Raw genomic sequence first — 234539 nt, 5'->3', positions numbered from 1 at the left:
TTTTAGTGTAGAAATTAAGAAAATTAAGCCACAAACTCAAAGAGGTATCCCACGTCGAAATCGGAATCAAATTGCCCAAGTTATGGATTCTAGAAATTGAGATTTGGGTTGCCAGCCCGAAATCCATTGGAAATACCGAAATCTCGGACATGAAAATGGGTTAAAATTTTGACCCTCGCTTAAAAGAAAAATTTAAATGTAGAAATTAAGAGAATTAATCCACAAACTCAAAGAGGTATCCCACGTCTAAATCGGAATCAAATAGCTCAAGTTATGGAATCTAGAAGTTGAGATTTGGGTTGCCAGCCTGAAATCCATTGGAAATACCGAAATCTCGAACATGAAAATGGGCCAAAATTTTGACCCTCGCTTAAAAGAAAAATTTAAATGTAGAAATTAAGAGAATTAATCCACAAACTCAAAGAGGTATCCCACGTCTAAATCGGAATCAAATAGCTCAAGTTATGGAATCTAGAAGTTGAGATTTGGGTTGCCAGCCTGATATCCATTGGAAATACCGAAATCTCAAACATGAAAATGGGGCAAAATTTTGACCCTCGCTTAAAAGAAAAATTTAAATGTAGAAATTAAGAGAATTAATCCACAAACTCAAAGAGATATCCCACGTCGAAATCGGAATCAAATAGCCCAACTTATGGAATCTAGAAGTTGAGATTTGGGTTGCCAGCCTGATATCCATTGGAAATACCGAAATCTCGAACATGAAAATGGGCCAAAATTTTGACCCTCGCTTAAAAGAAAAATTTAAATGTAGAAATTAAGAGAATTAATCCACAAACTCAAAGAGATATCCCACGTCGAAATCGGAATCAAACAGCTCAAGTTATGGAATCTAGAAGTTGAGATTTGGGTTGCCAGTCTGATATCCATTGGAAATACCGAAATCTCGAACATGAAAATGGGCCAAAATTTTGACCCTCGCTTAAAAGAAAAATTTAAATGTAAAAATTAAGAGAATTAATCCACAAACTCAAAGAGATATCCCACGTCGAAATCGGAATCAAATAGCTCAAGTTATGGAATCTAGAAGTTGAGATTTGGGTTGCCAGCCTGATATCCATTGGAAATACCGAAATCTCGAACATGAAAATGGGCCAAAATTTTGACCCTCGCTTAAAAGAAAAATTTAAATGTAGAAATTAAGAGAATTAATCCACAAACTCAAAGAGATATCCCACGTCGAAATCGGAATCAAATAGCTCAAGTTATGGAATCTAGAAGTTGAGATTTGGGTTGCCAGCCTGATATCCATTGGAAATACCGAAATCTCGAACATGAAAATGGGTTAAAATTTTGACCCTCGCTTAAAAAAAAAAATTTAAGTGTAGAAATTAAGAGAATTAATCCACAAACTCAAAGAGATATCCCACGTCGAAATCGGAATAAAATAGCTCAAGTTATGGAATCTAGAAGTTGAGATTTGGGTTGCCAGCCTGATATCCATTGGAAATACCGAAATCTCGAACATGAAAATGGGCCAAAATTTTGACCCTCGCTTAAAAGAAAAATTTAAATGTAGAAATTAAGAGAATTAATCCACAAACTCAAAGAGATATCCCACGTCGAAATCGGAATCAAATAGCTCAAGTTATGGAATCTAGAAGTTGAGATTTGGGTTGCCAGCCTGAAAACCATTGGAAATACCGAAATCTCGGACATGAAAATGGGTTAAAATTTTGACCCTCGCTTAAAAGAAAAATTTTAATGTAGAAATTAAGAGAATTAAGCCACAAACTCAAAGAGGTGTCCCACGTCTAAATCGGAAGCAAATAGCTCAAGTTATGGAATCTAGAAGTTGAGATTTGGGTTGCCAGCCTGAAAACCATTGGAAATACCGAAATCTCGGACATGAAAATGGGTTAAAATTTTGACCCTCGCTTAAAAGAAAAATTTTAATGTAGAAATTAAGAGAATTAAGCCACAAACTCAAAGAGGTGTCCCACGTCTAAATCGGAATCAAATAGCTCAAGTTATGGAATCTAGAAGTTGAGATTTGGGTTGCCAGCCTGAAAACCATTGGAAATACCGAAATCTCGGACATGAAAATGGTCCAAAATTTTGACCCTCGCTTAAAAGAAAAATTTTAATGTCCCACGTCTAAATCGGAATCAAATAGCTCAAGTTATGGAATCTAGAAGTTGAGATTTGGGTTGCCAGCCTGAAAACCATTGGAAATACCGAAATCTCGGACATGAAAATGGGTTAAAATTCTGACCCTCGTTAAAAAGAAAAATTTAAATGTAGAAATTAAGAGAATAAAGCCACAAACTTAAAGAGGTATCCCACGTCTAAATCGGAACCAAATAGCTCAAGTTATGGAATCTAGAAGTTGAGATTTGGGTTGCCAGCCTGAAATCCATTGGAAATACCGAAATCTCGGACATGAAAATGGGTTAAAATTTTGAACCTCGCTTAAAAAAAAAATTTAAGTGTAGAAATTAAGAGAATTAATCCACAAACTCAAAGAGATATCCCACGTCGAAATCGGAATCAAATAGCTCATGTTATGGAATGTATAAGTGCAGTTTTGGGTTCCCAGTCTGGAAGCCATTGGTAATATGTAATTCTCAGACATGAAAAACTGTTAAAGTTTTGACCCTCGCTTAAAAGAAAATCTTTAATGTAGAAATTTAGAGCATTTAACCACAGGCTTATGGAGGTATCCCATGTTTAAATAACAATAAGTTTCCTTTATATATTTTTAGACGATATTGGGTGGGAATATTTTTGAAATTTAATTTATTAACTGATTTTCTGTGTGAGTTGATAGGCAAGTTTGGGGACAATAGTAAAATATATTTTATTTTAGACTTTTATTGTTCCATGAGAAGTTCCTATGAATCATGGCAAATAAATTCTTTAGCTTAATTAATTTTATGACATTTAAGTTATAACAAGTCCATAAATTGTTAATTTCAATGAATGCGAAACAATAGCGAGGCTGAAACGGGGCACAAATCTCATTCATATGCGATCCGCCTGACAGATGATCGTTTTTAATGATGCTGCCAACAACGGCATCCACTCCGCTCATTATATTTTTCAAGCATTTATATGTTTTGGTGCACTTCACTGGATTTGGCTGATGCGTCAGCACTTGACCCGCACTCAGCCCCATCTGGTGGATCCCCCGGATCACCATCCTCCGATTCCCAATAGTAAACTGTGTCCCATGCTGTTGTCCGCCAAATTGAGTTGACGTTGACGTAATGCCCCGCCACTTGAGTAAGTCTCACTCACTGGCTCTTTTTTTGGCTTTTGTCATTTCTGGTTGCTGCTTCTGCTTTTTTGGTATTTTTTTTTGATGAAGTGCATCGTCTGGGGCTGGTCAATTAGCTGCACATACCGCGTATCTCGCACAAAAAGAGTGGCAGCGTGGAAAGCTCAACATGGCAGGGCTGGTTTCTTATTTTTTGTCATCGGCCTTTATCTCTTTTTTTTTTTGTATTTTTGTATTCATCTGGAGGTCACGTAGAGTCTTTAATTGGCTGGCCTGGGCTGCGTATGCGATGTCAATTTAGCGAGAAGAGCCCCAAAGTTCATAAGTGCCCAGGCGCATTCTTATATAGTAATCTTTTGCAATGCAGAAACTTCACTTAACCCACTTGCAGAACATGGCGACAACTGGAGGTTATTTGTAAAGATGTATTCATTACTTGAGGGGGATTTTTTGTACATTAAAAAGTCCACAAATAAAAGAAGATAAAGTACATCAGTAGGTACATTTTAAGCAATATACTTTAAAGGTTTAATATCAAAAATATTACAAAGCTTGTTAACTTGATAGTAATATTTTTGAAGGGTTTAAGTAAAAGCCACTTTTGTTGGATTTAATTTTGTACATGCCAATTTATCAACAAAAAATGTATATAAGAGTTCTATAGCTTGATAATATATTGCCATAGAGGTTACTGTAATCCATTGACGGTGTTAAATAAAAAAAAAGGAAAAAAAAGATTTTTTCAACGCATTTCCTAATTACCCTTGTTGAAAATGCCATAATGCCAGGAGAAAAACTTTTTATGATCAGTGGCCATCGTAAAAGCGATAACTCATTTGCATAGTAAGTCGACGACCCACTTTCCGTCGCAGATCGCCTGGAGTGTCCTTACTCCTGACACCGGCACCCTGGTAATTGTTTCTCAGCCCCGAAACTTCCTGGACCGCTCAGCCAGAGATCATGGCCCCGTTCCATTCGAATAGAGGCAGCGACACTGCCCCCAGGAAAGTAACTCATATTCGGGTATGTGGCTAAAATGCACAAACTGGAACCGTAACCGTAATGCAAGTGATCGTACATCCGACTCTTTGGGTGCTTTTGTTGTCCAGTTGTTTTCAGTTATTGTTGCTGGCCACGAGACATGCACGAGCCAACTGTAACTGCTCCCCCGAATGCCCCAAAATCCCCCGAACTCCCTCATAAGCCAAACGAAAGCCTAACCAAAACGGTAGCCTTTTTGGGGGACGGGTCCCGACATAACCACCAGTACAGAGATTCAGTCCATTGAAAAGCGAAAGATGGCCAAATGGAAATGGTGAAAATGGCAAAAGGCCAAAAGCGGACTGACAAAATATTTTCGCATATGATAAATGGCACAGTTTAAAGTAAGTCGAGCACTTGCAATTGTCCACGTCCAGGCGGCACACAATGTAAATTTCCACCGCTGACCATTTGCGCCAGTTTTTCCCGAAGTTGCGGCTAATGGTGCCATACTAAACATTGCTAAAGCCATAATCTTGGCATTTTTCGCTAGGTCGCTGTTGGCCGAGTGCCTGATTTATGAAAGGGCCTCATAATTTAGCACAAATATGGTCATAACTTTTTGGCTTTTACTTTTTGGGGCCAGGGAGCTGCTAATGAAGCAGCATCGCCAGTTGCCGCCAGAAACTGAAAACCAAAATCTGGCTAAATACGAAAAAAAAATAGTCGAAGCCAAACAAAAGCAGCCAGAAAACTTCCAGTCTGAAACTCATTTAAGTGGATGGCCAGCCGATGGCCACTTGTTGCCATCATTTCCTAGCAATCAGCGGCGAACGTGTCACTCCTAACTGGCCAGGAACTGACCGAATCGAGGTACACAAGGCAAAATAAGGACAGCTAATTACGTAAGCAATCTGTAGCTTAAAATGTATTTAGATCTGATCATACTAAGAAATTGGTAAGTAGTTTGAAATTAAAGTTTGTGAAGTGAACAAAAAGTACGAGGGCTTAAAATTTTTTTATATTTTCTAAACATTTTTTCTACGGAGATACACTAAATTTATGAGGTGATTGTAGTATAAGAATAGTTCTGAATAATTTGCGCTTTTTATATTCTTAGTCGGCCCTTGATTAAAACAAAAAAAAGAAAATCGCTAACGCGAATTCTTCAGTAAAGCGAATACATTGCATACATATATTATACATATAGCTTTAAGAGATTCTGTTTTTTAAATGGATTTATATAAGTGCATTTTATAATATTCTGCAGTGTAGACTGTAGCAAACCATGCCGGACCGTGCCTATAATCATCATCAACATTACCAGCCGCCTGCAATGTGGAGCAATCACGTCCTGGACCAAAACCGAACTGAGCCTGGCCAGCGGCCCCTGCTCTCTGGACCGCTGGACTCCGAGCAAACTTCAATAAATGTCACTCCTCAAGCTTTGCATCTAAAAATTGATGACAATAATTTGTTGCATTTGCCCGAGGGGGTGTGGCACTGGCCAGCTCCGATCGCCAGTTCAGTTCAGCTCAGTCCAGTTGGCAATTGCCTTGGACAGACGACCAAGTTGGCTCTAAGCTGAGCTGCTCCCGCTGCTGCTGCTGCTGCTGCTGTTTTCAACACAATTTATACAAAGTGTCGCAGTTTTTGGCGCTTTGCATTTGTTGCTGACAGACTGCCCACCTGCCCGCCCCGCGGAAAGCGGCAACGGTTTGCACTTTGCCGATGCAAAAAAGTAACATAAATTTCGTCATTTTGTCACAAGTCGTTTGTATGCGATACCGCTGCACCAAAAGAAATATGCCTGTTATTTTCAAAATAACATATTTATCCCAAAATTAATTTCTTCATATATATTCTATGTGAAGGAAATGTCCGTTTTTAAAATATTTTAAACAATCTTTTCCATTTATGTTGATTTTGTTTGTTTCTCCTTAAGTCTTAGAATTCAGCTTACTGCAATTTTATAAATATATATCTAAATACATGTTTCCGCCATTTACAAATTGTAGAAAAAATAAATTTTTTTTCACATTCATTTTGCCATTTTTATAAAATCATTTTGTTAAATTTCTCGAAATTCTCCTGTAATTTCCCCAATTAATTTATTAATTTTCTGGGAGTGTAGCTGAGCTATAGTACTGGGCTGGGCTAAATCCGGGGCTGCTGATTGCAAAGCGATTTGCCGAATTGTTTCCCCCACAATTCCATAAAAATCAACACACTCCTTTGGAGCGCCGTTCGCTGTTCGCTTTGATTTGATTTCGATTGCGCATTTTTCAATTTGATAAATTTATTGAGTCGCGGCGGGTTAACAAATCGCCCAGCGATGCCTGGCGAGGATAAGGATGAGGCTTTGGGGGAAACCTAATACACGAGTAATAACCGAACCGATCCGATCCGCTACTCCTTCGAGATGGCACCACATATACACATACATATATGGTATGGCCATGGCAATCGCCTTGTAAATGGCATCAATTGCGACCTTTTGGCATTCTTACGGAAACATTTCGCTAATGAAACCGATACCTCAAGTGTCAAGACACGATCCGGTTCGAGTTGCCATAGGTTTGGCCTGCGGTCAGTGGCTTCTGGCCAGTGGCAGTGGCAGTTTGGTGCAGCGTTTACCACACTCCAGCCAACTTATGGCAGCCATAAAAATGTTAAGCACAAAACATTTGCCACATTGGCACCTTTTGGCCGAAAGCAGAAGAAATGGAGCACGCACGTGGCAAATGCCCCGGGGCGAAATTGGATGCAATTCTCGATCTGGAGATCTTGGACAGCTGCAGTTCGGTTATGCGGAAGCTGAATCCAATCATAATTTAAAGACTCTTTTCGGCCACCTCGAGTTATGATAACTTTCAAGAGCAATCCCAAGTGGCGGTTAAATGTGCTGGTTGAGCGAATAATATGTAATGGGATACTTTAGGTGATTTAGATTCCCCTAGGATTGGTAGAAAGTGCAATATTATTTTCAATCTTAATAACAACCAGGGGTTAAGGATTAATTTGCAGGTAGATTAAACTTAACTAAATTAAAAGCCAAGGGAAATAAGTTATATAAGACTAATACCAATTGTACATTTTCAAATATATTTTATGGAACCTTCGAAGATCTGAAAGATCCCTTGCATTTTAACAATGTTTTAAGCATTATTACCAATGACATTTTTCAAGATATGAAAGATTCCTTGAATCTTAACCACCAAACGTATTTTCCTTCAAATTGCAATCAGGAAAAAGCCAGAAATAACTTTCGCCAATTCCCCTTAATCACTTTATAAGGACAGAGCCAACCACCCATAGCCAAATCTCTAAAATTACATACTTTACCCCACGAGTTGATTATTTCATTACAAAGCAGACAGCCCCGAAATTAATAAAATTTAATTTGTTAACAACGGGCACTTGGAGATGTGCCTCGAATGCTCTTGGCCAAAAGAAAACACGTCAAGCAATCGTTCAAAGTTTTCTCGGAGCATTTTGGATTGTGGTGGCTCTGTGGGCGTGGGGCAACAAAAGATTTGCGGGCACACCAGCGACTTGCAACATGCAACACTCGTCGGCTGGACGCCGATTTCTTGGAGCTCAAAATCACTTGGGTGAAAAAAAAAAGTCAGAGAAAAATTCAGCCAACGGCCAACATGTGAGTACGTGTTTAAACAAATACAATTTGCAATTATATGGCAAGCAAATCAAGTTGAAATCAGCATGTGATTTCCACCTGTGGCCGGCGTCATAATTCGTGGCTATGTTTTTGGTCATAAATCTAGCGATTTACAATTATTTTCTGCCTTGTTTTGTTTCGGCCTCGTTGGAAAATAGAAAAGCCAGAAATGCATTTCGTGGCACAGTGGGGTATGAATATGGGGATATGTCCGTATGCCCGTGCCCGCCAACAAAAGGCAACTGCAACTGCCCCTAATGGCCATTATGGTCATTTCGTTATCACTTCCCCAGACCAACGAGGAAACGTAGACGCCGCCGTCCGTGATCCGCTGACAGTCATAAATTTGCATAGATTTTGCAACGGCCTCAAGAAACTAAAGACCATGTTGTATACCCCCCGAAACAAAATAGAAAAAAATACAACACGTACTTGAGAAGCGAAAAACTGGGTAAAAAATCGGAGGATTCAAATTATTTACGATGACGCTAACGAGCGACGACAGGTGGCGCTACGCACTCCGGTGCCATCCCATCCCGCTCGCACTTTGTGATAACGCAGTGCGTGGCTGCAAATTGATTTTACGGCGCCGCCCGTGTTGAAGCCCCAGGCAGTCACTCCACAGCCCCATCTCTTCACCGATCCACCAGTCCAACGATCCACCGATCCGTAGCCCCATCTCTCCATCGCCCATTCAGCTTGTCTAAATTATGCAAAAGACAAGTGAAAATTCGCGCTAAGCGGAGCTATCGCCTCCACAAGGAGAAAACAAGCGTATCAAATATTTATAAGTACAACAAGTAACTATTAGGAAAAGCTTTTAAATTAATGTTGTATTTAATTTGTATAGGTTGAATACTCCAGAGATTATGCATAAAAATGTTCGTATTGGGGCCGATTTCTCAATGTCAGGTTAAGATTCTAGTTGGTTATCTGATAAATTGTTCGGTAAGAAAATTGGTTGCCAAATGTGATGTTAACATTACGAATGACAAATCTTCATAGAGTCTGTTATCACACGAAACTGGGGTCTGACAAACCTACAAACTGACACATGTAACTAGAACTTATAGTCTAGAACATTTTCTTTAGTTAAGAGTTATCAGTCAAATAAATAGATATTGGGATACTACATTTTTCCGAAACAGTATTAAAAGAAGCTAACATGACAATGGCAAATCGGGTTAAAAGGGGCAAATAAAATCTTACATGTCGGTAAGTATCAACACCTTGTTAAATCTTATTAAATGTTAGAATTTCATTTTGGGTCCTTAAAATATTTTTCTCTGTGCAACCCCAAGCATCTCCCGCTGTCAATGGCACATATGCGTTATATAAAATCGGCTTGAGGGATTAGCCGGGCTGTAGTATGTGTAATTAAAAGTGAAATTGTGGGGTCCTAACGAGTTTGCGGCAGCTGCTAAATGCAACTGCAAGTTGGCCACACAGACAAACAAAAAAAATGTGAGCCGCACTCGAACTGGAGTTTGGCTGCATGATTGATGGATGAGTTTGAGTTTGTCATGCAAATTTCAACAGCCCACGAGTGGCGGTCCGCTGCTGATGATGATGTTGTCTCCCGGAGTCGCCATCTCCCCGCCGATCACCATGTTTTTTCAGTTCCTCAGATACCCATATACCCAGATCCCCATCCCCATCATCATTACATACCACTAACGAGCGGCGCGTGGTCTGGCCCAAAGACTCTGTCTCCGTGCCCGTTTTCTCGGCCATATTCTGATATCATAAATATGAAGCTGTTTTTATTAAAAATTGCCTGATGCCCGAGACCTGGCCTAAGCCGCATTGGCATGTGTGTGGCATATAAATTGCATTCCGCTGGAATTTTAATGACAGCCTTTGGAAATTAATCTAACGCGTTCGGCTGGCGAACAGAAGAGCGTTGACTAGCCCAGTCACATATGAAGCACTGAGGATAAAATTATTGAAATTATTAACTATGTAATAAAACAGGTAAATATCTATAAAATCTGGAACTCTAGTACTTTTTCATTACATCATTTTGTGATTTTTTGATGATCATATTAAATTATAAATTGCTTATAACTGAATTAATATTGATAATAAGTATCAGGAGATATTGGCTTCTTAAAAAATGTACTAATGGGATTTGATTTAAGAAAACACAGCCAACTTTAATTTCTAGATACAGCCATTTATCTGCCTTTAAAAAAAGACATTATTTTTGGGTTCTACAATGTTTTGTTAATTAAAAGGGATTTATTTTCAGTGTACTCCCCACATCTTGTTGTGGAACTAGTTTGGCAAAGTGTCGCAGATGGTGGTTGTTGTTCCCGTTGTGCTATTGATTGTTTACTGAACTGCTGGGTCTCAAGTGGGGCCCTGCCAACGCAGAGATAGATGGATATGGATATGGTGTTGATGATGGGGATGAGGACGTAGAGGCCAACCCAACCGATCGTTATCATCCAAAAGGGGGGGTATGGGTAAAATAAAGAAGCCAACGGCTGTGGCTTTCACTTGTCCCGCATTTGCATGGAAATGCCGCGCCAATTTCAGCGCAATTAATCGCACAGCCGAGTCTGATCTAGAGACGCCCCCAACAAACTGCATCCTAGACTTTGCCAGCTGCCACCTGCCTCCCACTTCCCACCTATCTTGTGGCATCTATGTGTGTACCATCCTGGCCAGAAAACCAGTTGCAGCTCATTTGCATGGCGGCTTAATTAAAACGGTCTGTGGGTGGGTGATGGGTTGGCTCGGCGGGTTCGTTGGTGGTTTTGGCCATCAGCTATTGCCTCGCTTTCTTTAGCAAAATTTCTCTCTTTCTTTCGCGTACATACAAACCTTATTTATGAGAAAAATTCGTGGCACATCTGCCGGCTTCCATTTAGTCAGCGGCAAAATTTACTCGCTCATAATTTAGTCAATGGCAAGAAGGAAAACAGCAAAAACAATAACCACCACTACACTGCTGGCTTTCATGGCCAAAACGGTGGCAACAGTGGGCGGGCTGGGCAGACTGGGTTTTTCGGTTTTGGCCATGGGAAAAGCGGAATCTTGAGCCAAATCGCAGACCCAACCTGACTGATTGAGCACACCAACATCCAGACGATGCTGAAAGTCTATTTTATCAGCTGCAACCGATCAGAATGTTAATGGCTTCGAGGAAATTAATTGAATTCGCATGTGTGTATCTTCTGCATTTAATTTGACTATGCTATCGGATCTCTTAGAGTTCCGATGGATGTGGTGACATGAAACGGCGGGAGATTCGAGGATTAGATATCTTTGTCGGTTTCTTCTAGGCTTGCAAGGTCCGTAAATCAAATTTGCTAAGGTTTATTAAGGGACTTCTATATAAGTATTTGTACTATAAAATTTAAGCCCATTAAGATTTATTAACAATTAAAAATTCATTTTAATATTGGCTTTCATTAGCATTGGCTTAATCAATCATCTTAGATGACGGAAATCCCCCAGTTGGTATAAGAACAAAAGTAAGTACCTTGAATATCTTAAAATATCTCACTGAAATTGGCTATGGATCACATTAAATTATCATAAATTTGTAATACTGAAGCCAAGCTTTTCAGGAAGTCGGTTAAATGACATGCAACATTGTCAAGTGCATTTACTCCACTTTATAAATAGAGCAGATGTGGGCGTGATTCGCGTACTTTTCCCTTCCAATCATCTTGTCAGATGCTGGCTAATAGATCGACCATCGTTAATGCGACAATTGAAATGCTTTCGGTTTTTTTTTTATAATCTAAACCAGAACGAATTCGGTGGCAACAAGTTGGGGAAATAGTCCGAACAACAAGGGGCACCAGCAACACAACAACCACAACGGCGACAGAAAACGTTGTCAATTGATTTTCTGCACTATTTCAATTGACCTCACCGCCAGTTGATGTTGCTGTTTTGTTGCTCGGAGCAACGGTAGCCACCATAAGAGTTGCCCAGATGCTGGATGGAGTCGCCGATGCCGATTCGTAGACAGTGCAAAATGAAACGAATTAACAATTTGATGTAACTGTGATTTTTTCGTTTGTCTTTTTTTGTTTTTTTGGATTTTTTTTTTATTTTTTGGTCGCACACGCCCTCAACGAAGCGAATTCAAGAGAAATGCTTATCGTGCTTCAAAGAAATCCAGCAATACGAACGGCAACGGCAACAGCAGCGGCCACAAAACATGAAATTGAAAATGCCAAACGCTAAAAGACAACTAGACAGACCATACCCAACCCTTCTCCTCCTCTACACTGTGAGAAAAACATGACTCATTTGCCCAAATTATCAAAACGATCACAGAGATATTATGAATTTCAATTTCAAATTGTTTTGGAAATAAATCTAAAAAAAAGTGGATTACAAAAGTAAAGTTAGAAAATATTACACATCAGCAAAAAAAAAATATTCTTATACAAGGTTCGTTACCCACTGCTGCACCTAAAGTTGGCATTTAAATATATATTTTTTGATGAGTTAAACTTAAATCAAAATATTTACAAAACTATCTGAATCTAAAAACATATAATACAATTCAGGGTTCAATCCCACCGCTGAACCAAAAACTTTTCTATATTTTAAGAGATAAAAATTTTTTTTGTTGAATTATTAAAATAAAGTCATTCATTGTTTAAACATGCGATTTCCAGAGACATTTGATTCAAAGTTGTTTTAAAAAAATCATTATAAAAAAAGACTTCACATAAAAGCCGAAGTCTTATCATTTACTCCAGAACATTTTTTTCTGTGCAGCGGATCAACAATGTAGAGCTTATAGTAAAACTGTAACGAAACCCGATTGAACCCGCCATGGGTGGCGGTGGTTTTGGCTTTGGCTCTAGCTTTAGCTTCAGCAACAACGGCGGACCTGAACCTGGGACATGGACAATAACATGTACGAAAAAATTTCATTGCTGGTGTGCTGCTGGCCGGGGCTTTTTGTTTTTGCTCTATGGCCGAAACCACGATTCGGGCCAGCAAAAACAAAAACAAAAAACCAAAAAAAAAAATCTCTGTCAAAAATCGCTGGCGGGCAGCTGCGGGCCCAGCCCAAGCACATCCTCACGAGCAACAACACCAGCAACACGGCGGCAACAACATCGACAACAGCGACAACAAAAGACCGAAACAGGCAACAAAAAAAAAAAAAAAAGAAATAATTAATATGCCTCAAAAATATCCCGGCCAGCTTTTATGACAGCAGGTCGGTCGAAGGGAGGATTGCAATACTGCAACTGCAACTGAATCGGGATTGCAGCTGCACTTGGACGCTGGCCGCTTTTCCGCCGGCAGCAGCGGCAGTTTAACTAACGGCTTCTGTGCTTGTTGTGCTGCCGTTTCCGCATCTCGGTGTCGCCTCAGAATGTGCACGATTTTCCTTCAGATTCAATTTCAAGTGCAGCAAATGCAGCAGCAATAGCAGCGGCAATAGCAGCAGCAACAAGGGGCAAGCGCCGCTATTAAGTCGACGACAACAACAAGCAATAACCCTAACCGATGCAGCCGCCAGCTCAGCCAGCCTGCCACTGTCTGCCGCTTCTTGCCGAGATTTCTATCTTTGATCTCTTACTCCACATGGAGCAGCAGCAGCAGCAGCAGCAGCAACTGCCACAGCAGCAGCAGCAGCATTTGCCGCATTATGTGGCAGGGCAGCCGGTGCTGCCTGCTTGTTAAATTGCTCATTTAAACCATAACGAAATGGTCTGTGCCTGGGGACAGCTCCAGAGCATGTGCCTTCCTAGAACCAGCCCACTCAGAAAAACAAAACCATATCACTTTCAGCTCGGTTGTAAAGTAAATCGCGAACACAAACTGTCACAAGCCCCCAAGTCATTTGGTTTTCAAGCAGCTTTTATGGTCTATCAGAATTTAAATGCTCTCTGTAATGGATATGCCAAAAAATACTTTAATGTATATTAATATCTTTCTCTAATGGAGAGATCATAAATACTTCTATTAACACATATGTTATGGTTCTTAAAATGGTCCTAGGTTCCTCAAAAATGTACAAATATTTTTTGTTTAATCACAGTCAGTTGACAATATGATCTTTGTGTTTAATCGGTAGACACATTATAACACTAATAAATGGGAAATATTTTAAGTTTAAAGTAGGGATAAATTGCTATATTGAATCTACAATTTATTTTTGTTAATATTATGGAATTCCTAAAAATGTTCTTTTAATCTTTATCGTAAAATTGTAAGACTTTTTTTGTAATGAAACACATTTTTTAAATAGCTTATAAAAGGAAGTAGAAGGATTGTTATTTGCAAACGTTAAAAAGATATAAAGATAATAATAATGAGAATATACATACATAACACATTTTGCAAAATTAAGCTTAGTAACATATTTTATAAAATACTGTTATTATATTTTCCAAAATGTATCCTGATTTTTTTAGTGTAACCACTTGCTTCTCTGGCCTCCTCGTAGATGGAAAACCGCCATCGATGCGGCGGCCGTGCAAATTGCCCGGAGTCATGTGGCGACCGAATTGCCAAAGGCATTTTTAATTAGCATGCAGCGGAAATTAGTCGAGTCCAATGCTAATGCCAAATGCAAGGCAATGGGAACCAAATAGATTCGTCGATTTGTCGGCCGCAGGCTGGGAGATCCAGTGGAGTCCAATCCCCTTCAGAAACGTTAACATTTCGCGATTTGCGTCATAAGCCTGCGTCAACATAAATTACGGGCTGGGGAATTGGAATTTATCGGTGACATTGCGATAACGAGCATTGTGAAAAAGCGCTTAGGAACCGCGACAGCTTCTCAAGTGGCACGACATACGCAATTATATTTGATATTTTTATGGCATATGTATGTGCGCTTTGCCTGCTTTTTGCCAGCTTTTTGAGATCCCCCTGAAATGTTGACATAGAAAGCTGACAATAAGCGGCGACTTAAGCGCGCTTTTTACTATTGTTTATAATGAAAGAATTTGTCCATAATTAACCAGATTGCCGCGAATGGGATATCACACCAATGACAGCTTAAATATGGCCAATTTCTCATAGATCTGTTAGGCTTACTTTGTTGCTTTCGGTTGTGAGAGGAAAGAAAAGCCCGACTTCATCAGGTTTTTTGTTTCTTTTCTGTGCAGATGAATCTGCATTCCCTGAGGTGACATCGCTTGGTCTGGGGGGCACATGCCAAATTGGTGTCACAAAACCGAATCATAAATCAAGCAAATTATTATTATTATTATTGGTCGGCCAGCACAGGTTGGACACATGTGAGCCACATATATAGAGATATCTCCGAGCAAAGGATCGTAGAACAAGCGCCAAGCATCAGATCTCTCGCTCACTCCTGCCGATGGCTCTCTAGGAAAAGGCCATAAATCATGACAATACCCCAAAGCCGGCTACCCCATCGACATAGCTCCACAACAGCCATCCTCCATGCTTCACTGGACAATCATAATAATCACAGCCGGCTGCCGCACCACCAGCAAAAGCAGCAAATGCAGCAGCAGGAAAAGCAGCAACAAAAGCTACTTACTATGTCTGCGTCAACCGATATGCAACTGATAAAAAGAAAAACTGTGTAGAAAATATACAAAAAATGAGACAACCCAAGTTGGCCAAATACCCTAGAAAATTCATGGGGTACTGTGATTTTTGACTTTGCTTAGGTGCATATTTGCTTTTTATCCTTCAAGCTTTAAAATACCAAAATAACATTTGCTTTCTAAAGTAAACATATTAACCTATGTAGCCATTTATAATTTGGAATATGAAATGATATAATATTATTATATATAATATATTTTGAACCCTATTTAAGCTTATAGCTGAAAATATTCAGGCATTGTTTGAACCAGAACTTAGTTTATTAAAATTTATGAGTACAATAAAATGGAGAGCATTATTAATGTTTAAGCAAGATAATATTCAGGGCTTATTGGAACCAGAAAGAATTATATTAATATTTATAAAAAATAGTTCATTACATTTTCTTTACTTTCCTATTATTATTTGCATTCAAAACCTCTTATGGCCCATTTATGGAATTTTTAATGGTAACAATCCTTACTCTATGATATTATCTTTAATTCTGTAGAATAAATGTGTAATTAAGGAATTTCCGGAGTTTTTAAGCGATTTTCAGTGCTGAAAATAGAATACCAATTACTAGGGTTAGCTTAACCTAAGGTTAACGTTGGTTTTTAATGAAACCAGGGCATAAGGTCTTCGGTATAACCCTGAAAATTATTTAGTTTTCCATCGCATTGATTGTTTTCTTTGTTGTGGCTGCCGCCGCCTCACTGCCCCCCCTGTCCCCTTCCTAATCCTTCGGTGGCCAGCAAGCAGGAAAATTGACAATTGCGCACCTGCTTCATTTTCTTGTGCGGCTGCCGCCGAACGGCAAGCGGTCAACAACAATGCCACTGCCAATGCCGCGGCATCGTCTGGTTAATGGCATTTAACGGTCACCAAAATGCCCGCTGTGTAGCAGTAAACTTTCCCAAAAAAACACAATAATAATAATAGATAAATAGCTAAAGAAAATACGAAAAAAAAAAACCATAAGGAAAAACTATATATTTATGTGGCCATCGAAGGCTGGCTTATGGATAATTTTAATGTGGATACCAGAGTTACATTGTTGGCTCCGACAATTTGCATAATACTAGGGAAATATCACTGGGCCGGCATAAATATTTCATAAATTGCATAAGCCGCCGCGCATTTGCTCTAATTGTATGCTAATTCGGCCATGCCCCAAATAAATCAAAGCCAGTTGAGTGAGTTATGATCGCGGATTTCTTGGCTCTTTTTGCAGCAGCTGGTCCGGGCATCGAAATCGGCATCCTTTGTTAGAAGGCCGGTCCTAATTAAAAACTGCTTATGGGGGCCTATCAAACGGCCATCACCGTTGGCCAATTAAGCTCGGCTGGCCAACGGAAAATATACGAAATGAACCTGACCGCAAGATCAATGAGCCGTTGATGAAGTTGTTTTGATAACAACAACGAACTTTAAGGCCCGGCCCTGCCTTAGAAAACGTGCGCAATTTATCTAAATCAGTGCAGCGAAAAAGAGAGCTCTCCTTTGCCCTCCACTCCACTTGACAATTGGCATGGTATCTCTAGGATAGCAGTGCTCCCAACTTCTCCTACTCCTCGTGGCCAAGAGATAAACATCATAAATGCATTGAAATGTCATTGCCAAGTTGTGCTATCAGTCGCTACCAAAAACAGCAAAGTCGGCGATGGCGATAATAACCAGAAGAAGTACATATGGTATAGTATAGTAGTCCCGAATCGATGGGCACGGCCTCGTCCGAGGGATCTGAATCTATACCGTTACCCTTTATGCAATTACAAGTACGTGCAATTGCAATAGCAATTGCAATTGCAGTGGAGCTGCTTAATTAGAGGTAGTGAAGAAAAGCAGGAGCCAGCGAGCACTTGACTGCTCCGCTGACTGACTGATGATTATTTATCACCGTCGTGAGTCGTGCGACAATGACACGAGATAGCCTGAGGACCAGAGGAAACCTGGAGCTATAGTTGTGGCCCAAAAGCCAGCAGCATCGTTAGCAACATTTTGTCTGCCACCAGACTGACTGACACTGGCTGGCTGCCCCTTTGCCATCCATCCATCCATCCATCCTTACAGACAAACATACATAAGATCGACCAATGGACACCTGGACGGACTGACAAACAGACTGGCCGGCCGGGCACTCAATCTTTCAATTTGAACTGCACTTCAATCAGTTCGGCTCAGTTCACTTCGGTTCAGCGTCATCATTTTGGGCTGACGTTCTGTGAGAACGAAATTAGTTTCCAATCAGAAGAAGCGCCTTCTACTCGCCCATTACACTGGAAATAAATAGTGATTTACTAGGCATTTTAATGGTAAATTATAGGAAGATGAGTTGAGATTAGATCATTAGTAATATGGAAAAAATTACCTTGGGAGATTTAAAACCAAACCGGGTTTTTATAATTTCCTTATTTCCTGATACTGTAATATTGGCTTACCCTTTAGAAGTGAAATGTCGTAAACGATAACTCCACTGATACGGTTGGCAACTTATTGAATAACTTATTTAAATTCCAACCAAATCGAATTGGTTTCACTGATAATATACAATAATACAACCTACTCTTATACCCAGACATCATTTGGGCACTGAAATCCAAGCCATGTGGACTAATCTCATCCTTTGCGCATTGATTTGCGGACTCTTTCTGCCAACCCATGTAGATACTCGTAAAAGAAGTCCAACGCGTAAAGATATCAATATAAAACGCGTAACGAAGATTGGATCTTTCGAAATTAGGCAGGGTAAATTTGGTGCATAAAATTCAGCCATAGTTACTATATCTATAGATTATTTCGCAGAAAGATGTCTGTTCACACCCAGTTACGGAACGTGCAAAAAGGCCATCAAGGTATTTGGCTATAACCTTATGAACAATCGTTGCCTGGAATACCTTTATAGCGGATGCGGGGGGAACCCTAATCGCTTTGCCAGCGAACAAGAATGTCGGGGCGCTTGTTTAGTGGTTTCCAAGAGGACAACCGCTTTGGCAATAGACTATTATGAATAATAAAAAAAAAAAACAAATACATAAATATAAAAAAAATTACAATAATCTAAATACTACTAACTAATGTGTACCTAATAAAAAAACACAAATTTACACATTTTATTTTTATAACCCTAAACATTTTTCCAAAATGTCGAATGTTGTTCTAGCATTCTACATAAGAAATTAAGCTCCATATATTTGTCGTCAAAAAATAACTCCAACATAATCTTAATCAAATCGGTTTTGAGAAATACTTTAATGGCAGAACTTAAAAGCATTAATAAATTGTTACATTTTTCGTACCCCACCCAACTGCGATATCCCCGATAAGCGTTGCGCTATATTAGTGCATAACTAATGCCCAATTCCCAACCAATTTGTTCTATGCGGAAGTTGAGAGACCGCAAGTCGCGTACTCAATGCAGCGGAACTAAACCATTAACGCCTCAAAAGCGCACCATACTCGAACATTCTAATGACTTTATTATGAGCAATGCAGGGCAGAGATACTCTGGGGCAGCACAAACACTATGTGGCACCATGTAGTCATAAGTTGTGGCAGTTGATGTTGCTGCAGCAACTGCAGTCGCAGCAACTGCTGCACCCACCCAAGCAAATGTGACGTCAGGGTGCGGCGTAGTCATCGCAGATCGGTCGGCGGCTTGGGGCCTTTCAAGTGTGCAGTTAGCTGAAATGAATACCAGACCGAACCCGAACCCAAACCCAAACCCAAAACCGAGATCGGGGCATGACAGTACGTATATCAGTTGACGTTTCTCGGCTGGCGTTGACAATTATTTATGGTAATAAACAGTTCCGCTAAAGCCTGGCTGGCACTCTGCTCTTCTATCGCAGACACTAAGTCCCAAGATCCGAAAATATTCAAAGCCCACATAATGCGCCTCTAATTGCTACGAAGTCGATGTGTTACAATAACCATAAAACGTAACGATTTCCACAATTGAAATGATCCCCACACGAAACGAGGGGTAATAATATATGCATATGTATTTGCATCCGAAAGGGGGAAAGGGGAAAAACAGTTCACAATTTGTAAGGCAACCAAAGTTCGGTTTCATTGTCAGCCAGCAATGGCTAAAAAATGGCAAAACAAATGGCCGGTGTCTCATTAATGCCACACAATGGTGGCAGCCAACGGCGTCCAAAATATGCAACATTCATCAATCACACAGCAAGCGAGCGGAGCTGACCCAAGCTGATGTGCACTGGGAAAAATACATAGCATTAAAGCCAATCTAATATAATTTTTCAATGCCGTAAAAAACTATATCGTTCAATCCCTTGCTTATCATTCTAAAAATAAATGAAAAGATAACATATTAAGATAACTTAAACTTTGGATTTCTCAATGTCAAGTTAACTTTTGACATTCAGATAAATAGCTGATTCTCCAACTTTTCTTTTCCAGATGTATTGGTCGAAATAAAACACCACATTTAGGAAATGAATATGTGTTTTCCAAACAATTCACATAACTTCATGTTAACTTTCTCTGAAAGATAACAAACTTGGAATTTAACTTAACATTGAGAAATTGAGCATAAGCTCTGTAAAACTCTACGATTGTAAAATGAGTGCCATAAAAAACCTAAAAACATAATCAGAAATAAATAAGTATAGCTTCATCTTAACATTCTCTGACAGATATCAAACAAAAACTTTAACATGACATTGAGAAATCGATCATAAACTCGGTAAAATTCTTCATTTACAAAAATATTGGCTTAAAAAATCTAAAAAAATAAATGTAAATACTAAACAGTTTTATGAACTATTTTTCCAAGTGTAAACTGAACGGAGCGTGGCGCACTCCGCTGGCCAGCGAATGAGAATGAGTTCACGCGCTGCACTTGAGGTCGAAAATGGACGCGGGACGGGCGACGGACCGACTGTGTGCGGATTGATTTGCTTGGCGCATTTTCAAGTCAATTACACATATTTGTGGCATTTGCGGCAATTGAGTATGAAAACTCATGCGGTGGGTCGTTCGGACCAGTCGTAGGTGTTGGCCGTCTGTCTATTTTATTTGTTTGTGGCTCGGTTTGTTTGCCAGTGTGCGAATGTGGCATGCCACAACAACTCGCCGCATGTGTCCGCCCACAAAACGGGGGTTTTTTTTTTTTGGGGCTGACCAAGTGAGTCACGTTGGCAGTCGGGCGAGCCACAGAGCTATTTATATAGTCATAACTCATGTCCCAGTCACATTGCACAACGGTCACGAGGAACACGGTCACCAAAGGGTTAAGCGGAGGCTATTATCAAAACAGATGATGGGAAATGATTCAAGCAAATACAAATATTTTGTATCATTTACTATTACTGTGTTTATTACTGTGTTTATGCTACGCCTATTTCATGAAATCAATTCATGAAATGAGCAAATTCGTGTGTGCATAAACACCGTTTCATGAATTCGATAACACACGAAAGTTGACTATGAATTCAGTCCCAATGCATGAAAAGTCTACGCACAGCCTACTTCACAGCCTACTACCCTATAGAGCTCTATATCAAATTCAAAATATTTGACAGCTTTACTAATATCATTTCATGAATTTGTCTGCGTTGTATAAACAGGGGCTATTATAATTTCATGAGTTGGAAAATGCATGAAATTCATAGCATAAACATAGTATATGTAATGCATGAAATTCATAGCATAAACATAGTATATGTTTATGCTATGAATTTCATGCTTTCTCCAACACATGAAATTAGAATAGCCCCTGTTTATACAACACAGACAAATTCATGAAATGATATTAGTAAAGCTGTCAAATTTTTTGAATTTGATATAGAGCTCTATAGAGTAGTAGGCTGTGAAGTAGGCTGTGCCTCAGCATTTCGTAAATTGGGACTGAATTCATAGTCAACTTTCGTGTGTTATCGAATTCATGAAACGGTGTTTATGCACACACGAATTTGCTAATTTCATGAATTGATTTCATGAAAAAAGGCATAGCATAAACACAGTAATTATTAGTAAAACCAAAAATGGTAGTTGTAAAAGAATTAAAATACCTTATACGGTAGACAATCCCTAAAAACTTATTCTATGATAAAAGGACTTGAACAAAAATGATAAGACTTGCAACACTTGAACTCGAAATATACAAAATTCTGTAGTTACATATAAAATAAGTAGGTATCAGTAATAGAATTGTTTACCAAGGGGTTAAGTTCGGGTTCTTATCAAAACAGCTGATGGTGAAAGCTCTGGTCAGCCAAACACAAGCCAAAGCTTGAACCCACAACAAAGGTGTGATAAGAAAGCTCAACAGGGCGCATGCGTGATTTTCGGAGAGCGAGTGAAATGCCAGCGAAAGCTCAGTAACAACCACAAGTGATGGGCTGAAGGGCGCCAGAGAAAGGGGTTCCACAAAAAGTTACTCATATTTTGTTTACTACATGAGTAGTTACAATTGTGTTTTTTTTTTGGTGGATAGCCGGGTAACGACTACGTGAGAAATTTCAGTTGAGTTTGGGTACTTCGTGGGGACTGCGAAATATGAGCTTGTAACTGTGGGAACTGGTCACATTTCCGTGGAGGAAAGTGTTCGCATAGCAAATGGGGCGGGCAATTAAATAGTTTATTTGTTCATGAAATTATGTAAACATAAAAACTATGAAAAAACTATACTACACGAAAATGTAATATTAATGACTCTAGCAAGGGAGAGTCATTTTAATATCTGAAAGCATTGTTTTCATAAAAAATTTTATTATATTGCACCAAGGTGGTAAAAACTTACATTATGTACCCTTGTAATTTGAAAGCCTTTCTTATATACAATTTTATTATATTACACCAAGGTTGATAGAAACTTACATTATGGACTGTATAAAAAGTTGTAATAAACTATAATAATAACTATAAAGTACGTAACGACTGTAAAATAATAAACAGGTATTATAGCTTAAGATTTACAGATACTATATCCCTTTTCACGGTTAGTTAAGTGAGAAGAAATTATACGAGAACAGTAGCTAATTAGTTATAAATCGCCGTGAAAAGCAAGTACTTCAAGATAAGTTTTAAGAACCACCGTCCCACTTATCTAATCGCCTCTGTTTACACTTGGGTAAATACTCCTAATTGCGGCGCCCCAAGATCTGCCAGAGATATAAACCAGATCCATTCTGGCCATTTGTCGGTGGCATTCCATGCACAGATCATTAATCAGCCGATCGAGCCGATCGGTAACTCAATCCGCTGCATCTCGAAGACAGAACATTTTTGTTTATTTAAAGGCGTGTTCCCTACCATATATGCTGCATTCCTTGCTTTGCCCAGCGATTGCAACTACCTATTTATAATACAATATGCTCTCCAGAGAGATGTATCTTTCGGTCTCTCTGTACTGACTGTGCGTCTGTCAGTTTCGCACATGAAAATACGTAAACAAAAGCGTATTATCGCCCCCGATAAACAACAAACAAAAATGTATTTGTTCTCTCAAGCACTCTCTCTATATCTCAATATATATATATATTATTTTCAGACTCAATGCTCAACGAATTTTCTCCGCTCATTCGCCCGCATTGTGAGAAGCAAAACAATCAAGTGAAAGCGCTGAAATTGTATTGTGGTTGGGCCGCAGCTCATAAACAGAGAAAAAATCAAAATCGGAGAAAAACTTTCGTCGGATACGAAACACAGAGTGCACAAGAGCAAAGTGCACGGCGCACGGCGGAGAGAGAGTGCCAAGTTCCCAGTGCCAAGTGGTATATGGTATGGTATCTGGGAATTACATTTTACGGAACTAACGCAGAGACCCCGGGGCCCCGAACTCAGAGACAGAGTCAGTCGCACGCGAGAGTCGCTGACGGGCGGAGTACAAAATCGGAATTAAAAAAAAAAAAAAAATAAAAAATAAAGTCGGAGACGAAAAACGGAATAGCAGACGGAAACTGAATCCCAATTCGGGAATCTCAAGCGGTGGGAAAAATGTGCTAGAGAAGATGTGCGAGGTTAAGGCGACGACAACGACGACGAAGGCCCATAAATCGCAGCGGAATCAAATGAGTTTTATTCAATCAACGAAGAAAGTCCGCCCACCAACGGAAGTGCTATATATATAGAGGCTACGAGTCTACTATATCCCAAATAAACTTTTAGCGAAAAGGTAAAAGCGAAAATTGTGCTATAGAAAATGTGTGTGTATATGGTAGTACACGCCTTTTAAGTGCACTAAACGAAATGCCAGTAACAAAATGTGAGGATGAGAACCATCCAACCCATCCATCTATATATGCAAACGGGTAAACTGAAAGACGGGAAATACAATTTGCCAGACAAATGTTTTTCTAGTTATGGAAGTAAAACCAATGAGGACTGCCAGCTAGGGTCAACATCCTTTGACCCAATTATGGCTTAGGAACTGCACAATCTCTGCTGCCAATTGGCAATGCTGGCTTCTGTTTTGTTGTTGTGCCCTGGTGTCAAACCGTTTATAATGTGGCTCAATTTCCGTTTGCCATTCTTTGGGCCTGGCCTAAACGCATCCCCAGTAATAAACCCCGTACTTCCCCATTCCCCTCGTTTGGGCTTTACTGCTGACACGCCTCAGAGTTTTGCAAGCGAAAAATTATGAATAGCTTGGGGGAAAGGATGATGGTGGGGTTCTGGGGCTTGGTTAAGGACTCTGGGGGCTAAGGACTTTTGGGGCGGGGGTTCGGGAGTAGTTGGTGGTGGGCGCGGCAGAGCAGGCGCACTCCTTGCAACCGAGAGAGTTGCTCTCGCTACCTCTCTTTCAAACTCTCCAGACCCTTTCCTTACCCCCAAGGATGTGCCTAACCTACCTTTTGTTGAATTTCATAGTATGTAGTAGGATAAACGATATATATGCCTCAGTGTGAGTGTGTGTAAAATCGCTGGGGGAGTGTGTGTAAGCAGGTGATTATCTGTTGCCGTCGTGTATTTATCTCATTGAAGCATTCAAAAGTGGAATGCAGCCCGCTTTTAGGCGCCTACAACGTGCTTTATCATGTTATATGGGAAAGTCCTTAATGTCAGGACTATGGGCGTTATTCTCTGGAATATGTTCCCTATACAACTGATCATTCAACAAGTGACTGATTCCTATCAATACATATCATATTTCACATGTTGCAAAAAAAAAAAAATAATATCTGGTTATAAATAGAAAACACTTGTATGATGACTATAGGAATAAATTGCTTACTGGGAATTACGGGGTTTATCGTTGATTAATTTTTGAATTTCATGAGTGAACGTTTCAAAGGTTGTAAAAAATGTAATTTGAGCAAATCAAATGGTTAACCCCATTGTTTTTATTCAGACATGTTATAGTACAACTCGTTGCTCAAGTGGAAATTTTTATAGTGCTTCATTGCTTAAGAAAATCTAAAAAGTAGATTATAATTTCCTCAATTTAATTTCATATGTCTCTCTGAATTCCTACAACTTGTGTTCACTGTCACATCATCTCTAGACATTACTGGCTTTATCTGCATCTTGTAGAGCTCACCGCTGACATATCACGGAGCACAATTTCTGTCCCATGGTTTATGTGTGGAATGTGTCACGTACATATCAAAGATACTCGAAGATATATTCCAGCGCGTGAGAAGCACTTCATCAGGAGCAAAGCTCCACTCGACACCCTCTGACCCACCAATGCCGACACCACATCACCCACTTTGCACCACCCACCCACCCACCAGACTGCTCCTCCAGCCACCCATCTTATTGTGCAATTTTTTTAATGGCAAAACCCTCTGCCGATTGAGAGCTGCGCGTGAATGGGTGGCTGGGTGGTCGGCTTAAATGGAAAGACGGGCTAAAAGTCATTAGGGCTAAGAGGAGAAAAGGCGACCCGCAAAGGCCTGCGAAGCCACAAAGCCGAAGGCGTTTTAATGAAGCACACTTGACAGTCATAATTCATTTGCAGCAAATCAACTCAGGGCGGACAGACAGACAGCAAGACAGTGTCCCCTACCAGAGTTTAGGGGTTGTCTTAAAGCGATTAAAAGTGCAGGGAAGTCCATTAATGGGAACCCATTAGCACACAGGAAGAAAACATTGTTCTACAACTTAAAAGGGCTGAGTTCCTGGGGAGTAATTATAATCAAGGAAAGTCATTTTTACAAAGATGGTTAAACGAAATTTATAGTAATTGTTTTATAACTACTGCATATATTATATATATACTTTTGACCAATAATTATCAAAGTATGGCAAACGCTGGAAACATATTCACACCATCTCTGATTTAAATTATCTTTTTCTGGGATTTTCTTGGTCTTGTATGGATTCTTTATGAGTGATATTATTCTTAGAATAGTAAATGAGCAATATCACAAGTTACCACAGACACGAATCATAAAGTCGAAACCCCAATGGATACATATATGGGCATATGCGCCAAATGGTGAACCAGGATCAAAAAAATCTTCACAATCATCGAATTTTTTTGAGTATTTTTTTAAATAAATGTCCATATTTTCATAATGCAGTGCGTACGACCGTTCGTTCGTGACCCGTGAAAATGCCCATATAACAAATTAAACATATTTATATAAAAAAATATTTTTTGCAATATTTGTATTATTTTTAAAATGTGAAATCAGCTCTTGGGGTTAATGTATAGTCAATTGGCGAAACTAGAATATTTTAAGGAAACCTAAAATATAACCCTGTTAAGAGATAATAAATTTGTTATAAAATTTGTTTTTGAATTGATAAAGTTACTTTCAGTATGGATATGTTTTTTAATATCTATAATTTTCTTTGCAGCCTGTTTCGACCATGGGCAAGGATCAGGAGTTCCTGGAGGCGGCGCGCAATGGCAACATCTCGCATATCGAGAAGGTTCTTACGCAGAAGGCCAAAAGGGCAGGACCGTTGGCCAGCTTGCGTCGCGGCACTGGGGTCAATTTCCAGGATAGTGGTGGCTCCTCGGCCCTGCATCATGCCTGCCTTAATGGCCATGAGGATATAGTGCGTCTGCTGCTGGCACACGAGGCCTCACCGAATCTCCCAGATTTGCGGGGATCTTCGCCACTCCATTTGGCCGCCTGGGCTGGGGAAACGGAGATTGTGCGACTCCTGCTCACGCATCCCTATCGACCTGCCAGTGCCAATCTGCTGACCAAGGATCGGGAGACCCCGCTGCACTGCGCGGCCCAACATGGACACACTGGAGCCTTGGCCCTGCTGCTGCACCATGATGCGGATCCCAATATGCGCAATGTCCGTGGCGAAACCCCTCTGGACTTGGCCGCACAATATGGCCGACTGCAGGCGGTCCAAATGCTAATACGTGGCCATCCGGAATTGATAGCTCATCTGAGCACAGAGGCTGTGGAAAGGGGTACCCCGTCGCCCTCGTCGCCGGCATCTCCGAGCAGAGCCATCTTTCCGCACACCTGTCTGCATTTGGCCAGTCGAAATGGCCACAAAAGCGTGGTGGAGGTCCTTTTGTCCGCCGGCGTCAGTGTGAACTTGCTAACTCCCTCGGGAACTGCCCTGCATGAGGCATCTCTCTGCGGCAAGGAGAGTGTGGTCAGGACTTTGCTGAAAGCTGGCATCGATTTGGCCGCCACCGACAACGAAGGACGCACAGCTCTGGATATACTGCGTGAATTTCCACCGCATGTCACCAAGCACATTGTGGCTGTGATCAACAGTACGTATGCGTAATATGGTTTGCTCGTTCATATTGCTCATTTACTAGAAGAGTGAAAAATAACATTTTGAGATAAACGAGTTTAATGTTATCAAAAGTCCTGTGTCTTCCAGGAAAGCTATTAAACATAAGTCGTGTTTTTCGACTTAAATCAGTCTTCTAGGGAATGAGAGATATAACTTATTGATTGTTATGTCACGCTTTATTTTTATACAACTTGTATTTCAATCCACCGCAAATTTCAATCCCCTTTCTTTATCAATGCAATGTATATATACACAAAGTTGGCACAATTTATACGTACGCCAATATATGCAAGGTCTGACGGAGATAACCACAGGTCTTGAAATGAGCTGGAATCTTAAGTCTGATTAACTCTTAAGTAACCACATAAGAATGCGTGTTTACTTCTGAGTCGCTCTATTTAACCAACTGAAGAAATTCAATTTTTTTTTTACAATTAATTTATACATATTTTTAGTAATCCTAAGTATGACCTTAGTTTGAATATCCTTTTTTTTCCGCATATTCCATAATTCTTTTGTTTGTCTATTTTATTTAATATCATACTAGTTTTTCTAGGAATCTTTTATAGAATCTTCCTTTGAAGATCCATTTCATTTTAATATTTTTTCCCGGCAGACTTTCGTAACCAAATGGACACGGATGAGGGCGACGAGGTGATCTACAGGCAACACTCGGGACCAACGAATTCCGGGCGTGGCCAGAGCAAACACCATTCGCAACAGCAGCAGGCCCACAGCAATCACTACCATTTTAACTCCAATAACCACTTGCTGAACCACTCGCACTCCATGCAGCAATCCGGATACACTAAGCAGCGTTTGAGTGCCGGAAATGGAGGGCCTTACAACGGAGGAAAGTCCTTGGACAGTGCTCTCCAGCCCGAAGATCGTTTCTACCAGGATCTCAATGCACACTCCCCACTGCATAGTCAGAAGTATGTGGAATTACATTATAAATGGGATCAAAATACTTAATGATTTTATATATTTTCTCAGTGAAATGGGTGGTGGCTACAGTGTGAGTCCCTCCTCATCGCTGAGCAGCTTTGAGCCGGCTTCGGTATCACCAAGATCCAGATGTTCCACTGGTGGTCTTGGCCAGCCCATGCAGATGAGTACTTTTGCTCCGGCTGGACCGCCCAAGAAGCCACCAAGACGCAATCTCTCCGTCTCACCAACCCACGCCGGTCCTGGCCAGCAGTTCAGCTACAGTTCGCCATCCAGTCAGAGCCAAAGTCAGAGCCATGGACATGGTTATGGTCAAAACCAGGTGCGCCGCCAACCGCCCAGCGATAGTCCGTACTCCCATCAAAGCCATGGAAGTGTGGGCGGGATGAGTTTCGATGAAACACAGCTAAGGGAACGGCAGCGAAGTGATCGTCTTTATGCCAGTGCCAGGCAGAGCACAAGATCAGCTATCGCCGGTGGAATGAGCCTGAGTTCGAGCAGTAAGTTCTTGAGAGTATTACATACCATATCAGGTTAACACATCCCTTTACAGATGATATGCTGGACCGCCAGTGCAGCAGCTCGGAACTGAATAGCGAGACGAGTGTGCCCAACTCTAGTGGGGATTCCCCGGCCACCAACTCCATGAAGCGACCGATTCCAGCTCCTCGAAGTGCCACCACCAAGCTGTCCAAGGAACTTCTAAAATCTGCAGAAAATGCCACCCTAAAGTCATATAACCCCAACCGAAAACTTAAGCGCAATCGGAACAGCAGGTAAGCAATCAGTATAATTAAAATAATCTAATTAAAACTAAATAGGCACAGACTCACTATATAAAACTTAGATAGACAGATAGATAAACGTTTAAAGGGTTTTTACTTCTTGAAATTCAACATTTTGTATTGCTTAACAGTTTAGTGGAGGCAATAAAAATGTTAATTAAGATCCATATAGTTTGTTGTAGATTTAACTAACTTCCACATAAACGCAAACCTCTTATATAGCAATAATGATGATTGTAATTTTAACGCCATTATAAAACACGACTAGGTGACCCAAATTATTATATGGCTTTTAAAGAGCATGTTGCCAAACTTTAAGTAAATAAGTATAGTTTAGTTATAGTTTACTGAAAATGCTACTCAAATAAACTGGAATATCAAATTAGCGTTAAACCAACCAAGGCTAATTGCTAAACAACTATTAGAGTTTCTTGGGGAATTAAATCTAAATTATGACCGTTTTAAGAGAAACCAAATAAGTTTTTCATACAATTAGTAGAATGTTAGGATAACATTATGAATCATAACTTTTCACATTCAGTTAAGTTGCTGCTTCAGAAAATTCCGTTTCTCAATGTATTTTTAGGTTCTAGTCACAATTTAACGGACAGATAAAAAACTGTAACTTTAACGAGACATTGAAAAAGTAGTATTTAACCGGTAGTAATCCATGTTTCACATATTTTCAGTGGTGCAAATGCGGCAGCCAAGTCCAACGGTGGCGACGAGAACTGCGAGGCCAAGCAGCAGATTCCCAGCAGTCCCACCCATTACAAGCAGCCGCCCACGCCGGATCATCCGCCGCCGAGCTCCAGCCAGGCCGAGAGGACCATCCACGAGAGGATTCGACCCCTTAGCCAGGAGTACAAGCGTCGCTCGGCTCTTCTCCAGCTTCAGGCAGCCCAGCAACTGATGATCGAAACGGGCTCTTCGCCATCGAAACTGCTGCCCACGCTGAGTACCCCTGGCTATGATTACGATGATACGGTTACGGTGGTTCCCCGTTGTCCGGCTCCCTCCTCCGGATCCCTGAGCTCCAGCATCTCGTGCTCGGATCACAGTCTCTCCCATTCCACCGACTATGTGGAGGAGTTTGTCAGCGATGTGCCCTTCGCTGGTCTGCTAAAAGGAGCCTCCCAGCAGCTCAAGGAGCAGTCGGAGGTGCAGCTAAAAATCCAGGAGGAAGTGGAGGGTAAGCCACAGCAAACTTTGCCCAGAGTGCGTCCACCCATTCCCATCAAGCCGGCGGTTCCAGAGCGAAAGTTCGTGAAGCCACCAACAACGCCAACCAATCAGCCAGTGGAGGCCAATGGAAATTCCTCTGGCGAGTTAGCAATTAAGCCACCAAGATCACCCTCGAAATCTCCTACTAAATCCTCTGGCAAATCGCCAGCTAAATCGCCAGCAAAATCTCCCGGAAGTGGCCAGTCGGCAGCCAGGAATTCCATAAATCTCCTGAGTCCCTTCAATGCGGAAGAGGCGCGCAAAAAGATCTCCGAGATTATCGAGAACTTTGGCAGTGGCATCCTGAACACCAGCATTACGCCCACCCACGACATCGAGCTGGACTTTGAGGACATGGAGGTGCCCAACGAGCGAAGGGAGTTGGCCACACGTCTTCGCGCCGCAGGATTACTTCACCTGGAAAGGATGCTGTTCGAGAACGGCTATGATAACTACAAGTTTGTGGTGAGTCCCCTGGTTAAGGATTTATTTGTTATAGAAGGAACTAATTGTAGTGGTTTTCTCTCTTAGCACAATGTCTTTGAGGAGCCCGATATTCCCCTATTGCACATTCCCGAACGGGATGCAGCCAAACTTCTGCGTTTTGTCCAGAGTCTGCCGCCGGCGGAGTTTCAGCCGCAGGTGCCGCTCAAGACGCAGCAGGAGAACAAGCAGACGGGAGTGGCCACATTGCAGCAGTGGCTAAACACCATTGCCCTGCCGGAGTATCTGGAGTTCTTCAAGTGAGTAGTGTTTAAATTATAAAGGTTTTTCAATTTAAAAACAGAAACAAGGGCCAAGATCAAGATGATATTCACAGGGAAGTTCACACAAATAACTTTAACCATTGAACAAATGTTAAATTGATATTGAAAGTTGCAACTTATAATTTGTATGGAATAGTATCATTCAAGTTTGGCTTTTTTAAATCCTTTTAAGTCCCATTAAGACTGCTATTTATAAATACTATCTTTCCAGCAAGCACCTCTACAACACCATTGAGAGCGTGTGTGGGGTGTGGGATGTGGAGTTGCAGACGGTGCTTGAGATCAACAAGCTGGGCCACCGGAGGCGTATCCTGCAATCACTGGCCTATATCCGCCAGATGCGCGACAGTGACTCCAAGTCGCTGAAGACGCCGCTGGGCGAGAACAACGAAACCAATCAGCTGACAACGAATGGCAATGGTACCGTAAGGGAGGCTCCTCCAAGGATACCCGCCAATCCAGTGCATCATCGCAACTCCATCACGGGCTATCGCAAGAGTCGGTAAGATATGTTATATCTATATAGGAAACGCCTTTCTCTAATCTTAATAATTTTGGTATTTTTAAGACCTGCACCTCCACCACCGGCTCCACCAGTTAGAAAGACAGCCGCTCTGCAAATTAGGGCTCCCTCGGAGCTACTGCTGGGTCTTCCGGCCAATCTACGGACCACCGAATGGCGCCACTCGGCGCAGACTTTGCTCAACGAGCACATTAATTACGAGGTTCAAGTAAGTCGATGCTAAAATTACACCTGGAAGAAAATATTACAAATTTAAAAGGGTTCCTCAAGATAGTTCCATACTTTCTTTCATTACTGAAAAACGCGAATTCTTGAGATTCATAAGATGATCACTTTTTGATACGTTTTGAAACAGAATTGAATTTTTTTCTCATTTTGTAACAGTACCTCGGCTCAACGGTTGTGAAAGAACTACGCGGCACAGAGTCCACTAAGAAGTCCATACAAAAGCTGAAAACCTCAGCTGAAGGTGAAGGCAAATCGGGGTCACCACTCTCGCTGGCAATTTGCCATCGTGGAGTGGAGTTCAACGATGTGAGCAGTAAGGTAGGAGATCTGTACTATGAAATATTTTAAAATATATAATATAAAATTTAAAAATTTAAATGTGTAGCGCACTATTTGCGAGCACGAGATTCAGAACATCAACTGCGCCTGCCAGGACTCGGAGGATCTGAGGCACTTTGCCTATATAACCAAGGAGCAGGACCTGCACTACTGCCATGTTTTCCTGGTCCAAACCACAGTGAGTACACATACGGATACTATAATATTTCATTTATTTAATTTTAATTTAATTTAATTTATTTAATTTTCATAATATTTAATGTCACCAGGAACTGGCCAGCGAGATTATCCTGACTCTGGGACAGGCCTTCGAGGTGGCCTATCAACTGGCACTGCGCGATGGCATCTCCACCACGCCGGCTCTTCTCCTGGACAATGGAATGCTGCAGGGCGAGTATTGTGGCGGGAAATAGAGCCAGGACCTGGCCCCAGGAAAACAAACACCGCCGACACCACCGGCACCACTCAGGCCAGGTCACAGTCTCAGTCGCAGTCACAGTCGCAGTGACAGTCGGAGTCGCAGCCTATGCGCCAAACTATTTTGCCTCACCAACTATGGGGCTCTGTTCAAGTTGTAGTTAGAGGGATTTTTTGTATGGCAACTAGTAGTTTGTAGTCCTTGCGCATTTGACTTTTATACGAGCGGGAATGGGGGTTTTTTCTAATTATTTAACTATTCGTATGGCCAAAGAACATATAACAAACTACAAACGAAACGAACAAAAAAGACTCACAATCAACAAAAGGCACAATTTTTTTCCATTTAAGAGAAATGCACCAAACAAATATGAAGGCTTTATTAGAGCTTCACAACTTCCAAATATAACAGAAAGCTTTCCTTTCCAATCGACTTTATAATTAGATCATTTTGCAAAGAACAATTATCATTAGACCATTTTGCAGGGGTAACAATTGCATCCCTATTCCATAAATAAACATATTGAGGTATTGCATTTATGTGGTAACAAAGATCAAGTAAGCTTGACGATATAAAACAATAGTAAATGAAAATGTTTTAGCAAATTTTAAAGAGATAAACAAATGAGAGGAAAATCATATTTGGCGTACGAGCGAAGAAATTAAAAATATATTGGCTTATTAAACAATTTTATTAATGTTGAATGCTAAAGGCAGAGAAATGAATTGAGAAAGAAAGAGCAATGCAAAATCATATCCCGCATTCGTGAAGATCTATAACCTATTGGCTAATCACATTTACTATATATTATACATATATACATACGACTAACTCTAATATTGATATGTATGCGTGTTGTTATATAATTTTTAATTGAATATTTAAGCGAATCGAATGAAATCAAAGAACAGACAACGCATCAAGTTATAAGCAAATTATTGCTTACAAAATCGTAAATGTGAATTGTGGTTTTTTAATATGTTTTTTGAGAATAGTTTACGACATTTTCAGAAGAAACACTTTTAACTAGTCCCTTAGTTGTTATGTAAGCATTTATCAAATCAATTGTGTACTTGCATTTATTCAATTGTAAAATGTTTTTCGTTTAAGGCCAGGCCTTGTTGTTATAGCTTTCAGTTTCACTTGGTTTACGTAGAATATTACTTTGAACTTATACCTTAAAGAACCTTCTCTATCGATGTACGCGAATGCTTTAAATGTTAGCCTGCTTGTGGTACAACAGATTCCATTAAGTACCTACCTACTCAATACAAAATCGAAGATAATTACAAATTAAACTCATCTTAATCCATTTTCTCTGGGCAGCAGTTTGTTATGCCATAGACACGCACACGGAAAATAAATCAATTTTATTAAACTATATATACAAAGTCGTACTCAACCAGCCTAGCCCATAACTAAAGAAATTTAATAAAACCAATAAATATATATAGACGGCATGCAAAGTTGTGACAACCAAAAATTCAAAATTTTTAAGTGTTTATCCAAAAAATATAAAGAAAAGAATGAGTAAAAACTGGAAAATGAAGGAAAATACTAAATAAATACATAATTAACTGAGGCCACAAGTTGTTTAACTCATTTGCGGGGTCAGGCGGCAATTTAAACGCCTCGTGATGTCAATTAAGGCCCACTTTCCCACAGGCCACGGGATCTGAGGTCCAGAAAGAAGGCAAGGATTGGCCGGGGGGAAAGCCTCGATCAGTTGCACAAAGGCTAACGCGTAAATGCGAATTTAATGTGAGCCGGTTTGCGAAGCGGCGCGATGTCTTGTTGGTTTTTTATACGGCTAAATGCGTTAACCATTTGATCATGCGAATATTAATTGGCATCGGGCCAACACCGAAGCGCAACTCGGGCCTAATGTTGTTGGCCACAAAGAGCAGAGCCTGCGTCAAATGCGGCCAGACATACGATAGGCGAAGATTCAGCCAGAATGACGACCTCCTCAAAATAAACTTCACATCACACCTCAAAATGAAGATTGTCGTGTTCTTAAAATACTATTAAAAGTTTAAGCATTTAAAAAAAAGTTCCTTAAAATTTATTTTTTATAAAAAAGAATGTATATAACTTAAATCAGTTTTTTGATTCACTGGTACGTTTTTATCAAAGAAAGTAAATATAGAAACAATTTTATTATTCTTCATATAGAAATCCAAAAAATTGCTATTTACCTATATCATTTTTTTAAAGATCTCTATGGGCAAAATAAGGATTATATGGTAAGTTAAACTGGATAGCTTGGCAAATAATATTAAAAATATGATTAGCCAGTTTAAAATACCATATAATATTTTTAAAAACCGATTCAGGTATTATCTTTAACCCATATCGTGTCACGTGTCCATCTCTGGGCGGCTGCATTTGATGCCTCATCTTGCGCTTAACGGTTTAAATTATTGTCTCTCCGTCTCACTCGCGTGCAATTTGTGGCGCGCAGCTTATCACAATTTCATTATTATTATTATTACTATAGCTCCAGCTATTGCCATGGATATATGCCATAGGATAGTCAGCATCAGGGGATCCCCTCTCATTGGCCATTTCTCCGCCTGTGCGTTTATTTGTAATTGAAATTGCGTGACTTTATTCTTTGATTTCGCTATTGGCCAATGCCATTGCCATGGCCATTTCGCTATTGCGATTGCGATTGCCATTCTGGTAATGTGCTTTTTGCGTACGAGCGGCGAGTCAACCTGTAAACTTGCACATTTTGCCCCCTCGTCGGTGATTTATGCCTCTAACGGCGCACAATAAAGCCCAGAGAAAAGAAAACAAAATGCTTGGCCTGGCAAACGAAACTTTTCAGGCGAGCTTTCGTTTCGCTACTGCCAATGCTGTTGGCCTGGTCCAAATGCCAGCAAGCAACGAATATTTGCCCAGCCCTTGACAATCTCAAGTTCCGCCCCTGGGGGAGTATGTGTTCCGAGAGCGGTGTTATGTGGTATACATGGAAGTGGAAGTGGAAGTGGTGGATGTGAATGTGGATGTGAGCCAAGCTGGTGGGAAGCTTTCCACTGCTTGTTCTGGCCTACTTTTATTCCTGAGCGCCGGCTACCAGTTGTACCAAAAAAACCGCCAGACGCCAACAAAACGTGGTCAAAACGAAAGCGTTATTAGTGTGAACATTCGCAGGCAAGTTATACGTTTTGGGTTTGAATTTGAAAAGCTTGTAGTAAAATATCTTATTATTAATTTAGGAACCCTTTATAAAAGTCTGGAAAAAATATTTTTAAAATTTATTTATATTATATCCATTAAGTGTTCAATTATTTAAAGTGTATAACCCACACAATACATACAATATTAAGGTATATGGTTATTGTAGTTCACAAAAATGCTCACATTGAGCTTTTGTGTTGAATCGGTTTCGATTGCCACCACATCCTGAATAGAGAACCCTGATGCACTCTTCATCGTCACCGGAGAAAGACCACACAACTCGATGGTTTTTACAATGGCCGGGATTGAACAGCATGAAACATATGGCTAAGGAAATGGGGATCAATAAAAATAGTTAACCTATTTAATTCAGCTAGCAAAACATAAAATGCTGATATAAATTATTAACGATACAATAAATATTTTGCCAGCTATTCATTTCCACGAAATAACTTACGATTTCGATTATCAGAAGACCTTATAGTAGTCACAAAGATCGAAAAAAATATAAGAAATGTAGTAAGAACTTTCATACTCAAACTGAGACTATAGACTAAGCCGGGAATATAAAATTTTGGTGTATTTATACCAAAGTTCCCTTTGCAACTAATGAAAATGTGTTTTGTGTTGTTAGGGTAAGTAAAAAAGCAAAAATCTATTAAAAAGAAAAACTTATATAAAGCTGTTTTTACCGTTTACAATAGTATTAAATATATTTTTTTATATTAATTATCTTTCTTTTCCAACCACTAATTAGTCACAACAAATCGAGGATTAGTTAAAGCGCAAACTCTTTCACACTTTTCCTTGGTAAAGAAGCGATTTTCATTGCCGCCACAGTTTGAAAAAACAAATGGAACGCACTTTCCTTGGTGATTGGAAAAGGCCCACATCAAGCGATGGCCTCCACATTTACCGAACTCGTGAGGCAGATAACAAAGTGCTGCAAAAAGATACTAATAAGATAATGATTACTAAAAAAAAACAAATCCTCACAATTTCTTTTTCCAGTAGGCTGAACAGTTGACACTAAAATCGCCAGAAGGCCCAAAAACACCATAACCACTTTCATCTCTGACTTATGGGATCTCCAAAGGTTCTCTAAAATCGGTTAAAACATTTCGCGAGGTATTTATACGGTTTTTTGGCTAATGAAAATGTGGTTCGGTCTATTTTACTAATTTGGTTAAGGGTAGTAAATTCCAAAAAAAACAGGTTGTTGTTAATATTAATTTTTCTTAATATTCACAAGCTATTTTTATTGTGGAATTTTATCAAGTTCCTTATTTCTAGGAGCAGCCATACGTCGACGTCCTTGGACAGGAGGACCCTTGTGCCAGTTGTATTTACCGCAGAATTCCTTGCAACTTTCGTAGGTATAGAAAAGGTTGCCATTGCCACCACAATTGGAATAGGTAAAGGTCTGGCACTTGGACCTGTTGGTATTGTAGTACCACAGTGTCCGGCGACCCTTGCACTTTCCATATTCCGGACCTTGGAGACAAATTTCTAAGGAATGTAACCATTGTCAGATAAAGTGTTATTATTATATTATTATTATTATTATATTATTCGGATAAAGGACAAACTTTTGCGTAAATTATACTGCTCCCTTTCGTACTGATCCTGTAGAGAGTCCGAGTCCATATCGTAAGCCAGGATTATAACAGCCAGGCTAAAAATTAAAATGAGAATTAATCTCACGCGGAACATGATGGAATTTTGTTGGATTTAGGAGAATGAATGAACAAGAATCTGTTCTGTGGCTTTTTATAAGGACAAACGAAGAAAGAACACTATGAAAAATTACTATAAGATACATTTTATTTTGGTATTATTTGGTGGTATTATTTCTGTAAAATAAAATAAGAACATAAATTTCTGAAAGACACTAACCATTTTTTCTAAAATAAAATAAGAATATACATTTCTGAAAGACACTAACCATTTTCTATAAATTTACTGAAATACATTAAAGCATAAGCTTTTGTTATAGTAAGAATTATAAAACATAATTTTGATTTTTTTGGATGAAACAACATAAATCAAATTTAAACTCTTAACTAGTTTAGTCATTAAACATTTTCCCAGTGTACTATCATAAAAACAGTTGATGTATTGTTTTCAAAGAATGTTTTTTCCACCAACTGTGTGCGTGAAAACTGTTATTAACGTTGGGGAAAAACGTATGTGATCGGGCAGGCAATTGCTCAATGTGTAATCGGGTGGACAAAAATATTATGCGACCGGTTGGCGAGCATGCGAATTCAATTAAATTTCTCAATAAATTACAAGTGCAGAGAGCTATACAGAAAAATGAGTAAAATAATCGCACGCGTTTCCACAGGCGCTTCAGTTCAGATGCATAAAATATATAAAAACTAGCTAACTGGTCTGGGCCGGCATTTAAACCGGTACTTAGCACCCCGATCTGTGTGATTACGCAAGTGCAAGCGGCGAACACGAAAACATCACCTTAACTCACCTGAGATCGCCCGAGATCACATCGCCATCGCACATCACACATACGCCGCGTTGTGCGGCGCTGAAAACGTAAATGAAAACGAAAATGAAAATGAAAACATAGGAAAAACGCTGGGGCCGGCACTACTGAAATTCTAGATCAAGGCCACGCCCGACTAGGCCCATAAATATAAATCCACATCGCCTATCAATGTCTGTTTGCACACGCAAAATGCGTAAACTAGTTTTTTCGCAGCTCCAGGAGATCCAGGGAGTGGGGTGCATCGACCAGATGCAGCAACTTGGCCCAATCGCCAAGGAAGCAGGCAACACGATAAATTGTCAGGCGAATGCATTTTGTCACATTCGGCTATTTTGCATTTGTAAATTACAAGACAAAACACTTAGCAGTCACCCCAGAAATTTGGGTTGAGCTGGCACGGCACCCAATTACACATGAAAATGTAGTTGACTTTTTTACTTGTTAAGCGACTAACAAATGTGGAGCACTTTTGTTTATTTAATTTATTATTAACAGATATGTTTAAAGTAACAGAAGCGCTACAAATTATAATATTTACCGTCTAAAATGTTAATTTTAATAGTTTAAAAGAAGTAGATTGAAATCATATTTAATAATTTTTAATAGGAACAAACTGGTTTGGATTTTAAAATTTATACTTTAAGGAATTTATATAATAAGAAGTAGCTTCGTAAAAACTTTAGGAAATAATTAAAATTAATATTATTTTAGCTTTACACACCAACAGATAAATTATTATATTTTTCAATTGCTAGAAACTATTCTCGTGCACAAAACTGTTTGTATCTGCAGCAACTTTGTAAGAAGTTATTTCTAGAAAAGTATCTCTGGCTGTTTCCGAACCAAATTATGGTTGAAAATGCCAAATAAATTATGAAAACATTTAATTATTTTCAATGCCAGCAAATGGTTTTTCCTTAGGGTTCTGATTTGAAAGCAAATCGGCCATTAAGTTATGGCACGGCATTAGCCAAGTGAGCAGCATTGGCCTTCGATGGAGTGTCGGCCTTCTATAAACAAATAATATAAATTATTAATAAACACAGTTAAGTTTTGGAGTTGGGCTTGCGGCCATGACAATTTGCTCTGGAAATCAGGCTAAAGCTAAAAACCTTTAACCGAATTGATTGCACGTAATTTGAATAATTTAAATGTGGCATTTGACTTTTCTCGCCAACACTTGGCAATTATGGTCATTTGGGCTTGACCCTTGGGGCTGCCAAGGCCAGGAAGTTGGCTTATCGCCAATCCATGATTGATGACAGTTGGCTTGGCCAGTTGTGTTTGTATTTTCCTCCTCCTCTGAACGCACACGCAAATGAACCACATGGAAAATTGTGCAATTATTGCTAATAAAAATGTTTATGAACGTTACCTGTTAACCGATGCCAGCGATGACTCCGCTCGGCCGGCCGGTGATATGAATCACCATAAATCTAAGAGCGGTATAAATATTTATCGCAATTTTATAATCATCTCCAGCCGGAGCAGGCCAAGACCGGCCGAAAAAGGCCGACTCTGCGTGAACTGGCGATCAGCCTCCGCGTGAGAATTGCACTCACATCGAAATAGTTAAATAACTGAGTCAAAGGAGATAATCATTCAAGAAATACCCTTTTAAATATTTATTGTTTTAATTTAAAAGGCGTAAAACTATGTGTTATGATAAAATAATATATATAAATAAATTATTATATCCCTTAAAAAGTAATCAAGAATAACATTGTAAATTCAAGATTGTAGGTCTAAAAAATTTTAAAAATGGAAATATTTCAAACAATTATATTAAGATAAAATTATTTTTTATTGACATAGGAAATGCCTTAAATAAATATGACTAACACCATACTACTAAGGTAGCCAAATTATCTGAATTAATATTTAAAATAATAAAATTCATAAAATTATGTTACTTCTTTTTTAGAAAACATAAGCCTTGGTTAAAAAAATAACCTCTAAATAGAGTATACCACATATTTGAGCCTTGGCCAATTCCATAGACATTTTATGACAGGCAAATTTTTACCGCAGCGATCGGAATGGCAGAGATAAAAGAGCCAGTCTGGGAGAAGAGCAGAAAAAAAGGTCTGTCGGTCGGTCTAAGAAAGTGGGTTAATTAGCAGGAAGCTGGAGGAGGAGGTGCCGGAGGAGGAGGACTTGGAACCGCACTCGAGCACCCCACAAAGCCCGAATTGCTGCAATAAAGCGACTGGGGGCATAACGCATCGGAATGCCCAAAAACTTGACCTGAAAATGGTAGCGGCAGTTTACCATTGGCCATTGGCATTGGTACTGTCCAGGATACGAACTCTTCGGACCACTTCGACGTCATGGTTAATTGGGCATTCAAATGTCAAGTTCAATTTTTTGGCCACATTAGCGTTACCTATAAAAGGGCCGTTCGCTCTGCGCTCTGCATAAAATGAGATTTATTGTTGCATTTTTCTGCTACTGGTGGCAATGGTCCAGTGATCTGGGCCTGGCCCAAAACAATTGGCCACTCGTCGTCGTCGTCGTCGCTGCCTTTTTGCCAGTCGTTTGCCTTTTATCGTTTCTGCCTTTGAATAATTCGAGACCTTCGAGGTCTTCGTATAAATTGGCCAAATATTGTTAGAAAAATGCAAGTAAAATTTGCAAATTGCATTTTGCATTTGCTGTAGTTTATTTGATTTGATTTAGTTTTGTTTTTATAGGCTTTTGGCTTTAATGTGACGTTGTCATGCCACTTCCGCTTGGTCTAATCGAGCTCAAGTTGGACGGCTTTTTTATCAGCTCTCAAATGCTCGAAATAAATATATAAAAATGCTTGCAATTAATTTCAGTTAAATTGCCTGGCTCTTAGCTATTCTAAGTGCACCCAGTTGGACCAACGAAAAAATGAAAATAAAATCAATAAAAAGAAACAAATCTGCGCACTGGCCGACTGAGCTTTAAATCATAAAAAGTATTTTGGCTGCTGTGGCCGGGGCATAAATCAAACGATAAGTAAATTAAAAGCCATAAATTTGCAATTAATTTTTAATTTGTGCAAATTGATAGCCATCAACGTGTTGAAACTGCCAATAAAAAAATTATGCCAAATAAATCAAGAAACGTAGGAAACAAAAAAATAGTGATCCAGAATCTGGCGTGGAAACGCCTTTAAACAGCTGGATACAAGTTATGAAATGGCTGTAAAGATATTGAAGGATAAAAAAGAAACTTTAGGGTTCGAGGTCTATATAGACTAGAAAAATACAACATTATATGAAAATGAATTGAAAAATATTTTTTGTGTGTAGAAATATAAGTAACTTTCAAATGATATTGTCAAACCTTAAATAATTGAATTTAAAAAGTTTGACATTTAAGGTACGGAATTTATTTCCACTATAAGAACACGTTATGTTGTAAAAACAGATAGAAAATCCAATGTTTTTTTTGTTGAAATAAACACTTTAACATTTAATTTAAAATGTTTAATATCCTTTGAATACCTTGTTTTAATAACCATAAAACTATTGTTCGTGTGAGCTCTTTTTATTCATTTATTATTATGGTATGCAATTTTATCTGATATGTTTGATGTATGAAACTCATAATGAAACTCAAACAATGCTTGCCATTTACCACAGCAATTTCCCAGGATTATTTCTTTTACCGGCATTGCAATTATGAATCTGCCAGCGTTATCATCTGGCTAAGAAATTCGTCTTGGTCAGGCGAAACACCGGGCCAACAATCAAATTGCATTAGCTCTACTGTCTTCTCTGGCCGATCTCTCTGGTCCAAGCCATATAAAATGCCCCTGGCTACAACCTACGCATTGTGACCAATAAACAAAAGTGTGAAGGTCTCGCGCGGGATTTTCGCTGGAAAGGTGCAACACGAACTGTTGACCCTGAGAGGATGTTGCTGGTTGCAAGTTGCTGGTTGCCTGTGGCTGCTGTTACTGCTGTTGGTGCCTAGCTCAGTGAACATTATTGGATGTGATTAATTATGCTGACATTAATTCGGCTAATAGAAATATATCTCGTTGCGTTGAAAATGATGTTGACGTGATTGTAATTGAAGTTGTTTGGCCCATGGTGTTGCTGTTGTGCCTGAATGGCTGTTTGTTGCCTTTAACCCGATGCTGGAAAATTGCCTTCACCGCTGCGTGCTGTGCAGTTTATTGCAAATTTGTTTGTATTTATGATAATTGATGGGAAGAAATGGTGAAAAGCGCTTATGAAAATCCATTTTGGCAGCGAGCATTAATCAAAACGATAATTGGCGACTGTTGTGTTCCGCCGTTGTTTGCTTTCACGCCAACCAGCCAGCCAGCCAGCCATCGGATAATGATAAGGCCAATTGGATGGCATTCAGACACAGCTTTAACTCGTCTATTTGGGAAAGTTCTGGGGTTGTGTGGCAACAATTAAGCAGAAATGTCCGGGCCATATAATCAACTCGACTCGAGCAGCGGCCTGAGTTATTTGCCACGCAACGTCAACGTATTTAAATCAATTACAAACAGCAATTTGCCCGCAGCCTGTACTCTATTCCCATTCCCCATCCACATCCCCATCCCCTGCCCCACAATCAAGGCATGCGTTTGTATTACAGATGGGATGACAACCAGCAACAGCAACCTGAATGGCCACGGTGCACAGTGGGCTGGAAGTGCTATTTATTGAACACTTTTTAAAATCTAACACAAATTAATGGGTATTTGTACCAAAAAGGTAGCCTAAAAAAGTTAACGCATATAGCATGATATTGTCATAACTTGTGTTAAAAAATATATTTAAGGGTTGTAGGATAATTTAAAAAAGAATTTTTTTAAATTAAATCCTACTTTTTAAGCAACTTATATTTTATAAGCTGGATTTAAGTAGTAATTCAATCCTACCATATGGTTGCATATATAAAAAGATTTTGAGATAGAGGTTTATTTTTAAACTCGAAAATATTCACCCTGAATTTTAGAAGGTACAAGTTTTCTATTAGTAAGTAAATTTTTTTTTTTTAAGTATGTAAATTTGGTAAAGGAAATTTTTTTCAAAATTAGTAAAATTCAGGAGAATTTTTTTTTTTGGTATAAGTATATGGTATAAAGTACCTGCCAATAATTTAGATATTTACGATTTCTATCAAAACTACGACTCTTTGCCCACAGTGCAGTTGGTCGTGTTAAGTACGCGTGAATTAATGTGTTGCTAGAGTCACTCCGTCTTTGCTCTTTCGAGCAGCATCTGCCCCAGTCTGTTGGCCACGATTGCCGATTGCTCTGCCCCCTTTGAGCCAAGAATTTAACAGCCAAAGCGCCGCCTGGTTAACTGGCAGCCTGGTAACCAGGCGTCGCGTAATTTACGTCGATTTGATGTTGCCAACATAAATTTATCGCGCGCACATTTTTCGCCAGCGATTCGTTGCTGCTGCGATGTCGCTGATGATGTTGCTGCTGTTGCTGCTGCTGTTGCTGGCGTGCTTTGATTTTGCAGAGCAGCAACCAACGCAAAAATGTCGCAATACAATAATGAAAAAGCAAGAAAAATCATGTTGGCATGCGGTGGTTGTTGCATTTTCGTAAGCAACATTTTTGCCAGAGATTTTTATTGACTGAAGAGGCCGCTAAAGATGAGGCAGCACAGTAACAGCAGCAGCAGCAGCAACCGACTTTTTGAAGAGGCGCCTGCGTGCATGAAATATGGTGCTACACTGAGAAAAAAGACTAGACACTTAAGCTTGAGAAATTACTTATAAAAGCTCAAACTTGTAACAAAAAAATTAAGAAGAGACATTACTTTTTATGAAATACATTAATTTGAGTTTTTAAAAATAATTTAACCAACTTTATAAAAACGTAAAATTCTTTACAATAAGTCTTACGAACATTTTTATTTAAATTTGAGAAGAAATTGGGAATGTCTTTCCAAATTCCTAGGATTCTGGCTGAATACTTCTTTAAGTCTATTTATTTTGCAGACAAACATTTTCCACAAAATTGAATTATTTTCCGAAACTAGATTTTTAAGTTTTACAAAATCATCTTATATTTTAAAAAAGTTTCTCAAAATCGTAGTACAAGGCACCCTACATAAACAGAGAAGTCTTACATTTTTTGTATTACCTCCCGATTTTTTTCCCAGTGTACTGCAGCCAAATGTGAGCTGTTGTTGCATGTTCGTTGGCCCGCCATGACATGTTCGAGGAGCAGGAAGTCGTTTTGCGTTTGCCTTGTGCTGGCCACATTTATGAGTTGCTCATGGCTAGAGTTGCCGGTGTGTTGCAATGGGGATTGCAAGTGGCATGCAATGTGCCACTTGCTGCTGCCAGTCGCCAGGCCAAAGGATAATGCCAGCCAAAGGTAATTCCCAAAGAATCCATCCCTATGGAGTATTAGTTATGTGGCCTAAGCCAGTCTAGGCTGGCAAATGATGTCATTAGTACTAGATACCAACACGCAATGGTGAATTAAGAAATTAAGTGGCAACAGTTAGCAACTCTGCGGCATGTTGCTGCCGCACAATGGCCGATGTTGCTGCTGTCCTGAGGGCAACACGCCAGTCTAATTGCAATTGGATCAGAGATCCATGCAAATTGTTTTGCCATGCGAAATTTACTGAGAACCAAGTGGCTGCCAAGGAGGAGTATTTCTCTGGTGGGTGATGTTTTCGGGGGCTCAGCTCCGCCTTACCAATTACAGGCGATATATATTGGTATTGCCAATTGACAATCGGGGTTGATCGGAGCCGAGAGCGAGTGATTTATGCACCGGACCATTTAAAGTCCGCGGCGGTTCCATAAACAAATTGTCGCCGTGCTCTCTAAATGGCCATGGCTCTCCGCTGCTGCCATGAAATTGAGCTGTAATTGAATTGCAGTTGCACTCAGGATATTGGGCTCGCTCTGCCCGCCATACAATGGGTATAAAGTCTAGTTTTTGGGGGAATAAATTTCAAAATGATTTTTTTCCAGATTGGAAAATGTTTTCTAGATTTTTTGCATCTAGAAAAAATTCTTACCCTATTCTTTCTCTACCCTATTTTTGAATTCCAAAATATAAAATACCCAAACCTGAGAAGGGTACGATTTATTATGTTAAATAAAATAAAAGCATTAGGTTTTTAAATTTATTTGATATCACTTTTGCAAGTAAAGAAAGAAAGTAAAATAATGTTTAAAAAAATTGATTAATATATCAACTTATAAATTAAAATTTTTATCAATCAAATAACCTTCTTAAATTAAAGTAATTGTTTTGAAATTTAAAAAAAAAATCTGAGTTCGATCAAAATTTCTAAAATGTATGGTGAATACTTGTTGACTGTTGTATATTTATGGCTTTGAAATTGTAACGAATTTTTGGTGTTCTAAAGTCTAACATTTTAAATCTTTATTTAATAAAACAAAGATAAAAAATAAAATTCTCTAATAAAAACAAACACAATTTTTAATAAATTGCTGATAACATTTTTTAAACAAATAAAATTAAATCCTATTTTTCCGATTAGTGCCACAGTAAGCTAGCTGGTTCATTCGGTTTTTGGCCATCTTGCAATTTATTGCACGGCATTTCACAATTAAAACACCGGCCAGCGAGCCACGTCATTAGTTTGGGCCCAACAAATATGGCCACTGAGTGTGTTTGTTACGAATTCAAACATTTTTACATTTGTTTTGGCCCGCTGATAATTTGCTGGCTGGCTGGCTAGCTGGTTGGCAGTGCAACAATGTTGTTGTCGGCCCAAAAAGCATACACAACATCGATCCATTTGCCCAATCTTTCCAGTTGTTGGCAAAATATATCTATCTATAACATATATAACAAGAGAGCACACTTTTCCGCTGGGCTGGCAGTTTGGCAGTTGATCTATAATTACCGAAATAACCGATCTAGCCCCCCAGAAACCAAAGACCGAGCCCAAGTATAAATATCATTGTCAAATGCGCTTTTAATTGATGTAGACAGGCAGCGAACACATTGGACAGCCGAGCTGGACACTCGAGTTGGCCAGGCGATCTGACAAGCTCACATTAGCAATAAAATATCTAATTGGAGTTTTCCCCCCCAATTTTCCCCCCGTCGAATGAAAATTTCATTTACAACCTGGCTGCCGGGGTAATCGAGACTTTTGTTTAGTTGAGTTTTCTGTTTGGTTTCCTTTTTTTTTTGGTTGCTGTTATTTTTTTTTGTGTGGCTTGTACCGCTCTATAAGGCGTGATTTATGCCTTCCCCTGGAAATTTATTTCGTTTTTAATGAGTAATTTACACAAAATTGCATTAATTTGGCGGCCAAAGCCCAGACGCGCGACAAGTCATGGCAAATTTCTGACATTTCCTTGATTTATGTGGCCAAAAATAACAAGAAAAAAGGCAATGACGACTAAGATTTTTTCGTAATTGTAATTGTTCAATTTGAATTGGCTTCATTCTTTTGGTGGCTTAGCCCGGCCCCCAGAAAGTGTGGCCAATTAACGCAAACATTGCGGGCAGTTGGAAAACTCGGCGTGTCGCAACGATTTCCATATGCGAAAGCAGTGCAAATAGTCGCAATGCATTGCATTGCATTGCTGGGGGAGATGATTTAGTGCCCCACCATCTACGGCACTCGCCGGTGCACTTATACGAGTGTATCTGCGGGATACACATTTTAATTAATATGTACAAGCATCACCTAATGAAGCCGCTGGTCCAGACAGGCGGCCAAGACGTGACCAACGCGGCAGCCAGGTATTTTTGGTATTTTTACAACACCCAAGCTGCCATGAAGGATGCACTGAAAAAAAAGTGCAGTTCGAATGAGAATTAATCATAAATAACCTTATCTCTCTAACATATATGCCTCTTTTTTTGTATAATCTAAAACCTCTGCTTAAATTTTGTGAGATATCAAAATATTGTTTTATTTTTAATTCAGGAATCTCTTATCTGTTTTCTGTTTTTTAAGATTTTTAAATAAACATCGCTATAGCCGCCATACCAAATTTAGCTCCCGAAATTGCCGTGTTCGTAAGGGTATTGCTTAAATCATCAGGAATTTCTCAGGAATGTTCGAATTTGTACTTCAATATATATTCTTAAATCAAACGCTTAATATAAAATTTTTAAGCATGGAAATGTCTATTTAACTTTCTTTTAATGAAATTTTTGTTTAATATCATTGCTAACAAAGATGTTGGTTTAGTTAATAAAACTATTTTAGAATTTTTTTACAGTATATAAAAAATATTATTATTTAAAAAACATTAATTGTGTTAAATAAAACTATTTTATATATTTTTTGTTCAGTATATCGAATCAAAGGAAAAAGATGGAAGGCATTTCCATAGCGACTGCGAAATGCTGGAAAATGGTGCGAATGCGAATGCCACTGCAAGGTGGCTTACATTATATGGCCAAAACACCTAAGGCCATGATTTATAGTTTGTGGTAAATTAAGAAATTAAAATGCTTTTATGGGCAACTGGCCAATCCGCAGCTTCTGTTTGCGGCTCTAATTCCACATCAGCCCCTTGGTAACCCCGCTGTCATTCTGTCGAATTAATTGCCAAAATGTTTGATAAGATTATTTTGTGAATAAGCCGCCCACGCCGAAAAAAAAAACCTGCAGCTCCACCAAAAAAAAAAACCCAAGCCACCCCCAATCCGAAAATGATTTTCTTAATTAAAATTTCGGTTGCATGCCAGGCACAAAATTGTGTTGCTCAAAAAGCAGCAAATTGTTGCCAGATATTAATGTGGCTTTGTAATTGGTTTTTCTCAAGTCCAAGTCACGTTAAGTCAATTAAGAGAAATGAATTTTCGTATATGAACGGAATGGTTGGATGGATTGCGATGGCGGAGTACCAGTTGCATAATACCATGCTATGCAGTTGTAAATTGAGTGAGAAAACTTCTCAAAACAAAGAGTGTAAAATGTAACCATAATCAATCAAGATGGATTTTATAATTAATTGTTTTTGAGATATGGGTTTTATCAAAAACAAGATGAATTTTCCTTGAGTTCTATGGGTATTGTAATTATTTGAACAGCCTAAAATGTTGTTATAGGACACTCTTACATTTCATTGTATTATTTTGAAGGTATATATCATTATTAACATACCTTAAAAAATATTTTATTTTACGACAATCTTTTTACATTCTTTCGATAAAGCCTTAATCGCCATGGTCTAGAAATATAGTGTTACAACCGCCGAAGAAGATCTCCGTGGAGAAACCTTGGACCACATTACCATTTAAGCTCCATTAGCAGCGCCAAATATTTGAGCACGTTGAGTTTAATTGGTTCCCGTGCTGGCGAACAAGTGGAAACGAAGACGCAACTCGGCGACATGGTAACATGGTTACATCGGATTGGCTCGGATCGGATCGGATCGGCACTGGACTTGGACCCATGTTGCGCCATCGCCATCCACTTGTTGCCATCGAGGCAATTGCCCGTCCAAATTTGGTCCGCTCTGCGTTTTCCCCGCTCGAGAACAAGCTCGTTAAACGTTTTCCTATTGCAATTGCGCTATAAATTCTACCAAAAATGTAACTAATGAAGTGTTATGAAAGGTGATCATAAATCGTTGACTTCGATTACCCGCCGGCAAGGAGAAGGGGATCCGTAGATCAGGGAGATCGGTTCGGCTCAGAACAGAGATGAGTTGGGAACTGAAAGCTCGATGGAGAGAAGCTTGGGCGTGTGAAGCTCATCATATATGTACGGGAGATTTGCTGTCGATGTCACAGAAACCAAGTTCAATGTTTCGTTTTATTGTATACCCTGTAAATACGTCAATATGGAGAGTTTAGAGGGCTGGCAGTACCCAAAGTTTTTAATAAATTTCAGTGGTCACCAGCAGAAGCAGAACATACCATGGCTGAGTATTTTGCCTGAGCGGCGGCAGAGCGTCGGCAGAGAAAAATATGTCGCCCAAGGGCCGCGCGCGCTGCTGGTGATCACTGCATTATTTTTATAAGCTTTGATTATTACAAAGTTAGGGATAAAATATTAATATCAATATTTTAATTCTCTTAACATTTTCCCTAAATACATGGAAACAATATTATCAATGGACTTATTGGTAAATTACCGTAGATCACTCTACAAAACAAATCATCAGTAGGTGCTACATCAAAATAAATCACTCTACAAAATAACTCATCAGTACTATTAGACCCAAATCACATTCCAAGGTATTAATCAGTCTACTTTTTAACCATCTTACATTTTCTTATCGCCACTTAAGGTGTACATATTTTGTATGTATAATTCACTCTCCCCTGTGGAACAGAGGAATGGAAAAATTTCAAATCGATTTTGACTTTAGGAGACTCAAGATGTTACCCAAAAGATGGATTCCCCATCCGCTAAAACTGCTGCTCCTCCTGGTTAGTGTTGGTGTCATCCAGGATTCCAAGGCAGCTAGTTTCTGCACCAAGGCGGATCAGTGTGCCCTGGACGAGGAGTTAAGGACAGTAGCAGCTCCAGCTGCTGTTCAAGCCCGCTACGACCACACCCGCATCTACCAGGTGGAATTGGCCAGTGAAGAGCATGTGCGGATCTTTCAGGCCCTGGAATTGGCCAGTGATTCGTGCTCCTTTATGGGTCATGCCCGACAACCAGGACAAAAACTCACCATTATGGTAACGGCGGCCAAGGTGGCTGACTTCGATGACCTGGTGCACAGCTATAATGTTACTCATAGGGTGCTGAGCCACAATTTCCAGGCCCTGATCGATGCCAACTATCGCGAGGTGGCTCCCGAGGGTACAACACCAGACCAATTCGACTGGAAACGTTATCATTCGCTAGAGGGCATCAATGCCTGGCTGGAGAATCTGGCCAAGAAGCATCCCGAGGTGGTTACCCTGGTTCAGTTGGGTCTCAGCACCCAGGGAAGGCCCATTCAAGGTGTGAAGATCGCTTTTGGCGGGGAGAATCGCACCACAGTCTTTATAGAGAGCGGTATTCATGCCCGCGAATGGATAGCTCCGGCCACGGCTACCTATATCATTGATAGACTGCTGAACTCCGAGGATCCTGCCGTCCAGGAACTAGCTCGCTCCCAAAACTGGTACATCTTTCCCACCGTAAATCCCGATGGATATCGGTATACCTTCCAAGGGGATCGCATGTGGCGCAAGAATCGAGCTCTCTTCGGAATCTGCCGTGGGGTGGATCTCAACCGGAACTTCCCCTTCCACTGGAACGTCACGGGAGCCAGTGGAGATCCCTGTCGCTATGATTACTCTGGACCATCGGCAGGAAGTGAGGTGGAAACCCAAAGGATGACTGAGTTCATCAAGGACCGCGTCGAATCGGAGCGCATACGTACCTTTTTAGCCCTGCACAGCTACTCCCAGATGATCATGTTTCCCTATGGACACAGTGCCGAGCGGGTGGATAACTATCAGGATCTGAAGGAGATTGGCGCACTGGCTGCTAAAAAGATCTATGATCTGAGCGGTAGGATCTACAAGAGTGGCAGTATCTACGAGACCATCTATCCATCGGCTGGTGGGTCAAAGGATTGGGCACATGGTGAGCTTAAGATTCCAATTACCTTCTCGTATGAGCTGCGTGGACCGGCGGATAGCGAGGATCTGTTCATTTTGTCCGCCAAGGAGATCGAACCCACGGCAATCGAAGCCTTCGCCTCCATTAAAACGATCGTGGAGGAGGCCGGCAAACGTGGCTATTACCAGTGATCACTGGGCTCCCGCTCCCCAACTCGAAATCCAAATCCAAATCCATGATGGGGACGACGACGATGATGATGATAAATGTCGTCTGGCCTGGCAGTTCACATGAAAAACACATTACGCGCCATCGTTTCTTAATGCTAAATAATGATGGCAAAATCATGACACAAAACCTCATAATAATGTTGGTAAATCAAAGCAAATATAGTCAGACTCGAACAACCTTACAAAAATAGTTGCAACTATTACAGTTACGATGCATTGTTATTGTACACTCGCTATGGGAAGGGAGTCCATTGATTTTGTGGACTATTCTGAAAGGGAAATATTATTATTTTAGAATATAAGGATTTTTTGGGTTATTTCGATTTTCGATAAATTCCACTTTTAATTGGGCAGATTCTTATAATCTTAAATCAAGGCACCTTTGGCCTTATATTATTATTAAACTTGTTCACTTATTAAATTTTTAACTAAAATATCATTTTTAAATCATTTTAAATGGATGCTATAAAAATAAAATACGCGAATTCTTGAGTTTGTGTAATTTTTTATAAGCTAACCAAAAGACTCCTTCTGCAATATATTATCTATTTAACATGTTTAATTCTTAAAACTGTGGTTTAAGAGAGAACACTTCCACAAAAAAAACATCTTTATGTAGAAAACGGTTTTAACCTAAAAACGGAAAACGCGAATTCTTGAGGACGAAAAAAAGTACTTAATCTGGATAAGAAAGCATTTAATGCCTTAAATAGAAAACATAAAACTTATAAGAACTGTGATTTATATAATGAAGAAATATTTTCAACTTTTGAAGCAGGATCCAGAGTGTATAAAAGCAGTGTCCTACCTGATTTATTCGACTTTGTCAGAACTCAGCCTGGCAGCTGACAGGCGAGTTATGAACCTGCGCAGCCTCGACAGACAATATGCATGTTGCACTCTGGCGCACAACGGCAACATGGACTAGCAACACCAGCAACACATTGCTGCCGACATTGCAGACTTGTTGACGGCAATTGTCGGGCCTTAGTTTTGTTTTGTTTTGGTCCCGCTTTGTTGTTTGGGCCATTATAATATATAGTTAGTAGGAGAGCTATGGCAGCCACACATGCCAGACACTGGCCGGTTAATAATGTTGCTGCTGCGGGGATGCCGATGCCTGTTGCTGCTGCTGCCGCTGCTGATGTTGATGTTGCTGGCGATATTGATGTTGCCATAATCACGATCTAATTTATTTACAAATTGTGTTGAAATCATACGTTCAAAGTCGTGTTTAAAAGGTTCTTTATGATTTATGCCAGCGTTGAAATGAACCGCAACAACAATGGGCAGTTGCAAAAAAAAAAAATTTCTCACAGTCGCAGCCAACGAGATGGCCTTAAAATTAGTTTCGTCTGCTTTTATGTGCACCTAATTGATTGGGGCAAGTGGAGGAGCCGGCCAGATAGATAGATGGGTAATAGTGCAACCAGGAACTCTCCTACGACGAGCCAGCTAATTTAGATTTATGGCGCAAATCGCAACTTGATGCGTGATGCCGCCGAGACAAGCCGCCTGTTCCTCCTCCTAAATTTGCTCCACCTCCTCGCGGATGAGGAGGAGGTGGAGGAGGAGTAGTGTTGCATGTGGCCATTTGTCATCGGGATTCGAGGATCGTGTGCTGCAGCTGCGATTTCAGGCCGCTCCAAACGGGCACGAATTCTTGCCGCAAAAAAAAAAGGAAAACGAAAAATAAAATCTCTTTCTCCCGCGCTGGCTGTTATAATCTCGCAAATGTTGATAAATTGAACGATTGTTGATTTTCACGCTGCAATTGCCCGCGGCCGTGTCACTGTGCCAGCTGGGAAATAAACATATCAACATGATAAATAAGAGGAGCGGGTTATCAGCGGTCCCAGAAACGCGCAGACACATGAGTGTCCGGTACTCATGTTGCCCGAAGGACAGCCTCATAAATCAGCCGGCAACTGGACAAAATGTGAGCTGTTTTAATCGCTGATTTCCGCTTCACAAGAAATTGAAATAAAATGCGGCAAGGCGAGGCGAAACCAGAAAGGAAGTGGAATTCGGCAAGCCGAAGTTTAGATGCCCTTGTAGATAAAAATACAACGATTGGTTACCAAATGTAGCCAGGTATTAATTCAAATACATTTTCCTAGACTGTCTATATGGCTATATAATAAATTCGACTAATTTGATTAGTATTACTACCTCAGTTTAAATTGATTTACATGCATACTATATTGAAATCTAGGCAAGTTCTATCAATTAAGGAGATGAGTTACACTTTAGGGATACCCCTAAAACCATGGTTTAACAGTCCTCAAATCAAAGAATTTAATTAAGGGATTTAATGTTGTTAAAAGAAAGGCTATTGTGAAAGTTTTATCAGTTAGCTGCAGTTCCGAGGAACTGGAGTGACTGGAGGTGAACTTCTGGACAACCTTATAATGCCCTCCTCTCCAAGGGCTTAAAAGATATTTGGCAAACAGGTTTGCAAATCGGACCAACAACTTTAGGGCCAGCCCTCGCACTCTACACTGCACTGCACAAATGGTTTGTGTTACTTATGGGTTGTGTTTATTGAATTATTTTGTTTTTGTTTCTGTTTCTGTCGATTTGTTTGTATTTGAGGGCAACTCTTTTCAGCTAGTCGCTCATTGGATGAACAGTAAAACTAGGTTTACAAAACTTTCGGCTCGGACAGATCGTCCAGGGGCTTGCTGGGCGGCGGGATCTTGTACTCCGTCTCGGGCGTCTCGTAGATCTTCTCCTCCTTGGGCTCCACGACGGACACGTTGTCGGGCAGCGGCTTCTTGGGGCCGATCTTGTTCTTGGGATCGTAGGGCAGCATGATCTTGACCTTGATGCCGAGCACTCCCTGGCGGAGGAGCACATGACGGGTGGCGGTCTCGACATAGTCGTTGCACGGATCTCCCGAATGGATCATCAGACCGTCGACGAACTTCATCGACTTGGCACGCTGACCACGCAGCTTGCCGGAGACGACGACCTCGCAACCCTTGGCGCCGGACTCCATGATGAAACGGAGCACACCGTAGCAGGCACGACGGACGGCCAGTCCTCCGGTGAGCTTGTAGCGCAGCGACTCAGCCTGGGCAATGGCGCACAGGCCACGGGTGGCCACCTTCTCGGCGTACAGCTCGATGCGTCCGGTGTCGAAGTTGAAACGCTTCTGCACCATGGCGGTCAGCTCACGGATGCGGCGGCCCTTCTCGCCCAGCACCTGCTGGGTCTTGGTGGCCATGATGATGATCTCAGTGCGCGAGGGGGTCACACGCACCTCCACGCCGGAGTAGCCATCCTCGGCGAGTTCGCGAGTCAGGAACTCGTTCAGTTCAGCCTTGAAGATGCCATCGGAAACGAACTATGGGATGGGATGGGCAAAAGAAAACCATTATTACCGGTGGCTCTAAAACTATGTATTTCCCACATATTGTTGTTGTTTCACCACGCGTTGTTGAGCTCCAAAGTTTTTGGGACGCCCATCGGCTTTGAGGTTATCTCCGATACCACCGAGTTTTTGCACTTTCCGGCTGGGTTTTTCACACAACCACGGGAAAACAACAAGCCCACGGACACTGCACTTTGTACCCGTGAGAATCCTGGCTCATTTCGCCACATTTACCTTGCGTTTCTTGGAAATCGGAAGGGTCGCATTCATTTTGACGTCGAATCGGAAACGTGGTGCGCAGAAAAGAAAGAAATAGAGAAGGGGCAAAAAGCAATGTTTATTCGATACTATCGATATGTCACGGAATTTTGTGATATCGATTTTGCCTGTCACTATCGATTGAAATACGGTAGATGACTCTGCTAAATGTTAGGTTGTTCGCAAACCAGGGCTCGCGACTTTGCTAGTCGATTGTAAGTTTCCAAATAAAAACATTTAGGGTATTCCTTTAAATTTTTTATTTAATTATTTGTTGTTTTATATTAAGCGTTAAACGTTTATATTCAGATTATACATTTTATAAGCAACTTAGAGCCCCTGCAGTTATCGTCAAACAATATTTATCTGAATTTATATTCAACACAAAAAATTGTCAATAGATCCGGAAGATTAAAATAAATTGCAATTATTTATAAACAAAAAGAACAAGTTTTTACATATTTCTTTATAATTTTAGTTACCGCCTTAGAATGACAATGTAAGAGGAACTGAAAATAGAATAGAAAGAATAAAAAAAATGTTTTAAAAAATTGCTTAACCAATGCCTCTGTATAATCGCATTTTATATAAAAAATCGCAGATTTAACAGAAAATAATATCCAATTTGGGTTTTAAAATAACGTGAATATAATTCATTAAAAATTATTTTTTCGCAAATGTAATAATAATCTATCAATGCAGTACACATTAAGCAATATAAAAAAACAGAAAATTCAAAAGAAATTGAGCTATTACTAAAAATATGTACTAAACCAAACCACCAAATACGATTTCAATAAATCAAGAGGTTTAATACCCATTTAAAATAAATAAAGCAAACTTTATGGGGGAAACATTAAATTGTATTTCGTATATAATATTTGTAAGATAACACTTTGACCACGACTTCAGCAGGACATTTCTTCAGTTGGATAGTTGAGAGTTGGACAGGTTCGAGCTGTGCTCCGAGTCGGAGGAGGGGCCCGGGTGCAGGGGCGCCTGCTGCTGGTGCTGCTGGGGCGCCTGCTGCTGCTGCTGGGAGTGGGAATGGGGCAGGTGCGACGGCTGCTTCGACTGGATGGCCGTGCCCGACTCGTAGTTGATGCGGATCCACTGGCCCTCGGTGTTCTCCTTCCACAGCGTGACATTGTTGTCCCCGCCGGTGACGGCCAGGATGTTGCCGGTGGTGGACCACGAGATGCTCCACACGGCATCGTCGAATGTGTGCAGGACACTGGAGGTCCATTGTGACAGATCCGAGTTGCTGCTCCACACGATCACATGGCGATCCTGCGAGGCCGTGGCAATCTGCGACCTAGGCAGGCCGATCGACGGCGCCCAGGCCACGTCGCGCACCCAATCGGAGTGCGCCTCCAGGCGGTGCTCCTCCACCCAGCGGTCGTTGTCCTCGCGCCATATCTTCACCAGGTTATCGCACCCGCCGCTCACCAGCCGCTTGACGGCCGTCGAACGTGAGGTCACCCGCTGGTCAAAGGCCGGATCCGGAGCCTGGGCCGGGCACCAGGATATGGCATTCACTCCGATGGTGTGGGCATTCGGTATCTTCTTGGCATCCCACACGCCGTACTCCGTGTTGCAGGTGAGCACTGAAATGGAGCCATCCGAGCTGGCGCAGGCCAACACCAGGCCATACTCTGAGGGAGCGAAATCCACCGAGTTCACCGACGAGTCGTGGTTGCTGTATTCGTATCTGAAATGTGGCAAGCGCAAAAGTTAGATGTGGCAGTCTATGACAGTATTGATAACAACGGTCTAAACATATGTATGACATAGTTTATGTTTGGGCGAGGTCGGGTGTGAACGCTTTGGTACCCTGTGATTTGTGGCGGCATGTTATTATTCTATTTGAACCTTTCCAGTCCTTAAATTTAACCACTGAACACACTTTGTTTTGGACTAAATCCTAAAGTTAATATAGAAACAACATGACAATATTATAAACACTTCACTACAATACTAATAGTAGTATTATAGTAATAGAAATAGGTAAATTTACATGATTGTATGAGAATTATTATTTAATATTGATATTAATCACAGCCATTCTTAGTATTAAACATTTATGATCCTACGATTTTGCAATACCTTTTATATTCTTTAAAATCGATAGCAAGAATTAAACAACATTATAAATATAGCCGAGCTTAAGGCCTTTTGCTGCTATAGCTCTAAAACAAACCCACTGTTAGCTTATAGTTTTAACCATAAGATAGCATTAGATAATAATAATAATATAAATATAGCATTGTTCTTAAAATCATATCATATAATGAATGGAAAAAGGTCGATTTAAATGTTTTCTTTTCAGATGGAACATATATTATTATCAGTTTTAACACCGTTTGTCTAAGTACTACCAGTAATTAACTGATAAAAATATGTTCACTCTGAAGACTGATTAAAGGGTGTTCTAATTTCTTTATATTTTCAGATATAAAATGGTTACAAACAAAATATAATATGATATATGGGTATTCCCTTGCCGATATAAGCGGGTAATTTATGCCAACAGATTTGTATAATAAAACATAATATGATGTAGGTCGATCTAGTCTAGTCGATATTAATGGGTAATTTATACCAACAGATTGGTATAATAAAACATATGATATAGGGGTATCCTCTGGTCGATATTAATGGGTAATTTATCCCAAGAGATTGGTATGATAAAATAAAACATGATATAGGGGTATCCTCTAGTCGCTATTCACATAGAACTACTCCCCTGTTTGTGTGGGTGTGCCCGTTTACTTACAGCTTAGTCCAATCCCGGGGCGATGTGGACTTCCAGACGATCACCTTGCGGTCGTAGGAGCACGAGGCCAGGACGTTGCCGAACTTGGGATGGGCCCAGGCCACCTGCCAGACGGGTCCCTGGTGGCCCTTGAGCTCCGCCAGCGCCTTGTTGTTCTTGCGCGAGTGGAAGATGCGGACGCTGCCGTCCGAGGAGCAGGTGGCCAGCAGCAGGCCGTAGAAGTCCAGGGCCGCGTGGTGGACCATGTCCTCGTGCTCGGTGTCGATCTCCTGCAGCAGGCTCACCATTTTGCTTTTAATACGCTCGTCCGGTCGCCAGAAAAATTAAATAAATGCAAGTCGTGTTTTTTTTCCGGCGCTTGACGTGGCGTAGACAGGTCACACTAATTCAGGGCAGCTGGTCACTCTCAGCTAGAGATGGGCGTGTGGTGCGTGAACTATAAATGATATAAACTCATTTAACTAAGTAAAATAAATGTTATTAAAACAACAAAACATTTCACTTTGTTTTATAAACCTATTAACATTTATTTTTTAGACATTTACATACATTTTTATAAATTTCATGCCTGCTCTATCGTGCTCGTGCCTTAAGTATCGGTCACGTGCCCATCCCTAGCCCCAACTGCCATTGTGAACTGACAATTGATACTTTTCCGCACGAAAGTTTGCATTTGCCAAGGAAAATAAGGTGAAAAAAGCAGTTTAAATATAGTTCAAATATTTAAAAGAGTGTGTACTAGCAACTAGCTAAAGCTACAAGCGAAATTCGTTTCTTAAAACCCCAGGAAACCTCTCGACAACAACTCGTATTACATAACCTTTTTAAGGTTACATATGAGGGAAGCCAAAATATGCCATTTTAATAGAGTTATCCCTAAATTCCAGATGCTGTCGCAATCCCTGCTAAGTGGCATGCGTGTCCTGCGCACCGAGGCCCGCCGTAACTTCGGAATCGCGGCCCCCGCCCTGAACAAGGCCTCCGATCCCATCCAGCAGCTGTTTCTGGACAAAGTGCGCGAGTACAGGCAGAAGAGCTCGTGAGTTTTGGGTCCCTAAAAACCCTCATAATACCCATAAGTAACGCGTATTTCTTGCATCTCAAGTGGCGGCAAGCTGGTGGACTCCAGTCCCCAGATCGAGCGGGAGATGAAGACGGAACTGGACCGTGTGGCCAAGCAGTACGGCAGCGATGGCAAGACCGACATGCTGAAATTCCCCGAGTTCCAGTTCCCCGAAGTCAAGGTGGACCCCATCACCCAGGCCCCCCAGTAAAGATCGAACCTCGCCTATGAGTTAGTCTAATTGCTTTAAGTTCTGATGCTGATTTCGCATGTGAGACCCAAAAAACATGGGCACTACGTCAACAACAACCAATAAAATCGGGAAAACAACAAGCGATACGTTTGTAAAAGCCATCAAAAGTGTGTGAATCTCAAGGGACTATACAGAGTGACATATCTTCATCTAAATTCCATCACTTCATCATCTCAAAATGAAATTATTCCGTATGAGGTTGGTAAAAATGATCAAAAAGTGTTAAAACCCCTAGGATATTGATATTTTAAAGGGATATTAGAAAATCATATCATTAATAACAAATAAGTTTGGAAAAGGTAGTGGTTTTACAAAAATTTTCATTAATCATAAAACTACTAACATTTCATTAACGATATACATGTTTTATTTAAAAGCGAAACCTTATAAACAATTCCTAAGATCTACAAAATAACAATATCCAAGTTGTCAAACAACCTTAACGCGGCGTGGTCAGTGCCTGATGGACTGTCTGCTGGAGCAACTGCATCTTGTGGTTGGTGGCCACCTTACTAAACGTGCCCAGCAGCGTTTGGATGTCCTTGCCGCTGATGAGGGGCACAAAGCTTCCGGCGCAGGTGCAGAACTCTGCCAGATTCTCGCGCTTGATCTCGCTGCAGCGGGAACAGCGCAGATCCTGCAGCACATAGGACATCATCTTGCGCTGCAGGGCGTCCAGCATTCTCATCTCGATCTCCTCGTTGTCATAGGCCACATAGCACTGGGCACACAGCCAAACGGGTCTGCAAAAAGCAAAGAATTAAATAATCTGTATTGCAGGTTAAGATTTCGTCCACTTACATTCCATCCTTCATGGCGCGGTGCTTGTCCTTGCAGAGATCCAGATCCCGGCAGTGATTGCAGGCCTTGCAGATGACCTCGTTGATGATGTGACTATCACAGGGATCCTCCCACTCGGCCAGGTCGGAGAACTCGCCAATCCCCACCAGACGCAACATGTTCCTACGCAGCTCGTTGATCTGCTCGGCCAGTGTTTTGTCCACACTGAGCGCCTTGATCAAGGTGCGAATGAGTTCTAATCCCGGACTGGGCTTGCCCTTGCCATAGTTCTTGTGCAGCTTCAGTATAAAGTCGAAGGCGCAGTGCGAGATATCCTTGATGGCCTGCTCGGTGGTCTTCCTTTCGGCCAGGGATTGCATGAATAGGGTCAAAAGGTTTTCAAACTTCTCGCGGCACTCGTTTTCATCCGGCAGGTGCTCGCCAATTGTCCAGTTCAGCTCCAGTGAGAGCTCATCCTCTTGATCCTGCTCCGGCTCGTTGCTCTCAACTGGATCGCGGTTTTCAAAATCCTCTTCTTCATCTTCCTCTTCGTCTTCGTTGCGCTCTGGATCCCGCCGCATAGTAGTGGATACTATGGAGGACACAGTCTCATCGATTCCCTTGGGCAGCTTTCCCCTTATTCCCGAGAAATTGGCCTGGTCCATCCAGAGCATAAAGCTCCAGCACTGCTCGAAGCTCAGCTGAATGGAGTGGAACATCTCCTTGTTCCTCAGGCTCTGCACAATGTAGTCAACATAGCCGAGAGCATCGGAGACGGATTTTTTGCCGGAACTTAGGATGATCCTATTGAAATCCGCATACACAATGGTGGCGCCCAGTCGCTTAAACTCGGCTATAATCCGCAGGAACATTTTCCTCATGAGATTGTTCAGGGATCTTCTCAAAGCAGGATCATACAACAAGGCATTGCTGGAGCGTACCCAGCGATAAAAGTGAACTATCTGGAAGTCGGAGAATATGTTTCTGTTGATGGACACCTCACGCAGCCAACCATTGACCATGGAGCGCATCACGCGGAAGGCAGCCGAGCAGAGAGCCGTTTCATCATAGCTTGGCAATGTGGCAGCCGGTACTGTGCCAATCATTTCCTCCAGCGAGACCTGCGGCATCACATCGAAGGTGATGGCCGAGGAGGCGCCCTCCATCTCTTGAATTCTCGTGGATTGCAGCAGAGCACTCACTGCCAAACTGTCCAGAGCCAGTTCCACGCAAACATCCGGATAGAAACCCGCTTTGTTTTGCACCACACTGATGCTCTCCTCGAACTCCGCCAGCAGCCGACTGTCATCCGCCTCCCGGCCACCCAAATCCGGCCTAGTACTTGCCGACCACCACAGCACAAAGTTATGCCGCTGCAGCAGGCGGGCAAAGAAGAGATCGGCTCCAAACAGCACCGTATCTGGCGGCATATTGCCAATGGGCACATGGAAGTAGCGACACTGGTCCAACATCAAATCGAGCACATTATTCAGATTGAGGAAGTGACGAATCACCGCTCGGGATCCCTGACGCTGCCAGTCCAAGCCGGACAGCAGACTGGCATCATCGGAGATGTGGATCTGGGCCTGGGGGAACTCCAGTAAGATGGGCATGGCCAAGCTGAGTTTTCGCGCCTCCAGCGCTGTTTGAAGGCATAGAATAGTGGGTCCCTGGTGCTCCTGCTTGTAGGTGGTCAGCGCCCGTTGAATATGCCTATAAATCTGCTTCACATCCACCTCTATGAGCACCTCAAAGGTGTAATCCTCCACGGGAATCTTGTTCTGCTCCTCGGTCGTCAGATTCTTGAGCAGGGCCAAGCGCTCGGCGGTGTACAGCTGCCTCATGTTGGGCATCTGATTGGCTCGCACCGTGTCCAAGGCGAAGATGTAGGCCTTCTTGCTGGGCATCAGGATCAAGGACCATATTTCCTTCTTTGCCGTTGGCGTATTGTGCTGATACAGGTAGATCTTGCGCATTCGGTTGTTGGCACTCGCCAGGTATTTGACTTGGGTCTGCGGGCGCTGCTCTAGCTGCTCGATGCTAAAGGTTTCCAGATCCTTGGTGGCCAGTTGGGCCAAACGACGTGCCTCTTCTCGTTGGACTCCACAAATGCAGCCCATGTCCATCAAGGCGCGAAACTCCAACGTCATCTGTGTCTCGTAGATGCCCTCGATGTCGGGCGTAGCCAGATCCGCCAGCATTCCCAAGGAGTTGTCCCGGAAGAGCTGCTCAGGCACACTATATCTGTAGAGATTGAAAACGGGCCTGGAACGCGGCAGAACTCGGTTGACCTTGCGCCAAAGTTGACCCTCCTCCGGAGGAGCTGCACTCCTTTGATTAACATAGAAAATCCTGGGCACTGTCAACTTGATCCTGTGCAGCTCTTCGCCTATTAAAGCCCATACGGTAAAGTGTCCCAGATCATCCACGGGCACCAGTTGCACAATCTGCCATGGTTGGTCTAGTAGGGTTCGCTGTGCCCGTCGCAAAAAGCCTCCTAAAGTACCAGTGGCTCCTGTTGGCCTCACAACTGGAGGATCCTCGCCTCTGGTTCGCTTGCTGGCCTGGCGACTACGCTGGCGCTGATCCTGCTGCCATTTCCATTTCTTCTTCTGGAATTTCACCCACTCTACAATGGTTTTTCTCGTTTCTCCAATGGGTGGTGGAGCACCCAGTGCCTGACGCCAAGTGGTGGCTTGTTGCGGCGCCTCCTCTTCATCGTTCTCCTCCAGCTGGACTCGCTTTCTCTTGGTAACCATAGGACGACCTGCAGCATCCTCTCCACCATCTCTGCCAGCCAGATCCTCCATATCCGCTAGCTTATCCTCCTCTGTATTCAAAGGCTTTGGCTTGGGCCGGCTGGTGAACATCTCATTGATGCGACGCTGCTTCAGCACATCGTTCTTCTCCAGCATCTTCTTGTGCAACCAATCTGGATGCTGCACCCTGGGCACAGGATTGGCCAAGCCCTGCAGCGCCGCTGGAATGGTGATAATCTTCTGGATGGTGCCACCCAATCTCTCGATGTAGTAGTTCCAATCGAGCACATCTCGAATGTCCGCATCGCCCATGGTGTTATCCTTCAGCCAGCGACGCAGATGATGACGCCTCACACTCGGTTCGGATTGGAAAATGGCCAGGGGAATGGCTCTCTCGGTGACGGGAGCTCCTTCCGGCTTTTTAGAGATGATGTACTTGCAGGCCAGACCGGCATCCTTGACCATCTGCTCGCCCAGAAACTCAGCCAATCGTTTGGCCGTGGATATAGAGGTACTCTTTTGGGCGCCGTACTCCTCCAGCTTCTTGGACATGCTCTTGTTCTCCGAAATCAGTTCAAAAAGCTCAGAGTCTGGCAAATTGGATCCCCTGCTGTAGAGTACATCCAGCCAATAATCTGCCACCTTGGCCACAGATGCATAGCATTCCTCCAGAGTGCTGCCCGCTAGGAAAGCTTCAAAGACAGAGCTCTGGAAATTCTTGATCAGCTGCAGTTCACCACGTCGCTTCACCTCGAATCCCTTGAGTTCGGCCAGAGAGCCATCGAAATTGAAGACGGCATATCGTTTCTTCAGCTTTTTGCCCTCTTCCTTGGCGGCGGGTAAGACCATGGCCAGGTAGGGTCCATCAACCTCGAAGAAAATGGAGTTCTCATCGCGTATATCATACTTGGGCAGATTATCCTCCTTATCCTTCCTCAGCTCATGGTACTGATCGTTGGTAAAGTGATCTTTGACCATGGTATTAAGCACCGCATTTGGATAGGATATGTTGATCTTCTTTTTCTTCTCATGGCTTGTTTGGATGGTAAATTCCTGTGGAAAGGAGCCTGGTAGTATACACCATATACCATCAGTGTCCAGCTCCAGAGGACGACCCACTCTCTCGATGATTTCCCTAGCTTTGGTGATGATATTCGAACCCGTGAGACACACAATGCCTGCCATGGGCATGGAGTGCCAACGGGCTCCTCTCCTCATCACATAACCGTAGAAGGAGTTCAGGATGCACTTGTGGGCCAGCTGCAGGGAATCGTAGAGCACTTCCCTGCCCTTGGCTGCCTTAATCTCCGCCGCATCGCCAGAGGCCACTGCAGCATTCACCGATGCCTTGGCCACTTTGGTAAGACCTTTGTACTCGTAACGACGATCTCGAAAGGCTCGCACCGTGTCCACATAGAAGCTGTTCTCCTTCTGGCAGATGGTCGAATTGCGGGTCTCCAGTTTGGTCAGCTTAGTTTTCTTGTAGGCCTTGCGGCAGTAATCCGTAAGTCGCTTCTTCTCGTACGCCGCCTGATCCTCCTTGGAGAGCTCATGAAAGGCTCGCTGTGGTCCCCCAGGAAAGAGAGGTGGGAACTTCTCCGTCTCCAGCTGCTGCTGGATGCGCTGGAATTCGTTCCTCGAGGCGGGCAGCATCTCTCCTCGCCACAGCCAATCCATAGAGCGTTTGCAGCGAACTCCTGGTTTATTGAAATCGCAGGCAGCGCAATCCAAATCAGTGACCATAGCCGAGGGCTGCAGGCGATTGGTGAGGATAATGTTGGGGTACATGGCACCCACATCCAAGTGATAGATGACAGGCTGCTCCAAACGATTGGGTATATCATGCAGACCCTGCAGTCCCTGCACAATCTCCTGACGGACTTCATCAAGATTCAGAACTTTTTCAAGGGGAATGCCCTCTTCCACTTCGATGGCATGGCGTAGAACCGCATCCACCTGCTCCTGCAGTTGCTTAACCATGGCAGGATCCAGACGAAAGCGACAGGGTATATCCGCCCGGAATACGCCAGATTCCAAGGCCTCCACATGGCCACCAACATAGGTTTCCGAATCCAGGACATGTCCCTCGTTGGAGAGCTTGTTCAGCTCGCTCTTGTGCTTGTTGGGATATACAATCCGGGCATGATAGGCCTCCACCATCAACAAAGTCTCGCAGAGAGTGCCGGAACCCTTTCTCAAGATCTCATCCGGTTCCATGGGAATAATTGTGTTCAAGGCGAAGATAAACGGATGGACATACTTCATGTACAGATAGTAAGTGGCCACGGCATCGGAGACCGAGTAGTTGGCCAGCACTTGGGGCTGCTCCACGGCCATGCGGCACATGTCCTCGGGATCCAGTTCCACGGGATCGTAGCGCAGCTTGGCCTTGGCCACTGCCTTCAATCCTTGCGAGCCCACTGGCAAATAGGAATCTCTCTTCACCCAGCAAAGGCAATCCATGTGTATAGAGGGACGACTTAGGTAGTTGCCCTCCCGAAACTTGGAGAAGCCAATCTCTTGCTTCATGTCCAAATCATAGACAGCAGCACGGGTCTCCACAAAAGGCCAATCGAAGAAGTCACCATTGTATGTGACTATAATATGCGGACGAACCTCCATAATATGATCGAAGAAGCGCTGGAGCAGCTGCATCTCGTTCTCCTCGTTGAAAACTATAAAGTTTCCCTCGAACTCCGGCTTGGGAGTGTACTCAAAGTCGTCCACATTCGAGGAGATGATCTCCCGATTTGTTATAAGATATCCTTGACCGTCAATCATATAGGAAATCATCATGACCTGATCCGTTTGGGCATCGGGAAACTTGAGGGGCAGCTTGGTGGTTTCAATATCGAAGGCCAGGACCACGGGTTCGGGTCTGTCCAGGATGTCCGGTCGGCAGGTGATGGTGGGCAGTTCCACGCCACTTCTGCACCGAATGTTGTACCACTGACCGCAGAAAATACGCAGATCGATGGAGACTCTAACGTGATATGGCACATCGTGCTCCCTGATGTCCACAATGCAGTCCATGTAATCCTGCTGCCGCTTGGCCATCGTGGCATCCTCGGAACCGGCGGAGGATTGGGCCAACGAGGTGGCCAGCATTTGCATGTAGTAGGTGTTGGATTTCTGGCGCTCTTGATTTCTCCGCACAGCGGACATTAGTTCCCTTCGCACTTTGGTCATGGCTGTCTGATTCAGGAAGGATAACTTGATATACTGCTGTTGTAGTCCCGAAAGATGATTCGGCAGATCGAGATCCTCTTTGGTAATGTGCTCCAAATTGGAAATCTGGCCGGAATACTTGCGACCCAGAAATCGAGCCACCTCCAGGTGCATATTGTCCTCCGGTCGGATGAGCAAATACGGCTGATAGGCCACTGTGCATTTGAAGCGGGAGCCATCCATTTGGATGAAGAACAGATCCAAGGCAGCGATGAGTCGCCTGTCCTCATCCAAGACCTCGTTCTACGGGGGATTACCAATCTTTAAAAATGATCTATGAGGTCTTAAAGGGTTCCTAACTCACCGAGTGCATGTTGATGAGGTAGCCAGTTCGCTCCTGACTGTCCTTAACCCGATCGAAGCCATATTTCGAGTCGATCTTGTCGTTTTCCCGGGACTGACGATATCCGGCCTCATTGAAGAAGTCGTCCCTGGGATTTAAGATCGTTAGAAAACCTTGTAGATCTTGGATTTCTGTTAATTTCGCAACTCACCCTTCTGCCCGGTTCTCGCTCACGAATTTACCCGTATTTTGCAGCACTTTGCCTTTGCCGGAGTCTGCCATTTCCGTGCTGTTTTTGCGAAAATAAAATAAATAAATGTAAATAACTACTTGCCGCCAAAAATCTGCAAACTCTCCAAGATGTACTAACGCGTTGTGGGAAATACCGCCATTTGGCTGTTGCACAACACTGAAAGGGAGGCGATTTGGCGCCAACTATGGATTTTTTTTAAAATATTACGACAAAGCTATTTAATGGAATACACTGAGACACTTTTGGCGCCAACTTAGTATTATTTTTGTAATAAAACTATGTAATCTAAAATTATAATTATTACCATTTTCTATAGGACAGGGTATTGTAGTTTTAATCAGAAGTAAAAAAAATACCCTTATATTTGCCATGGCTTAAGTACACTTTTAACAGTTTTTTAAATATTCACATTTTTTGAATAATTAATATAAGTACTGGATTATTACCAAAGCTATTAACGGAGTATGTGGGATATTTGGACAGTCCTGTCTTAAATTTATTGTAAAATTGTAGCTGCATTTTTTTTTAAGAAATAGTTAATAGGTCACCCTACTCTAGTCAAAATTCCTTTATTTGATAGCCCCTAGGCCACTTCTTTTATTATTTGTAATGGACATTAAATGCTCTATTTGTTGTCACTTTAAGGACAGCTGCTTACCACTTGAGTTGGCCTGTTGGCCATGTGTGTCTAGTTCGCATTTCCAACCTCTGAAATGTGCATTTTTTTTACTTTTTCTCTCCACTGCAATGAAATCATGCCATCACAGCACGCACACAAGCGCATTCATTCATAAAAATCCGGCTCACCTACACGAGTTGTAAAAATGCAGCAGTGCGAAAGAGCGAAAGAGAGAGAGACAGAGAGAGCGAGGGCTGCGCGCATGCGCTCTTTGCATTCGGTTTTCTCTTTCTGCACTTGTTGCCCCCTTTTTTTTTGGTTTTTAATTTTAATTTTACCTTTGGTGCAGCAATTAAATTGCAGCAGAGGTTGACAATCAGCCATATTTTCATATTTTCCTTGTTGCACGTGCTTTGTTATGCAAGGCTGGGTTTTTGGTTTTCAGGCTCCCTTGGCCAGTAAAATCGGGCATGGAATCGAGTGTCGTTATCCCGAATCTTATTGCCCTTTTTTCCATGGGTGCAGCTGGCTGCGGCTGCCGCCCCTGCACTTGCATTTACTTATGCTGCATGCTGTGTAATTTGTAATTTATGCGAAATGCGTTGCCAGAATATAAAAACATCGCAGTCACTGGGATCGCCTCGCACACATAAACCTGTTTTTGTTTTTGGCCTGCCAGAAAGAGAGCCTTTCGATCGCACAGTGGTTGTCATGGTCACGGTGGGAAAATATCGCCATCAAATGATATTTTATTTGGTGGTGTCTATAGGTATTTTCACCATATCCTGTTTCCCACACTTTCGCTAGTTGCCACTTTTCAAATGTTTTAAATTTAATTTTTTAATTACATTTCAAATGACAAAACTTATGTTCCGGGGTATTTGTAATGACTAACAATAGTTAAACTCAAGTTTAAAACTTGAAAGTTTCCAAAGTTTTATCCGAAAATACTCATCTTTCAATATTTTAAATTTTATATTATTTATTTATTCTCAGGTTAAAAGCAATTAACAAATTACCTATAACCTATGTTTTTTTTATTGCAGCTATAATATATTATATAATATTTTAAATTTTTACATTTAGACTATGTCTAATATTTCTTCGTATGATATATAAATTGTGTGTAGATGTAAAAAATATGAATCATGTTCTAGTATATTTTTAATTATTTTATTTTTTATTTGTTAAAAAAAATTATTCAAAAAGAATATATACCTTACACACTTACAAAATATTTAGTTCCAATTTTTGTTAGTGTACACTGTACACATAAAGTTTTTCGGCTTCCCAAATTTACGATTAGTTTTTATTTTTTCACCCCTTTTTGAATATTTAAATTTTCTGTCGTTTTTGGACACTGTTTTTGAATGCTTGCTAAAAACGATCGCCCGCACACACACCCACGCATTCGCTTACTTACTCGCACTTACACAGAGTTCTGAGCAAGCAGATTTTTTTTTTTAAAGTGTTGCTATTTTTTTGTCGCCGCAACACTTTGTTTTTGCTGCTCAAAATATGTAATTCTGATTTTCTTTTTTTTGCGCTCATGATGCACGCTCTGGTGGGAGTGCGACAGAGACAGCGCGAGTGGGGATCGCCCACGCCATTTTCTTTAATTTTCGAGTGATCTCTGGTCATTTAATAAAAAAGTGAATAATATTTACACAGCAGATTGAAATTACTCTCGATTTTCATTATTGGCGATATTTTGTTATCAGTTGGGAGAGCAGCAGAAAAAAAAATTAGACTGACTTTGCGAAAGAGAGAAGTGAAGGAGAGCGAGACTGGGCGAGTGCGTCGGCGTTGGCGTCGACGCTGCGTCGACGCTGCGTCTGCGCCGACGCCAGCGTCGCTGCCGCCTGTTGCCGCCTTCGCTTAGTCTGTTTTGTCGCATCTTGCATCTCCCTTTTTTACTGACACTTACGCTGAGGCCGTCTCGCTTTTTTACTGACACTTACGTTTTTCTTACGTTGACTTGCCTCTCTTCTGTTTTGAATGAAGAGTTCAGTTCAAATTTGTCGCTCTTTCGGGCAGCGTGCTGCGCTACGGTAAATTTAAATGAATTACCAAATAAATAAAATAAATAAATAATACTTAACAAATGCCAAACAATTTGTAATACAAGCTAAGAAAAAGTGTGCAAGTGAGTGCAATAGCAAAATCCCAAGAGATCTGCCTTATAAAGGTTGAAATAAACGGTTAAGAACCCAAGGAAACCGAAATCTATATACAAAATCCATCATAAAACCACAAAAATCTCCTCAAACATCGCGTGTGCGCCTGTCCCTGTGTGTGTGTGTGTGTGTTTGCGATCCGTCGGCCTTTTTTTTCGGTTTGTTTCTTTTCGCCGTCTTATAAGCCGAGCTGAGCTAAACCGATCCCGAGATCCGAAACCCCGTCTCACTTCTCGAGCTGTTCCTTTCGGTTTTTGGTCTGTCTTTGTCCCGGGCACGTAATCCCTCTCTCTTCCTCCTCCCCTAATCAACCTGCTGATCTGATCCCACCGGAGGGTTAAAACACATATACCTTATATCTTATACCATACACCATACCATAGTGCAAAAGAGAGCGAGGGAGAGAGCGCGAGAGATAGTCATCGGTGCCTTCGACTCCATCAAGATTGTGCGCCTAATTTGAAGCTGTAATTAATTTGGATACCCTAATAAAAACCCAGCCGTAAGACGGAATCCAGAACCCAGAGCCCTAAAATCAAGAACCCAGAAGCCCCCGCCTCCCCGTTTTCGAGGGGCGCTATTTTATTGCCCCGCACCGGTAAGAAAAGTGATGTGAAGTGTTGAAAAACAGTAGTTCAAGTATTAGTTTTTGTTATTTTCGGAATACACCCGGAATAAAAATTTATCTGGAATTCAGAAATTTCACAGATAGATTTGCCCTTATACTAAAATACAATCGTAGGCCTAGCATTTTTGAATTGTTTTCAATATTATTCTTTTTTTCCTATCTATTCCACAGTAATAAATAAAACCCATTTCTAAATTTCAATTGATCTAAACTTTGATGTCTTTAGAATTACTTCGTAGAATTTGTCATTTTTTATTCCGAGTGTACATATGTAAACCCTTTTCTGTGTTGGTGTTGCCTGTTTTCTTGAATGAATCTAGGAAAAAACTGGTTTAGGCTACCGAGCGATCTGCCGATCTCGCGATCTCGCCTCGATTCAGGATTGCTGCCTCTATAAACTCGTTGTTGGCCAACAGAATTTGAATTGGTTTTCTACCTCTTCATAGCCAAGCTAGTTAGCCGAGTGTGTGTGCTGGCCAGTAGCCTGTGTGTGGGGCACTACTTCCACAACCCTTGTGGGAACACGATCGAAATTACTACTGTTCCTTTTACAGCTTCCGGTGCCGCAAATGAGCTTCCCTGCCCCTCGATGGCGTTTCGGCCATTTGATCCATTCGATTCAAAGAGTTCTGTAATCGAGAATGTGTGAACGCTTTTTGGTTAGGGAGCCAGAATGTGGAACAACGATCGCATTAGGCAATTAAGTATCAATAAAAAGATACCAGAATGCTACTCTATTGACCTTTGAGCACCGAAAAACAAAAGGGGTTTTGTAACAAACCATAATTGGGATTTTCCTGTCTGCTTTTTTGGTTACCTGAAAAGGTTTGAAAAGGATTGTTTAATATGGGATTTCAATCAAAGTAATTATTACAAGAAAAGGGATCAAAGGATGGTTAAAATTACATTTAAAATATATTAGTTGTTCTAGACTTTAAAAGAACGATCTTGTATTTTGAAGATCATATTAAGCAATTATGATCATCAAACGTTTTCCTTTAGGTTTTTGGTTTCAACCTTAAGATTAAAGTATTTGATGTTATAAAAGATCATTCGACGTTCAATAAAGCTGATTAAACTTTCTTAAACTCTTCAGATAAGTTAAAGATCCTTAAGACTGCATAAATATACCAAAGTTGCAATAAAATCCACAAGAGAATGATAAGGAGTTATTGCCATAATCGATAATTTGATGTGTGACGATCGTTGGATCATAATTGAGCCCAGTTCTTGCCCCACTCCACCGCTCCCTGTCCCACTCTCTCCCCCTAAATGAAAGACCAGTTCAAGATCCTTTTCCATAAATACCCAGAGACAATTACAGTTCAGTGGATCTTTGGGCTTGGTTCGTTGCCCCATGCCACGTTTAACTCGGATTCTGCGCCCGGACCCCGATGCTAAAAGTATCAACCTGCTGCAGACAGGCCGAGATCAAGATCGATCCCATGACAAGACACACACAGATACTGTGCCACACACACACCATTGCAGAAAGACGACTGCGACAGATAGAACACATGTGCACAGGCGGCAGGCATCCCGACGAGGATCATCGGCATCAGCGGATCGGAGATGGAGATGGAGATCCCTTCGAAGAAAGGGCCCAGAGACCCAGGCGATGGGAAACAAAAGAAAAGAACAGCGACTAAATGTGTATTCTACCGTTACGTACACACCGAAAAATTGCACCCCTATTTGTTGCCGTTTCTTGTTGTTGTGGCTGTTGTTGTTGTTGTCTGTCTGGCCGAGGAGTGTGCACCATATCGAAAGATCATATTCGTTTACAATCTGTTCTTTAAGCATCTGCTGTGCACAGACTCAAAAACCTCGGACTCCCGACTCTCGAGATCCCAGACATATTCTCTTTTGGTCCACTTACTCCAGGGCCCTCCCAAAATTTGCTCTTTTCCAGGGAAAACATATGCTCCGATTTTTCGATTCGTGTGGTTTTTTGTTGTCGCCCTCTCTCGATGTTTTATATTTTTTTTGTTTAGGTTATCTACGTGTCTGGGCGATAAGGTTTGTGTTCAGATAGTTTGGCGATTGCGACTCTTTTTTTTTTTTTTGGCACCCTGCCGAATGATTTTTGGTGTTGCGAATCGAACTCGGCTCTGAGTGGCACTTTCAAACTCATTAATTTGTTTCGATTTCATTTCCAGTCTCTGGGGAACTCAGTATTGCCCATTATTTGTTTGCAAGCAAGGTATTTGCTTCTATAAGAATGAATTTTGGAATGCGCATGGAAATATTACCTATAGATAAGGACAAGCGTCAACTTACGTTTAATTGATTGACTAAATAAACCCAAATGTTATCTCTACGTGCTAGAGGGTCCCAAAATGTATTGGTCCCATATCAGTATTTTTCTTAAAGTGCTTACTCAGATGATCTAAGATGTATTTGTTTTTATATAGTATTTGAATTGCTTTTGCGATAGCCTAATCTTTATTGAATTCTCTGAAATAAACTAATATCATTATTTTGCGCTATTGGCATACTTATAGATCCTGTTTCATTCACAATTTTCTATCCCAGGTGCAAAAACTCTTGAAAGACGCCTTTTGACTGACTATGAGTACTAGAATATTCTCTTTTTTCTATTGCAAAGCAAGAAATCAATTAGACTTGCCAAAAGTTGCCAATTATCTTGGCCACTTTTATGCGTCAATAAATTATTTTCGTGTGAAAAGCGCACTCAGTATTGCTACCATATTCAAAAAATCATATGCAGTACGCGATCTATATATATCCACAGTCGAAAATGCATATAGATTGTGTGCAGATTTAGTAATGTTGTTGCGGTTTCTGTTATTGCTGTTCTACATTGAATTGATTGCACTGGGGCGGCAGCAAAACTAAGAGGCGCGAAATAAATCAACTTTTTGTGGAGCGCGCAGAGCGATTTCGCGACTGCAGTCGCTGATTTTATTATCCATTTAAATGTTGATTAACTTAAATTCGTTTTTAGTGCACTCACTTGCTTCCCGCGCACACACAGAAATATATAATGTATATCTGTGTTTTATTTTTTGTGATCGCGAATACATAACTGTCCAGCTGGGCGTTTCAATTTCAGTCGGCAACGACCACGGACAAAAATCAGCAAATCAAATCGAAATTGATTTCGCAAGAGCAAAAGCTGAAATTTATGCAACAGTTTATCATGACGCTGTTGCCCTAGGCAATGGGGGTATTCCTTTTTGGGATCAGAATAATATCATAGCTCTTGAGTTGGGTTTTTGTTCTTAATAAGTTTTCTACTCGACGAAATTTTAGTAGTTCTGCAATTCTTAAGGTTAAATATATCCTAACGTTTAAAATTCTCACGATTTTCAAAATATTCCAAGACCTTTACAGAATCTATAAAAAGAACTAGACCTTCGTAGAGTCATAAATATTCGGTATTCCCTTTTCATGCTTTGTTTTTATTCAGTTAGACCAGTGGGAACATGGCGGAATTCTACTACCTATGCCGAAATGTATATATAGCGCAGATTTACATATGTGTACGTCCATGGCTGATAAGGCGGCTAGATAACTGTTGGCCACACACTCACCGAGTGCCAAAGAGCGGGAGCGAGGGAAACGGACTTTGGAGGAATCGTCACCGATGCGACGACAGTATCTACACATTTGCATAACGTATCTAATTAGGCAGCCAGTGCCCAAAGATACTCCTCAGATGTAGCTCCAGATATATACATTTAGTGGGGGCGTTTACCGTAACGAAGACTAAAATTTGTGGGTATTATGCATTATAACAAGAACCGAATCAATCTCATAGGTTTTTAGCATTATAGCTCTTTAGCTTTATAATATAATAATAAAAAAAAATTCTTGAGTAGAACTTTGTGAGAATGGTAATATGATATGATATTTAAGAATTGGTAGAGCTCTTGCCTTGATTCGGAGAGAATATGATTACATTTTGAAAACTTTTTTAAAATGATATATGCTTAATATATACATTTAATATTTATTTTTTTATACTCCCAAAGACTTAATAACTCTTTGTTCAGCTTTAGTCCCAAGATAATAGCTTTTTTGTGCGCCAGTTTATTAGGTTAATCGTTTTCTCGTTATTTATCACTAAATGGCTTTTATCACACAAAGTACATTTAATGTAAATATAATATTGAATGTGTAATTACTGGACATTATCGCGGAGCCGTGTTATTTATAGTGGCTACTGGCTGGGCATGTGTGGAGAGCCCTCTTGTGGGGCCTTTGGGGATTTCTTCAACTGCTGCTCTGGTCTTCTCTTCTCCGAGGCTTATCTCGCCCCACTTCCGGTGATAAAAATTTCTAAGACTTATTGTTATGCGTTTTGGATTTGAATGCGGTTCGTATTTAATACAAATTTAAATTCAAGTGATTATGAAATCGAGGACAAGTAAACGAGAAAAAGCATTTGTCTTACTCTCAAGTAGCTAAACAAGGATTGAACATCTTTTTATGGTAAACTTAAAATGGTTTTATGAAATGGGGCGCATTTCCTTCCAAAGCACCGGGACTAAATACACTAATTGGGGAACATTAAGGGAAACAAGCTCATGAAATCTGTGTGATCTTCCTGCCCAAACTCTTTGTGGCGACACTTCAAAGTAACTTTTCGTGTTTTCTTTGAAACTCACATCACATCGCTCCATGATCATCAACCGCTGCTTGGTTAGGGCAAATATTTGAGAACTTAAAAGAGAACGAAACCCATTAGAAATATATTTAGAAAATTGGAAACCCTTTGACTTGGGTCCCAATCCTCCCCATATGGTGGATGCTGTGTAAACAGAATAAAAGCGTGCTCATATGCAAACTGTGCCTCGTCGGCTCCTTTTGTTGTGGTCTCTTTTAAAGGTGGCGGACACTTTTGATGTTCGACAGCCAGGGAAAAAGTGTCATAATTCCTTGAGTCAATATGGAGTTGGATTTGAGCCATGAAAGAGGTGCGAACGCCAGAGTGGGAGGTGCCAACGAGGTCTAATAAAGCCGGGGGGAAACAAGCCAATAATTGAGCGATAATTAAAGCAACTCACACCCAGACATCCAGTAATAATTGCAATGATTTGTTTATTGAGCGGCCAGTTAATTGTTTATTTTATTATGTCAATTTTGAATTTTTTCCCCACAGATGCCTGCGCAATATGGAATTGGCGATTTGTAAAACAGATCTGTCTGCCACGAAATTCATGCTGCCGCCCTCTTTGCCCACATCTGCGGCCATTGGATCCTCATCAGCGGTCTCTGCAACGGCATCCCACTTCCTCGATAAGGCGGCCCACGAGCTCTTCCAATTGAACGCCATCAACGGACACCTGTTCAAGTCGCCGGCCAGCGGCCACCTCAATTCGGTGGGCAATTCGTCGCTTCTGAGCCAACTCAACGGAATTAACAACAGCAATAGCCACTCGGGCCAAGTCAGCACCATGAGGCTCAAGAAGAACCGCAAAGTCACCTTTCTATCCAGGGTAGTTGAGGTGAGTAAAGGAATTTTCGAAATTAGATTAAATTGCCTTCTGGGGGTAGGAATTCTTATAATGATAATGTGGGCTTACATCCATGTTGTGAGATATAAAACTATTTGGAAGGCTTTGTAAAGCATTTCTGATTTATAAAGAACTCTATGCCTTATTTGTATAATCCAGAAGAGAATTCCTTTTAAAGTTATTTTTATAATCAGCAGGAGCAGCCTATCGATATATGTGTACACTGTTTGTTTGGCGGCAGAGTTCGAGCAAAGCTATTCCCTATGTCTGCCTAATGAAAAGCCTTAGATGTTACATTTAAAAACCCTTGTATTAGATAGTTCTTCAATGGGAAACTTAATCATAACGTTTCACAATGATCACTAAAAATTCAAAATCCCACTTCAGTTGGTAAAAGGCTCCACACTTTACCTATTTAAAACTAGGTAGCAATGACTGCACGTCGTTGATCGATGGCTGCATAAATCTATAATTTCTATATTTAACTACGTATAAGTGAATTTGCTGATCAAGTGATCGATAGCCTGTCCATCGGTTTCTATGCCAGTTTGACAGCCATTGCAGTTGGAGCCTCAATGACAGCGCGATCCCCTGCGATCCCCGGCGATCCGTATTGCAAATGCAGATCACGTAGATCGCATTCTAAATTTGGTAGACCAAACAAAACGCAATTATTATGTATTATGCTTTGTTGCGTTTTTATTCGCAACACCCTGCTTTTTTGGCTGAGACTTTACAAATAAGTAATATTCATAGAATAATCTGTCACTGATCATAGGGTAAGATCTAAAGTGAGGGTGTAGCAAATTCGTTGGCATTCCTTTGAAATGATTTTTGTAAACCATCTTTTGTTTATTTGCTATAAAAGCCATAAGCGTGCCACTTGGGGTTTGACGACGCATCTGTATAGACAAAAAGGCCTGATCAAAATTTGGAATAAGTAGGGACCTCGATGCGTAACCGACCAAAAAAAGTTAAACAAGCAACAATGGGACCCATGATCGTAAGGCTTCCCCGGTTGCAGCTCCCTTTCCTTCAACACCATTCCTTTTATTTGTTTGAATACCCTTTCAAAAGACCTTCCTTGGGACTCACAATACCTTATTTGTCACCCTTTTAATTCTTGGCATACTCTCGAAGTTTTAAATTGATTTTGAAGGAGAACATATTTGATATAATACTATCTGCTTGGTAAAAAATACACTTTGATTATAGAAATAAATAGATGAACGTACTATTCTTTGGTCTTATAATATAGAATCATTATACATAATTTTTAAGACACAAATATTGATACCATCGTACTTTGTCAAGAGTTTTATTGATTTGGTTATTTTAAAAATTAATTTCCTAAGGATGTTTCCCTATAAAGCGTAGAGTAATACACTTTTCGGCTATCAAATAAGGCCCTTCCTTTATTTCCCACTCCCTCTGGATTCTTTGTGTCCCATATGAGGTTGACAGGTCCCGAGTGAAGGCATTTGACACATCGCCTGCGGTAAGCATATCCGTTGGCCCGCCGAGCCGTTGACCACTTTCATCCGGTCTTTCGGGGCCAACAGCCTGACCCCAAGCTGATCCTTTCCCCCGATTCCTTGCAAAAAGCCCCAAAAAGGACATGCGCATGCTCAGTCGATTGGAAAATGCAGCCAGGTAATCCGATCTAGAGTGTCTGGCCTTTGGAGAAGCTAAGTTTTGGGTTTCCACCATCACCAAAGCCATGTGAGTAACTAAAGACTTGTGGATCGTAGAGCACGAAAATTGGGTTCCAATTGAAATTTTGAATTCTGCTCGGATTCGCTGAGAAATTGATTACGATATTTACGGAGCATTCCGTTTGACTACTGTGACCTCCATTATCATTAAGCGACCCGCACAGTCGCAGTCAAACGTACAATTCAATTTATTAGAACGCGTTCAACATGATCGGATGGACCCATGGGACACATTGGGGCAGTCCGCCGTCAATTGCCATGGCAATCTATGCCACAACTTTGCGCCATTGTGGCTCTGATTATTGTGCCCCGAGTCTCAGTTTTACGTTACACTCACCACTCACCACTCACCACTCACTCACTCACTTTCCCGAACGAGGGGCGCAACACACACATTTTGTAATTGGGTAAAAGTGGCTTGTTTATAAATATGTACAACACAATCATGAATGCCTTGTTGACTGCGGCTCATTGTGGTTCGGTTTTGGGGTGGGGATGATGGGAAGAACACCTCGTTTGGGGGAGAACTAGAAGATCGGGGGATGGGTCTTGGCCAGGAACAACAAACAGAAGTGATGGATAGATCGTGCCTAATATATGGCTTTCTAATTAACAACTAAATGCGGGGATTAGCAGCTGCAAATGGATGTTTAAAATGTCAATCAAGGCAATGTAAGGATCTGAAACATATAAAATGAGAATTTTAAAAAGTAAACTTAGGGCAAAACATTTTTCTTGGAATATAAGTCCATGCTAAAGTATATATTATTTTTTATAAATATTATACATGGTATATTTTATATTTTTATTTTATTAATACAAAAATGAATCAGAATGTTTATTAAAATTTTAAATATTATACTAGCAAATTTCGTTAAAATTATTAGTAATAAAAACAATTCATTACTAAGAAAAGTAATGATTGTGGAATTAAAGTATTTTGAGGACCACATATATGACTAATAAAATTTTTTTTCTTAAATATAACAAGTACATACATAAGTGACCTAAGCGTTTAAAATAAAAATAAACACGACCATTTATGAATCAGTTTTTTTTAAATATAAAAAATGTTTAAATTAACTAGACTTTAAGAAAATTAGAATTGTAAGCCGAAACTAATGACACTTTTAATTTGCAGTCCAAAAACATTTTCATCAAGGAGGAGCCTATCCATGGTTGCAAGGATCTCTGCAGTTTATCGGATATTTCAGATCATGAGGCCTCGTTGGGTGAGTAGAAACCCATCATAACCATGCCAATATATGATTGTGCGGATTGTTTACTTTGGCCAAGTGCTAACCCATTTGCTATATCGGTTTCGTATGCCTTTATACCTCTTTTTTCTTGCGGTTTTCTTTATATTTTGTTTGTTAAATGGCATTTCGAGGTCTGGCGAGTTCTGATAACAGATTTCCAAGAAATGGAAATAATTGAAGAGCAAAATGTTGTTGATGAGCAAATGTTCAACAATTATATAGTAACTGCGCGTTATGGCCATATCTTGACTCACGTTGTGTGTGTTTATATCTTATGTATATTAGTCAGATAGATTAGTTTTGTTTATATATGTACGAATGCAGCAGTTCATCAGAATTTACCCATTACTGATCATAAGTTATTTCGTAGAAAATATTATTTATTAAAGCACTTGATGTGCGAAATATACCTATTTATTTTCAATAAATATCTGAAATCTTTTCAAGATACCAAGATGTTGGCATACGCTTTATTATTTTTATTTATAATTATAATTAAAATAAACCGACGAAGGATATTTGTCAGTCCTCACAACCGAGCAATATATGTTTAATGTTTTTTTTGCGACTTTATTATTATTTTTTGCCTTTTGAACCGAGCGATAAAACGGCAAAAAACAGACAGAGAGTGAGCGAAAAAGCGAGCCAAATAATTTGGCGATAAGATAAGCCAACAAAAGCGTGTTGCTGGAATAAAAAAGAACCCGAATAAAAAGAAACAATGCCGCAGAAAGATATTTAGCCAGTGTGTGGGATCGTTTGTTATGGCATATAGCATATATCGTGTGTTTTTATTATAATGTAGGCAATGAAATATACATAATTCCCAAGCATTCGCATAGTTTTGGGTTCATATTTCAGTGGAAAGTCACGTCGTTTGTTTCCGGTGGGCCCAGCCCCTTGGTTTCTTGAGCAACTTCCCACCCAAAACCCCCCGGCAAAGTGCCAAGCGAACTTGCACATATTCATTCAGTCAGTCACTCCCTCATTCACTCACTCACTCACTCACTCACTCACTCACTCACCCATTCATTCATTCATTTGCTCCTTTAAATGCTCCTCTAAAAAAAAAGAGATCTCTGCGCGCGGAATACATTTGCATTTGAAATACTCGAAATAAATATATCTGAGAAATGTGCAGCGCTACCTTTTCCCTCCGCTGCTGCTGTCAATCAGGCAATACGTCAGTCATTCACTCACTCACTCTGTCAACTCTTCGTATACGTAATGTGACAAAACATCGTTGTCGTTGTTTCTGTTTTTGTTGCTTTTCTTATGGCATGTGTCTAGTATATTTTATCTATTATTTCACACACAGTCTCGGGGCAGAAAGAGATTTCGTGTATCGGACAACGTTTTATGGTAATTTGTTATGCATCTTTGGCCTGCTGTTTGCGAGGCGAGAACAATGTACAAAATATGTGTTAATAATGGGAATTTTTCGGATAGTACTTAGTTTTTGGTGTGACGGCGATAAAGTAAGTCGGAGCTTGATGATGAAATTTAACCCCAGATTTGAAATTACTCTGGGGGAAAACTCCATAGCATATACTGGAAATTAAGAACTGATAAAAATATATATTTACTTTGGTGATATTTAGTGGAATTTTATTCGGAGATTATAAAAATGTTTAATAATATTGACTCTTTAGTTATTTAGAATAAGAATTATATATTCGAAAGAATAATACTATACTTAAAATCAAAACAATAATAATATTGAAAAGAAAACCCCTTATATCACAGCCATGGCAAAGATCAAAAACAATGCACTGCCATCTGTCCAAATCGTTGGGATTGAAACGATCTTAGTGCTGTTTAATGTTTATAAAAACAAATAATACAAATCTCGTGGGGGATTCAGTTTTTTCGTCGAGACAGTCACCGAAAAAGAAAAGGAACCCCGAAACGTAAAAAGTATTTATGTATTTATGTCTTATCGCTGCGTAGAGATCAACAAAGCGCAAACAATTTCAATGTCAACGCAAACCCAAGACTAAAGTCAGTGCCCAACTAAATATACAAATGTGTAGTGAACGAAGGGGTGGACCTGAGTTGCATGTAAATCATAGGATCGTAATTTGCAAGATAGTTTTTTGGGATTATTACAGAGCACATCTGATATTTTAAGATTTTAAAATATCTTTACATTTAAATGTTAAATAATATTACTCATACGCACTGTGATATTTTCCTAGCTTTATTTATTTTTAGAAAAGTTCTGGTACTTTTTTTTAATAGAGGTCCACCCTATTGCGCCTATATAGTGGTGTGTACCATTCTACATACATATCTATGTATTTAGACATATGTGGGACCCGGTCGAGTCCCTTACTGAAAACGACTGGCAGCCTGAACTTTTCGCTCGTCGCTAGAAGATCGCGGCCATAAAATGGCAACAGAAACAAAAAATAAATATAAAATCACAAAAACTAAAACAAAAAGGCGGAAAAAGCTGAAAAAACATGCAAAAACGGCGACAACTGCGCAGATGCTGAATGGAAAATGGGGATGGCACATAAAAAAAGGGGGAACATCGAGGGGCCAGAAAAAGCAGTGAAAGATCGAGAGCCAGGCACGTAAATTTAGTTTACATTATGTGGACGAAAGATACACTCAATACTAGGGCCACTCTAAAACTAAAAATTGAAATAAAAAAATGTATTTTTTAAAACTCAAAGAACGGGCCACTAAACTAAAATGCTAAAATATTTAAAAGGTTTTTTAAAAAAATCAATCTTTTTTTATGGTATAACTTAATGTAATTATTTCTCTTATTTTTTTACCTTGTTTCAGAATACTCTTTTTAAAATAAGTACCAAATATTTATTCTAAGTGTACGCAAATCGCTAAAATATTTAAAAGGTTTTTTGAAAATGCAGTCCCTTTTTTATAATATAACTTAATATAATTATTTCTCTTATTTTTTTTAAAGGAAAATACATTGTTTTAGAATACTCTTTTTAAAAGAAGTATCAAATATTTATTCTAAGTGTACGCAAAAGGCTGCCCTTATTTTAATTACATGCGCACACAGATACGAACGCGCACTCACACACGCACACTCGCCCGTCTTAATCATCTCTCATTAATCAAAAACTTTGAAAATAACAAGAAACAAAACGAAACGAAACAATAAATAAGGCAAATTAAATTTTTGCTTATTAAATATGTGCGCTATGATTTGTATAAAAAAAATATTCAAATTCAAGATCTTAGAGAGTGATAGGAAGAGAGAGAGAGAGAGAGCGAGCCCCACCAGAAGAAAGAGAGTGCGAGAGCCTGACGTTGACGCTGGCAGCGCAGTCGACTGCGCGAGCCCCACAACTTTCATTCATTTGGCTGCTCAATTCATTCATCCCCGCGCAGTCGACGTCGCTGCCGACGTCGCTGCGCCCCAACGCTCTCCCGCTCTCTTTTTGGGGCCTCTGTCTCGTCTCTCTCCAAGAAACACGTTCGTTTTCATTCATACTCGCCAGGCAACAAAAACAACAAAACTAGCTGGTTCTCGAAAGAAAAATAACAAAAAAAACAAAAAGCAAAGAAAACCAAAAAAGAATTAAAATGCAGTTGATGAATGGGGGAATGGAAATGGAAATGGGATTGGAAATGGGAACGGGAATGGGAATGGGGGGAATAAAAGGCAGCGACGAGTGGATCTTGTTGCTGTTGTCTCCCTCTCTGCGATTTTTTTTTTGTTGTTGCTTCCTCTGTCATTGGGGCTTGATGTTTGTTTCCTTCCTTTTTTGCGTGTGCCTGCAGCCCCATCCTCTTCTTCCTCTCTTTCTAGGCTGGTTCCTGCAAACCGGCTTCTTCCTCTTCTTCTTCTCGGGCTTTGTCTTTTGGGGCTCCTCTTTTATCGCTGCTCCAGCCTCTCCTTCTTCTGCTTCTGACCCTCTGTCGACGCCGCTGCCTCGGTCGCTGCCGCTGCCCGTGGGCGACTTTGGCTGGAAGTCCAACTGCATTCGTTGTTGCTTTTCAATACCCTGCAGTGTAGGGTGTTACGATTAAAATAGGTTGATTGTCAAGGGTTCAAAGCCTGGTCTAAAAACTAAAATTAAAGTTTTAGGAGTGATATGTTAAAAAACGTTATTGTTTTCAAAAGGACCCAGGATGTACTGAAAAGCCTAAAATTGGCAACTAAAATGCATTGAGTAAAAAATCTTTTTTGGGTGAAACTCTTTTTTTTTTGTGTTTATTTGTATATAAATAATGGTTTATCAAGATACACTCCTAAGAACCGCATTTGGACATCTCTAATATAAAAAAACCTAAATATTTTCCTTATAAACACAAGATTATTGAAATTTTTTTGTATTTTATGCATCTTAATTTTTCTAATTCTCCTTATAGAACCCATCAAGAGTATCTTAACTTCAGCCATACTGAGTGTTTATCCATCAGATATTTGTTTTCATTGTTTTTGTGCATTTATTTTGATTTTTAGCTGTTCGCTCTTGGGCCAACTTCTTATTTATTCATAATTTGAACTCCCCCCTTCGAGGCCCACCAGCCTTCCAGTCCCCTTCCCCTTCCAGCCATTCCACGCACAATTTGTGGGCAGCTGCTGCACATGGAAAAATGGAAAACTGGAAAACGAGTTGCCAACACACACTTGCTCGTGTTTCTGATTTTAAGTTTTTTGTTTTAATTTCAGTTTTTTGTTACCTTTCAAATTTCTTGTTCACAGATCTTTTTTTTCCTCTTCTGCGGTTGTCGTTGGTTTTTTTTTCTTGGTTTTTTGTTTTTTTTTTGGTTCGTGGAACTGCTGCGTTAACAACTTTTGGTTGTTGTTGTTGTTGTTGCTGTAGTTGTGCTGCTTCTACAATTTTTCATTCATTCATATTCACAGACATGTGAGTGTGTTTGTATGTATGTTTGTGGTTGAGTATGTGCGTTTGTAGTTGGTTATATCGCCTGTTTTATATTTCATATGCACGCCACTTTGTACTCACTTACTATTTGTGATATTCGTTTTGTTTGCTTATTTTTCCCTGCCTTTTTATTATTACTTTTTTTCTCTCTGTCTTGCCTTTCGGCGGTTTTTCGCCTGATTCTGCTTTATTCATTCATAAATTTTTACAGCCCATCGTTGAATTGTGTTGTTGTTTCGCCTGGAATTAATAGCTCGAGAACTTTTTGATTCATTTGAATTGAGGCCTTAATGGCGGCATAATTTGGTGCATTATTTCATTATGGCCACTTTGAGATCTTTTTTGCACATTTTTCTGATTTTATGCAGATACATTTATGAATTATTCGTTGTAAAATTAAGTAAGTTGGAATTATGCAGTTAGTTAGCATTGTATAATCCACACGATCTTAAGTTTTAGAGATGGCATAAAAAGAATTAGAATTTTTAACGATATCTTTGAAAAAATTTAGGATGTAATCCTTCTTAGACTTGAATTAAGTTTTGTTTTTATAATATATTTTATACGGCGGATTAAACCCCATATGATTACTACATTTTCCTACGTGTAGATGTGTACACAGAAAGAAATATCCAAGAACATTGTTCTTGAATTGAGAACATTCGTTCTTAAAAACCGTGTAAGTACATTTTGGTATCAATGTTCTCAATATTATTTATGAACTAATATTTATTTATGAACTAATAGTTAATTTGTTGAGATTTAAGATGTACATAAATACCACTTGATTCGAGCAAAATAAAAACATTTTTAGCTTGAAATTTTAGTTCTATTTTTAAAAACATTTTCAACTCAGATGAGAACGTCAGAATTTTCTCTGTGTAGTCAAATATGTAAATCGCCTACAAAAGACAAACAGACTTTATCTAATCACGTTCCCTCAACGTCTCTATTTCCATTTCCATTCATCCGCACCAAAAAACAATGTTATCAAAACAAAAGCGCTTTTCTTTTTTTTTCTGACTGTGTAGAACGGATGTGTCTAAATTGAGTGCATCCCATGGACAAATTAGCAGCATTTATTGTAAAAGTTGTAGTTTTTGTTGCTTTTTGGGATTTTTCGAGTTGTAATAAAGCCCAGTCCATGGCTAATCGGCACGCTCCAAAATGTCGTAATGCCGTAAGAAAAGGGCGAAAAGAGCAGCAGAAAAAATAAAGCCATAAACAACTGACCCAGCACAATAATCAGGGTAACAACTTATCAGGCAACCCTCTCACGCGTGCGACCTTCACCAGTTTGAACTTTACCTAAACGAAACTCACTTTTTTCGCTCCAAATAACTAAAAACCCAAGAAATAACCAATGAGCTATACGAAAAACACAAAGAGCACAAATATTTGTGACTGGCTGATAAGGGGGCTCGTTATCGCAGGAGGTGGGTGTTTTTGGGTGGAACGAGGGGGGGAACAGGCACTCTAATATTATAATGCACTTAGCCTACACCTTGAAATATTGGGCCCCAAAAGACATGGGAATCACCTTTCAATTGTTTGTAAACCACGGTGACAAGATGATAGGAAAACATGGGAACTTACCAAAATTGGTTTCTGCATTACTATTACAAAAGACATCATACGACATTGTTGTGATATGGTAAAAATATTTGCTTATTAGGTTTTTCATTTATTTATTAATAGAGCTTGAAATTTAATTGAAAGAGATTTGAGTGGCACCACATAATAAATTCTTTTGTTATCAGCTTTTTTTATTTATTTCTATTCATAGCCTAACATTTACCAGAAAACTATTTGTGAGATTGGTTTTTATTATGGTTCCTTATCAATTTGATTAAGCCTAATACATTATGACTTATTTTATATTTTTGTTTGTTTTATTTTTAGACCAATCAAAATTAAGTCGGTTTATTTGAATGACATTTTTTGTTCAATACACATTCTTAGCTTAGGGAACATTTTTATTTGTTCTAAAAAGAAATAAATATAATTTTTAAGAATATATAACTTTATATGGGATGTCACAAAATTGTCTTTTAAAAGGAAATCGAGCTAAATTTGTATAAAAAGTAGGAATATCTCCCGAATTTCGCCAAAAGAGATTTTCGTGTCACAGCCATATTAGACTTATCTACATATATTTTACATGCATCAGCAGCGACATCTGGCGGCGAGAGGCCAGCATAAAGTCGTTTTAAGTATAGCATACTTTGAGGGGCCGATGGAATATGCTAGAAAAGTATTGCATACCCTAAGGCAAACTAAAAGAAGGAGATCAGTTAAAAATGCAACTCCTTACATATTTGTATACCCTTTCAGAGGGTATTATGACATCATCGCAGTAAAGGAGACAATTCCGGGACATTTATTTACTTAAAAGTCGGAGTATCGATATTAAAGATGATATCCAAAAACCCAAATTTAATGTCAAAATCTAACCTTGAGTCCCATAAAAAATATAACATACGCATTTGATTTAATGACCATCTCAACAAAAACAAAAATCGAAAACATTTTTGCAAAGCCTTAAAAGTAATACGTATTAAGAAGAAACTTCAACGCGTGCCATCAACAAATTATTTTATAATTTAGCCAAAATGAATAAAAAGCGAATTTCGAAAAAGCACTTATGACCATTTCGGGATCAATTCAATTAATCATAAATGCCAAATATGGAGCAAAACTACATATATCAGTGGAGAAAAGGAAACCGAAATGCCATTAGGAAATGCTGCAAGACGCGGCTAACAAATATGAATCAATTAATGCAACAAAAGGCAACCTGTCCGCAGACGACGAATACTGGCTAAAAACTAACTCACACAGATACTTCGGGCATCCAGATTAGATGTGTGGATGTTGGGGCAACAAATTGCGGCAAATGGAAACCCGTTCTTGGGACAGCTTCAATTGCATTTTATGATTTACCAACCAACGAACCAACCGATCGAACAGCCGCAGCACTCGAGCAATTGATAATGCAATCGATGAAAAATTGAATCATACAGGATCTCGATCCATATAAATATGTTTTTGGTAAGGCAGAGGCGGTGGAGGAGGAGGGGGGGACTATTGGCCATTGGGAACACCTGCCTTGTCATAATGATTGTGTCTGCACAATTTTCCAGTTGCCTGCTTCAAAGTTTTCCAGGAGGAGTGCGTTCTATCGATTCGGCGATCAAAGCCCGATGATCATCAATTCAAGCGTGTCCACCTGGGCTCTCTAGCTATCCATATACCTCTCTTTCTCTCTCTCTCTGTTGGCCAATTTAACGCTGCTACCCCTTTGGCCAATTGATAATTTAACGCTTCAATTGGCCCAAAAAGAAGCTAGCTGCCTAAAACAAAGGGCGATATATGTGAATTGGCCCATTGCCTTTGTGGCATGTGTATAAAACTATATGAAGACCCTATTTTCTGCCATGTCATAATTCGTTCAGCATTTTAAATTAAAGTTTTTTCGGGAACCCAGCGTAATGCCTAATGGGTTTTTGTGCCCTAATGCCTTTTCTGCAATTGTCATTTGAATTAAAAGCCATTTCGTTGCGCTACTTTTAACCTGAATGGTGGACCTCTTAACTAAGTCTATTGCTAGATCCTATCCTATTAACTGGGTTTTAAGTTTGATGATGGAACCGTTTTCTATTAACTGCTCTGTGAAAAAGGGTTTACATATAAGTTTTAAGTAATCTTATTAACTGGTATGTAATGGTTATGATATTATAGTGATATATGATTGTGATATATCTATTCCTTCTGTTATCTTGAATTATTTCTAAAATAAATCAATGTAAATGCCAATATTGTACAGTTTTATGCCTGCCATCATACCATAACTTTACTAAAAGGAGATTTTCTGATTTGTGAATAGATCCCAGCTAATCAAAGTCTTCTCAAATCGAATCCCATAAGTAACATCTTCATTGCAGATCCTCCACACTTGAGCTAGCTGAACAATTCTTTACCCCCGAACAATGTCGGCACTGGCGCTTTTGTGTCTATTCGAACCGAAAATTCTCTAAACAAAAACAATCGATAAATTTCCATAGAAGATTGCTGCAAGTGGCCGAGTGGCTAAGACTAGGGATGCGGGATTGGGAGGTCGTAGCGCCATTCGCACAGTGGGTTACCTTTGATGCCGAACGCAATTTATCAACGGATTTTATTAAGTGTTTTCGTTGTTCGCCTGCATTTGAAATCCTCGCCGCCTGATGTTGACCATAACACCCACAATCGAACCGAATCGCTTCGCACTGAATCGGATCTACTTGTATCGGAATTTGTGCGAGAATCGGTGACTGGAATAGGAAATTGTATATAGTAGGGGGAATATATTTATATAAGTAGGTACAGTGTGGTTCGGCGGTAAAAGGCACGAGCGGAGAAAAAAGACATGTCATTTATCTATTATTTTATTTGGTTTCCTATTTATATTCATTGCTTGATATGATAATATTCAATTCAGTTATAATGACTAATATCAAAGTGATCAAATGAATCATCTTCTTTATACAATAGTCTCAAGGCTATCATGTCCAAAATATGTATACTTTCTTTTAATAATAACAAACTGGCTTTCGACTAGTTATAATTTCCTTACAAAGTTATATGAATCTGTTAAGGTCTCTATAATACCTTTACTTCATTTACATCTACAGTATTGAAACGCACGGTACTTGACTTTGTATATTGTGTGCCTGAGATCGGAAGTTAATTTATTCGAGGGTTAAGCATTTAGTTTTGTTTATTTGAAACCGCCAAGATTTGTGGCTTTGCACATAAATTTGTTTGTCAATGGACCTTTCTCTTGAGACCACCCTACCTCCCAAAACCCCCAGCCCCAGCCTGCTATATCTTTCTTTAATTTTTTTTCCCGTTGGCTGTTGAAATCCATTTAGTTATATATTTTAATTGCGTTCGGTTCATTTGTTTAGGTAGCCGCAGCATCGCGCTGAGGAGTGTGAAAATCGTGTGCCTGCAACTGCTGCAGCAACAGCAAACATCGAGGGGGAATATGGGAGTATCTGGCATCAGCCTGTACTTGGTCCGCTTATTTTAGCCATGGCTAATGCCAACAAACACTCGACTCGATCGCACGCAAGCTGCAACTGCGAGCAGGTGAAACTTTTGCCATAGTCCAAAAGAGGGGGGGCTCAGGTGTTTTAGGGGGCCATTTGGGGGAGTGGGCAGGCCGCTGGTAGCAGTTTGAACAGCTGACCAAACCGCTTTTGTGGCGGCATTAAAACATAAAACTGGTTGACTCTCTATGGGTCCTGCTTTCGGTTCGGATCGGTTGGGGTCTCCTCCCTCGGACCCACGGCTCAGAAACCCCCCTTATTTTCTGGTATCTCTCTATTAAAAATAGTCTAATGATCAATGCCATGGGCCAAGCCGCTACACTAAGAATCAAAGAAGTCCTTAGGTTTAATAATCTTGGAATCCTTAGGAACCAAGAGATTTTTACAGCTCGCAACAGAAATTGGATCTATGAAGATTTAGTGATCATAATTTACCTTTGAATTTTTTTAAGAACTAATATATCAGCTATAAGCAAAAGCCCTTACTATAGTTTGAATATTGGTTTGAACTATGCGTTGATTCTTGAAACTTTAAGGAGAGTTTTATGTTTAAAGGTTCTTGAAAAATATTATAAAATTAGGAATATATGATTGGACTTATACGAAATGTTTTAATTTCAAAGTATTAATTTATTTATTATATATTTATGAATTAAATAACCCTATTTTCCTCTCTGTGTTATATGCAAATGTAGGGGGCCTCAGCGCAAGCAGGAAGGCAAGTCTAGGGTCCAGTTTGAGCATCCTCACGATGATCATTGTGGTTCTAGGGTTCTATACAGGCCAGGTGCTAAGATAAACCCAGGGCCAGGGGTCTTCGGGGTGATGGAATCTGCAGATCGGGAAGTCAATCCAGTTGTTCGCCCTGGCGTGGGCTTATTACCAACCAACAAATTGCATCTTCATTTCGAACTGCAATCTGTGGGGAGAAGAGTTATCACCATGACCCCTGCCTTCGGACGGGGCATCCTCCTATCTCACCAATTATGTTGCCAACAATTAAGTTAATGCCGTGTGGGCTTTCAACGTGGCGCCAGTCTTCGCTATCTTATTTAAAAAACAATTAATATTTTGCCTCTTTTGGGTCTTTTAATTCGGTTTTTATCATCCGCCACGCAGCGGGATGGCTAAAAGTGCCTTCCGTCACACGTTTCGGGGCCATTTTCGAAATTCAGTTATCAATTAATGGCCAAATATATTTGTTCAAATAAAAACAAAATGCCGAAAACGTCGAGACAAAATGTTTTTACAGCTTCTGATACATTTAATTTCAATTCATTTGGCATCTTAATTTATTCAAAGCCGTTACCAAATGGATACTTAAGGCCACCACTCGATTGAGATAATAATGTCTTATGGAGTCTTGAGTCTGAGGTTTTAGTTAGTTTTGATCTTTTCCCCCTGGAGTGTGTGAAAGCCATTAAAATTAGTGCTTGGGAAATGGAAAATTTTATGTACTTTGAAAATGGGAATTATATATGTTTAATGGTTTGAGTTCAATGGCTCAACTAGTTTTGTTAAACACTCCTTTTAATTTTTAAGAACTTTTCAATATATTTTATAGTAGTAATCTCAATGTGGTTAAGCTTCAATGGAAATTTTCCCCATTTGCGATCATCTTTTCGCTTTATTATCATTCTGTTCGCGTTCCGTAATGAATAATTATTGCTAATTGATGCTGATAAAAATGAATTTATGAATGTGTTTCTGTCGCTGTTGCGGTCACTCTTCTATCAATTAAATTGGTTCGACGCGGACCTGTTTCGACCAGTTATCAAAGATGAATGAAGGAGCGAATCGTTGGGTAAATAGCGGCTATTTTGCCTTGCCAACAGTCGGGATTATCTGGTTAACTCTCGAATAATATACGATATTTGTGTATCAAGATGCGTCACTGAACTGAGCCGGTCGCCCGATTAAAAGAGCAAAAACAAATTTCATTCATGATTCAAGATAGGCCCGCGAAGGCTTCGCATTTGCGAGTATCTGAGTACTCGGGTAGCATATATGGACTATAATCTATCTGCATGGCAGGCCATAGGCACAGGCACAGAAACAGTCACAGGCACACAAACAAAAGATACTCGCACACACATGGAGCATATTTAATTTGAGGCAAACTAGCAATGATTAGGAACATCCGGTTTACTAACCGAAAAACCAACCGAACAAGCGAGCAAACGAATCAGCGGAGCCAACGAATCCAACCCGGGCTGTCCAGGCATAGGCATCCCATTCCCATTGAACAGTAGCTGCACTGAAAGAAATTCTATATTTAATCATATAAAGGTGTCACTTGATGGTTTAGGTAACCAAGTAAACAGTTAGTTTATATCTGGAACGAAAAACTTTGGTATTATAAGAAATAAAATGTGAGAAATAAAAATATCCTTAATAAAATGTCTTTAAGAATCGTTGATGAGATCTTAAATTAAAAGTCATAAAGGGTTCCTTAAATCATTAAGAATATATTATAAGATCTCCAGATCTCAGTTCAAAATATAATACATTTTTTCGGATTTCAAAAATGTTATTGGTATACCTGATTATACTAGTAATTCCTTACCTAGTTGTAGATCCCATACTTTTATTCCCAGTGCTTTGCGACAACAGCAACGACACTAGTCCCATTCAACTTGATTCGTTCTTACGAGTATATGTCTACGCCATCATCATCATCAACAGATGCAACGTGATCATCATCCTTAGCAGTTGGGGCATCTTCATCATCGTCTCATTGTGAACTGCTGATGGTGAACGTTGTTGGAGATTCATGGATGCTGGATATACTACGAACTGGAGATGGAGATTCTGGATGAGTGTGGGGTGCCGCTGTTGGACACTGGAAGCGCCATCCGTCGGGGCCAAGCCTCTTCAGCCTCAGTTCTGGACATAAAGCAGATAATAATGTTGTTCTTCTTGTGTTCGGCTCTGGATGCTGTGAAATCTTCTGTTTGGAGTTTGAATTGTGTGTAATTTGTTTGCTGGCTACTGCTCGGCTACTGTATTTTCCATCGCGGCCTCTGCCCGAACATCTCTACACGATCATTTCGTGGAGTTGGGGGTCTTAAAGAAGAGGGTTCTCCAGATGATGGGACTGGGGGGGGGGATCTCGAGAGGTATCGGGGGGGACTCTTTGTTTGTTGTAAGCCGCGACAATCGACGGCAACTTCAGCTCAGCTTAAGTCTTCTTTTTCTTCGGGAGCTTCTCTCTTTGGGGGCCAACAACTGATCCGATCGGCATCCGATCGTTCGTGTTTATCTTGCGCTTTAAAATGTGAAGTCCCTCATGCCGAACACCTCCTTTAGCCCGTACCCATGGATATAACTTCTGGCCGCTTCCTTTCGGTGCTTCATTAGAGCTATGGGGGAATTTTCTTTGGTTACGCTCAATTATTGATATTCATATTGGTAAATTAAATTAAATTGGAGTCGAGAGCTCTATAAAACTGGCTTAAGCTGCAGGAGATTAATGCTCCTTGGGCTCCTTAAGTCTATTAATATTTTTCTAAATTAGCAAGCAGTCTGTAGTTACTCAATTTTACGTTGATTGGGTTTGTTGATTGATTTTCTTAGAGATCACTTGTAAGAAATTTATAATAATCTTAAGATGATTTCACAAGATTGCGGTTGTTTGATATCTTGCAAATCAAATATTGTTTCTTCCGTTTACCATAAATTCAAATTAGAACTGTAATTTTTTTATTCATAAGTTCCGTTTCTTTGCCAAAATCATTCATTAGAATATAAAACTCAATAATCTATGCGTATTTCCGATCGAGAACCGTTTTCTACCCATCTTATTGGGTGAGTGACCCTATTAATTATGAAAGAAATAACCCCGTATGCCGCTTCCCATTGATATCTGCATATCTAATTTATGCGTAAACTACTGATTTGATTAAGAGGAACTTGTGAAAATATCAAACCGAACTTCCCATAGCAATTAAAAGCCAATTAAGGCGATATCATCCCATCATAATCGAGGCAAACATTCGCCAATACACGCAGAACGAACTAGTTTTATTTTTTTGGTTTTGTTTTTACCTCAGTTACAAGTTTCTACACATTCATTGATTAAAACAAATTGATAATTAATAACTTCGATGGGTGCAGACAGGTAAGAAGAAAAACAACGAAACGAAAAAAAGAGCGGAGACGAAGAAACTAGTTTGGCCCGGAAACATATCCTGTGTCCATTAACTGTTTTACGTGCTTGACAAACTTCCGCAGTGGGAAAAAAAGAGTTTGCTTTAGTTTTTTTTTTCTCAACCCACTCGGCTTCCTTTGCCGCTGCTGTTTCTGCTGCGGATGCTGCAAATAGGTTGGACCTGGGCCCGGCCTGTCCAATCCCGTCCGAAACCCCACTTGACCACTGGAGTTGCAGTTTTCTAAGCTGATTTGAATGTCAGATAGATGTATGGCGGCCGGGCAGCAACTTTCGCATTTCATTTGGCACGGTCTCGAGCTCCCCACCACATCATTCACTTAGCCTCGCTTTGCTTTGCTCAATATCTGGCCAGTTGATCGGCTCCCCCAGCTCTATAAGCCGTGCTCCGGGCATCCAACTCCAGCTAAAGTCCCAATCCAACAGCTCCCAAACCCGAAAAGAAAAAGTTGCATGCGTTTCTGCAATGACTATTTTTGCATTGCCTGTTTCCTTATCATTGGATACCCTGAATTATTTAAATGAAGAACTCCTTGTTTTACGAGACTTGTATGTCTTCTTAAGCTAAACAAAGAAAATTGAAACAATTTGTAAGGATTTATAGATCAATTGAACTTTAATTATTTAACAGGCTTTAGTATATTATATTATAATAATTGATAAGGATTTGAAAAGTAAGATTTTATAATATAATATTTCATATACGGTATATTATTAAATTCAAAATATGAAACAAAGGATCTTTGAGTATTTGAAACTCTTGTAATCGTTGGATAAGACAAAAACAATTGTATTTTATGATACCTTTTCATTAAAACCATTCTTGTGTTTTGAATACTCAAGGTTGTATAGTATATCAAAGATTTAACCACCCTCTATAAGCAATTCCCCGTTTAAGGGTATTCCAGGTTCGTAACTTTCTCGGTTGCATGGAAATTTGTTGCGTTTGTTTTAAGTTTTTTCTCACATTGACCGGATGAGCAGCTGCTGGGGATCAGGTGAGGATGAATATAATAACATAAACCCCAATATCAACAACGGCAGCGACGGCCGATCGATCGAACGAGCGAATGAACGAACCAAACTGACGAAACCAGTTCCCATTGAGAAAACGGCGAATTGCCCAGGGGGCCAAAAGGAGGTGGTGGTGGTGGTGCTGCTGCTGCTGGAGGAGATCAGGGTGGGGGACTCCACTGGCCACTACATGAATTAATCACTTCGTTTGTAGTGGACCGAACCGATGGGGAGATCCAATGCGAACCGAGCAGAGCAGGCGGGTGGCTGGTGGACCCATGGAACTGGCATTACCCAGCATGTGCGGATGTGGATGTGCGAGTTTTCCAGATCAACGGATCTCCCTCTGTGTGAATGGAACCAAACATATGCCTGTGTGTTTTCCTCTGTGAGCGTGCCAAGATTTTATGAATGAAATGATCGACAGCTGAATTGCAAAATCGTTAAACAACGAAAAACTCTCGATATTTGTTGCTGCTCTGGGTGTCCATTGATCCAACAGGTCGTCCATCGCATCGAAACCGATCATCACGATCGGCAAGATCATAATAATCATCATCATGATCATCGGTCCAAGTCACAACGTAGCGACGATGGAAATCTAATTTCTCTTAATTATATTGCCAGCGATCTTGCAGACTTAATGAGTGTTGATTAAAATTTGTTGTTGTTGTTGTTGCTGTGTTTGTGTTTCCCAATGAACTAGCCCGAGATTTATGGCCATGCATATAAAGATTTATATATATAGCCATGGATGGCCATAGATTTACTTGTGATTTCCTTCGCTGTCAATGGATAGTTTGGCTGTTGTTTAAATTTGGCAAAGATTTTGATGTGAGTTCGTTACGGAAAGACCTGATCCGTTGGCCAGTCAATTAATCAATCAATCGGTTCAGCATTACACCTTTTTGATAGTCAAAATGACTTGGGTGGGGATTATTGAATGTAATAATGGAGATTTTTATTTTAACTGTATAATATTTTAAGAGCTAAAAAGAAAAGAAATTGGCATCATTAAAAGCTGTATTTCGAATTGGCAGCATTGGTATCGCTTTGCAATAATGGGCACCATTGAAAAGATGAAAGAAACAATTCCAAATGAATTCTAATTAGATTTTGAAAAAGTACTGAATGAAAACAAATTTGTAACATTACGATTTATTTCTATTGGAGATTTAGATTTTTACTCTATAATATTTTTATAAGCTAAAGAGACACGAAATTGGCATCATTGAACGCTGTACTTCAAATTGGCAGCATTGGTATCGCTTTGCAATAATTGGCACCATTGAAAAGATGAAAGAAACAATTCCAAAGGATATTCTAATTGGATTTTGAAAAAGTACTGAATGAAAACAAACTTGTAACTTTACGATTTATTTCTACGTCATACATGCCACCTCCCGCAATATAACCTATACCTTATGATCGGCTCAGATCTACAATCACTTGCCTAAACATTTCCTTTCATAAAACACTCATAACATATCTTTGCCGAAGTGTTATAGAGGGATATATATAGAATGCCGATCGCTAGACCGCTGATTGCACTTCAAACAGTTGCCAATGTGTCTGTTTGATATCAGACATTCGGCGATGCCTTCCGTTGCAAGCGGCATGTTGCACGTTCCACCCCCGGCTTCTCCTGCACTTATTTCACACCTTTCGGGCATTATCCCGACCCCGTAACACCACCACCCACCAATAACACCCGAGTGCAATGGCAACAAACACGGGAGTCGAGCTCTTTGATCTCTGATCCAAAAGAACATACCCCCCTTCCCCCACCCCAAGTACAACTCATAATTACTGGAAGAGCGCGCAGGAAGAACAATCGAAAGCATATAGATAACCCCCACGGATCATAAACTTTGATTTTTGTGGGATATTTTTTCAAAATTTCATTAGGGCTTTTTCCTTTATTTGTCGTTTGATGTTTTTCCCCACCAAAAGCGGAAAATAAACAATGTTTGCAACTGGAATTTATTGTGCCAAAAAAATAAGAACTGCGTTCAAATAAATCGGTTTAGATATCGTATTGGATGTAGTACATATATTGGTACTAGGTTTGTTTGTTTGTAAACATTGACAAGTTCCGCTGAAGTTGCGATTGCAGTAGTTGGAAAATCGGAAAATTTGAAATGGAAATTTGGAAATGCCGCGCTGTCTGTTTCGGTTTTCTCAGCTTTGTAGCTGTATCTTCTGTTTGTGTTCCTTAATGTCTAGGCTTTGTTTTTCTTGTTGAAACAAAATACCCATAAAAATTTGAAAAGCACCAACATTTTTTTCGTGTTTTTTTCTTGCTGCCTTGAATTTGGTTTCCTTGGAGCATATTAAAAATGAATTTATTTGCTTTTAGCCAGAATATCGGGGAGGTGAACAAAGCAAAAGCAACCAAGCAATTTGGGTATCTGGGACATACGCGATTGATCTCAGTTCCGTTTGGCATTGTCTTGCCCTCTCTTTTCCGCCGAGATCGTGCCCTCCTGCTCGCACTCCAAAATGTGAGAGTTTTCGTTTGATCATCAATTTTATGGCTTGCAATTGTTATTGGGGATTTCCACCGATTGACTTTGGCCTGTCCATATAAATTTGTATTCTCCTGTTGATCGTTTGCTAAATAAACATTTTTACTTGCTGCTAGTGTGGATGGAAAAAACAACAACAACAACAATAATAATAACAGCCGCGATAGCTGCCAAACGTTTCTCACTTTCGAGTCAAATAATTGCTGCGATAAAGTTATGTCGGAAATATATATTTTCTGTTGGAAATTTTAATGTTCTTGGAATTGCATTTCAAGCTGAAAATTTCTTAGAATATTGGGTAAAACATATTTTTTTATCAGCAGATTTGTGGGGAAAATGAAGCTCACTCAATTTACTGGATTCGCTGTGAACTATGGAAGCTGATTTATCATTATGAATAAATGCAATTAGACAAAGTGTCCGTCCGTGTCCGCCCACCATCAATTTAGAGAACAATTAAACAAGAGATCTCGAAAAGAAGGCTGGTGAATTGGTTTTGTATGTGAGATTTCCATGGGCTAATTGAATGGAATTAAAATTGAAAGAACCAAATTAAAGGCAGCAGCACTTGGCGACACAAAATAAGAGGGGGAGCGAAAGTAGCGAAGGGTTTCCTAGAATCGTTGGCTTTATCGGCAGTGAGTCAGAAATGTTTGGTTTATCTATCGGTGGCTAAACATAAGGTATACAAATATATCGATTTGTGGTGGGTCATGCTGTCTGAGGACTTTTTGAGGGCCGCTAGACAGCGGGTTGCCTTTGTTATCAGCCATTGGATTCACTACCTGTTGCAGTAGTGACTCAGTCCGGTTCGAAAAACCCAAGCTCAGTCCCCCTTGCAGAAATCAGCGATGAATTTATTTAAGGGGGGAGACAAGATCTCGGCGCGGCTTGAGAAATATTTTTGCCAAAAAATACAGCATGAAAAAATATTCAGTGGGGAAAAAGAGAAACCGAACAGAAGGAGCGAATTTTGGAATGATTTTTCCCACGCCACAGACGCCAAGCGAAAAGAGTCCTTGATCGGCTGAAGATTGGGGGATCGGAGGGGGTCAAAAGCCGCCAAAGGACGCCACAAGTCGGACATGACCCCAGCGGAGAGGGTATTATTCATGGCATCTTTTCGAGGATCATTAGCAGGTAAAAGCTGCAGGACCGCAGACTTATTGTGTGTTAATCTCTCAGGAGTCCCCTCCTTGTGTCTGTGAGTATCTGTGTAATTTGAGTCTTTTTAACATGCCATTTAAGCACAGAACATTAATATATGTTTGCATTTGGTCCTGTATTGGAATCTGTCAAAATAACACAGCGAACAATTCAAGTTCAAGTGCGTGGGAATTTTATTTTCTGCGAATTTCGCTTTCTACTTGGGTCACAAAAGAAGTCTAAAGGGGTTTGGTTGCGGTTGATTAATTAAGAGAGTTTTAATTGTATATATGGTTTTGGTATATTAAATTAAATTAGGACGATCAAGGTTTTAAAATATAATTAAAATGCCATTTAAAAGTAAGCACTTTAGTTGCAATATGATTATCATGATTGTATCATAGATTTTTTTGATCTAATTTATGCAATCTCTAAACTAAATAAGTTTCTTTTAAGTGTGATTTGTTTTTAAATATTATACTCTCTTTATAAAGAAATATATTTCCCTGATTTGCACTATTTATTATATCATATCATGTTATATATTTAAAAAATCCGTATAAGAATATCCTCTATCCATACTTAACAATTCTATTATTGACTGTTATAGCAAATAAAAAACTAATGTAATTGAGAAATGGAAGTGCAAATCCTTCTTAAATACTTCACTCTCTTGATTTTGGGACTATTCTCCCCTGATTTGCACTCCTAATCCCCCCTTCAAATGCCATAAATACAATCCGCTTTATACGCATTCAGTCCATGCATCATCCTCTTGTGCAGTTGGCTAAATAAATATTCCCATAATTATGGAACACACCTGAGGTGCAACACTTTTCATGTCCATTGATTGTCGAATGGGGCTACTACCTACCTTTGAAATTGGGCAATTAATTTGCGTTTCCCTGCTGCCCTCCGAAAATCCAAAAATGAAATGGAATGGGGAATCGCTCAAATTGGGTTCGATCGTTTTGCACCCTGTAGACGTGACGTACTGCATCTTCTCGAGTCTCGAAGAATCTCGGATGCAGCATGCAACTCACACTCACACACATGCCATTTAAGTGTTGAGTGTGTAATTTTATATTTCCGGTGTAGTAAGTTTCGTACGACAACTCCTCGGTTCTTTCTTTTTTTTTCTCTTATTTTTTTTTACCAGGGTCGCAGCTCACTCTTCTTCTTGTTAGCCAGCGCACTTCTCTTTTACACTTGCTTCGCCCCCTCTCTTTCTACTTTTGCTGTTTCAGCTGCAAATGTGCAACAAGAAGAAGCCGATCGTCTCGCTGTTTTTTTTTTATATAGCCTTTTTTTTTTTTTTTTTTTTTTTTTGTTTTGGACGTCGTCGACAACACACAATTCCTGCAATTATTTTTATATCGAAAACTCCCCGCACACACACGATACACACGCTCCGTACTCCCCCTTTTTCAAGACCCCCAACTCCAACGGATCGCCTCCTGTCATGCATACATATTTATTTATACTCGAATGTGTATTTTGTCGTAATTTGGCTGCACATTATTTGATTTATTTGCTTTCAATATAATTTTCAGTTGGTCTGTCCGTCTGCCATTCATTTTCCATTTTTTATCGAGAATTTTAAGTTCGTTTTTCTCGTTTTTTCCGATATTAAGGAAACTTAAGGTGCATATATGGAATTCGAGGAAATGTTGGGATCTGAAGAAGAGGGAGATCAGCATATTCTTTTACTCTATAAAAAGGGATAGTCCTTAAGAAATTTTAAAAATATAAATATAGGAGGAACAAAAGAGAAATTTAAATCATTTTTAAGTTTATTATATGTCCCTTAAAAATATCTTAAACATAAATATTATTCCATTCAGGGTATTCCCTGGTCTTATAGCACCTCACAGTATTTTGCGGCTATGCTTATTTTATGTTGACAACATTTTCCAAGAACTTGTCACATTTTGCCTCTGTTTGAATTTGTATTTATTTAATTCCTCTTATGACGCCCCCTTTTATTGACTTAATTTACGATTTAAGCACTAAATGAGAAGCGTTTATCAAGTCCACACATAAATAACTATATATACATATATATATAGAAGTCTGGCCAACGCTGCAGTTCAACTTGAGTTGGATTTTCAATCAAATTAGTTGCCTTGTTTGGCTCGAGGCTCGAATCGTTTATAGCTCACTGCTTGTCAAAGGACCTTCGAGAGATGGTAGTGGTAGCAGAAACAAAGGAGTCTTTGCGAGACCTACATATACCGACGGTTTCATTATAGGTACAGCTATTGATTGCACTATATATTTTGCCATAATTACCCCGCCATCATTGGGATCTGCCCATTCCCATCTGGTCTCGATTGCATCTTGTATATTTTCTGGTCTCATCGAGACCGCCCAGGCGAATGCAAGGCAGAATATTATACAATTTAATAGAAGAGCTTGGGACGCCCAACTCCAGGGACTCAAAGTTGAAGTCGAAGTTGGTAATGAAATATCTAACGACCGGAAGTCAATGGCAAATACTTAATAATGTTGTTCGCTGCCTTTGTGGTTGCCTGTTGTCAGTTGGCAGAGTTTCAGTGTTTGCCTTTTGGCTTTTACCACACTCGGGGAAACACTTTTTTGAATGTATTAAAATATATAATGGCTACAAAAAATATAAAAAAAAGTTGTCAATTCAAAAAGTTACTAACTAATATTGTACAAATCACTTTGTTATTATTTTTCATGTTGCCAACTAAATGCATCCTAAATCAATCTGATTTTTTTTTGTGCAATTTCCCTCAGGAGAAAATTGCGTGCAACTTGTTGCGCTTTCAGGTGAACTGAGGCAAGGTGGGAACTCTAAGTGATGGGCATCAATTGCCTTTGATTCGATTCGACAATCAGACACTCCATTCAAATTGCAATTTCTCCGGTTATCGCTTGATAACGATCTGATCATAACAGGAAACGGAAGTAGAAGTTCATTGTTCACGCTTTACGCGCAGAAATACAACGATCGCTAGAGACTTTTTATGAATGAACTTACCACACCTTATCAGGGGTCTCAGGTCTCACAACGATAAGGCGTAATTAGTTCAAAAATAGGCTACACTTATAAATTATTTCTAGTACTTCTTTCGAGTCTCCGTTTCTGAGAATGGCGATAAGATTTTGCAAGTCTTGTGCTAATTGCGACATTACTCAAACTTTAAGATTGGCACAAGTCTACCCACAAAGCACATAGTTTGCAATCCAATAGCGTTAGGCAGTGACGAAGTGCCCGATTAAAATAAAATAGCGGAGCTTGGGTAGTATGGTACGAAAACTCGGTATAGAGATTATAACTTTCAAGCCTGGGAGCTGAGCATCCCAGGGATCGTTACTTTCTTCCGGGGGCCTACGTGACTTCTCTGTCGTACAGAGTTTAACTTGAGTGAAGGGTCCAGATGGGATAAATTTGCATCCAGATGACAGACCGGCATAACTCTCGATGTTTTTTTAGCAATCTTAGTTTGGAAACATTGAATCAAGTAGTGAGTAATTTTAAGTAGGCTTGTAATTTCCTTCTCATATGAGAGAACCGTATGTTTTTTAAGGTTATTAATAAACTCTTAAGAAGTTGATTAATTAATTACTAAGGTTGGAAATATTCCAAAGAATTCCCGTAAAACTGGGGATCAGGATAAAAGTATTTGGGAACTTTAAACATTGTATGTATCATTGGGGATGACATTATCAAGATTAAAAAAGATTGAAACGTACTTTCCTTAGACAATTAACCATGGTAATTATACATGCAACCTAGTGCAAATTAAAATATTAAATGAATTAAGTGAAATTAATCATAACTGGAGTAATCCCAAAAGACTCATAAAGAATCAAGCTAGCGTGAAGTGGTTCTGGATGTAGTTGGATCCATCTCGTGCTCTAAGAAGACAGCAGACAGACAGGCGGTGGCCGGTGGTCGGCGTGATTGACCCATTTCCAAGACTCCAACTTGAGCTGCAAAAAGTGAGGCAACTAGGAGCGAACAATGAACACCTCGTATGATTACCAACCGCAGCGCATTGGAGTGAAGTTGAGAGGCTCCAATGGCAGATCCCTGGCCATGTGTGTGGCCCAGGTCCACAAAGGTGCTCCGAGTTGGTCGGATACGAACCCCCACCAACTTTAGATGGATCGCATAATGAATTTCGAACACGCACAGACGTTTTGTAATTTCAAGTTGTAAGTGCTGGGCTTTGAAGTGCCTCGCGTCTACTTCTTCTACGACTACAAGTCATAATAATTGTTATAATACATATGTATGCAATGCCAAATATGTATAGGGCTTATAGTCATGGCTATGAGAAGTAATTTCTTTAACACGCAGCCCACCTTGGGATCAGTAGGTACACTGAGCGAATGAGGGAAGAGCGGGTGTTGGAAATATCATGGACTGTTTATGATGAAACTCTTTCTAGTCAGTTGATATAAAATGCAGATCCTGTTAAATGAACAACCTGACTTTTAGATACAAAATGTGTTATATGGTCAAAGGGGTTAGATATTTATTAATGGTGATATGACTAGACTTGGAGATCCAAATAAACAACATAAACAAACAAAAACATACCAAAAGTGGTGGTATAAAAGAAATATAATAAATCTAAAAAGTTTGTAATAGTATATAGTATTATAGTAGGTTAGGTTTATTTTTTTCGGTGCCTGAAGCAAAGGTGGTGGCCACGATAAAGCCCTAGCCAAAGGGTTCCCCTGCATTTGTCGCCAATTATGCGGTTTTGTGATAATGACCAAATGATCTCCCTGCTTCTTCTTTCCCGTCTCCGTCGCACGTAATTTCAATTCATTCATAGACGTAAAGCCGCGGAGTCAATGTTTCGCCTCTCGTTTCGTTTCGTCGTATCCCATTCATAAATCTACCTGGTCGCGTAGTCATCATAATAATAGCTTTATCTTATCCTCCTCTCCTGCGCCCTGGGTTGGCTACTTTCTTCTCCCTCCCTCGCCTCCCATTCCGGCATCTAGCCCTCCCTTTTCCACCTTATCGATAGATACATCGAACGGAAGCAGCGGAAGCGTCCTCTGTCGACGGCGACGTCTCGATCGATTGTTGTTGCTGTGGCTGGTGTTTCTACCGCCTGAGGTATTGTGTTGTGTATCTTCGAAATGCGAAGCGTTCCCTTACTACAATATCGGTGTCTTCTTCTCTTTCCCCCCCGTTTGTCTGGAGTTTCTTTTCAGGCGAATGCGCGTGTGAGGCAACACAAGAAATTCATTCATAAATTGCCTGTGTGCCTGGGGATTTTTTCTCGGGTTATGTGAGGGGAGAAACTTGAGTAGATTTGCCATATGTGCTCCACAATCTGGTTAAAAAATTACGAAATAAAAGGGAAAAAATTAAAAAATTATGATCAAAAATGAAGATAGGAACTGCACTAGCACACAGAAAAGGTAATTCATTCAGTGTCAAATGGATACGATCAAAAACCCTTGTAGAGTTCCCTAAAAAATGTTTTTGTTTATAAAAACTACACTAACTATACTTTTATTATATAACAGCAAGGGTCTTTTCCATTTAAATAGATGTTCCTTAAACTCAAGTTCTCGAAAACTCAAACATACACAGAGAAAGTAATGACGTTCTCATCTGAGTTGAAAATGTTCTTAAAAATAGAACGACATTTTTTAAGTTAAAAATGTTTTCATATTCTCGAATCAAGTTGAATTGGCGGTATTTACATTGTCAGTCCCAATTTTTATTTTCTCTTCTCACCAATTCGTTCTAGTATTGAGAACATTGATACATAAATGTACTTACACGGTTTTTGAGAACGAATGTTCTCAATTCAAGAACAAAGTTTTTGGATATTTCTCTCTGTGTATAAATAATTTAAGGTTTTTTGCTTAAAACTCAAAAATTGTTATAACTTAAAGTTAAGTTATACCTAGAATTTAATATATTTATATAATACAATAATAGGTAATTCTTACGGTTTTTTTTGAAACCATTATTCTACTATCTGCACCTGTTACACCCTGTATTACCGTGCATTTGGTCACCTGTTGCTAATGTTACGAAAAAACTGCTCGCTTTATTTGTGTTTGTTCTCTTTCTTTCACTATTTTTTGCTTTAATTTTTTCGTGTGTCTGTGTGTTTTGTTTTTTGTTTTTTCGTTGCCTTTTGCCTTCTTCTCTCGGCTAAACAAACAACCTGGCAGCGCGTTGTTGTTTTACTAGCAGTGCTGTTCTTGTTGTTTTTGTTGTTGCTCTGATGATGGCCGTTTCCGTTCCAAACACACAGATACAATCGAGAGAGCGCACGCACACACACACGCACTTGCATCGTTTTATGAATGAATTCCAGTTCGTTCCAGTGCTGAGTATTTTGAGATTTACGAGTTCCATTCCCACTTGTTGCGCTCTCTCTTCGCAACGATCGCTCTCTCTCTTTCCCACTCGTTTCGTTTTCGCTGCTTAGGATACGCAGCGCTATAGCTACGGATACGATCGTTTCGTTTCAGTTTGGCTTCACAAATCCAGCAATCCGATAGATACACAGAACGAACAACGAGCGACGAGCGAATTACAAAATATATTTTTCCGTTTCGTGTGTTTTTTTGTGTCTTTTAAGCAACAAAAAATATGAACAAATCTCAATAAATCTCAAGAATCAAGTATCGAGTATCGAGTACCCAGTGCCTGTGTGTGTGTGTCTCTGTGTAAACCCGTTTGCTAATGTTGACAATCTGTTAATGGCTAAATGGTGCTGTGATATATGCAATTAACGTTCAATTACCACAATTAAGGCGCGACAATTGCACACCCAAGATACATTTGTATCTGACGGATCAAAGTGCCTGTGAAAGGGTCGCGACTTTCACTGACATTTCGGGTCAAGATTGTGCCGCACCAATCAATTAAGATCAATTGAAGATCGTCTCCCCCTTTTTAACCCCCGACACCCAGTGCGTAAACAAATTCGTTGGACAAGATCTTAATTGGCCCGACTATGACCAATGAGTGGATCGATTGGAACGACAGTCGCATGCTGCCGCCTCTGCGATCGGCAAACTATAACCACCATCATCAGACCTTCTTGCCTAACAACTATCAGTGCTTTTCGGGCAAATTCCACCTAAAGGGCCAAAAGCTACAGCAACTGTCCACCAATCTCAGCAAGCTAAAAGGTTCGCCTATGGTTTACAATCCGTACATTCTTATTCTTATTCATTTTTAATAATTTTGTATTTGTTTTACGATTATTCTAATGGTTGGTTGGTTTATTGCAGAAGTTCCCACCGCCTTGCCGCCCCTCACCCCAGGCACCAATCGCAAGGTCAACGAGGTACTGAAGGCCTCCTTTGCTTCCTGGGAAAAGGAGGTTCAAAAGTGCAACATAACCAAAGGTAAGAAAAAACTTTTCTTATATAACATAATCCTGAAGAATTCACGTTTGCATTAAACTCAATGTTAACGGTCAGCCTTATCGTGTAATTTATATCTCTGTTGACTTTTGAACTTTGTAATTCTGAGAACATTGTCTTAATTCCTTAAGAACGATTTTTCCTGCGTACAACCAATAAAAAATAGAGTCCTAACTAACCGTGAACTATCAATTGGAGTTCCGGCCTGAGTACCAATGAATATTAATAGTTTCCCACAGCAATAACCAAGTGCGCTCCCACGCCTAATTAAGTCGCCGCCGAGCGAGAGGCATTAGAAAACGATTAATTTCCATCTCTATTTATATTTATATTTCTATCTGCACTCCCCCAATATATTTTATGTGTATTTTTTCCCATGCAGATCCACGTGAATGGACGGAGGAGCATGTCATCTACTGGCTCAACTGGGCCAAGAATGAGTTCTCGCTGGTCTCCATGAACCTGGACCCCTTCTACAAGATGAAGGGCCGTGCCATGGTCGATCTGGGCAAGGAGAAGTTCCTGGCCATCACGCCGCCCTTCACCGGCGACATTCTGTGGGAGCACTTGGACATCCTGCAAAAAGGTGAGTACGTGAGCCGAATGCCAGTAAGCCGGCGGTAAAGTGTAAGCCATAAACATGGACTCGACTGGCGCCAGTAACGAAATTTACCTGCCCCAACGAGCGAACTCAAAAAGCAAACCAAGGCAAACCCAAAACGGAAGCGTGTCTAACAAAGTCAAGGAGTCCACGATGGTTGGGGTGGCTCTATTGGATTGATTGGAGTGGGTGTGGGTGGCAGTGTGAACCGGTTCTCTGACCTGTTGAGCACTCTCCAACCCTTCATATTAAACTTTTTTTGTGTCCTTCTGACGCTTCCTGTCCACGCTGAAATTTGATTTCAAGTGGCCACTACACTGTGAAGATAGTTCAGAGCTTTTTGCAAATGATATATTATTTTAAAAAGTTTTATGATAAAGTCTTTGGGGCGTAAAGTTAAAAAGTATAGGATTTTCCATTAGTTTTTAATGCAAGGTCTAAAATTTCTAAAATTAATATTTTAAAATAAATAAATTGGAAGAGAAGGATTTTTTAAATTAACTTATTCTGTCTTTCTAAAAACTTAATGGCTTAAATGAGAATGGATCTTAAAATACAGCTCTTTTAATTCTAAATTCTAAACAAATTAGTGTTTCACTAAAAACTTTTTTCCTTAAGGTCAAGTGTAAAGTTAAAAAGCACCTGCAAAAAATAAACATATTTGGAATTTTTAACATATATAATTTATTGAGTTTGCCAAGCTCTTAGTTTAGGTAAACCTTATTAGAATTTTTATGCAACTAATTGAGTTTGTTGCCCACCTTTACACCATCCCCTTCACATTTTACCATTTTCAGATTGCGAGAAACCAAATGAGGATATTGTGCATGGCAATTCCTTTGAGTCGGCCACCACGGCCTCGGTCTGTGGATCGGACCACCAGGTGGCCAATTACCCCACCGAGCCACCCGCCAACAGCAACAACAGCAGCATAAACAGCCGCCTGTCCATGGATTATGTGACGTCGGCGGCGAACAGTGATAATAAAAACTTCCACCGAGCCACGCCCCACTCCCTCAACGGTAAGTAAATCAGCCTAAAGGATAGTTATTACTGTCATATTGATATTTGTATTTATTGGATCAAAAGTGGGTCTCTGGGGAAAAGGAAAGTGAAAGACTTTCTGATTGGAAAAGGTTCATCCTTAGTTATTTTTCAGTAAAAGATATTATTTTCAATCAACTCAAGTTAAGATTGTATTATAATTTCCGTTTCCGATTTTTGGGTACGTTTAAAACCTTTCAACTTATATTTTTTATCAAATGAAATTATAATTATTATATTATTATTAATTTATATTATTAATTATAATTTTAAACTTAAAATTTCAAGATTTTTGTTTAACATTTTTTGAGTACTACCTTATCGCGCCAAGCACAATGTCGCCAATTTTAAGCAGTTAATTGCCCCATTGAGGAATCAATTCAAGTTATTAAAATTCCATAATCTACTTAATGGCTCCCCAGCGCTAAACATCTTATCACAACTAAGCGAATGTCTGTCAATATATTTTTTTTAAATTTCCTAGAACTACAAAACCATAAACTTTACAGATGGTATAACCCATAAAGATATGGTTTTGCAAAAAAAAAAGGAATATTTGCAATTGATAAGAAAATAGAGTATAAAGAAAAATAAAAATAAATCAGTTAATCTAAAGACTCCACCGACTTAATGGCTAAAATCATTCAGCATACCCGAACGTAATCCATTGAAAAATTACACACAATCGATATTGATATTGAAATTTCTCCGATCGAAATGAGATGGATATTGGAGCTCATCAAGCGATCACTTTTATTTATTGCACATCCTCCGCATCGATTTGGCCAAATGATGAGCAGTTGTTTGGCATGTGTTTAGTGCATCCGGCACAAGACTCTAAAGACTCTAAATCACGAGCAGATCCATAACTAAATTCAAATTGAGAGCCAATTTAAACAATTCATTTGCACAGCTACTATATCTTTTTATTTTTTTTCCCCCCGTTTCCTATATGCGATATCTGTCTTGGGGAATGCAGCCAATGTTTTGATTTTATCTGAGTTATATTTCTGTGATTTTAATTTATTTATGTGAAATTGAAACGGAAATTAAATTTTAAAACAAATAGCGAGCTGTCTGTCGGTGTGAGCTTGGCGCCAGCGTAGGCAGCATATCTAAATATCTATTTAAATTGTTTACATATTTGGTGGCCATGGAGGGGGGTTATGGTTGGAGGGGATTCGACGCCAGGGCACAGCTTGAGATTGAGATACATTTATTTAATGCGTCGCCGTACAAATTGGAACACAGCAGCAGCAGCAGCAGCAACATCATCAGCATCATCAGGCTGCATTGTCTCTCCAGAGTTGCAGTGTCAAGATGATGTAGTGTGCGCTACAAATTTTGTATTATTAATCAACTGACCCCCAGCATGGACCCATTGTCTTGGCGATGGCGTCGCTCCTCCAAAAGCAAACCAGGCCCACTCCTGCCATTATAATAAATTAATTGAATTTATGGTCTTTGACACATTATGACCATAAATGTTAAAGCATTTACATATCCCACTTGGCGACGTGTGCGCAGCTAATGAAACAATCAATTTGTTAAAGAAAACAAGGGGAATATCTTATATACGGGACTTTTTGTTACTCATTCCTTTGGTTTTTTCCCCTTAAAGTTTTATTTTAATTTTATCTATATATATAAAAGTATCCACTCAAAACTAAGAACCAAATACACGGCCAAATCCACTTAAATTACACTATTTAAATATCTGCTATTTAATAACTCCTATTTTTATGTTAAAAAGAAGCTTTTTTCCCCCTCTTAAGCCCCTAAGATAACCCCCAAACCTTAACTAAAACGAGATCGCCATCAATGTCGTAGTGTGGTTGGACACATGTAATTCCATGACGATCGTTTCAGTGGCTAGGTTCTGGGCATCAATTTGATTCAATCATTTGTGTTGCCGTGGAAGTAGCCCCTGTTGTCAGCATTGTTATTATTTCAATCTTGCGGATAAGCCACCGTCGTCTGGGGGCCCCCTCCACCGAAGTTGGATAGTCATTGTCCCTGCTTGGCCCGCATCTACGGAAATTATGCGACTCGGATCGGGATCGTATCGTGTGTGTGTGTGTGTGTGTGTGTGCTGTGGCCAGTGGTTTGTAGGCTGGTTTTCTTAATTCGTTTCGATTGTCTTTTTGTCAGTCATTAATTTGCTGCATTTGCATATTATTGATGTTTTTTTCCTCCCCGATCATTTGCATACGACTCTCTCTGTGACTCTTGTGTGAAAAATTGATTGACCCCAGCTGGAGAGGATTAGTATAGTGATTCCGGGAAGGTTCTTGAGTTCTGGGGTCCTAAGTGCGTGACTTGTTGACACATTTAACCCAGCACTCCTGGCACTTAGCTAGGCTCCCTTCGAAAGGTAATTATGCAGATGAGTGCCCTGCGTTTATGGCATCCAGGTGTTCTTTGCCTGGTTAAAAAAAAAAAATTCACAATAAAACCTTCACAACTGGGCCTTAAAAGCCATTCATTAAAACTAAAAACAAATTATGATTAATTATACACATTAGGAATCGAGTTCATGCCTTTGGCCAACGAGTTTCCAAATCTCCAAATAATAAAAACAGTGTCATGAACACGCTTCACTTTTGCTATGGCCAACGAACTGAGTCTTTTCTCATTTTTACTAGGCTTTACTGTGTGTGTGTGTGTATTCTTCATTTAATTTGACCCTCCCACTGGTGCAACACCTACAAGCAAAATCAACGAAGCGCAAAAAAGCTGAAAATGTTTCAAAGTTTCATCATCACTTGAAGATTGAGGATTCGGGAGGGGATTGGAGGTGGTTGCTTGGTTTAGTAGTTGAATGATTTACGGTCTTGCACTTTAACACAGCTGGAATTTATGCAAAAGTCTGGTGGCATTCGGTATTTGAGCACCCTCTTAAATTTCAACCATTTTCATTCATATGGAAAGTGTTTTTCGAAAAAATCCCCCAACCAAAGTGTATTCCATTTTCATTCGCATTCGATCAATATGCAGTATCTAACGCTTAGTCAGCGGGTTAAAAATTTTGCACACATCGTAGATACAATGGCCCAGAGATACAATACACATATATGAGCTGGCTGATTGTTCGACGGACTATAGACCCCATCATGACCAGGGTCTTTCGATGTTTTGGTTGAGAGCGTATCTAGGCTAGTGTATCTTAGATATTTGCACGCAAAATTGCCGCTGCCTTTTTTGGTTGTTTTTCTGCTGCTGCTGCTTCTCCTTCATTCATTGTTCTGCTGCTCCTCCTTCTCCTGAGAAAACATATATATAAATCTGTTCAAATTTGATTTGTTTTTTGTTTTACCATCGTATGATGTCATTTGGCCATTTGGTACCCTTAATGAAACCCAAGAAATCAGGTTTATTTACCCCTGGGAGCTCTGCGGTGAAAATCCATTTGCAGTCGCTCTCCCGCCCCATTGTTCCACTAAATTTAGATTTGCGAAAATCACCGAGCTATATGGCTGCTGTTCCCTATTCTATGATTTGCCATTCATGAAGTTTTAGTATTCGTATTCCTCTGTTGTTTTTGTTTTCTGTGTGTGTTTTTATTTCTACATAATAAAATGCCTGATGCGTGAAATGTTTGTCCAAGCTTGAAGAGTTGCCATTGTTGCCTCTTGCCGGCTGTTGATTCATCATCATCATCATCATCATCATGCTGATCGCAATATAGCTCCATATAACCTCAGCCCAGGCAACCGACCGATCAACCGACCATAGAACTGTTTCTGTTTCAACCTCTTTGGAACTCTTTAGCCCCCTCCTGAGTCTCCACCAGTTTGGTCGTTGCCAGTTGTTGCTTCACAGAATGACACATTTAATGCACATTTGACTTGTAGATCCATCTGACTGAACAAAGCACCTCCACCTCGTCCACCCAGAAACTCCAGTCACATGTCTTTGGAGTTCTCGCATGTGACAGTTCGTAAATTCTCCATCTCACTTGCCCTCTGTCAGGTTTAGTTACAGTTTGTTGGTTTTGAAAATGACAATGGCATGACAATCTTTCAGTTCTCGCCAAGACAGACATGTGGCAGACAGTCATCGTGAAAGGTAGAAAAGTGTGCTCCCCATTTTCACTTTCATTTGGCAGTAGTTTTGATTGCACATATATAATGGTTAGAGGATATCCCTGAAGATACTTTCTTGGGTCGATGGGATCAGAAATATTTTACAAAAGCTGAGAAGGGTTTGAATCTTTATTGAGCAAGTACTTTTAATAAAATACATAACTGTTTAAAATTATAAAAAAATACAAGTACTAATAATATAATGAATATAAATATTATGGACTAGAAATATTTTGTACTAAGCTTATCTAACAAATTCTTACAATTCTTTAAAACCTTCCATTAATTTTCTCCAAATTTAAAATGGCATCTTTTTTGTTAAGTCATGATTAATTTTTTCAACTGAAAGAGTAATAATTATCAACCCACTTTTTCCCTAGTTCTGGTTATAATTTTGCATAAAAATCAAATAAAAGATTAGCCCACAAAACGAGGCAATTTTAGCAGTTCCCTGGAATTCCGAAAGCACATAATTATACAGTAGCACAACAAAATATATGAAAAACGAATACATAAGCCAAAAGAATTATCGGGAATCCAGCTTATATGAAATTATAAACCTACCAAGAAGAACGCAACCGATTCGAAGCCAATTACCATACAATGTGAGGCCGAATGGGAAATATGATCACCTTCGGGTTGCTGTTTCTAATTCTACTTCATTTACGGCCTCTTCGTATTAATTACGCTAAATTCAGCCATTAACGCAAGATAGTTTTCACCTCCCACAAATTGTTGTGCCACCAGAGCAGAACAGAAAAATTAGAAGCAGAGTTATATAGAAGATGTGTTTTCGGTGGTAAAGAAATCTTTTTCGATACGCAACATAAAGCCTAAAGAGTCATAACATGGGGAATTATGTTGATTGCAAATTTGTTAAGGTCATAAAGTGGAATTTCATTTTTTAATTTCAACGCCATTGTTTGGCGCAAATGCACTAGGGAGATTAAGAAGAAGAACCAGAAAAAGAAGCATATTATTATAGCATTTAGCGGAATTTAAGGCAACCCACTTCAGCCTGAAGTCCGCTTTCAGTGCCAGCAAATTAATCATTCGCCCCGGTGGCAGAAGGGCGTTGGTGGGGGGAAGGGGGAGGCGTGGCCGGGGGCGGGGGCGCAGCGCCTTCAGGGCCAGAAATCACATTGTCACTAATTAACATAGTCGACGCCGTTGGGAGTTTTCGGACTGCGACTACGCGCCTGCGCGCTTCGCTGCCCAGAGCAACTGCTACTGGAGCTTGGGCTTACTTTTATGCCGGAGTTATAATACATTGTGCGCTATATGGTATGCTGATGGTAGAACTAGTGGTGATCTACAACGGGTGGGTGCCAGAGCGCAGAGAGCTGTGAAAAGTCGAGTCAACGTTTTCAGTTTTCTGCTATTTTTCACTCGGGTTTTTTCTCCCCAGTTTAGTGCCTTTAGCCCGGTTCAAAAATCTAGAAATATGCAAGGGCCTATTTGGGTTAGAGGTTTTGCTTTTTTTTATTTACCTATAAAGCAGGATAAATAATTTTTAAAATATTATGAAAATCAGAAGGTTTGAAAAAGTATCTTTGTATTTTTCTAGAAATAATAATGAATTGTTTTTAAATTCGGTTTTTTCCTTTTAAAAGGTTTGTGATTTTTTCCAGTATTATATTTGGGTGGTCTATTATAATTATTTAGATTTTTTCTTTTTTAAGATTTAACTAGATAAAAACCAACAAATATTTTGAAATCAGTTTGAATGAGAAATTATCCTTTTTTGACACAGTTTTAACATATTACTTGTAGCATTAACGAAATCCTCAGTACTTCAAAGTCGACTCCTTTGTTACCCAATTAAATTCCGTAGTATCAGCATTCTTTAGCTCTGTTTCTACTTCTGTGTGAGTTGCCTGCATTCTGCGGTTGGTCCGCTGAGTGGCTTGCATAACACCACCGCCACCACCATCGCCACCACTTGGTGGTGCAGCCTACGTATGCATACATTTATCTATCTTGTGCGGATTTCGTTTAATTTATTACCATATTCAGCTGAATCCGACGCGCAGCCAACCGACATTGGTTCTAATACGGCCTGCACTTAACCCCCTTTTTCCTCCGCCCCTGCAAGCCCCCCTCCGAAATTCAAATGGGATCGCGGATTGGAACTGTTGCTGATGTTGCTGCCGGCACATCAACAACAACACTATTGTTGCCGCCTGTCGACGGCGGCGTCTCCTCGAACTTTAATTTTTTTACGTATCTGTTCTGTTCTTTTCTGTTTTTTTTTTTTTGGTTTTTTCTTTTTTTTTTTCTGATGTATTTCCATTTTATTTCGTTACGTACGTAGATGTAAATTTACGCCATAGAAAAGCGTTACGGTCGAGTTCATCTAAAACAAAGAACGCCCAAAAGAACAGAAACAAAAAACAATAACAACAGCGGAGGGAGAAAAATTAAACATTAAATTTGTATAATGCGAAAGCCGCCAAAAGTAGTAGGGGGAGTGAGTGAGAGAGGTTCGTTTTGGAGGCCCGAAAAGCCAACGAACGAAACGTGAAAATGAAAGAAACGAATTGCATTTGATTTCAGATGCAAATGCAGGCCATATAGAATGATATATGTATGTAGGGATCTGTGTAGTTTGGGGAGGTGTACTACCTTGAACTGGAAAAAAAGCATGTAAGAATGCATATATCTGTGCCAGATAATCGCTGCCCTCATAAATCCAAGAAAGTGTGCAGAAACGTTTTTAATTGAATAAAAATGAGCAATATTACAGAATAAATCATTATAATTTTTTTTTAATAGAATAATTTTGAAAAATTAATTACTAGACTGCCAAAAATAAAATCTAATTTTTATGCAAGCAATAACTAAAGCAGAACTAAACATATCTTAAGTTCTAATTAACTGTTGACTATTTAATTGATTTTTTTATTAGACCTCTAATTAGACAGAACTTTACTTGTCTGAGGCTTACAAATCAGATCATAAATCACACACAAAAAAAGAAGTATAATTAAAAGGTAATAATATATTTAAGAATATTCGAACTTGGGCCAGAGGCTTGCGGGTGCTGGCAATTAATTTGCAATCAACTTTCAAAACTTTGTTTGCTAAGCGACGACTAGGCAAAGCACTTTATGCATCATTAAGAATTAGGCAAACAAAAAGTCAAACGACAAAATGGAGAAATAGGCATACACACACAGACAGATACAAATGTATCTTTGTATCTAGAGTCTGGGCCAACAGTCGCTTGCCCAACGAGCGAACGCCAATTTATAATTATTAACTCGCTGCAAACGGCAAACAAACGAATCAAATAAATAAAATCAAATCAAATCTGGGAGGTTGTGTTGTTTGTCTACTAGACCAACGGAGGGAAAGGGGTGATGCCATGTAAAGAACTGAACCAACATCCGTTGGATGAATGGAGTGGAGTCGGTTTGAGTTAGGTTTATACATATACGAAAAGATAAAAAAAAAAAAGCTGAAAAGCCAGGCCAAAGCCGGTTGGCGATCGACTGAATGAATGGCCCAGCGAATGAATCAATGAATGAGTGGTGGAATGAATGAACTGTAACTCGTTTTGGATTTGCAGACAATCTGCCAAGAGCTCAAGACTCCACCGAGAGACCCCATCTGTAATTTGGTTTACCTCTTTTAATTTTTTTTTTTATTATTTATTTCGTTCGCCTTTTGAAAAGAGTTCACATGAGCGACAAAATGTTGACCGGATGTGAGGCTGCGTTTTTTCTATCTGCCTGCCTTGTCGCTCCTTCGCCTGTCTCGCTCTCGCTTAATTATATTATTAAAGCAAATTTCAACGCTAAAATTAATAACTCTGATGAAATTATGTCTCAGTCGGTGTCTGCTCTTTGGCCTTTTTAATACCTCTCCCTCTCGCTGTATCTACGTATTTTATAGCTTCTGGCCTTTTTGGTTTGGAGAGGACATTTTGTTGCCGCAATTTCCGTTGCATTTGCTCGAAAATATCCGCCTAACCTTTGACCTCAGCCTTCTATCCACGATTCAGCCATCCGTCCATCCATCGATTTCTTAGTCTTAGACCCCATCGCGATTAATCGGCTGTCAGCGCCTTGGCAATTTCCTTGCATATTTCCGTTTTGAGGCGTTTTCCATCAGCTTTTCTTTCTTTTTTCTCCCCAGCATTGCAATTCGTGTTTATTTACTTTGGCGTGCGGTGAAAAGGGGGGTCATTTTGCAATTTTCATTAACAATTTCGGTTTTTGATTTTTGCGGCCGCGTGTGCGCTAATTGAATTGTGTTGAAAATTTGTTTTCTCTCCGTGAATTGTTGGGGGAATCACGGGCGATTGATGAGAAAATATAGGGGGTAAGGCATTGTTAAAAGATTTAGAAGGAGAAATTTAAAAGTCAAAATGGTTCTTATTTTGAATGGTCTAAAAATTTACTTAAAAAACTTTAAATATTTCTTCCTTAAAAATCTTTTTAGTTGTCATATTCTCCACCACTTCTAAACACATCCGGTTAAATCTCTACCCACTTGAAAAAAAAACCTCAAAACAACACGAAATTATAATGCTAAAATCAACAAACAACTACTTCAAACCAAGATAAATCCAAGGCAGGGAAAATAGTTCCCTTAAAACCACCCTCTCTACAGTAAAGCATGGCTCTACTGACCCAAAACCTTGGGAACTGACAAGAAAAACAACAAAAACATTGGGTAACACCACTTGTCTCCCCGCAGAAAAATAACTGAGTTATATAGAAATGCAATTGGGATATGGAAAATGCAACAAATCGGAAAGGGAAATATATTATAGGGGTGCGTACACCGAAAAAAATAAAACAAACTTAAAGTTTCTCACGTTAGAGCCACAAAAAGATGATTGTTTTATAGAACTGCGCGAAAAAGAAATATGTGGAATTATGGACTCTACAAATTAGAACATTACAATATATTATTTTTGATCAATATGATCTGAAGCTCAAGAATTCGCGTTTCAAAGTTTTTTGTTCATTGTAATGAAAATAAGTTTTTATTCTTCTATGCATTTTCTTAAATATATATTTTTTAGTGTAATATAGAGAGCTCTCGCTTAGAGAGGGTTGTTGAGGGTGAGTGAAATTCCTTCAGAGTGCAGCAGCAAGTGCAGGTTACCTTGAGATTCAGTTGATAGGGGGTGCTAGTGGTGGTGCTGGTGGTGCGATGTCTATCAGTGGATGCAACCACCATGCACAGGTCCTGTGAATGTGTCCTTCGCTCCTTCTGCTGGTTGGTTGGTTGACTAGTCGTTTAGTTCGTGTGCATTGCCTACATTTGTGGCAATAATTTGTCCAACTCAAACACCAGAGTTTCCGAAGTCGCAATCGTGGGAAAATTCTCATTTCCCCATTCCCTTTTCCCTTTTGGGCCGGCAGCGCTAATGCAATTTGGCCGGGCTCGAAGCGAACTCGTAAATTCTGTGCAAAACTTGAACATTTCTCAGTCTCCGTTAATGTTTCTCCTTTGGCCTTAGCCATTTTCTGTATTTTCTGTATTTTCCGTATTTTTTCCAGATCTTTATCAGTTTGAGACCTGGCTGCCCTGCTTAGTGGCTCTGGGCCCCACCGCCCCATCTCTGTCTCGCCCTTTTATTCATTTTCATTTAATTTTCACATCGTTATAGCCATTGTTGTTGTGTCATTTATTTGCCTACATTTGACTGTTCTCTTTTTCGTTATTTTTGTTAACTTGTGGTTATTTTTTTTTTTTTACTGGTATCTCCCGCTCTCTTTGTTTTAAATGCGTCAAAGTGTAAATAAATTTGAATTTTTCAGCTTGCTTTAGCTTTAATTTTCGAAGCCCCCCCCTCTATATACACTCCACTCCCATCCCCAGTTCATCGTGCAATTTTAAAAGTGTCGAGCCGCATTTGTTTTTTCTTTATTTTTTTTTCGAGCTGTCGGCCTTTCGGCGTTTGATCTGTGCGCTTGCGCAGCTGATTTGTTTATATTTTTTCTGTCCACGTTGTTTTCTTATTGTTTCATTCGCTGCTATTTGCCAGCGCCCTTGTTGTAGTTGTTTACCTGAGAGGTTTTACTCTATTTACCCAGTCCCTAGTAAGTATCTGTAATGCCCCAAAGTTGTCCACTCAATGTCCGTAGATAAGAGATGAAAGTGGGAGGGCAAAGCGGCTGGCAAGGTGTTTTTCGATATGTTTGGTTGGGTAGAAAATGGCAAAAAAATTGTATTGCTAGTGAAAACTATGACAAATTTATTTTTTAAAAAGTTCGATGTAGTTCCCCTATTTTTTTATAAAGAGATAAAACATTAAAAATACATTGAAGTAACAAAAAATGACCTACGTAATATTCATTATAATATTCTCTGACATTATTCATCATAATTTCTGGAAATTGTATTTAATTATTTCTTGTGTAAGCGATAAGGTTTTTAAATTCTTTTTAAATTTTGCTGTTGAAAAGTGTTAATGAGTTGTAAAGTTAGCATTATTCATTATATTAATTCATAATTAAAAAGTTGAATGAAAAATATAATAATAAGGATTTTTTTAAGAAATACGTTTTGAAGAAATTTTTAGAGCCTACATTCTTAAACCAGATTTTTGATAATAATAACATTATATAAAATTAAAAATGTGTTATACACCTAGCATGATTTCTGTAGTAGTTTAAAAATCCGTAAGTTAATAACAACACAATTTCCACCTCTTATCGTAATGACCGCATGAATGTTTCATAATTTGTCTGCCGTTTAAAAGTTATGGCCCATAAAGCAATAAACATGGCCACCACCCCCGCTCATTTCTCCCACGCTCCACCCTCTAGAAATTGAGTTCGTGTCCTTTAACGAGACATTACGGCGCAATGAGCCGGAACTTCACTCCTGCATTTGTTGAGTAATTTATCAAAAAAAAAAAAAAAAAGTAAAAACTATAAAAAAGTTAGTTGGCCAGCGTGGGAAAGCGACAACTACCGAGTTGGCCAATAGTTGAATGGCAATTAAAAACTCATTGCATACAAGGTGTGCACTTAAAGGCTGCCAGGATACCACCAGGCCCACTCCCACTCCGAAAAATAAAGAACTGTATCTCAGGGATTGGCAAAATGTTTTATTGGCTTGCATTCATCTCGTTTTGTTACGTTTTGGTTTCGGTTTCAAGTGAAAAATGATAAATGAGCAACAAGCAGCAAGGTCGTCCACAAAGGACTGCCCGCAGGACATTTCGATGAATCAAAGCAGAGGGAATGCGAAAAGAACAACAAGCAAATGAGTAGACAACATCCGGTAATTTACTTCCTTTAGTTCCGAATCGATGCACCTTGAGATCGAGCCTCCTTTTCCTTTTTTTCCTCAGTTCAATGCCTCGGCTGGGTAGAGATTTCAGATTTTATGAATGAAAACTGCAAGAACAATGCGGCGAGGGCACAAGTAAATTAGGCAAGCCCAAAGTGGCCCTGCAGGTAGATATTCATATAACACATATATAGACCCTCTCTTTGGGTCTTGAGATCGAGATCCATAGATCCCCGGCTCCGCATGTCGGGCATTCTAATATCCCTATATCGCTTGACTGCATCTTGTTCGCCGGGAGTAAACACAAGGAGTGGAAGGGGGGGGAGAGAATAGGGAACAAGGAAGAAGGAAAAGGAAGGAGGAAAAAGGAAGGAGGAAGGAGTATAGAGGCCAGATCCTGAAAAGGGAGCAGGAGAAGAAACACTGGCTGCCTGCAGTTTCTCACACTCACGGTTGTTGTGTGGGCGATGCCTGCCTCTGTGTGTGTAGTCTCTCACACAATCTGACCAGGGACGAAATGCACTGCGAGAAAAATGTGAATTTAGGTTAAGGGAAATGTACTTCAAAGTGTAAAAGCTAGATAAGACAGCTGAAAAAATGTTTTAGTCCTTCCTAAATGATTTTAAAAATTAAAAAAAAATGCTTTAAATTGTATGTATATTTTTAAATGATTTTTCATATTTTTGTTCTGTTTTTGAAATCCTTAAAAATAAATTCTTATTATTATCAAGAAAGCTGACTTAAAATGTTGAGTTCCTATACTTTATTTTGGGAATTTTTTAAAGAAATTTGAAACTAAAAAAAAATTAGATGGACTTAAACGGCATGTATTTATTTTTTAGGATTAGAACCAATCGTTAGAATATTTTTGTTTTTGCTTAAAAAAACTTTAAAATTTTCAAATATCAAGATAATAGTATTAGAGTTTTTAGAATTTCTTAAAGAGCAATAACGCTTAATCTTATTTTTAAAGATCTTTTCAGTTGTCAAATTTTTTCTTAAACTTATTTTCTAAGAACAACTTTGGAAAGGTGTAATTTTAATAACTAGACTTTCTATATAGCGCCATAACTTACCCCTGCATTATTATTTTTTGTTCAGTATAGAACTCGAAAAAGAGCAAACGCAGTCAGCGGTGCACAACAGTTGTCCCTGGCTACAGCAGCAACACATGTTGTCGCTGTCCGAAATTCTGTCGGCGCACGCAGTTTTTTTTTTACTTTTCATATATACCCATATATATACGAGTATTTCTCCCTCGCCGCTGCTGCTGCTGTTGTTGTTTTTGTTGTTTTTGTTGGCATGGTGATAGTCGGACAGGTGCAGAATTCTCTGACATTTAGTCAGCCGCTTGAGTTGCAACTGCCCCACCCCCGCAGCTCTTCGAAGGTTCAGGCTCGTATTCTCATTCTCATTCCCATTCAGGTTCAGGTTCAGGTTCATTCGTTTGTGCTTTGCGGTACTCTAGCTGTTGTTGTCGTACCGCTCGATGTTGCTGCTGTTGTTGTTGTTGGCGAAGGTGACCGCATGCCACATTTTGGGTGCGTTGTTGCCGCGCAGTGGGAAACGGCCATAAATGAGCCATTTAGCGAGTCACTCTCTGTCTTCTGGCCAACTGTTTCCCCGGCTGCACATCTGACAATCCCAAAAAAAAACACACATATAGATAGGACAGATTGAAGATCACTCGATGGCCAACATGATCATTTCCGGTTTAATGGAAAGTGTTGCTATTGATCTTAGATCTAATTATTAGAGGGATCTTTAATGGTCATGATGTAATGAAGAATTAGGACACCCAAAACCAAAACATTTTCAAGACGTGCTATCTATCAATTATTGTACATTTTGTCCACAGTTTCGAAACACACATAGAATAAAGATTTCGATTCAAAGAACCCCCAGATTGATGACCTAAATAGCCAGCAGTATCATTTCCGGTTTTTAAACACCTATTGATAATAACCTTGTAAAGAGATTGAAGGGATATCAGGGATGTTAGGGTACTGAAAGCAAAATATCAACTTATAATATCCCCCTATTCTGAGATTTTTGATGCTGACTATGTATTACAAAATCATTCAAAATTAAAGATCAGGAAAGTATCAATATAGGTTAATATGAAAGTGTGAATCTGATTTTAGAGAACCAAAGTTGCACGACTTAAACAGGTGACAATATTACCATACTGAAGAGATTTACAGACATGATCTGTAATTTTAGAAATCAGTTTCCCACGATCACTTTAACCTTAATAACTTTAAATTGGCATTGCATATGATAAAAGCAAGATTTGTTATTTTCAATTTAAACCTAAGACAGGATTATTATTCAGAAACCACGATCAGTTAAGAGGGAAATATCAGTTGGCAACATATTTCCCAGCATGATCAGCTAATTTGCGCTCCCAAATCTTAAAACCTGACCCACAATCATGATCCACCTGTCTCACAGCTCCGATTTCCTCGACCATTTCCCAGGCATCACATCACCAGCATCAGTTAGTGTCTCATTTTCGCACAAAAGTCACCAAGCTTCTCAGTTTTCAGACGGCCTTTGATCGATCTCTGATCTATGATCAAGATCCCAGATCAATGACATCCGCGGCATTTAGCATCTAGCATTTAGCAACTGCAGGATCATATCCTCCTCCAGCAATCGAAATCCAAATCAAGATCAAGAGCACTTGGCAGCGTTTTGCTTAATCAAGATCGATAAGTACATATATCCCATGTACATGTGTAGAGATCGTATGCCTCAGCTGCACATGCGTTGCCATGTTGCTATCAAAGTATCTGGTTTCATTTCCGCTCTCTTCGGATCTTCAGGAGCTGTGAAACGCATGCGGATAGGATGGTATAGGATCGTAGATCGTAAGAATCCAGCGTTATTATGATTATTGTTGTTTGTATTTAGTGTGTGTTGTTTACGGCTCCCAACAATCAGAGGTAGCCAGCTAAAGCTGCTGCTGCTGCTGCTGGATCTGTTTATTTTGTTGTCAAAATGCAGGTATTCCTCCCAACCTGAAATTGCAGCAGAATTGTGGGGAAGGTGGGGGGGGGGGGGGGGGATGGTTTACATAGAAAATTGATATTATTCTTGGCCCCTGCACGGAAGCATCAGCTTCAGAACAGGTGGGCTAGCGACATAGCTAGCTAGGTGGGTTGGATGGTTGGGATTCTTCTGCCGTTGCGGGGAGCGGGAAATGGGTATTACTTACTGGGGAGCTGTAATTATGATAGTATGCGTGTCAAAACATCAACTACTACCACAACTACTGGCTTGTGTTTACGATTTCCTTCCGTTTTCCAACCTAACAGTTTATTTATTTATGTGGCTGCCTGTCTTCTAACAGGTTCTCTCTGTTTGCCTCTCTTTCCTCTCGTCGCTTTTTTAATTGATATGCCTCACGCGCAATGCATTGACATCCGATTTACATTAGCGGGATGGGGCCGGAAGTGCTTGCAGCAAGATTCAACAAAAGACAGAGCACAGAGCTGAGAACCCGAAGCACTGGGAGTGCAATTTGCACACGTGCACAGGGTAACCGAGATGAGGTCCTGGCCAGAGGATCCTCCTTTTTTGAAGACCTAGCCCAAATCATTTGATATCAATTGAATGGCTGCTGATCTCGAGTGTCAGCCGACAGCTGTTGAGGTGGAATCCCTAGCCGTCTTTGTTCTACCCGTAGGCGCTTCCTGCAACTCCTCCTCCCTGAGATCCTTATTGCATTAAACGTGTAATCCTTTTGTGAGCGCAGAACGAGTTTTAATTGAAATTCAACTGAAAATATGCTTATTCCATTTTGCTCCTTTTTTTTGGCACACACCATCTTATTATTTGGTACACAGAGAGAAAGGGGTTATTAAATGTAACTGAAGGTTTAAAAAATATGAAAGAGGATTATTTATGATATATTATTATAAAGTATACTAAGTTAAACTTAAGGTTTCGGGTTTAAAATTTATAGTTTATAAAATGCAATATAGGGTTCCGAAAATAAGAAAGATAAATATTTACGATACATTATTATAAAGTATTCTTAGTCAAACTTAGGGTTTTCGTTTTATAGAGTAGTTTGTTGGTTTTGACAATATAAATTTATTATTATTAAAAAATGTTACTATCCTCTTTAGATTACTCTAATTTTTCTTTGTGTGTGCATTTCTTCAAGACAATGATAATTATTATGTTAACCCTTGGCTGCGAACGTGTGCGTTTTCGGCAAGTAGGATCTACATTTTTACTCCCCTGAAGAGGCATACGAAGACTCGGCTTGTTTTGTTTTCTTTATCCCTTTTTGGTGGAAGTGTCGCCGGTTTTATGAGATTGTGATTGGTTTTCTGCTTTGGTGGTGGCTTTTCAGCGGGTTATATGTGCTCTGGGGCGGAGGAGGCGGAGGGTAGGAGGAGCCGGGGTTCGATGGTTACGCTCCTCTTCAAAATGTGCGCACGTGCTTCAACCGGAAATGGTCGTAAGCGAGGCGCATCATCTATCTCGCTCTCGGCAGCCCCTCTCCCTTTCTCCCATTTGGGCAGCTCTGCTTCTTTCACTGGGTTTTTTGTATTTCCGCTTCTTTTTTTTTTTTTCTCCACTCTCTATTGTTCTCCAGCACTTTGCGCAGCAAATCAAAGAGGAAAAAAACAAGAAGCTAACGAAAGAAAAAAATTTGTTTTTAAAATTTATTTTACATTATAAATATGATGGTGCTTCGAGAATTCTTAAGTGGCCAAAAAAAAAAAAAACGATCCATCCTTTTTTGGTTCTAACCAAACATGGTCAACAGCTGTTTGGTTTTTGGGGCTTCCTTTTTCGTATTTATTATGTATGCCGTTAAATTGGCAAGTTTGTTTCGTGTAATAACCCCAGCGCATAACTTTTGTGCTTTATCAGCTGGAGGTGCATTGGGGTTTTTCCTGGAAACGGCTCGAACCACTTGAGGCCATTGCAATGGCTATCAGTGGGCCAAGAATCAACAAGCGATTCCCCCGCCGATAAGAGCAGCTGCCCCCAAAGCCTGATAAGCGAAATATTCACCTATGGCTTCTATATGCGGTGGTTCGATAGCTTTATCCACTTAGCCATGGATCATCTATCTCTTGGCAGTGGGAACGTGTCATTCTGGATTTCACGTTTCGGGCCCGTTTTTAGCCCGAAAATCCAAAGCAAATTGTCATTGGCTGGCGGACAACGGAAAAAATGCCCCAAAACACGTTTGTTGGCCACCATTTTTTCATCTTTTTGTTTTTCATTAGCCAAAACAAAAATTATTTATATAATATATATGTGTATCTGAAAAGTGGGGCCAAGTCAAAGACACGTACGCCTTCGGTTTGGAATAGTTAACTAATTTTTAATTTCTTGCTGCTCTGTTTTTTTGTGTTTTTTTTTTTTGGCATGATCTCATCGAGCGAGTGTGTTTGTGAGAGGCCGCAGCCAATCCCACTTTGGCTCATTATGCGAGTATCTGTGAGATACATTTGCTTGCTGATGATGTGCTGCCCACTCGATCATCATGGTAATGATCGCCAAGACCCGCAGCCAACTGACCAGTGGGCCGAGATACTTTTGTATCTTTTTATTCCGTTCGTCTTTGCTCGCTGTCTTTTGATTTGCTGAGGGCCATTTTGACGGCTCTTGTGAGTTGGCGTTGTTAATGATCCCAAAAGCCAATTTCGACCAGAAACTGTACTGCTGCCGAAAGATAAAAAACATTTTTAATGATGATTAATTCGTGAAAAGCCCCTAACACAATGGATAAAAGTTGAAGTTCCAAAGCTTCAAGAGGTCCACAAAAAATATTTATCTAAATGGTATTCTTTAGAAAAACACATTTCAAAAGGATAAGCATTTAAAATAACATATTTCAATATTAAAAAACGAATATCAAGTGATTTCTTCAGTAATGTATTGTTACATTTTATCGCAACAAGTGTTGGGACATTTGAATTGATAATATGTCCAGTTTTCCCCGAAAAATTGTGAGTAATTTTACCAAGAATTCACAATCTCGTTATACGAAAAAAATAGCTTAAAGTAGAAAAATTGAATTGAACTGAATTATTGTTTCCTAAAAGTTGGATATAACATGAAATTTTACAATCTGGTTTTTTAGAAAAACATTTGCTAACAAAAATTTGACGGATTTCCAAAAAATTAAAGAAGCAAAACGTTTTACTCATGTTAGAAATCATAAAAAATATGAGCTTACAATCTTCTTTGTGTTAATTCTTCATAACCAACAATTCCATGTCAAATCGAAATTTTCCTTATAAAGAACTATTATAAAGTTAGTTAGAAGTATCATATAAAATTTCAGATATATGCAGATATCAATAAATAGGAAACACTAACTGTGGCATAGAAATTCTCTTTATAAACTGCTTGTACAATGTAACAATTGATTTGAAATAGCGTACAGCTATGAATCACTACGCAAATATTTAATTCTTTGATATTTTACGAACTGAATTACATTCCTTATTGAAAAGATATACGGTTCTTGTAGAAATTCCGTTAGTAAGGGTTCCAAATCAACAAGTAGAACTTTGAAAAGCAGCCAAACTCTTTAAACTTTCGCCTTAAATGATCAACGGCGAGGGGCACTTAATTTTAGTCGCTGTGGCTTTTATTTTTTAGTTGCTGCCACTAACTAAGAGAGCAGTCGATGGATGGCTGATTGAGCGAGAGCGTGTGAGAAACACCCTGTGAAAGTATTCTCGACTCGATTATTATTATTTGCCATTGGCACATTCGTGTATCTGTATCTCGGAATGTGAGGCGAAGTCGTCGTATCTGTATCCGAAGCGAACCCGAAGCGGTCTCTCCCACACAAGGTGCGTGAGTGCGAGCGAGATGGCTGGCCAGCAGAAAGAGACGGCGAATGACGAGCGCTGCGAACGAGCAGCCAACAACCCGAGTGCAACTTCAGAGCAACTTCAGTTCTTGAACGGATGTCGAAGGTGGCAGAGCTGACGTCGCTGGCTCTCCTCGTATTACCATTACACCCTATATATAGCACCGTGCTCTAGTGGACCTTACATGATCTTAAATCGCTCATACGCCGCGTTTGCTCGTTCTTTTTTGTATCGTCCACTGTGTGAAGGAAAGGGCGCGCAAGTAACGATAAAATAAATGCGAATTTAAACATACTGATTGTCGCGTGGAATGAAAACAATGTACATATAGCTACGATATGCGCATTAATTTATCGCCCGTGCCAGAGCGACGATCGTGAAGTGCTTACAATTAATTGCCATTAATTCGCAAAAGTGCTAAGAATTCGCGACGGTGTGTGAACTGCGAATGCCGCAAAATAAAAATAAATATATATCTCAACAAGTGCGAACATTGTAAATAGTTATTGAAAAATCCCGCAAGCTAATCAGGGATTTTCGAAAACATAACGCCCTCATACCAAAAAAGAAACAAAACTTGTCAATTGTCCAGTGGGCCATCCAATTGATTAAGAACCGACCCGCATCGAAAAACCCAAAAATCATAAACCACAATACTGACAGTGCAAAAATTAAAATATTCCCCCCCAAAAAACAACCAAAGTGAAGTGAAATCAATTTTAATACAACTGCAAGTACCACCAGCATAAAGGGGACACAATCGTATTTATCAATTGAGAGCTGATCCCGCAGATTTGCCTAGTTAATAGAGTCAATGACGTGCACTTTGACCAGCGAGGTGGAGTTTCCGTTTTTGAGTACCGATCATTTTGAAGCGAAGAAATGCCGCCCTCTGCGTTTTTAGTGAATGCCAGCATAATCAGTGCCGCCAACGCCTTGGACAGCGATAAGGAGCAGCAGCTTCAGGAGCATCAGCAGCAGCAGCAGCAACAGCAGCAGCATCACTTTACCAGCAGCAGCAACAAAAATTGCCACACGGCGCCCAACTACAACATGGTCCTGCAAAGCTATGAGAACTATCCCAGCTATCACCTGGCCCAGCATCATCATCACCACCACCACAGCCATCACAGTCATCCGCATCATCAATTGGCCCAGCAGCCCGGACTGCATCATCACGCGATGCAGCAGCAGCAGCAGCAGGGGCAGCACCTGCAACAGCCGCAGCAGCAGCAACATCTTCCCCACCAGCAACACCAGCAGCAGCAACAGCAGCAGCCACATCAGCAGTCATACGGCTCATCCCAGCTGCCCCACCATCGTTTATCCGGCGGCAGTACGGGCAGCACCACCACCACCTCCTCCGGCTCCAGTTCGAGTGGCTCCTCCTCGAGTGCCTCCTCCACGCAGGGATTCGCCTCCGGGGGCAGCAGCAGCAGCAGCACAGCGAACGCCAGCAACCTGGTGGGGGCCCTCAGTAGCTCCACGGCGGCGTCACTGGGTCTTGGGTACTTCAATGACATGGCGCCCTTTGTGGGCGACGGCAATGCCTACTACACGGACTCGGATGTCAACTTCTTTAGTTCAGGTACAGTGGCAGAGGTCAGCAAATATTTACCGACATCAAAAACGGTGCTTTTAATTACGATTGCTGGGGTGTGAAAAGGCAGCAAACCAGAAGAAGATGCGATGCGGTGCGATCCGGTGGCATAATTAAATTCGTAATTTGTTTTTAAGTGTTTGACACGCAACAAGTCGGGGTGGCTAACGGGGATGGTGGGTTACACGTAGAGAAAAAATTATAAATAAATTAAATGTTGATACCAAAGATTTTTAGTTGATTTTTAAGTAAAATATGAAAATAGGTATCTATATCTTTTCTTAATTTAACTTTAAATACATAAAAATACTTCTCTTTATTTGATTAAGTTAAGGAGATCGTTGAAAAAATGTCAGTGACATTTTATTCTATTTTAAGTACAAACATTTTATTTAAAATATTATATAAATTAAAAGAAAAGCTTGAATTATATGTTCAACAAATTAAGTACACCAAACAAGCTCTAGAACTGGTTGGGAATTATAGCACTTAAGAGGTAGTAATCTGCTGTAATTCAAATCTCTGCTTCAAGATACATTTAAAATGTGGGTTTACAAACGCATTTTAATACACAATGCCACTTTTCTCTGGGTGTAACAGATTGACCTGGTGATAAGTGGCTTGTTGAGCGTTAGAAGATGCCTCAGATGTATCTGGCAGATGCGGATACTCTCGCGCTCTCTGGAGGCGGCACCTAAAGAGGCGCTGCCAACTCTTTGGCCAGCCAACGGGGAGCTGTATCTGTATCTTTGTATCTGCGAGCGAATGGGAATCGAAACGAAGCGCTGGGAAAGCTTTTTATTTCTTTGCTGTGTGCGAGAGGGACGGCCAGAGGTCGGCGCATGTGTATGTGGGTATGTGCCAACAGGTTTTCGTATCCCACAGATACAACACGACGAGTGTACATCGAAATGTGTTAAATTTCGCTGTATTCGCAATTAATGTAGCGTGCACACACCATTAGATCGGGGTTGTTATGCCTGTGTGCGTGCGTATCTGTGTCCCAGGGGGTTCGTGTATGTGTGTGCGCTGTGATTTTGATTGGTTTTCGAAGTCTTTAGCTCGATTGAGAGACGCCCCATTTCTGTGAACATCATTTAATTGAAACTGCGAACTGTCTGTAATCAATGTGTTTTAGCGTGTGAAAAAATCTATCTAGGTTTTTGAACGGTACGAATTAAATTTCCCATGAAATATTCATAGCTTTTTAAGGCTTAATACGTTTTCCATTATTATTAAGAACGCTTAAAGACTGTGTTTCTTGGAATCACTTTTTTATCAAGCGTTACATCAAGCAAAAAAGCTAGAAAAACATAATATGGTATTTTTATCAGCTTCTTTTGTAATCTTGGAATTAAAAGATTAAATATTTGCTTCAAATTGCGTAAGAAAAACGTACATATGTTCCATTCAAAAGTTCAAAGAATGTTTATATGACGCATTATAAAATAATTTGAAAACTGAACTTCAACATGTTCAGAGTTACACATTATTGAAATATAATATATGAACGTATATTTTTAAGGAAAAAAATAAATATTTTACCAAAGTGTTGAAGATTGTTTGATCCTAAAATTATTAATATGAATTTTTTAACTGATCTGCTTTGATTTCCTAAATTGTGTTGTCATATTTTAAGTGGGTTAACGACTAGAAATTATCAGATACAAACCCATATCCCATATCGAATCTGACCCATATCGATTCTAATCCAATTACCATCTCTATCGCTTGCAGGCTACAACACCAGCAACACACACGACCGCAGCAACAACAGCCCGCCCCCGCAGCAGCAGCAATCGCAGCAGCCGACTGTCAATGGCAGCAGCAATGCCAGCAGCAACAACAACAACAGCAGCAACTCCATGCTGCCGCCCGCTGTCCAGCAAAACAACAACAACAACAACGAAAACAACAACACCAGCAGCAGCAGCAACACGAACAGCAGCAGCAACAGCAACAATGCGGGCAGCAATAACAACAATAATAACAATAATAATAACATCGACTATATGGCCACCATGGCGGCAATCTACCAACATCACCTCAAAGAGGAGCCGGGCACCCAGAATAGCAGCATTGGCTATGGCGGCAGTAATAGCCAAAACGATCCCACGGATCTCAGTAGTTATGGCCTGCCCGCCCACCTGGCCACCTACAGCGGTGGCAGTGGCAGTGGGCCAACGGGTGGCGGCAGTTCTGGTGGCGATGATACCGATTACCACAGCACGATCTCGGCACAGGATCATCAGAGTCAGCAATCGAGTGCAGGAAATGGAAGTGGAGGAGGAGCAAGTGGTGGTAGCACCGGGACAAGCAATGGCTACATGGACAGCAGCTCGGAGTTCTATGCCAGCTACGCGGGAAGGAATCGATTCCATGATGGCTATCCACCAGAGTTTACGCCCTACGATGCCCCGCCCTTCCAGTCGATGGGCGCCCAGCCCACGGCAATGGATCAATGGGGTGCCCATGCCCACCAGCATCCGGCGGCCTACATGAGCACCCTGGGTCTGGACAAGGGTCTCCTGGGCGGCTATACGACGCAGGGCGGAGTGCCGTGCTTCACAGGATCGGGTCCCATTCAACTGTGGCAATTCCTGCTCGAGTTGCTGCTGGACAAGACGTGCCAGAGCTTCATCTCCTGGACCGGCGATGGCTGGGAGTTCAAGCTCACCGATCCCGATGAGGTAGGATTATTATAATATCATTCTTTCCGAAATCCTTACTTACTTTTAAACGTTTTTTATCAGGTGGCTCGTCGTTGGGGAATCCGCAAGAACAAGCCCAAGATGAACTATGAGAAACTGAGTCGAGGACTTCGCTACTATTATGACAAGAACATCATCCACAAGACGGCAGGCAAACGATATGTCTACCGCTTTGTCTGTGATCTCCAGAATCTAGTTGGGTAGGTTTTCTAAAAATTCTAGAAACAAGATGGAAAAAATACTAATCAACATTTTTTGTTTATAAACAGGCACACCCCCGAGGAGCTGGTGGCCAAATACGATCTTAAGATTGAGAAGAAAGATGTGGATTAGCAGCAGAGCAGCGGAGAAGCTGCCTGAATCGGGAGCAGTTCCAGGAGACCTGCTCCCAGCCACGGATTGTACTCAACCAACCGCAAAATACTTTCGAGCGTTATTGTTTACCAAGCGTGATGTTAGCTTATAAGCAGCAGTCCCCCGATCTGCGATCTTGCTACGAGATTAAAGTGTTGGCCAACCCACAAAACCACCACCCACCATCCCCGAAGTCCCAAGCCCACACACACCCAACACCCAACCTATCAAAACCGATTTGCTTGTAATTATCGTGTATAAATTAGACTTTTGAATTAATTTGAAATTAATTTAAAAATACTTCAGAGTTAGACTTAAGCCGATCTAAAGCAAGAGAACCAGTTGAAGATGAAGCGAATTAAATTTGAGAATTCTGTGTGCAATGCGTTGATGTTTCTTCGTTCTCGCATAGTCTGTATGTCAAGGATCGAACGTTGATAGAGGCCATATAAAGCATGTGTCCCCCAAAAGTGATATTAGAGCGCAACATTTTGTTATACTTACATAATCATTTTACCCGCACGGGGCACCAGAAACATTTCAAAATCATGCATGTATATAGCGATCAAGATGAGTGTATGGCATATAAGTAGGTCTCTAGTATTTATGTATAACCTGTAATCTGTGCTACTGGTACAACTAAGTTTTCCACTTCCAAGCCTCCCTTTTTCCCTGTACTTTTTCTGTGCGCTTCCGTGCGATCCCAAAAGTTTTAAACGTAAAACGGCACAATAGTTGATCATCCAATGTATCCGATGAACTTTTGTTAGCGTCTACTATATGTATACTTATAGGCTATCCCTAGTTGTTAGGATCCCTAGTGCGTTAATCGACAGTTCAAGAAGTGTTTATTACCTTGTGTATAGCTATTAACTACTTAAGACTAGCTCGTAGATGCTTAGCCACGTATTACACGCATAAACATAACGTTATATTGATACATAGATACACATACATTTGTAGAGCAATTCTAAAATATTGTATTTATACAAGCGTACATCGTAATATTAAAGCTACCATTAACATTGCTAATGATAAAAACAATAAAAGAAAACCGATATGAAAATACAACAAACATGATTCTGTCTTAGTTCTCTCTGGTTGATATTTCAAAGTGGTCAAGATATATTTATTTATTTGAATTTTTCTGAGAGATTTCTAAATTTTCTTGAACTTTCTTTTGTGTTGTAATTACCTTTTGATTCTCCAGGATGTTTCGCAATCTGTCAACCCCTCTTAGCAAAATGCGGCGCCTTAGCCCTAAGCAAATTTCAGTTCGCTACGAGCACCAAATACCCGAAAACCTCAAAAAAGTCGAGACGGACAAGGACCCTGAGCTCTCTGCCATGGTGATGTACTACTACCACAGGGCAGCCCAGACCATGGAGCCTGCTTTGGTCAAGGAAATGGAAAAGTACCCTCATATGAAGCCCGAGGAGCGTCAAGCCCGAGTCTCCGCTATTCTTAACTTGCTCGGAAACGTTTCGACCTCGGTAGAGGTAAATTTTCCCATTGTCCGAAAGAATGGGACGTACGAAATCATCAGTGGTTATCGTTCTCATCATGTACGTCATCGCCTGCCGCTAAAAGGGGGTAGGTATATCTTTATCCCATAAATCAGGGTACGCGAATTCTTCAGTATTGAACGTTTTCTACTTTTGTTTAACCTTATACCACCTTCTATATTTCGTATTACGCGAATTCTTCAGGATCAAATGTTTTGTAGTTTTGTTAAACTTTAACCACCCCTTTCTAAGGTTGACTAAATTATAAGACCGTGAAAACTTTTTATAAAAACATATTTAAGAAAGGTTTTATCCACAGTGTTGTAATTTTTACGCAGTATTGTAAAATTATTTGTAAGCTTACTTTTATCTGTAGGAATCCGGTACGCTCTAGATGTGGACTCACACGAGATCAAGGCCCTCGCTGCTATAATGACATTCAAGTGCGCGTGCGTAAATCTTCCATACGGTGGATCCAAGGGTGGAGTATGCATTGACCCTAAGAAATATACCGTAGATGAGCTGCAGACGATCACGCGTCGATATACGATGGAGTTGCTAAAGCGAAATATGATAGGTCCCGGCATTGACGTTCCGGCACCGGATATGAACACCGGTCCTCGTGAGATGTCCTGGATTGTGGATCAGTACCAAAAGACCTTTGGCTACAAGGACATTAATTCCTCAGCTATAGTCACTGGAAAGCCAGTGCATATTGGGGGTATTAACGGTCGTCACTCGGCTACGGGAAGGGGCGTGTGGAAGGCGGGCGATCTCTTCCTGCAGGACAAGGAGTGGATGGACCTGCTCAAGTGGAAGACGGGCTGGAAGGACAAGACGGCCATTGTGCAGGGTTTCGGCAATGTGGGATCCTTTGCCGCTAAGTTCGTTCATGAGGCGGGCGCCAAGATCATCGGTATCAAGGAGGTCGATGTTTCCCTTTACAATAAAGATGGCATCGATATCAACGTGAGTTCTAAAACAATCTGTTATGAAGATAAGCTTTTAAAATAGTATGATCTCTAGGACCTTCTTGAGTACAAGGAGGAGAAGAAGACCATTAAGGGCTACCCCAAGGCTGAGGAGTCGAAGGAGGATCTGTTGACGGCCGAGACCGATATCCTAATGCCCTGCGCCACCCAAAAAGTGATTACCAGCGATAACGCCAAGGACATCAAGGCCAAGCTGATTTTGGAGGGCGCCAATGGGCCCACAACACCCTCTGGAGAAAAGGTCTTGTTGGACAAGGGAGTGCTCCTCGTGCCCGATCTATATTGCAATGCAGGCGGTGTGACTGTATCCTACTTTGAGTACCTGAAGAACATAAACCATGTGTCCTACGGCAAAATGAACTCCAAAACCACCTCCGAACTAATTATCGAACTGATGAACTCGATAAATGAGTCACTGCGTCAGTGCCCCGATTCTCCAATTGTAGGTCAATCCTTAAATATACCACTTAACAGTATTACTCATAATACCTTTTCGACCTTAGCCTGAAATTAAACCCAATAAGAAACTAAAAAAAATTCGCGAGTGCACCACGGAGGCGGACATTGTGGATGCCGCCCTCCAGACTGTGATGGAAGCTGCGGCTCTTGGCATCAAGCAGATGGCCCACAAATTTGAGTTGTGCAACGATCTGCGCCGAGCCGCATACGTCTGGTCTTCCTTCAAAATTTTCCAGGCCATGGAAAGCTCTGGGATTTCTCAACAGTAATGCTGCGTTATTGCAAGTTTTATAAAACCTTAAATATTTAAGAGCTTAGTATACGATACACATATAACATCGTTTGTTCTAGAATGCTGAAATTATGGTTTATAATACTATATTATATTAAATAAATATTTATTGAAACTAAAATGGTCTTTAAATGAGGATCATTGGAGAACAATATTTATGAAGTAAATGTTACTGGCATACTTGTACTTTTTAGTCATTACCAATTCTTTAAAATAAGTTTTGGAATACTTTCAAAAATCAACCAAATTCAAGATGGAGAAAATAATAATCTATTTTTTTGTTCCACCCTAGAGCTCACGCATGCCTTGGAATAGAATTCATATCATAGTTAAAGTTTAGATTGAACAAACATTGGGAAATTCCTTGAATACTAATACAAAAACCCGAAATACGAATATCTTGCTTTTTTGCTTTACCAACCACACTACCCACATAAATAGTGGCTATACGTTTTTGTTAACAAATTTAATAAAACACTCACCATGGAGGAAATCAAGAAGTTCGACAAAGTTGCCTTCCTGGAAAGCTACCTGCTGAAGCACAAGGAGCTGGGCAAGCGCCAGAGGGAGTACAAGAAGATCCTGTCCAGCAAACTGAAGACGCGCAAGGAGACGATCATCGAGGCCAGCTATGAGACGGCCATCGATCAGCTGGAGGAGGAGAAGAACGACCTAAGGGCCCAGATCTGGGTGGCCAGTGGAACAACGCACAAGAAGCAGAACAACCGCTGGTTGGAGCTGATTCGATGCCATGTGGAGTGCCAGGAGAACCTCTCGCAGGACATCAACTCCCTGAAGACCTCCATTTTCAATATGGAGAAGGAGATCAGTCGCATGGCCAAGCAAATATATAACCTGAATCGTTTGACCATTCCTGATCAGCAGCATCAGGCGTATGTGATGAAGGCCAGGAAGAGGATGACCATTCTGGAGAACTCCCTGGAGGTGGGAGTGCGTCATGAATGTGGTTTCACAGCAGCCAATGCCGATCTGCGAGAGCAACTCATCCGCATCCTTAATCACAGGACTTTCTTCAATGACTCCTACACCAAAATGGTCCAGAAACTGAACAGCGAGAAGAAGTATCTCATAGATCTTATAGAGTATGCCCTCAATACCTTCGATGGCTGCATTGAGGTGTACGAGAAGATCGACATGCTGGCCAAAAGGGAGGCCAAGGAGCGGGATCTGCGACGTGTGGAGATGCAGGGCATCATGCGAAAGGTGGCCGCCGATGGGGACAATTCCGCATTCCTCAACTGCAAATCCAAGGCCCGGGAACTGGCCGATCTGCAGCCCAAGGAGTACAAGCGCAGGGATGAATTCCGCAGGGTGCACAACAAGAAGATCAATCTCTATAACTCGGTGCTGCAGAAGATCCTCCAGTACACCGATTCCAATAATATGGACGAGGTGATCGATAAGTTCCAGCAGCAGGAGAGTCTGTACTATTCGTTCTTCAACTATGCCAACGAAATGAGCTACCACATTACAATGCTAAACAACTCGGTGAACCGCCTTTTCGAGGATATAGTCACGCTGAAGAAGGACAACTCCAATACGCTGCAGGAGCAGCTGGAACAGATCGCCAGTCTGGAGAACAAGGTGCGCACCAAGCAGGAGTCCAACATGGAGCTGCACAAGGCCCGGGAGAGCAACGATGCGAGGTTGGAGAATCTTCTACAGGGCATGGAGACCGTTTGCGAGATGTGCTCCATTGATGCCAGTCCGCTGGCCAAGCTCCTGGGTGACCACAGTCATGTGAACCTGGTCAATGTCAATCGATTCCTGAAGATTCTCGAGGTGAGGGTCCAGGAGCTGACCGCCAGTGTTTATGTGATGGAGCGCCAGGAGGAGGGTCGCTTCGACTATGTGGTCAAGCAGATCGAGAAGATCTGCGAACTGCCCACCGATCTGAATGATATCGTGCTAACCCAACAGTGTCCCGAGTGCGCCGAGGGCGAGGCCTTCAACATGGACGAGGGAGGCGACGGGGTGCTCGTCCACACGGTCACCGAGGCCAAGAAGAAGCTCTATGAGAAGGTCACCCAGCCGGAGATGCAGTACCGCCTGCACAGCATCAGCCAGTGCCGTCTGCCGCGCTCCCGCCTCCTGGCCGCCAAGCGCAACATGTAGATTACCACTTCATCCACTTTGGTCTGGGGAATCCCTTATATGTCTTAAGAATCCCATCCTCAATTATTTCGGTTTTCATTTAAATACCCATGTGTGCAACATTTCCTCTCTCAAGATCTACCTTTGGAACCTTCTGATGATCTAGAATTTTCGGTTATTATTAATGAAAATTACCAACTTACTCTGGATTAAATAAAATTTTAAAAGCACACTTTATATGCGTTGTTATTATAAAACATGGTTATCCGGCTCCAGGTTACTTTTCTTGAAATGCTGTCCTCAATCCCCTTTAACTTAATAATAATTCTAAAATGAATTATCATTCTCGATGTTAATGATTAAAGACTAAGAATATATCTTGACTTATAACTATGTCTAAACAAAATAACCTCTTAAAATCACATTATATGTATATGATTGATTTAAACAAGTGGTTTTCCTGATGCAAGTTGCTTTTCTTGAAGGGCCTGTCTTCATAATTCTTAAGTCCCCTCTAACATTATCTTAAAAACAATAATGTTCAATTCATTCTAGATTTTAATAATTAAAGACTATAAATATTAACTAAAGATTCAAATATTGGTGCTAGATGGTTGTTGTGTGGGATGCGTTAAATATTTTCGAGCGTGGGTGATCGTACGAGCTAGTAGATTCTGTGGCCAAGTGGTTTCTAAGAGCTAGTCTCCTTCTTTTCATCGCCCAAGCCCAATCCGCTGATCAGACCTCCAAGGAAGCTGTCCACAATGGGATTGCCACTGCCAGCAGCGGCACCAGGAGCAGCTCCAGGAGCAGGAGCAGGAGCAGGAGCAGAAACAACCGGAGAAGCTGGAGCGGAATTGGCAGTTCCACAATCGTACATGCGGTTCAGCTTCATGATATCATAGTCGGAGAAGCCATTCCTCTGACCCATCTGTTCGGCTCCACCTGCTTTCTACAAAGAAAATAAAGAATAACATTAAAATACATCCTAGATCCCTGACATGCTTCTACTCACCATGGCCAGGATAGTGGGCTGTCCATTGATGGAGAAGGCGTTCTTGGAGTAGTGCATCACACTGCCATAATCGTAGGGCACTCCAAAGGCCTCGGTGCGGGCGGCCTTCTCGAAGTTGTTCATTGCCGAGGACTGCACATTATTATACTGGATGGCCACATAGCCATCGCGTTCCATGCGGTTCTGTTCATGAAGGAAACCCAAGGCGTGCATCAGCTCGTGCATGGCGGTTCCAGGACGACTGAGGCAGCCGGGCGTTTGCAGATTGACCTCCTGCTTGCCACCCACGCGACCCACAGAGGACCAGCATCCCGAGTTATCGCCGCGAATGGAGATGTAATCCCGCTCCGAGCTGCGCCTCACAAACCGAATGCATGTCCGACGATGGTACTCCGCAATGGCATTCTCGATGGTGGCCATGTCCTTGGCACTAAAGCTTCCGCGGATCTCGTAGGGCACCACACCATTGGGCCAACGGGACGATTGCGTGGGCAGGCCGTTCTTCATGATCAGCTCCGATTGGGGCACCAGCATGTCACCTTCCAGGTAGCTTCCCAGTTCCTCAGGATTCGTAGAATCCGCATCGGCACTGAAGTTGCCCACACGATCGGCTGTCTGCTCCTCATCTGGTTTGCCAAAGAGAGCCGTGCCTAGCGGAGTGAGATCGATGATGTCCTTGCCGAGGACGGGTGGTGCCTCCTCGATGCCATTTCCAGGCAGTTCGATGACCTCCGTGTCATCCACATCATCGTAGGACACATAAGGATGAGCCTGGCAGACTGTTAGGGCCAAAGCCAGGACTAGAAATATCTTTTGAGGGTTCATTGTTGATCTTAGAGTTGCTTTGGAGTGGGGTGATTGCTTCGCCTCTAGACTGAATGGCTGGATTTGAACTGTGCTGTGTTCTGGCCCGGCCGGGATTTATATATTCTCCAGCATAATCTCGCCGACGACGCTTTATCAAACTTGGCCGGTGGCGGTGGCTTTCATATGCATAAACATGTTTTCCACGCGGAAACCTTCGGCAGAGCTGCAATCGTCATCGCTGGCTTCTCTTGGATTGTCACACGCTTTATGGCCGGGCAAATATTTGGCCAGCGCTCTCGTTAAGCGGTTATTCATGGGTCTGTGTCTGCTGCTTTGCTATTGCCATAAAGTGTATCAGTAGTTTGTTTGCATATCCAAAGTTTAACGACACTTAGTACGTAATTTTTCGCCCCCAAAGGGATAACCGATAAGCACTATCGCGGCGACCTCTTCGCTTTATGGATTTATACCGCCTGCTGGGTGAAAATATTCCGGAATAATTTGACGGTTAATTGGAGTGGAAAGACTTGACTTGCGAAACACTTAAATAAACTCTAATACACACAAAACAATTGAAACCGAATGGCATTGAAACAGTTCATATTTTGGACTACGTGTCTATTAGAGGAAGCCAAAAATATTAGTTACTATTGAGTTACAACTTTAGTTATTTGCGTACACTAAGCTAGCTTTAATTACAATATAGTATATAAGTTACAGAATTATTGAGAGAACTCGGCTAGGACCACTCTTGACTCTAGGCCCGCACAATTATGATTCAAATGAGACTTTTGCGCAATCTTAAATACTAAATGTTATTCACATGGCGGCGACTTCAATTGATGGTGGGAAAAACAGAGCTGAGAAATCCCAAGACTCTGCTCATTAGCCAGAACAGAACAGAAAAGTACAGATCAAAGCATAAACATCTGTGTTTGCTCTGGCCACGAATTAAGTTCAAGTGCATGGCACATGTTTGCCTGGCTAACGATCGGGGCTAACATTAATGATTCATGTAAGTTATGATGAATTTCTTCTAGGTATCGAAGCTCATATCCACCGCCATGTTGGATTCGGAGTTGGCGAACTCCTCATCCTCCTCAAACTTGAGCTTCATCCCATTAAACTTGTCCGAGTTCAACACGCGGCGACTATTGGCCGTGATGTTCTTGGCCACATCTCGCAGGGCGGCGCTACAGATCTCATCAATAGTGGCAGTGTCATCCATCAGGTCTTCGATGCAGCTCTTAAGTATAGTGGAGGTCACGATGCAGTCTCTGTTGAGCGCCAAGCTCTTGTGGAAGGCTTCGATGGCGGGGTCTAGGTTACCCAGCAAAGCGTGTATAAAACCAATGGAAGTGTAAGTAGTGGGGCTCTGAGGCTTCAGGAGAAGGGCCTTAAAAAATATAAATTTAAAAATAAATAGTTAAATTTCTACAGACTCTAAAAATACACTTACATATTGGAAGTTGTACAGAGCTTCCTCGTACTTGTGCACCTTACGCAGCGAGTGGCCAAGGTTGATAAATAGGGGCTCCCAACGGGCCGAGATCTCTTCGTTGTTGCTCTTCGCTCGTTGTTTTACAATGTCTACGGTGCACTGGAAGATTGTGGCGGCGCCATCGAAGAACTCGTACTCGTACTTGATCACGCCCAGCTCATGGAGCACATATACATCTAGCGGTGCTATATTCATGGCTTGCAGAAAGAACTTCTCGGCGAGCTCTAAATTCTTGGTCAGGCCGCACTCCACGCCAATGTAGAGCAGCGGCAGATGACAGCCTCGCATCAGTTGAGTTGCCTTAAAATAGGCGGCCATCGCCTGCTCGTGCTCGTTCTCATTGGCGAAACTGTGGCCATAGGCCAGCCAAGCGGGGCCATAAAGTCGATCCAGGGCGGTGGCCTTGGAGAGATACCGCCGGGCGGGATCGCTCTTGCCAATCATGTCGTAGTAGCAGCCCACGGCGTACCAGGAGATCGCCTTGTCCGGATAGCGGTCCACCAGCTTGTGGGCCACGTAGAATAGCCTGTTGAAATCGCCGTTCTCCACCAGGCAGGCAATCTGAATGGTCAGGGCGTTGTTATGGAACGGATCCACCTTTAGTAGTCTGTGGAATATAGAAATTAGTATTAAAGACAGAAGGAAAAGATTGTATAGATTACAAATACTTACTCATTTAGTATTTTCATGCATTGTTTGTAGTCGCAGTCGTAGAAACACTTCTCCGCCTCGGCGGCCATTATATCCGTGCTGCGTTGCACTCGATCCAGGCAATCTCCGAGCGGAATTAAGGTGTCTGTGTCGTGATCCCGCGATCGCCTCCTGCTGGAGGAGTCGAACATGGACCGATGAGAGGCATCAACGAGGGAAGAGGCCTTCGAGAGACTGGTTTGCAGGGAGAACGTTGGTGCCTTGAGATCCTCCAGGACTCTAGAAAGGCAAAGATGTATAAGTAAATGTGAAATATTGAACAAATCGATATGACTCACTTCTGGGCGGGCGACATAAACTGGCTGGGCGTAAGCGGCACCTTGAGGGCGCTCACCTTGGGCATCTGGCTGTCCGAGGAGCCGGTCTGCTGCACTCGGGCAGTAAACTCCTTGATGAACTTGAGTATATCGGGATTAACAATGGGGGATATCTCCTCGGCATTGCGGGCGGAAATCAACTCGTAGTACTTTTTCAGGCGAGATTCGTAGAGTTTCAATATAAACTTGGCGTCCGTTTCGCTGGATTGCTGCGCCAGTGGCAAGTGGTGCATTAGCTCGAATTCTGCAAGGATCGGGGAGTTTAGAGAGGTTTAAAGAAAGATTTATCTACCTACCTTCCCAGGCCATAAGCATCTCGTGCTGAACCAGCGCCTCCAAGGCCTCAAAACAGTAGATGGATTTGTGGAGGGCCTGCACATAGAAGTCCATGGCCATGCCGCGATTGTCCAGGGCCTCGAAAACCTTGCCCTTCATCAGGTAAATGGACGAGAGCAGCTCGTTCCGGTGGTTTTCCTCGCCGCCAAAGACACTGTTGGTCTCCAGGTAGCAACCACTGCCGGCATCCACGGGCTGGTTGATCAGCGACGTGGTCATGACCTCCACCTCCACGTTCTGGATGGCATTGGCCGCCTCCGTGTACTCCTTGGCCGCATAGAGGCTCTCCAGGAGCAGGTTGAAGCACGGCAGCGAGTTCTTCTCCAGCTTGTGGTGCTGTATCGTATGGGCGGCGCGATGGTACTCCCCCAGCAGGAACATGCACTGGGCCTGGTAGTAGATGTCCCTGGGCTCGTGGCCACTCAGCACGGCAACCTTTTCCGCCCAGAAAAGGGCAGTTGAGTAGCGACGCTAGAAATGCAATTGGTTTTTTACTGAGGTTACTTGCCGGCTTTTTGGTTTCGCTTCTTACCATGTCTATGAACTGTTTGACCAGCTGCCGGTACACGGTCAGATCAATGTGGTCATTGGTGGTGTCCGTGCTGGTGTTTTCCGTGTCTCCTGGCATTTTAATTCAGCATGAATTGTATTTTTCAATAGGAAATTGTTAAAAGTTTACTGCCGCTGGGTACTAACTTAATTGAGTAGATCTGGCAACGCCGTGCAAACAGCTGTTGTTGCCATTTATTCTGAACAGTTGTTTGGTGTACTGAGAGAAATTTAATTGGTTTTGAAAGTGTAAGAATAGAAAAAGAAAAAATAACTTACAAAAAACATGTGATAAATAAATAAAAATTTAATACATTTTGTTAAATAATTTATAAAAAAAATAAAATATGTAATTATACGCACTGTTGAGATATCAAACATGTTTCATAAATGTTGCTCGCAACATTGTTGCGAAACAAGAGAAAAACTAAATGTTGCTTAGCAACAATGTTAACAACGCTGTTAATAACGGCGCAGACTCCGCAGCGTAACAGCGCCTATTTAAGCAGCCGTTCCCGTTCATTTCGTCCAAAAAATCCAATCCCGACAAAAAAATTATAAATAAATATCACGGGATTTAGTTTCTTCTAATAATTTGTTTTGCCCCGGCAAAGTTCGCACTCCACTCCACGCTAAAATCGAATTAGAGCGCCGCCATTCAGCATTCGAACGATTTTCAACAATCAAAATAGTTAATAGTTAAATAGTAACAAAAAAAAATGCATTCGTGAGTGGAGTTTTTGGCGAAACAGCAGTGGAAGGAGAAACGGATAACGGCGAAGGGCGTGCAAGGCAGAAGTAACGGTTCCTGGCGGCGTGTGTGCGAGTGTGTGTAAAAATGTGCTTGGCGGACGACAAAAGAAACGGGATGCGATTATTGCGGGTGCGGAACTAAATTCACACGAATTAATGCGAGGCGCGTGTTTTTGCGACTTTGGTATGTATTGGTGTTGGTTTTAGCCGGCACAACAAATTAGCATAGTTGCTAGGAAAAAGTTAGCTGCAAAAAAAACAGGGCCGCGGCTCATTTCGTTTTCTCTCATTCCCACCGTGCGTATTTTTTTTTACAACTACTAGTATGTGCCGTTGGTTCTTCCTTTTTTTTTGTCCTTCCTTTGGCTCACGTCATCTCTGCAAGAACAACAACAAGCAATCGCCGCCTAAGCTACACGGAAAAAAATAAAGCTCGAAATGCGCAGGTCATGTTATTTGCATACACGAAAAATGCCAAATTGTATTTGCTTACTTTAAAATCATAATGAAATGATATGGGCCATTAAAATATTTAAATTAATCATGCTAGAACACCTAATTTTCTCTCCGTGTATACACTTATTCTTACTACCCATTATTCTACGCACAGAGAAAGAGCGAGTGGAGAGAGAGCGAGACAGGGCTTGGCTCCAGCTCCGTCTTCCATCTCCCATCTCCATCTCCATTTTACAACTCCGCAGCTCATCTCATGCTGATTTATGGCTCTAATAATAGGTTCGCTCAACACACAGCTTCCGAAAGGATTACCCCATTACCCCCCAAAAGGATAATGCATAGTTTGTGTTATTGGCGACCATCAAAAGGGGGACGTTTTAAAGTAAACGACCCGGGATTACAGTTAATTACAGTTAGTTGGTGCTAGAGTGAGAAGAGAGAGAGAGAGAGGGATACGCCTTGATCGATTTACGGCATTTAACGCTCAAGTGCGTACGCGTGTGTTTTCTTTAAACTCCAGTGATTCGGAAACTACAAAGAGGTGTGCGTAGTTATTATTAATTCAAGCCCAATGCCGATGATATTTTCAGGACCTTCGAAATTTGCATCGTTGACGAGGCGGAATAATGAATCGATGACTATTTGCTGCTGATACGGCCACATCTGCCAGCTGTCTTGGGTCCCCTGCGACCGTTCGCCCCCTCTCGCTTGCTCACTCGTCCCGTTATCCTGTGGAGCCCCGAGCGGCGAACAAGAACAACAACACAAACCCAGACTCCAACCGGAAGGCCTGCGCAGGAGAGAGACAGAGAGAGTGAGAGAGAGAGAGAGACACTGCGCGAGAGGACTCTCCGCCGGCTGGGGAAGAGGAAAGGGGAAGGAGAGAGCGCAAGGACGAAAGGCGGAAGTGGTGACATCTGTTTTGCCGCTTTGTCAGCGGATGCTGCTACTGCCGCTCCTGCCGAACACGAACGAACGCGCACGAGCACGAACGAACAGGGAGCACAACGTGAACAAGTGTGGAAATTGGAATTTTTATTCAAAACAATGCCCCTGCTGCAACAGGTATGTAAATAATAATAAAACCCATTCGCACTCCAGAGCGGTAATTGAAACGCTCACGTACGGCAGGAGTCGGAAAGAGCGAGAGAGAGAGAGAGAGAGCGCCATCAGCTGGCTTTTGAAGCTCACCTTTCCAATTGGGATTCGTGAGTGGCTGGTCCGCGATGATCCTAATAAGATTAGTGCCCAACTTTACGCCTCGCTTTTGAGGGGGAGTTTCTGCCCACCCCCACCCCCCATCAGGCGAAACAAAACCCCCCCTCACCGCCCACGTCTGTTGCACATTATGAGTAGTTAAATTCGATTAAACTTGCGGCGTTTTCTGCGCCAGACACCCGTGCGCTTCCCTTTCGTCCTTGCCACCACCGCCACCGCCGGGTGGGTGGCCGTTTAATTGTACTCTTTGTTGCGCAAAATAGTTGCGTGATTTAATTTCGCTTGCCTTTATATGTTTTTTAATTCACTTAAATGAGATGATTCGATTAGGAGACTCGCCGACGCAAAAAAGGCGTAGGAAAAACGACGGAGCTCTGGGTGGGTGGAACAAAAAATCGGCTAAAGTGGTTGCATTTACAAGTTTCGCACTGATATAGCATGTTTTTATCCTTAAAAAAACTGAATCATGTAATTTACTTGGTTAAATAAGTCAACACTTAAAAGTTCTTCAGTTATATACATATTATGTATACGTTCTAACAAAAAAATTACATGAAACAGGCTTTAATCATTGTTAGATCAGTACTTAAAAATGTATTGCAAACGAATTATTAATCAAGTATTTTTATGATATGTATATTTTATTTAATAGGGTATGTCGAATTACAAGCCAAAAGCCTTTAAATCTCAGCAGTGTTACTTAGTATAACAAATTTTAGCCATATTTATTTCCTGAGAGATTACTTCTGGCATATTGGGCTTTTCTTTATCCTCCGAAAAATTAATTATCCTGCCTGACAATCCACTCCATATCAATACACATCAGAATTATGTCAGATACGGCAATTGCCCTTCACCCCCACATGCGAGCCATAATGATTACAATATCCTTTATGCTGATACGCACATGCTAACCAACCCGGCCCGACCCCAGACTTGATTTAAGCGATCCTAAAGCGACTGTCAATATGTGTGACAGGTTTTTCAAGACGCCTCCTCTCGGCGGAGCACTTGGGCCCATTGTTGGCTACGCCATAGCCGCCCGTTTGTATCCTTGCCACGTCCTCCGCCTTCGCAAAAAGTTGCTCATTGTCGACTGTGACAGGAGACCCGGACCCGTCTATTGCTCATCATTCAGGCATTTGACGACAGACGACGCACAGGGGTTGAGGAAAAGCTGCCTTGACTACGTCAATGGATTGGGGATGGCTTTCAAGGAGGCCCAGATGGAGATGGAGGCTGAGATGGGGGGGGGGTCCTGTGCTGCACATTCATGGCCCGAGTTGGCTGACAATGGAGCTGCGCATTTGTTACAATGTTTACACAAATATTTAAGGATAATCCGACGATTTCAAAGGGGTTATTATGCAATTTTTCTTCTCATTTTATTGTGGCTGCCAGCAGCGGCAGCAAAATGGTTGCAGAAAAAAAATATAAAAAGATCCAAATAGACCCAACTGAATAACTAAATGCAAAATGTCAATTTCGTCGTGTAAGCAGAGTCTATCCCCCTTGCTGTATTGCTCGGTACATTCATATTTATTTGCTGGTAATGTCTAAAATGCGTCTACTTCATGCCAACGTGGCGTGTACTTAATGTCCTTTCTCCCCTCGCTCGTAATATTTATATTTTTTGCATTCACTTCCATTGCGCCATTGCCCGCTGTTTAAAATGCCTATAAATAATGCGGGGACGGGGCCCAAAACGGAAAATTTGTCGGTCATAAGAAATGCTGTACATTTTATTTGCTGTGGGATGTGTGATGTCCTGCTCTGCATACATATGTCCATATCCTGCTGTGACATCGTTTCGCACAGCATTTTCTTTTATTGTCCTTTTGCCCGGCGACCAAGGAAGTCCAAGTGGAGTTCAGTTCAGGTCAGTCCATCGATAGCTACGGGGAGTTCTCCAAGGGATGCTTTGAGTCTAAGACAGCAGAGGTTTTCTTTGAGAGATTAATATATTTTCGGTGCATAAATCAAATGAAATAATTCCCTACTGAAGAAGTAAACTGGTTTTTTATTGTTATCCTTTATAAGATATACCCTATTAAAAAGTCTTCCATAGCCAAAGATCTTATATTAAATTTGAATATATTTCGCTTTTTATTTAAAGTTGTTTTTAATGTAATGATTATACACCCTGATTTTATTATTAAATTCTTTTTTTAATGACTAAGCATTAAAAACATCTTACTAACAAGACTATCATCTTATCTAATACTGAAAAGTAATATGTTTTGCGTTAATTTAAACATTTAATACTATATGTGGAATACAATATGCAGATATTTATTGTTACATTGTATATTAGATTCCTCAACCGGAATATACAAAATAGTTTCAATCCCTAGAAACTCAAATCAGAACCTGTTGATAGCTCAAACCCCAACAACCCATAAACAGCAGTATTAATGGTATAATTAAGTGAATACTGGGCCACTTTCCCTAAATGACCGCCTGCAAATGGCAGTTATTGGCCGGCTCAAATTTGATTTCCAGTGGGCAAATCATTGGCATTATTCAAACGCAAACTGGAGTGAATGGAATGGAATGGGGGCGGTAAATCATTGTGCTTGGGCGGTGGCGGCATTAACAGTTGGTTATGTATACTTAAGTATATGCCCCGGGCAAGCTCTGGGATGTCCAGGCCGCCGTTTCCAATACTCCTCGCTTGTGATCCTTGGCAGACTATTGGAATGTCTCGACATTTCGCGCAAATGCCAAAAGTACAAGGCGGCCAAGGAGTCCTCCAACAATGCGGTGGTGCCGTTGGGTGGTGATGTTGGGTGTTGGTGGCATCAGAAGAGCCCCAGGACACATCATTAAAATGTCGATACCAAGCAAATCACACGCCCGCCGCCAGCGAGAAGGATAACAACCAAGAAAATATCAACCGGGGTGCGTTTTGTTGCACTGCCGCCGCGGTTGTGGATTCTGGATGCTGGATTCTGGATTGGGTAGTAGTGGTTGCTATTAGGGCGTAGCCCATTGCAATATGAGCCTCTGGCATTTAACAAAAATGAGAAAAGGGATGGCGGGGTGGAGTAGGGATAAAAAAAAAAAATGCGGAAAATGGCAGAAAAATGAAAAACTGAAAAACAGAAAACGAGTGCAAAATTCAATTGAATTTACTTCGCCAGACGTTGCACACACTACTACTACGACTACTACTACAACTACTGGTTACTGGGCTCAACTAGCATTTAATGCATTGGCAGTGCGGCATGCGTCGTTGTGGTGACCCCCTGAACTCCGCCTGATGCTGCCCTGCCCCGCCCACCATTATTGTGGTTGAGCGGATGACGAAAGGTGGCCGAGGGGGGGGGAGGGTATCAGGAGGCCTTTTGGCCAATGGAATGAGCCACGAGCCCGAGGATGGGGCAGTGCGGCGGTGGCATATACACAATGCTGTTGCGTTATCATTAAAAGCGAACAAAAATGCGGCAAAAGAAAATAGAAGCAAACAGCAATGAGCAACAGCAGCAACATCCAGTCGGAGCAACAACAATACAAACACAAACCACAAAAGGCCAGCACCCAGTTGGAGTCGCCTCTTGTTTTCTATATCCTTGCAAAGGTTCCCAGCAACTCTGCGGAGGGTTCTGAAATGCCCATGATAAAGCAGTTTCGTCCTCACGGATCGCAGGTCGCAGCCTATTTCATCAGAACTTGTCATGAAATTAGATGTTGAAAGTTAAAAATCAAAGTTGGGTGTTAATTGCTTTAAAATAAATGTATAACTGATCTTTATGGGCTCTTAACAAAGTATAAAATAGTCTAATGCAGGGAAACTTCACCCTATAGAGTTGCTAGATGTAAATTATATTAAACTTCAGAGTACTTATCATTCGTATTGATAAAGTTAACATAAAATACTTTTATATAGACACTTTGTATTAAATGCAGGGAGGGATTATTTTGAAACCCTTTAAGGATAGAATCACAAGGTACTTTATATGTGCCTAAAATATATAAGTTGTTTTAAATTAGCCATAAATGTAGAGCTCTCCATCCATAGTTCTTATAAATATAGCCTACTTATAAGGGCAGCTTCAATTAAATGTGCTTATTAATAGAAAATTACGCTTATTGGAACCTTCTATTATAATTAATAGGTACATAGTTATTTTAGTATTATTGTTAAACCTTTTTAACACTTCAATTCCTATAATTTCTAAATATATAATTATTTTAATATATTTTTTTTTGTATATTTTGAGCATAAAGCATCACACATTCGAGGACTTTTCCCAGCACAACTTTGTTGAGTTTTCTGTTTTTAAATAGGCCCGGAAAAGTTGTGCCTTTTCGCCTCGTGGGCTGCCTAAAAAATGTGCAGCATGCACCACCATTTGGCAGGATCTAGAGGAGGAGGAGCTGGAGTAGCACCACCCACCACCAGCACCAGCACCACCACCAGAAACAGATCCACAGATCCAGCGGTGGCAGATAATACAGTGCGGAAAAAGCGCGTGTTTTATTTCCACTTAGCACTCATACAAACGTGCATGTATTGAATGCCTGTTGACGGCTCCTTGGCCCCTTCCACGCCCCCTTTTGGGGCCGCCCACTTGTGACGGCACACCCACCATTACCGCCCGTCGCCGCCCCCAGAGAAACAATAACAACGGCAACAAAGCGCCGAGAATCGGAAATGTTGCCGTTGAAACTGAAATGTCGCTACGCTTCTCTCGTTTGTTTGCCGAAAGGGGGTCTGCATGGGGGAGGAGGGGCTGGCTACGCCCATGTAAAGGCTGCTGCTGTCAGTGACTTGCCTGAATTACGATATTGTTATTATTAAATGGATGGGCTGCATGCGAAAGGAAGCTGCAACTGCGACTGACTCCGCTGAAAAGGAGGGGATGAGCGGTGATGGAGGAGGCGGAGAAGGAGGAGGAGGTCCTGCAGCCTGGGAAGACGTCTGCATGCGCTTTGATAGTTGAGTTTTGATCCAGAAAGGCATTTAATGTCTTGTTTTCATATTGCACAAAACAGAGGACACAAAAACAAGCGCGCACATGCAGTTATGTAAATATGATGGCGACACATCGCTTCGTCCTCAAAGCTGATGAAATGGCACTCCCCTCTCGACAAGCTCGAAACTCAATTTAATTTGCCCAGCCATTGGCATTTAATGAAATGCACAGCACAGCACAGCATCAGTACAGCACAAAACACAAACAAGGCAGCAGCTGCTGAACTGAACTGAACGAGGACGTGGGAGGAGGATCAGGATTCAGGATGCAGGATATGTAGGCGCAGCAATTACGTGCCACTGGATTGGAACCCAACGCCAGCACTGCTTGCTGTCCTGCAGGCATTTGCATCTTATCGAATCCCCAAGCCACCCACCCACCGAATCCTCCTCCAGCCTGCGGACAAAGTTCGAAGTCGAAGAGGTCTCGACACCGGTGAATGCTTTTTAATTTACAAACATTAAACGCCGTCATTGCATTCTAGAGAAATCCACTTAGTTGAACTTTTACAACAGATCGTAAAAAACTTATAAGTATACATAAAGGGGTGCCCGGAGCGGTGCTCAATGGAAGAGTGCAGGTTTTACACGATTTCTTTAAATCTTTGAAGACAAATTTTTGTCTCCTATTGAAAACATTTCTAAACCATGTTGCATATAACGATTATATTGATTTTGTAGTGAAAAGCGGTGTTTAGTATGGATGTCAAATCTAAAAATTTAGAAAACAAAATATTTACTTAAAGAGAAGTAAAGTATATTTTTTATAACGATTTTTAATTAGATTCTTTAAATTTCTTACATTTTGTAACGAAAGCTATCCAAGTGACACATAAATTCCTGACAACCTCGTAATTTGCCAATAGTTTGTGGGAAATAAAAACTTGGTCGTAAATTGGGTTGCATTTACTTGATTTCCCCTTTGGCAGTCCACCAATCGTTTTGCCCCCTCCCAGCACCCCTCAATTTATAGATCAGAACTCCATAAATTTTGCATCCCGAATCCTTTCAGGGGATTTAAACACTCGCCACGTAATATGCAAACACTCTATTACCGCTGGCAAATTCAAATGCATTCGGCCATAACTCTTATCCTTTATGGACTGCCAACCCACTCCTGCCCGCCCTGCGATTCCGTTTTTCGCCCACAAGTTGGCAACATGTAATCGGCCATAAAAAATTACAACTGTGCATTAACCTCTGGCTGCGGTCACTGGGAAAGCGGGGAAAAGGGCAGAGTGCAGAGGGAAATCGAAACGAATCGAATGAAGTGGCCCTTTGGAGGGGAGTGAAAAAGAGGGCAGGATGGAATGGCGACGACAAGGACAACATCGTTATTGAACGCTTATCACTACATGCCATCAAATTTTAATGCCGAAAACCCTTTGGACCAGAGTAAAATGGATGAAAAACAGGAGCAGGACATCTAATAAGTGTTGTAAGCGATGCAAACATAATAATTTGTATGACTTCTGAAAGCAGAAACTTGTAATTTTACAGAGGCTATGGCCCCGGAAACGCTTTTCATCTCCACCCCTCAAAGCCACCATGCCACATCATGTGTGAGTGTATCCGCTAAAATGCAGGCCAGGCCGAGGACCAGAGGGCCCAGGACGAAATCCCAGACCCAAAAGGCAGCCAAGGCAAATCGCTTGCCAAAAATGAAATGCAAGAAAAGCCCAAGAAAATGGCCAACAACCCAGGGTAAAGGAGAAACGAAGGAGGAACACAAAAGCCAAGTCAAATGGACATGGGATAAATAACTACTGAGTTATGGGTGGAATGGCTCCTTGGCCTGGCCCCTCTTGGCTGACATCTCGGATCGAACGCAGAGAGATGCCGAATATCTCCATGTAGCCATCAGCTGGCAGAGAGTGGATGTGGATGTGGAAGGGAAAGGAATTCGGACACAGCAACGCCATTGAATCAAATTTTGCAAATCCTCCACAGCAAAGGACAAGTGGCAGGCGAAGCAGCCGAAACTGAAACAGGAGCTTCGATTTAGGGGAGATCATCAGAGGAGGTGTGGGGCTCAACGAATAGAGCAGTCAATAGGCCAGGGTGCTATCTTTGCGTCAACGGGTGGTTAAGATTTTTTGTCGTATTCAATTTCGTTGTTTATGGGCCCTTTTTCCGGGGAATGAAAGTACATATTGGCCGGGTATCGCTGTTTGATTGAGCTGTTCCTATTGTAAAGCGAGAATTTGGCACTTACGTGTCGGATGTTGATTTTACCTTTCCCCTATTAAAAAAGTTTCCAGAACTAAATCCTCGGAAGTTCAGATTCAAGATATTTCTTACAACCTCACGAAATTTGTAAATTTAATTAAAGCTTTTGGTTTTTATTTTAAGTTTTTCAAGATATCAATCCTATTAGGTTTTTGGCTACCATTTAATACTGAAAAAGATCCTTGCGACGTTTCTTATTTTTAACTTGCTTAAAAATCATTTCACCAATTTATGTATGGCAAGTTTGATTGTATAATCAAGATTTTCCTTAAAATTCCAAATATTTTATATTTAAATAGAATTTAAAAATCATATTTCGCATTTTTCAAAGATATTCATCCCATTTCAAAGACCTTTGCTACCATCTGGTCCTAAAAAAGAGCATCCCTGCTTCCCTTTAAGGGCGGTGGCCTTATATTCTCGTTAGTCTCTCTGACGCCTTTTCTATTTCCGCCAGCGAAAGCTTTTAGCGTCTTACTGCTGTTTTTTGACGACGGATTCCGGGGGAGGATGCGTTTGCGGATGAGAATGCGGATGCGGATGCGGACGCGGCCTCGGCATTACAAAATAGCTTGAAGACTATTTGTAATTTGCATTCATTGACGCCGCTTTTTTTATCGCCTGCCACAAGTTGTAACTGTGGGCGGGCGGTGTGACGTATGTAGGCTAGAAACAAAGTCTGAAAATCCCCCACAAAAGCTCACATGTGGGCCACAATGACGCCTCTAAACGGAGCCGAGTTGTCCGGCACATCCTCCATTTTCGCATCCTGGCAAAGGAGGAGGATGTGTGATTGCCGTGCGTGTGTTCGGATGTTCGTGCCATTTCCGACTTTGCACGTACCTTCATCAAGTTGTCATTCAATTTTTAAATCCATAGCAAGTTTTGTACTTAACATAGTTGTGACATCTTGACAAAGACCAAGGAAGCCGTCGACTGTCGCTCCGTTCCCCGGCATTCAAAACTTGCCGGCGGATGGAAGTTCTTTTCGTCGTTCCCCTCGACTTGTCAGTCCTTTATGTGAGCGGTAGATCTTTAACTTGTGGCCCCAACTGTTTACTGTATCCATTTGGGCCAGGAAAATCGCATCATTTCCACTCGCTGAACAAATGAGCAAATGAGTTTTTGCAAGTTAATTTAAGTTTTTTTATGGAATTCTTTGTCTGAAACACAGATCATGTGATAAAATAATGCCATGGGTTGATCATATTGTCATGGTATGATCCATAAAGTTTTTACACTTATTCAGAGTATTTATGAGTATAATGTAATAATCTTCTTTTAAATGCATAGGTGTCTACTTATGTATGCCTTTCTTGGACCCAAATATATCTCCTTAAAAAATCCATATTCATTTGGCTAACCCACTGACTTGCATAGACCATCAAGGACTCGTCCACAATCTCACTCGTGAATCCTTTTTAGGTAACTGGAACAACTCGTTGGCACCCACTCATCAGCTGACCATTGACCGTCGCCCATCGACAGTGACTTGTTGCCTTGGCTTTGGCACATTTCGCATCATCCTCAGTCCTTGTCCTCGTCCTCGTCATCCATCCCACATAGACACACTTCCTCCTCCTGCTGCTCCTCTCATTTCCGATTGCTGTCACTCGTCTCGATTCGTTGGCTTTCGTTCCGTTTCGTGGGCTGCATTAATCCGGCGTAATGAGTTGTACGCCATTTTGCGCTAAATTGTTTGGTGAGTGCCTGATAACAATATTTGCACTAATTTGGCATTTTTAAGTGTGCTCCACTGACACTTGATGCGCTTTTAATTGCGCCCAGGCGCTCGAGAGTGCTTCAGAGGAGAGCGAGGAAGATTCAGAGGAAAGTGCGACACAAGGGTCGGCTGCTGTGGGTGCTGTCGGTACTGGAAAATGGGGGAAAAGTGGTTGCGGAAAACTGAGGGAGTGGTGTGGTGGTGCTGGTGGAATTGTCTCCTTGTGGCTGTCCTCGTGCGGTTGCCACGTTGTAGCCTGGCATGTGGCAAGAAATGTGAAAGATAAACGATTCATTAGTTGCTACCGTTGGGCGGCTGGATGGGCAGGAACTCTGAAACTCCCCCTTAAACACCTTAAACAGAACAGTAGACAGAGAGACAATAAAAGTTTCACCAACTGTCGCCCGTTTTTATTACGATTGCAGTTCAAATCTCTTGCCTGATGTCATCGTTCTACAAACCCTTCTAACTTTTTCTCTTTTTATATTTCCAGTACGACACTCCTGATTGCTCCGGTTCTGGTGGCAACATGCGAGCCCTGAGCGGAGGCTCCACCTCGGAGCTGTTGCAGAAACACTCGATCAGCTCCTACCTGGATCACCATCAGCAGCAGCAACAGCATCATCAGCTGCAACTGCAGCACCACCAACAGCAGCAACTGCAACACAATCTGCTGGACAGATGCAACGACGATGGATTGATATCCTTCATTAACGGTAAGCATAGGGATCTTAAGAGATGTGCAGAAAGACCCTAATTTATAAGAGTTATTAAGAAGGTTCTAAAGAATTCGCGTTTTGCAGAAATCAAATAAGAGGTATTAAAAATGCTCTAAAGAATTCGCGTTTTGCAGTAAAGAGTCAGGGGAGATTTTTTAAGCAGTTAGGTATTATTAAAAAATAAGAATAAATACGCAATTGATTTCTAATCCTTCACAGCAAATATGTAGACCTTTAGTAAGCAAGAGTAATTAGATACTAGATTATCCTTTTACTTTGTTGTCAAAGTCATTGGACGCAGGAAATGTCAGAGCCCCACAGAAAACATTTCAATAGTTTTTTACTTTTAGAAGTCGGCACACATAATTCGTAGACACTGTCATCATTATTATTAAGTTAATTTAATCATACACTTTTTTTTGCAAGTCGGACTGCCAAACCGTGGTTCGCAGTAAAAAATTTGCATTTTCATTTCGAATTAAAATTGTCACTACTGCAGCAGCAAGAAGCGAAAATTAAATTTTACAGTACCAATCGAAATTTTAAATATAATAGTCCTCAAAATTGACTTCCGTCCAATAAGTAAGCACTGACACAAAAGCGGTAGTCGAAGTCGAAGGCCAGGATTCCATCAGTATTAGCACACAACACATCCATGTTGGGAGTGGAGAAGCCATATATGGGAAAGTCGACGATGTCGATATCGCAGGACTCGTTTGAATTTGGCAACAACAGCGATGTGAGCTCCACCAGCAGCGACACAAGCAAAGGAAGCTCCAAGGACCTTGGCAGCCTGACTGCTGGCGACGGAGCCCAGAACTTGGCCCAAGACGGCAATTCGACCAACAGCAATGGCCAGAGCAGCAACATGGACAACACAAACAGCAACTGCAGTACGCTTAATTTATTAGCAGTTTTGGTCGAATATTTGCAAAGTGCTTGAGGGGCAATAGTTTTGATTTATCGAGGGCTGGGCAAACTTTACGATAATTGTTGACATTGTACTTACCCCTCGACCATCTCTCTCTTTTTCTGTCTGCAGATCCAATCACACTGAACGATCTACTTGGCCTGTGCGGCGGAGGCAGCAGTTCCAATGGAGTGGTCGGTATTGGCCAGAGCCCCTCAACTTTGGTAGGAGGAGGCGGAGGAGGAAGTGGAAGCGGAGGAGCACCAGGAGCTGCAGCAAGTGGTGCTGCAACAACGGGAGTGGGAGGAGCCGGATCAGGAGGAGCAACACAACCTGGGCCAGGAGTCGGATCGGGCCAGGGAGGAGGAGTCGTGGGACCAACCACCGCCACGGGCAACCCATCCGCCAGCTTCGGTGGCAACGGCAGCGGCAGCGACGTCAATAATCTGCTGCTCGCCAGTGCGGCCGCAGCCGCTGCTGCTGCCGCTGCCGCCGGTGATGGCGTCCAACTGTCCGCCAATGCGGCGGTCTACGCTCCACTGACGCCCAGCTCGACCCAGTCGTCGGCCTCGCCGGGCACCAAGTCCAGTTTTGACTACTTCCAGGTAAGGCGGCCAGGTGTCGTTTTTTCGGGGGGCAACTCCCCGTCCGGTTGATGCCTGCCCTCGGATTGTGACCTTCTACCTCTCTCTAACTGCACTCAATTTGCACAGAATTCTCGTAACTTTTTGCTTGTACTCGTATCTATCCCCAAAAACCGAACCGTATTTCTCGCACGGTGACCTTAACCGTCTTATGATTTTCCAACTCTTTCCCTCTGTCTCTGTCTTTCTGTGTTGAGGAGTGGGTCGAAAAATTATAGTTTGGTTTAATAAAAATCCAGAAATAATGATGTTTTATTTGAAAAAGTATAAACTACTTTTAATTAAATATTAGTTTGTTATATTCAGCAAAAAAATAATCTATTTAGACCTGGATATATTTACATATAATATAAAAATAGGTACTAACTAAATATGTATTAAAAACGGATAAAAAATTATGTTAATTCTGTTAAGTTACTTAGAAAGTATAGGATTATATTTACTTTTACATTTTTAAGGATTCCCTTGATATTACCAAATTTAAAATTGTGTCAATAAAACAGTTCCATTAGGTATTTTTTCATCTGTAAACTATTTTTAAAAAATATCGACCCACTCTGTTTGCTATATTTAAAATACCCTTGCAGAGGTTAAAGCATGCGAGAAATCTTTACTACAAAATTAGTTTTTTAGGTACTCTGCCAGGGTATTGCAACTTCGTTTTAGCGAAGTTATCTGTTGTCGTTACCGTTTCCTTTCCTCATTTTAATTTATTTGTTCGTTTCCATTCTTTCTTTCTTTTTGGGTGAATTGGCGAACTTAGTTTGAAAATGTTGCACAAAGTAACCCACTTAAGGCTTTCCAAAGAACAAACATCAGCTTCGATTGCTCTGCACCTTTATCGCCAAGTACGCCTACATCTATTTACAATCGCTCCTTTCACAGTTCACCTTTAGTCAGGTAATAACCGAATTATGATAATACGTGGCACGTGGCTCCATGATTTGGGCACTTTGATTAATCGAGCCCCATTTGACCCTTGCAGCGATAGCAGTAACTCCTCAAGCGGCATCGGCCTCTCCATGGACTCGATCAACATGCTCTACCACCAGCAGCAGCAACAACAGCAGCCCCAGCAGCAAGGATACACTAACCTAGAGTCCTCCATGGGCAGCGGATTGGGACTGAGCCTGGCGAACGCATCCACGCGCTCAAACTCACCAGAGAGCCAGAACAGCGGCCAGTCAATGAACGAGCCAAACCTACTGGACATGATTGTAAGTCTTTCGAATGTAACTACACTCAAAAAAGTATTCGTTACGAAAAATTGCCATTGATGAATTGACGACGGATTACTGCTGTATCTTTTCGGTAGATAGTGATACTTTTTTCAGAACGAACTTATTACTTATATAGATTTTGGGGTAGAAAAGGCACTCTGGATTTTTCCATCATTTATAAAATATATTCGATCACATAGGATTTTTTTACAATAATTAATTAAAGTTTTTTTTTTCAAAATTGCAGTAATTATATATATATACATATATATATATATAATGGCTAAAGTTTTATCTGGGGTAAGGTAACATGCTAATTAGGCGATGCATTTTTATATTACGAGTTGCGATATTTATAAATATCTATTACTTTATCTATATCTTATCTTTCAGAATCTGCTGTCTGTGAATAGCAACAAACTAGCCTCCATGCAGCAGCAGCAGCAACAACATCACCACCAACAACAGCAACAGCATCAGCAGCAGCAGCAACATCAGCTGCAGCAGCAGTACGCCAACCTGAATAGGAACTACGAGCAGCAGATGACCGCCAATGGAGGTGGCCAACAGCACGGCTTTGAACACAACGGCATGGGAGTGGGAGTGGCCAGCGGAAGCAACGACAACTGCCTCAGCCAGTATACCCTGGAAAACCTCGCTAGCGTGGACATGGAACTGGCCAAACTGCAAAATCTGCAGCGCATCAATACGTTAAAGCTACTGCAGGCCCAAACGCAACAGATGCCTTTGATCAATCAGCTGTTGCAGAGCTATGCCGGCAGCACGATGAGCAGTGTCCCGGGAACCAATCTCGGTAGCTTGATGAGCACGGGCGGAGCGTCCATCGTGTCGGATATGACGGGAAACGGTGGTGGCAACGGCACCACCAACGATGGCCACCTGGATCGCGTGGCGAAGTTCCATCGGAGCTCGGCGGCCTTGTGCGATGCCACCTGCACCTGGAGCGGCCAGCTGCCGCCACGTTCGCACCGTATGCTCAACTATTCTCCCAAGGTCTTCCTCGGCGGCATTCCGTGGGACATTAGTGAGCAGTCGCTCATCCAGATCTTCAAGCCGTTTGGATCCATCAAGTAAGAGAGTATACACTGGTTAAACTACTTGTCAACACTAACACTAAATATTGATTTAGAGTGGAGTGGCCCGGCAAGGAGCAGCAGGCTGCGCAGCCCAAGGGCTATGTTTACATCATCTTTGAATCGGACAAGCAGGTTAAGGCCTTACTCTCGGCCTGTGTGGTCCAGGTGGATGACTCGCAAAGTGGCAGTAACTACTTCTTCAAAATCTCTTCACGCCGCATCAAGTCCAAGGATGTTAGTTCCGAGTTTTCAACTAAATTAGGCTCCCTTAAATTTGACACCAATCGTTTTCAGGTTGAGGTCATTCCCTGGATAATTGCCGACTCCAATTTTGTGCGCTCAAGCTCCCAGAAACTAGACCCTACGAAGACCGTATTTGTGGGCGCCCTGCACGGCAAACTGACTGCTGAGGGCTTGGGAAAAATCATGGATGATCTTTTTGACGGTGTCCTGTATGCCGGCATTGATACGGACAAGTACAAGTACCCGATCGGATCGGGACGCGTGACCTTTAGCAACTTCCGCTCCTATATGAAAGCTGTCTCTGCCGCCTTCATCGAGATAAGGACAACCAAGTTCACCAAGAAGGTACAGGTGGATCCGTACCTGGAAGACGCTTTATGCTCTATATGCGGAGTGCAACACGGTCCCTACTATTGTCGGGAATTGTCTTGTTTCCGGTGAGTTTGCTAGTGAAAATGTAGAAATTTCGGATAATAAGGTTATACTCTTTATAGGTACTTCTGCCGCAGCTGCTGGCAATGGCAGCACAGCTGCGATATCGTCAAGAACCACAAGCCCTTGACACGCAACTCCAAGTCGCAGAGCCTGGTTGGCATCGGACCATCCTCGTCGACTGTTTCCTTGGCCTCCTCTAGCCACAGCATCAACGGCGACAACAAGATGGTGCACAGCCAGCCACATCAGCAGCAGCAGAAACATCATCATCAGCTCGACCAGCAGTCGCGGCAGCACAATCTCAATCTGATGGGCAACGCGGGAGCTGCCAATGCCGCTGCCGCCACATCGATGTACACATTCCAACAGCGACAGCTTCAGAAGCAGCATTTGCAACATCGTCAGCAGCAGCATCAGGCGATTTAGACTGCTACGGCTTTTATCCGCACCGTTTTAACGGATATTTCCGCACTTCACACAGTGCGGAATTTTGGACTTTTAGGCAAAGTAGAAGAAATGGCGCAGACGTTTTCGCAGACAGTTTCTTGCAGCCGAGATGGAGACCCAGGCTCATCATCGTCATTATCATTGTAAACACAGTTTTATTGATGTGTATATTAGATCGGTACGATGTGAAGCTTACACGTTGAATTTCCTTTAAGGTAATTAGTGTTAGTCGACTCCCCCACACCGAACACCCTCGAATCGAAACAAAAGACCCCCTCATTCATACTATTTTTTGATAATCATGCTTACATATCAGCATTTGGAGCTGGCATTCGAATGCTAAACGATACATGAAATGAGCAATTTCATTTACTCATTACCCCTCATCAACATACTACTCAAGTTACTTTTTGGCTAAGAAAGCAGTTAATAATTTCTAATTTGTACATGTCTAATTTTAAGCGAACGAAACTGCGCGGCCAATGGCGATGAACTGGATGAGTCTCGTCCAATTTTTCGCGCAGAGAGGTTAGAATAACCATTTTTGTTATGTTTTGCGCTATTACTGAGAAATTTTATGTAGTTTCTTTTTACATAGCCAAGCCCCCAGACCCGAGTTATGATCATTTGATTTGGATTGTCCGTTAAGCGTTTATCAGGGAATTTCAATTTTTAGGAAAACATTTTAAAAATTGTAAATTCGTTTAACTCATCAGTCCCCCCTTTTTGTTACTCATTGAATTGTTACACACCTGAGTTATTATTATATATATAATGTTTAGTTTTTTTGTATTGGATTAGCTCTAAGCATTATCCTTGTGAACATTAACGCGATGCCTGATTGATTGTTGAACTTTGTTTTAAGGAATTATCTTTCTTTGGCTTTTTTGGCTGTTCCAGTTTTAGAGCTCATCGGCAATAAGCATATAATTTATGTCTACTTATTATTTTTCATGTATTTTGAGAAAGGATCTCTCCAGCGCTTATCTATCTAGAATACACCAATGTACGCATAGAAACCTATTACATATTGTACATTACAAGGCTTAATATGATTTTGTAAACCTACAAAGAATAGGGATAATAACCCAAAACCAAATTGATCACTAAAGAAGAATAACGAACATTCACACGTATATTCACCAACCAAACAAATATACAAAATTGCTTTTGAATTCGCCTTGTTTTCATTTGGCAACTCTTAATCCAAGCTTAACCCAACTAAACACTAACCTGCGCTTCCCATGCTAATTGTTACTCTTAAGAATGCGAACGAAGTTAAGAAACTTAGTCTAATATCAAAAGTTAAATTCAAACGAATTTAAGCATAAAAACAATCAAATTACTTTACCGAGCAACTGAAATACTCCAAAAAACCAAAAGCAACCAATGTAATCGAGTAGTTCAGACTTTACGAAACTAACGCTGCGGGTGTTTTGTGACATTTTAACGCATTACTACTCTCTAGGCATTAATTGTTTTTAGCATTATCTCGATCATACACACATACACACACGCATTACGATGAACCTACAGGGATTTTATGGTAGTCTTCGAAAGAAACAAATATGAAACCAAGTAATTATAACAATAAATGAAGGACGACGAGAGGTTAGAAGAGAAGGCTAGACAGCAGCAGACTAGTTGAATTGTTTAGTTTTTAATATAGATTTGCGAGGATAAGCAATTTTTAATTAACCAAGATGGGAACTGTGGAGGGATTGCGGGTCTAGGGTAAACAAGGATGCCTCTTAGTGTAACGGTTTCTGTTGTAGCGCCTATCTAGCTTAGTTTTCTTTGGTCAGGGCCAGATGATCCCCGGGAGACTCTGGCCAGAAGCTGGCCGGTGTATAAGTAGCAATAAACCCAGGCCCACGAATGCCGGAAAAGTGCATTGTTACTAACCATATTTACCTAGCTATACTCACATACATATTGCCTTCGATTAGGAGAGAGGAGAACCCAAGCAAATCACCCACTTAAATCGCTTTAATGCCAACCACAAATCAAAAAGCTTATTGACTACTTTTAATGCAATTAACGTATTGTATATTCCACATCCTTTGCCTACCAAGCGAAAGCAGTCGGGAATTAAGTATAGAAAATAGATTGTAAATGGATATCAGGGGTCGCGGAGCATAACTGTACAGATATACAGATAAAATGGTGCTTTAGCTGAATTATTAGTAATCGTAAGACTTACCTTTATAGGAAAAAACCTAAATGCTCCAACTGCAACAACAAGAAAACACCTTATTTCACTTCACTCATTGGACGGATTCACGGGAGAAATGTTAGGGGACGTATGTTTTTTAAATTAATTTTTTAGCCTTAATAACTATTAGGTGGCTGAGAAGGCAGTACCATTATTTTATTAATAAAACCAGCAAAATGTTTAAAATCTATTGGAACAACAAGTGTTTTTAGCTCGCAAAAATCAAGCTCACATTTCACATACACGTACACTAAAATACCTACACTAGCACACAAATATACAACTACATGCATACATATTCGTAAACAATTTTAAATAACTATAAAATTTACCATATTTTTATTAACCAACGGAACAAATGAAGAAATGCCCAGGCAGGGCGACTTTTAAATGGAACTTTTTAAGGCTATTTCGGCAAAACTCAATTGGCGACTCAATCTCGATCGTATGTTACACAGTTTTACTTTAACGTTTTTAACGCTTTTACAAGCTTAAGAACCAAACAGAACGTGAATTTTAAATTAACACTCAAATGTGTGAAGCAAACAGTTTTAAACTTTCCACACTGGCTTTTCAATTTATTTAAAACGACCTTTTTATTTCCTATCAAAATTGAATAAAACCAAAAGCAAGTTAGGGAGATTAAACAAATGTATCAAAGATTAAATCCAATATATGAAGAGACACACAAAATAAAGTTTAAACGAAATGTAAAGGAACCAAAATCGAACGCTTCCCACGCAAAACCGATAATATTAAATTTTAGCAAAGTAAAAAACCAAAAATGGAACATTAAGAAAATATGCAAAGCGTAATTAGGCAACAATATAACATAATTAACAATCCGAAATACATATAAATAAAACAAAATAAACATATTTTACTGACGCAAGTCATCCGATTATCTATACGTCTACTTCTAAGCCATTCTACACTATACAGAGTAATTATTTTTAAACTCAGCTGAGGTGCGAATCAATGAGGAAGTTCTATCGAAGGAATATCTTTACTTATGCCGATATCTCTACCACGCATTAACTAACCTATACTGTACTCTAAACTAACTCCTACTCGTATTCGAAACCCTATACCACATATTTTTACTATCGTATTACTGATTGTACTGTCAACTGTATTCAAAGACACAAGCGAACATGTGAGACACATTTTGGGGGAACATTAGCAAGAACTTTGCAAATTGAATTTTAAACCAACAATATTTGCTCGGCAAATGTGTTAAAGTTAAGCGTAAGCCTAGCGAATAAGGATAAGAATGCAATAAGAACGGTTTTTAAAAAGACTATTATACAACCTATATATACACCAAGGAATATATAATAATAATTCAGAACGGAATACTAAGCTTTTAATGCAATAATCAAATACCACATATATTATATACATACACGTACATATACAGTGGAGGACAAGAGTTTAGGGCACTCGACTTTGCTCTTGGACTTATTTTTAAAGTTAATTGAGTACACGAACCCCTTTCTTTGATTGAAATTTTTATTTAACTAAAGAGAAAAAGTCAGAAAATAAGTGTATCTGCCAATTTATTGACTTTATTGTTAACAACCTGATAAATATAGAAATCTAATCCTTCATAAATAACAAAAATGTAATTTAGTTACACAGCACTACGTCAGTGCTCTAAACTGTTGGCCACCACTGTACATATATTTTAATAATTACTTGCGGGGCAAAGGGGTTTTTTCGAAACCCCCAATTGAGTTAGAGCCCCGAATTCGTATACTGTTATAACAGAAGATGAGATAAAGGATGATTAGAAGAATATTTAGTAACGGGCGCAGCGCTTCCTTCAATAAAAGGAGGTAGTCTGCGGCCCAACTAATTGATTTTCCCACCTTATATAGGAATATAAACAAAATTACTGCAGTGCCATTTTAAATAGCTTCCGATAAGAATAAATATATACATAAATACCTAGTACAGTTGGTCCTTGGTTTATGAGCCCCCCACTGAAGGCCTAACTTCTTTACAAGAAAACCGTAGCCGATGTTCAGGGGATTTCCGGATATATCGATAGCACCCCTAAATGGGACGGACATACAGTTTTACTGTAGGCAAAAGTTAGAACCTAGATTGGAAGGCTTTAAACTTCGGACGCTGATCATGCAATATAATACAAATATAAATATATACCTATTTATGTACTAATAATTAATATATATTGTTATGAGCAAGAGTTCAAATTGCATTATGGTTATAAAGAACACAGATACACACACAACTACAAAAGCAAATGGAACAAAGTTGAACATATTTTGAATGCATGAACATTTTTTGGGAACTTTTTGAGGCTTTTTTTGTAAATGGAGCGAGAAACTTCAATCGAATATGCAATGAAAAAGGAGATGGAGATATTTAAAATAATATTAATAACAATATTTAAAGGATATAACTCATGTAGCTAGGTATATTATCGAAAATTAACAAATCCCAAAAAATATCTTTATCAAAATGACGGGAATTTTAACGAACTCCGTTGCATAAACAGAAAACATAAGGGCCATAATAAAACGATAGACACAACTTCATTCATACTTCGTACATCTAAAGAGCTTAACTATGGAAGCAGTCAAGCAGAGCAAACTAACAAAGATAATAACTAGTAACTGTTAATATTTACGCGCTTGCGGCACAAACAAGCAAATAAATTATGTACAATGGAAATATATTTACTAACGAATGTTATTTTTAACCAAAACCAAAGCTCAGATATTGGGAAACAGCCCAAGCAGCTGATCAGGTCCCTCATGTAATCTATAAATCCAAATATTTAAACTGAAACCATGCATAACAAGTATAATATCAGACATATGAGTATTTTAAATATGCCTAAGAAACATTGTATACAATGACTGCTAAACCGACAAATCGTTCGCGTGAACAACCAATAATATGAATAACTCTGGTAAAGTACCCTCGCCGGAGGTCTGACAATATATAGGAGCGGGAGCCTGTACTTTAAGTTAAATCCATTTTGATGGCTACGAAGGGCAAACACAAAAAATAAACTGAACTACATGTATCGGAATCTAACAGAACACAATAAAAGAAGTAACAGATAATAAAGGACACACAGACCAAAAACTCTTTCTTGTTTTTTGTATAATTATTCAGCGTGTATTTTGTGCTTTTTTAAGGAACCTTACTGACTAAACACCTGCGAGTGCCGTACAAAAAACGCAACGTACAAAAAGGGTTATCGACTAGCTTAAAAATTCTGATCAACAAATACGAGTACACGGATTGCAAACACAAAGGCGGCGCGACTACTTGTTCAGTTTACTCTTGGCAAAGATCTGGTAGATGCCCAGACCGGCGGATAGGGTGCCGATAGCCCCCACCTGGAGGGTGGACAGCTTGCCGCCCCACAAATATCCCTTGGGCAGCGTACTGACGGCGTGTACGAAGTCGAGGGAGATCCGAACGATGGACACCATCTCCAGGCGGTGCTTGGTGATGGTTTTGACATCCAAGCTGGAAATTTAGAAGGTTTGTAAGTTGTCGTTTATAAAAGTATATATCACTACTTACTCGTTTATATTGTTGGTGCGATTTAGTTTGTCCTGATTTAAAGAAAAATTCCGCATTGTTCTGGAAGAAACATGTTAATACTAAATTATCAGTACTCAAACTCATTGTAAAATCAAATATCTTCAGATTACCCTGGTTTTCTCACCTCATAAGGTTTAGGTACACCGAGAGGACCCAGAATATGGAGTTGACATTATCCCAACTATCCGCATTTTTGACGTCCACAATCTTGTGCTCGGCCAGCCAGCAGACCTTCTCGATGGGATAATACAACAGATCCACGATGTTGGCCGTCACTCCCAGCACTGCCATTATGCGATCGGGTTCATTCTCACCCAATCCATACTCCAATGCATATTGGATCATGGGTATATCATCTATAAGGCGGAGGGTGGCTCTCGCACCCGAGATTTTTGAGCTGGCGGTGGCGTAGCGCTTGGCAAGATCCGGATTACGCTTGGCATGATAGCCAGCCACCAGTTTGGCACTGTAGCACAGTGCCTTCATCACCTGGGAAAAATAAAAAAAATCGGGTATACAAATTTCATATATATATACTCAATGTCGTAATTTTAACAGGTTCTGCGCATTTTCCTGAGCCGAGTGTTTATTTTATCACGAGAGTTTGCATCTCTGTTTACCTTTACCTGACCCCAATCTCCAGTCACCCCTGCAATTTGTGAAATTGCTTGGTTGTCACAAACAGATAAAATACTATCAGCGATAAAAAGAACACAACAAATGCTACAATCATCTCGTTGAACGGCTGACAGTGGAGTGCTCCTGGTGGTCCTACTGCCAGGATGGGTTTCGGGTGGTTTGGTTGTTTACCCATTAATATTTCAATTTGCTTGTTTTGTCATCAATGAATTATTTATGCAATGAAGTTTACTAACTTCGGATAGAGGAAGTTTATATGCCCTTGCGGTTATTCAAAACTCTGAACTTTATGTTTATTATTAACTCGCTAAATTCCTTATAGCCGCGATAAGAAGTATATTTAGGATCATTTCTTTAATAACAGAGCTTTAAATAAATATTACAAATATACAAATACCATAAATGTCTCAAATTATTGTAACTATGGATTGATCTTTTACCTTTTTGGTGAACGATTGACAATTACACCTTATAGTATCTTCTGAATTGATGGATAATAATGCAGAAAAACAGATAATAAAGTCTAGAAAGAGTATTATAGTATTTTCTTCCCTAACATAACATTCCTTAAATACCCCCTGTAAGGGTACAAAAACTGGAGGTGGTTGAAGTGGGTGTTCCTAATTGCATTGCGTGTTTCCAATTGGGTATACCAAACAAACCTTTCGTTCGTAACGTATTATCCTCTTTATTTGGGAACGGGTTAATGGTTTGCCGGCTATAGTATTCAGCATTATCTTGACACGATCGCCGCCAAACCGCGACTGATAAGCAATAAGCGAAACACATAATCCATTGCGAATACGAAAGAAGTAAGGCAAGGTCCAAACGGTCGATGCTTCCTTGTTGAAGACCCAAGACCACCAATCCAATGCCATCTACCACAACACCGTGAAAACCTGTTGATTGACTTTCGATTTCAACCGAGCCCCTCTATGGACCAGTCCATAGCGAAACCCGTCAATATGCCACGATGCGATTTTTAAATTTGAGCATTTTCGGAAAAACACTCGATAAAAACGTAAATAAACAGGTGTGCGGCTAATTATTTGGAAATTTACTTGCCGAAATGGGCCGTGGTTTTATGCTTTACCTTATCTCGTCCCCCATAGGAATCGATAATATCACAGAATTCGTTCACAAACTTTGTCGTACTGCCCATTATGACTCGTTCTAAAGACCAGGTACCCGTTTTATATCAGGCAAAAACTCTAACTGAAACACAACAGCGAAAACCCACAAAAAATTGTCAATCGCGGGCGGGAACCCAAGCACAAACAGCTGACGTCCATCAGTGATGCCAACAGCTGACTGTTTTCCCACTGAAAAAAGTCTAGAAAAAAGCTGAACCAAGAATTACACTACAAAATTAGTATTTTTTATATAAATTTTATTATGCAATCCGATTTTAGACGAACAAAATTACACCAAAGAAAAGGAATAACAAAATCCATGGCAACATATAAAAAATATTTTTTTCGAAAATATTTCAACTTTGTTTGTTCCAAATTTGTTGACTTCAGTTTTAAAGCTTGTCTGTACTTTAACTGCAACCTTTCGTCTATATGTACATGCTGTTTTGAAAACAGGTTTATGTCATTAAAACTATGAATTTGGCGGGTTTGTCATCAGTTCTTATCATAATCCTCTGCTATGCTTTTTGCTGTGCTTATTGCTTGGTTTTTTTCTAGGCTTATTGCTAGTCTCGGCTATTTATTGCTCGCCTTGTTTTTAGGCCTTGTGCATATTGATAGGATCTTGCTAACCAAGGCTAGCATCGGTAAACGTATATTCTATAGGGTTAAAGCAATTTTATTGTCATTGTCCATGTCTTAAGGCCCAGTGTTTTTGGTTTTGGAGTGGTTCTCAAAAGCGATTTCTTAAAATAAGTAAAATTTATTATGATTTCAGATAAACAGTTGAGAAGCGCTGTGTTTATATATTGCCAGCTTGATAGTATTTAAATACCTCTCCGCATAGCATACAACGTTAAAATAAAATTTATTGTTTTTGAATTAATCTTTATTTTGGACAGTGTAATCAACCACATTCGAGGTGTGAAAAAATGTGGCGTAAAAGTATTTTCACTTTCTGGTAACACTAATTTCGGGTAAAACTAATTTCAACGTCTGGTACCACTAAACTTAACTATTTTTTTTTACCATCAAAATAGGAAATTATCGCTTTGCCAGCGGTGGAAACCCCATAACAACGAGCTCACAAGCGATTAAACGGATTACGGCCCGCCCACTGCACTGGATTAAGCCCATAGATACATCAAATACATCAAATTCCAGCCCTAATTGTCCACCTTCACGTGTGTGGGTGCCTGATTGTGTGCATGTGGGTACGTCTGCGCCTGTGTGTGTGCGTTGTTTTCTCACACAATTTCGCTGCAATTTAAAAAAAATCAACAAAAGCGCAGTAACAGCAGCAACAACAATTAGGAAACGCATTCAATTCCGAGGTTGTTTGCATATACTAGAAAACTAAACAATAAACAATCGAGTTTGAGGAATCGCATGCGGGGACTGAAAGGATAAACAAATCGAACAGGAGAACCTTTGATAGCTCCGAAATTTGAAGAAGGTACGTATATATACACATATGTATATCTATACAACCAGATGTTATAGCCATGGGGAGCTAAATTGATTTGCAAATTACTTTGCAGGGCCACGTCGCTATCGCTTATCTACAAATAGAGCTGCTGCACTGAGAGAAATAACGCAGTAGCCCAGTCGTGTTCGATCGTCGCCTCCAAATTAGCAGCTCAACTTTTCAGTTTCCCTACGGGCGGTTGTGATTTAGTTAACAAAAATTAACCAAACCAATTGGAAATATGACCTCGTCGTCGGCGTCCGGCGGTCGGAAGCAGCCCACTGCCGTGTCGCGCATGAAGCAGGACTATATGCGCCTCAAGCGCGATCCCCTGCCCTACATCACCGCCGAGCCGCTGCCCAACAACATCCTCGAGTGGCACTACTGCGTCAAGGGGCCGGAGGACTCGCCCTACTACGGCGGCTACTACCACGGCACCCTGCTCTTCCCGCGCGAGTTCCCCTTCAAGCCGCCCTCCATCTACATGCTGACGCCCAACGGACGCTTCAAGACCAACACCAGGCTGTGCTTGAGCATATCAGGTATGAGGATGGTTCTAGGATGGGTCCTACACCAGTAATCGGCGAAGAAACCTCGGGGAAATAGTCAGCTTAGTACATAGCACTACATTGTGTGGCTTCTACTGAGATTCATTGATTGCATGGAAGTAGCCCATACAGAAACACATAAAGAAATTACCCATTAAGCATTATTTATGATACCTTTACATTTCCAGATATGTATGAGCAATTTCTATATTAAACAGATAAGCTTACAACCTGGTTCTGTAAAAGATATCCCAATATATTACAAATCACACCATAGATCATAGATTAAAGATATAATCTTTATGTCTTTACGTCATGTCTTCTGAATTTCAGATTATCTGAATTTAACAATCTACTAAAGCCTGAAAGGCTAATATTACACTTCATACACGTAGTTTTCTCTTTCGGCAACGCACAATTCTTAGATAACACAAAAACAATAATGATTTCTTATCTTATCTGAAACACTTATACTAGAAAAGGCTTTAAAGGCTTTTTCGTTAATCATCATCTAGTTTGTATCTGATTTATAACGTTTTCCAATAAGCGAGTTCAGCTACGCAACCATATTATAGATTGATTCTACAAAGTGTGTTTGGAGATTTTTGAAAACAATATGTTTCTATGAAACGATAATTGATTTAAGAATAGAGAAAAGTATTCAAAAGCAAACAAAATATCTAAAAAATGTTTATTTTGCATTTTTTCTCTTTGCTTATTAGACTTTCATCCGGACACATGGAACCCCACTTGGTGTGTGGGCACAATTCTCACTGGACTGTTGAGCTTCATGGTAGGTTCCTTTACAAATACATAATCATCCATAAATAGTAAAAATCTATCTATCTTTCAGCTGGAGAGCACACCCACACTGGGATCCATCGAGTCGTCGAACTATGACAAGCAAATGTTTGCTCAAAAATCGCTAGCATTTAACCTGCGCAACACCAACTTCTGTGAGCTGTTTCCCGAGGTGGTCGACGAGATCAAGCTGCGATTGCAGGGAACGCAGGCGGCTGCGGCGGGCGGAGTTGCCTCCACTTCAAGCGGAGCGAAGCGCTCCAATGGGATGGCCAATGGTGCGGCCCTGGCAGCGGCGGATGGCAATCTGGCGGGAGGTGGGTTAGCCAATCCTCTGAACGCGGGAGATGCCATTGATGGCGGGGCGGCGGGTCAGTCGGATTTGGCCGGTGGCGGCGGAGCGTCGGCACTCCAGAATAGTGCACGGAATTCCTACCTTAACTGGCAGTCCGTCTATTCAAACCTGGTGATCATCATCTGCTTTGCGATATTTGCCCTCATTGTTAATTACGTGATCAAGAACCTGAATCAGGAATAGAAGTAACGACACAGCCTCTATATTTATATACAAATATAGTTACACATCCGTATGCGTGTGCATATTTAATCTAGTTTACTCTAACATAGTCTTCGTGGATTCAGTACCGCTTGGGAAGTATTTATAGACCCCGCTTTATCCAAAAAAAATTACCGCCTCAGGCCCCCGCCATCCATTCCCACTAATCCCACGATCGCTGTTTAGTCTGAAATAATTGGCAATAACAACTTGAAACACAGAATCACACATTTCTAAACTCAATTTGTGAAATTTATAAATTGTTTTGTTATTGTATTCATTACTATTAAAGCCTAGTTTAATGCAAAATGAATGAAGCCAGGAATATGTTTGTAAATGAATAAAGAAGAACGGCAACATATGAGCTCGTGTACAAATTAGCCAACTTAACATGTCAGTTTCCTGTTTATAAAATGGATCTTCATTTTCAGCCACCATAAATTGCCTGACGTTGATTCAACTTTTATAATAAGTTGTGATTTGTAGTTGGCTTTTCGCTGGCTAAGCGGCTTAAGTGTGAACCAAAGTCGCTGGCTGCCGACTATAATTTCGTCTCATTCTCGGTCAGTATGAGTAAATCCAATAAACGGAAGCCAGGATGACCAACAATGTTTCACATTTAAGCCGCTCAACACGCCCACGAGTCTCTGCGGCTACTTTGTTGGCCTTCTTAAGCCAAAATTACACACATGACGCTTATTACTGGCGAGGGTGGGCTTTCTGCCTGTTGGTTACAATGTCCTCGAAGTAAAAACTACAGTCAGAGCGGAATAATACAGAACACTATGTAAAATTATATTAAAATTGTATGTGGGTTTCCTAATCCCACATATGATTACTAATTCATTTTATTTTGTTTGTAAACTCTGGATTAAAAACTATTTCTTTATTTGCTTATTGGTCTCAGATTTAAAAAGAGGGAGTCCTTACTCACCAAGCGAACAAAACATCAACTTCGTTTTGTGATGAAAGTTTTTTTATACCAAAGTTGATAATTTAACTAACGTAAATTTCAAGTTCAGCTGCAAAGTTTCCGTCTGCGGCTGCCACTTGCAACTTTTCAAATTTGGTTGTTTGTTTTATGAACTTGCAGCAGTTTTAAGCCAATTTTGGTTGCACAAAATGGAGAAAAACCCACTGGAAGAAACAAAACATTAAATGATATCCCGGATGGTAGAGAAAATGGGGACACACAGACCCCATAACCGAAACATCTCTGGTACTGTCATCAAGTATTTTTATGGGGAGTGAAGATGGGCGGGATTTTTGGAGCTTGCTTGTGCTTTTTGTACGGAATTTATTTGGAGTGCCCACCAAGATGGCGACTGGACTCCAAGTCCAAACTGTCTCCTGCATTTCCGCCTTATCCTTTTGACGCTCGTGCGGATGTGCAATTTTTGCTCATTTGTTCTTGGCATTTATAAGCTTCACTTGCCCGAAAAGAGGTCACTGGTTGCCGGGAATCCGAGGAGTTCATTGTTCGCCAGCGAAAACAAATCCCCAAATGTGCTCATCGCCGCCGGACCAGGCTTAAATGTCCAACAAATAGCTGCAGGACATTAGTTGACGGCAATAAATGTCGATGCCGCCGGGCTAAGCGGCTTATCCAGAGCAAATATTCACGAGTAAGCCCACGAAAACAAAACATGAATGGAGTGGTCAACGGCAGTTCGATGGCCACCGGGCGAAGCCGGCCTACTGGGCCATAAAAATAATGGCCAAAACAAAGCGAGTGCCCACGGCCAAGACGACCGGGCAGATAAATAAATATAAATAAATAAAAATAACAAATGCTATAATCATTAAGTACGCCTCATTGGTGGACATGTGCCCCCAAGTTCGCTGGCCATCTGGAGCTGCCTTTATGCCGTGGGATCTGCACAGGAAAAATAAATACATCGGTATATAAATTACCCCAGGCAATAATAAAAAGAAATAGTACCTATTACATTTTATTTATTGTATTATAATACAAATAGTTTTTGTTTTTATCATATCATTATCAAGAAAGGATTATCGTTGGAATAATGGAATATAGGTACATAAATATTTTCTTTTAAAAATATTAATGCTACTTAATACCCCATTATTTTTGTATGATTAAAATAAAAATATTATTATCACGTAAGTATTTTCTTTAAGATAAAAGAATATATATATTTTAATTGTAATGCTGTGTGTTTAAAATATAAACATATTCTGTATTGGGATATTTATCATTTAGAGCAAACATTACCTATTTCTTTCTGTGCATCTTTCTTGACCACCCAGGGGTCATAAATGTTACACATCCGCACACAGAAAAGCCCACACAAACACAGACAAACGCGCATATAAATGAAAATGCTTGTTAAATTATGTGGGCAATATACGTTTATGCCTGTGTCAGTGTGCGCAATAAACGATAAAACATAAACTTAACATGCAAAGGCCACGCGAAAATAGCAGCCGAAATGTATGCTATGTTTGTGTTTATTCGTTTTGTGCCAGTGTAGTGTGAGTGTGAGTGTCCTATGTGAGCATTCTCTTTATCTATGCATAAACAAATGGACATCAGCTGCGAATTATGGCAGGATTGGCCAAACGAAAGGGTAAGTGGGGTGCCAAAAAAAGGTCTAAACAAGTGATGAAGAATTTCCAAAAAATTTCCAGGGATGCGAATAAAAAGAAGATACATTTTGAAACCTCAGTAATAGATACTTTTAGTTTTAAAAAACTTATAAATGAAATATTTAAAATTTTCCCAAAAACGTATTATACATAAATATGAAAATATTATTATTATGTTTATTTTATTTATATTTTATAATTCAAAAAAGTTTTGTTTATATTATAAAAAGTATTATATTGAGAACCTAAAAGGACCATATGATAACAAATGTTTTTTGTTGGATCTTTAACAGCGTAATATTTTCATTTAATATTTAGATTCAATCAAAGATACAAAAAAGCTCTTTCTGGAAAAATAAGAAAATGAAGAGGCGTGTATTATTGTAAAAAATTTGCATAAATCGATTTAAGATAATGGAATAGGGCTTCTCATGTGTACTTACACACTAGCTCCAAAGGGATGAGCAGTGGTTCGGTGAGCAGTGACTGGGATGGTCAATTGGAGGGCTGGACAATCGTTAATTCATCCTGTCAACGGTCTGCAGCTCGTTAACTGCCGGAAGCCGTGCTCTTGGACGCTAATCTACGGCCCCACGATGAACATTATGGCCTGTCCCGTCCGCTTCATCATCATCATCAGCTGCAATATCATTTTCCGTGGGCCCATGGTGCAGCAAATTGTAAATTGCAAATTGTGAAATTCGCTGGACGATTCTAATGCGACCTGATGCCCAGAGATGGCAGTGGAAAAACTTTACTCACCACTCGGCCGCAATGCCATAAATTTCAATTAGTGCGGATGCATTTGGGCATTTGCATGTGCCAATTTTGAATTATGAACTCGGGATTTTGCAAACTGACTAATTGCTGATTGAGTTGCGTTTGGGACTGGATTGGGCTTTGGCCGGCTTAGTGGATCAACCAATCAATGTCTGATTGTTGGCACAGTCGAGAGGCAATTAGGTAACACTGTTGGTTGCAGTTTTGGGAAATGGCTAACTGGGGCAGTCCAGGATGCAAATATGCACGGAGAATGAAGTCATAACAGTTAAGGTCTTATACTTTATGATGTTTCTGCAGTCTAAATAAAACAATCAAGGTTTCTAGGATAAGAGAATGATTCATTGTAATCTGTTACCTTTTTTATATATATTTCTATGTAACACATGGAAAAGTGTCAGCAAGACTATTAAAAAATCTTCATATATTATACTTCAATGAATTATTATGTATATATGAACTATATTTTTTAAATGTAACCTTTAAAATAGTCTTTTATATTCGGATTTGATTTTCTGCTCTCTTCTTATATTTATTAACACATAATTACTATATCAAATGGTATGATAATAAATAAGTTATATTTTAAATAGAATCATTTAAATATTTCATGTTAATCCCTTTTCATTATATTTATAAAGTAGGCCCTTTTTTCTACATTTTTTTCCATTCCGATTATTTACAACCCAGGTCGAATGCGAATTGAAAACGAGTGCGACCCATTAATTTCTCGCTGTGTGTGGTCCTCTTCATCGCCGGCTGTCAGTGTCAAGTTGCTGCCGTCCTAACTCCAACAAATTATGAGCACAATAAAAAGTGGCAAGAGCAACAAGAACGAGTGCGACTACATGAGCGGCAACAACAAATGCAGCACGCGACACTTACACAAGTGGCAGCCACTTCCGGACAGCAGATGCTCCACATCCACAACCACATCCACTTCCAGTCCTAGTTACTGGCCCACTCGTGCTGCTCCTCCTCCTCCTCCTCCAGTTACTGCTCCTGTTCCTGTTCCTGAACTACTGCCATTGCTGCTCCTGGAAGGACTTTAAGCCTCGAGTGCTTACTTGTTGTTTTTATGGCAATGTGTGAGACTTTCGCATTGAATTAACTTGAGTGGCCGGCGAATGAGGGCGTTCGTGTGGTCAGTGGCTGGCATTTATGGATCAGCCTGTCAGAGCTAGCACATTTGTCAAGTGTTTTCATTTACTGATGGATCTAGGAACTTCAGGACTAGGGCTAGGCTATCAAACTCATTGGTACTCCGAAAGTGGTTCACAAAAAGCAGGAAATGCTTGGGAAGAGGAAAAAATGATCTCTTATTTTTATGTTCTGTTAAAAACAATCATATAAATATCATTAACATATTTTTTTGATTTTTATATTACTTTATTAAAAATTATAATAGGTGACCATTGAAGCTAGTACTATACAACATCATTGACAAATAAATTAAAGAATAAAACCGCTTAGTAATAGGTATATTAAGGGTATATCTTAAAACAATTAACCCTCGACGGGAAAACTTTATTCCCTAAATGCAGCTCAAGCGGAGCTTTGCCATTTGAGTCTTATCATTTCCTTTGGCATTCAGCCAGGCGAAAAGTTTCCTTTTCGCTGTGCGGCATTTAAGGACACTCCCTGTCTCAGAAGTCATCAAAGCGAGATACGCGTGAAAGAAAGTGCCCCACTAGAATATGCAAAACAGGCGAAAGGAGCTGGGGTTAAAGGCAGTTCATATCCCCGGCACATGCACATAGATATGCCAACTTGTTGCTGCGTTTTTGCAGTACAAGCACGAGTTGTTGAAAAGTAAAATTATTAAAACTTTTTGAATTAACAAAGCGCCAGCAATGCGCTAAATGACGTCGACGATGTCCGCGCAAAAAGTGAATTAAAAGGGGAGTAAAAAGCGACAAAGTTAATTTATGCACAACTAGATACAAACAAGGATGCTGCGGGGGAAGGGGGACGAAGGACGAATAGTTGAAACTGTCGCTGAACTGTGGAAACGGAAAACTGAACGCCATATTAGATTCAAATGCATTTCCCTGTTGGTCGACACCTCCCGCTTCCGGTTGTGCCGGGGTTTGCACCACCCACTTTTGCCTACGCCACCCGCTTTTCCAGCCCCCTGGCTTCCGCACTCGCAACCGGAAATGAACAGCAAACTTTTCAATTGAGTTTTCCGCCTCTGCAGAAGAGCCCGGGCCACGATAAAGTTTTGGCATTATTTTTGTTTATTTTCTTGTTGATCCATAAAATACAAACCCGACCAGTGGCGTTTTGCGAAGATTTCATCAGGGGGCTTAGGAAATTTGTACTTAAGTTCGATTTAGAGTTGCAGGAATACAAATTTGTTCAATAAATTGGTTATCAATTTGTGAAAGGTAAAAGACATTTGTATTTGATTATAACATGTAACTAAATCAATGTTGTGCATTCTAAAATTTGTAAGGAATTGCCTGAGCCCCCCTACATAGTCCGATAATGCCGAAAACAGCATTTCTGGGCGTTGGTTTTTGCGACCAAATTCCCTAATTGAGCTTAACATTTGGGGCAGTTAGCATAAATTGACAACGAGCCGAAACTGAAACAAGAACAGGGGCGAATGTTAATTAATTTGCGGACAAATCCTTTGTAACAAAGCCAAAAACTACAAGGTTCTGCAAATAATCAAAGCTCATAAATTCCGAACAAATTAAGCAGTCGAAACTTGGTCCCTAATCCATGTCTCAGCTGGTGTCCAGTGGATGGTAATGATGGGTATTTACCAGGCAACCGGAAACAGGAAAACAGCAGCAAAACATCGACAACAACCCCCACACATCAATGGCAATCATGGAAATTGGACAGCTAAGTTTAGGCCCAGAACAAAGAAGAAGAAATCAAGAAAGGGGGGTGAGTTCAAGGGAAAAGGGAAGCGGAAAAAAGAAAAGCAGGACAATATATATATGTGTTTTTAGGGCCTAAGGAAAATGCCGACAAAGCGAACAGAAAATCAACAGAACCAAGCAGGCAATAAACTGCCTGACAAATGAAAATAAAAGCCTGGCCCGCAATGAGCCAAAGAGCAGCAAGATACAAAATACGGAACACAACCTACGAGATACAAGCAACATCCTCCAAGGCGGCTAGAGCGGCCAAAAGGCAAAATGAACGAGCAGCAGTTGATGCCCTTCCGTTGGGCGCCATGGCTCCTCCGCTTGGGGCACATCCGCCGCTGGTCATTTCAATCAATTTACCCGAACACACTCACATGAGCAGCTCCAGACGGATGGTTCCATACATGCATGGCGTTATATGTAAGTGCACTGGGAGAATTTCCCCCAGCTGGCTTTTTGAAAATAAAACAAGGAAGAACGCTATAGTCGAGTACCTCGACTATCAGATACCCGTTACTCAGCTAAAGGGACCAAAGGAAAATGGAGATATGCAAGCAGCAAATGCGCCACCTACCGGCGGTAGACAGATTTAAGCGTTGTGGGCGTTAGAGTGGGCGTGGCAAAGTTTTTTTGAAATCAATCGATAGGTATTGACGAGACCAATACATTTCAGTTTAAATTTTTTATCTACCATGAAAATTGTGGGCGCCACAGACTTGGGCGGTTTGTGGGCGTTGGAGTGGGCGTGGCATATTCGCGTAATAAACTTGCGCTGCGCTCAAGCCTACGGAATCTAAATCTGAAATCTCGTTTCTCTATCTTTGATATTTTCCGAGATATCCGCGTTCATATTTACGATTTTTTGAAGTTTGTGGGCGGTTTGTGGGCGTTAAAGTAGGCGTGGCAAACTTTTTTTAGGTCAGTCGGTAGGTATTGATGAGAACAATACATTTCAGTTAAAATTTTTGTTCTAGCATCAAAACTGTAGGAGCCACAGTTTTGGGCGGTTTGTGGGCGTTAGAGTGGGCGTGGCACTCTTTTGAAACAAACTTGCGCTGCGCAGGAATCTCAGGAATCTGCATGCCTAATCCCAGTATTGTAGCTCTTATAGTTTCCAAGATCTCAGCGTTCATACGGACAGACGGACAGACGGACAGACGGACAGACGGACAGACGGACAGACGGACAGACGGACAGACGGACATGGCTAGATCGACTCGGCTAGTGATCCTGATCAAGAATATATATACTTTATGGGGTCGGAAACGCTTCCTTCTGCCTGTTACATACTTTCCGACGAATCTAGTACACCCTTTTACTCTACGAGTAACGGGTATAAAAAATATTTCTATTGGAATAATAAACATTAACAGGGGTTTTTAAAATATGATATTTTTTTTCGTATAATTAATGTTGTTTATTTTAAATACCGAAAAATAAAATATTAATTTTGTTGTGAAATGGGAAACTCTACAAATTTGTTTTGCCTTTAAGCAATTCTTAAAGGATTTTTTAAAATACATTGGTACCTTTCTTTTTAACAATGTGAATACAAATTGTATTCTTTAATGTAATGTGTCAAGGCAATGTGTAATTTATTAAATTTTTCTTGTTTTGCTGTAAAATTTGTATTGTTAATATCACAAATGCTTAAAAAATAGTAAACAGCTTTTTATAAAAGATTTTTTTTATTTGTAGATACAGTTGGAATTAATTTAAATACAAAATAGGCTATGATTTAAAATACGAACTATTAAGTATTATATTTATTTACTTAACATACAATAATAATAAGTTAATTAATATTAAGGAACTTCGATCACCACGATTTTTATTTTCAGTGCAGGCTGGGTTCAACTTTTTTTTTAATAAAGGTTTGGTGGGGAAGCTCTGCTGAAATTCGCTAGCCGGAAATGGCAGCCATGACGGAAACGAAGACACATTGTTGCTGCGGCCCCAAAGCTACGAATCAGCGTCTCTGTGTGTGTGCAAATGGTTAGACGCGTGTGTGTGTGTGCGTGTGAGAGAGGTGGAAAGGACATACATAAGCAGTTATTTGTCATGTAGCAAACTCTCAAAATACTTTATTCACACACACAGTGTCGTGCAATACAAAGAAATGTTTGCAGCTCAGCAAAACACCGGAAGTCGTAAAAAGTATTTCAATTTAGTGCAAAACGTCCTTGCCACCTCCTCCATCACTCTGTATCCACCACCCCACGCTGATTGAAGACATGGCCAGCACACTTTTTCTCCCTTTTTCCGGTGCTGTTTTTATGTGGCCACGTTTTTTTCTCCTGCATATCCAGCGATCCCGAAAACTGTGAAGCGGCAACTATGTGGTAGCGCACAGCATTATTGCATTAAAGCCATACGATGGGGGCTTAAGTTAAGGCAAACGATATTAAAAATTGCTGCTGAACTTTTCCGGAGGAATTTTTTGAAAATGATTGGTGGTCCTTAAAAATTCCAAGTAATTTATAGAATTTCTTCAAAAAATGTGCAATATTTGAAATTGTTTTAATAATCTATTTGATCTATTACTGTGCAGTTTGCAAAATTATCCAGAATAATTATAAAATAAATAATAATTATAACTTATCTGTTCACCTCAATTAAAGTAAGTATTAATCCACAAGTATTATTTATTTACAATATATCTTTTAGCAAGGTCAATCACAATAGCATTTTTCTATATGAACGCTAATGGAGCTGCAATGACTAAGACTTAAACCACATATGGAGCACTTGTAGGTGTTTTTAACTGGACTAAGAACGGGAAGGGACTGAGAAATGAGCTTCTCGACTTTTTTTTGGCGGGCCGTCAATCGTGGATGACTGAAATGCTTTGCAAGATCAAAACGTCGCGGACTTTTGCTGCGGGAAGAGGAAGACCCCCGCGATAGGGATCTTTGTTTTCTGCGAAGTTTCAATTTTTCCTTTAAGGTCTTCTCATGTTTTCTTTCCAGCTCCAATTGAAATGGTGTTTTGGTCTGCTCATTAAAGAATTTTTCCCAACGTTTAAGCATACCTTTGATAGGAAGAAGAAATATTATTTATATTAAATGAATTTCTAATTATATAGGGTTTTTATAGTCCCACCTTCTACATCGTAGTGATTGTTTACCGACAAATCCTCAAGGTCGTCAGTTGAACTTGAGGCTTTACTGACTTGTTCCGGCAAAACCGAAGACCGTAAGACCCGCCTCATTCTGGAACCCATCTGTTTCTTGAGCCCCTCAAACTCCGCCTCGTTCAGTATCTTTTCGTAGGCGGTATGGCACCGCTTCAAGCGTCTATGGTGTAGCTTCTGCAATGTATCATCATATCCTTTGGAGTGAGCACTGTACCTCTTTAGCAAAAGTAGATCGGTGGCCTTGGTTGGTGATCTGTCCTGCATCAGCAGACTAAACACTTGCTTTAGTTCCCCTGCATGTTCTCCCACAAGTTCGTGCAGGTCATGATCGTGAGCTCCGGAAATCAGATCATGAGTGAACCGAGTGGGAGGGGTATTTCTGTGCGAAGGTGCCCATTTTCTACTTCCGGCATGACCATCGCCAGCTCCATGTTCTGTGGCCATAACATTATGATTATCCTCTCCATCCTCATCGTGGTATTCATGTGCGATGTCTTCATCTACGCCATCTTCATGCACTGAACCAGAAGCATCGAAAAATCTTTTCCTTTCAGACAAAAAGTTCACCATGTTCTTGGGTTCTTCGACTGAGTGTGGTTGCTTCTCGGCTGGATTGGTGTTTAAATCCTTTTTGGGTTCTTCGACTGAGTGAGGTTGCTTCCCTGCTGGATTGGTGTTCAATTGCTGAGCCACTCCTATTTGAACTTCAATGCTCCCAGATCCGATCGATGTCCCGGATTTCCTCAAAATGCCAGGTATTGCCTTTGGTTTCTTTGCACCCAAAGCCATGGAGCTAGATTCACTTATCCTAAACTTCTTGAACTTTCGCAGGGCCCTGATCATCAAGTGGCTAGAGGTTGTCTCACCGTTTTGAATCTTTTTTTCATCCAAAGCCATCTTTCTTTTGATTGCAGCCGGTATATGAGTGCTTCTACTTGTAGCACTTGTTTTACTTTCTATGTGGCTTAAAATGTGAACTTTACTTTCCTTTTGCGGGAGACCTTTAAACAGAGTTTTCATTTTTTTCTGACTTCTACTCCTTTTCATAATGCGACTTTCACTGCGATGTTGTTTTCTATTACGATTTTTATTGTGACTTTGTTTACTGATTTTATTGTGATTTAGAGTTCGGTTTTCGGTTTCATTTTGAGTGCGATTATGATTGAGAATTGCATTTTTGGTTTTTCTTAGATTTTTACTGCGGTTTTGACTGCGACTTTTACTACGGTTTTTACTGCGAATTGTACTGAGTTCTTTGCTGCGACTTTGACTACGATTTCTAATTCGGCTTTTACTACGAGAGCGACTTTTATTGCGAATTTTTCTGCGACTCTTACTTCGACTTCTGATTTTACTACGACTTTGACTGCGGTTTTCACTGTGACTGGGGATTTGACTTCGACTTGTGTATGTTCTGGGATCGCTAAGACTAATATGAATGCTTATTTTACTTTTATTTTTAGTGGGACTGTGAACGCCGTTTAGAACATGATTTTGATTTTGGTTGGCACTTGAAGTTTGATCGTTACTTTGGCTTCGAAATTGCATGCGATTTTTACTGCTAATTTTTTTTACTGCTACATTTTTACTTCGATTTTTACTTTGACTTCGACTGCTACTTAGGCTGTGACTTTTACTGCGGTTTTGACTTTGACTACGACTTTGGCTGCGAATTTTACTCCGCTTTTTTATTAGACTGTGACTTGTGCTGTTCTTACTTTTCTTATTGTTATATTTTTTTTGTGTTTTATTTATTATCGAAATCAGAGATTTTTCAAGGTGACGTATCATGCGAGTGTCCTTACTTAAACCATCTCTGAGCTTCAATAATTGTGAGCTTTCCTCGCCCTTTTGTTTTTTGATTTTTTGGTATAGTTTTGGCGCTTGTCTGTTTTCGTTTGATGATGAGTGAGTTCTTATAAAGTTATGGGGCTTGGGAACACTATAAGGACCCTGGATGATATTGCAAGATGGTGATGGGGTTCGTTTGCAGATTTCAGACTGAAACTTGAATTTAATTTTAGAATCTTTCTTAAGACTTTTATCATTTTTGGGATCGGTTGGAAATGATGATTCGGGTTTATGATCTCCGTTTCGGATCTCTTTAGGTCTTTGTTTGAGGGCCTCTTCCAAGGGAACAATGCCAGCATATGCCATTTCAATTTTTCGTATGTAACTCTTAAAGTGTGCCCATGCCTGAGGTGACTTTTTAGACAGTTTCTTAATTATCTTTATTTCTCTTTTGATATATTCGCGATTCTTTTTCTTATTGTTCAAAACATTTTGAGCCTGCAAAATTTCTTTGTCCATTTCCAGACTCATTTGATAAAAGAGTTTGCGAAAGTGTTGGTAACTACGATCTCGCAGCATTTTAGATCGATTTTTCTGCTCTAGTTGCTTTTGGGTTATTATTCGGTTCAGCTGTCTGATCCTTGCATTTCGAATATTGTACGCCAATCTCAATAGATAATCAGCCTTTTTTTTGCGATTGGCTAATCTGCGGAGTTCCAATTTGAGGTTACTTGCCGATCTACTCCGATTTCCAGGTGTTAGACTTCGGTTTCTTGGGGTCTTTGTGCTGCTGTTGCCCCTTAATTGGATTGCTCTGAGCGCCATTTCGATGTAAAACTAATATTTTTAAAATACTTTTTATCTTTGAAATTTTATTCAACTTCGAGTATAAATGCCAAACTATACTGAAAAACAGTTTTAGCTATGTTCATTTGGTTTAGTGAATATACATAATTATGTAATATTTAATGTTGGAAAACCTTTCTTTTAAACTGTATGGTATGGATAGTAAGACATATTTTTAATATTTTTAGTAACTCTAGATTATAGAATAGCATTTAAAGAATAGAATTTAAAGTCCCGTTGGCCCTCTTCAATATCTTTGTCAATCTCATCTGGATATCTTTCGTTTTCCAATCCCATCTTGGTGGCAGCCAGTTCTGCTCGGACAATTTCTCCATGTTTCGCCTCAATTTCAGCTTTGGTAATATATTTCAGAGACACGTCGACTTTTCCAGGGTCCTTTTCCCCGAGTTATTTTCCCCGTTTTCTCCGCCTTCCGTTTCGGCTTGCTGCTCCGTGACTTTTCGCGTCTGGCGATTCACACGTTTCGGGGTACGGAATAGTGGGGCCAATTTCAGGCTTTTCCCCGGGCTAACACCAGATACGGCAACATTTTTATTTGGATGCTTTGTTGTCATTGGTTTTCGGAGCCGACGGAGGCAACGTGACTATTAGTGCGCCATTTAACGCCTTTAATGTGTCTCTGAGCTGTTCGCCATTGCCCGGGGCACGTAGTTAGCATTCTGCAGCTACAATCCGTAACACAAATTAATGATTTTCAGGCATCGACGTTGCCAAGACAAACAGAAATGAGAGCTGGTCAACAAACAATCTGCCATGTGTATCATATTATACGGCAACTGAGCCAAAGATGCTGATGCATGTTTGCAACTCTGTGCGTCTTCTCGGGGCTAAAATGAATTTAGTAGTCCGTAAACAAGGTGCACAGAAAGAAATTTGGTACTAGAAAGTAGGAAAGCCACAAGTTAATAGTCAACAACTAAGAAGTACATTAATTCTTAAGTAATGGAATTTGGAAGTGCAGTTTTGGGTTCTGAAATACGGAAAATTCGAACATGAACATGGGTTAAAATTTTGACCCTCTTGAAAACGAAATATTTTAATGTATAATATTGCATAATTTCACCACAAACTCATAGAGGTATCCCATGTCTAAATCGGGATACAATTACTCAAGTTATGAAAGTTAGAAGTGCGGTTTTGGGTTCCCCTTCTGAAGGCCAATGGAAATACTTAAAAATCTAACATAAAAATGGGTTAAAATTTTGACCCTCGTAAAAAAGAAATATTTTAACGTAGAATATTAGAATATTTCACTACAAGCTCATAGAGGAATCCCATGTCTAAATCGGGATATAAATACCAAAGTTATGAAAGTAAGAAGTGCGGTTTTGGGTTCCCCTTCTGAAGGCCAATGAAAATACTTAAAAATCTAACATGAAAATGGGTTAAAATTTTGACCCTCGTTAAAAAGAAATAACTAGATGTAGATTATTAGAGAATTTTGCCACAAACTCATAGAGGTATCCCATGCTTAAATCGGGATACATTTACTCAAGTTATGAATGTTAGAAATTCAGTTTTGGGTTCCCATTCTGAAAGCCATTGGAAATACTGAAAAATGTAAATGGGCTAAAATTTTGACACTCGCCTAAAAGAAATATTTAGTAAAACATTAGAGAATTCCACAACAAGCTCATAGAGGTATCCCATGTCTTAATCGGGATACAATTACCCAAGTTATGAAAGTAAGATGTGCAGTTTTGGGTTCCCATTCTTGGAAATTCTGAAAAATGTTACATGAAAATGTGTTAAAATTTTGATCCTTGATTAATAAAATACTTTGAATGTAGGTTTTTAGAGAATTAACCTACAAACTCATAGAGGTATGCCACTTCTAAATCGTAATCAAAAAACTTAAGTGGTTGAATTTGGAAGTGAAGTTTTTGGATCTATGCAAATACTTTAAAGTCGAACACGAAGAGTAGGGGAACAATTACCATTAGCTTTATTCTTAAACGATGAGATAAATATTTTTAATACGAATTTTATTAAACAGCTAAAGTAAAGCATTTCAATACATTATTTTCAGTGCACGTTCGTCGATATGTGAGCTTGTTGTCAAAATATCAAATACGCCTGACATTCTAAGTAATTTTCCATTGTGATTTATCTTCATCAGTGCGTTTGTTTCCAGAATTTCGGGATTTCTGCCTGTGATTCCAATTTTGACCGCACGACCATGATTTTAATTAATGCGTAGGATAAAATCAATTTGCAATATGACCGAGCGACCGACTTGCCGCAAGCTTCAAATTAATGTCTGTGCTTACACTGGAAGCAAGAATTTCTGCTCATTTAGTCGACTGGGCTATAAATAAGTCACCCGGCCAACGGTGCGTATGTGCTATCCGTAGGATGTCGCGTACAATGGGCGAAACGTGCGGCTCGTTTGTCACGTGCGGAGTCAGTAAATTGCAATAAGCGCCGCACCAAGTTGAAATAAGTGCGAGAGAAGAAAGTGGTTTATTTTTCACGGCGAAACCAAATAAAAGTGGAAGTTCGAGAGTTGTCTCATCAATTTCTGGCATTTATCTGCGGGCAAAAAGCGAAGCAGTGTTCAAAGTGAACTTTTTGCAATCAGGTGAGATTAGAGATGACAACAAAAAAATGTATTTAATATTATTTTATTGAATGCAGTTCTAGATTTAAGATAGTTACTAAAGAATTTAGCCTATAAACTTTAAGCAAACCAATATTAAATACCTATTTGGCTGATATTAAATTGTAATTATAATAGAATGTATGTATATTACCTCTTTTAAATTTTCCATACAACGTATTAATACTTTTATTTAGTTTTAGCTTTCCATTTAAAGTTCAAAGCACCTCTTGAAGTATTATCTCAAGTATAATCTCAATTTCCTTTCTTTTTGGCCCCAAAAAAAAATACTTTCCTCCCAGCTCTCGTTTATCATTTTGCTCGGCACGACATTCATTTTGGCTGCCTTGACTGTTTGCACGTTTTTTCATTTGTACTTTCGGAGGTGTGCCTTTTGGCTCACATAGGTTTAAGTGCCTTTTCTACTCAGAGGGCTGGTTGCGGAAATAAAATTGAATTAATTCGCCATCAGAGCGATACAATTTAATTATAAGCAGATACGTGATATTGGCTCACGTTCTGTCAGGGTCAGTTAGCTGTTTAAATATAGTTTCGCAAATCGCTTATAATTGCTATTGAAGACCATTAGCGTTGGCCATGCATAACATTTTAAATCATGCCACGCCAAATGAAAGTGCTCGTTGGAGTATGTGTTTTTTGCGATCATCGCCGTTCGAAAGGCAACAAAAATAGCAAAAATCCAATTATGCCCAAGCACGTATTTTCCATTAAGCAAACAGCAAATGGCGGCGAGCCGATAGCAGTCAGATAGCCACAAGCACATTATGGCCAAAGGTAGTACACTGTCCTGTTCCTGAGTCCTGTTCTGATGTAATAAAAAATACACCAAATTGGGTTAAAATTTAAAAGTTATTGCCTAAATAGCTTTGACTTTTCCAATAGGAGAAATGTGTTTTAAAATATATGGTATACTAAAAAGTCCCATAAAATTAAGATAAATTCGGACTTAGAAAGATAAAACAGAGATGAACATATATTTATATAATATAGTAATTCTAGTTCATAAGAAAAATTCCCGAAAACAATTAAAAATATAAATGATTTTTACTGGTTATAATAAATAATATTTATTTGATATTATTATGGTTTGTTTATTTTAGATATAAGTAATTGATCCTGAAATACAGATAACTCTTTGAGATTTTCTCTAGCAATCGATTACGTCAAGTTGAAAGCAAGTTGGCCCCACCATCTGGTTTTCCCTTTTGAAAAGTAGTTGCAAATGGGAACGGAGCTGATAGTCTCAGCCTTTTAATGAATCAGTTCCTGTTGCCACGTCCCTGGGTCTCCGTTTATTTCCAACAATTAAACCCATCAATGGCAGCATCAGCTGATGCGCTTAAGCCAGCCCCGAGACCATTAAGCCCAGTTTGAATGTCGCTTCGTGGGGAGGGAAAACCTGGTAAAACCAGGGAAAAACCATGGAAATCCATGAGCGGGAGTGCCTCAGCACACATGGCAGTGCACACTTGACATTTCAATTTCCGCATGCACCCCGAGAACTCACAACAAAGCGGAGAAACAGGAGCAGCAGCAGCTCGAAACACGAAAAAAAAAAGAAAAACTGTAGCCAATTCCATGCGGGCAACGTCGCAAAGTTGCTTTCAATTACCCAGTCAGGACACGCTTGCTGCCTTTTGTTTTTTGCATGCCCGGCACGCCCCCTGCCACTCCCACCGCCCACTCCTTACGCCCACCCACCACGCCCCTCCTCCGACGACAGATGTACAGTTCTTCAGTCTATTCACATTTTCCGCTTTGTTGCCGGCCTGAAACCATCGTGCTGCTGCACTTTATTAACCCCGCTGAACTTAAGCCAGCACCACAATCTGTCAATATAAACTAGAACCCTTTTAGCGTAATAAATCCTGAAATGGATCTAAAAAAATTCATATAAATCCAGCAAACAATTTTTGAGGTAATGGAAATTTAGCAGAGATGTGTGCCAAGGCTAATGTTAAGGGTGAATCCTTTATTAACTGATGATAAGCATTTATAGAAATGGCTAGGAAATTCTTGAAATGTGTATGCTATCTAGGTAATAAGAGAATATTTACACTAAATTTTAATTTAAGTATTTATGTGAGAACAAAAGCTATAATAATTTGTAGCACGTCTTAAAAAAATGCAGATTATAAAACTTATTTAAGATTATTATGAAGTATGTAAGCATTTATAGATACTTTCTTTAAGATCTTTTGATATACTTAAAATATTTTACCTTTTGTAGAGATGACAAGGTAGTAAGAAGTAAAATAAATACTTTCTTTAAGATCTTTTGAGATATTTATAATATTTTACCTTTAAAAGAGATAGACATCTTTTAAATCTTTAAATATCAAGAAGTAGCTATAAAATGCTGAATTTCTCGGCACTGCTGGGAATTGCGAGTTCACCTTTGGCTCGAAAAAGTGCGAGAAGAAAGGATGCAGCCAGGAGGAGCTGCTGGCGAGGAGTGGGAGTTGTGGGGGAAATGCAGGTGACCCGGCCACTTGAGTCCTCTGAAGTGGACGGGGCGAAAAGCTGTCAAGTGGCATTAATAACAAAAGCCATCTCAGAGATACGGGATAAGCACCTGAAAGTATGCGCTTTCTGTCCCCGTCTGGCCCTTCAGCCTTTACTTCCTTTCACATTTCGCTACGCTTTCAATTCGATTGGCGGACGGACGACTTTGAATTATGCTAATTTACTTTTATCGCTTCGCGGGCAAAGTCAATTTAATTGTAATTTTCCAACGCGCAACGCATTTTAGTTTTATTTCCGTCCATCCGGCGCTCTTTTCAATTTCTGCCCGTCGCGTCTTGCATTTTCATGAGAAATAATTTAATTTGCCTTTTCCACTTCGACGTCCACTTTTCAAACTTTGCTTTTGCCACTTCCTTTTGCCAGCTTAGTTGTCCGCCTCCGTTTTTTATATACCAAATATATAGAGAAAAAATATATATATATCTGTCTGCGGCTCCCCTCCTCGGCCGTGTATCATTTGGAAATTCAAAGCTCGTACTATTTTTCCCTTATTATTGAAAAGGCGGGAAAGGAAAAAGTTGGGGCCAGGCGCATAAAAGTGCCATGGAAAGTAGCTGCCAGCCGGGCCCTTTTGCAATAATGCGATTGGGGGCGCGAACTGCCACGCTTGCCGGATTCCGGTCCGCTCTTTCCGCTCCACTCGCCCCGACCCCCTTCCGGTCCAGTCCAGACTCCGAACCCCAGTCGCATCCGCCCACGCCGCCACTGTCTAAGTGGAAAAAAGGTTTTGTCACGGCTAAGCACTTTTCAAATTCACAAGGGTCGCCCCCAACGCCAACGGCAGCTGCTGTCCGTTGTCCGTTGTCCAGTGTCCGTTGTCCGTTGTCCGGAGTCCACTGTCCGTTATTCGCTGTCCGGAGATCAAGGGTCTCCCAGCCACAGGCCGCAAACCGCCAAGCGACTTTCGTCTCGCCCACTTTTCAGTACTTCCTTATTACAGCTTTTCGGGGTATAATATAGTTGGTAAAATATAACTTGAAATATTTTTGGGTTTCAAAGATTTGTTAAACTAAAATCTTTTTGATTATGCATTTTTTAACCTATGGTTAAGAAATTAACTGACTCATTCAATTAACTAAATATTATTAATTTTTAAAATCATTTAAGCTAATTTTCGTTTTTAAAACAATTAAAAGCACATTTATCTAAAGTAAATATATATTTTTTTTAAATTTCCTTAGGATATTAGATATATTTTATAAAATAGATATTGTAATTTGTGATAAATAAAAATTATTATTTAATTGCTTTAAAATTATTCCAGGGTGTTTTGTCGTCTAGACACCTTTGAGATTTTATTTATTTCATTTGATTTCAATAGCTTATACACAAATTTTATGGCCGAGGGCGAAGCTGTCGGCTGAGCTGTAAAGTTTTATCATTATAATTGCAACAAACTGAGGACTTGAAGGCTATTGAAACATCTGGTCAAGGGCTAATGATAAAAGAATCTGGTGAGATGAAGGAGATAAGACTCAGCTTTTAAGTGTTTATGGTTAAACAATGATACCAAGTAAGTCAAACAAGTTGGTAACGAATTTTGGGTTTAAAATGATATAGGATTAGGTATAAGTAGTAGGAACTCTTTTAACAGATAATTTTAGAAAGAAGCATTTATTGTTATTAAGTTGAAAAGATTTCTTCCATATATACGCTAAGTATTTTAAACAAATTATACAAAACGTAATTAACTCTGAAACTTTTGAGTTCTGTGCGTTATGACCTTCCGACTCCATTGTCTAACTTAGTCGCGGTTCAGAATTTGTCACAAATGCCACTTGATCCGCGAGGAGCCCTCATCAGCGGAACCCACGCCCCAAGGAGTTCCTTGCAGCACTCCCCTTAACCCCTTCTCGCCCCGCCCTTAACCCCCCTGTAGCATCCTTATCTCCGCCAGAACTCGACAAATGAAAGGGTCGCAATGACAACTCAATGAAAAAGTTAGGCATGCAAACTAAGGGCCGGGATGTGAAGAGCAGTGAAAGCAGGAACATGAAGTTTGATATCATTAAAGGCCACTTATGTGTCAAATGCAACACAGCCGCAATGACAGTGGCAGTGGCTGAGGCAGGACTCGCAGGACTCGAAGGACTCGCAGGGAGACGGGTGCCAAGAAGTCGACGGCACACTTAAATGTCATTGAAATTGAAGCTCACTTGACAAGTAATGCTGGCGCAACACAGCCGACCCCGCCCCCCCATACGCGCGTATGTGCAGTGCACCCACGCCTCTGGCCAGAAGGGGGGTTAACTTAAGTCAACTACACAAAAGCCATGTCAGCAGACGCTGACAGAACCGCCCCAAAGCCTGTCTCGCCTTTATAAAACTCGCCTGTGTGTGCGGCAAAATGTTCTGGCTTTTTTCCTGGTTAAGCCCGGGAAGATTGACATTATCTGAGGGCCTGAGTGATTTGCCAGCGAATGGAAAGAGGAACCAGAAACCCAAGGTAGCAGCGGAAAACGAAGCTATAATACCCTGATCAATCCGTGATGAGATGATACAGAATTGTAGGAAATACAACTAATCCTCTAAGAATACATAGCTATGAAATTAAATTAATTAGTTTGAAATCCAACAGCAAAACAAATAGTTTTCTAATTAATGATTAAATTAAATGCTCTATATCTGTTTAATAATGTATAAGCATTTTTAACTTATCAGTTAAAAAAAACTGTTGTATTTTATTGCTTGAAAACTGGCTTAAAACATAAACCTAAGATGCTGATTAAGGACCGTTTTTAACTCTGCATGGATATTTTATAGGCCCTGAACCCCCTTTTCAATTAAACTGCGGACGAGAAATCGGCCCTAAGACTGCGTTTAATTTATAGAGCAGAAAATGTCTATTTAACCGAGTTTTCCACTTAACGACAACACTATAATTCCCCTTTTGAGGGCATAAAAAGAAGAATAAGCGGCGACGAAGAGTTGACTGTCGCATAATTTTCATAATTGCATTGCCACGCATCAACGGAAATTGTGTGGCGCCAACAAGTCGATGTCAATAATTGCCTGGCAGTCCTGGATGTCCTTCGGCTGATGCTGCTGCTCCTGTTCCAATCTCTACCCACTCCGTCCTTCATCCGTTTGCCATTTACCATTTACAATTCACCATCGCCATCACCATAACCATCGCCATCTCCACCCGGCCAACGTGTCGTATGCGTAACCGCGCTGCATTCATCCTGCGGTCGAGCAATTTAAAAGCCACAAAAATGCATTAAAATCCGAGTGTGCGCATAAATTATTGCAGTTTCATTAACAAACATTTTCAGAGCGCTCTATGCAACGGCCTCCGTTCGCTGCACTCGTAATTAATCCCATGGCCGACTACTCATATTAAATGTGGGCTTAACTGATTTATGGTTTAAACAATTTGCCACTTGTCAATGCGCCCAGGTAGGTGGAATGACCGGCCGCAATATTTCCCGAGAACTCAATAAAAGTCAATGAAGCGTGCCAAATGAAGTCGGGGTTGCCTCGATTCCACAGGGTCTAAGTTTAGTTTTTGGCGAAACGAGCCACAATTTACCAGCTGAACGGGTCCAGAAAGTCTGCCAAAAACGATTAATTCGGCCAGCCGGAGGTGGGAGTTAAAAACTTTCGACCTACGCAGGGAAATTATCACAAACTATATCGACCATTTGTGAGTTTTGAATCGGTAAGCTGCTAACCCTTTGAAACTTTCACAATTAACACATTTGGCCTGCTAACGTGGGCGGCAGCAACAAGTGCTGCTCCTTTGGTTTCGACAATGAACTTTGCCCGCTGACTCACTGCTGCAAAGGCACTGAGAGAAATTGTACCCTAATAAGCTGGAAATGGTCAGGTAATGTTTTAAATATACTAGTATTCAGGCATCAACCGTCATAATTTAGGATAACCTTGTGATATTTTAAGTTATGTTTATGTTATGTTTAATTGTGTATATCAGTTTTGAATAATATAACTATATTATAAATAACTTAAACCTTTCTTAAATAAGTATTTTAAGAATCTTTGTGTATAGGCTATATAAAGAGCTGTAAATAAAATATTTCTCATGATTGTATTAAAATTGATAATGAAAGAAAGATATTTAGGTAATTACTTTAAAAAAGCTGTTATTTGGTATATATAATTAAATATTCTAAAAATATACTTACTTAAATATGTACTTATATACTTAACTATCTTAAAAAAGTTATAAAATAAAATTTAAATTATAAATATAATGTTAGAACGGTGTTATAATGTTTCTCATAAAAAACAAATCTTGTTAAATACTTGTACAAGCCGGGAAGCTAGATTCAGTTAGCTACGAAATTTAATAAAAGTAATAAAATGTTTAAATGTTAGAAATTGCAATCCAATGAACCAATAAATATTACCGAAATTTCTCCGAGTGTGGGTGACTTGGCATTACTGCTGCTTCCGTGGTTGTTGTAATATAATAAAACGCTTATTAAATTTTGCCGCTGTTATAACAAGCTGAGCAAGCACAGCCCACAAAATTGCTGCCCTGGGTGGCCGCAGCGCCACGCTTCCGATTCGTCCTCCATCTGGCAGTTGGTTCTTTACACTTTGCTCCTGGCTCTCGGTTCTAGGATCCTGGATGCTGGTTCCTGGATGCTGGGTGCTGAATGCTGCTCTATTTCTTGGCTTCATGATAATGATGCGGTTTTGTTATGGCTTTTTGTTGGCACGGGCACTGCCATCATCATCGGCACCACCACCACCACCACCGCCGCCCCACAGTTGCGGTCTGCACCACTCAACAAGGAAAGCAGACTTTCCCCACCCAAATACCCATCTACATCGACCAACCCCTCGAGTCGGAAAAACTTTTCGTGTACTGGCAAACACTTTTTCCTTAAACAACCCCCGAATGCTGTTGTTATTCTTGTTGCATTTGTGGCGACCGGCAAAAGTTCAGGGTATCCATTGCTGGGCAAATTTGCGGGGCCGTGAAAAGTCGAAAGGATAAGCATCCAAGTGGGAGTGGTCTGTATTAGCATTGTGCCACCAATGGCAGCTTAAATAATTTGCCTATTTTCGGGTCTTCTTTATTGTTGTGGCATAATTATGTTTTAATGACACTTTAAGCGCCATTTATAACAGCTCACAGGGGCGAAGTGTGTCGCCTGAAAGCTTAATCAACCTGAAATGAGTTCCGAAACTTTTGAAAACCCAAGTCGGTGGCAACTATTTGGGGGTCTTTAGGGTAATTGTGCTTAGGCTCCCTAACTTTCGGTGTGAAAAGCCACAGAAACTAAACAATAGAGGCGGGCTAATCAAGAGAATAATGATAATAATAATAATATTCAAATTCAATGATAACTAAATTTAATGCTATACATCAAGCAATAAAGGCAATCTATTTAAGAGTGAACTATTTTTGGTTGATACTTTTATGATGACTAACATTATTAGTTTAATAGTATATAAAATGTTTTTCTAACTACAGACTTAATCAGAAATGTTCCTAAATATTGTGTTTTAAACTATGATTTACAAATAGGTAATTATATATTTATTTTACTCTTCTGGAGTATCTTTGGTGGGATTTTCATAAAGAAGTTTTAACTAAAAGCATGCTCTCCATCAAAAACTATCATAAATATTCGCTTTAAGAACTGAATTTTATGCGTAACCCGTTCATAAGTCCGCCTGCCACCGGATGATAAATAAATCGCTGGCTGGCCATAAAACTCCCTTATGCCAACTTGAGTTCTACTCATTCAAACGCAACAAGACCTCTATGCAAAGGGGCCATTAAGCTCGTAAATCTAAAATTAAATGCCGAGATAAGCGGACTACGTAAATTATGCCATTTGCTGAGACCCGAGTTCGCAGCAAACAATTTCCGAGCCGTAAAGGCGCAAAAAAGCAGCACACCCTGCCACATGCCACATTACAATATAACTTGGCAAAAAGCAACAGGAATTCGAAGGCAAAAACAGCTCCAATAGCTATGTTGTTCATCCCAAATCCTTGGGCCTCTTTTGCCAATGTGCTGCGCCGCCAAATTATAACAATTTCGCCATTTATCTGAGAGGCTCATAAATGGCCAAAGTCATTTGTTTAAGCGTGCACACACACACACTCATTTCGGGATAAGCAAACTGGTGTCCTGACTCTTGTTTATGGGTGTCAGCTAATAATTCACTTAAGCTCTGTTGCATGAAATGCTTTTAAATTTAATTACAAAGCATTTTCTCCACACGGCACTCGGGCGTATACGTAATATCCCTGCTAAGCAGTCAGAGCATGTGAGAAACATGGCTTTGCTAGTACATACTTGGCAGAAATATTAATGACAGTGCAAATATGTTTGCCAGGCAATCGAGTTATGCAACTTCATTTGGCGCACGGCGATGATTTATCGGGAGAAATATGTACTGGGGAAAAAATATAGAATTTGTGGGGCTAAGGGCAATTAGAATATCAATCTTAAATTGAATTCGGAATTTAATAGGGACAAGCAAAGGCAAAAAATCCTCTTGTTTAATTTGATTATAAACATTATGTTGAAAATATATTTAAAAGACTTACCAAAAGTGATTTAGGCATGGCCATTTCTAATGATACAAGTTTTGTTTGAAAATTGGTAATAACCTTTTAGGAATATCCCTTGATTTTAATTTTAATTTTTTTCTCATTTGCAATTTATAAATAATGGGAAAAAAATATTATTTTAAAAGAAATGTATTCTACGTTTTCCAAATTTTTTTAAATTCATATCATAGATTTTTTTCTAGAGTTTATTATGCAAAAATGTATTGTATTACTAGCTTGATATAGTAATTTCATAGATTTATCCCCGTTCAGTGCCTGTTTGACCTGCGGCAATGATGAAAATCGAGTTGATTCATCATTTTTGGCGAGGTAAGCACATCATAATGGCTTTCGCCCTTGGGCTATTATTATGTGGCGGGAAAAGCGGAATAGCCCTCCACATTCGGCATGATATATGAAAATCATAATGCGCTTTGACAGCCGTAACCCTCGAGAGCCTCTCACTCGCCCGCATTTGTGTCTAAATAAGTGGCAACCCATGCGAGTTGGTTCGTTCGCTTTCCGTTTGCCCTAGGTCAAGTATTTTTTGAAAACTTTTCAAGCGCCGCCAGTGGAAAACCTCTGCCGTCGCCGACGTCGAAAGAGCGCGCATGCGCATGGTTTTTGTTGACAGCAGAGAAATGCGAGGGAAAGCAACACGTGCTTGCCAATATTTTGCGGGTGTTTTGGGTGGGAAAAATGAAGGGTAAACAAATAAATAAACAACAACAGAATGTGTGAGTGCAAAACTGAATGACAGTTTACGCTAAAAGTCGCGTAGTAAAATATGACAAAAAAAAAAAAAAGAGTGGGACGTTGTGTTGGTTGTTTTGGGTGGTTTTTGGGTTCGGGGATTCTGTTGGCATGTGTATCATGCTTTATGTAGCATAACTTTTGGCGCCAAAGTGGCATTCGTGCAGCGGACAGTCGGCGTGATTTATGATGTCACATGTCGCCGCAGAGGTGATGAAGTGCCCAATGCAGTCGGAATGCAGTAAAAGCGGATTTAACATTCAATGGGCGGGCAGCGAAATAAATACAAATAGAAAGCTGATGCATGATATACGAGTTAGATGTTGTGCTTATTTTATTCTCGCACAAATACCAGGCTGAGAAGTGCTAAATCACATTTTGCTTTGTGTTCAACGCTGTCGAATGGGGATCTATGTCTTATTGTCACATATTTATGATACAACATATTTTGAATAACCCAAGGTATACTTTAAAAACTAAACAGAAAGTTATGGTTTATTTTTGGGTGCTTTGAAATTGTAGTTAAATTATTAAATTATTAATCTATATTATTATTAAAAAAATAGATTTAATTTGGATTTTCATAATCTTCAAAATATTAAGCAATAAGAAAATATAAAAACAGTATGTGTTATTAAGTTTTTCCTTATTTATTTATATCTACTTGTTAAATTTCTAATTTTTTGTAAACATTTTTTAAAACTTATTTATCTGTCATAAAAAATAATTAAGTAAAATAATATTTTTTGGGAATATTACGTGACTTAGTAAGACCTGTTAATCAAAATTCCTTTGAAACATATTGCTATATGTTATGAATCATAACTTATTATATCATGAATTTTATATTAAATTTTTTGTACCCTATAGAGACTTTGTAAATATTTAAAATGTCCTTAAATAAAGATGTATGTAGATATCCTTGTTGCAGTCATTCACGGAAATGTCAACAGCCGCAGAGCAACAACAAGTGAACGCCACCCACTACGCCCCCTCGCTCACTCTCTTTCTATGCTCTTTGGCCTCCCCATGTTGTATTTTTCTCTTTCCAGCTCCCCAAAGGATAAAGCCAGACAGATAGTTAAGAGCGCAGAGGTCCTGAGAGAGAAGAGAAATGCCGAAGGATGCGCTGACGCCGGCGCTGCGCTGACTGCTCAGCCGACTTCGCAGTCGGCGTCGTTCGATTGTGGGCCACGAGTGGCAACAGTTGCAGTAACGGCCCCAAAAGTGGGAGGCGCTGGGTGGGCGGGTTAATGGGTGGTCCTGCTTAAAAGCGGGGCTGTGTGTGTGTGCCAAACGATTACGCTGACAGAGATAAGCCAAAGCGACAGGACGAGGGCAGCGCTGCGACGCAGCAGCGACGTCGGCAGCGCAGGACGACTGTAGGATTCAGTCATTGCCGGCGTTTCGAACTGTTTGGACGTGTCAAGCGGACGAAATCGGGATTTCGCAAATAGTTGCCAGCGTTAGTGTTTTAGTATTAGTTAAGCATCGGCCCACACACACACACACACACACTCATACTCACATACACAAACAAGGATAAACTATCCGGCGAGTGTGCGTGTGTGTTAGGCACTATTTGGGGATTTAATGGAAAAAGCATTAATGGATGCTGCCTCTGGGAATGACTGTAGTGCCAACGGTGATAGTGGCCAGTGCTCGAGTGTGTGGGCGAGTGTGTGCGGGCTAAAAGGGATAAATACACAGAAAATAATTATCAATAGTTATAGCTGATTATCAGTTAAATACACTTCTCTTCTATTGAAGACTATAAGCCAAATATCATGAAAGTTTCTCAAGTGATAACTAATTACCACTTTTCTATTTTTACTAAGGTTCATAGATTTTCTAAGGTTTAAATATGAAAGCTTAAACATTATTAGATTTCATAAAGGGAACCAATGTTTACCAATTTAAAAAAAATTGCAATCACTTAAAATCAATTTCTATTACAAAATACAAATGTGGGTAAACTTTAATAATTTAGGAATAACTTTAAAAATATTGGAAAAATCAAAAAATATTTATTTTATTTTAGAATTTTTAAGTATTAAAATTTTTATTATAAAAAGTTTGCGATAGAAGAGGTTTTTACGAAACTAATAACTTTTTTACTAGTAGTTCAAAGTAAATATTAAACAAATTATAAATTACCAAAAGCATTAATTTTTAATTTATTGAACCTTATTTTTGTTAGTGGAAGAAGATAAAGTCTAAGGCCCAAAACATTCTCCCAGTGCATCCATCAATGTTTCGGCATCTGTGAGATTTTAATGTGTATGTGTGCCGCTGCCTAAAACTATGCAGCGCAATTTTCAAGCTGACATTTTGTTTGCTCGCCCCTATACATATATGGATGTGCGTGTGTGTTGGCCCGTGAGTGGTGTTTGGTTTTATCGTGGATTTTACTGACTTCACGGGTTATTTGTCCGCCCGAATGTGTTCATAAAAAAATGTAACAAAAGTGGATTTTCGCTGGGCCGCCTGAAACGCTTACGCTTTGTGTACACACGGGCTGCTAACATCCTAACGGAACCGGAAACGGAAGCTGCTGGTGCATACACAAAACCCACACACACACACACACACACACACTCACCGTCAAACAGCGAAAAACGGACCCCTGGCAAGTGGATAAAGTAAATTGAATAAAAGGTGAAATAATTTGAGCGCTAAGCAGGCCGAATGTTGGCTAATGGAAAAGTGTGAAAAAGGTTTTTGTTGGCCAAGTGAAACCCCATTCCCCCGCCCCCGATCAAAAGAGGGCCAAAGGAAAGACCGGGAAAAACACCGGCGAATATTTTCGTTTTTGGGGGAAAAATGCAAATGTAGCGTTGACTTTTTGCGGGAATTTATGGAGCGGCAAATTGAATCGAATGGCCACCGAGATGTCAGCGATGACGTGCCGTGAAGCATGTGCCGTGCGATTATCAAAGTGTGATAAAAGTGCGGCAACAATGGCCAAAAGAAAGTGGAGGAAAAAGTCCGAAAAAATGGCAGAGAAATGGTGGAGGGAATACGGGGAATCGCAAGTCCATAAAAATTTACCGTCTATGCACTGCGTATAATTTATGGTCGCGATTCCTTCTCTTTTCTCCAACGTTTCTCCATATTTTTTGCGGGCAAACCACCTTTTTGGCAATTGTTGAATGCAGCCGCAGAATATGCCATGATTTTTTCCGTTCCACCATCTAGCATATGTAAGCTGCCAGACATATGTGTTAGTGTTCCGGGCAAGCTGCCAAAAATAATAAAATCACAATCCCATGCCAGACGACCATCCCACCCATATAAGCAAGGGATCCTGCAGCCAGGACGAAGCATTTTTCGGAACTGCAAGATAACGAGGTAATTTCACTGAATGATTCGCAGTTTTCGCCGCTTGTTTGTTGCTTAGTCTAAGCAAATTGAGTTGCCATCTTCGCTTGGCCAACAAAAATTGGTTTGCTTTTTCGGTTTTTGCTTTCTCTCATTTTTGGTTTTTGCTTCTGGGATGGAAGCCGCAAGCTGTTGAATTATGCATTGCCCGGAGATAAGCTGAATATGTTGCACAAGGCTGCCAATTCCAGTTCGACTGGCCATCGGGGGCTTTCGCCTGGCTGTGTGGGGGATCCATTAAATTTTAATCTCGAAAAATATTTGTATGCAACGGGTGCGACTGTGGAGCCAATCTTGAAGAGTTATCCCAGATAGCGAGCGCACAAAGCAAAAGGAATGTGGTCAAGGGAAAAATTTACATTTTATTGGAAATTCTATTCGAATCGGTTGAGTTTCACACAAAAAAATAAGGAAACCCACCTTTTCTTCATTTTCCTGAGTGCCACTGCATTCTGCTAGTCTGTTTGATAGCAACTTGGTTTCCAACAATTCTTAGGGCTTGGAGTTTTTTTTCGAAATATGTGCATTCATATCATTTTTATTCCCTTTGCAATTCTTAAACTTAACTTAATATAATTGCTGAAAATACCTAATGTTGCCTTTAAGATGGCGGCAGATTTTCGCTTTTTATCCAGTCCACTGAACTTCCTAGCAGATATAATCGTCGCTGTCATTACAGCTGCATTTAGCGGTCTCATTACGTTTTTATGTCTTCCACATTCACGCCAAATTACTTCCTCATTTGACACCTCCAGCAGCTATCAAGCGGAAAATTTTAAAGAGTTGTGAGCAGAGTTCGCTGCCAGCGGTTGTACCAATTAAATTTATTTGTTGGACCAGCCAGCGATGTCACCGCCATGGCCAACGTCCTCGCAATACACTCAAGTCAACTTTATTCATAATAACAACAAGGACCCCTCGCTGCACGACAGCATAGCCAGTGCACAGAGAAAAATTATCCTATAGTTAAATTAAAATTTTAAAAAATGTCTAAATATGTTCAATATACTTTATGAAGACTTAGAAAATTTGACTTGCAATATAAGGCTTATAAAATTTAACATGAAAATTAAAATGTATCTTAGAGATATAAATTTAAATATTCAAGGATCTAAAGTAGATATGGGTAATATCGACACATTTTTAAAGAAGATCTTTCATTTTTAGCAGTGCATCAACAGCGACTAAACAAAGGCACTCGAAAACGCCCGAGGGCCAAGAACAAAGATACAGCGGCATCCCAGAAAGCTCGGGGGTTTGTCAATGTGACAATGCAGCATCGCTGAACCGTTGGCTGTGGACCCCTCGCAGATATATGTACGAACGTATCTGTAGAATCCGGATCCCAAAGGGCGGACGGTTGCAACGGCAGGCGATGAACAATAGAAAGTTGCCATGGCAGAAAAAATATGCGCGCCCATTACATTTTGTTGCCGTGCCTCATTTTTCTTGTTGCCCTTCTAGACAACCGCTGTTGTGCCCGAATTGATGTTATATAAAAGGTGGCCAAACATTTGTAGGGACACGCGATATCGGGGAAGGGAGGGAGGACCGGGGGCAATGTGAATGGGTCGGGCAGGGCGAAATGTTATTAGGTGGCTCGTCGCCTTTGCATTTCCGGTGGCCCATCCTCGGAAGCCATTCCCCAGTTGTAGAAAGCAGCAGTGAAAGAAATCTTTTATATAATTAGGTTTAAAAAAAAGAAGAGTAATTATAAAGAAAAATGTTTCTTTGCTATTAAGTTGCACTACAACATTATTTTGTGGATGATCTAATTGGAATTTATTCACATCATAAGGCTTAAAAGTGTTAGAGTTGTTTTGTGTCTGTAGAGAAACTTACTAGTCCCTTGAAAGACTTAAAAATACGTTGAAAATGGAACTTTAGATAAAATAAATTACTAAAACTAAAAAGACTATTATTAAACATTTTTATATACAGAGAAAACAAATTTATAAAAGTATTACACTGGAAAATTTGATGGTCTTAAGAAAAGTCCTATGGCAAAACCTAAATTGATTGAAAACGTTTTGAAAATAGTTATCAAAATGTTATCAAGCATTTCTCATCTAAAAATCAAAAAAAAACAACTAGTGATCGTACTTCTCCTCTCCCATTTTTAATTTGCAGTGTAGTCTTAGCCTCATTTCAGTTCGGTTCATCCTGAACTATAGACCAGGTCGGGAGTACATTGTTCCAGTGTCCGTTTTGTTTCGCAGCCATAGCTCTGGCCATTTACTAGAACGTGGTCCGCGACGGATGCTCTTTGACTTGCGGCCAAGAGCCTTTGTTGGCTATAACCAAAGAGTTGCACTTCAGTCTCGGCGAGTGCAAATGGATCCATTGTTCCGGGTCTTTCGCATTAGGCCCGAGCGCAGGGATCCTGAAGTGGGTGCTGCCTACAGGAAATTGCTGGGGTGGCGAGGAATGGGGACCGGCTTTAAGTCACCTTTAAACCCCCGGCTGACAGGAAGTCGGGCATATAAATTGCCAAGCTGTCAACCAGCGCTAAACGCAAACACATCCGCCCCAAAGTGCTGCGAATATGTACTATGGTTGTACTTGTTCCCATACGTACATATATGCAACACCTTTTGCATGCGAGAACAAAAAGAAAACAAACATTGCAGGTGACGAGCATTAAAACGATTCAACAGCTCCGTCTCAAAGCAAGAAAAATTATATTGCTTAACGCCTGCAACACCGGCCCACATGAGCCACCACCCACTGCCTACTACCAACCGACCTACTCCCACTCCTTTCACCGGATAAGGGCGTGGCAGCGGCGGATGCAGCAACGTTTAACCTCAGCCAGGGCATAAGAGGATCACTGAAAAAAATTCACTTAACTTGGGCATTGTGCAATTTAAAAAAACCTTATAAATGCGATTGTAAGAAATTCCTGAACAATTGTTTCTTAAAATGTTTTATGATATATCATATATCATATATAATATAATATATATCATATATATCATATCATATATATCATATATCCATAAATATATATAAGAAGGGTGTTTCTACTCAGACTAATTTCTCCAAATTTATTATAGTATGAATATTCCACTAATATCTCTAAGCCTTATAAGCATTTTTGAGCTAGATCATCATTAGTTTATAAAAATCTCTCAGCATTGATCGGCAATTGTTAGGCTTAGATCGCGTTTTAAATAAATAGTATAATTTATACCTTTGTAAATATATATTTTTTTAAGCATACCCATTTTTAAATCATGAAATGATTGCACTTTTTCGCCCAGTGTTTTTGGGATCAGGGGGTGATTTTCGCTCGACTGCCTCGGCAACACATGAAGGCATGACCACGTTGCCTTTGAATTGTTGCCTTCGCTATTGCTTTTGCTGTTTGTTGTGGCGTTCCGCACTTAAAGCCTTTCACGGCACACAAATCCTGGAGTGGGGAAAAGAGGTGAGAAATAAAAAATGAAAACATCCATCCACTCGTGAGCTCAAGGTGCATGCTGAGCAAAGGACTCCCGAGGAGTATCCGTTGCATTGGCTAGCGTTCCGCAATGGGAAGTGGCCTGTTTTCGGGGATTCCATTGTGCAAGATTGATTGCCCGCTACGAATTGTTTCCACGTTGCCGGAGATGAACTCAATGTAGCTAATGGATGAGCTCAGGGAAAGAATCAGAGGGCTCTTATCACCTTTTATTAGATTTTACAAAGTACGCCATTTTTTTTTTGGATTAAATCAAGATACAATTTAACAAGGAATTTACTAGGAATTTAAAACGCTGATAATACCATTTTCCATTGTCGTTTGATTTGATGACTTCATTTTGACTCTTAATTTTATTTCCCAAAAGCGAATTTAAATAGATCCGCAAAATAATGCCTGAAATGACAGCACTATGGAGCTTAAAAGTTAGTTGTAAAATGGTTTATTCATTGTCAATTACGAAAATGTTGGTAGCAGCCGGCCATGGAGTCAAAAAATAACTGCTAAATTCACACAACTGGATTACCAAAGCAAATAAACAGTTGTTATAATCAACGTCGCACACATAACACTAAAATAAATAAACAAGGGCAGAACTCAGTTACAAAAAGCTTATATAATCCAGAGTGACACAACTAAAGCGGCGTCCACATATTTAGTGTCAAATTTGCTGACAGTTAGCAGTTATGACACCCGACACACAAGCCAAAGTAATCGCTTTGCGAGGGCGCAGGACGAAGGACGAGGGGAGCAGGATGTGGCTGGTATCCTGTCAGTTGAGGCTGGCCCACCTCCGCCGGCGGAGGGATCCCGAAGTCAGACAGTTGGACGGGACAAAGGCGTGGAAAATAAAAACTCATTAAAAATGAAAGAGCTAACACCCACACGCAGCCCCTTCTGTGTGTGTGTGTGTGTCTTTCTGCAAGGACTCTAAGGACGATGCCGTCCAAGTGCTGAGCAAAGAAGCGAATTGCTCGTGGCAAATCGCTCAACAAAAGACGCTCCCAGAATAAACAAATCATTTTAAATTCTCAATTAAATGCAAACAGAGATGCCTCCGCCCATATGTGCCTGCTGAAAAGGTGTCAAGTTGCAAACATTAAAAGAACTCTTCAGTGTGACCCTCACCGCCTACTTTCCCGCCCCTTTTGAAAATTCTTAGCACACACCAGCCTCGAAAATACACAGAAAAAAGCAGATTTATCATCTAATAAATTGATATTTTTGTAGGCCAGACACCAATGCTAAGATTTATCAACAATATTCTGGTTTTCATATCAAGAAGAGACTTAGGACTTATTTGTTAGGCCTAAGACAGCTGGATCAAAACGCATATTTTCTTTAAGAAGTATGGAATTTTTAATTTTAAAGTATTTAAGTTGTTTTACCGATTTTTCACTAATACTTACTTTGCTTAAAATTTGATAATTGCTTTTAGATTAATACTTTACACTTAAAAATGAATGTTCAATCAAAGTCTAAAAACTATATTTCTAAAAAAATCCACAGTTTTGTCCATAAAATAAAATGAATGTCAAAATAAATTCCAGAATAAATTTCTTGTGTTAAAATCCACACGATGTTCATTAAACTAAAGACTCAATTTACTATACCTTAAAGACTGAGAGCCTTCTAAAATTCTTTTATAATTCCCCAAAATTTGTTCTCTGTACGATCCAATGTCTGTCGATTTTGTGTAATGGGTGTCATGATGATGTTTATTTAGTCGCTAAGCTAAGTGCCCGACTGGCTAAGGAAACGAGAAGGAAAATCGAGATGGGCGGCAAAGGATTCGGCTCGACGCTTTTCGCCCGGCTGTTGAACCCCTGCTCCTCGACCTCAAAACATGTTTATGTCTTCTTCATTGTAGTCGGCAGCCCGTGCGAGGGGTAAACTTGGCCCGGGCCATTCCGAATAAAATTTAATGATGGCAAAAGTCATTCATTTCGTATGCTCGCTCATAAATACTCGTTAAATGTATTTGCCAAGAGCTCTACAGCAATGCAAACGCAGGATTTCCCTCGTTTTCTGTGTGCTCGGTATGTGTGTTCTCTGCATGCGAAGGTTGCTTCTGTTGGGGGTAGATATTACGAGAATAGGAGCCCCCAATTCACAGTACTGATGTTGATTTCTCGCCTCTGTCGTCATGTGTTTTCAAGTTTCGGTATATTTATATAGCACTTTGTGTATTCTGTATTTCGAAATGTTGTAATTGTCCCTTGGATTGTTTACAAAGCTTCGTTTGAAAATCGCTGAATGAGCCCATAACCTTTACATCGCAAATGATTTGAACTTGACATGAAGATGGGGTATAAAGTTTTAAAGTTTAAAATTAAAATATTCATTTTGGGTTTTTATTAGCAGCAAAATTATTTTCACAAATTCGTTTTTAATCTGCAATTCATAGGAATACATTTTGTAGACATCAAAAAATCAAAACGAAAATCCCTGAAAGCTTAAACCACACACGTAACGAAATTAAATCTAAAGCAATCCTTTTGAGCGTATTTATTTTAATTTGACTTATCCCAATTTAGTTGTCCATGCAGACTTCTGCCATATACGTACATATAATTGCTGAACTAACTTATTTTGCTTTAAAAATGCAAACTTTTACATTTTCGGCAGCCAAACAATAGAATGAAAACATTTTCATAATGCATATGTAAATTAAACTGTTGGCTTTCGTCTTCTATGCATTTCAGGTGGCTGAGCAACATCAAAAACGACTGAAATTTCCCCAAATAGAAACTGAAATAATAACAGCAGCAAGGGGCTTAAACAAAAGCCAAACATAAGAAAAGCCACACAGAAAGAGCAGTATATGTTCATATTGGAAAAACAAACAAGCCGGATACAAGGAGAAGCTGCTGGAAAAATAAACGAGACTAAATTTAATTTCCTACAGGCCACACATTGGATTTTCATGCAACGATATGAGTTTATTAGAGCCTCCTTGTCTTGCCCTGACAAAAGGTGAGTTTTTCAAGTCAAGATAACTCATATTTAAAGGGGTTATTTATTGGAGTGCATACACTAAAAAAGAATTTGCCATGAATTTTTGAATATATTGAGTTACTGACGAACAGTTTTTTTTTTCAAATTAAGTGAATTTAAATAAATTAAATTAAAATACATTTTTTCTAGTATTTATAAATCTGTAACCAGTGACTATAAATGCTTATCAATAAGTTAAAATATGGTGAACGGACTTAAACATTTCCTTATTCTATTTTGAAATTAAGTATTTACTTTAAGCTTTATTTATTTTAAACCATTTTTAAGAGCTACTTGTGTATTTTCACTAAATTTTTTCAAGTACTAAAAATGATAACAAATTGGGTCTCTAAAATGAATAAATAAATCATTTCCCTAACAAGTTCTCAATGATAGCTTTATATTTTTTTAATGGGTTGTAGCCTTTAGACAGCTGAAACTGTATAAATGTATATCAAAAATGTTGGCTGCAGGTTGCAACCGCTAAGTCGCTTCCAAGTGGCTTGGCTCAGCAGTCAAGTGCCGCCTAATGTGAGTCTGAATATGAATATGAATGTGAATCTGAATCTGAATCAAGCGCTCGCTGGCGGCTGGCGAAATGAAGCCGAAGCCAAATTAACCGCATTTATGAGTTGCACTCGTACACGAGTTGCACAAAATACAACCACACACATATTCATGGCGAAATGCCGGCAGCTGTGGCGGCATTAAAGTTTTAAACAAGCTATATGGCGACAATGTTGGTAATTAACCTACCACCCTTTTTAGCGCTGCTTTTGGGAGTGTTGCTACTGGCGGTCCTTGCCACGCCCCTTTTGGCCACAAGCGGCTTACGGGTGCCCACATTCCTGCTGGAGCCCGCTCCCCGGCTGCTCTTCGGCAACGACACGGGCGCCCAGGTGACCTGCACCGCCCACGGCAGCCCGCCGCCCCTCGTGTCCTGGGTCCTGCGGGACGGATCGCTGGCCACCCAGGTGCCGGGCCTCAGGTAAGTTCCTGCGGTCTCCGCCACATTGCACTTGTGTAGTAATAAGCGGATGTGAGCCACGTACACTGCGGGAAAAAGTGTGGCATACAAATTACCATTTAAATAATAAATGTTGGTGTAACAAGTGAGGATTTATAAATTTTATTTTAATCAACAATAATTTCAGGATTGAAAAGCGTTACCAAAATATATACACTTTCCAGGGAAATTTGTTTTAATTTTTAATTTTTTAGGTTTTTAAAAAATAGAACAATGGGGCAAGTGTTGAAGTAATTTATTTTAATTTTTAGATATTCCAAATAAAGAAATGAACAATATCTTTCGAAGCATAAGAAACGAAGAAAGATTGGAGTAATATTAAGCATCACAAAATATTCAATAAGTATATAATAAATGCGTAAAATATGCAATGTAATATTATTGAAATGTCCATACTTTTGTGGACTAAATACTTTTAGTACGCAGTGTATTTATTATAAGAAATGCAGTAGGTACACAAGTTTGTAAAAAGTATCTTAAAAATCTGTGGTCAAACTTGTAGAGCTATCTTTTAACTTAAAATGTGTCCTAAGGTTAAACAAAAAGTATTAGCATACAGGATAATTCAAAAATTCAGAATAATGTTTTTTTAAAACTAGTTATGTGATTTAGAAACCATATTTCCATTCATAATTTCTTGCAAGTGTACCTCTTATTGTTGGTAGTTTGCGGTCGTAAGTATGTGTCGTTTGGCTTCCTGGCGGCGGTTTCGGAAGTCACATTCCTGCGGCTTCAGTTTTGCGGGTGGCATTAAAGTTATTTTCCGAATTGCTTCGTTTTAATTGACATTGCGCAAAGACAACGTCGCGAAAAGCTGTGAAAATCAATGTTAACAGACGCATGCCGCCTGCCACCTTCCTCGTTTTCCTCTTGCGGCCACATTTTCATTGAAAATGCTTGACAGGCAGGAGAAACAACACTGCGGGGGAGGCAGACAAAAGACGTGCTTTTGGTTTTGTTGCCTGAAAAGGCCAAAGAAATTACACAAAAGTAATGCAACCAAGTTGCAGACGCAGCACAACTCATGTACACACAGATGAGGGGAAAATAATAGGTATTTTCTATCTCTTAATACTTCTAGCCAAGTAAACTAAACAAGGATACTAATAAGAAAAATTAATATTAATAAAATTACAAAAAGATTTATTTTACAAATTTTATCTGTTAGTACAGTTTAAGATCAAATGAAAATCTTAGTTAAAACATAAGATCCCTTTTTAGTGCTATACTGTTTCCAAGATTGTTTATCTCTCCCATGGCTTTTCCCCATACACTTTCCTCTGTTAGTGACATGTTTGCGAACATTTAAAATATTAAAAACGCAGTCTTTGCCGGATGACAAGCTAAATGCGAGTGTACACACGCGTTTGGCATTAATCAAAGCGAGTACATTAGTTGCCCACACAAGTAAGGCCTTAATTTGCGGTTATTTTGTTGGAATCCATTAGCCGAAGCTGGTAAAAAATAAAAAATTAACGCACTTGGCCAAGGCACTACAGGTATTTGCATATATGCAACTCTTTGTTTGTTTGCTTTTGGTTTAGAGCTCTCTGTTAACAAATTGCCGCTGATCCATTGTACGGGCTCTTAAACGGATTATTATATAACGAGAAAAAATAATAAACAAATATATGGAAATAACAGCAAACGCATAAAGCAGATAAATCGTAAAAATAGCGCAATTGCTATGGCACGACCCGAAAATAAATACGAAGATAAAAATGTATAAACTCACCGCGCCGCCGTTCACATATGGCAACAAATTTACTAAAAGAATTTTTATGTTTCGCAAAATGAAATGTCATTTCAAATACGTGATCTGGCCCACAGACACATGCACATCCGTAAAACCGGGGATTCCAGGCGACTATACGAGTGTATATATGTCGACGACTGTCAGTCTGGCAGAACCGAAAAAAACCAAAAAAAAAAAGATTATATAGAAATGGTAGACAAAACTCAGTTGCGATGGCAGTGCATAGAAATGAAACAAAATTTATTTTAAGCTACTAAAGAGCATGGCTGAGTTCAAGTGACGAGTATATGGGACGTGTACTTATCTGCTGCACCGACGGACGGATGGATGGACTGGTCGGATGACTCCGGAAAATGGAAAACGGACAGGGAACATGGTGTATGGAGCACGGAGCACGGAGCACGGAACTCGGAGCACGGAGTCATCCAGCTCTTTTTCCTCTGTGCCCTCCATGCAAACGCAATAGACGTAAACAAATTGCTGGCACTTAAACATTTTTGAAAACAGCGCTTGATGAAGTTTTCCCTTTTTCGGTTGATGTTGGTTCACTCGTTGTCCTCGGCATCAGCATTCAGTGTGCCACATCAGGACAAGCGAAGCCAAAAACCCATCTAGCTGCAGCGAGAAAAATTATGATAGTTTATGAGGATAGTTTTTGGGAAATCTAAACATATATCTATCATTTAATTTTACAATATTACATACATATAGGTATCACAAACTATGAGATACATTCGAGCATGAACTTTATTATTGTATTTATAATTTTCTTTGAGCTAGTTTTGAATTCTCTTTAAAGATGTTGAAGAAATATCCTTAAGGCCATATTCTTTCAACCTAAGGAAATTCTTTCATAAAAAATATACAAGAAGTTGAAGAGTTATTTATAGTTTCTTTGAGTGCACTCAACGCTGTCATCATAGCTTGTTAGCCCCGACTGCAACTGCAGTTGAGATGATTAGCGGTACTGAGACTGCAACTGCATTTGGAGTGCCGAGGAGGTTGGCAGTGTGGCCTCCATGACTTATGTGATGGGAAGCTTGATGGGTTTCGGGCTGATCCAGAGCCACAGAGCTAATCAAATGCATTAAAGCCCTGCGGAAAGCTTAAATTTTGATTTGCCAGCTCATGTTTAGCTGACATGCCGATTGGAAAACAAGACAGAAAATACAGGCAACTGGCTAAAAGCAAAATGACTCAGTAATGTCAGAAAAAATGGCACTCTTTCGTTGAGGTGCTTAAAAAATAAATTTAGAAATATTAAAATATATACAATTTTGGTACTTTTCACACGTTGCATTTCAAAGCAGCAGGAGCTTAGGCCGTTTCACATCATTTGAGATCAACATGCATACACCCCGGCATTAAGCTTATTGCATTTTTATGTAAATTCACACTTTGTGAGCCATGTACTTTCTGCTGTAAAAATACACGCCAGCAAATGGCAGCCACTTTGCTGTCGCTTTTGTGGAGCAAATTTGTGCGCCACGTTCGCCATTCCCAAATGCAAATAAATAAATAAATATGTAGAAGAAAACCCCGAAAGAATGTGCCCACTAAAATATTGCATTTCACCGTTCGCCGGCGATGCTTTTGTACTTGCAGGAAAATATCAGGCAACGGCACCCTGCACTTCCCACCGTTCCTGGCGCAATATTATCGCACGGATGTGCACGAGGCCACCTACAGATGTCGGGCGAGCAACGAGGCGGGCACCGTCCTCAGTCGCAATGTTCAGGTGCAGGCAGGTGAGTGTAATGTGCTATGGTATAGTGCCATGGCATAGATCTTGGTAGGGGTAGGTGGGGCTATAAGTACGGGCGGAGCGCCAAGTGGCTGGTCGCCCATTGGCGAGGAGTGCGGAATGCGCTGCCACCATTAACATTACTTACTGGAGTCTCGAGGTGAGGAGAGCAGTGCTGCCAGCTGTGGACTACAAAAAACAGAGCCCAAATCATGCATTATAATAATAATTGTAAACCTTCAGTTTTATTTCTTTCGTCATTCAAATTATATTGAGACAATATACCTAATTTTACAAGAAAATATTGTGTAACTATCTAAATTTTTTCACTAAGTTGACCAATAAGTTATTGGCAACAACAAAAATGTATTGCTCAATGTTAATATTGTTGCATGTACTTATTTGAATTCAGAAAAGTTTGAATATCTTCTTTTTTCAATTATAAGGTAACATCAATTTTTAAAGATTTCTTGTGGATTAAACAAATGACTTACTTTACTTAGAATAGAAGTCCTAAAGCTTTATAAAACGTATCCTTTGCATAAGCTTAACTTGAAAAATGTATTAATCTTCATTACATTAGAATTAAGAATTGTAACTTCACTGACTAACATTAAATTGTCATCAATTTCTTATTTTTTGGTAAATGAACAACAACTTTAAATAATAACTATACATAATGCTAAAGTTTTACAATGAGTGTGTACATTGTACACTCTACAAACTATCTAAACTGATATTTATAGTATAATCTAGCAAGACCCCTGTTAGTTCTATATCTATAGATATTTTCTTTCATTGATAAAACTATCCTTATTTTAAAGGGATTACATATTTTGTTAAATGTTAAAATGATCATACATTTAATGTGCCGCTGAAGTTTAGGTTTACATCTGTTTTTCAATGGTCACACAAAATTAATGACTATTTTTTTTTTTTTATTTTTATATGTTAGAATACTGATTTAACTCGACTACTATCGAGATGCCAGCACTGCCGAAGCGAAGAGATAGTGGGCCACATTATGTTGACAACATTTTGAAGCTGCTCACGTTCGCTGTGCTGGCATTCTTTACGATTCTGCTTTCTGGCAGCCCCTGGGATGTCACCTGGCCGCCACTCCTCTCCCCGCCCATCTATTCCACTTCATATAACATTAATATCCTGCGAATCTCCTGCCAACTCTCGAGCAGTGATCGATGCGACAAACTTGGCCAGCAGCTGCAACTTTCTCGGGTCTCTCTGAAATTAACTTAATTATTTTGTGCACTCGCTGTTTGCACTGCCTGTTAATGCTTGACCTCGAAAACGGGGCACGTCGTTCGTATTTGCACAGCCTGGCCTTAAGTAAACACAATCCACCCAAGCCCCCAGAGGAAAAACCAACGTTGCATGATAGTCGCTTAAAATCTCATTCAATATTTACACTTTGCATTTTCCATGTGTATCATCTGTGTCACTCCGTTTTCCACTCGCAGTGTCGCTTTTCCTTCGAGTATTTTGGCCGCTCTTCAACTTCCGCTTTGCATGTAATTTCGAGCAATTTCATTCATTTAAACGGCAGCCATTCTGCATTGTAAGGTGGTCCGTTTATTGGGCCCCGCTTTCAGATCCAGTTCCAGTTCCATCGGGGCTGCCAGCCATGGATTGTGCTGCCCGAAAGCGTTTTATGCGCCCTGGCTCATCTGTATGCGCAGTTGGCGCCGGCGACCAGACAGTAGCGTTTGTTGACTTTTATTCGCCCCATCCTGCACTCACAGCTGCGGTGGAAATAATAGCAGCAAATCGACTGTATATCATAATTTATTAATTGGTTCTTCCACACAGGAATTTTCTTTAACGGACCATTAACTTTATGAGACTCGTTTAATTTTGAGAACATGTTATATTTTATTCAACTCTTTCTGGAGAACTCAAGAGTTTCCAACTTATGTATAAGGCATATAAAAAAATATTAACATTTAAGGGTGATAAGTTAAAATAATTTATTTTTAAGCACTTTTTGAAAATTTATTGACTGTATTAAATTTATTTTATTTCTGTATCTGGAAATTAAAAAGTCCTTGAAAATTTACGATTTTTTACAAATGAACATAATTTTTTAATTTTTTTAACCATTTGTGATTCGATTTTTTTCGCAATAAATCGTTGGTTTTTGATAATAAACAAGACCTTTTGTGTTTAACTTACTAAGAACTTCTTAAAACATTTTTAGAAAATAAATTCATTCTTTTCCGTTTTTTAAATAAATCTATAAATGTAATAAATCAAATACCTGTGCTATTATCACAACCGCGACTGTAGTTCCTGGCCAGTCGTCCTCTGATTTCGTTTGGTACTTCTGTAAACGCTTCGCTTTCTTTTTGCTTTCGCTCTTTTAGTGGTCCGTCGTCAATTCCATGTGCACGTGGAAAACACTGAAGTCTATTTGGGAAATTCGGCGTTGATTAAGTGCGCCATACCGGAATATGTGCGGCCCTATGTCCGCGTGGCCAGTTGGCATCGTGGCGAGGAGATACTGCTGCCGGATCTGTCGGATGTCGGTGAGTGTTGCCACATTTTAACAGGCGAGGGAGTTTATCGGCAGCTGAAATTTATGTGTCCACGATTCGGTTTTTTATTGTTGCTGGCCAGCAGCAATGGTACTGCATTTTTTGCAGCAGCAACAACGGGGGCGGATGACATATATTGGCAAACGTTGCGTATACGCAGCGGGTGCCGGGGCAGCGAACTTTGATTTTTCCCCTGCAATTGTCAATCTATGTGACCTGAGTTTATGATTTCCGAACAGCGGGTCGCTATGTGGTCCTGGCCGCCTCCGGGGATCTCTATGTGCGTTCCGTGCGGGCCGAGGATGGTCTGATGAAGTTCAGCTGCCTGGTGACGAATACCCTGAACGGCGAGCGACAACGAAGCGATGCTGTGATGCTGCAGGTCAAAGGTGAGCTTAGGAAAAATATACCAAATAATTCAAAAATAATATACACAGTATCTCATTATAATCTATAATCCTACCATTACTTGCCCATCTTAATGTAATACATTTTCCCAGAGCTTAGCAAGAATCTGGCTCCTCGAACCACCCAGAAACCAGTGATGGAGATTCACGTGGAGCGTGGCAACGATGTTCACCTACCGTGCAACATCCAGGGCAATCCATTCCCCATATTTACGTGAGTTAACCGACTTTCAGGCCTGCTTTGTGCGATGGTTTTGGGAGGGGAGTACTAGTATCTGTATCCAAGTATCTACGCAGCTGGCAATAAAATAACATCACGAGGTTCCGGCCTGGAGATTATAGACAGCCCTTAAGTGCATTCGAATGTTTGCCTGGGGATGCTGTCTTTATTGCATATTAGGGACTGATGTTTTAGTGCTAATTAGGTGGCTTCATGGTCGGAACGGGGTCATGTGCTAATGGCCAAAGAAAAAACAAACTAATAAAGGCACAGAGACTGAAAAGCCAATACACACACACACACATTGTATTCGAGTAACTTAATCATCTTGTTTACCCACTCACAATGGATCGGCTTTCGGAAGCCAACACTTTGCTGGCCAAACAATAAAAAGCAATTTCAGTCCAAGAAAGTTGGGCCAATGGCACATATTAAGTAACCCCTGACTGAAGCTCTTCACAGATAATTAGCAAAATAAAACAGTTGGCAGGGCCCCTCTCTCTATAGGGTGGCATAATTTAACAGTCTGTTTCACTTAGCAGGGCTTATTAAAATTTCATGCAGTTCTAAACACTTGAAGAGCCCCTCACGAATAAACGAATATATGTATGTGATTCTTTTTTATGGAGGACACATTCGCGACAAGGACGCAGACAGCTGAAAAACAAAAACACAAGATTTACATGCAAAGAGCAAAGTTCTCGGTGGGAAAACATAAACGCTGAGCCAGACGAGAAAAGTGCCTGAGATATTTCACGAGGGAAAGTCTAGGGAATTTCCAAACTGATTACTATAAACGCTGGAGAAGGGCGATAATTTTGTTTTCGGCACAAGTTTAAGCGTGGCTGGAATAACAAACTAAGTTGCTGGGTTTTATTGATTTCGTGTGTGATTCTGTGTAACTGATTGGGTTTCCATCTTGTGTTTGCCCAAAAGCAATCTGAATTTCAAATCAACAAAGAGTTTGGGCCTTAGTAAGCCTAAAGTGGGAGAGCTTTTATTGCCAGTAATCAGAAAATCATAAATAGAAAACTATTAGAGATTCTTTTATTTTGTTTTTATAAAATAAAACAAGTCCTATTTTGATCCATAAATTCCTTAAATCTCTCATAATATCTGTTATGTTCGATTTTATTGACCTCGTTTTGTACCTATCCACGGGAAGTAATAAATGTAGCGAACAAGTAAAACTTGTTTTATTGATTTGCCTTTGCCAGCATGTGATACAGATACTGTTTGCAGTTTTTGTTTGACTCCTTGTCAAACCTAAATTTAAATCAATAAAGAGCCTGTGCCTTTAGCAGAAGCCTTTGCCATCCAGCTTTACGTATATATATGCTCTCTGATTTATAGCTGGTATCGCGTTTCCGACTCGGCAGCCCTCTATCCCATACCCTCGTCACAGCGAGTGATACTTTCGCGCACACTGCTGCTCATCAAAAATGCTGACGAACGCGATGCGGGCAAGTGGGTAAGTAACCGTCAAACTGCCAACCGCTGGAAATCTGTATAACTGTGTATATGCAGTGCTATGAGGTACAGAATACAGTTGAACTTCCCAAAGTTAAAAATGTCATAGGGCAAACGAAGTTGGATGGAAATAACCCATTACAATATAACAATTTTTCATCCAATATATATTCGGTTTTCTTCCATATTTGCTCATAAAGTACTAGGATATTTTATAGCTATTGCGAATTTTACTCCAAATACTTGAAATTTATTAAAATATTTTATTTGGTTGGAGCCCTATGAAACTGAATGGTTTTTTTTAAAGATATTGAAGTCATCAATTTTTATATAGTGTTGCTAGAATGTGTAAACTTCTTCTCTAAGATGCTATGGATTTTTAAAATATATCTATTTATCCAGTCAAAATCCCGGGATGTGTAGTCAAAAAAAGAAGCATATGTCATAAGGCCTTAACTGGGCTTTGTAAGTAATTGTAAGCTCCTAAAAACATGTTTTAACTTATTTTGAAGCACTTAAAATTTTAAAAAAAAATCGGAAATAAAGACCTTAAAGTAACCAAAAATGTTTAAAAATTATTATAGGTATTTCTGTATAGTTTTTGGTTAATTCCCATAACCGTATGATTTTCTATAGATGGACGACTGTATTCCCGAAAAAAGTACACCATCAACTGCCTCTTAATGCCCACTCTCCCGTTGCAGATTTGCCAGGCCTCGAATCAGTTTGGGGAGCAGCGTATAGAGATTCGACTCAGTGTCAATTCGTATGTGTCTGTGCATATATTGCCGCAAGTTCAAATTGTCAATTCGGGCGGAACGGCAAATTTCAATTGTACGACAACGGGTTCAGCGATCGATGCCATCGACTGGCTGCACAACGGCAAACCGCTGCAGGCGAATAATGCACTCACCACCGGCAGGGATAAGTAAGTATAGCCGGGGGCCGAAAATATATCTGGTATTGGTATTTTTTTTAACGGGGCGGTTGGGGAGTGAAAACTCCGTTGGGGATTGTGTGAAATAGGAACAACAGAGAGACCGAAATACAGACGGACTGACAGGCATGCAACATTGTATTGCCGATTTCGATTTTTATCAGTTTCGCCAGTTGCGAAAAGCCTTCCGACCCAACCGAAAATATGAAAAAATGGAAAACAAACAAGAGCGTTGCAAAAAAATCCATAGATTACACTCCGCCGTTGTTAGGGCATTTTGGCTGGCGAAAATGTTTTATTGTTACTGTTATTATTATTACTATTGATGAACGTGGCCGGCAAACGAGCGAGGGAATTTTCATACTCGTATTTTTATGGTACCCCCTTTTAACCAGCATTCACAATTCAGATTTCAGTTCAGTTCATTTCGGTTGATTGTTTAAAAGCTTTGGCCTGTTTGGTCAGAAAACCGAAACCGAGAGAGATGCAAAAAATGGAAAATCGGTGTAAGGTCAGTGCTCAAAAGATTTTGATTGCTGGCATGGATAATGCAGCTGCATAAATATTTGTGCACAGTTTTGTGTCGATTGGTTTTGCAATTAGTTTGCAGGATATCCTGCAGCTGCTGAGGTGGATATTATTATTTTTAATCAAGCAAACCGCCCCCACCGCTACGCCTAATATATGCAAATCCCAGGACTCGCATTGCTTACCTAGGCCTCTGGGAAATCCTTTGCTTTGTGCATATTTTCGGTCGAATGGCCTGGACACATCTTGATAATTTAATGCAAATTACATGAAATCAGCATAATACGCTGGCAGGGGCCTGGGCCAAAGCAAAACCGAAGGCAAACTAAATTCACACGCAAAATTTGTACAGCAGCAGCTGGCAAACAAGCCGGCCTGCAAAAACAAACATCGCATGCTCTCTACGCACATATGTACCTATATATCTGTATAATATATATACCTATGGCTATATCTACATGTGTAAATATATGCACGCATGTGTATGGTCAGCTGTTGGCCAAGGAAATCGCCCAAAGGATAAGAATGCGAAATGCGAATGGGTAATGGGAGACCGAGCGAATCAGCATTACAAATCAAGCAGAAATTTTTATGCTTATGCTAATAAAATAAATAACAAATTTCGCCTGAAAGAGCCAAGGGCTACGACCAACACAAAGGCTCACAAATGTCCTAGACACTGAAAGAAAATATAATAAGATATGTCAAAGGAAAAAAACTGGGTGATATGGGATTTTAATTTTTAGGTTGAATCATTGATAATGAAATCAAATATGTTAGTAATAGAGGTCGAATTATGTATGATATCAAATATTAACATCCTATGTGCATTGGGTTATACATTTTTCTTATAAGTTTACTTCCTTATTCATATAAGGTTTTATACGATACATCTATATATATCTATATATATATAACTAGTCAAGGATCTCAGGAAAATTGATTTAAAAATAAAAGTTATATATAAAGTCCCAGGGCTATTTTGGTGGTCATCCTTAAATATTTCTTTAATGTTAAGGTCCTAAAATCGTAAGATGAACAGAACTGAGTACCCATTTCTTCTCAGTGCATACATGTCCCCGCTTTGGTGTGAGTTTATGGCAAATTGTGGGGCCCGCTTTCCTTTTTTGTGCAACGTTGTCTGTTTTCAGCATTTGAAGTTTGCTTGCCAAGCTCGGCATTTTTAACACTTTTTCCCCGTTTGCCTCCCTTAACCCCTGCGTCAACGTTAACCCCTGTGCTGTCCCTGGCAGCATACGGTTCCTGTCGAAGAGCTCGCTGCTGGTGCAAAATGTCGGACGGAGAGACCGCGGTGTCTATCAGTGCCTCGTGGAAAATCAACGGGCCAGTGCCCAGGCGATGGCTGAGTTGAAGTTGGGCGGTGAGTTGACATCGACGTGCATAGTTTATGAGGCGGAGTTTTGGCATTTATCAAGAGCCCTCCCTGGCAACCATTTTTTTCTCGTTACTCTGCAGACACTGTGCCGGAATTGATTTACACCTTCATTGAGCAGAACGTGCGTCCTGGGCCATTAATATCGCTTAAGTGCTCCGCCAGCGGCTCGCCGCCACCGCAAGTGAGTACAACCCACTACCAAATGCTTTATTGGCCTTATTATGCATTATAATAGGGCACAAATAAACACTGAACGAAAGGAATGTCCCCCGAAATTACACATTCAATGATTAACATTTAAATAATGATAAAATATTTTTTGTGTGGTTAATGACCATATAACCATTGGTATCTATTTTAATATTTTCTTAGTTATATACTTAAATTAAAAGTGTACAAAATATTGATGCCCTATAAAAATTTAAAAAGTAAAAATTTTTTTTTTATTATTTGACATAATTTCTGAAGCTACTTTAATCTTTAAGTGAGTACTACAGTGGGTAAATATTATTTTATTTGCCCAAAACTTTATAAAGGTTTTAGGCTTATGATGAAAATGATTTATGTTAAATTTTTTTAAAGCCATATATTTAAACCCTTATTTATGGATTCACTCAGACTAGTTAATTTTTGGACAATGTAATACATTTCTTAATCTCCTTTCATTTTATGATTATGTGTTTCCTTTGAGTAACATTTAATTTTAATTCCCTAAAAATAAATTTATAAATTTTTGTGTTAAGTTATTTTATAATGGCACATATTTAATGCATTTTTTATGTGCTCACACAAACCGAGACCCTTGTTAAGCCCGGAAATTAATGCCTACTACTAGGAGGCAACTCTGCGCTCCGTGCTTTTATTGATTTTTGCGGTGTCCACTTCCATCTCATTGCAGTTCGCCTGGCTGCTGGACTCGCAGCCCATCATGGACGTATCGCTGCATCATCGGTTTGCGATCGGGCAATTTGTCGATATGTCCGGCGATGTGATAAGCCATTTAAATATCTCGCACGTGCGACCCGACGACGGGGGTCTCTACAAGTGCGTGGCCAGCAACTCGATGGGCAGCGTTCTGCACTCGGCCAGGTTGAATGTTTACGGTAAGTTGATAAATTGGCTCGGAAAATCAATTACCCACACCCATTCGCCTTAATTGTGTCCCGCAAATGGGTTTCTGCGTCCGTTTTGTTATCGCGAAAGCAGCCGAAAGCCGTCTTTTGTGTGCAGGCCAAACAATGCAAATCACAAAAGACGCTGACGCGGGCCCCACAAATTTTGCTACCGCCACAGAAAAGCTACAAAATCGGCAATCGAAACGGCAGCTGATTGGAAATAATGCCAAGGCAACGAAACAAAAACATCGCGGCGAAAGGAGTGCCAGGATATGGGGAAAATAACTCCGCTATTCAACCGGGAAAATGCTTGGCTGCGCGTCAAAGAAAATCTCCTGCGGCAACTACATCGGCAAAAGCAACAAGAAAACCCGATGACGATGTTGCTTTCATTCCAATCATGCCACACGATATAGAGGACAAGGGTACACCAAGAAAAAATAATTTCATATTTATGGAACCAATGAAAAATAGATTTGGAATACAAAAGGGAAAACATTTTTTTGGAATTAAAAAAAAATCTTTAATATTCCTTTGTAAATTAAAGAAATGTTGCATATTCTATTGCTTAGAATATTACTTCTCTTTTTTATAATATTCTTTATAAATTAGGGTGTTTCTAACTTTTGTTATATCTTATATTTATATTTTTATACAAATATTGGAGTGTTTATTATTTGAAATGAACTTAATTTTCCACAGTGGCCTGAAGACGTTGCTAACAAGTTTGAACGTGTGAATTGCCTGGCGAATGCCTGAGTATCTGGCAGGATAATCACTGTCACATCGGTGGATAAACTGTACAAATATAAAAATGTCAGCCAACTTTTCTTTTTCTTTTGCCGTCTGAAACATCCTCTTGACTGCCGATGCTTTTGAGTATTGTAAGCAGTTCCGAAAGCGTAATCTTAATGTGTTAATAATGCATAAGCGAATGGATGTGTGACAGATATAAATCATACGCCCTGTGTGCGTCGAATGATTGATGATGCAGCAAAGGCAGCTTGAGACCCTGTGTGTGCGTATACTTGATATTTAAGTGGGCGTGCGTATTGATGATAAATGATGATATTTTCAATGCTGCCCAGCAGCCAGGAGATTTGAGTAAAATTCAATTGAAAATCAAATTAGGTACCTATGGTCGGGCGGGCTGAAGATGTGGTGCAAATGAATGGGTCGTCGAGGGGAATGGGGTAAATATCCAATTTGAGTCTTATATAGTGGTCACTCAATAGTCCCTTTGGCGCTGGTGGTTTTCCTCATACTTCTAAGCGATTTTTGCCGGGATAATAATGACAAAATGATTTCGATTATGAACAGTTCTAGCCACAAGCCGATACCCTCATGCCACGCCCACAGCTCGCAACGCCCAGCTCACACACACCCACATGCAATGGCCCATTGAGGACTGATGAAGCCGCAGGCTTCGGTTCGCCTGTTTAATTATGAATATTGCAATTTATGCAACGCATTCAGCCATGCAACGAGTTGCATTAGCAGCACTAAAAATGCACAGGCACACACACACACAGTCTTGCAGCCGTATCTGCACTTTATGCATTAACGTGGCATGTGTGCCAAACGAATATAATTGGAATTATTCAGCATTCGTACTGAATACCCCGCCTAATTGCATTTTGTAACTAATTTAATAAATTTCACAATGCCCCTAAATAAGCACACAAACTCTAAAATAGTTGGGTAAATAAAATATTTGAAACTAAAACTAACAGTAATATCCTTAATCATCAAGATGATTGCAATTTTTTTGCAACAAATATTTAAAATAGCATGCATATTCTCTTTTTCTAGCAATTAAGTGTGGAGCGACTTAAAGTGAATTTGATTTAATTTCAATTACAATTTAATTGGAATTTATTTGCATATTTCCTAAATCCTGATTGAAATCTTAGCCTCGCTTGCGAATTATTTAGAATTCTTTTTTGAATAATTACTAGATTGCTTATCCTATTAATTATAAATTGGTTAAATAAAAAGAGGTAATTTGAATTTGAAAGTAAATGATACATAACAACTAAGCATAAGGAATATTTATAGTTTTGAATTTCTTATTTAAATATTAAATATAATATTTTTCTCTGTACATCTCCTTGCAGGGCCTCCTTATGTCAGAGCCATTGGACCGATTAAAGCCGTTGCCGGCGAGGATATAATTGTGCACTGTCCGTTCGCCGGTTATCCCGTCGAGCAAATTAGATGGGAGAAGGCGCACCAGGAATTGACAACGAGTAAGACAAATTGCTGGGGGGAGTTAAATCCCGAATCCCTAGAGTCTGAAACATTATTGTTCAACCGCACAACCAGGCAACCACTACGAACTGGCCTCGGTGGCCGACGGAGGGCAGCTGGTCATCAAGAATGTGGAGCCTGGTCGGGATCAAGGGATATACACGTGCATCGTGAGGAGTCGGGCTGGCGAGGAGGCTCGCCGGGATATGCAGCTGAATGTGAACAGTAAGTAGTGGGGCTTGTCAGTTTCTTGGCGTTGTCCCCTTTTATTTTGTGCCCATCTCGAGCGACATTAACGTCTGGCCGCCCCGCCGGCTAATCGCTCATCAAGGTCCGCCCGTCATCGAGCCCTTCAAGTTCCCCAAGAATCTGCAGGAGGGCGGTCGGGCCCAAATCACCTGTGCGGTCTCCTCCGGCGACATGCCCATCTACTTCAGCTGGAAGAAGGACGACAGCTCCATCCCAAGCAGTTTGCAGGTAAGCCCGTCACTCCAAAGTGCAACGAAAAAGTTTGCTGTATCTTTTTGTCCTTGCCATTCTTGAGATACCCGGTAGTTTTGAGCAAACAAGTGTATCCTGGAAGTTGGGGAGGTCTAGAGTTTTTAAATTTTTAAGTGGTGCTTAAGATTAAAGCATTTGAATGCCGTTTTTTATTAGGTGCTGTCTCTTAAAGTTTCTATATAAAAGTTTTTCGGTAGTATTTTGTTTATTTATCTTTCGTTTACTTCCTGAAGAGGCTTTGACACTTTTAAATGTTTCTAAAAACTTGGGAAATCATTTGCTAAATATTTTCAAATCAATTTTAACATTTCTTATAGAACGGGGTAACCTAAAGTTGATAAACCAAATAACGCCACATCTTACTTGTGTTTCTTTCAATTTACAAGATTACCGAGAAGAAGGAGGAGTTCTATTCGCTGCTGGTCTTCAAGGATATCAGTGCGAGGCACAGTGGCAAGTACACCTGCTATGCCAGCAACGCCGCTGCCAAGGTGAACTACACGGCGGAGCTGCAGGTGCGAGGTGAGTGGTAGGGATGGGATGGGGAGTCTGGGAAGGATTTGGGACTCGGGACTAGGGATTCCGGGATCTATATGGGCTGGAATGCGATGCGATGGGATTGGATGTCTGTATGTGTGTGTGTGTCTATTGAAGCGAAGCGCTGCTGTTTCAAAATAAATCACACAGGATTTGTGCGCCGGTGGCTGTGAAGTTTGCCCTTTTTTTTCCGGGGGGGTTGGACTGGATCTACAAAGCAAAGATACACATGCACTCTGGCTCGAGAGTTGTTAATTTTGTTGCCGTTTTCGTTGTTCTCCATTCCATTTCGTTCGTTACGCATTCGCCCTGTGGCCCGGTCACGTTTCAGTGGCGCCTCGCTGGAGCTACGAGCCCATGGACACGGCCATTATGCTGGGCAACACAATATCGATAAATTGTGAGGCGGAAGGATATCCGATTCCAGCTATTACCTGGTTCAAAGGGCAGGGTAAGTTTGCCAATCCCAGTCCCAGCCGGTCTGGGATTGGGATTTCGATACACAGTTCATTAAGGTACCAAAAGGGTTCGAGAAGGTTAAGCGCATGCCATCGCCCACTTGGCCTTATCAATTAACATTTCGAGACTTTGACTTGTAAAGGAGTTTCAAAAATGTCAGAGACGATTTTTCATTAGATTAATAAACGATTGGCAGATTTTTTTTTAAATAACATTTCCCATTCAACCCTTTTGGTCTTGATTAATTCATTTTTTTTTAAGAAGTTGATATTTGGCCAATAAAAATAGGCATTTGATATTTTGTACTTCTGTTATTTTTTTCCTACAGGCAAGGGGTCAAAGGACTTTAAGCCATTGAGTATGCGTAATCACTCCCTGCTTTTGAATCTGGCTACTGATAATGATGAGGGCTATTATATGTGCCAGGCCACCAATGAAATTGGAGCAGGACTCAAAAAAACAATTCGAATTAATGTGAATGGTAAATGGGTCATAAAAAATCTTAATTGGATGAGTAAGTAATATTAATTTATCCCAACCATGTAGAACCCGCCCGATTTGAGCAGTCTGCTAGGAATATTAGCTCCCGCCGCAACGATCCCGTGACCTTGGATTGTCATGCCAAGGGCGATGAACCCATTACAATCGGTTGGACCCAAAATAATGGACGCATTGATCTGAATAACTTCCGTTTTAGCATAGCGGAGATGAAAACGGACAAGGGCGTGGACTCGCAGCTAACTATTGGTCACTCGGATCGCCACGATTCCGGGGTCTACCGATGTATAGCAGAGAATCCTTATGGACGAGCTGAGCAAATCATTTTCCTGGCTGTTCAGGAGCGACCAGATACGCCCTCCAATTTGGAAATCTTTGAGGTTGGTTCACGTACAGTGAAGCTCAGCTGGCGGCGACCCTTCGATGGCAACTCTCCAGTGCTCAGTTACCTGGTGCAGTATCAGGCTCTTAAGTACCTGCAATCCCATGCGTCCTTGGGTGCGCCTGGAGGGGATTGGAATGGCCAGAATGTCATCAATGTCAGTCTGCCGTCAACAAGCATTAGTCGCAGGTATGTGTTGATGTTTGGAACAAGTTTGGTTTCACAGATTTGTACACTCCAAAAATATATAACGATTTTCTTTTGTGATTTGAAACCTCTTATAAGTTTGTCTTAATATTATGAAAGTAATTTCCTTTTATTTATTAGATTTCATGTGTTTAAATTTATTGTATCATGTTGACACAAATTACGCTGATGATGTCGAAATTAATTTCATAGAAAATAAAAGCTTGAAATATTGTGACATTTATATTGACGTTTTTCTCCGTACCTTGCCTTTTGTTTGCCTTTCGGGACAGCTATGACAGCGACCTGCGGGAGAGCGCCATTGTGGCCGGCCTGACCCCGGCGACCACCTTCCTGATTCGCATGCAGGCCATCAACGAGATCGAGCGTAGCGCTTACACCGAGGCCATTGTGCTCAAGACCCAGGAGGAGGCCCCCACCGAGGCCCCGTCCAATGTGCAGGTGCAAACGGGCGGGGAGAGCGAGCTGATTGTCACCTGGCAGGTGAGTGCGGCGTCAATTAAGACACTTAGAAAAAGCTGGTTTTTTAAGCCCAAAAATCAATTGTTTAATGGTTTTGATATGATATGATGATATATGATATGATACCATATTTTTTGATATAAAAAAAATGTTTTGTATTATTGTTTTTGAATAGAATTTGTTAGATACAAATTCTGGTATCTGGTTGTATATAATGATTGTATTTTTTTTTTAATCAAAATAATTTTCTATTATTTCCTAATGGCTTTGGTTTGTGTGCACCTATTAATTGCAGATACCGCCGCGTGAATCCTGGAACGGTGAGCTCATCGGCTACACCGTTAACTGCAGCGAGGAGAAGCAGAACATTAACTTCATCAGCGTGGTGAACAACTCGCTAAAATCGACGATTGTCAGCGGATGGGCGACAACCAAGGCGACTTTAAGGGGTCTTCGGAAGTACACCCGCTATGCGGTTACCATCCGTGCGATGAACAGCTTTGGTTCCGGACCCTGGAGTGCGGCCATCTTCGGAACGACGGCCGAGGGAGGTGGGTGGTTGAGTAGCTAATAAGCCCGTTTCGCAGACAGTATACATACATGAATATATTGCAATACGCGGCATGTGTATCTCAATCTTTTTGCAGTTCCTGAAGCAGCGCCGCAGACCGTCAACTGCACCGCCCTGTCATCGCAGAGTCTGAAGATTTCGTGGATGGAGCCACCGCTTCAGTTCCACGGCGGCATCATACAGGGCTATAAAATTTTATATCGCCCGATTGTGCATCAAAGTGAGTATATGCTGCAGGCACAGATGAGGTCAAAATGATAGCAGTTTTCTTTGGTTTAACTTAGGTGAGCTTTCTAGAACTATTTATTTTTATATAAAAATATAATTGTTTTTTCCAAGAGCCTTGGTTACAAAGAACAAGGGAGAACGTTAAGATAAGCAAGAAAGGAATATATATTAAAAGGACACCAAACTTTACTTAATCCTTTAAGACCCTAGGTCTATTATTTCAACCCCCACTGTATACCTCCACTTACTACAGCTGCGTCAGTTTGCAGTTGGCACTTTATGACGCTGATTTTGTTGATATTGCCAGGGCCTGAGAGCGCTGTGCAAACAGCTATAGATATGATACGATATCCAGGCAGACGGCACAGCAGGATGAGGATGTGCCAGGATGAAGTGGTCTGGCCAGGGGGGTGGAGGTAGGGGCAAGAGAGTTGCTCAACTTTATTGGTTTTGGCGTAGGGTTCAATGGGTTGGCGCTGTGGCCCATTGATGAGACTGCAAGTTGTTGATTTTGGCACTGATTTTTCAAATCTCATCAAATCAATAACGCCATCTGACTCTGCATCGAAGTGGTTTGTTCGTTAAAATTAAGAAAGTTGCAAAACACATATCAGTTTCAATTTGAAGCGAAAGAATTAAGCGGGTAGTTTGTAAATAAGCTTACAAGTAACAGGAGCAAGCAAGATAAATTATATTAATATTCAATTTATAGCATAACGAATATTGACAAGTTACAAATTCTTCTGATTCTGTTAAAAATAATTTGCAAAAAATGGGAAAAAAAATATTTTTCTCTTACAAATTAGAACAAATCTCTAGAATAGGTTATTCTTATACGGATTCTTCTTTGAATTCTTGTATTTTTCCACCCCAGTTGACTTCCCCGCCAAGCTGGAGATAAAACGCACCTCGAACCTGGAGACGTACCTGCACACCCTACACAAGGCCAGCAACTACTCGATCCGGGTGCTAGCCTACACGGCCACTGGCGATGGCCTGGCCAGCCATCCGCTCTTCTGTCAAACGGATGACGACGTACCCGATGCACCGGCGGCCATTAAAGCGGCAGCCTTGACGGCTGATTCCATTTTGATTTCCTGGCTTACGCCAAAAAATCGCAACGGGATCATTTCACACTACACGGTTTATTCGAGGGAGGCGGGTCGCAAGGGTCAGGCCAAAAGTAAGTATCAAAGAAATGGCGCCCAACGTGGGGCTGTGAAAAGTATACGGCCGTTTAATTTTTTCCGAACGGTTCAGCTCACATGGTGCGTGTCGACGAGAACGGGTATCCGGTGATATTCGAGTCACGCAGCTTGGCCGAGAATCAAATGTACGAGTTCTGGGTTTCGGCGTCCACATCCGTGGGCGAAGGTGAGCCCACATCGGTGATCGCCCAGGCCACCAATACGCGAGGTAGGTTGCAGCCAATAAATACAATGTACACACAAGTATTTGCAGACATGCACTCGGAGAAATAAATGCAAAATAGTTTTATACAAAAAAAAGATATAATTACTTGTGAAAAAAATTTATTAATTTCAAATTTGATCAAGGGAATTTAATTGAATTTTTTATATTGCTTATACACAACTCTTTCTATAATTTTAGTGACTTTAAGTATGTAATAATTATATAGAATGTGGGTACTATGTATTTTAAAGTTTTTCATAACATTTATGGTTTGTAATTATTTTGATTATTGTTAAGTGTAAAACTATTTAAAAATAAGAAAAAATTCTTTTCCCGTGTGCATGTATACAAATGAGTCAGTAAATTGTCGCTTTAATTAAAAATTGACAATTATCCAGCGTGCTGGCGAAAAGCCGCACAAGCCGCAACATTTTAATTTCGCTCACCTAACTAAATGTCCTGCCTTTCTGCTGTTGTTCACTTTGTGTTTTTTGCTCGCCGTTTATCCTGTTTCAGCTCCCGCCCGAATCGCCTCCTTTGGTCAGGTGGTGCGCAAGGCTGTGGGCACTGGGTTGGTGCTGGAGTGCCTGGCGGTGGGTAATCCCACGCCCCGAGCCCGATGGCTGACTAGAGATCGCCCCGTTACCTTCAGTCCTTTTTACGAGGTGACCAACGAGGGAAACCTGAAGATTCATCGTAAGTGCGGGGCTGAGTATAAAAATGAAACAATTGAAAAGAAATAAACCAGGAAATATAATTTTATAACATTAAGTGTTCCCAAAAGGTATTAAGATTAAAGATATTTATAGTATTCAAATTCGATGCAATGCACTCTTTAGAGCCCAACCTATTGGAACAAAGTAGTTTCCTGATATTTTCTTATCAATTCAGATAAGATGGGTAATCAGTTAAGATAATCATTTCGATTTCGTACATTTGCGAATGATTTTTCCATTTCCTCGTCACCCATTTTTTTCGCAGGCGTCGAAGGCAGTCTGTCCGGAAATTATACTTGCACGGCGAACAATCTGTTCGGCAGCGACGAGATCCAGTACCAGGTGATTGCGATGAAGCCACCAGCCGCACCGCAAATCATCGTGCAGTACGCTTCCGCCGACAGCATTCGTGTGAGCTGGGATGCCCCCGACGATGGTGGAGCCCCGCTGCAGGGATATACCATATCGTACCACACGGCCGGGGAGAGTTGGTCCATCACAGAGCTGTTGCCCGAGAATAATGCCTTCACGATCTCGGGATTGAAGTGCGGAAATCAGTACATTATAAAAATGTCCGCTCACAATATGGTGGGCTCGGGGGTGGCCAGTGAGGAAATTAACGTCTGGACCAAGGGCAAAGGTGAGTCGAAACTGGGCTGCAATCCCCAGTGGATCTGTCCTGAATTCAAATTTTGCCTGTTGACCACAAATGACACTCGTTGAAGTGGCACGCTACAGCGTTACAGTTATAGCCAAAATAATACATTTGTTTTTTGTTCAAATACTTTTTAATTTAATTATTGTCAAATATAAATTTTCAGACATTTAAAAGTGTATAAATATCAGTATTGAATATTTTAAAAAAGAGCTTACGATTTAAAATGTCGAAAGAGATCTGCCCCGGAATTCTATACGGGCTTGAAATAACTTATGAAGGTGTTTAAAACTATGAAACAATATATTATGAAGTCCGAAAAATGTATTACTAAAAAGTTTTAAGTCGTATAATAAGGGATTAAAAAGGAAATCAATTATAAATATATTTTCCCTTCCGATTTAACCAAAAATAGCTTTATTTTAAAAGTTATTTTCTTGACTGCTATTGTACGTTCCTCCTGCCCAATTTCCCATTCATTTCGTTAACATTTTCGATTTCCATTCGCAGCCTCCCAGGCGCCGAACGGCAACGAACTAATTGCCACAAATGCGACGTGCGTGAATTTGAAGCTGTCATCATGGCAGAATGGCGGCTGCAGCATTCATCATTTCTCCATCGAGCACCGACCGCTGGGTGAGTGCAAATTAGCATTGAATGCATGGGCGGGCCATTCGGGCTGCCACTTACACCCAGTTGAATTGGATGCCCTAATTCCTTGAAAAAATTATCCACAAGCCGATTATAGTATATTATTCATGGCGTCATTTGACTGCCATTGAAGCAGATAGACTCTCAGTTTTTCAATAACTTTAAAGTCAGTGAAAATGTTTAATGGTTTTTTATATTATAGAGAGACTTTTAAATTGCCACAACATTTTATACATTTTTTAAAGCTTTATTGTGCAACGATTTATAAAAGTTTATTCATCAGAATAACTAAATATGCATTTATCCATAGCCAAATGATGTTTAAAAAGCCATAAAATGAACAACGAATATCTATAGTTCTTATAAAAGTGTTCCACATCCATTTGTCATAACACCTTTTTCAAAAATGTTGCTCTACCTGCTGCGAGATTTTAATTAAAAATAGTAATTGCTTAATTAAGAGTATCCAGGCGTCATCTTTCCCACCTTCGGTAGCCCAGTTGCTGGCGCTTAATTTGCTTTAAATTAAATACAGTTAATATAATTATTTTTGTTTTCAATTAACTGACCAATCTACAGCCATTTGTATTTAAAAATATTTATCAAATTTATTCGGTAGTCCATGCCTCGTGCAACGTGGCGTATGATGCATAATTTCCTTTTTTCCATCTCTCTCCTTTCCGGAACCCGTTTGCCTGTGTACTTTGCGTGTGCTTTCCATCGGCCATTGCCCCCAGGCGACATACGGTGGACAGTTGTCACATCGGATATTTCGAATGCCGAGGAAAACCGTGAAAATTTAATCTTCTGCGACTTTCTGCCGGCCAAGTGGTATCAGCTGCGAATCTCCGCCACCAACGATGCGGGAAAAACGACAGAGCATTATCATTTTAGCACGACGAACATCGATGGCATCACCATTCCGCCGCCATCGGTATTCCCCTCGGAAAACGATTTGATGAACAATCTGATAAACTCAACAAATCCCACCAGCGGTGATTGGTTCGCAACGCTAATTGTCGTCTTCATCATCACGGTTTCCATCATAACGATGTAAGTGCGTCCTGTCCTGCTTTTATGCGAATTCTAGGGTGGTTGGGTGGATAGGTCTTTGGGTTTATCCTGGGAAAACGAGGGAATTGAATTGGGAATTGAGGCCCGGGCAGGACGAAGTCGTTTGTCGTAATGGCTTGCGAATGTTAATTAAGGATTTATTAACTCCCTTGCCGCCGAATGCAAAAGTAGCAAACGGGAGCTCTGCAGACAGAACAAAGAGATACCCCTTAATCCCCTGTGGATTAAATCATTTTAACAATAACAAAAATGTTGAAACTCTTTTGACTTTCATTGGATTAATTTATCCAGATGCATTGACCTGCTTTTCATTTAATATTGCACTTACTGCAAAAGGATATTCCTTACATATTTACAATAATAACGAATTTTAAAGTCTGTAAAATAATTTTACAGTAGCCTAAATTTGAATTTACTTTGTTTAAGTGTAAGCTGCACAATTACTTACTAACCTCGTTAATTTATGTATGAGGACTTAAAGGCTATTAGTATAGTTTGGTTAGCAAGTTATATCCCCTGCGATTTCCAAGTAATTAAAAGCAAGGAAACTTTTCTTCATAATTGAATAAGCTTCATAATAGTGCATTATTTTGCTTCCTTTGCTTCCCAGAGCCCTGACCATCAAACATCGACGGACTTTGTGTGGACCCATCGCCGAGGGCTACGAGTCCCGGACTTTACCTGGGGACTACAAGGAGGACCACGAAAATCGTCGCAATCAGCAGGTGTACAGTGCCTCCCCGGTTAAAACCGTAGACAAGGGAAACGAGTCGGGTAAGTTGATTGAGTCTGCAAACTTATAGGTGAAACGTGTTTCTCCTTAAAGAAAGCAATTAAACCACCTGTTACACACTCAACACATTGATTATAATAATGAAAAAAAAATATATATAGCTCAATAATAACATTTAGAGGCTTAACTCTGATAAGTAAAACTTAATTTATATTGATTTTGATTTTGTTTATGTTGATATGAAATTAAATTTAAAAAAATATTTGAAAATACAATAGAGCGTATACAGTTAACCTTAATAAATGAGATGAATATGCAAGGACTAACAATACCTTAAGCTATCTTTAGTTTTATGGATCTAGTTTTTAGACAGTATTAAGTGTATGTAATTTTTCCCAGTGCACTGTGTTATTTTCCCGTTTCTTTCCTTTGCGTGTCTTAACTAGAAATGTACGAGATTTCGCCGTATGCCACGTTCAGCGTGAATGGCGGACGGACTGGAGCGCCGGCCAAGACGCCCACACGTGCCGTGGCGGCACAAACGCCCCTCGATTACACAATGCAGTTCAAGACTTTCGGGCATCCGGAGGGCGAGAACCTGAATGCCACCGCCTATCCACTGCTTCCCAGTTCGGGATTCGGTCACGTGAAGAGCAAATCTAGCTGGCACAAACAGCGCTATTACAACACGGAAGGTAAGTAGCAGAAATTTATTAGGTGCCCATTTAAATCAGTAATCAAAAATCACTTCCTCTGCCAATAAAAATGTTATATATACCTAAATATGTTTTTCTTTTGAGAAACAAATAGTTCAATTAAGAAAAGATTAAAAAACCAGTGAGACTATTAAAATGTGAACAGAAAGTGTGTATATTTTATTTAAGCCTGTCATAAAAAACTGCAGTAGTCATGTGGTGTGAAATTGAAAAATTTGTCGGTGGTTGAGACTTCATTATGAATATTTTTACTTAATTTATTTAATTATTTTGTATTATTTAATTAAAAATTTAATTAATATAATTAATTGATGCAATTGAATGACTTTTTATTCCGTGCCAAGATGAGTCCACGCTGAGCAAGTCGATGACCATTGTGGCCGGCTCGCAGGCGGGACACTCGAAGAAATCCAATGGCGGGCGGAGTGCCAAGAGCAGCGCAGCCTGCAGCGGAGTGGTGGCCGGATCGGAGTCGGATACGAGCATCAGTCCCAGCACCGAGTTCTCCAACATGCCCACCTACCGAGTGCCCTGCAAGTCATCGCGCAGCAGCGACGGACGAGCGGTTGTAGGTGCGTATACGTAATACTTACTTAATGAACAGTGATAATATAAATTGCAGGCTTAACTTCTTTATTTTTACATTTTACATTTTTACATTTTTGATTTTACTTATCTTTCAGACATGTTCCGACCCGATTCCAGCACCGAGTCCAATAATGACCAGGGCTCGCCGGCGCCCGAGCGTCGCCACAACACCCCACGCCACGTCCTTGGGATGGGCCTGGCCATCGGACTGGGAGGCGGCGGTGGCGGCGGAGGTGGGGGCGGGGCCGGCGGTCCGCCGGAGAAACGGAGCGCCGGTCAGCGCAGCCGGAAGCACGGAAGCGCGGCCCAACAGCCCAGCAACCAAACGTTGGAGCGAAGAAAGTGCCCTGGTAGTAGCAACAGGTAGTTCAGGTACCTAAACCCTAACCAATCCAAATTAAATTAGTAAAAGTAAAGAACAATCGAAAAGAGTGAACAGAAACAGTAGGGATGGCATTCACTTGGATTCGGAAGAAGTATATAAATAAATGATCTATTCTATGACTTGTTCTTCAGAAAATACATAACCTTTTCTGTATAGCTTCAAGTGAATGTCACACCTATTGCAGAATATATTAGCTGGCAAAAAGCTGACTTGATCCTAGACTTATAAAGCCATATCTCCCGATGAATCTCTAGTTTAGACAGTGAGGTTGATGCGGAGACCGCGGCCTCTTTGGCCGCCTCCATAGCCGCCATGGCGGGGGCGGGGGTGGACTTGTCCGGCGGATTCCGTCCTCCGGCGGGATTCCACGACGGTCGGGAACCGGGCGACCAGAGCGATTGCGAGCGGGAACAGCGGGCACTGGATCTGGAGGTGCAGCGCGTGATGGAGAGCACCGGGGACGCGCAGCTGGCCAAGATGGACCGCGAGGAGTTGACCTCACTGTTGGCAAGGTAAGGTATCCGACGCCTCGAATTTATATTGCCGCCCAAAAGTGCTTGACTGTAGCTTGTGTTGCATGCCTGTAGCGTCTACCTACCCCGAACTTGAACTTGATCATGATCTTGAGCTTGAGCTTGATCTTGAACTTGAACCAAAGCCAATACTAACCAGTACTGCGAACCTCTAGGTATCACGAGAAGAAGGAGCAGGAGCGCCAAGAATACACGATACACGTATAATAGTTATCACTGTACTCGGCAGTTACACTCAGAAAAAACACACACGATGACATACGAACTGTGGCATTTAAATGCATTTAGCTAAGAACTTAGGTGTTGTTCAATAAGTGTACACTACTACCACGTTTATGGGGCTGACATATGCCAAATGACATTGTTTGTAAATAATTAACACTCTTTTTAAAGGTTATCAAATTATAATAAAACTTGTCTTTATAATCATTAAGTATTATTAATTCATTCTAACCATTATATTTTTCATGCAACCTAGAACAAAAATATTATTTACGACTAATTAATAAGCTCTTATAAAAATATCTACGTATTTTTAAACAGAAATATTGTTTTTACGCAATCAAGATGAGCGCATAAACGTGGTATATAAAGAATCTAGTTTGTAAGTTGGCACCCAAAGTTCTCGCACACTCGATCGAGCAAATTAAAGACTATATCTAGAGACTATATCTATAGAGATCTAACTGACTATTGATTACTGATGCTCCCAACTGATGTTGCAAGCGATTTCTATTGATATTGAAACTGATAATCGTTACGAGACGAGTTGAATTGTATCTGCTAGCTAGTAATACTATCGATATATACACACGCATATATATGTATGTAATTCAATTTGTTGTGATAAATTAAACTGTTCTGATGCAAAAAACATGTCAGGTTAATGAACTGCATAACTCGATTGACACTTTCGTAGGCACTCATAAATGCTGTTTATTTCATCGATGTCATTTCGTTTTTTTTTTTTCGATGGACTTTTTCACTCATTTGTTAAATTGACAAAAATCTGTTACTGCATTTATTGGAAAAGTAATAATTACGGAATTTAATTAAAAGTAGATAATCAACAATTAAATTGTATTGCTACCATAGGTAAAATGTATACATACGAAATACAACTAAATTAATATACATGCGGAGATGAAATGCGGCAGAAACCGAAAACCAAATACAGCAAATTAATTAAATAAAAGAAGTGTAAAAATAAACAAAATCAAATCGTGGTAATTTCATTAAAACCAAATTTGCCCAATGCCAACCGGCTGATGGGCAAAAATGTTCCACTTATCTGGTCAGTATATCCTATTTCCTCCCCCTTTCCCCTTCTCCCCACCCCCGCTCTCATCAAAGGCCCCAATGTCGATTTCCGTTTCTAAAACCCCTGGTTCAGAGCTGTGCAAATATTTATGCAAGCAAATGAGAGCAAACCAAATCAATCAAATACAGTGCAGTCTAACCACAAGCCAGCGGTCGCCATCCAGACAAACTCCGCCATTCCATTCCGTTCTGACCAAAACTGGGAGATTGGGAGATTGGGGATGGTATATATAGTTTGGAGAACGCACGTCAGTTAGGCAATCAGAGGAAGTTGGAGTTGCCGATGGTCGCCGCAATGTGGCTTCAATTTCACTAGGTAAACTCAACCACAAGATGAGAGACACACAACCACACACATGCAGCACACGCCGAACACAAATACACTGGAAAAAGGAAACGGAATTGGGGTCAATCAAAGATATATAAGTTTTTTACACAACACGAAAAGTTCTCAAATGAATATGTTCTAAACAAAACGATAATAAAACCTCTTGATAAAATATATAAACATAAGTGTTAGAACCTTCAGTAAAAATACAAAAATATTTTTACTTTCGTTTTTTTTATTGAATTAAAACTGCTAATCGGATTGACCTTTAATTCCATTTTTTTCCGTGCACAACCTCACCCAGAGAGACATTAAACATGCATGGCATGATGCTGCACTGTTTACCAGCTGTTTGTTGCCGACTTGAAACTTTGTCAATTTTCACAAATGTTTCAAACTTTTTCGAAGTCATGTCAGTAAGGTAAAATTCAAGCCGTGTGTGTGTCTGTGCGTGGCATTGTGACACACAGGCAGTCAAATCTAATGGGATTACGAAAGAGTTTGGGGGCACATGATAAAAAGGTAAAACATGAAACAGCAATGCCTGCATCCTACGTTGCGTATACGCAGCGATGGACACTCAACAATGAAAACGAAACTAAGAGCCGGATGCTATTCAATTTTAACTAAGGTGAGTTATAGGCTTAAAATGGTATTGAATTATATATAATGTTGTGATTTCACAAGAGTTTAAGGGAAACTTTAAGTAAATTCAATTAAAAAGTTAGTTGTCTAAACAACTCAGTCTAATAAACTATAAATGTTTTAAACTTTAAACTTAAGGCATTTTTATTAAAATTTGCCTTTCTTTCATTTACCATTGTAATTATCGGAAAATTCAGCCCAAGTATACACAATACGATCCATGCCACTTGGCTAACAAAATCCAAACACTTAACTCGATGCCCGGATTGTTGAGTCTAAGCCAAGCGCAAAACTTTTACTAATTAGCATGGAGCCATTTGCAAAGTTTCCAATTCATGTATCGAACTGTTTATGGAGTCCACACATTTTGGAGGCGTGTGTATTGGGAAAGCCGAAGTTTCGGGAGCTCCCCCTATTTTACAAGGACTTGCGTAATCAAAGCAGTAATTGACTGCATGTTGTGCCATTGTGCAAGTCTGCTTTTCTACTCTGCTCTGCTCTGTTGCTATTAATTATGGCAAGGCATGGCCTTACGCTCTGTGGTTCCGATTGCCATCTAATTAAGCATGAAAACACAGACCGCAGCCGTAAAGAGTGCACTGAGAGCTAAAATGATTGATAGAAATTGGAAAAGGTAAAAATCGCTAATATTTTTTGTGGATTTTAAAAGCATATTAATATTATGTATACTACATACGATGTTTAACATAGTTCTAGGACATTTTTTAATAACTTCAAAGCTCAGTCAAAAAATACAATCAACAACAATTTAAGGGCTTATGAGTTTTTCAATTTTAATGTATATTTTTCACAGCACATTTGACACTAAAGTGCGTATCTTAAAGTCAGTAAAACTTTATTTCCCGTGTAGAAAGACAGTTTGCTCTGGCAGTTGAAAGTTGAATTGCACTTAAGGCACATGCAAGTTTTATTAGGCTTTTGCTTCATTTGCAACCGAATGCGAAAATGCCCAAAAATCGATTTGGCAACCGCACTCCTGACAGTCACTTTGCGTTTGCCGTATTTAGGCTTAACGCTGACATGATTCTCGATTCCCGTCGAGCGAACACCAAAACCTTCTGGCCGTGTCCTTATGCATCGCTGGCCATCGGCTAAGGACTTGGCCAAAATCGATTTCAATTAGTTAAAGCTGCAAGCCAGGCAAGTCTACAACAAATAAGCACAAAATTGCAAGGAGATAAATTTGGCCAGCAAACACAATGGCAGGCATTCAGATTCTGGGGGCGCCACCATCGATGACGGCAGCAACAACGAAAACAATAAGGGCAGAAACAACAGCACCAGCAACAACAAGGACAATAATGCAATTTAAGCAAATTCAAAACCCAAAATTGCAAGAGGTTAGTAGTACAAGCAGCGCACTTGCTCCCCATGTAGTTGTAATGCACACAGGAAGCACACACTGCCACACACTCCCAGGATATACACACTGAGGAAAAAAGGAATATTGAAAATGAATAACAAAATAATTAACAAAACCATATTTCCTGTTTAAATCAAAATCTTGTTTTACCTATTCGTGCAATTTTTAGTTTTCTTGATTTACTAAGCAACATTTTTGAAACAATTTGTCTAACGATTAAATAACATTTTCTTAAGTCCTAGGTAGCTCTTTTCCCAGTGCACAGGACTCATGCAGGACCCACAAAAGCAGGACGCTAGGCAACCGCACTCCTGATGCACTTGCATTTAATAACGACCTCGATGGACCGGCCTTCATTGCTCAGCACTCAGAGAAAAAGTGTCTGCTTATACAATAAATTTAATAGTAAACTTAAAAGTATATGAAACATAATAGTTTTATTGATTAAAGATTTATCCCTATAGATAATTTTTTAAGCACTTAAATTTGTATTTTCTGTTTTTACTTTTTTGTGTCTTTTTTTTTCTGTGCATATGCCAGAGATAGTCCAGTTCGGTTTGGCCTCCTGGATGCAGGACATTATCTACAAATGCCGGGCAAATGCAAATGTCCTTTGATGCAGTTGCACATGGCGCCCAACTGTGCGACCCCCTACCATCCGCCCTTTAATCCCCATTCCCCATCGAGTGCGTAGATTGAAATGCAGCCTGCTGCTGCTGTCCAGTGCCTTTAATTAAAATTCTCAAATTACTAAAGGTAAACCCACTGCACGTCTTGTCATAAATTGCTGAAACTGTTTTAATGCGAAATGACAGGACATTTCCTGGCCTTTGCCTTGCCGATGAGGTCCTCTTGATTTATGCCCGAAAGAAATTGCAAAATACATATCCACATGACATCACTGACTTTCTAAGCATTAATATTATTCCAATTTTGAACATATTGGCGGGCCCTGGCTGTCGAAATGCAATTTTATTAACCTTAATGAAGGTATTCTAATGTTAGGTGTTATAAGCGTGTAATAAAATCTTGAAATAACTAAAATAATAATCATTTTTAACTCTTAAGTGCTTAGTAAATAAAATAATCTTCTATAATTGACTTTCTTGTTTTATATCGAGAACTTTTTAATTAAATTGAAATCTGTCATTTTTGTGACTGGTTTTTTCATTACAAATATATTTGATTTTTATATATACTGAAAAAGTTAAGTGACTATTATTGACATAATGATAATATGTCTGATAACGAGTCCGTTTTAAAGCAAATAGAGCGCAATTAAAGGCAAAGCTAACTTAACATAATGAGCAGACGTGGACCGTGGAATCGGGATATATTGCAGAGTGGGAATGGGGATCAGAATCAGAAGCTCCCGCCGCAGTTGCCGCCACAACCGCCGCCACAGAAATGCCAAACAGCTGCTGCCAAAGGCACTTGATGCTGGATTCTGCATCCTGGATTCTGAATCCTCGCGGAGGCTGCGGATAACGATGGAGATGGAGGAGCACCACGAACCAAAGAGTTGACTGCCTGTGTGCATCCTTTATAAAGACAGGGCATATAAAATGCAAAGAAGTGTTACAAATACAAACAGTCAGGGGAGCCAGACGGCCAGACAAACATACAGACATCCAGTCGGTTAGAGGGACGCACAGCCAAGTGCAATTCATGTGGGACTCACTTAAATAAAGTGCTTTTGCATTGCCTGGCTGACTGGCTGCCGGGATGCGGATGTGGATGTGGATGTGGATGCGATGCGAATGCCATGCGAATGCGATGCGAATGCCGGATGCTGGCGCTCCCTGATTATTTGAATTATCACAGGTTTATCCACCCACAGCGTGCAACATGTGCGGTGTTGGATTCATTATAATTCTGGCACCGTTCAACTATTTAACACAAAAGCCTTTGACGCACTCGCTTGGTCCTCGTTTAAGCATTCAATGGAATTAAACTGTTGCAATCGCCATAGAAAAAATAAAGGGGATGGGCCCCATGGACGTTTGCCAGGAAAGTTTTTTGGGGGACTTTAAAATATATATTTTTTTAGGGACTCTATGCCCCAAATGGAAATAAAAGTTTGTGTGCTTATCATTGTAAAATATAAAAAATCATGCAGATTAAGGTAAACTACTTGATACTACATTTTAGGTATACTATATTTGCTTTTGTAAAAGCTAAAGATTTTTATATTTCTTAGATTTTGTTAGCAACACAAAATCAATTCTCAAAATAGTATGCATTAAGCATTTTGCAGACCCCTTTGAAAACTATTTAGAATACCGTCACTGTCCAATTGCGTATCTTGAACACTTTCACAGAGCACTTTTCCACCCCCGAACTTAGAATTGGTAATTTGTTCCAGCATTTTTTTGTTGTCGCTCAACTTTTTCCTTTATGTGGTGCACTTTTCACTCCTCGGCTCCGTTCATTGTTTTTGCTCATTCGAACGTTGATCGGTTTCCAGTGCCATGTGGGTTCGCCTTGTGTGCAGTTGTCATCGATGATGCCGCTTCTGGGAGTCGTCTCGATTGCCTGGGGTACATGGAAACCGATTCAACTGGAAATAAAGCCAATTGACTGTACAGCGACAAATTCAAATTGAAAACATTTATGCCAGCAGCTTGAATGCCATTTATGATTGACAATGAGGGTTTTTCTTTTTTTTTTAAATAGTTCTTTATAAAATATACCCAATAATCTTTGTGAACAAATTTTGTTACAAGCGATTTCAAACAAAATAATTAACAACTCAGTTTTTTTTTTAATATATCTC

The 234539-nt window shown here is 40.3% G+C and overlaps 19 protein-coding genes and 1 long non-coding RNA gene across 29 annotated transcripts; 11 read left to right on the top strand and 9 right to left on the bottom strand.

Moving 5' to 3' along the window:
• The first annotated feature begins 9009 nt into the window (after nt 1-9009).
• On the top strand, nt 9010-9903 carry LOC119563082. Its single transcript, XR_005222102.1, has 2 exons — nt 9010-9116; nt 9203-9903. It is a non-coding gene; the product is annotated as an uncharacterized LOC119563082 (long non-coding RNA).
• Nucleotides 9904-18052: 8149 nt separating this feature from the next.
• On the top strand, nt 18053-18748 carry LOC119563041 (tissue factor pathway inhibitor). The gene is made up of 2 exons (XM_037876245.1): nt 18053-18203; nt 18261-18748. Exons 1-2 carry the CDS (start codon nt 18062-18064, stop codon nt 18467-18469), a joined length of 351 nt encoding a protein of 116 aa, XP_037732173.1. The 5' UTR covers nt 18053-18061; the 3' UTR covers nt 18470-18748.
• A 4446-nt stretch (nt 18749-23194) lies between these two features.
• Nucleotides 23195-33959, top strand: LOC119559402 (ankyrin repeat and SAM domain-containing protein 1A). The gene is made up of 12 exons (XM_037872471.1): nt 23195-23598; nt 26232-27123; nt 27766-28084; nt 28146-28597; nt 28651-28873; nt 29572-30571; nt 30638-30849; nt 31085-31375; nt 31442-31604; nt 31781-31942; nt 32010-32141; nt 32233-33959. The coding sequence occupies exons 2-12, from the start codon at nt 26244-26246 to the stop codon at nt 32374-32376; spliced, it is 3978 nt and encodes a 1325-aa protein (XP_037728399.1). The 5' UTR covers nt 23195-23598; nt 26232-26243; the 3' UTR covers nt 32377-33959.
• Nucleotides 33960-36252: 2293 nt separating this feature from the next.
• On the bottom strand, nt 36253-36719 carry LOC119557219 (PI-stichotoxin-She2a). Its single transcript, XM_037869891.1, has 2 exons — nt 36564-36719; nt 36253-36510 (listed from the first exon to the last, which is right to left on the bottom strand). The coding sequence occupies exons 1-2, from the start codon at nt 36637-36639 to the stop codon at nt 36317-36319; spliced, it is 270 nt and encodes an 89-aa protein (XP_037725819.1). The 5' UTR covers nt 36640-36719; the 3' UTR covers nt 36253-36316.
• Nucleotides 36720-36795: 76 nt separating this feature from the next.
• On the bottom strand, nt 36796-38308 carry LOC119557210 (kunitz-type protease inhibitor 3). Of its 2 annotated transcripts, XM_037869878.1 has the most exons (3): nt 38053-38308; nt 37157-37242; nt 36796-37076 (listed from the first exon to the last, which is right to left on the bottom strand). In XM_037869878.1, the coding sequence occupies exons 1-3, from the start codon at nt 38085-38087 to the stop codon at nt 36826-36828; spliced, it is 372 nt and encodes a 123-aa protein (XP_037725806.1). In that variant the 5' UTR covers nt 38088-38308; the 3' UTR covers nt 36796-36825. The 2 variants fall into 2 exon arrangements, with proteins under 2 accessions (XP_037725806.1, XP_037725797.1); XM_037869869.1 differs by lacking the exon at nt 38053-38308 and having other exon boundaries at nt 36807-37076; nt 37157-37295.
• An 11004-nt stretch (nt 38309-49312) lies between these two features.
• On the top strand, nt 49313-50969 carry LOC119549645 (zinc carboxypeptidase). The gene has a single exon (XM_037857833.1). It carries the CDS (start codon nt 49328-49330, stop codon nt 50738-50740), a length of 1413 nt encoding a protein of 470 aa, XP_037713761.1. The 5' UTR covers nt 49313-49327; the 3' UTR covers nt 50741-50969.
• A 2334-nt stretch (nt 50970-53303) lies between these two features.
• On the bottom strand, nt 53304-54507 carry LOC119549659 (40S ribosomal protein S3). The gene is made up of 2 exons (XM_037857862.1): nt 54390-54507; nt 53304-54128 (listed from the first exon to the last, which is right to left on the bottom strand). The coding sequence occupies exons 1-2, from the start codon at nt 54423-54425 to the stop codon at nt 53424-53426; spliced, it is 741 nt and encodes a 246-aa protein (XP_037713790.1). The 5' UTR covers nt 54426-54507; the 3' UTR covers nt 53304-53423.
• A 747-nt stretch (nt 54508-55254) lies between these two features.
• Nucleotides 55255-57579, bottom strand: LOC119549656 (protein SEC13 homolog). Its single transcript, XM_037857846.1, has 2 exons — nt 57190-57579; nt 55255-56124 (listed from the first exon to the last, which is right to left on the bottom strand). Exons 1-2 carry the CDS (start codon nt 57474-57476, stop codon nt 55338-55340), a joined length of 1074 nt encoding a protein of 357 aa, XP_037713774.1. The 5' UTR covers nt 57477-57579; the 3' UTR covers nt 55255-55337.
• A 205-nt stretch (nt 57580-57784) lies between these two features.
• LOC119555331 (ATP synthase-coupling factor 6, mitochondrial) lies at nt 57785-58602 on the top strand. The gene is made up of 3 exons (XM_037866669.1): nt 57785-57879; nt 58077-58228; nt 58295-58602. The coding sequence occupies exons 2-3, from the start codon at nt 58077-58079 to the stop codon at nt 58461-58463; spliced, it is 321 nt and encodes a 106-aa protein (XP_037722597.1). The 5' UTR covers nt 57785-57879; the 3' UTR covers nt 58464-58602.
• A 289-nt stretch (nt 58603-58891) lies between these two features.
• On the bottom strand, nt 58892-65891 carry LOC119555324 (DNA polymerase epsilon catalytic subunit 1). The gene is made up of 4 exons (XM_037866656.1): nt 65767-65891; nt 65577-65703; nt 59307-65515; nt 58892-59248 (listed from the first exon to the last, which is right to left on the bottom strand). Exons 1-4 carry the CDS (start codon nt 65835-65837, stop codon nt 58945-58947), a joined length of 6711 nt encoding a protein of 2236 aa, XP_037722584.1. The 5' UTR covers nt 65838-65891; the 3' UTR covers nt 58892-58944.
• A 2580-nt stretch (nt 65892-68471) lies between these two features.
• Nucleotides 68472-129476, top strand: LOC119554866 (ETS-like protein pointed). Of its 4 annotated transcripts, none has more exons than XM_037865960.1 (9): nt 68472-68573; nt 74361-74706; nt 77572-77662; nt 103767-103883; nt 104284-104487; nt 105300-105524; nt 127083-128035; nt 128099-128256; nt 128326-129476. In XM_037865960.1, exons 2-9 carry the CDS (start codon nt 74374-74376, stop codon nt 128387-128389), a joined length of 2145 nt encoding a protein of 714 aa, XP_037721888.1. In that variant the 5' UTR covers nt 68472-68573; nt 74361-74373; the 3' UTR covers nt 128390-129476. The 4 variants fall into 4 exon arrangements, with proteins under 4 accessions (XP_037721888.1, XP_037721879.1, XP_037721896.1 ...); XM_037865951.1 differs by having other exon boundaries at nt 68485-69202; XM_037865968.1 differs by lacking the exons at nt 68472-68573; nt 74361-74706; nt 77572-77662 and adding an exon at nt 103017-103664.
• A 35-nt stretch (nt 129477-129511) lies between these two features.
• Nucleotides 129512-131727, top strand: LOC119554891 (glutamate dehydrogenase, mitochondrial). Its single transcript, XM_037865990.1, has 4 exons — nt 129512-130003; nt 130292-130884; nt 130942-131349; nt 131411-131727. The coding sequence occupies exons 1-4, from the start codon at nt 129622-129624 to the stop codon at nt 131633-131635; spliced, it is 1608 nt and encodes a 535-aa protein (XP_037721918.1). The 5' UTR covers nt 129512-129621; the 3' UTR covers nt 131636-131727.
• A 238-nt stretch (nt 131728-131965) lies between these two features.
• Nucleotides 131966-133983, top strand: LOC119556867 (coiled-coil domain-containing protein 114). The gene has a single exon (XM_037869344.1). It carries the CDS (start codon nt 132142-132144, stop codon nt 133792-133794), a length of 1653 nt encoding a protein of 550 aa, XP_037725272.1. The 5' UTR covers nt 131966-132141; the 3' UTR covers nt 133795-133983.
• A 481-nt stretch (nt 133984-134464) lies between these two features.
• LOC119545773 (low choriolytic enzyme) lies at nt 134465-136119 on the bottom strand. Its single transcript, XM_037851623.1, has 2 exons — nt 134789-136119; nt 134465-134725 (listed from the first exon to the last, which is right to left on the bottom strand). The coding sequence occupies exons 1-2, from the start codon at nt 135611-135613 to the stop codon at nt 134465-134467; spliced, it is 1086 nt and encodes a 361-aa protein (XP_037707551.1). The 5' UTR covers nt 135614-136119.
• A 143-nt stretch (nt 136120-136262) lies between these two features.
• On the bottom strand, nt 136263-139174 carry LOC119545772 (cell division cycle protein 16 homolog). The gene is made up of 6 exons (XM_037851622.1): nt 138993-139174; nt 138421-138931; nt 138086-138368; nt 137769-138026; nt 137055-137703; nt 136263-136991 (listed from the first exon to the last, which is right to left on the bottom strand). The coding sequence occupies exons 1-6, from the start codon at nt 139086-139088 to the stop codon at nt 136632-136634; spliced, it is 2157 nt and encodes a 718-aa protein (XP_037707550.1). The 5' UTR covers nt 139089-139174; the 3' UTR covers nt 136263-136631.
• A 361-nt stretch (nt 139175-139535) lies between these two features.
• Nucleotides 139536-158425, top strand: LOC119545771 (cytoplasmic polyadenylation element-binding protein 1). Of its 3 annotated transcripts, XM_037851618.1 has the most exons (10): nt 139536-139946; nt 140809-141283; nt 150860-151082; nt 152128-152600; nt 153403-153539; nt 153625-153856; nt 154253-154950; nt 155010-155190; nt 155251-155636; nt 155694-158425. In XM_037851618.1, the coding sequence occupies exons 2-10, from the start codon at nt 141266-141268 to the stop codon at nt 156058-156060; spliced, it is 2715 nt and encodes a 904-aa protein (XP_037707546.1). In that variant the 5' UTR covers nt 139536-139946; nt 140809-141265; the 3' UTR covers nt 156061-158425. The 3 variants fall into 3 exon arrangements, with proteins under 3 accessions (XP_037707546.1, XP_037707547.1, XP_037707548.1); XM_037851619.1 differs by lacking the exons at nt 139536-139946; nt 140809-141283; nt 150860-151082 and adding an exon at nt 151420-151978; XM_037851620.1 differs by lacking the exons at nt 139536-139946; nt 140809-141283; nt 150860-151082; ... (1 more) ...; nt 153403-153539; nt 153625-153856 and adding an exon at nt 154124-154159.
• A 3006-nt stretch (nt 158426-161431) lies between these two features.
• On the bottom strand, nt 161432-163795 carry LOC119545774 (peroxisomal membrane protein 11C). The gene is made up of 4 exons (XM_037851624.1): nt 163617-163795; nt 162009-162373; nt 161864-161923; nt 161432-161806 (listed from the first exon to the last, which is right to left on the bottom strand). Exons 1-4 carry the CDS (start codon nt 163683-163685, stop codon nt 161599-161601), a joined length of 702 nt encoding a protein of 233 aa, XP_037707552.1. The 5' UTR covers nt 163686-163795; the 3' UTR covers nt 161432-161598.
• An 849-nt stretch (nt 163796-164644) lies between these two features.
• LOC119563157 (ubiquitin-conjugating enzyme E2 J2) lies at nt 164645-167419 on the top strand. The gene is made up of 4 exons (XM_037876416.1): nt 164645-165112; nt 165198-165666; nt 166395-166465; nt 166526-167419. The coding sequence occupies exons 2-4, from the start codon at nt 165366-165368 to the stop codon at nt 167009-167011; spliced, it is 858 nt and encodes a 285-aa protein (XP_037732344.1). The 5' UTR covers nt 164645-165112; nt 165198-165365; the 3' UTR covers nt 167012-167419.
• Nucleotides 167420-175919: 8500 nt separating this feature from the next.
• Nucleotides 175920-179119, bottom strand: LOC119556295. Its single transcript, XM_037868368.1, has 2 exons — nt 176407-179119; nt 175920-176335 (listed from the first exon to the last, which is right to left on the bottom strand). Exons 1-2 carry the CDS (start codon nt 179054-179056, stop codon nt 175977-175979), a joined length of 3009 nt encoding a protein of 1002 aa, XP_037724296.1. The 5' UTR covers nt 179057-179119; the 3' UTR covers nt 175920-175976.
• Nucleotides 179120-192937: 13818 nt separating this feature from the next.
• Nucleotides 192938-229280, top strand: LOC119561618 (Down syndrome cell adhesion molecule-like protein Dscam2). Of its 4 annotated transcripts, none has more exons than XM_037875204.1 (35): nt 192938-192999; nt 194733-194885; nt 201084-201354; nt 202144-202363; nt 205764-205906; nt 208284-208445; nt 208694-208843; nt 208955-209075; nt 210435-210552; nt 211256-211479; nt 213270-213397; nt 213493-213593; nt 214311-214515; nt 216645-216776; nt 216853-217002; nt 217109-217254; nt 217665-217800; nt 218147-218266; nt 218603-218755; nt 218821-219343; nt 219634-219844; nt 220119-220374; nt 220471-220614; nt 221497-221805; nt 221883-222038; nt 222552-222731; nt 223017-223391; nt 223917-224042; nt 224795-225110; nt 225742-225905; nt 226311-226559; nt 226925-227152; nt 227264-227531; nt 227808-228065; nt 228121-229280. In XM_037875204.1, the coding sequence occupies exons 3-35, from the start codon at nt 201315-201317 to the stop codon at nt 228239-228241; spliced, it is 6333 nt and encodes a 2110-aa protein (XP_037731132.1). In that variant the 5' UTR covers nt 192938-192999; nt 194733-194885; nt 201084-201314; the 3' UTR covers nt 228242-229280. The 4 variants fall into 4 exon arrangements, with proteins under 4 accessions (XP_037731132.1, XP_037731134.1, XP_037731135.1 ...); XM_037875206.1 differs by having other exon boundaries at nt 228242-229279; XM_037875207.1 differs by having other exon boundaries at nt 228141-228295.
• Nucleotides 229281-234539: the final 5259 nt, after the last annotated feature.

This window comes from Drosophila subpulchrella, chromosome 3R (assembly GCF_014743375.2).
Source record: "Drosophila subpulchrella strain 33 F10 #4 breed RU33 chromosome 3R, RU_Dsub_v1.1 Primary Assembly, whole genome shotgun sequence".
NCBI classification, from domain to species: domain Eukaryota; kingdom Metazoa; phylum Arthropoda; class Insecta; order Diptera; family Drosophilidae; genus Drosophila; species Drosophila subpulchrella.
The sequence above is the reverse complement of the archived record's forward strand: the minus strand, read 5'-3'. Positions and strand labels throughout refer to the sequence as shown.

What these genes read in the sequence shown, in the direction of transcription:
- LOC119563041 (XM_037876245.1), top strand. Translation starts at nt 18,062, where the DNA reads ATGTGGACTAATCTCATCCTTTGCGCATTGATTTGCGGACTCTTTCTG. An exon ending in ATCTTTCGAAATTAGGCAGG is followed by an intron (nt 18,204 to 18,260) that starts GTAAATTTGGTG and finishes ATTATTTCGCAG; the next exon opens with AAAGATGTCTGTTCACACCC.
- LOC119559402 (XM_037872471.1), top strand. Translation starts at nt 26,244, where the DNA reads ATGGGCAAGGATCAGGAGTTCCTGGAGGCGGCGCGCAATGGCAACATC. An exon ending in GAGTATCTGGAGTTCTTCAA is followed by an intron (nt 30,850 to 31,084) that starts GTGAGTAGTGTT and finishes CTATCTTTCCAG; the next exon opens with CAAGCACCTCTACAACACCA. An exon ending in TCAACGATGTGAGCAGTAAG is followed by an intron (nt 31,943 to 32,009) that starts GTAGGAGATCTG and finishes TTAAATGTGTAG; the next exon opens with CGCACTATTTGCGAGCACGA.
- LOC119557219 (XM_037869891.1), bottom strand. Translation starts at nt 36,639, where the DNA reads ATGAAAGTGGTTATGGTGTTTTTGGGCCTTCTGGCGATTTTAGTGTCA. An exon ending in GCCTACTGGAAAAAGAAATT is followed by an intron (nt 36,511 to 36,563) that starts GTGAGGATTTGT and finishes ATCTTTTTGCAG; the next exon opens with CACTTTGTTATCTGCCTCAC.
- LOC119557210 (XM_037869869.1), bottom strand. Translation starts at nt 37,280, where the DNA reads ATGTTCCGCGTGAGATTAATTCTCATTTTAATTTTTAGCCTGGCTGTT. An exon ending in GCAGTATAATTTACGCAAAA is followed by an intron (nt 37,077 to 37,156) that starts GTTTGTCCTTTA and finishes TACATTCCTTAG; the next exon opens with AAATTTGTCTCCAAGGTCCG.
- LOC119549645 (XM_037857833.1), top strand. Translation starts at nt 49,328, where the DNA reads ATGGAAAAATTTCAAATCGATTTTGACTTTAGGAGACTCAAGATGTTA.
- LOC119549659 (XM_037857862.1), bottom strand. Translation starts at nt 54,425, where the DNA reads ATGAATGCGACCCTTCCGATTTCCAAGAAACGCAAG. An exon ending in CGATTTCCAAGAAACGCAAG is followed by an intron (nt 54,129 to 54,389) that starts GTAAATGTGGCG and finishes CCCATCCCATAG; the next exon opens with TTCGTTTCCGATGGCATCTT.
- LOC119549656 (XM_037857846.1), bottom strand. Translation starts at nt 57,476, where the DNA reads ATGGTGAGCCTGCTGCAGGAGATCGACACCGAGCACGAGGACATGGTC. An exon ending in CCCCGGGATTGGACTAAGCT is followed by an intron (nt 56,125 to 57,189) that starts GTAAGTAAACGG and finishes GCCACATTTCAG; the next exon opens with ATACGAATACAGCAACCACG.
- LOC119555331 (XM_037866669.1), top strand. Translation starts at nt 58,077, where the DNA reads ATGCTGTCGCAATCCCTGCTAAGTGGCATGCGTGTCCTGCGCACCGAG. An exon ending in GAGTACAGGCAGAAGAGCTC is followed by an intron (nt 58,229 to 58,294) that starts GTGAGTTTTGGG and finishes TTGCATCTCAAG; the next exon opens with TGGCGGCAAGCTGGTGGACT.
- LOC119555324 (XM_037866656.1), bottom strand. Translation starts at nt 65,837, where the DNA reads ATGGCAGACTCCGGCAAAGGCAAAGTGCTGCAAAATACGGGTAAATTC. An exon ending in AGCGAGAACCGGGCAGAAGG is followed by an intron (nt 65,704 to 65,766) that starts GTGAGTTGCGAA and finishes CTTAAATCCCAG; the next exon opens with GGACGACTTCTTCAATGAGG. An exon ending in ACCTCATCAACATGCACTCG is followed by an intron (nt 65,516 to 65,576) that starts GTGAGTTAGGAA and finishes AATCCCCCGTAG; the next exon opens with AACGAGGTCTTGGATGAGGA.
- LOC119554866 (XM_037865960.1), top strand. Translation starts at nt 74,374, where the DNA reads ATGGAATTGGCGATTTGTAAAACAGATCTGTCTGCCACGAAATTCATG. An exon ending in TTCTATCCAGGGTAGTTGAG is followed by an intron (nt 74,707 to 77,571) that starts GTGAGTAAAGGA and finishes TTTAATTTGCAG; the next exon opens with TCCAAAAACATTTTCATCAA. An exon ending in AGCTCACCGATCCCGATGAG is followed by an intron (nt 128,036 to 128,098) that starts GTAGGATTATTA and finishes GTTTTTTATCAG; the next exon opens with GTGGCTCGTCGTTGGGGAAT.
- LOC119554891 (XM_037865990.1), top strand. Translation starts at nt 129,622, where the DNA reads ATGTTTCGCAATCTGTCAACCCCTCTTAGCAAAATGCGGCGCCTTAGC. An exon ending in TCGCCTGCCGCTAAAAGGGG is followed by an intron (nt 130,004 to 130,291) that starts GTAGGTATATCT and finishes TTTTATCTGTAG; the next exon opens with GAATCCGGTACGCTCTAGAT. An exon ending in AGTGCCCCGATTCTCCAATT is followed by an intron (nt 131,350 to 131,410) that starts GTAGGTCAATCC and finishes TTTCGACCTTAG; the next exon opens with CCTGAAATTAAACCCAATAA.
- LOC119556867 (XM_037869344.1), top strand. Translation starts at nt 132,142, where the DNA reads ATGGAGGAAATCAAGAAGTTCGACAAAGTTGCCTTCCTGGAAAGCTAC.
- LOC119545773 (XM_037851623.1), bottom strand. Translation starts at nt 135,613, where the DNA reads ATGAACCCTCAAAAGATATTTCTAGTCCTGGCTTTGGCCCTAACAGTC. An exon ending in AGCCCACTATCCTGGCCATG is followed by an intron (nt 134,726 to 134,788) that starts GTGAGTAGAAGC and finishes TTTTCTTTGTAG; the next exon opens with AAAGCAGGTGGAGCCGAACA.
- LOC119545772 (XM_037851622.1), bottom strand. Translation starts at nt 139,088, where the DNA reads ATGCCAGGAGACACGGAAAACACCAGCACGGACACCACCAATGACCAC. An exon ending in TCAAACAGTTCATAGACATG is followed by an intron (nt 138,932 to 138,992) that starts GTAAGAAGCGAA and finishes TTGCATTTCTAG; the next exon opens with CGTCGCTACTCAACTGCCCT. An exon ending in TTTATGTCGCCCGCCCAGAA is followed by an intron (nt 138,027 to 138,085) that starts GTGAGTCATATC and finishes TTGCCTTTCTAG; the next exon opens with AGTCCTGGAGGATCTCAAGG.
- LOC119545771 (XM_037851618.1), top strand. An exon ending in CAAACCTACTGGACATGATT is followed by an intron (nt 153,857 to 154,252) that starts GTAAGTCTTTCG and finishes CTTATCTTTCAG; the next exon opens with AATCTGCTGTCTGTGAATAG. An exon ending in CGGGAATTGTCTTGTTTCCG is followed by an intron (nt 155,637 to 155,693) that starts GTGAGTTTGCTA and finishes TACTCTTTATAG; the next exon opens with GTACTTCTGCCGCAGCTGCT.
- LOC119545774 (XM_037851624.1), bottom strand. Translation starts at nt 163,685, where the DNA reads ATGGGCAGTACGACAAAGTTTGTGAACGAATTCTGTGATATTATCGAT. An exon ending in CCTATGGGGGACGAGATAAG is followed by an intron (nt 162,374 to 163,616) that starts GTAAAGCATAAA and finishes TATTTTTCCCAG; the next exon opens with GTGATGAAGGCACTGTGCTA. An exon ending in GTGTACCTAAACCTTATGAG is followed by an intron (nt 161,924 to 162,008) that starts GTGAGAAAACCA and finishes TGTTTCTTCCAG; the next exon opens with AACAATGCGGAATTTTTCTT.
- LOC119563157 (XM_037876416.1), top strand. Translation starts at nt 165,366, where the DNA reads ATGACCTCGTCGTCGGCGTCCGGCGGTCGGAAGCAGCCCACTGCCGTG. An exon ending in GCTGTGCTTGAGCATATCAG is followed by an intron (nt 165,667 to 166,394) that starts GTATGAGGATGG and finishes TTTGCTTATTAG; the next exon opens with ACTTTCATCCGGACACATGG. An exon ending in CTGGACTGTTGAGCTTCATG is followed by an intron (nt 166,466 to 166,525) that starts GTAGGTTCCTTT and finishes TCTATCTTTCAG; the next exon opens with CTGGAGAGCACACCCACACT.
- LOC119556295 (XM_037868368.1), bottom strand. Translation starts at nt 179,056, where the DNA reads ATGGCGCTCAGAGCAATCCAATTAAGGGGCAACAGCAGCACAAAGACC. An exon ending in CAATCACTACGATGTAGAAG is followed by an intron (nt 176,336 to 176,406) that starts GTGGGACTATAA and finishes TTCCTATCAAAG; the next exon opens with GTATGCTTAAACGTTGGGAA.
- LOC119561618 (XM_037875204.1), top strand. Translation starts at nt 201,315, where the DNA reads ATGAGTTTATTAGAGCCTCCTTGTCTTGCCCTGACAAAAG. An exon ending in ACCCAGGTGCCGGGCCTCAG is followed by an intron (nt 202,364 to 205,763) that starts GTAAGTTCCTGC and finishes TTGTACTTGCAG; the next exon opens with GAAAATATCAGGCAACGGCA. An exon ending in CCATCCCAAGCAGTTTGCAG is followed by an intron (nt 217,255 to 217,664) that starts GTAAGCCCGTCA and finishes TCAATTTACAAG; the next exon opens with ATTACCGAGAAGAAGGAGGA.